This window comes from Ranitomeya variabilis, chromosome 2, assembly GCF_051348905.1.
Source record: "Ranitomeya variabilis isolate aRanVar5 chromosome 2, aRanVar5.hap1, whole genome shotgun sequence".
In the NCBI taxonomy this organism is placed as follows: Eukaryota; Metazoa; Chordata; class Amphibia; order Anura; family Dendrobatidae; genus Ranitomeya; species Ranitomeya variabilis.
In genome coordinates, this window is record NC_135233.1 from 704,314,731 (window position 1) to 704,603,088 (window position 288,358).

At 45.8% G+C, this 288,358-nt stretch overlaps 1 protein-coding gene and 1 long non-coding RNA gene across 3 annotated transcripts; both read right to left on the reverse strand.

Moving 5' to 3' along the window:
* Positions 1 to 56,641: 56,641 nt before the first annotated feature.
* On the reverse strand, positions 56,642 to 211,327 carry SLC22A16 (solute carrier family 22 member 16). 2 transcript variants are annotated; one of them, XM_077289460.1, is made up of 8 exons: positions 211,005 to 211,327; positions 153,628 to 154,104; positions 128,291 to 128,408; positions 123,132 to 123,669; positions 112,475 to 112,602; positions 78,563 to 78,672; positions 69,806 to 69,905; positions 56,642 to 65,537 (listed from the first exon to the last, which is right to left on the reverse strand). In XM_077289460.1, exons 1-8 carry the CDS (start codon positions 211,040 to 211,042, stop codon positions 65,316 to 65,318), a joined length of 1,731 nt encoding a protein of 576 aa, XP_077145575.1. In that variant the 5' UTR covers positions 211,043 to 211,327; the 3' UTR covers positions 56,642 to 65,315. The 2 variants fall into 2 exon arrangements, with proteins under 2 accessions (XP_077145575.1, XP_077145576.1); XM_077289461.1 differs by lacking the exon at positions 69,806 to 69,905 and having other exon boundaries at positions 65,399 to 65,537; positions 211,005 to 211,304.
* Positions 211,328 to 211,560: 233 nt separating this feature from the next.
* On the reverse strand, positions 211,561 to 216,282 carry LOC143809850 (uncharacterized). Its single transcript, XR_013222490.1, has 3 exons — positions 215,709 to 216,282; positions 213,349 to 213,399; positions 211,561 to 211,672 (listed from the first exon to the last, which is right to left on the reverse strand). It is a non-coding gene; the product is annotated as an uncharacterized LOC143809850 (long non-coding RNA).
* Between the last annotated feature and the right edge of the window lie 72,076 nt (positions 216,283 to 288,358).

The following is a 288,358-nucleotide window of genomic DNA, read 5'->3' on the forward strand; positions in this document are numbered from 1 at the left end:
TCCTTTGTATTAAATGTGTGGTCTAGCCAGCAGTCCACATTTCAGCATCTGAATCCTTTGTGCTGATTCTGTGCTCCAGCCAGCAGTCCACATTTCAGCATCTAAATCCTTTGTATTAATTGTGTGGTCCAGCCAGCAGTCCACATTTCAGCATCTAAATCCTTTGTACTATTTGTGTGGTCCAGCCAGCAGTCCACATTTCAGCATCTAAATCCTTTGTATTAAATATGTGGTCCAGCCAGCAGTTCACATTTCAGCATCTAGATCCTTTGTGCTAATTCTGTGCTCCAGCCAGCAGTCCACATTTCAGCATCTAAATCCTTTGTGCTAATTGTGTGGTCCAGACACCAGTCCACAATTCAGCATCTAAATCCTCTGTGCTAATTGTGTGGTCCAGACACCAGTCCACATTTCAGCATCTAAATCCTCTGTGCTAACTGGGTTTTAGTGGCAAATCAGAAGGCCAGATTTCCACTAAAGAATTGTTAGGTATTAGGGTATGTGCACACGTCAGGATTTCTTGCAGAAATTTCCTGAAGAAAACCGGAAATTTTCTGCAAGAAATCCGCATTTTTTTTTTTGCGTTTTTTTCCTGTTTTTTTGCGGTTTTTTTAGCATTTTGCAAGCGTAATTAGCTTGCAGAATGCTAAAGTTTTCCAAGCGATCTGTAGCATCGCTTGGAAAACTGACTGACAGGTTGGACACACTTGTCAAACATAGTGTTTGACAAGTGTGACCAACTTTTTACTATAGATGCTGCCTATGCAGCATCAATAGTAAAAGATAGAATGTTTAAAAATAATAAAAAAAATTAAAAAAATGGTTATACTCACCTGCAGACAGCCGATCTCCTCAGCGGCTTCCGTTCCTATAGATGGTGTGTGTGTGCAGGACCTTCGATGACGTCGCGGTCACGTGAGCGGTCACATGAGCGGTCACGCGACCAATCACAAGACCGTGACGTCATCGCAGGTCCTTCACACACACCATCTATAGGAACGGAAGAGAGAGCATGCACCGCTGAGAAGCAGGAAGGCTCCGGGGGCCATCGAAGGTGAGTATATGACTATTTTTTATTTTAATTCTTTTTTTTTTACCAATTATATGGTGCCCAGTCCGTGGAGGAGAGTCTCCTCTCCTCCACCCTGGGTACCAACCGCACATGATCTGCTTACTTCCCGCATGGTGGGCTCAGCCACATGTGGAAAGTAAGCAGATCAATGCATTCCTAGGTGTGCGGAATCCCCGCAAATTCCGCAAATTTAATGAACATGTTGCTTTTTTTTCCGCAATGCAATTTTTTCGCGGAAAAAAATGCAACATTTGCACAAGAAATGCGGAATACATTGTAAATAATAGGAGGCATATGTAAGCATTTTTTTCGCGTTTTTATCACATTTTTATAGCTAAAAAACGTGAAAAAAACGCGAAAAATACTGAACGTGTGCACATGGCCTTACAGTGTTGTTCAGGCACACTATCTCAGCAAATAAATATTGATTTTTAATTTAGTGACAGATAACTGACAGGTCTGGGCTTAGTGTTGTGAAACAGCTGGTTAAAAGAGGGGAAGGGTACATCCAACATGAGTGCCAAAAAGCGAGGTTGTGCTGGGAGGCAGAATAGGCTTGGTGTTCAAGGTGTATGTGGTGTACATGTTAATGTTACTGAAAGCTCTACTGATCAAACACAGGCTCGTCCTATCCAAAGACAACTGACAACTTCTGTTACTCAACGTGCTACTCCACTCCCTTTCTTTGGCAGCTGCACAGCGATACGCCTTGTAGATGAGGGCCAGAAAGAGCATGTGCCCCAATGGATGGCAAGTGCTGGATTAAGTGGCCTCTCTTCTTTCTCCACCTTAACATCACACAGTGCAGTCCTCAGAGGTGGCACCCCAATCACCTTATTTTTCTCCATGTCACAACTCTCCAACCATCCAACTGACTGTGGAGAACCACAGATGGGTGAGTCTGCAGAGCTGTTCACTCATTCTATTCAATGGGCATCAGATGTCTGCTCCAAAGATTCACAGACTCAAGAGGAGGAAAGCATCTGCACTGATGACCCATAATTTTTCATTTGTATCAGGGGCCAGATGAAGTAGGGTCAAAGCAGAATCCACACCTTTCTAAGGGGCTATAAGGACTGTTGCTCGCCTCACCCCTTTAAGAACGGACTCGGTTCTCATTGAAACATGTGGATGTTTTAAAATTACTGATATATTCATGTGCGCTGCTATGCTGATGCCACTTTGTGTGCTGTTGTACACTGTGGATTACTTTGTTATAGGGAAAGAGTAGTACCATAGTTTAGGGTAAGTGCAGTACCCCAGGGTGGACACTAGTTGGGGCACCTTAGTGTATAGCTCACTCATAGGAGGGGCCAGCCGTGGGCAAGACAAGAGTAATTCCTGATGAGAGTTCAGTGAAGACTGGGAGCTGAGACAGCTCAAAGGGGCCAGGGAGCCCCCGTCATCCTGAGGGGTTTAAGAGCCCGGGACAGTGCAGCAACTATGCAGCGTTCTATGATGGGAGCCCAGCCATCCAGTGCCAGTGGGTCAGAAAGTTACAGTTAAAGAATTGCAGCAGGATAAAGACGCAGGTCACTCCAAAAATGTGGCAGCTATCTACAAGGGCTGTAGACCTTCGGTCTGGTGCGAAACAGACGAGGGTATCCTAAGAGTAGTCATGCTGGCCAGGGAGGATGCTGCAGTACCGAATGGTTCGGTACGTCCCGAGGAAACCCTGGGAGGAATAGTGAAGACACAGGGAAAGTAAAAGATGCGATCGATACCATACTCTGTGTTGATGCTGTAACTGATGTGGATGTGCTGCAATTGAAACCAAGTAACATTCTTCATTTACAGCTTGAACTGGACTCTGTCTCTTTGTGCTCAACAACACCAGCAGCCGAAATTCAGCAGCCCCAATGGAACCCTGACAGTGCAGAGGGTGCATCAGAAGGTATGCAAGAAAAGGGACATTGTTTATATGTGACGGGAGGTCAGGGCGCGCTTAACCAGATATACTTAGCAACGACTATGGCGCTGACACTGCCTCTCACACTTGGCGTGATGCGGCAGGATGCCGCAACCTTGCAAAGTGGGGATGCTGTAAGAAATGAAGAAATTGATATTCTGGATGAGACCAAGAAAGATGAAGAAACTTGATGTGACTACTGTAATGTACTGGACGTGATTGACTCTGTGATGACCAAGATGGCGACTCTAAAGATGGTGGAAAATGGCACCAAAATCGAAAACAACGACTTTGATCCCACCCCTCGTGGGCATTCTGACTGGGAAATGGTGCGACAGATTGCCTGGCAGAGTTGGCAGCCTAAGCATGGTGTCCGCCCCTAGTGGAAGTGTCTGAAAAGGAGAAGACATGGCCCCTTATCACAGATTGCAAGGAAATGAGTGGAGCGGCCGGAAGCGACCCCATATTGTAATGGGTGGGGCCCAGAAGAAAACCCTGTGTGCAACTGCTCGGCCCTATCACAAGTTACGGGACCAGCAGTGATGAACCACTCATGCACGCGGTGCTGCGGCGACATAGGCTGCGTCCAGTGGAAGTGGAGACAGGAGGAAGAGAATACCCGACCCGGGTGACAGAGAGGAGTCGCCAATGAGTTTTGTACTCACCGTTTCCCAAGTTCAGCAGAGGAGCGGTGCCGGCAGCTGCTGGAGCCAGAACGCCATCAGGGGTCGAAACATCAGCGTCGGGAGTTGGAAGCCAGGGGAACAGAAGTTGCGACCACCTCAGAGGAGCTCGCGCCAGAAGTAAAGGAGTCGGAGCGCGCAGCTGCCGCAGTGGAGAGAACCAACAGCCATGGGACGGACGCAGTCCAGTTATGGGAAGTGGTGAGTAATCTTCGGCCCCAGACCATCGAGGACAGGCCCGCGCTCGGCAACATCGCAACCAGGGGCTCGTCCCATGCCCAACCACAGTCTGAGGGTCCTTTTCCATTCCCCACGCAGGCCGCCTGAATAGACGAGGTCATCCTCCATAAGAAACAGCGGGAGAAGGAGGTGTGGGCGGAATGGCGACAACCGGGAGGGGGTGCCATGGTCAATTGGTATACAACGATGTGGAACATGGCTACGGTTTCATCCGAGAAGACGACACCGACACTAAGGTGTATGTAAATGCTGCCTCGGTGAAGTTCAGCAGGGCCTTAAAAGAAGGAGACTGGGTCTATCTTTACCAGGAAGATGGCCCTGGGGGATACTACGCTGTTGCCGTTACCCTACAGGAAGAAGGGGAATTGGGGATTTATGCGAGTACAGTCGGCCCAAGCAGAACCCAGTTCCTAGGTCACTGTGCAGCCAACTAATGCCTTGCCTCGGCAGCCTATGACGACTGCGGTTGCAGCATCATTATCAGCCTGAACACGGGCACAAAATTTAAGAGGAGACCAAGCGACACGGGACGGATGTCGCTGAAAAAATGGACTCCAGCTTCTGATATATAGTGCTTGTTGCACCAAGTAAAGCGGGACTGTTTCGCATCCTGGAGGGCAAAGGAGCCCTATAGCACCAGAATAGTGGTGCAATAAGGCTGGTATAGGCCAAAAGTTTGATGTTTTTTGTGTGGACCCCACCTTTATGTTTTTTTGCACCCTTTCTGCTGGATGGCAGAACTTTGCCTTTAAGGAAAAACGGGTCCTTGGACTAATGGACCATGTGCGGCTGTAGTAACAGACTGTGTTTCAGGACCAGGCAGCCAACACACACCTCCTGGAACTGTACTTTGCACAAAGGAAGGGGGGGAGAAGCCCCTTGGACTAGTGACCTGATGGACAGGTCAAGTTAGTAATGGACAGACTTGGCGGGAAGACACAGCATGCAGCAAGGGAATTTAGGTTCTCCGTCCTCTGAGCACCGTGACAGCCCCGGACTGCTCTGCATTGTCTCGGCGGCTCCCTACAAAAACTACTATCGGAGTACTGTTTCCTTTTCCTCCCTTTGGCCCCCATGGCTTCAGTAACTACTTATCCCGGGCCACTGTATAACACGTGCGTGCCACCCAAAAGAAACCGGGTGACTTAACGAGAGCTTTACCCTTACTCATCCTCTTATTTCTGCTGGGCTCTGTCCAGCCCCGGCAGTGCCAAGGATGTTACTTCTCTCTGAAGCTGTCGGACTGATCAGTTTACTATTATTGAACCTTTGTAATACCTTTCGTCCTTATCACCCCTCCCAGTACATTGAAGGTGTTAATACTACCTCGATTAACCGTTTACGTCCCTGCGCGGAGTATTATATGTACAAATAAAGTTTTCATATGACATGGTTGGGGACAACCTTCTTAATAGGAATGGAGAATGTAAGAGCTCCAAGAAATGTTGCTACCTTACCGCTTTAAGAACCAACCCGGTTCTCATTCAAACATGTGGATGTTTTAAAATTACTGATAAGTTCATGTGTGTTGCTATGTTGATGCCACTTTGTGTGCTGTTGTACAGGTGTGCTGTTGTACAGTATGTTAAAGTGTTAAAGTCAGGTCCCCTACTGTATGACACTAGGAACAGAAGAATTTTTTTGTGGCCTCTGGATCAGGCCTCTATAACAGACTAGATGCTGTAAACTATTTGAAAGTCAGGTCTCCTACTGTATGACACTAGGAATAGAAGACATTTGTGAGGCCTCTGGATCAGGCCTCTATAGCACATTAGATGCTACAAACTATTTTAAAGTCAGGTCCTCTACTGTATGACACTAGGAACAGAAGGATTTTTTGGTGGCCTCGGGATCAGGCCTCTATAAGGCTACGTTCACATTTGCGTTGTGCGCCGCAGCGTCGGCGCCGCAGCGCACAACGCAAACAAAAACGCAGCAAAACGCATGCACAACGCTGCGTTTTGCGCCGCATGCGTCGTTTTTTTCATTGAATTTGGACGCAGCAAAAATGCAACTTGCTGCGTCCTCTGCGCCCCGACGCGGGCGCCGCAGCGCCGCATGCGGCGCAAAACGCAAGTGCGCCGCATGTCCATGCGCCCCCATGTTAAATATAGGGGCGCATGACGCATGCGGCGCCGCTGCGGCGCCCGACGCTGCGGCGCTGGCCGCAAATGTGAACGTAGCCTAACACACTAGGTGCTACAAACTAAGTCAGTTCCCCTACTGTATGATATTAGGTACAAAATAATTTGTTGTGGCCTCTGGATCAGGCCTCTGTATCAGGACATTGTGGGTGTTTCCTGCACCCTGATGTACACGCATAAAGTTAGGGGGAAAAAATGACTGTTTACAGTAATGCCTCAGTGCGCCTCTGAGCTCTGCAAACCCCCTCACCTCATCAAACACATGCCAAACGCTCATGATACACCATTATCGTTGCTAAAGTGCTGAAAATACTTTTGTGGCAACGCAAATACTTTCCAGAACTTTTTACCAAATGTTATCGATTTTTTCCGATTTTATAACATTTTGCTCATGTTTCCGATCACGAATCTGAATGTGCCCTATTCGTGCCAAATTTGTTTGTTTGGCGATCGTTTTCCGAACAAATTCGCTCATCACTAGTTGGCACAATTTCACACTAGCTTAGATGTACTGGTCCTTTTTCTTTATTTCTATCAAATACTTTGTAGGACCACCTTTTGCTGAATTACTGCTGCAAATGTTTTGGGGGATGTCTCTATCAGCTTTGCACATCTAGAGTAGACTTGAGCGAATTTCTCGATGTTCGCTGAACAGTTTGTCAAACATAACCGAACCCCATTGAATTAAATGAGAGGCAAAACTAAACGCATAGATAACACCTTCAGGGGGACCCAAAAGCTACCCAAACAGCTCAAATTAAGGGCAGACGCCACAACATGTGGCATCAATTGACCCACAGCAGAAATTTTATAATAGTACAGCAGTAGTCAACCATGGGCCATGCATGAAACAGGGTCTGGGCCAGCATTTACAGCTTTGAATTTAAGTTCAAATTAAGAGGTAGGTCAGGGACCACTGTTGGCCTGCTGTGTTGAGAGCCCTGGTACCTCTCGCAACAGCTCAAACTGCTTTTCTGCTCAGCCACAGTCAGGTGGCACAATTATCAGCTTCGTACACGATTATTGTTAAAAAAATTTAAGGATAATAACACAGATAGTTGACTGAAAGTAGATGCAGGTGCTTGCCGGTCTGGGAGCCCTGCTGCTACAGGCAACACACATAAAGGAGATCCAACTTGGAGTCCAAACATTTCCAAAAATTAGGGGCAGACACTAGTGATGAGCTAGTGTACTCGTTGCTCGGGTTTTCCCGAGCACGCTCGGGTGGTCTCCAATTATTTATGGCTGCTCGGAGATTTAGTTTTCATCGCGGCAGGGGAATGATTTACAGCTATTAGCCAGCTTGAATACATGTGGGGATTTCCTAGCAACCAGGCAACCCCCACATGTACTTAGGCTGGCTAGCAGCTGTAAATCATTCAGCTGTGGCGATGAAAACTAAATCTCCGAACACTAACAAATACTCGGAGACCACCCGAGCAACGAGTATACTCGCTCGTCACTAGCAGACACCACTAAAGTGGTATCAATTTCCCCAGAGTAGAAATAGTATAATGGGGCTATGACACTCCTTCCACTACAGACAACCCACCAGATGGAGACCAAACCTGGAGTCTCCACATTTCAAAAATGTATTGCCGCACACCACTAAACTGACATCAATTTCCCCAGAGTAGAAATAGTGACCCAACTTGGAGTCTCTACATTTCAAATTTTTTTTAGTAACATTAGCAGAAGTAGCAACAGCAGCCACAGAAGTACCACAGCCCATCACTAATAATGAGTGAATTATATTGTATTATGATATACTAGATGGCAGCCCGATTCTAAAGAATCGGGAGTCTAGAATCCATATATACTTTATTTATTCAAATGTAAGAATAATTTGGTGGGCGGGGACCCTCGGCCTCCGATTTGGTGGGCGGGGTCCCTCTGCCTCTGCTTTGGTGGGCGGGGCCGCTCGGCCTTCGATTTGGTGGGCGGGGCTCCTCGGCCTCCGATTTGGTTGGTGGGGCCCCTCGGCCTCCGATTTGGTGGGCGGGGGCCCCTTATCCTCCGATTTGGTAGGCGGGGACCCTCGGCCTCCGATTTGGTGGGCGGGGCCCCTCGGCCTCCGATTTGGTGGGCGGGGCCCCTCGGCCTCCGATTTGGTTGGCGGGGCCCCTCGGCCTCCGATTTGGTGGGCAGGGACCCTCGGCCTCCGATTTGGTGGGTGGGGCCCCTCGGCCTCCGATTTGGTTGGCGGGGCCCCTCGGCCTCCGATTTGGTGGGCGGGGACCCTCGGCCTCCGATTTGGTGGGCGGGGACCCTCGGCCTCCGATTTGGTGGGCGGGGACCCTCGGCCTCCAATTTGGTGGGCGGGGACCCTCGGCCTCCGATTTGGTGGGCGAGGACCCTCGGCCTCCGATTTGGTGGGCGGGGCCCCTCGGCCTCCGATGTGGTGGGCGGGGCCCCTCGGCCTCCGCTTTGGTGGGCGGGGCCGGGCCCCTCAGCCTCCGCTTTGGTGGGCGGGGCCGCTCGGACTTCGATTTGGTGGGCGGGGCTCCTCGGCCTCCGATTTGGTTGGCGGGGCCCCTCGGCCTCCGATGTGGTGGGCGGGGCCCCTCGGCCTCCACTTTGGTGGGCGGGGCCAGGCCCCTCGGCCTCCGCTTTGGTGGGCGAGGCCGCTCGGCCTTCGATTTGGTGGGCGGGGCTCCTCGGCCTCCGATTTGGTTGGCGAAGCCCCTCGGCCTCCGATTTGGTTGGCGGGGCCCCTCGGCCTCCGATTTGGTGGGCGGGGACTCTCGGCCTCCGATTTGGTGGGCGGGGACCCTCGGCCTCCGATTTGGTGGGCGGGGACCCTCGGCCTCCGATTTGTTGGGCAGGGACCCTCGGCCTCCGATTTGGTGGTCGGGGACCCTCGGCCTCCACTTTGGTGGGCGGGGCCCCTCAGCCTCCGATTTGGTGGGCGGGGTCCCTCTGCCTCTGATTTGGTGTGCGGGGACCCTCGGCCTCCGCTTTCATGGGCGGGGCCCCTCGACCTTCGATTTGGTGGGCGGGGCTCCTCGGCCTCTGATTTGGTTGGTGGGGCCCCTCGGCCTCCGATTTGGTGGGCGGGGACCCTCGGCCTCCGATTTGGTGGGCGGGGACCCTCGGCCTCCGCTTTGGTGGGTGGGGCCCGTCGGCCTCCGATTTGGTGGGCGGGGCCCCTCGACCTCCGATTTGGATGGTGTGGACCCTCGGCCTCCGATTTGGTGGGCGGGGACCCTCGGCCTCCGATTTGGTGGGCGGGGACCCTCGGCCTCCGATTTGGTGGGCGGGGCCCCTCGGCCTCCGATGTGGTGGGCGGGGCCCCTCTGCCTCCGATTTGGAGGGCGGGGACCCCCGGCCTCCGATTTGGTGGGCGGGGCCCCTCGGCCTCCGATGTGGTGGTCGGGGCCCCTCGGCCTCCGCTTTGGTGGGCGGGGCCGCTCGGCCTTCGATTTGGTGGGCGGGGTCCCTCTGCCTCTGATTTGGTGTGTGGGGACCCTCGGCCTCCGCTTTCATGGGCGGGGCCCCTCGACCTTCGATTTGGTGGGCGGGGCTCCTCGGCCTCCGATTTGGTTGGTGGGGCCCCTCGGCCTCCGATTTGGTGGGCGGGGACCCTCGGCCTCCGATTTGGTGGGCGGGGACCCTCGGCCTCCGCTTTGGTGGGTGGGGCCCGTCGGCCTCCGATTTGGTGGGCGGGGCCCCTCGACCTCCGATTTGGATGGTGTGGACCCTCGGCCTCCGATTTGGTGGGCGGGGACCTTCGGCCTCCGATTTGGTGGGCGGGGCCCCTCGGCCTCCGATGTGGTGGGCGGGGCCCCTCTGCCTCTGATTTGGAGGGCGGGGACCCCCGGCCTCCGATTTGGTGGGCGGGGCCCCTCGGCCTCCGATGTCAGGGCCGGGCCCCTCGGCCTCCGCTTTGGTGGGCGGGGCCGCTCGGCCTTCGATTTGGTGGGCGGGGCTCCTCGGCCTCCGATTTGGTTGGCGGGGCCCCTCGGCCTCCGATTTAGTTGGCGGGGCCCCTCGGCCTCCGATTTGGTGTGTGCTCTGCCTGGGGCCACTGTGCTCTGCCTGGGGCCCCATATGCTGCCTGGGGCCCCTGTGCTCTGCCTGGGGCCCCATATGCTGCCTGGGGCCCCTGTGCTCTGCCTGGGGCCCCTGTGCTCTTCCTGGGGCCCCATGTTCTGCCTGGGGCCCCTGTGCTCTGCCTGGGGCCACTGTGCTCTGCCTGGGGCCCCATGTTCTGCCTGGGGCCCACTGTGCTCTGCCTGGGGCCCCATAAGCTGCCTGGGGCCCCTGTGCTCTGCCTGGGACCACTGTGCTCTGCCTGGGGCCCCATATGCTGCCTGGGGCCCCTGTGCTCTGCCTGGGGCCACTGTGCTCTGCCTGGGGCCCCATATGCTGCCTGGGGCCACTGTGCTCTGCCTGGGGCCCCATATGCTGCCTGGGGCCCCTGTGCTCTGCCTGGGGCCCCATATGCTGCCTGGGGCCCCTGTGCTCTGCCTGGGGCCCCTGTGCTCTGCCTGGGGCCCCATGTTCTGCCTGGGGCCCCTGTGCTCTGCCTGGGGCCACTGTGCTCTGCCTGGGGCCCCATATGCTGCCTGGGGCCCCTGTGCTCTGCCTGGGGCCCCATATGCTGCCTGGGGCCCCTGTGCTCTGCCTGGGGCCCCTGTGCTCTGCCTGGGGCCCCATATGCTGCCTGGGGCCCCTGTGCTCTGCCTGGGGCCCCTGTGCTCTGCCTGGGGCCCCATGTTCTGCCTGGGGCCCCTGTGCTCTGCCTGGGGCCACTGTGCTCTGCCTGGGGCCCCATATGCTGCCTGGGGCCCCTGTGCTCTGCCTGGGGCCCCATATGCTGCCTGGGGCCCCTGTGCTCTGCCTGGGGCCACTGTGCTCTGCCTGGGGCCCCATATGCTGCCTGGGGCCCCTGTGCTCTGCCTGGGTGTAGGACACTGGTGACGTCACTTATCTCCGGACATTAGCTCCGGACATTAGCTCCGGACATTAGCTCCGGACAAAGCCACGGAAGTTGGCACAAATTGCAGGAAGTAGTATTCTAGGCAATTATATATTAGATGCACACCTTGGTTACTAATTGCAATGTGGAATTTGAATGCGTGTATAGTGTCTAACTTTAAAAATGATGCATATGTAAAGTAGACATATACAAATAGAAATGTTATTTATTAAGTATTTTGAGTGATATACTGTAACTATATACAGTGGGGAAAAAGTATTTAGTCAGCCACCAATTGTACAAGTTCTCCCACTTAAAAAGATGAAAGAGGCCTGTAATTGACATCATAGGTAGACCACAACTATGAGAGGCAAAATGAGAAAACAAATCCAGAAAATCACCTTGTCTGATATGGCAAGATTTATTTTGCAAATTATGGTGGAAAATAAGTATTTGGTCATTAACAAAAGTTCATCTCAATATTTTGCTGTATAACCTTTGTTGGCAATGACAGTGGTCAAACGTGTTCTGTAAGTCTTCACAAGCTTGGCACACACTGTTGGTGGTATGTTGGCCCATTCCTCCATGCAGATCTCCTCTAGAGCAGTGATGTCTTAGGACTGTCACTGTGCAACTCTGACTTTCAACTCCCTCCAGTAGCGTAGCTACCGGGGGGGCAGAGGATGCGGGCGCCCCGGGCCCGGTGCTCTGAAGGGGACCACCCGGTGCTACGCTACTGTAACTATCGGTGCGCGCAGCGCGCCGATACAGTTACATTCTGCGGCAGAGCAGGGAGAATCGATCTCCCTGCTCTGCTGCTATGGGGCCCCTGAGCAGGCGGAGGGCCCTGGTGCCAGCAGTGGGCCCCCCCGCCGTCATCGGAAGATTAGCTGTACCGGTATTTAGCCGATACAGCTGATCGCATTGATGGGAGGAGGAGCGCTGCGCTCCTTCTCCCATCATCCCCCTGTCAGTGTCAGCGTCTGACATCGCAGACACTGACAGCGGGCGCAATGACGTCACTGCCCGGCGCCCACGTTCCGGAAATCAGCGGGAGCAGCGCAGGAACCAGGAAGAAGAGAGGTGAGTACTTATTTATTGTTTATGGGTGCTGCCGCCTTATTACAGGGTCTGCCTATGGGGGCTGCCTTATTACAGGATCTGACTATAGGCTTGCTGCCTCATTACAGGGTCTGACTACAGGGGCTGCCTTATTACAGGGTCTGACTAAGGGGGCTGCCTTATTACAGGGTCTGACTATGGGGGCTGCCTTATTACAGGGTCTGACTATGGGGGCTTCCTTATTACAGGGTGTAACTATGGGGGTGCTTGCTGCCTTATTACAGGGACTGCCTATAGGGGTGCTGCCTTATTACAGGGTCTGACTATGGGGCTGCCTTATTACAGGGTCTGCCTATAGGGGTGCTGCCTTATTACAGGGTCTGACTATGGGGGCTGCCTTATTACAGGGTCTGACTATGGGGGTGCTGCCTTATTACAGGGTCTGACTATGGGGGTGCTGCCTTAAGGGTGTGCCTATATGGGGGTGCTGCCTTATTACAGTGTCAGCATATGGGGTCTGCCTTATGCTATAGAGTCTGCCTATAGGGAGTGCATTATACTATATTTTGGACTATTTAGTGCATTATGCTACTGTATATGGAGGATATCTAGGGGGCCATCATACAGTATGGAGATTACAGTGTGGGGGTCATTATACATTGTTGGAGCCATCAAACAGTTTGGGGGCTACTAAGGAGTCAGTATACTGTGTGGGTGGTGCTATACAGTGAGGGGCATTATACTGTTTATAAGAGAGCATCATACTGTGTATAGGGGAGCTGTACAGGGGGGAGACTAGGGATATTATTAAATGTAAAGTGGGCACTTATTGTTATAGGGGAACTCAGGTTACTGTGGCTATCAAAGGGGCACACAGGGCAATATTACTTTCTAGGGGGCAAAATATGGGCACTGTTTTCTAGGGCACTTGCACCCGGCATTACAATATTATAGAGAGTTGCTTTAGAATTTAGAGGGCACAGAGAACCACATAGCAGGGGCAGTAATAGGGTCACATATGGAAGCAGCGGCTCAGTATTGGGGTATCGGGCAGTAATAGGGACACATATGGCAGCAGCGGCTCAGTATTGGGGTATGAGGTGCAGTAATAGGGACACATACGGCTGCAGCGGCTCAGTATTGGGGTATCAGGGGCAGTAATAGGGACACATACGGCAGCAGTGGCTCAGTATTGGGGTATGAGGTGCAGTGATAGGGACACATAGGTCAGCAGTGGCTTAGTATTGGGGTATCAGGTGGAGTAATGGGGTCACATACGGCAGCAGCGGCTCAGTATTGGGGTATCAGGGGCAGTAATTGGGACACATATGGCAGCAGCAGGTCAGTATTGGGGTATCATGAGCAGTAATAGGGACATACGGCAGCAGCAGCTCATTATTGAGGTATCAGGTGCAGTAGTAGGGACACATACTGCAGCAGCGGCTCAGTATTGGGGTATCAGGTGCAGTAATAGGGTCACATACGGCAGCAGCGACTCGGTATTGGGGTATCGGGCAGTAATAGGGACACATATGGCAGCAGCGGCTCAGTATTGGGGTATGAGGTGCAGTAATAGGGAAACATACGGCTGCAGCGGCTCAGTATCGGTGTATCAGGGGCAGTAATAGGGACACATACGGCAGCAGCGGCTCAGTATTGGGGTATCGGGCAGTAATAGGGACACATACGGCAGCAGTGGCTCAGTATTGGGGTATCAGGTGGAGTAATAGGGTCACATACGGCAGCAGCGGCTCAGTATTGGGGTATCAGGGGCAGTAATTGGGACACATACGGCAGCAGCAGGTCAGTATTGGGGTATCATAAGCAGTAATAGGGACATACGGCAGCAGCAGCTCATTATTGAGGTATCAGGTGCAGTAGTAGGGACACATACTGCTGCAGCGGCTCAGTATTGGGGTATCAGGTGCAGTAATAGGGTCACATACGGCAGCAGCGACTCGGTATTGGGGTATCAGGTGTAGTAATAGAGACACATACGGCAGCAGCGGCTCAGTATTGGGGTATCAGGTGCAGTAATAGGGACACATACGGCAGCAGCGGCTCAGTATTGGGATATCAGGTGCAGTAATAGGGACACATACGGCAGCAGCGGCTCAGTATTGGGATATCAGCAGGATGAGGAGTTTGTGCAGGTTGGGAATAGATGGTGATGGGGCTGGAATATGAGAAGTGAAACGTGTCTTTGTTGTATTCTCTGCAGACGAGTTGTAGCTGGAAGAAGTTGTCATGTCGGTCTGGGCCAGATGGAAAAGACAGGATAAGTGAACGATTCCATCAGAGAGAACGTCAGCGGTAAGAGATTTTCTGTAAATGTGCTGTGATCTGTTATATGTTCTGCAGGACTGGTATCTACCACTGACCATATAGCGGTAATATCCATATTGGTCTTTATATAGAGACTAGATGGTGGCCCGATTCTAACGCATCAGGTATTCTAGAATACGTATGTATATAGCAGCCACATAGTATATAGCACAGGCCACGTAGTATATAGGAGCCATGTAGTATATAGCAGACAAATACTACATGGCCTGTGCTATATACTATGTGGCTGCTATATACATACATACATATTGTAGAATACCTGATTAGTACAGGCCACGCAATATATAACAGTGGGCACGCAGTATATAACACAGCCCAAACAGTATATAACACAGGCCTCGTGCTATATAACACAGCCCACGCCGTATATAGCAGCCACACAGTATATAACACAGGCGACGTAGTATATAACACAGGCCATGCAGTATATAACACAGCCCACGTAGTATATAGCAGTGTGGGCACCATATCCCTGTTTAAAAAAATAATTTAAATAAAAAATAGTTCTATATTCACCCGCTGGGATCCAGCGAAGCTCTGGCGATGCGCGCGCGGATGCCGCCATCTTCCGTTCCCAGGATGCATTGCGAAATTACCCACATGACTTAGCGGTCTCGCGAGACCGCTGAGTCTTCTAGGTAATTTCGCAATGCATCTCTGGGAATGGAAGATGGTGGCAGCCACGCGCGCCTGGGCGGACTACGGAGGGTGAGAATAGCAGTTTTTTTAAAATTATTTTTAACATTACATCTTTTTACTATTGATGCTGCATAGGCAGCATCAATAGTAAAAAGTTGGGGACACACAGGGTTAATAGCAGCGATAACGGAGTGCGTTACCCGCGGCATAACGCGGTCCGTTACCGCTGGCATTAACCCTGTGTTAGCGGTGACTGGAGGGGAGTATGGAGCGGGCGCCGGGCACTGACTGCAGGGGAGTAGGGAGGTACTAATCGGACTGTGCCCGTCGCTGATTGGTCACGGAAGCCATGACAGGCAGCTGGCGAGACCAATCAGCGACGCGGGATTTCCGTTATGGAAGTTGCGGACAGAAAGACGGAAGTACCCCTTAGGCAATTATATATATAGATTATCTTCAGTAATAGCACGGTCATCTGCTGAGGTGCTCCTACACTATTAAGGGGTGTCACCGAGTTGTAATCAAGGTTACTTGGTTAGGAGCCCACTCAGAAGTTTCGCCACCCCTGAACCAAAACCCTAGCTACGTCTCTGACTCCCTCCAAAGGTGGCAGGAGGTCTCTAGGTCCTGTTGGCGGCACTCTTTAGATTCTTGTGACATTCAGGTAAAGTTTATTCCTTGTCAGGATATTCTACCATTGGATTATTTGCCTTACCTAGCCTGAAGTTTTCTTTGTCTATTTGGGCTGTCTCATGGCTTGACACTCATATGCCTTATTGGTACATTTATGCCACAATTATTTGTACAGCTTTATAATATATTATCAATAGTGGTTAGAAAAGACATTTATTATGTTCATGTCATCGGCATGACATGACATGATTTGTCCAACATTAGCTTTAAATTAAGCAACTGCACCATCTTGTGGTCAATTGATAAATTACAGTGTAACTAATTTCTGATGCTTTTTTGCACATATTTGTTTTGACGTTTTGCACTAAGCACTTTATTCTGTTGCTGTTTACAATATTATTATACATATATACTACCGTTCCAAAGTTTAGGGTCACCCAGACAATTTTGTGTTTTCCATGATAACTCATACTTTTATTAATTAAATGAGTTGCCAAATGAATTGAAAATCTAGTCCAGACATTGACAAGGTTCAAAAAAAGATTTTTATTTGAAATAATAATTTTCTCCTTCAAACTTTGCTTTCGTCAAAGAATGCTCCCTTTGCAGCAATTACAGCATTGCAGACCTTTGGCATTCTAGCAGTTAATTTGCAGAGGTAATCTGGAGAAATTTCACCCCATGCTTCCAGAAGCCCCTCCCACAAGTTGGTTGAGCTTGGACTTTTTGCGTACCATACGGTCAAGCTGCTCCCACAACAGCTTAATGGGGTTGAGATCTGGTGACTGCGCTGGCCACTCCATTACAGATAGAATACCAGCTGCCTGCTTCTTCCCTAAATAGTTCTTGCATAATTTTGAGGTGTGCTTTGGGTCATTGTCCTGCTGTAGGATGAAATTGGCTCCAATCTAGCGCTGTTCACAGGGTATGGTATGGTGTTGCAAAATGGAGTGATAGCCTTCCTTATTCAATATCCCTTTTACCTTGTACAAATCTACCACTTTATCAGCACCAAAGCAACCCCAGACCATCACATTACCTCCACCGTGCTTGACAGATGGCGTCACGCACTCTTCCAGCATCTTTTCAGTTGTTCTGCGTCTCACAAATGTTCAAACACCTCAAACTTGTATTCGTCTGTCCATAACACTTTTTTCCAATCTTCCTCTGTCCAATGTCTGTGCTCTTTTGCCCATATTAATCTTTTCCTTATATTAGCCACCAATCTCAGATATTGCTATTTCTTTGCCACTCAGCCCTGAAGGCCAGCATCCCAAAGTCGCCTCTTCACTGTAGACGTTGACACTGGTGTTTTGTGTGTACTATTTAATGAAGCTGCCAGTTGAGGACCTGTGAGGTGCGATTTTTCAAACTACAGACTCTAATGTACTTGTCTTGTTGCTCAGTTATGCAGCGGGGCCTCCCACGTCTCTTTCTACTCTGGTTAGAGCCTGTTTGTGCTCTCCTCTGAAGGGAGTAGTACACACCGTTGTAGGAAATCTTCTGTTTCTTGGCAATTTCTCTCATGGAATAGCCTTCATTTCTAAGAAAAAGAATAGACTGTCGAGTTTCACATGAAAGTTCTTTTTTTCTGGCCATTTTGAGAGTTTAATGGAACCAACAAATGTAATGCTCCAGATTCTCAACTAGCTCAAAGGAAGGTCAGGTTTATAGGTTCTCTAATCAGCCAAACAGTTTTCAGCTGTGCTAACATACTTGCACAAGGGTTTTCAAGGGTATTCTAACCATCCATTAGCCTTCTTACACCGTTAGCAAACACAAAGTACCATAAGAACACTGGAGTGATGGTTGCTAGAAATGGGCCTCTATACACCTACTAGATGTTTCCAGCCAGCTAATGCTCGGCAGGCTCATTGCTATCTAATTAACGCTGCTGGTGATTAAACTACAGTAAATAATGACAACATTCAATAGCGCTTACGCAGGTGGTAAATTAACTTAAAATGAAGTTAATAACAATAGTGTGGTGGGGGCATTATGTGTGGTAATGTGGTGGGGGGCGGGATTGTGTGTGGTAATGGGGTGGGGGGCGGGATTGTGTGTGGTAATGGGGTGGGGGGCGGGATTGTGTGTGGTAATGGGGTGGGGGGTGGGATTGTGTGTGGTAATGTGGTGGGGGGCGGGATTGTGTGTGGTAATGTGGTGGGGGGCGGGATTATGTGTGGTAATGTGGTGGGGGTGGGATTGTGTGTGGTAATGTGGTGGGGGGCGGGATTGTGTGTGGCAATGAGGTGGGGGGCGGGATTGTGTGTGGTGATGTGGTGGGGGGGCGGGATTATTTGTGGTAATGTGGTGGGGTGCGGGATTATGTGTGGCAATGGGGTGGGGGTGGGATTATGTGTGGTAATGGGGTGGGGGGCGGGATTGTGTGTGGTAATGGGGTGGGGGGCGGGATTATGTGGGGGGATTATGTGTGGTAATGTGGTGGGGGCGGGATTGTGTGTGGTAATGGGGTGTAGGGCGGGATTATGTGTGGTAACGGGGTGGGAGGCGGGATTATGTGTGGTGATGTGGTGGGGGGCGGGATTATGTGTGGTAACGTGGTGGGGGGCGGGATTATGTGGTAATGGGGTGGGGGGCGGGATTATGTGGTAATGGGGTGGGGGGCGGGATTATGTGTGGTAATGTGGTGGGGGGCGGGATTATGTGTGGTAATGTGGTGGGGGGCGGGATTATGTGTGGTAATGTGGTGGGGGGCGGGATTATGTGTGATAATGGGGTGGGGGGCGGGATTATGTGTGGTAATGGGGTGGGGGGGCGGGATTATGTGTGGTAATGGGGTGGGGGGCAGGATTATGTGTGGTAATGGAGTGGGGGGGCAGGATTATGTGTGGTAATGGGGTGGGGGGCAGGATTATGTGTGGTGATGTGGTGGGGGGATTGTGTGGTGTTGGGGGGCGGGATTATGTGTGTTGATGTGGTGGGGGGCAGGATTATGTGTGGCAATGTGGTGGGGGGGCGGGATTATGTGTGGTGATGTATTGGGGGGCGGGATTATGTGTGGTGATGTGGTGGGGGCGTGATTATGTGTGGCAATGTGGTGGGGGGTGGAATTATGTGTGGCGATGTGGTGGGGGGCGGGATTATGTGTGGTAATGTGGTGGGGGCGGGATTATGTGTGGCGATGTGGTGGGGGGCGGGATTATGTGTGGTAATGTGGTGGGGGGCGGCATTATGTGTGGTAATGTGGGGGGTGGGATTATCTGTGGTAATGTGGTGGGGGGTGGGATTATGTGTGGTAATGGGGTGGGGGGCGGGATTATGTGTGGTGATGTTTTGGGGGGGCGGGATTGTGTGGTGATGTGTTGGGGGGCGGGATTATGTGTGGTAATGTGTTAAAGGGGCGGGATTATGTGTAGTGATGTGTTGGGGGCGGGATTATGTGTGGTAATTTGGTGGGGGCGGGATTGTGTGTGGTAATTTGGTGGGGGCGGGATTGTGTGTGGTAATGGGGTGGGGGGCAGGATATCTGTGGTGATGTGGGGGGGCGGAGCTACTGTGCAGGGGGCGGGATTAACAACTAATCACGATGCCTTATATATATATAGATATTGAAGATATTGCACTACAAACCAGACTTTTGCAGCTAGAATAGTCATTTACGACATTAACAATGTATAGAATGTATTTCTGAATCATTTAATGTTAGCTTCATTGGAAAAAACTGCTTTTCTTGAAAAAAAAAGGAAATTTCTAAGTGACCCTAAACTTTGAAACGGTAGTGTATTTTTATGGAAATCTAGCTAAGATATATTGCTATCAATTGAGGACAATATTTATGTTTTTTGCCATATAAACAATATGATGGGGATATGTGTAGAGTAGCCTCCACTTTTCCAGTTACCTTTGTTTCTGAATCTTAATTTTATTCAAATATTTGATGGGGTGTACAAAAAATAAGGTGGTTTAGTTGTTTAAGAAGTGCTGCCCCTATTTGATGGGCTATTGCTATGTGTAAGGACTTGATGCCTTGATCTAAGTGTTTTTAAGTGACCACATACTTAGTTTCCACCATATTAGCAAAATAAATCTTCCCAAATCAGACAAGGTGATTTTGTAGATTTGTTTTCTCATTTTCACTCTCACAGTTGTGGTCTACCTATGACGTCAATTACAGGCCTCTCTCATCTTTTTAAGTGGGAGAGCTTGCACAATTGGTTGCTGACTAAAGACTTTTTTTCCCCACTGTAGTTTAACAGCATAAAAATTGCAAAATTTTTACACTCTTTGGCAAATTTTCAATATTTTCATAAATAAAAGTAATTCGTTTTAACCTAAATATACAACTAATATGAAGTACAATGTGTCACGAAAAACACATTCTCAAAATCACTGGGATATGTTGAAGTGTTACAGAGTTATTATAACATAAAATGACACTGGTCAGATTTGGAAAATGATGCTCGGTAATTAATGTACAAAGTGGCTAAGTCCTTAAGTGTTTAAAGGTACGTCTTTGTTTTGTTTATCTTGACGTTTGCTGCAATTTATTCTAGCAAAATTACAACTAACCTCTGGCTACAGTGTAGTCAAGTGAGAACTATTAAACACAATACAAACAATGTGCTTTTTCTGTTTCAACTTTGGCCTGGTGTAGTTTGTACCCTTAACTTAAGCCTATAGACTGTTAACAGACAAACTGTGAAGCCAAGGTAAATATTAACATTTAGTTAGTTTTATCAATGCAAGTTTCAAGGAGGTCCACAGTAGATATGTGTACTGTTATCCCACAAACATGGCTGGACCGGGACCAAAAAGCAGCCCTAGCACACAAACCCCACCAGCCGACATGCTGTAACACCCATTAGCCCAGATCAGTGAATTTGTGGACTTGGTAACATCATTTCTCTCTTCTCTGACTTGTATATCATATCAGAGAGAAATAATCTTAATAGAGGGCATGCTTTTTTTATGTGATAGTCTGTTACCTCCGCTGCCACTGCCGCTGCTTGAACCCTTGCCGCTACCGGGTCATCCACTGCCGCTTCCTGGTCCTCCGCTGCTGCTTCCCGACGCTGCTGTGTCCTAGCGTGCTGTCCCTGCACGGCCCCGCCGCACCTCTCCTCGGCTTCCCGGTGCGCTTTGTGATGGTCTCCTGGCGCCTGCGCAGGCGTCCTGGATCACTTAGAGTGCAGGTGAGCACAGCACCATCCTTTTAAAGACACTAGGTGTCCTGACCCAGAAATCCTTCAGGCCAATCAGGGGTAGGGTTAGGGTATTTTAGGCTGCCTGCTCTTAGTGGAGGCGCCTGATTATCTTTTAGGTTCTTCCTATTCATCCCAGGCCCCCTGTGTCTCTGTGCGCTGCACTGCCAGCAATACCGCACGCATATAACTTTGTTTCTCTCCATAATTCTCTCTGCTTCCAGCAGTCCAAAGTTCTGTCACGGTCCCGCTGTCTTCCGTCCAGAGCCCTGTCCTGCCTGCCCTCTAGGAGTCTCGTCCCTGGTCCTTCATCCGTCCTGGGTCCAGTCTTCCCTGCCTGCCTGGATCCTCGTCCCTGGTTGTCTCCCGCCTTTCTTCGGTCCCTCCCTGTCTCCTTATCTGTTTTCCTCTTGGTATCGGCTACTGTGGTTTCCGCGACCTCTAGGCTTGCTCCTAAAGGACCCTGTATTGGGTCGGTCCTCACCAGGCCAGCTCACTAAGGGGTTAGCCAGTTTTACAGTCCAGAAGGTCCACTCCAGGTAGTTCGCCCTCCGGAGGTGTTACATCATCGTTATTCATTCAATCACTTAATCGTGTGTAACGGATGTACCAGGATTGACGTGTACCACACCCCTCTGTATTAATGTGTAATGTATATAACTGTTTATAGTGTATTGTACAATATTATGCTGTAGTTTAGGGTAAGTGCAGTACCTCAAGGTGGACTGTTGTGATCCGCTTTTTGGCTCCCCTGGTGGTGGCTGGTGGTACTGGAGACTTGTGTGTGCTTTTCTGCCTCAGCTCACCTGCTTCCATCAGTTTTGGGAGTTCCCTATTTAGCCTTGCTCTCCAGTCACTTCCTTGCCGGTCATCATTGTAACCTGAGTCATTCAGTTGCATGTTCCTGCTACTAGTCTGCTGATCAGCTAAGTGGACTCTTGTCCTTATTGTTTTGTTTTTCTTGTCCAGTTTACAGTTTTGTCTTTTCCTGTTACTGGAAGCTCTTGTGGACTGAAATTGCCACTCCTGTGTCATGAGTTGACACAGGAGTCTTAAAGTAATTTCAGGATGGGTTTTTGAAAGGGTTTTTCAGCTGACCGTGAAGTCCTCTTTTGTATTCTTCCTCTATCTAGTAAGTGGACCTCGCTTTGCTAAATCTACCTTCATACTGTGTATGTCTTTTCCTCTGAACTCACCGTTAATATACGTGGGGGCTACTATCATCTTTGGGGAATTTCTCTAGAGGTAAGCCAGGTCTGTTCCTTCCTCTTCCAGGCGTAGTTAGTTCTCCGGCTGGCGCATGGCATCTAGGCAGCCGTAGGAATGCTTCCTGACTACTGTTAGTTGTGTGGTAGATTTAGGTCACGGTCAGCTTGAGTTTCCATCACCCGAGAGCTAGTCTGTTATTTTTGTGTTTCTGATGTTCCCATGCCATTGGGGAATCATGACAGTATGACCGGCCGCTGTTAAAGTAATTGACAGAAGAAAGGAGAGTAAAAGAAGTCTGTAGATTTTTTTTTTAATTTTTTTTTTCCTCTCATGTTTGCTACTTAGTTGGCTCAGTTGTATTTCTGCTCTATTTACAGCCTTGCCTTTCTCTCCTTCTAATCCTTGAATGGCTCTGATCTCTCCGGTTTAAGGATGGACCCTCAGAGTTTGGCTGCAGGTTTAAATAATCTTGCTACGAAGGTTCAGAATTTACAAGATTATGTTATACGTACTCCTATTTCTGAACCTAAGATTCCTACACCAGAGGTATTTTCCGGAGATAGATCTCGGTTTCTGAATTTCAAATGTAATTGTAAATTATTCCTTTCTCTCAGACCTCACTCCTCTGGAGATCCTGTTCAGCAGGTTAAGATTCTGATTTCTTTGCTGCGAGGTGACCCTCAAAATTGGGCATTTTCATTGACACCAGGGGATCCTGCGTTGCTCAATGTGGATGCGTTTTTTCTGGCTTTAGGGTTGCTGTATGAGGAACCTAATTTGGAGATTCAAGCTGAAAAAGCTTTAATAGCCCTGTCTCAAGGGCAAGATGAAGCTGAGATATACTGCCAAAAATTTCGTAAATGGTCTGTGCTTACTCAGTGGAATGAGTGTGCCCTAGCGGCAAATTTCAGAGAGGGCCTTTCTGATGCCGTTAAGGATGTCATGGTGGGGTTTCCTACGCCCACAGGTCTGAATGAGTCCATGACAATGGCGATTCAGATTGATCGGCGTTTGCGGGAGCGCAAACCCGTGCACCATTTGGCGGTATCTTCTGAAGGGACGCCAGAGAAAATGCAATGTGACAGAATTCTGTCAAGAAGCGAGCGGCAGAATTATAGGCGCAAAAATGGCTTGTGCTTCTACTGTGGTGATTCCGCGCATGTTATATCAGCATGCTCTAAACGTACTAGGAAGGTTGACAAGTCTGTTTCTATTGGCACTTTACAGTCTAAATTTCTTCTGTCTGTAACTCTGATTTGTTCATTATCAGTTATTACCGTGGATGCCTATGTGGACTCTGGCGCCGCTCTGAGTCTCATGGATTGGTCCTTCGCCAGGCACTGTGGGTTTGATTTGGAGCCTCTGGAAGTTCCTATACCTCTGAAGGGTATTGATTCTACACCTCTGGCTTGTAATAGACCACAGTTCTGGACGCAAGTGACTATGCGTATGACTCCAGACCATCAGGAGGTGATTCGCTTCCTCGTGTTGTACAATTTACATGATGTTTTAGTGCTAGGATTACCATGGTTACAATCTCATAACCCAGTACTGGACTGGAAAACTATGTCTGTGTTAAGCTGGGGATGTCGGGGGGCTCATGGGGACATACCTTTGGTTCCTATCTCGTCATCTATTCCCTCTGAGATTCCTGCATTTTTGTCGGATTTTGGGGATATTTTTGAAGAGCCTAAAATTGGTTCTCTCCCTCCCCACAGAGAGTGTGATTGCGCCATAGATCTGATTCCAGGCAGTAAATTTCCAAAGGGTCGTTTGTTTAACCTATCTGTACCTGAGCATGCTGCCATGCGAGAATATGTTAAGGAGTCCCTGGAAAAGGGACATATTCGTCCTTCTTCATCACCTTTAGGAGCTGGGTTTTTCTTTGTCTCTAAAAAGGATGGCTCGCTGAGGCCTTGTATTGATTATCGACTCCTGAATAAAATTACTGTCAAATATCAGTATCCGTTGCCGCTGCATACTGATTTGTTTGCTCGCATAAGGGGGGCTAAGTGGTTCTCCAAGATTGATCTCCGTGGGGCGTATAATTTGGTGCGAATTAAGCAAGGGGATGAGTGGAAAACCGCATTTAATACGCCTGAGGGCCACTTTGAGTATTTAGTAATGCCTTTCGGCCTTTCTAATGCGCCTTCAGTTTTTCAGTCCTTTATGCATGATATTTTCCGTGAATATCTGGATAAATTTATGATTGTGTATTTGGACGATATTTTGATTTTTTCTGAGGACTGGGAGTCTCATGTTCAGCAGGTCAGGAGGGTTTTTCAGGTCTTGCGGGAGAATTCTCTGTGTGTAAAGGGTTCTAAGTGTGTTTTTGGGGTTTCATCCCCGTTTTTCTTCTGGTCAGGTGGAGTCTTCGGATTGTCCTGGAGTAGATGCTGTGGTGGATCGGTTGTATCGGATTTGGGAACAAGTGGTGGACAATTTGAATTTGTCCCAGGAGAGGACTCAGCGGTTTGCTAACCGCCAGCGTCGGGTTGGTCCTCGCCTTCGTGTTGGGGACTTGGTGTGGTTGTCTTCCCGTTTTGTCCCAATGAGGGTTTCTTCTCCTAAATTTAAGCCTCGGTTCATCGGTCCCTATAGGATTTTGGAGATTATTAACCCTGTTTCCTTTCGTTTGGACCTTCCGGCATCTTTCGCTATCCATAATGTGTTCCATCGGTCGTTGTTGCGGAGATACGAGGTGCCGGTGGTTCCTTCTGCTGGGCCTCCTGCTCCTGTGCTGGTTGAGGGTGAATTGGAGTACGTTATAGAGAAGATCTTGGACTCCCGTATTTCCAGGCGGAGACTCCAGTACCTGGTTAAATGGAAGGGCTATGGTCAGGAAGATAATTCTTGGGTAACTGCCTCTGATGTTCATGCCTCGGATTTGGTTCGTGCCTTTCATAGGGCTCATCCAGGTCGCCCTGGCGGTTCTTGTGAGGGTTCGGTGCCCCCTCCTTAAGGGGGGGGTACTGTTGTGATCCGCTTTTTGGCTCCCCTGGTGGTGGCTGGTGGTACTGGAGACTTGTGTGTGCTTTTCTGCCTCAGCTCACCTGCTTCCATCAGTTTTGGGAGTTCCCTATTTAGCCTTGCTCTCCAGTCACTTCCTTGCCGGTCATCATTGTAACCTGAGTCATTCAGTTGCATGTTCCTGCTACTAGTCTGCTGATCAGCTAAGTGGACTCTTGTCCTTATTGTTTTGTTTTTCTTGTCCAGTTTACAGTTTTGTCTTTTCCTGTTACTGGAAGCTCTTGTGGACTGAAATTGCCACTCCTGTGTCATGAGTTGACACAGGAGTCTTAAAGTAATTTCAGGATGGGTTTTTGAAAGGGTTTTTCAGCTGACCGTGAAGTCCTCTTTTGTATCCTTCCTCTATCTAGTAAGTGGACCTCGCTTTGCTAAATCTACCTTCATACTGTGTATGTCTTTTCCTCTGAACTCACCGTTAATATACGTGGGGGCTACTATCATCTTTGGGGAATTTCTCTAGAGGTAAGCCAGGTCTGTTCCTTCCTCTTCCAGGCGTAGTTAGTTCTCCGGCTGGCGCATGGCATCTAGGCAGCCGTAGGAATGCTTCCTGGCTACTGTTAGTTGTGTGGTAGATTTAGGTCACGGTCAGCTTGAGTTTCCATCACCCGAGAGCTAGTCTGTTATTTTTGTGTTTCTGATGTTCCCATGCCATTGGGGAATCATGACAGTGGACACTACATGGGGTACATTAGTGTACTTAGTTTACATAGGAGGAGTCAACTGTGGGATAAGATAGTAAGCTTCCTGTTTGTTAGTCTATTTGGCCAGGGAGCCCAGACAGTCCTGTAGGGCTTAGAGCCGAGAACAGCACAGTGACCCCGCAACATTCACAAGATAAGAGCCCAGCCGTCCAGAGCTTGAGTACGGGAGATTACAGCAGTACAGGAACGCAGGTGGCTCTAACATGTTGCAGCTTACTATGGGGTGAAATGGACAGGGGAATCCTAAGAGTAGTGAAGCTGGACAGAGAGGATGCTGCTGTCCCGAACCAGATGGCACAAGCCAGGAATGTGCTGAAGTACATGAGGGAGAGCACAGGGAAAGTGAAGAATGTAAACTGCGTGGAACCCTTTGTTGATGCTGTAATTGATATGGACGTGCTGAGAAAGGAAACCAGTAAAGTTGCTCATTTAAAATTGGAACTGGACTCTATCTCTATATGCGTGCAATCGTCAGGAATGGGCCTGCAACAGACCAGAAGTGCTCCTGATGGTTCAGAGAATGGAGAGACAGGTACGCTGAAAAGGGGAAATTGTTTTCATGTGGCGGGAGGCCAGGGCATGATTGAGATGTGTCTACCATGACTATGGCCCTGGCTCCCCTCACACTTGGTGTAGTTGGCAGGATCCCGCAGCCTTGCAATGTGGGGGATGCTGTGAAAGATGAAGATATTGATAGTCTGGATGTGACAAAGGAAAATGAAGAAATCTTTGATATTCTAGATGTGACTGATACCCTGGATGTGACTAATGTACTGGATGTGACTGATACTGCGATGGCAATGATGGTGACTCTAAAGATGGCGGAAGGCACGCAAATGGAGGATGACAGCTTTGATCCCACCCCTCGTGGGCAACCTAACTTGGAAATAGGGCAAAAGACTGTCTGGCAGAGTCGGAGGCCTAAGCATGGTGTCTGCCCCTAGTGGGTGTGTCTGAAAAGAAGACCTCGCCCCTTCCTACAGATTGCAAAAGAATGGGTGGAGCGGCTAGAAGTGTGCTGTGTGCAGCTGCGTGGTCCCATTACAAGCTACAGGATGGGCAGCGATGGACCACTCATGTATGTGGTACTGCGGCGGCAAAGGCCGCATCGAGTGGAAGTGGAGACAAGAAGAGGAGAATATCCAACCCGAATGACAGAGGGGAGTCACCGATGAGTTTTGGACTCACTGTTTCCCTGGACCTGCGGAGGAGTGGCACCAGTGGCTGCCGGAGCCAGAAGCCACCATGGGAAGCCAAAACATCGGGAGTTGGAGGCCGGGGAACAGAAAGCAACGACCGCCTCAGAGGAACTTGCACCGAAAGTGAAGGAGTCGGAGTGCGTAGCTGCAGCAGCGGAGGGATCCGATGGTCACGGGACGGATGCAGTCAGGATACTGGAGGCAGTGGTGAATGATCCTCGGCCCCTGACCTCGGAGGTCTGGATTGTGCCTCGGCCCCAGATCCCAGAGAGCAGGCCCGTGCTCGGCAGCATCTTGAACCTTGGCTCGTCTCGTCCCCATCCTCAGTTGGAGGTCCCCTTCCCGTCCCCCGGTCAGGCCGCCTGGATTGAGGTCATCTTGCACAAGAAACATCGGGAGAAGGAGGTGTGGGCGGAACTGCGCCAACAAGGAGGAGGCGCTATGGCCAGATGGTGCACCAGTGGGCAGTTGGTGTACTCTGATGTGGACCGTGGCTACGGGTTCATCCAGGAATCAAACACCAATGCCAAAGTTTATGTAAACACCACCTTGATGACATTTGGCAGGTCTCTGAGGGAAGGAGACTGGGTCAACGTCTACAGGAAGGATGCCCCTCGGGGGTACTATGCCATAGCCATTACCTTGCAGGAAGGAGAACTGAAGCTTTATGCGGGCCCGGAATCGGCGCTGGCAGCTCCCAGTTCCCAGGATGGTGCACAGCCAACCACTGCCCCTGCCATGTCTTAGCAGCCTATGATGTCTGCGGCTGCAGACCAATATAAAGGTTTAGCGGCTGACAGCACTTCTGACAAAAAAACAAGTAAAGGCAGATAATCCTAATTCCACCGGAGCCAAGTGGAAGAGTACATACCATAGGTTGAAGTGAAGGACAGCATCCAGTCAGGGTGAAAAAAATTCTTCTTTATTAAGCCATAAATGCGACGTTTCGACCTCAAGGGTCTTTATCATGTGGCTGCAGAGTCAATATCGGCCCGAACGTGGGCATGGAGTCCAAAAGGAGACAAGGTGGCACAGGATGGATGTTGCTGAGTGGACGCCAATTAACTCTTTTGTATGTGTAGTGCTTGTTGCACAAAATGAAATGGACTGTTCTGCGTCCCTGTGGTCATAGGAGCCTGAAACACCCCCAGAGTTGGGTGCAATGAGGCCGGTATGGCCAGGAGTAGACTTTTTTTAATTTTAGTTTTGTTGCGCCTGTTGCATCTTTCACGCTGGATAGCAGGACTCTGCACTTAGACTGAGGAAAATGGACCATGTCTTGCTGCTGTGACTGTGCTTCAGGACAGGCAGCGCACAGTCTGGGCAGTGCTACGTGCAAAGGAAGGGGGGAAACACCCTTCCCAAGGACTGAGGACCTAACAGACAGGTCCCATCATTGTACATATGCTCGAGTCCCATGGCCTGTCGGGACTGGGGTGCAATGGACTACAGGTGTCACCTGGAGGACTGCGAGCAAGGCGCCTGTTGTTTAATATGAAAACAAACTTTGTTGTGGAAAAGAGACTTCCTTTGACCACAAACAGTTTTCATCTTGTTTTACTCCAATGGTTTATCAAGGGACTACCTCATGTGAATGTTTGCCTTCCTGCGTGGAGTACTTTTCTGTATATGTTAAAGTTTTCATATGGCATGGTCGGGGATGACCATCTTTAAAGGAAGGGGGATGTAAGGGGTGTACCAGGACTGACATGTACCCCACCCCTCTGTATTAATGTGTAATGTATATAACTGTATATAGTGTATTGTACAATATTATGCTGTAGTTTAGGGTAAATGCAGTATCTCAAGGTGAACACTAGATGGGGGTACATTAGTGTACTGTACATAGTTTACATAGGAGGAGTCAACTGTGGGATAAGATAGTAAGCTTCCTGTTTTTTAGTCAGTGGGGCCAGGGAGCCCAGACAGTCCTGTAGGGCTTAGATCCCGGGACAACACAGTGACCCCGCAACATTCACAAGATAAGAGTCCAGCTGTCCACAGCTTGAGTACGGGAGATCACAGCAGCACAGGAACACAGGTGGCTCTAACATGTGGCAGCTTACTGTGGGGGCAGAAGCCCTTATGTCTGGGGTGAAATGGACAGGGGAATCCTAAGAGTAGTGAAGCTGGACAGGGAGTAGACACTGTGGTCCCGAACCAGACAGCACAAGCCGGGATGTGCTATAGGACATGAGGAAGAGCACAGGGAAAGTGAAAAATGCAAACTTTGTGGGACCCTTTGTTGATGCTGTAATTGATGTGGACATGCTGAGAAAGAAAACCAGTAAAGTTACTCACTTAAAATTGGAACTGGACTCTATCTCTATATGTGTGCAATCATTGGGAGTGGGCCTGCAACAGACCAGAGGTGCCTCTGATGGTTTGGAGAATGGAGAGGCAGGAACACTGACAAGGGGACATTGTTTTCATGTGGCAAGAGGCCAGGGCGTGATTGAGAGATATGTGTCTGCCACGACTACGGATCTGGCTTCCCTCACACGTGGACCAGAAAATCTGGCTCTTAACGTGTTCTCCAGGGTCTCAGCTACACATGGTAGCTGATACCCTGGAGATTTTCAGTTTCTGGGGGTGCTATACCCTTATTCCCAATCGCCGTTTTAGTTGCCGCCTTTTTATTGCATATTGGTAATCGTTAAGCAAGAGACGTCACTAACCAAACAACACCTGTTGTGAACTATACTTTTTGGCTCCCTCTTGTGACCACTAGCGGTATGGCACTTGGATTGTCTTTCCCCAGGTTGGTACCCACCTGGTTCGTTAGGCCTTGGGTGTTCCTATTTAAACTTCCTGGATACTCAGTCTAGTGCCTGGAATCGATGTAATCAGTCTATATCTGTTTTCTCCTGACTCCTGGTCTCCTGGTTTTTGCAAGATAAGCTAAGTTCTGCTTTCTTATTTTTGTTCATTTGCATTTGCTCTTATTTTGTTCCAGCTTGTTCAAAATGTGATTTCTGTTTTTGCTGGAAGCTCTAGGGGGCTGATATTCTCCCCCCACACCGTTAGTTGGTGCGGGGGTTCTTGGATATTCAGCGTGGATATTTTTATAGGGTTTTTGCTGACCGCATAAGTCCTCTTCCTATTTTCTGCTATTAATTAGTGGGCCTCTCTTTGCTAAATCTAGTTCATTCTTACGTTTGTCTTTTCTTCTTACCTCACCGTTATTATTTGTTGGGGGCTTGTATTACAACTTTGGGGTCTTTTCTCTGGAGGCAAGTGAGGTCTTATTTTCTCTGAAAGGGTTAGTTAGTTCTCCGGCTGGTGCGAGACGTCTAGAATCAACGTAGGTACGTTCCCCGGCTACTTCTAGTTGTTGTGCTAGGATCAGATATGAGGTCAGCCAAGTTACCACTTCCCTATGAGCTGGTTTTTGTGTTTGCGGACTTAGCTGGAAGTTCTGAGATCCTCTACCACTAGGATCATAACAGTATTCCAGGCCAAAAAGTGAATATTTAATGCATTGCAGAAGCGGGATTAAAAGAAAAGAAGTTCTGAGTTTGTTTTTGTTTTTTTTTTTCTTCCCCTTTTTCTCTGAGTGGCTTGAAGCTCTGCTGCAGACATGAATGTTCAGATTCTGATTACTAGTGTGGATCAGCTTGCTGCACGAGTGCAGGGCATTCAGGATTTTGTTACTTGTAGTCCTATGTCAGAGCCTAAGATACCTATTCCTGACCTGTTCTCTGGAGATCGATTTAAATTTAGGAATTTTAGGAATAATTGTAAATTGTTTCTATCTTTGAGACCTCGTTCGTCTGGAGACTCAGCTCAACAAGTTAAAATTGTTATCTCCTTCTTGTGTGGCGACCCTCAGGATTGGGCTTTTTCATTGGCGCCAGGAGATCCTGCATTGGCAAATATTGATGCGTTTTTTCTGGCGCTCGGATTGCTTCATGAGGAGCCTAATCTTGAAATTCAGGCAGAAAAAGTGTTGCTGGCTATCTCTCAGGGCCAGGATGAAGCTGAAGTGTATTGCCAAAAATTTCGGAAATGGTCCGTGCTTACTCAATGGAATGTGTGCTCTGGCCGCAAATTTCAGAAATGGCCTTTCTGAGGCCATTAAGAATGTTATGGTGGGTTTTCCCATCCCTACAAGTCTGAATGATTCTATGACTCTTGCCATTCAGATTGATCGGCGTTTGCGGGAGCGCAAATCTGCTAATCCTCTGGCAGTATTGTCTGAACGGACACCTGACTCAATGCAATGTGATAGAATTCGGACTAGAACCGAACGACAAAATCATAGACGTCAGAATGGGTTGTGTTTTTACTGTGGTGATTCTACACATGTTATCTCAGCATGCTCTAAACGTCTAACAAAGGTTGTTAGTCCTGTCGCCATTGGTAATTTGCAGCCTAAGTTTATTTTGTCTGTGACTTTAATTTGCTCATTGTCTTCCTACCCTGTTATGGCATTTGTGGATTCTGGTGCTGCCCTGAGTCTTATGGACTTGTCGTTTGCCAAGCGCTGTGGTTTTGCCCTGGAGCCTTTAAAAAATCCTATCCCTCTTAGAGGAATTGATGCTACGCCATTGGCGGAGAATAAACCGCAGTATTGGACACAAGTGACCATGTGCATGACTCCTGAACATCGGGAGGTGATTCGTTTTCTTGTTCTGCATAAAATGCATGATTTGGTCGTTTTGGGTCTGCCATGGTTACAGACCCATAATCCAGTTTTGGATTGGAAGGCTATGTCTGTGTTAAGTTGGGGTTGTCAGGGAATTCATTGCGATTCCCCGCCGGTGTCTATTGCTTCTTCTACTCCTTCTGAAGTTCCGGAGTATTTATTGGACTATCAGGATGTATTCAGTGAGTCCAGGTCCAGTGCCCTTCCTCCTCATAGGGACTGTGACTGCGCTATAGATTTGATTCCTGGTAGTAAATTTCCTAAGGGACGATTATTTAATCTGTCTGTACCTGAGCATGCCGCAATGCGTTCTTATATAAAGGAGTCTTTGGAGAAGGGACATATTCGTCCATCTTCTTCCCCTCTTGGTGCGGGATTCTTTTTTGTGGCCAAGAAAGACGGGTCTTTGAGACCTTGTATTGACTATCGGCTTCTGAATAATATCACTGTCAAATTTCAGTATCCTTTGCCACTATTGTCGGACTTGTTTGCTCGGATTAAAGGTGCCAGTTGGTTCACCAAGATAGATCTTCGTGGTGCGTACAACCTTGTGCGCATTAAGCAAGGAGATGAATGGAAAACTGCATTTAATACGCCCGAAGGTCATTTTGAGTACTTGGTGATGCCTTTTGGGCTCTCTAATGCTCCTTCGGTGTTTCAGTCCTTTATGCATGACATCTTCCGGAAGTATCTAGATAAATTTATGATTGTTTATCTGGATGATATTCTGTTTTTTTCTGATGATTGGGATTCTCATGTAAAGCAGGTCAGGATGGTGTTTCAGGTTTTGCGCAATAATGCTTTGTTTGTGAAGGGCTCAAAGTGTCTCTTTGGGGTGCAGAAGGTTTCCTTTTTGGGTTTTATTTTCTCCCCTTCTACTGTGGAGATGGACCCAGTCAAGGTCCGAGCTATTCATGATTGGACTCAACCCACGTCTGTTAAGAGTCTTCAGAAGTTCTTGGGTTTTGCTAATTTCTACCGTCGTTTTATTGCTAATTTTTCTAGCGTTGTTAAACCTTTGACGGATATGACCAAGAAAGGTTCTGATGTTGCTAATTGGGCTCCTGCAGCCTTGGAGGCTTTTCGGGAGCTGAAGCGCCGGTTTACTTCGGCGCCTGTTTTGTGCCAGCCTGATGTCTCACTTCCCTTTCAGGTGGAAGTGGATGCTTCTGAGATCGGTGCCGGAGCTGTTTTGTCGCAGAAAGGCTCTGGTTGCTCTGGGATGAGACCATGTGCTTTTTTCTCTAGGAAATTTTCGCCTGCTGAGCGGAACTATGATGTTGGTAATCGGGAGTTGTTGGCCATGAAGTGGGCATTTGAGGAGTGGCGTCATTGGCTCGAGGGAGCTAAGCATCGTGTGGTGGTCTTGACTGATCACAAAAATCTGATGTATCTTGAGTCTGCTAAGCGCCTGAATCCTAGACAGGCTCGTTGGTCATTGTTTTTCTCCCGTTTTGACTTTGTGGTCTCGTACCTGCCTGGTACAAAGAATGTGAAGGCTGATGCTCTTTCTAGGAGCTTTGTGCCTGACTCTCCTGGCGTCTCAGAGCCAGCTGGTATTCTTAAAGAGGGAGTAATCTTGTCGGCCATTTCTCCTGATTTGCGACGTGTATTGCAGAGATTTCAGGCTGGTAGACCTGACCCTTGCCCACCTGATAGATTGTTTGTTCCTGATAAATGGACCAGCAGAGTTATTTCTGAGGTTCATTCCTCGGTGTTGGCAGGGCATCCTGGGATTTTTGGTACCAGAGATTTGGTGGCTAGGTCCTTTTGGTGGCCTTCCCTGTCGTGGGATGTGCGTTCTTTTGTGCAGTCCTGTGGGATCTGTGCTCGGGCTAAGCCTTGCTGTTCTCGTGCCAGCGGGTTGCTTTTTCCCTTGCCCGTCCCGAAGCGGCCTTGGACGCACATTTCCATGGATTTCATTTCAGATCTTCCGGTGTCTCAAGGAATGTCTGTCATCTGGGTGGTCTGTGATCGTTTTTCCAAGATGGTCCATTTGGTGCCCTTGCCTAAGTTGCCTTCCTCTTCCGATCTGGTTCCTTTGTTCTTTCAGAATGTGGTTCGTTTGCACGGCATTCCTGAGAATATCGTGTCTGACAGAGGATCCCAGTTTGTGTCCAGATTCTGGCGATCTTTTTGTGCTAAGATGGGCATTGATTTGTCATTTTCATCTGCCTTTCATCCTCAGACTAATGGCCAAACGGAGCGAACTAACCAGACGCTGGAGGCTTATTTGAGATGTTTTGTTTCTGCGGATCAGGATGATTGGGTGACCTTCTTGCCATTGGCTGAGTTTGCCCTTAATAATCGGGCTAGTTCCGCTACTTTGGTTTCGCCATTTTTCTGCAACTCTGGTTTCCATCCGCGTTTTTCCTCGGGTCATGTTGAACCTTCTGACTGTCCTGGGGTGGATTCCGTGGTGGATAGGTTGCAGCGGATTTGGAATCATGTGGTGGACAACTTGAAGTTGTCACAGGAGAAGGCTCAGCGTTTTGCCAACCGCCGCCGCGGTGTGGGTCCCCGACTTCGTGTTGGGGATTTGGTTTGGTTGTCTTCTCGGTTTGTCCCTCTGAAGGTTTCCTCTCCTAAGTTTAAGCCTCGCTTTATTGGTCCTTATAAAATTTTGGAAGTCATTAATCCGGTGTCTTTTCGTTTGGATCTTCCTGTGTCGTTTGCCATTCACAATGTGTTCCATAGGTCTTTGTTGCGGCGGTACGTTGTGCCTATGGTTCCTGCTGTTGAGCCTCCTGCTCCGGTGTTGGTTGAGGGCGAGTTGGAGTACGTGGTGGAGAAGATCTTGGACTCTCGTCTCTCTAGATGGAGGCTTCAGTATCTGGTCAAATGGAAGGGCTATGGTCAGGAGGATAATTACTGGGTGGTCGCCTCTGATGTTCATGCGGCCGATTTGGTTCGTGCCTTTCACGCTGCTCATCCTGATCGCCCTGGTGGTCTTGGTGAGGGTTCGGTGACCCCTCCTTAAAGGGGGGGTACTGTTGTGAACTATACTTTTTGGCTCCCTCTTGTGACCACTAGCGGTATGGCACTTGGATTGTCTTTCCCCAGGTTGGTACCCACCTGGTTCGTTAGGCCTTGGGTGTTCCTATTTAAACTTCCTGGATACTCAGTCTAGTGCCTGGAATCGAAGTAATCAGTCTATGTCTGTTTTCTCCTGGCTCCTGGTCTCCTGGTTTTTGCAAGATAAGCTAAGTTCTGCTTTCTTATTTTTGTTCATTTGCATTTGCTCTTATTTTGTTCCAGCTTGTTCAAAATGTGATTTCTGTTTTTGCTGGAAGCTCTAGGGGGCTGATATTCTCCCCCCACACCGTTAGTCGGTGCGGGGGTTCTTGGATATTCAGCGTGGATATTTTTATAGGGTTTTTGCTGACCGCATAAGTCCTCTTCCTATTTTCTGCTATTAATTAGTGGGCCTCTCTTTGCTAAATCTAGTTCATTCTTACGTTTGTCTTTTCTTCTTACCTCACCATTATTATTTGTTGGGGGCTTGTATTACAACTTTGGGGTCTTTTCTCTGGAGGCAAGTGAGGTCTTATTTTCTCTGAAAGGGTTAGTTAGTTCTCCGGCTGGTGCGAGACGTCTAGAATCAACGTAGGTACGTTCCCCGGCTACTTCTAGTTGTTGTGCTAGGATCAGATATGAGGTCAGCCAAGTTACCACTTCCCTATGAGCTGGTTTTTGTGTTTGCGGACTTAGCTGGAAGTTCTGAGATCCTCTACCACTAGGATCATAACAAACACCATTGTGAGATACGGGAAAATGATATCTAATTGATATCATTTTGATATCTGATGGAATTTCCTATCAGATACAGTTTGGCCCAAAATGCTTGCTCACAAACTCAGCCCCAACCTTTGGCATTCCCCTGGGCCAAAAGGGAAGTCAAATACACATCAAGCAATGGGACCTCATTATCCAGTGAAGGCACTTCCTTGGACAGGGCAGACCAATATTTTTAATTAGCTCAAGCAAAAAGACCTTAGAAACACTGCCCAGGAGGGCCAAAAGGCATAGACCCTGTGTCCCCCAGCACCAAGTCCAGCAATTATTACAGGGGTGTGAACTCTGGTGAAGTTAAAAGCCAACTGGCTTCCTTTTTTGGACTCAGGCTGACACACAGACATATTGGCACCGCAGGTCCCAGGCCCAACAGCACAAGGCTCTGAGATATTGAATCTAGAAAATGAGCTATAATAAAAGAGTTCAATATCACTGAACCTAGCCAAGCACATAATCCGAATCTGCATTCCTTTCTCCACAAGCCCATACCATGCAGCCACCTCTAGAACTCTGCGTTATTGTGTTATAAAGCAAAAATACCAGAAATTAAATACGGTAGCTGTATTTGGTCTCCCTGAACAGATAAAATCCAGCAGAACCCAGTGGCGCTGCCACTGTCCCATTTACAGCTTCGAGTGGAAAGTTATGGGCATCCAGGGTTCTGGCTGGAAAACCATGCTCTCAGATATGGGAGGAGAAAGGCTGCACAGACCAGGGGTTGGCGCACCATGTGGGAGGGAGCAGCCTACGGGATAATAGGCAGCTCATTTTTGGACTGTTTTTCTACTGGCAGGTGTTCCGCTAGCTGACGAGGCCAAAGAATCACGTAACAAAGATTTGGACCTGTGACTCATCAGCGCCTCCCTGTGGTCACATGCTGCATAACACGGTAATTGTAATCTATCTGTATCCTACCCTGTACTACAGCTTGACTGTATACTTGCTTATATACACCTGTATCTTTCTAGTGCGCCTTTCGGCGAATAAATACAAAAATAATCTTGGGCTGCTCTTTTATTTCGATTCACGAATCCCCATGTCCGCACATTTAGTTGGTTATTATATGCTACCTTGGATTGGTTTCTGACCCGATATAAGCCAGTTGTGGGACGGGGCTTATATCTAACGAGGAAATGGTGGCAGCATACCGTACTGTGTTAGTGAGGAACTGTGACAGTGATGGCCGGGAGGTTTACATATATTTCTCTAGCCTGGACTGGTGATATATATCCCCCCTCACTGGGAGCTCCTCAATAACTCATACCTATAAGAGAAGCATCTCCGGCGACTTTATGCCCTCGGTGCAGTTCCCTGACTGACCTGGGGTAAGTGGTGGTGCCAGAGAGCCGATCCCTGCTGGGTCATTCTCTCCACTCCCCAGAGGTGAGTGAAGTTGACACACCCCTTCCCCTGTACTATCCGTCACAACCATGAAGACCAAAGAGATCTCCAAATAAGTCAGGGACAAAGTTACTGAGAAGTACAAGTCAGGGTTTGGTTATAAAAAAGTATCTCAACCTCTGAGGATTCCCCAGAGCACCATCAAATCCTTTATTATCAAATGGAAAGAACATGGTACCACAACAAACCTGCCAAGAGAGGGCCTCCCACTAAAACTCTCAGCCTGGGCAAGGAGAGCATTAATCAGAAAGGCAACACAGATACCAAATATAACCCTGAAGAAGCTGCAGAGTTCCCAAGCAGAGACTACAGTATCTGTCCATGCGACAACAATAACAAATACACTCCATAGAGGTGGCCTTTATGGAAGAGTGGGCAAAAGATAAGCCTTTACTTAGACACAAAAATTGTAAGGCTCGTTTTGAGTTTGCCAAAAGACAAGTTGGAGACCCCAAATTTATGGAGGAAGGTGCTGTGGTCAGATGAGAAAAAAATTGAATTTTTTGGCCACTAAGGTAAACGCTATATCTGACTCCAAACCAACACAGCTCATAACCCAAAAAGCATCATCCCCACATTGAACTATGGCAGTGGCAACATTATGCTGTGGGGATGTTTTTCAGCAGCAGGGACAGGGGAAATGGCCTGCGTCCAGAGAAATATCGATGGTGCGAAACACAGGAATATTTTTTAGCAAAACCTGTTTCAGTCTGCCAGTGATTTGAGACTGTGACAGAGGTTCACCTTCCAGTAAAGACAATGATCCAAAGCATACTGCTTAATCAACACTTGAGTGGTTTAAGGGGAAATGTGTAAATGTTTTGGAGTGGCCTAGTCAAAGCCCAGACCTTAATCCAATTGAGAATCTGTGGTCAGACTTCAAGATTAATGTTCACCAGAGGAAACCATCTAAAGGTACCTTCACATTAAGCGACGCTGCAGCGATAGCGACAACGATGCCGATCTCTGCAGCGTCGCTGTTTGGTCGCTGGAGAGCTGTCACACAGACCGCTCTCCAGCGACCAACGATGCTGAGGTCCCCGGGTAACCAGGGTAAACATCGGGTTACTAAGCGCAGGGCCGCGCTTAGTAACCCGATGTTTACCCTGGTTACCAGCGTAAAATGTTAAAAAAACAAACAGTACATACTTACATTCGCGTCCCCCGGCGTCCGCTTCCTGCACTGACTGAGCGCCGGCCCTAACAGCAGAGCGGTGACGTCACCGCTGTGCTGTACTTTCACTTTCACTTTACGGCGCTCAGTCAGTGTGGGAAGCGGACGCCGGGGGACGCGAAGGTGAGTATGTACTGTTTGTTTTTTTTACATTTTACACTGGTAACCAGGGTAAACATCGGGTTACTAAGCGCGGCCCTGCACTTAGTAACCCGATGTTTACCCTGGTTACTAGTGTAAAACATCGCTGGTATCGTTGCTTTTGGTGTCAAACACGACGATACACGCCGGTCTGATGACCAAATAAAGTTCTGAACTTTGTTCAACGACCAGCGATATCACAGCAGGATCCAGGATCGTCAAACTTAACGATATCACTAGCCAGGACGCTGCAACGTCACGGATCGCTAGCGATATCGTTTAGTGTGAAGGTACCTTAACTTGAAGGAGCTGGAGTAGTTTTGCCTTGAGGAATGGACAAATATCTCAGTGACAAGATATGGAAAGCACATAGAGACTTATCCAAAGTGACTTGCGGGTGTAATTGCAGCAAAAGGAGGCTCTACAAAGTACTGACTTTACAGGGATGAATAGTTATGGACACTGAAGTTTTCAGTTATTTTGTCCTATTTGTTGGTTGCTTCACATTTAAAAGAAAACCAAATGTTCACAGTTGAAGGCATGTTGATTACATGAACTGATGCAAACCCTCAACAACAACAAAAATGAAATTGCAGGTTGTAAGGTAGTTAAACAAGAAAATATCAAGGGGGTGAATACATTTACAAACCCCTGCAAACAAAATACTACAGATACTGAGACTTACTCCCCGTATACAGGACAGGAATAGTGACACTGTTCAGTGTATACAGTATGCAGGCAGGACAGCACAGGAGCATAACTTATTCTTTCTTTGAGGTAAAACATTGCTTACAAACATGCAGTGAAATGTTTTACTTCACAAAAAGAATCAGCTGTGATCCCCTGCTGTAATGTCTCTTTTGCATCCTCCCACGCCCAGGAGATGTGGTATGATAAAATTATATTTCTGTATGTTCAGACACAGTCATTACACAGTACACACAGCAGGGGCACATTTATTAGATTATCTCAGCACAGCAACAATATTTTTAACACATCCAATTGTGGAACTTATTATTATTTCAAGATTTATTAATTAAAATATACTTAGTGGAAATCCCTCTTAATGGATTTATTGTACTTGTTACACATCAAATCTATAGATGCGCTCACTAATTAGACTTTGGTTAAGACAATTTTAAAATATAATAATGTTAAATCACTGGACCCTTCGTGTGGGTTTCATGGCAACATGGACCCACTAATGGGATGATTTTAAAAGACTTAATGTGCTGTCTGAGTTTTATTCTTTCAGGTATCTTAGGCTATGTGTACAAGTCAGGATTCTTTGCAGAATTTTCCTGAACAAAACCTGACTTTTTCTGCATTAAATCTGCTCGTGTTTTTATCTCGGATTTTTCGCATTTTATTTGCGTTTTTTGCGTGGATTTTTCCACTATATTATATAGTGGCAAATCTGAAGATTTTCCGCGAAATTAATGAATATGCTGCGTTTTTTTCCGCAATGTGTTTTTTTGCAGAAAAAAACGCAACATTTGCACAAAAATTGCGGATTGCATTCTAATAAATAGGATGCTTAAAGTAAGCTTTTTTTAGTGTTTTTATAGCAAAAAAACGCTTAAAAAACACAAAAAGATCTGAACGTGTGCACATAGCCTTAATACTGAGTTAACAGATCGTTTGGCTGTGTGTGGAGATGATGAGAACATATTACCATGGTTACGGAGCAGGCTGGAGATGTTTGTACCTGCTGCTATGGCTTAGCAACTGCATATGATTGGTCAGCTGGAATGTGCGGGAAAAAGCAAATATATAAGGACTAGTCTCACTGGGAGTGGTCAGTACCCGCTCAGTCAGGAGAAGAAGATGGAAGCCCTGCTGTCCCAACTTCTAGCCAGAGTGGGAGTACGGAGGGGAAGGGTTATGGGTGTCAGTTGCCGCTTGACAAATAATTTATCGTCGGTTCAGCTGTTTGGTAAGGAAGTCATGGAGCACATTGCTGAGGAGTTGTTGTTTAACAGGATTGCGGGTCCGTTTTTGTGTCTACCGTTTACTAATTTTAGACTCTCCCCTTTGGGCGTTGTCCCTAAAAAGGATTCGAAGTCGGTTAGGATAAGTCATCACCTCTCCTATCCAAAAGAAGCATCTCTGAAGGATGAGGTGGACCCTCCTGCTTGTTCGGTTTCTTACACTTCCTTTGATGTGGCAGTGTCCATGTTGCGCAGTTGTGGTAGAAATTTGCTTCTGGCCAAGGCTAACATAAAGACTGCGTTACGGTTGCTAACAGTTTACCTTAGCGGATTTAACTCTTTGGGTTTTTCGTTCGAAAATCGTTTTTATTTTGACATACAGTATGTCTCTCCATGGGGTTTTCCCTTTCGATCTTTTACTTTGAATCTTTTTCCTCGTTTTTAGAATTGGCGACTGTTACAGAGGCATCTGCTGGTACTGCTTTGCACTACCAGGATGACTTCTTGTTTTTGGGAGCCGTCGGCACGGATGATTGTCACACGTTGTTGGACACCTTTGTTCAGCTGATGGATTTTTTCGGAGTCCCACCTGCGATGGATAAAACTGTGCAACCTTTCATTTGTCTTGAGTTTTTAAGCGTGGTTTTGTACACCAACACCATGGAGCCACGGTTACCTCAGGCAAAAGTGCTGAAATTGCTGGGTCTGATAAATGCGATGTTGTCAAAGCCGAAGCCTACCCTTAGGGAATTTGAATCTTATTTGGGCAGTTTGAATTTTGCCTTGCGGATCTTGCTGATGGCTCGCACTATTTCCCCGACGATTGTATGAAGGGATTAAGGGAGTACATTCGGCGAGGGATCATATTAGGATTTCTTCGCCCATGAAAGCTGACCTGGGCGATTTTTATTGTCATTTAATGGCTTTGTGCTATTCAAGATGAGTTTGCTAGCTTTGCTAGCTTGGAATTGTTAGTGGGATCAATTTCCCCACACGGCTGTTCAGTGTTTTTCCATTTGTCATGGTCAGCGGTTATCTGGCCGCTATCCTGGGTAGATTGTGAGTTGATAACCAGACCAGTTCTTCACAAGCTTTTTTTAGTGTTGGTCGCTATTCATTTATGGGGCAATGCCTTGGCAAATAGGAGAATTCTCTTGCATTTGGATCATAACGGGGCAGTGGCAGTGTATGCTATCAACATGCTGTCTTCTAAATGTAGCTTTGTCTCAACAGTTTTAAGTGAGTTGGTTCTTCTATGCCTGTCATATATTTGGTTGAAAGCGTCTTTTGTTCAGGAACGATGAAATTCTGCTGATTTTATTTCACAGCAGCGCTGGGGAGAGTTTCGCCACCATTTTCCAGATATGTCGCAGAATGGAATTCCATGCCTGCAAGACCTGTGGGGGGTGATAGGGATTTGATCCCGTCACTGATAAGAAATTTGCTGGCTCCCACTACATGGGCCTCTTATGTGGCTGCATGGGAAGAATGGAAAAGATTTTGTGCGGTAAGATGTTGGCATATTTTGGCTTTTGATTCTGCATTAACTTTGGAGCTTTTGCAGGAGAAGGTCCTCTTGCCAAGTTTTCCAGCCTTAATAAAGTACTGGTATTTTGTACTTCCTAAAATTGTATGGTCGGAGGCCATTGATCGATCTTTTTCCGGTGCAACAATTCCTGAAGGGTTTCAAGAAGGTTTAGTTCCGGCATGACAATAGACGGCTGATTTCTACTGCTCTGCTGTACAAGCAATGGGACGCGCTTCTGTTGTGAATTTACCTTTTGGCTCCCTCTAGTGGCTACTAGTGATTTGACTCTGGGTATGTCATTCATCCCTTGTATGCTCACCTGGGTCGTTAGGTCAGGGGTGTTGCTATATCAGCTCCCTGGACCTTCAGTTCAATGCCTGGCAACGTTGATATCAGAGCTAATCTGTAGTGCTCTTGTCTACTGATCCTGGTTCCTGCTTGATTAAGCTAAGTCTGCTTTCTTGCTTTTTGCTATTTGTTTTTGTTTTCATTTTTGTCCAGCTTGTATATAATCTGTTTCCTGACCTTGCTGGAAGCTCTAGGGTGGCTGCTGTTCTCCCCCCGGGCCGTTAGACGGTTCGGGGGTTCTTGAATCTCCAGCGTGGATTTTTGATAGGGTTTTTGTTGACCATATAAGTTATCTTGCTACATTCTGCTATTAGTAAGTGGGCCTCTCTTTGCTAAACCTAGTTCATCTCTGTGTTTGTCATTTCCTCTTACCTCACCGTTATTATTTGTGGGGGGCTTGTATCCTACTTTTGGGGTCTTTTCTCTGGAGGCAAGAGAGGTCTTTGTTTTCCTCTTCTAGGGGTAGTTAGCTCTCCGGCTGGCGCGAGACATCTAGCGACCAACGTAGGCATGTTCCCCGGCTACTTCTAGTGTTGGCGTTAGGAGTAGATATATGGTCAACCCAGTTACCACTGCCCTATGAGCTGGATTTTTGTACTTCGCAGACTTGCTGATATCTCTGAGACCCTCGCCATTGGGGTCATAACAGTTTGCCAGGCCGGTATTAAATGTTAAATGCATTGCAGAAGCGGGATTATAAGAAAGAAAATTCTGAGTTGTTTTTTTTTTGGTCTCTCATTTTTTTTTTTTCTTTTCCCCTTTACCTCTGAGTGGCTTGTGTTTGCTGCAGACATGAATGTTCAGACCTTGATTACAAGTGTGGACCAGCTTGCTGCTCGTGTGCAGGGCATACAAGATTATGTTACCAGAAATCCTATGTCAGAACCTAAGACACCGATTCCTGAACTGTTTTCCGGAGACCGATTTAAATTTAGAAATTTCAGGAATAATTGTAAATTGTTTTTGTCTCTGAGACCCTGTTCATCTGGAGACTCCGCTCAGCAAGTAAAAATAGTTATTTCTTTTTTACGGGGCGACCCTCAGGATTGGGCCTTCTCGCTGGCGCCAGGAGATCCGGCATTGGCTGACATTGATGCGTTTTTTCTGGCGCTCGGTTTGCTTTATGAGGAACCCAATCTTGAGATTCAGGCAGAAAAAGCCTTGCTGGCTATGTCTCAGGGCCAGGACGAGGCTGAAGTGTATTGCCAAAAATTTCGGAAATGGTCCGTGCTGACCCAGTGGAACGAGTGTGCATTGGCTGCAAATTTTAGAAATGGCCTTTCTGAAGCCATTAAGAATGTGATGGTGGGTTTTCCCATTCCCACAAGTCTGAATGATTCTATGGCCCTGGCTATTCAAATCGACCGGCGGTTGCGGGAGCGCAAAACCGCAAATTCCCTCATGGTGTTGTCTGAACAGGTACCTGATTTAATGCAATGTGATAGAATCCTGACTAGATATGAGCGGAAAATTCATAGACGCCAGAATGGCTTGTGTTACTACTGTGGTGATTCTACACATGTTATCTCAGCATGCTCTAAACGTCTTACTAAGGTTGTTAGTCCGGTCGCCATTGGTAATTTGCAACCTAAATTTATTCTATCTGTAACTTTGATTTGCTCACTGTCAGGGCCGGACTGGGACTAAAATTCAGCCCTGGCATTTGAAGTTACACAGGCCCACTTGTCACATGGTGACTGTATAATATCTTTGTACACTTGTAGGCAGGGCCGGTTTTAGGCAAAGTGGGGCCCTAGGCAAAGTTTAAAATGGGTCCCCAAATGCTAACATATTGCACATCACACAGAAGCCTTTCTGTTGTATTTACGTGCGCTGAGTTCAGGCCGCTAAACGAGTTTGATCGACAATACTGAAGTTGTTCAACGCTTGTTTCCCGGCCTCTTTCCACCAGCTGAGGAATAATGATGAGACAGAACGATCACTAATAGATCACCATACAGTATCATGTTTTCAGCAGCACATCTACAGTTTACACTGGCAATGTGCTGCTGACAACAAGGCTTTTTGTTCCAGCAAAAACAATCCGAATATGCAGCATTTTACTTGTTTAGTAAAATACACCCCATAGTCCTCCATATATTATAATGTGCTCCATAGTCCTCCATATAGTATAATACACTCCCTATAGTCCTCCATATATTAAAATACACTGCTCAGTCCTCCACATAGTATAATACACTCCTCATAGTCCTCCATATAGCATAATACAATCCTCATAGTCCTCCATATAGCATAATACAATCCTCATAGTGCTCCATATAGTATAATGCACCGCCACAGTCATCCATGTAGTACAATTCACTTCCCATAGTATAATGCACCCCATAGTTCTTCATATAGTATAACGTATTCCCCATAGTCCTCGATACAGTATAATGCAGCCCACATATAGTATAATGCAGCCACCCCAGAGTATAATGCAGCCACCCCAGAGTATAATGCAGCCACCCCACAGAGTATAATGCAGCCACCCCAGAGTATGTAACCCCATAGAATATAATACAGCCCACCTCCCCATAATATATAATGTAGCCCCCCATAGAATATAATGCAGCCCCCCATAGTATATAACGCAGCCTCCCCCATAGAATATAATATACCCCCACAATAGTATATAACACAGCCACATAGTACATAACATGGCCTCCCCCATAGAATATAATATACTCCCCATAGTATATAGCAAAGCCCGCATATTATATAGCACAAACCGCATAGTATACAGCACAGCCTGCATACTATAGCACAGCTCGCGTAGTAGATAACACAGCCCACACAGCAGTATTCAGCACAGACCACACAGTAGTATACAGCACAGACCACATAGTAGTATACAGCACAGCCCACGTAGAAGTATACAGCACAGTCCACACAGTAGTATACAGCACAGCCCACAGAGTAATATATACAGCACAGCCCACAAAGTAATATATACAGCACAGCCCACAAAGTAATATATACAGCACAGCCCACAGAGAACTATATACAGCACAGCCCACAGAGAACTATATACAGCACAGCCCACAGAGAACTATATAAAGCACAGCCCAGAGTACTATATACAGCACAGCCCAGAGTACTATATAAAGCACAGCCCAGAGAGTACTATATACAGCACAGCCCAGAGAGTACTATATACAGCACAGCCCAGAGAGTACTATATACAGCACAGCCCACAGAGTACTATATACAGCACAGCCCCCAGAGTACTATACACAGCACAGCCCAGAGTACTATATACAGCACAGCCCACAGAGTACTATATACAGCACAGCCCACAGAGTACTATATACAGCACAGCCCACAGAGTACTATATACAGCACAGCCCACAGAGTACTATATACAGCACAGCCCACAGAGAACTATATACAGCACACAGTAGTATACAGCACAGAGCACAGCCCACAGAGAACTATATACAGCCCACAGTAGTATACAGCACAGAGCACAGCCCACAGAGAACTATATACAGCACAGAGCACAGCCCACAGAGAACTATATACAGCCCACAGTAGCATACAGCACAGAGCACAGCCCACAGATAACTATATACAGCCCACAGTAGTATACAGCACAGAGCACAGCCCACAGAGAACTATATACAGCACAGAGCACAGCCCACAGAGAACTATATACAGCCCACAGTAGCATACAGCACAGAGCACAGCCCACAGATAACTATATACAGCCCACAGTAGTATACAGCACAGAGCACAGCCCAGAGAGCTATATACAGCCCACAGTAGTATACAGCACAGAGCACAGCCCACAGAGAACTATATACAGCCCACAGCAGTATACAGCACAGAGCACAGCCCACAGAGAACTATATACAGCCCACAGCAGTATACAGCACAGAGCACAGCCCACAGAGAACTATATATAGCACAGAGCACACAGTAGTATACAGCACAGAGCACAGCCCACAGAGAGCTATATACAGCCCACAGCAGTATACAGCACAGAGCACAGCCCACAGAGAACTATATACAGCCCACAGCAGTATACAGCACAGAGCACAGCCCACAGAGAACTATATATAGCACAGAGCACACAGTAGTATACAGCACAGAGCACAGCCCACAGAGAGCTATATACAGCCCACAGCAGTATACAGCACAGAGCACAGCCCACAGAGAACTATATACAGCCCACAGCAGTATACAGCACAGAGCACAGCCCACAGAGAACTATATACAGCCCACAGTAGTATACAGCACAGAGCACAGCTCACAGAGAACTATATACAGCCCACAGTAGTATACAGCACAGAGCACAGCCCACAGAGAGCTATATACAGCCCACAGTAGTATACAGCACAGAGCACAGCCCACAGAGAGCTATATACAGCCCACAGTAGTATACAGCACAGAGCACAGCCCACAGAGAACTATATACAGCCCACAGCAGTATACAGCACAGAGCACAGCCCACAGAGAACTATATACAGCCCACAGCAGTATACAGCACAGAACACAGCCCACAGAGAACTATATACAGCCCACAGCAGTATACAGCACAGAGCACAGCCCACAGAGAACTATATACAGCCCACAGCAGTATACAGCACAGAGCACAGCCCACAGAGAACTATATACAGCCCACAGCAGTATACAGCACAGAGCACAGCCCACAGAGAACTATATACAGCACAGAGCACACAGTAGTATACAGCACAGAGCACAGCCCACAGTAGTATACAGCACAGAGCACAGCCCACAGAGAACTATATACAGCCCACAGCAGTATACAGCACAGAGCACAGCCCACAGAGAACTATATACAGCCCACAGTAGTATACAGCACAGAGCACAGCCCACAGAGAACTATATACAGCCCACAGCAGTATACAGCACAGAGCACAGCCCACAGAGAACTATATACAGCCCACAGCAGTATACAGCACAGAGCACAGCCCACAGAGAACTATATACAGCCCACAGCAGTATACAGCACAGAGCACAGCCCACAGAGAACTATATACAGCACAGAGCACACAGTAGTATACAGCACAGAGCACAGCCCACAGAGAGCTATATACAGCCCACAGCAGTATACAGCACAGAGCACAGCCCACAGAGAACTATATACAGCCCACAGCAGTATACAGCACAGAGCACAGCCCACAGAGAACTATATACAGCCCACAGCAGTATACAGCACAGAGCACAGCCCACAGAGAACTATATACAGCCCACAGCAGTATACAGCACAGAACACAGCCCACAGAGAACTATATACAGCCCACAGCAGTATACAGCACAGAGCACAGCCCACAGAGAACTATATACAGCCCACAGCAGTATACAGCACAGAGCACAGCCCACAGAGAACTATATACAGCCCACAGCAGTATACAGCACAGAGCACAGCCCACAGAGAACTATATACAGCACAGAGCACACAGTAGTATACAGCACAGAGCACAGCCCACAGTAGTATACAGCACAGAGCACAGCCCACAGAGAACTATATACAGCCCACAGCAGTATACAGCACAGAGCACAGCCCACAGAGAACTATATACAGCCCACAGTAGTATACAGCACAGAGCACAGCCCACAGAGAACTATATACAGCCCACAGCAGTATACAGCACAGAGCACAGCCCACAGAGAACTATATACAGCCCACAGCAGTATACAGCACAGAGCACAGCCCACAGAGAACTATATACAGCCCACAGCAGTATACAGCACAGAGCACAGCCCACAGAGAACTATATACAGCACAGAGCACACAGTAGTATACAGCACAGAGCACAGCCCACAGAGAGCTATATACAGCCCACAGCAGTATACAGCACAGAGCACAGCCCACAGAGAACTATATACAGCCCACAGCAGTATACAGCACAGAGCACAGCCCACAGAGAACTATATATAGCACAGAGCACACAGTAGTATACAGCACAGAGCACAGCCCACAGAGAGCTATATACAGCCCACAGCAGTATACAGCACAGAGCACAGCCCACAGAGAACTATATACAGCCCACAGCAGTATACAGCACAGAGCACAGCCCACAGAGAACTATATACAGCCCACAGCAGTATACAGCACAGAGCACAGCCCACAGAGAACTATATACAGCCCACATCTCTTCTCTTCCTCCCCTCACCTCCTCCGAGAATGGCCCCACAGTCCAGAAAAAAAAAAACTCTCCTCACCTCTCCTCGTGCCCAGCGTTGCTTCCTGGTTCCTGCTCCTGTCTCAGCAGCTGCAGTCTGCCCGGGACACAGCAGGTGCGCGATGATATGACATCATCGCGCACCCGCAGTGTCAGAGGCAGAGCGGGGAATGATGGGAGAGGAGCGTCTGTAGACGCTCTCTCCTCCATCATTGCATTCAACTGTACCGGCGTCTATACGCCGGTATAGTTGAATGCGACGGCGGGGGCGGCGGATTGAGCGGCCCACCACTGGCACCGGCCCTTCTGGCATTTGCCAGAAGTGCCCTATGGCCAGTCCGGCCCTGCTCACTGTCATCGTATCCTGTCATGGCGTTTGTGGACTCAGGTGCTGCCCTGAGCCTTATGGATCTGTCATTTGCCAAGCGCTGCGGATTTGTTCTTGAGCCATTGGAAAATCCTATCCCTCTTAGGGGTATTGATTCTACGCCATTAGCAAAAAATAAACCGCAGTTTTGGACACAGGTTACCATGTGCATGACTCCCGAACATCGGGAGGTAATACGTTTTCTTGTTCTGCATAAAATGCATGATTTGGTTGTTTTGGGTTTGCCATGGTTACAGACCCATAATCCAGTCTTGGACTGGAAGGCTATGTCAGTGTCAAGTTGGGGCTGCCATGGAATTCATGGAGATTCCCTGCCCTTGTCTATTGCTTCTTCTACGCCTTCGGAAGTTCCGGCGTATTTGTCTGATTATCAGGATGTCTTCAGCGAGTCTAAGTCCAGTGCCCTGCCTCCTCATAGGGAATGTGACTGTGCAATAGATTTGATTCCTGGCAGTAAGTTTCCTAAGGGGAGACTGTTTAATCTGTCGGTACCTGAACATACCGCGATGCGTTCATATATCAAGGAGTCTCTTGAGAAGGGGCATATCCGTCCTTCTTCTTCCCCTCTTGGTGCGGGATTCTTTTTTGTGGCCAAAAAGGACGGATCTTTGAGGCCTTGTATTGACTATCGGCTTTTAAATAAGATCACTGTCAAATTTCAGTATCCTTTGCCGCTGTTGTCAGATTTGTTTGCCCGGATTAAAGGTGCCAAGTGGTTCACCAAGATAGACCTTCGTGGTGCGTACAACCTTGTGCGCATTAGGCAGGGCGATGAATGGAAAACCGCATTCAATACGCCCGAAGGTCATTTTGAGTACTTGGTGATGCCATTTGGGCTCTCTAATGCACCTTCAGTTTTTCAATCCTTCATGCATGACATTTTCCGGAAGTATCTGGATAAATTTTTGATTGTTTATCTGGATGATATTCTGTTTTTTTCTGATGATTGGGACTCGCATGTGGAGCAGGTCAGGATGGTTTTTGAGATTTTGCGTGAAAATTCTTTGTTTGTAAAAGGCTCAAAGTGTCTCTTTGGTGTACAGAAGGTTCCCTTTTTGGGGTTCATTTTTTCCCCTTCTGCTGTGGAGATGGATCCAGTCAAGGTCCGAGCTATTCATGATTGGACTCAACCCTCGTCAGTTAAGAATCTTCAGAAGTTCTTGGGGTTTGCTAACTTCTACCGTCGTTTTATCGCAAATTTCTCTAGCGTTGTTAAACCGCTGACGGATATGACCAAGAAAGGCTCTGATGTAGCTAACTGGGCTCCTGCTGCCGTGGAGGCTTTCCAGGAGTTGAAACGCCGGTTTACTTCGGCGCCTGTTTTGTGCCAGCCTGACGTCTCACTTCCCTTTCAGGTTGAGGTGGATGCTTCGGAGATTGGGGCAGGGGCCGTTTTGTCGCAGAGAGGCCCTGGTTGCTCTACTATGAGACCTTGTGCCTTCTTCTCTAGGAAGTTTTCGCCGGCAGAGCGAAATTATGATGTGGGCAATCGGGAGTTGTTGGCCATGAAGTGGGCATTTGAGGAGTGGCGTCATTGGCTCGAGGGTGCTAAGCATCGTGTGGTGGTCTTGACTGATCACAAAAATCTGATGTATCTCGAGTCTGCTAAACGCCTGAATCCTAGACAGGCCCGCTGGTCATTGTTTTTCTCCCGTTTTGACTTTGTGGTCTCGTATTTACCAGGTTCTAAGAATGTGAAGGCCGATGCTCTGTCTAGGAGCTTTGTGCCTGATGCTCCTGGAGTCGCTGAACCTGTGGGTATTCTTAAGGAAGGAGTTATCTTGTCTGCTATTTCTCCAGATCTGCGACGTGTGTTGCAGAGATTTCAGGCTGGTAGGCCTGACTCTTGTCCACCTGACAGATTGTTTGTGCCTGCTAAATGGACCAGCAGAGTCATTTCTGAGGTTCATTCCTCAGTGTTGGCAGGGCACCCGGGAATTTTTGGCACCAGAGATCTGGTGGCCAGGTCCTTTTGGTGGCCTTCCTTGTCAAGGGATGTGCGGTCATTTGTGCAGTCCTGTGGTACTTGTGCTCGATCTAAGCCTTGCTGTTCTCGTGCCAGCGGGTTGCTCTTGCCCTTGCCTGTCCCGAAGAGACCTTGGACACACATCTCTATGGATTTCATTTCGGATCTTCCGGTGTCTCAGGGCATGTCTGTCATCTGGGTGATATATGATCGTTTCTCCAAGATGGTCCATCTGATTCCTTTGCCTAAGCTGCCTTCCTCTTCTGATCTGGTTCCTGTGTTCTTCCAGAACGTGGTTCGTTTGCACGGCATTCCTGAGAATATTGTGTCGGACAGAGGATCCCAGTTTGTTTCCAGGTTCTGGTGATCCTTTTGTGGTAGGATGGGCATTGATTTGTCGTTTTCGTCCGCTTTCCATCCCCAGACTAACGGACAAACGGAGCGAACTAATCAGACTCTGGAGGCTTATTTGAGGTGTTTTGTCTCTTCTGATCAGGATGATTGGGTGACCTTCTTGCCGTTGGCTGAATTTGCCCTTAATAATCGGGCTAGTTCTGCCACCTTGGTTTCGCCATTTTTCTGCAACTCTGGTTTCCATCCTCGTTTTTCCTCGGGACATGTGGAGCCTTCTGACTGTCCTGGGGTGGATTCCGTGGTGGATAGGTTGCAGCGGATCTGGAGTCATGTGGTGGACAACTTGAAGTTGTCACAGGAGAAGGCTCAGCGTTTTGCCAACCGCCGCCGCGGTGTGGGTCCCCGACTTCGCGTTGGGGATTTGGTATGGCTGTCTTCTCGATATGTTCCTATGAAGGTCTCCTCTCCCAAATTTAAGCCTCGCTTCATTGGTCCTTACAAGATATTGGAAATCATTAATCCTGTATCCTTTCGCCTGGATCTTCCGGTGTCGTTTGCCATTCACAATGTATTTCATAGGTCCTTGTTGCGGCGGTACGTTGTGCCTGTGGTTCCTTCTGCTGAGCCTCCTGCTCCGGTGTTGGTTGAGGGCGAGTTGGAGTACGTGGTGGAGAAGATCTTAGATTCTCGTCTCTCCAGGCGGAGGCTTCAGTACCTGGTCAAGTGGAAGGGCTATGGTCAGGAGGATAATTCCTGGGTGGTCGCCTCTGATGTGCATGCGGCCGATTTAGTTCGTGCCTTTCACGCCGCTCATCCTGATCGCCCTGGTGGTCTTGGTGAGGGTTCGGTGACCCCTCACTAAGGGGGGGGTACTGTTGTGAATTTACCTTTTGGCTCCCTCTAGTGGCTACTAGTGATTTGACTCTGGGTATGTCATTCATCCCTTGTATGCTCACCTGGGTCGTTAGGTCAGGGGTGTTGCTATATCAGCTCCCTGGACCTTCAGTTCAATGCCTGGCAACGTTGATATCAGAGCTAATCTGTAGTGCTCTTGTCTACTGATCCTGGTTCCTGCTTGATTAAGCTAAGTCTGCTTTCTTGCTTTTTGCTATTTGTTTTTGTTTTCATTTTTGTCCAGCTTGTATATAATCTGTTTCCTGACCTTGCTGGAAGCTCTAGGGTGGCTGCTGTTCTCCCCCCGGGCCGTTAGACGGTTCGGGGGTTCTTGAATCTCCAGCGTGGATTTTTGATAGGGTTTTTGTTGACCATATAAGTTATCTTGCTACATTCTGCTATTAGTAAGTGGGCCTCTCTTTGCTAAACCTAGTTCATCTCTGTGTTTGTCATTTCCTCTTACCTCACCGTTATTATTTGTGGGGGGCTTGTATCCTACTTTTGGGGTCTTTTCTCTGGAGGCAAGAGAGGTCTTTGTTTTCCTCTTCTAGGGGTAGTTAGCTCTCCGGCTGGCGCGAGACATCTAGCGACCAACGTAGGCATGTTCCCCGGCTACTTCTAGTGTTGGCGTTAGGAGTAGATATATGGTCAACCCAGTTACCACTGCCCTATGAGCTGGATTTTTGTACTTCGCAGACTTGCTGATATCTCTGAGACCCTCGCCATTGGGGTCATAACACGTTTCCTCAGGTTTGCCTTAATAAATTTGAGACATATTTATTCCAAGCTTGTTTTGTAGTCGCCTTTTTTGGAGCGTTTAGGATTGGGAAGCTGGTCGCATATAGCAAGCTTAAGGTTTCCGGGTTAATGCTATCTGATGTATCTGTATGTGCCTCGCATTTGCTCATCCATATTGGGAGATCCAAAATGGATCAGTTGAGCAAAAGCGTTTCTGTTAAACTAGGTGCCATTCCTGGCTCTCACCTTTGCCTGTGCGCCAATATGCTGAAATGGTTGTCTATTTGGCCCTTTGTAGATGGGCCGCTATTTATTCATGGTTCTTTGGAGCCAGTGACCAGGTTTCAGTTCAGTGCGTTATTTAGGAAATGTTTAGGCAAATTCTATTTAAGTAATTTAAAACTGACCGTTCACTCGTTTCGGATTGGCGCGCCCACTGAGACGGCCCGTCTGGGTTTGACAGGTGATAATATTAAAAGATTGGGCTGATGGGAATCTGATAGGATGAATATTTATATTAGTCCAGACATCTTGTCTAATTTTTAATCTTTCGTTTCAGTAGCAAAAATTGTCTGGATAATAGGACACTTGCTATGTGCACCGGGCAAGGAGTAGAGCGGCAGTACGATCCTATTCCGAGAATCTCTCCTTTGACAGTTCCAGTGTTCTTATCTTTTGGCATGGGTATAGAGGCATGCGGTGGGAGAATTTGTGTCTTTACTTAAAAAAGCTTTCATCTTCTTGCCCCCTTCCTGATCTTATTGTGTTCCATCTTGCGGGGAATGACCTTGATAGGATCTGTACTTTGAATCTGCTTTGGATGATGAAACGGGACCTGAATATTTGTTCCTTGTCTTTTCAGAGGTTGTCCCCCGCATGATTTGGAGTTCGGATCACCTGCATTTTATTATATGTTATTTATTATGAATATAAATAAATAAATAAAGTAACCCTTAATAAAGCTCCATGGCCATTTGCTTTCACAAACGTCTGAGTGTAGGCTATTGGGTTCTATGTTGCCATGTTAAATCACCGGACCCTTCGTCTGGGGGTTTCATGTCCACATGGCCCCACTAATGGGATGATTTTGTAAGACTTAATGTGCTGTCTGAGTTTTATTCTATCAGTTATCTTAATACTGAGTTAACAGAGTTAACAGCTCGTTTGGCTGTGGAGATGATGAGAACATATTAACATGGTTACGGAGCAGACTGGAGATATTTGTACCTGCTGCTCTGGCTTTGCAATTGCATACGATTGGTCAGCTGGAATGTGCGGGAAAAAGCAAAAATATAAGGATCGGTCTCACTGGGAGTGGTCAGTATCTGCTTATTCAGGAGAAGATGCCCACCAACCACCCTCTTTTTTTATTCCAGTTTCCTTCTTGTGTTCTATATTTTTCCTGTCATGAATCTTTACTAGCGTGGGCAAGATTGCTCTTATCATGAGCGAATCAAGGATTTTATGTTATAAGAGATTGGTTGGTATTTATTAGTTATTTATTAAAGAAGTTTTATTATATGGTTTTTATTATGAATGGAAATAAATAAAGTAACCCTTAATAAAGCTCCATGGCCATTTGCTTCCACAAACGTCTGATTGTCTTATTTACTTTATAGCGTAAAATCAAAATCAAATTTTATATATTCTTCATTGAAGATTTATTATGGTCCATGGTGGAATCATGTTTCGAAGGCAGATCTTCAGTGAAACATCTACGGGCGCATATTTCCCTACTTAGGATCTGTTTATATATTTCTCTTTTTTCTTTCTTTTTACACTGATTCTAATGATGTATTATTATTGTATTGCATATTTGCATTTTAATGCTATGCACTTTATCATGGCACATTATTTATATCACTCTTTATCTTTATTACTGTTGTCACATTATATGATATATGAATTCTTGCATTTGGGGTTACAATATGTATCATTAACTAAATTAATTTATTCACCATATGCACCTACACTTTATGAGTGTTCTCTAAACTTCTTTTCCCAAGGAATTGGGTAATTAGAGATTATGGACATACTTGCCCTTTAACAACATGTGTTGCTTGACTCATAGCGCATGTCTCCCACACTGGATGGACCGCAACATCACTTCCGGCATCTATTCATGACGTATGCGGCTCACGACTACCAGGAACCTTGAGTAATGGACCACTATGGCGAGGGCGTAGACCTAGCCTGACCGGCTTGGGGCCAGCTTCATATGGTCCAAGGCTACCAGTTCAAGTGGCTGCTTCGTGATGATCGGCTATAATGGGGCTTGCTGACTGTTATGGTCTTTCCTGCACAGGTTGCATGAGCCACATTCTCTGCACCACCTCTCAATGGCTTTCCTCAGGCCAATCCAGTAGAATCTCTCATGAAGTAATACCTCCAGCTTCTTCCACCTGAAGTGTCCTGCTCCATCGTGATACGCCTCTAAGACCATTGGTGCATCCCGCTTCGGGACTATACCAGCTGCCAGACCGATTTGTGTGTGCGCAAGTTGATGTTCCTCCGACACAGCTTACCCTCATAGATGAACAGCTTACCCTTCTCCTTCCACAACTGTTGCGTTTCCTGTGGAGCATCTGGGCCAGGGTGTGGGTCACATTGTGCAAGCAACTCCTTTACTAGGCGGACTGCCGGGTCGCTGTCCTGCATCTCTGCCAATCCATGGTGGGGCAATGGGTTAAACGTGGCCTCTTGCATGTCATAGCGCTTGTTCCTCACACAATGGGAGCACTGGGCCGCCTCGGGGCAGTGGAAGGCTGGTAACTTGATTTCTACTAGCTCTTCCGGGTCTTCTCCCTCGTCTGGTAAATTAGGCATCCTGGACAGCACTCGTCATTAGCGTTCTTATGCCCCGATCGGTACTTGATGGTAAACTCGTAGTTGGGCAACTGGGCCATCCATCACTGTTCCAATGCACCTAGCCTTGCGGTTTCCAAGTGAGTCAGCAGATTATTGTCTGAGAAGACGGTAAACTTTTCTGAAGCCGGGTAGTGTTTGAATCACTCGGTCACAGCCCAGACTATGGTGAGAAACTCCAAATTGAAGGAACTATAGTTGTCGGGGTTCCTTTCAATGGGACAAAGCTTCCTGTTAGGTGTCCATCTGCTCGACTGGGTGTAATGGAAGACCTTTCAGTCCCTATTACACTATTTCTACTGCGGTGAAATTGATGCCACTTTGGTGGTGTCTGCCAATAATTTTTGTAAATGTGAACACTCCTGGTTGGGTATTAGTAAGAACCAGGAAGTGTGTTTGTTCAGGAAGTGTTGAGAGGGACTTGTGTGAGGGTGAGACAGACAGGACAATAAGTGTGTCCTGACACTGAGAGAATGGTAAATTAATGGGAGAAGATCGATCCTATGATAACTGGGAACTATCAAGGTGGTTCTACTCAAGCACCTGTAACCTAAGAGAGAAAACAACGCTGTGGTACCAGTAATCCCTCAACATTGAAAATGGGAACGAGACTTACCTGGAAATAAGATGGATCCGTTAACCTGAATGAAGAGCTCTACACAACAAACTCAGTCGCACTACTTCAGGACCAAGTAGAAGCTATCATATTTTCTCCTAAGCGCAACAGAACTATGAGTGTGACAGTGAGCTTCAACTGTGTTTTGGTGTATAGCAGGGTTCTTTAGCTAGAGCACTGTAGCAGCGCTGCCCGATTATCAGAGGGAGCAGGGGAGAAGGGATGACAGCCGGCTTCTGCACCACGAAGGGAACAGCGCTTACTGCAGCACTGCTTCCCCCGCAACCGTCCGTGTGGTACTGATGCGGCACACGGTTGCCACACGTATGCCGCATGTAGTACACACACGGACAAGCGGACACGGATATCTCCGGTAACGTGTTTACCGGTACCGGAAATATCAGGACGTGTGAAACCGGCCTAAAGGACAGTTACTTTCAGGGCTTCCTACCTCAGCAATGTTCCTATTACACACACAACCCAGGATTGTGACACCCATCTTCCTCTCAGAACTACTCACTGAATATTGTAACCAGTAAATCACTCTTTCTTTACTCCCAAATACTCCTCCCATCTGCAGGGCTGGCTAACTGTTAACTCCTCTGTTCTCTGCATCTACTCTGTCACTTTCCAAACACAAGTGCATAGAGGAGCATTAATACACATTAAACGATTGCATCAAACATCAGCATAAAGACAATGCACCATTATAACAATTATAACACTTACCAACACTATAAGGTCTTCAGGAAAATATTTATTTTCTTTCCACACTCTTACAGACATATAGCCATGAACTTGGATGTTGAGCTTGTTAAGAGTCAAGGAACTTTTTGAGAGTGCAGCAATATTTTTTTTATTATTTTAGTACTATTAACTGAGTGTATATAAGTACATTTGGCAGTCATAGTCCTTAATAAGGCTTTCAAATTATTTCACATTACACAATCTATGATATACTAAAAAAAAAAAAATATATAAAAAATAATATTTGAACAGTTATTTAGCTACATGGCTAAATCAAATTGTTTTTAGTATTTGATTGTCTTACTATATGGTATAGCCTAAGGATGCTTTGAACAAAACTAATGTGGAATTATAGACAGAGAAAAATGAGTAGTTTGTCCAGCATTCAATCTCCAGATAAATTAGACATCAAACGTTTTTACAAGTGCGGTAGACCCAAGTGTGGTTTGTGTTAATTTATCAACAAAACCAAAACAATTTGGCTGCATATAATAGTAAAATTTTCAATATTAAATATTTCCTTAATTGTAGTTCCACGCATGTTGTTAATATCATACAGTATGAACAATGTCATATGTAGGAACTTTGAGGCAACGGTTAAGCGGACATTTGAAAAATATTTTAACCCCTTCACGACATGCGCCGTACATGGGGACAGATGGGGCAGGATCATGGGGCAGGATGGAGACAGATGGGGCAGAATCATGGGGCAGGATGGAAACAGATGGGGCAGGATCATTGGGCAGGATGGAGACAGATGGGGCAGGATCATGGGGCAGTATGGAGACACATGATGCAGGATCTTGGGACAGGATGGAGATCTGGGGCAGGATGGAGACACATGGCGCAGGATGGATACAATGGAGACAGATGGGGCAGGATCATGGGACAGATGGAGCAGGATCACGGGGCAAATAGGGCAGGATCACAGGACATCACATGGGGCAGAATGAATACTAATGAGGGCAGGATGGGAGAACATATGGTTGGAGCAAGGAATGAGACACACGGGGGCCAGGATGGGGGATATTATTACCATAGGGGCTAATTAAGGGATAATATTACTGCAGTCATGTATTTATTTTATTTTTGAGGATACTGTTTTAAATGGGGGCTGTCCTGTTACTGTGCAATTAAGTAATGTGTTCTGCAAGAGGTGCTCTAGATAACTGTGTTATTTCTCGCAGAGATGAGCCCTGGCAGGAAGAAGTGATGACGGTCTGTGCTGGATGTAGATGAAAAGCAAAGATGAAGGACTTCATCTAGAGACGTCACTGGTGAGTCAGTGTGTTATCTGTACACTGACACTATACACTGTATACTATATACAGTAGTCCTGTGTACAATGTCACCAGTGATCACTGTATTACTTTTACACTAACACTATATACGAAGCTCCTGTGTATAATGTCATTGATCACTGTAGAACCTGTACAATATATACAGCGCTCATGTGTATAATGTCACTGTTGATCACTGTATTACCTGTACACTGATACTGTAATAATAATAATAATAATAATAATAATTTTTATTTATATAGCGCCAACATATTTCGCAGCACTTTACAATTAAGCAGGGACATATACAGACAAATTCAATACAAGTTAAGAAAATTTAAACAGTGACATTAGGAGTGAGGTCCCTGCTCGCAAGCTTACAATCTACAAGGAAATGGGGGGGACACAATAGGTGAAAAGTGCTTGTTATTTCAGGTCTGGCAATTATAATAAATAGGGATTTTCATATAAAGCTGCATGATCCGGTCATCAGCCCGTGTGTTTAAGTGCAATAGTCAAGTATCAAGTGCAGTTAATCGTGTGCATGGAGGGTGTGGAGACAGATGAATAGTAGGGTGCAGATTCAGAATAATATTTGGAAGGAGGGAACAGGGCAAAGTTAGTTTACTGAGTAGTTGAAGTGGTAGGCTTGTTTGAAGAGATGGGTTTTTAGAGTGCGCTTGAATAGGTCAGGGATAGGTATTAGTCTGGTCGTCTGAGGAAGTGCATTCCAGAGAGCTGGCACAGCACGAGAGAAGTCTTGGAGACGGAGGTGCGAGGTTCGGATTACTGGGGATGTTAGTCTTAGGTCATTTGTAGAACGGAGGGCACGTGTAGGGCGATAGACAGAGATGAGAGAGGAGATATAAAGCGGTGCAGAACTGTGGAGGGCTTTGTGGGTGAGAGAGATGAGTTTATACTGGACCCTGTAGCGAATGGGTAGCCAGTGTAATGACTGGCACAAGATGGAGGCATCGGTGAAGCGGTTGGACAGAAATATGACCCTGGCTGCCGCATTCAAGATGGATTGGAGAGGAGAAAGTTTGGTAAGAGGGAGACTGATCAGAAGAGAGTTGCAGTGCTCCTGTGTTTAATGTCACTGGTGATCACTGTATTACCTGTACACAGATATTGCACACTAAGTACAGATCTCCTGTGTATAATGGCACTTCTGGTGATATTAGTATTGTTTTTTTAATTAATGATCAGTATTGTAGTATTCAGTCACTATGTAGTGGTAATATGTTGTCCTGCCATTGTGTGGCGGTATCTGTTCCTTGTACAGTATGTGCTGTTATTTGGTCACTATGTGGTGGTAATATGTGGTCTGGACATGGTGTGGTGGTATTTGTTCCTTGTATGTGGTATTATAGGTCACTATGTGGTTGTAATATGGGTCTGGTCATGGTGTGGTGGTATGTGTGGTTGTATGTGATATTATTGGTCATTTTAAAAATTGAAAAATAATTAAAAATATACCAAATTTGTATTGGATATTTTAACAAATGATTAATAGGATAGAGTAGAGTAGGGCTCGGCCAAAAGAGTCTACCTTGTCGTGGTGGCGGCTTAAAAAATCTTTTGGCTAAAACAAAAGCTGCTGGCTATATGTGTGGTCCGGTGATGGGAACTGTTAATGTGTTATTGGTGAGAAGTGGAGTTTTTTCAAGAGAGAGCGGTGGGGCTGTGGACAGTTCGAGGGGTTGAGCCTGGGCGGAGTCTCAAAGGGGCCCCCAAAATTTTTCCAGTATAGGGCCTTGAAATTCCTAGTGGCAGCCCTGCATGTGCCTTTAATTAAATGTGCGCGCCGCCGTCACTCTGTACCTGGCTTTCTAGTCATACACTGCTCCCGGGTGAACTCTCTGTCTGGATTTGCATAAGGATGCCATGCCTCCTGGCTGACATAGCTTTCCAGCCAGAGAAGAGAGAGCAGTGTATGCTGGGCACAGCCAGAAGTAGTTGCACATCTGAGGGCGGCTACTGGCTGTTGGACGTGGAGCATCAGGAGCTGAGTCTGTATGGAGACGCAAGACGGTGAGCTGGACCCGGCGGTGATTTTTTTTTAATTGTCTTCTATATCAAGAAAATCTCTTTCTTGGACAATGTTTGGCCTATATCTATAACATGCATGCTTTGAGTTAAGAGCACCTGTTTTTTTTTTTGTTTTTTTTTTGGGGGGGGGGCCCATTCAGATGTTTGCTATGGGGCCCCATGCTTTCTATGTACGCCCCTGCTGACCATTCTCTTATAAACTCCCTCTCTGTGATGATTAACTTGAGATCGGAGATGATATAATCCCTCAAAATAGGTAAGGTGTTTTCTGAACAACCTCGGTTTACACAGACGGCACATGCAAAAAATCAACCAAACACAACTCTTCAAATGATGAACTCCCAGAGTAACTGATCCACAAAGAAAAAGCTTACTGCACTGTGGAGGGGAAAAAATCCCTAAAAAAGCGCAAAACCTAATAAATCATCAAATTATTTGTACCAAAATAATTAGTCCCATAATAGTTACGTTTTTTGATCCATGTCCTCTATTTTCCTTTTATTTCTTTGGTCTCCGAATTTTCTGGGTCTTCTCCCCCTCTCACACTATCAGATTCCCACTGTATAGTGTGAAACAACATCTCCAAATCATCCAACGCAACAAGGTGAGAAGCTGAGGGAGTGTACATATTTCCAAGTCTCAAGTCCAGGGCCGGGATAAGGGTTTAGGCAGGGTAGGCACCTGCTTAGGGTGCTACCTCTTGCCTACCCAAAGGGGGCACACTTTGAAAAAAAGACAGCTGAATGCCTGCGGTCACCCGATGCCTTCTTCCAGCTGTAGGAATGCAACACAGTGACGGCTGGGGCACAGGCACTCATGGGAGCAGTGTCAGTAGCTGACATCACTCACCCCTCTCTCTGCCTGCGACCCGGCCATCGCTCCTTCCCTGTACTCAATTATATTTGCATCTGTCTGATGCAAATATAAAATTGAAGTAAGCACCGCCTAGGACAGGAGCAAAGGAGTTGTCAACAGCCTCCTGCTCTCTCATGAACTCCAGCAAGACACAGGCTGGTCTAATCTGCATTTTGCTGGAGAAGGCGTGCGCAGCAGATGTCAAATGGCACAATGCAGTGACATCATTTTGGTGCCAAGCCAATGCTGTAGATAAGCCCCCGATGTAACCTGAAAGATAAGAAAAACAAGTTAGATTATACTCACCCAGGGGCGGTCCTGTCCCATGGACGTCGCGGTCCGGGTCCGGCGCCTCCCATCTTCATGCAATGATGTCCTCTTGCTTCCTGTCATGGCTCCTGCGCTGTATACTCGCTCATCACTACTCTGGAGACAATCCTTCTTGAAACAGGGACTGAGGTTTATTAGAGAAGGGCAACAGAGCAGACACAGAAGACAGGATAGCTGAAGCAAGAGGACACACACAGAAGTCCAGACAAGTAAGCGGCAGCCCGGAACTAGGGTGCAGGGTTTTTTTTATATATGGTTAGACAAAGGAAACTACATACTGCAGAGAAAGGAGTATACATTATAGAACAAAGCATGCAATGATACAACATACAATATTTACGAGCATTGCAGCAAAACTCATTATAATCCTATAGGCCTACATGTTCCTTCTAACTAATTCAATACTGTTGTTATCACTGACATATTTGGTCTTTTAAGGCACCTCAACTGACATGACTCTTCAAATACTGACAGCTCTTTTGACAACTAAGTTTCTATATCAATTCAACATGTTCACTATTAATTACCATATATCACCACTTACCAACCACCATGGGCCACTACACCTATTCCAGTTAACCTTTTTGGGACTTCTTCTATATTTAATAGTGACACTAATGTTATTTATGTCTTGTGACAGGGTCACGGCATGGTATGTGAGGGGAGATATGTGTCACGGAGATTTCTTTCCCCGTGATCTAGAAATCCATAATTTTCAGCATGATATGTGCTGAAGCAGTTAAGCAGCCATGTTATGGGCAGGTTTTTAGGAGAGTGGGTAAGAGATAGGCGGGACACCTACTCATCATATCTCCACCTCAAGGGTGTGGTTGGGGAAATAAATGTCCAGCCAGTTTTTTTTTCTTTTGTCTGTGTCGTGTAGAGGCAAGGAAGCCTCTAGGCTGATGCTTCTGTGATACCTGCCATATGTGTTGGTCCAGAAGTGCTGGGCAGGACTGTTTATGAACTTTTTATTTCCTTTTGAGCCAGAAAGGCTGTTTTTCTGTTACCATTTTGGGTTTATGATACAATAAACCACCCAGAGGCTTTAACCCATGTGTTCCTGTGTATACCTCGAGGAGCAGCTAAGGCTACTTTCACACTAGTCTGTCGGTCCGGGCCGTCGCAAACCGTCGGTCCGATGTACCGATGGACAGTGTGTTAATGTAGCACAACGTGGGCAGTGGATGCAGTTTTACAACGCATTCACTGCCCATTGTGAGCTCCGGGGAGGAGGGGGCGGAGTTTCGGCTGCGCATGCGCGGTCGAAAATGGCGGACTCAAAACACAAAAAAAGTTACATGGAACGTTTTTTTGTGCCGATGGTCCGCCAAAACACAACGCATCCGTCGCACGACGGATGCGACGTGTGGCAATCCATCGCAATGCGTCGCTAATGAAAGTCTATGGAGAAAAAACGCATCCTGCAGGCAACTTTGCGGGATGCGTTTTTTCTCCAAAACGACGCATTGTGACGTGCGTCGAGCGACGCTAGTGTGAAAGTAGCCAAAGTGAGACAACCTTCCACAGTCTCCACTCTGGGGACAACTTTAGAAACTGCATCTTATCAGCTGCAACGTTAGTTTGCTAGAGTTTGCCCAAGTTGGCTGCTCGGCACAAAATGCCTATTCAGCATATTTTTGATGACCATTCTCTTACAGATTTCATAGTCATTGGCATAGAAATTGTTACGAAACCTATTAGAGAGGGAGATTTGCAAAAGAAAGCTTATAACAGAAAGGCATTTTGGATACTGGCATTAGATGAAAGATACCCCTCCGGCTTGAAGCTCGCTCCGTTCAGACCTTGCATATATTTATTGAAGATATATTCTAATCATTATATTTTCCAATTTTTTTTATTTTAGTATGTCCAACTATATAGTGGGATTGTAGCAGACTTTTTTGGATTTACTCCATATTTGCTTCTTCATTAATTTAACCCAGCTTGGGCTGAGTTTCCCAGCTAATTTACTGAATACAGGCACATATAAAACAGGGAGTTGACTAACATTTATGCCATGATTACGAAATACTTACATATCTAAGTTAGAAATGTGTATGTGCACATTTTTTTTTCATGAGGTCTTGTTTTAAACTTGTGTGTTTTTCAATTTTTTTTGTAAATAGACAAAAACAAATTCTATTGCTTTATATGGAGAATGAGTGCTGAACAAACTACCAATTTTTCACAGACTTCATAACCATCCTCCCCAACCAGGATTCATTGCTCGCATGCATGTTCTAAGCTCTTCTTTTTTCAATATTTTCATACATGAAGTGAGCTGAACAAACCCCCTTTTTTCTTCTGTGATTAATCATAGACTGAGCCTTTTCCACAGACATTTCAGGTCACACTATAAAATATGCGCTAAAGCAAATGACCTCCACTGTCTAATTCACACACCTAATAGAATGGTCTACAAGCTATACATTCTTAACTTGTACTTGTTCAAAATATTCATTAACTTATCTTAATTCTACCAATCATTGCCATTATATAAACAAAACAGTTAACAGCAAAATAAATTTAAACCAAATTGGAAAAACTAAAAATGTTTGTCTACATAGTAGCAGCTTGAATGTCATTGTGATTCAGAGTTGACTAGTCCATTAGTTCAAGCAAAAATAAAATGATCCCATAATCAGTTACAGCTATAAAGTAACTGTCAACAGTATAAATTAAGTGTTAAGGTATGAGTTTGCCCTGATAAGGTATTGGGGTGAGAGACGTTAAAGGCTATGGACACCTCTGACATGGAAAACTCTACATTTTTATATGCATTTATGCATACATTTAGCTAAAGAGAAAAGTAACTACTATCTTCATTCCTTCATTCATTCTCAACCCAGCCAACACTAGTTTACAACCTGCTCAAAGTTAATCTTGTGGGAGTTTCCATCCCAGTAATAAATGCTGAATATGAACTCTGTGTATATAGTTTAAGTATCAGCATAGCTCTAATACTGAGCTTCTTTCATTTTTTTGTGTGCTTTTCTTCTCTTTGTTTTGTCTTTTCTTTCCACTCCAACTGCACCATCCCTGAGACAACAGATACTTTCTTTTCTATCTACATCAGTGGAAATATGAGTATCATAACCTCGACTACCCAGCTGATATCAGGCCAGTTTCACATATTTGACATATGGATCACAATGTCTGGACTGGCAGCAGATTACTTGACCAAAATTCAACAGCCTCACAGGTATATATGTATGAATGAGTTGAAGGAAAAAGGAGGGAGAGTACCACTTCCAGCAGCTCAAAAATCAATCAGTTGAGTTTGGGTCAGGCAGCTGGTCCAGATTTCACAGTCCGTACTTTAACAGTGAATGTAAGGGTATGTTTCCAATGTCCAGATTGGCAGCCCATTGGACGCAGCGCTGCCAAATTTTGTGCGCGTAGTGATTCCGCATATGTTCATTGAACCATGCGGAATCACAACATCCTATACATAGGACGGTGATATTTATCTTGCGGAGATTGAGCGTCTCTGCAAGATAAATTGACATACTGCGGTCTAGAAAGACACGCCGCATGTCCGGTTACACAGGGAAGTCGGAGGCATCCCTGCATGCATAGTGGAGATGAGATTTCATAAAATCTCATCCACTATGCTGTAACATCTGGCTGCTGCGGATTGGACGCTGTGGCTGTATGCAGCGTCCATTCCGCAGCAAATACTGACCGTGAAAACATACCCTTAGACTGTGAAACTAGTCTTACACTTGCATAAGGGAGGGGGAGAACAGAGAGAGCCATCACAACTAGGTGAGGTGCAGAAGCTTGGATTTGAATTAGTTTTGAAAAGCAGGCAGCTATTTAAAGGACTTGCAGACACTGCACCAGCAAAATGCTAAAAAATAATGAAGACTAGTTGGAAAGTTGCTTAACTTAATATTTAGGAAGCAAATGAATAATACAAAAATTCTACTTGACAGTGTTCATAGCCTTTAACCATTTTTCGTTTGCAGATTGCCAAAATTCAAAAACTTCAATGACTTGAGTTGTCTCACAGAAGTTGCTGTTTGTGACTTAGATTTTCTATGTTATATGGGAACTTTCAGTCTGTCCTGCAAACCTTTTACACCATACAAAAAAATTGGTTTTCAAGAGGATTATTGTGTATGTGAGAATGTATATGACATGGTAAGAAGCTTTAGAATCTGTGCATCAAAGATCCATCAGAGATATCTGCACCAGAAGATTCTAGTTTTTCCATCACAACGCCATTAGGTTCCAGTAAAGTTTTCCTTTTGCTTTCTTCCATTTTCTGTATTTCTAATGCTTCTTCCATAGTGTTTACAAGTGGTTTTCCAAGTGTTTCCGGGAGCATAAGTGTTAAAATACCAGTAACTAAAGCCATGATGCCTACAAGTAGCTGAGAAAATAAAAATTAAATATGTTACTTTGGGCTAATATAGTATGGAAAGCCACTATAAAAAGTTACAAGGGCACATTTATTAAGCCTGCCATCTCATGTGCCAGTCTTAAGTTACACTTCATTGGATTATAACACTGGTCAACACAAAAAAGCATCAGCAAATGTAATATGTCTGTTTTATGGAGTTGATGTGCTGATTCCAAAAATATGCTTAGTTTTCCTCTATCACATAAAGTTTGAGATAGAAGTATTTTTGTCATTACGTTATTTCTGCATTTTCAATGTATGTGGTTTTTCCTATGTTATTCCCATTTCTTTGCTTGTCTTACTTAATTGTGAATTTTCTTACAGGGACAACATCAGTAAAGGTTTTAGTGAGTTTCATGGGAAGGAGTATTGACAGTGCAGTCAACCAATGACTAGTGTTGAGCGATACTGTCCGATACTTGAAAGTATCGGTATCGGAAAGTATCGGCCGATACCGGCAAAGTATCGGATCCAATCCGATACCGATACCCGATACCAATACAAGTCAATGGGACTCAAGTATCGTACGGTATTCCTGATGGTTCCCAGGGTCTGAAGGAGAGGAAACTCTCCTTCAGGCCCTGGGAACCATATTAATGTGTAAAAGAAAGAATTAAAATAAAAAATATTGCTATACTCACCGCTCCGAGGGAACCGGCAGCGTTGTTTGCTTAAAATTCGCGCTTTTCTTTCCTTACGTGAAGTCCCGGCTTTGTGATTGGTTGCGTCGCAGTCACATGGGCGACGCAACCAATCACAGCAAGCCGTGACGTAATTTCAGGCCCTTAAGGATTTTAAAATTACGTCCCGGCTTTGTGATTGGTTGCATCGCAGTCACATGGGCGACGCAACCAATCACAGCAAGCCGTGACGTAATTTCAGGCCCTTAAGGATTTTAAAATTACGTCCCGGCTTTGTGATTGGTTGCGTCGCAGTCACATGGGCGACGCAACCAATCACAAGCCGTAACGTCACGGGAGGCTGGACACGCGCGCATTTTAAAATGCGCGCTTGTCCAGCCTCCCGTGACGTCCCGGCTTGTGATTGGTTGCATCGCGGTCAACCAATCACAAGCCGGGAGGCTGGACACGCGCGCATTTTAAAATGCGCACTTGTCCAGCCTCCCGGCTTGTGATTGGTTGACCGCGACGCAACCAATCACAAGCCGGGACGTCACGGGAGGCTGGACAAGCGCGCATTTTAAAATGCGCGCGTGTCCAGCCTCCCGGCTTGTGATTGGTTGACCGCGACGCAACCAATCACAAGCCGGGACGTCACGGGAGGCTGGACAAGCGCGCATTTTAAAATGCGCGCGTGTCCAGCCTCCCGGCTTGTGATTGGTTGACCGCGATGCAACCAATCACAAGCCGGGAGGCTGGACACGCGCGCATTTTAAAATTTTTAAAAGTAACACTTTAAACACAATTTTTCACAGTTGATGGACCAATGGTGTACTGTAACAATATGAATGGCCTCTTTGAAGAACTTAATCAAGAGTATTTTATTGCAGATTGGCGATTGTTTATTGACTCATCCCAGAGAAGTTTGAAACCAGTGTTGCTTCACAATGGAAATATGAAACCATCAATCCCTATTGCTCACTCATGTCATCTAAAGGAAAGTTATGAAAATCTGTCAGTTTTTTTGGATGCTATACAATATAAGCATCATCAATGGAATATCTGAAGAGATTTGAAAGGTCTGCTAATGGGAATATGCAAGGAGGTTTCACAAAATATTGTTGCTTCTTGTGTTTATGGGACAGTAGAAATACAGAGCATTATGTTCATCGTGATTGGGGACAGAGAAACATCTATGCTCCAGGTAGAGACAATGTTCAGCATAATCCTTTAGTTGCTTCAACAAAAATCTTTCTTCCTCCAATACTTATAAAGTTGATTAAAAACTTTGTGAAAGCCATGGCAAAGACAAATTCACAAGGGTTCCAGAACATTTCACAGAAATTCTCCAGCATTTAACCAGCAAAACAGAAGAAAGGGGTATTTGTTGGTCCTCAGATCAGAGAGCTTATGATAGATGATGTGTTTGAAGAAACTCTAAGTGATAAGGAATTTGGATCCTGCAAAAGATTCAAGTGGATCTGTGAAAACTTATTTGGAAAACAAAAATCTCCAAGATATGTTGAAGGTGTTGAGGAACTGCTAAATGCATACCAGTGTCTTGAATGCTGCATGTCTCTGAAAATGCACTTTTAGATTTATTCCCTCAAAACCTTGGGGATGTAAGCGATGAACAAGGCGAGCGGTTTTACCAGGACATTAAAGTAATGGAACACCGCTACCAGAGTTTTTGGAATGACTCAATGATGGCAGATTATTGTTGGATATTATATAGGGACAACCCTGAAAAAAAAATCGTATCAACGACAGTCTAATGTCAAGCATTTTTAATTTCTGCTCATATTTTGGTTTCTATTTTGCATGTGAAATTATTTTGGTTCAATAAAAACTTTTTATAAGGTAAAACATTTTTTTCTGATATGTAGATTACGGTTTTCTTAATGTCGCCAGTACCGTATATACTTGAGTATAAGCCAACCCGAGTATAAGCTGATCCCCCTAATTTTGCAACAAAAAACTGGGAAAACTTATTGACTCGAGTATAAGCCTAGTGTGGAAAATGCAGCAGCTACCAGTAAATGTCAAAAATAAAAATAGATACCAATAAAAGTAAAATTAATTGAGACATCAGTAGGTTAAGTGTTTTTGAATATCCATATTGAATCAGGAGCCCCATATAATGCTCCATACTGTTCATTATGGCCCCATAAGACGCTCCATACAAAATAGGCCCCATATAATGCTCCATACAGTTCATTATGGCCCCATAAGATGCTCCATACAAAATATGCCTCATATAGTGCTCCATACAGTTCATTATGGCCCCATAAGATGCTCCATATACAAATATGCCCCATATAATGCGCCATGCAGTTCTTTATGGCTCCATAGATGCCCTATATAATGCTCCATGCAGTTATGGCCCCATAGATGCTCCATATAATGCTCCATGCAGTTCTTTATGGCCCCATAAATGCCCCATATAATGCTCCATGCAGTTCTTTATGGCCCCATAGATGCCCCATATAATGCTCCATGCAGTTCTTTATGGCCCCATAGATGCTCCATATAATGCTCCATGCAGTTCTTTATGGCCCCATAGATGCTCCATATAATGCTCCATGCAGTTCTTTATGACCCCATGTAATGCTCCATATAATGCTCCATGCAGTTCATTATGGCCCCATAGATGCCCCATATAGTGCTCCATGCAGATCTTTATGGCCCCATAGATGCCCCATATAATGCTCCATGCAGATCTTTATGGCCCCATAGATGCCCCATATAATGCTCAATGCAGATCTTTATGGCCCCATAGATACCCCATATAATGCAATGCTCCATGCAGTGATGTCCCCATAGATGCTCCATAAAATGCTCCATGGTCACGTGGCACCGCTCATTACAGTAATGAATATGCGGCTCCACCCCTTTGGGAGTAGAGTCCATATTCATAATTTTAATGAGCGATACCAGTGACCGCTGAACAGGGGAAGAAGCTGCAGCGCCCGAAGACCGTGGACAATGCGGGGACCGCGCCAGGAGCACTGGGAGCAGGTGAGTATTTGACAGGCGTCGCTCCCCCTCACCCGCCGACTTCCATGACTCGAGTATAAGCCGAGAGGGGCACTTTCAGCCCATTTTTGGGGGGCTGGAAATCTCGGCTTATACTCGAGTATATACGATATATTTCCTTATAATAATGATGCAGCTCCATGGAAACTATATGTGCTACAGAAAAACTGTATACATTTTTGAAATCAGGACAAAAAGATGATTCAGAAAAGTACAAAGTCACCTGCGATGAGTACAAAAAATATTTTTTGTAGACCTGTGTAATGTACTAAATGTATTACGAGGTATACATCTTGAGCTAATAATACAAAAAATGAAATCTACGGCTATGAAAACCAGAAACACTTTTACGCATTTTGGCAAGCACAGCACAAACAAATTTGGCACAACTCACAATTTGCATAAAATTTTTGCTCAGTTTAAACTAAAAGTGGACACATCACATTCATTTATGACTTCCTTCCATAAAAGAAAAATTAGAGTGTCCAAAAAATTTTTTAAGCCATAGAAATATGGAAGCATGAATTCATGAGTTATTACATATATATGCCAATAAGGTTAGAGAAGTCTAAAAGCCAGTACCTGTGGCATGAATATCCATACTTCTGTCAGGTAAACGCAAAATGGAGCAACCACACTGCCAATCCGACACATCATGCTCCCACTACCAACAGCCAAGGATCTAGAATTGCAAGAAAAAGAACTGCTTAAAGTGACGCCTGATAAATTTTGTAAATAACATCTTTAAAGTTAATCTGTCACCCCCAAAATGCCTTTTTGACTAACTATACAGTGATATGGATGACTTCACCCCTACAACAATCAAACTAACGCTCCACCTGTTCCTGGTACAGTGCTTCTTAAAATAACTTTTAATCCGCAGGAAAATAAATGGGGCTTCGGTGCATCAATGGAGTGGCCATAACCTGGGTGCATTGTAACTCCTTCTCAATTGACATCTTGAGGACTGCCCTAGCTTGTAATGGAGAGCGCTCACTCCTAGACCAAACGCTGGCCTACTTGTATGGGCACTGATGCTGGCTGTACAGGCCGTGAGTGGATGGTCGCATTTCCTTTCTGGCTCCTTACACCAGGAAGTATAGGAAATAGAGTCCACAGAGAGCCTGGCAGAAGAACGTGTCGAGCCACTTTGTATGCGCTGCTGGCAGAGCCAGCATCATAGTCTCACTGCGCATGTGCACTTACTCTGGGCAGTATTCGCTCTAGGAGTGAGAGTTGTCTTTCACTAGTTACGGCAGTCCCCAAGAAGCAAAATAAGGGGGTATAACAATACATCCAGCTCCTGGACATGTCATGGGTTGACCATAGCCCTCTCCTTTGCATATGGATTAAAAGTTATTTGCACAAGCTCTATAGCTTTAACAAGTACAATGCTAGTGTGATATTTATAGGGGGAAAGTCCACTATATCACTGTACAGTTACTCTAAAAGGTATTTCGAGGGTCATAGACTCCACTTAAAGCAAACTGGACACCAGGTTTGGCCAGTGTGAAGTAAGGTTACCAACTTTCAGGGCTGCAGTGTGCTAGCGAAGTTATTGACACCAGTTTGCTGGTAAAAAAAGTTACCTACAGACCAGCTGTTCAAAACTGTGGTTTGTCCGTCACACGGATTACATATAATTGCGCTCAAAATTCTGCCATTTCTGGTCTCCATTTAAATTTTATTGCAGTGTGCTAGCAAAGTTATTGACACCAGTTTGCTGGTAAAAATTATTACCTACAGGCCAACTATTTAAAACTGTGGTTTGTCCGTTACACGGGTCACATATAAGTTCGCTCCAAATTCAGCCATTTGGAGTGAACATGGAAAATAATTTCCTCCATTTAAAATGGGCAAGGCGAATGGCAAGGGACAGGGAAGTGGATGTGATGGTGGTGGTGCATGCAGAGGCCGAGGCCGTGGGCAAGCTGAAATTGTGCCACAACAAACACCCACATCTTCTCGCCTGACCTTCCTGTCTCAATTACTAGGGGACAGTAGCACACCACTATTGAACCCAGAGCAGTGTCAAAAGGTTGTTGGTTGGATAGCGGATAATGCTTCCACTCACTTTGCCACCACCACCCTGTCTTCCACACGGTCAAGTCTCAGTAGCCGGGAGTCTGGACCACATATTCCTCACACTGATTCTCCTTCCTCCCACCATGCCGAGTGCCCGGAGACAACTGATTCCACACTTGGACACTCTGAAGAGCTGTTCACTTTTCCATTTACAGATTCAGGTCTTTCACCCCATCCACACAAAGGCAACATTGGGAAAGTGTCACATTAAGTGGACGATGATGAGACACAATTGCCAGAAAGTCAGGAGGAGGACCAGGGTGTGAAAGTGGAAGAAGAGGTAGTGGATGATACATTAACTGACCCAACCTGGCTGGAGGACATTCAGAGCGAGGACAGCAGCACACAGGTGGAGGGAGGCGTAGCACCCCAACAGGCAAGAAGAAGCAGTGTGGTCGCCACAGACAGAAGGCGGGCAACCGTTCCCCGTAACACCAACATGACAGAAGTTGCCAGTCCAACTGTTAGGTCTTCCTGAGTCTGGTTGTTTTTTAAAGACTCTGGCAATAACCCCAAAAAGGCCATTTGCAACACCTGCCAGGCCAGCATCAGCAGGGGTAGCAAAACTACCAGCCTGACCACCACCAGCATGATCAGGCACATGGCAGGAAAGCACTTAATTTTGCGGCCGAACCCCAGGGTCCAGGAACAGTGTCTGCGGGTGACACCACTGCTTCTTTTGCTGTTGTGCGTGCAAGCCAATCCTCTGTCCATGGTGCATGTGAAGATGCCTCCTGCCCTGCACTTGTCATTGCACACACTCAGCTAGCACCATCAGCAAGCACATCCACGTCCTTGTCCCAGCGCCGCGTTCAGTTGTCCATACCCCAGTCCTTGTCAACACCCCACAGGCCACACAACTAAATTCACACATTTCGCGACTGCGTGCGCTCGAAATATTGCCTTTCAGGCTCATGTAGACAGAACCATTCTGCAACCTGATAGCGGCCATCCCAAGGTACTCGGTCCCCAGCCGCCACTATTTCTCCCGATGTGCCATTCCCGCATTTTACAAGCATGTGTCCCACAACATTAGCCGTGCCCTCAACAATGCAGTTACTGGGAAAGTCCACCTAAGCATGGACACGTGAAGTGTTTGTGGGCAGGGACGGTACCTCTCACTAACGGCACACTGTGTTAACATAGTAGAAGCCATGACCCAGTCAGACCTTGGGATGGAACATGTCCTCCCAACGCCAAGGATTGCAGGCCCTAGGTCAATCAGGGTTGCCCCCACAATCTACAGCTCCTGCACCTCCTCCTCCTCTTCAGCCTCCATCTCCAAAATGACCACATCAGTCACAAGCTGGAAGCACTGCAGCACTGCCTCAGCCAAGAGGTAACAGGCTGTGCTGAAGCTAACATGCTTAGGCGACAAACCACACAATGCTGAAGAGTTGTGGACAGCTCTGAAAGAGCAGGCAGATCTGTGGCTGACACCGCTGAACCTACAGCCAGGCATGGTCGTGTGTGACAATGGCTGGAAACTGGTGGTGGCTCTGAGGCGAGGCGAGCTCACACACGTGCCATGACTGGCCCATGTGCTTAACCTCGTGGTTCAGCGGTTTCTCAAAACCTACCTGGAGCAGCCGGATCTGCTTGTCAAAGTACGCCGCCTGTGTTGCCATTTTAGAAAGTTAGCTACAGCTTCCACTGCCCTTGCCGTGCTTCACCAGCGTTTGCAGTTTCTGACTCATCAACTGGTGTTTGATGTCCCCATGAATTGGAACTCTACACTGCAAATTTTGGAAAGGATTTGTGAGCAGAACAGGTCAGTTGTTAACTACCAGCATCAACAAGGTCGGTGGTATTCAGTTCAAGCTCCACACATAAGACCTTAAGGAGTGGACATGGATGTTAGACATATGTACCATCCACCAAAACTTTGAGGACATCAAGATGGTGAGCGGTGATGACGCCATAATTAGCATCACCATCCCGCTTCTCTGTGTTCTGAAACGCTCTCTGCTAACAATCAAAGAGGATGCATTGCAGGTGGAGCAAGATCAGATGGAGCAAGGAACCATACAGGGTAATTACACACAGCCCAGCTTCATCTCATCCCAAGTTGATTGGGTGACAATGAGGAAGAGGAGGAGGAAGAACAGGAACTAGTTTCATTCGCTATAGACGGTACTACCTGCACAACTGACATACTGTCTATTCAGTGTGGATGGCCTGAGGGCAGGGAGGAGGAGGAAAGCATGGTCAGTCATCCTCTTGGTGAGGACATGGAAGTCTTGCCTGTTAGCCATCTGGCACGTATGGCTGACTTTATGCTACGCTGCCTTTCCCATGACTCTTGCGTTCTCCAAATTTTGAGTGACAGTCTTTACTATTTGGTGACTCTTCTAGACCCACGCTACTAGCAGAACTTTCTATCTCTTATTGCTGAGGCAGACAGGTCTACTAAAATGGGCAGTACTAGAAGGCCCTTGTTGCAGAATTATTAAAAAAAATTCCCATCTGAAAACGCTGGCAGAAGAGGTCACAGTTCGTTGGACAACCAAGGAGTATAGGGGAGAGAGACACAACTCCAATCCAGCAGAGGCAGGGAAACAATGAGAAAGTTCTGGGAGAGTTTTCTCAGACCCTCCCATTGCACAGGCCCTGAGGCACGGGTTACTCTCACAAAGAGTGCAAAGTTTGGGAAGATGCTGAGGGAGTACCTTGCTGACCGTACCAATATCCTCCATGATTCCTCTGTGCCTTATATTTATTGGGTATCCAAGCTGTACACGTGGCATGAACTGGCTCTCTATCCTTGGAGGTCCTGGCCTGCCCTGCCGCTAGCATTTTGTCAGAGCATGTTTTTAGTGCCGCTGGTGGAATTATAACTGATAAGCACATCCCGCCTGTTAACTGAAAATGCTGACAGGCTGACTTTTATAAAAATAAACAAGGGCTGGATTGGGCCAGATTTCTCAACACCACCGAATGATAGCAGCATAACAAACTCATATCCAGTGTCTTTTTTGGGTGGACTATTCCCATGCACCTCTTCACACCCACACATGGGTATAGGCTTCCTGATTTAGGCTATTTGTTGTTGTCCTCCTCCTTCTTCTCATTCTCCTCCACCATATCACCAGGGTGACCGTGGTCCATGATGCAACATCCACATAATTTTTTTTAAAGCGTGTTTATAATGACCTTAAAAAAAAATTGTTGTACAGTATGTTCATGTATACCCCTCAGGGGTAAATGTTTTTCAGCCCATACACTTAGTGCATGGGTATTACAAGTATAGGAGACCCACTCCGTTCTAATGGGAACATTTTTTTATGAGGCCCTCCTCCATGACTCTTCCAAGGGGCATTGGAGTGCCTCCAAATTTTTGGCTGCAAATCATTGACTGTATAGACAAACACTATGGGAGACCATTTCCTAATAATGGGAACATTGTTTTCAGGAGGCCCTCCTGAATGTCTCTTCAAAGGGGTATTGGAGTGCAATTTTGGGCAGCCCTGCCACTCACTGCATACGCAATAACAGTATAGGAGACCCACTGTTTAATAATGGAAACAGCAAAGCATAGCCGGCTGATGGCTCTCTAAGAATAGTGAGGGCCAACTGCTGGCCCTTTAAGGGTATGTCTCCACGTTCAGGATTGCATCAGGATTTGGTCAGGATTTTCCATCAGTATTTGTAAGCCAAAACCAGGAGTGGAACAATCAGAGGAAAAGTATAATAGAAGCATATGCACCACTTCTGCATTTATCACCCACTCCTGGTTTTGGCTTACAAATACTGATGGAAAATCCTGACCAAATCCTGATGCAATCCTGAACGTGGAGACATACCCTAAGAATAGAAAAGGCCGCCTGACTACCCTATAAAAATAGGGTTTGTGACTTTCAGAGTCCCTCCTTCATAAATGAAACAGGATGTGTCTGATGATGTGTCACACACCACATGGCCAGATAAGGCTGTAAAATGTTAAAGTGACATTTCCCAGTGAATGCATTTGTCTTGGTTGAAAGCAATGCTAAAGTTCAAAAACGCTTCAAATACGTTATATGTGAACATAGCCCAAGGTGTGGAGGAGCATTTTTGTGTTTGGTTATTTATTTTGCCTTATATTCAAGTCATTACCCTGGAAAGGATGTTCCTTAACCCCTTCCCGACATCTGACGTTATAGTACGTCAGATGTCGGGTCCCCTGCTTTGATGTGCGCTCCGGCGGTGAGCGCACATCAAAGTCGCGACATGTCAGCTGTTTTTTACAGCTGATATGTGCGCGCAATAGCGGCGGGTGAAATCGCGATCACCCGCCGCTATTAACTAGTTAAATGCCGCTGTCAAACGCAGACAGCGGCATTTAACTACCGCATCCGGCTGTGCGGCCGGATATGAGCGCATCGCCGACCCCCGTCACATGATCGGGGGTCGGCGATGCTTGTACATTGTAACCATAGAGGTCCTGGAGACCTCTATGGTTACTGATCGCCGGTGGCTGTGAGCGCCACCCTGTGGTCGGCGCTCACAGCACACCGGCATTTCTGCTGTGTAGCAGCGATCTTATGATCACTGCTGCATAGCAGAGCCGATCGGGCTGTGCCTGCTTCTAGCCTCCCATGGAGGCTATAGAAGCATGGCAAAAGTAAAAAAAAAAAAAGTAAAAAAAAATGTGAAAAAAATAAAAAAAATATAAAAGTTTAAATCACCCCCTTTCGCCCCAATCAAAATAAATCAATAAAAAAAAAACCCAACCTACACATATTTGGTATCGCCGCGTTCAGAATCGCCCGATCTATCAATAAAAAAAAGCATTAACCTGATCGCTAAACGGCGTAATGAGAAAAAAAATCGAAACGCCAGATTTACGTTTTTTTGGTCGCCACGACATTGCATTGAAATGCAATAACGGGCGATCAAAAGAACGTATCTGCACCAAAATGCTATCATTAAAAATGCCAGCTCGGCACGCAAAAAATAAGCCCTCACCTGTCCCCAGATCACGAAAAATGGAGACGCTACGAGTATCGGAAAATGGCGCAATTTTGTTTTGTTTTTTGCAAAGTTTGGAATTTTTTTTCACCACTTAGGTGAAAAATAACCTAGTCATGCTAGGTGTCTATGAACTCGTACTGACCTGGAGAATCATAATGGCAGGTCAGTTTTAGCATTTAGTGAACCTAGCAAAATAGGCAAGCAAAAAACTAGTGTGGGATTGCACTTTTTTTGCAATTTCACTGCACTTGGAATTTTTTTCCTGTTTTCTAGTACACGACATGGTAAAACCAATGATGTCGTTCAAAAGTACAACTCGTCCCGCAAAAAATAAGCCCTCACATGGCCAAATTGACGGAAAAATAAAAAAGTTATGGCTCTGGGAAGGAGGGGAGCAAAAAACGAAAACGGAAAAACGGAAAAAGCTCCGGGGGTGAAGGGGTTAATACATTTCCCAGGAAACTCCATTTTGGTTTCATTTTTGTATGTTTTATTGTTATTCTGTAAAAGTGGCGTAAGACACTGACAACATTGTTGACAGCAGTGACCTTGGAGTCAGAAATGCTTGCAGGGTTCTTCCCCATGCTGTTTCCATGTCATTTGAGCACTGTTCCCAGCGATTTCCACAATTTATAGTCACTCTGCAGACCGCCAGGGAGCGGCGCTGGAAAAATGCTTGAGTTTCCTATAGACTTAAGTTAGGGTCGTTGCTCGGATCGAACACCCAAGCATTCCAATTTGCTAAACTCAAGCAACGAGCACCCGAGCATTTTAGTGCTCGCCCATCACTAGAAGGGACGCGTCATCCACATGAAGCAAGCAGGAGGATGGCAATTGTAAGAAGATGGGTGGCGCAGGACCAAGACCAGGGACACCCCTCGGTATGTAAGGGGGTGGACGAGACAGCGGGTACCTGGGAACTAGAGAGGCTGCATCCACTGTTCCCGGGGGGAAGCCTGAGTGAGACGGACCTCCCCATGTGGCCTGAGGGAAGCTCTAGGGAGGAGAGGCTTCCTGCTGTAAGAAGGGGATGGAAAAAGAAAAAGGGTAAGCACACGAAGGCAGTTTGGCGCCAGGGCTGAGCAGCGCGTAGTCAGGCGGGCCATGTGCTCTGTCCCCCTTCCCACCAGAGAGTACAGGGCCGTTGACAGGCCGTGTTCCAGCGGATCAGGAACATAGGAGTTGCTGCGCTGAGAGACTTGGTGTGCCCAGCAGCAATACGGAGAGTGGGACCGCTACCAGCAGAGCAGAGCCATGTAGCGCAGAGCCGAGCAGAGGTGAGCCGTGCAGCGCAGAGCCGAGCACAGGTGAGCCATGCAGCGCAGAGCCATCCAGTGCAGAGCAGAGCCAAGTTGGGTGCTGCAGCAGACAAAGAGAGGAGTGCTCTGTCTGGGGAGCACCTACGTCACACAGACCAGCGACCGCCGTCGCCCGCTGCCATCAGAAGGGACAAGAGTTAAGGAGATGTACAGTTCTTGTCCAGTGATCGCCATAAAGTCAGGTGTCAGACACCCCGGGAAAGTGAGTACCGCGATCGTGCTGCTTGAAAAGAGACCGGGAGACTGACCTTCAGCTACCCCTGACTGTGTTAGTTAATAGCGGCCCCAACACGCGCGACCTGACTTCGCCAGGCATTATAGTTTTAGAGCTTCTGGTCCATATACCTGCACACGCCCCAGAGCAGAGCTACTTGCCAGTGACTCCCCACACTAGACTCAGTACCGTGCTAGACACCTGCAAGCACGGTAAATCTATCCGCTTCCCAGAGACTGTGACGAGATGTCACATGCCGTTGTTGTCGGTGCCAACGTTGTATCCCCATTTGTTACAGACTTCATCGAGACAGCACGTGCCACAGTTGTCGGTGCCACCGTTGGACCCCTGAGACGCTGCATACAAGAAGACTACAGTCTGATACTCTTTCTCTCTCCAATACTGAACTCTCATTCCTCCCTGACCTACCCTGCCATTCTCCCAGATCTTTCCCATTACCCTACCATCACCCTGCATCCCACTACTCCCTGTGTGGAGTGTGTTTATTGTTAAAAAACCTGTTAACCCTTGCTCTGCCTCCCGTCCATCACTGCATCCCGCGTTCCTGCTAGAAACCTTCAAGTATAATAAAAGTTATTTTTCTTCTCTTACAGGTCGTGTTGAGGGCAGAAATACAGCATCATAGAATGCTGTATATTAGCCCCGAAATGTGGTGGCCTTGCTTCATATCAGCCAAAACTGGTGACAGGTTCACTTCAAGTATAAGGTATACTTCATAGGTTATACCAATCCATCAAATCCTCTTACCGTATGACTGTTGGATATAGTTCCGCTGTGTACAGGTAAATTAATCCAAATGCAATACCTATTGAAAACTTTCCTGCCATGCTCATAACAATGGTTGCTGTATTGTATTCCTGTAATACAAACAAATGGGTTAGCCTCACAGGTATGTGTTAAAAAGGTGTATTATGTCCAATAAGGATGTTGTTTATTCATGCCTTCAATCTGTCCCAGATTGAACAGGACGGTGTTACTGTGCTGGCAGAAATGCTCTATTGCAGCCTGCTTATTCACGACATCGTACTTCCAAGGATATTCTCCTGAGGACTCAGCTCTAGCTAGCGAAGAGATTGGAGCATGAAGAAATTAAGTATTGTATTTTCTAAAGGCTAGTGAAAAGGTACTATGAAATTTTTTTCTGAGGCTACAGAGGTCATTGATTTGGGACATTCTAGCTTGCTCCGTGGTTGACACTGCTAAGGGTCACTGTGAAGCATGGAGGAATTTGTCATAACATGATATTCCTACCACCGCTACATGTCTCTCTATTGACATGGGAAGTCTAGGGCTGGTGACAAGGTTCAGGTGATACCATGGTTTGTTTGGTTTCATAATTCCTGCTCTTTACGCAGGGTTGGGATTCAAATTTTTAACAACAGGTTCTGTGTTTGTGTGTAGGAAAACCACACCCATTTTTAAGCAACACCCATTTACACACACCTTTTCCTCAAACATATACAAGTAGGGCTGCAGTCTAACAATTGAAAAAAAATAAATTGGAATGAGATCAGAACAGTGCACATTCTGGTCAGTGCCTCTCCTGTCCCGAGTGTGACATCTGCATATATTTCTATGCAGCTGTCTCACTTGACTGACCGGCTTGTCACATGATGCTCCATACTGTATAATGGCCACACAGTGCTCCATACTGTATAATGGCCACACATGGTGCTCCATACTGAATAATAGCCACACATAGTGCTCCATACTATATAATGGCCACACATGATGCTCCATACTGTATAATGGCCAGACATAGTGCTCCATACTGTATAATGGCCACACATGATGCTCCATACTGTATAATGGCCACACATGATGCTCCATACTGTATAATGGCCACACATGATGCTCAATACTGTATAATGGCCACACAGTACTCCATACAGTATAATGGGCCAACATGATGCTGGGTACAGTATATTGGCCCCATATGATGCTGGGTACAGTATAATGGCCCCACATGATACTGCGTACAGTATAATGGCCCCACATGATACTGCGTACAGTATAATGGCCACACATGGTTACCCTACCCCCATCATTGCCCACACATCCCCATCATTGCCTTCTCTATCACTACACACACACCTACACACCCTTCAACGCGCTCCCTCACAGCAGCTGACAGCTTCCACTCCCGCGGCGCTGACTGCTCATGTCGCTGCAGCTGCGGTACGCCACTGATAAAGACCTCTCCGTGTCTCCTGTGCCAGTCAGTGTCAGAGTGAGGAGCAATATCTGCTCCGATCTGACAGAGCTAGCGTCCGCTCTGTACACCTTGTACACATGCGGCTCCGCTTCGTACACACACACACACGACTGCTCCATACACTTCGAACACACACGGCTGCACTCTGTACACCTCGCACACACGGCTCCGCTACGTACACCTCGTACACATGGCTCCGCTCCGTACACATGCGGCTCCGCTCTGTACACCTCGTACACATGCGGCTGCACTCCGTACACCTCGTACATACGCGGCGGTGGTCCGTACACCTTGCACACATGCGGCTCTGCTCTGTACACCTCATACACACATGGCTCTGCTACATCCACACTGTAAACTCCTCCTGACCCCACACATAAACTTACCCTCATCCAGCACCATGACAACCAGCAGAGTCCTGCATGCATACACGGAGGTCCCAATCATGTGACCCCTGACTCCTCCCCTCCTGTGACCTCATCACTGGTCCTGTGCACAGAGCAGCCATATATGTGGTGTGCTGCTCTGCGGGTGGAGGGATGAGGGCGAGGCTGACATTGTAGTGCATGAGTTTGGGAGGTGTGCATAAGCACCGGATCGTGGCTCTGAATCTCCCCGGTTCGGGGAACCGTGGCTGCTTTTTTAACAAGCGGTTCCATCGAACCGGGGAGAACCGGACGAATCCCACCCATGTCTTTACCCTAAGGCTATGCTCACACGTTGCATTTTTTGCTGCGTTTTTTTAATGCAAATTAATGGCTGCTATTTACAGTAAACAGCAAAAGCTATGAGATTTCATAAATCTCAAGCACACACTTGTTTTTTCCAGACTGAATTGGTAAACTTCTGCATGTCAATTCTTTTAGCTTTTTTTTTTTTTTTTTGCAGCCTTCTTTTCTCTCATAGAAAGAAATGAGTAAATGCAAAAAAGCAGCAAAAAATATCAGTTTTTGTATTTTTAGTGAAAATTCCACAGGTATACAAAGATGTGAAACCCATTAGTTCAGTGATGTTACCGAAATAAGTACCTTTCCAAACTGAGACGAATCCATATGTCCCTGTGACCCGGGTCTAATTGACCTGGGATGTATGGATACGTCCCAGCGATATTGCACGTACAGTGGCTGTGTGCTCGTGATCGCCGCCAAGTGTCAGCTGATTCTGCACCAATCCCGTCACTTTAACCCCCTAAATGCTGCAATCAAACGCTATCGCAGCATTTCAGGAGCAGACAGAAGGAAGACAGCCCCTCTGCCTATGGATCGGATGCCCCGCGACGTCATCACAGGGTCCTGATCGTTGTCTGGTGATCCGATGTCATCATGACGACATCCAGGTCACCAGTGCTAAGGAAGTTGCTGATCATGAGCAGTAAAAAAAACAAAAAAAACCCAAAAGTACACATATTTGGCATCATCACGTACAGAACGACCCGACCTATGAAACTGTCCCACTAGTTAACCCCTTTAGTAAACACCATAAAAAATAAATACAATGATTTATCATCATTCCGCCGAACAAAAAGTGAAATAAAACGTGATCAAAAAGATGACTATAAACATGCTACCGCTGAAAACGTCATCTTGTTGTGCAAAAAAACAAGCCAGAGGAAAAATAAAAATGTCAAAAGAAAAATAAAGCAATGCAAAAATTATTTTTTCTATAAAATAGTTGTTATTGTGTAAAAGCGCCAAAACATTAAAAAACTATATAACTGTGGTATCTCTGCAATCGCACTGACCCGAAGAATAAAACTGCCTTATCAATATTACCGCAAGCCCTCACGTGACTCGGTCAGCCAAAATATGGAAAAATTATAGATCTCAATATATGGGGATGCAAAAAGTAGTTTTAGTAGTTTTTGCAATAAAAAGCCTGAATTACTTTGCCACCTGGCTTCCACACTTTCCCTCCTGTGACATCCCCACCCTCATCATGGGTGATTTCAACATCCCCATTGCTTTTCCCCTCTCCCCATCTGCTTCTCACCTTTTATCTATAACCTCCTCTTTCAGCCTCTCGCAGCACACTGTTATGATCTGATGACCTTGGAGCCGCATGAAAACTTTCTCTGGAGTCGGTGGAACCTGTACTGACCGCAAATCCTGAACTAACACCGCAACTAGAAATAGCCGTGGGGTGTGCCTAACAAACCCTAGACACCTCGACACAGCTGGAGGACTAAATACCCATATAGATGGAAATAGGAATGCTATCTTGCCTCAGAGCAGACCCCCAAAGGATAGGCAGCCCCCCACGAATAATGACTGAGTAGGAGAATAATAGACACACGCAGGTAGAAAACAGGATTTAGCAAAAGAGGCCACTCTAGCTAAATAGGAAAGGATAGGACAGATTACTAGGCGGTCAGTATTAAAACCCTTCCAAAAATATCCACAACAGATAATACAAAAAGTTCCACAATCTAACTAAAGACATGGAATGTATATCTGCCACTCCAGAGAATCCAACAAGACTGAGAAAATACTGACACAATCTAAGCTGGACAAGAAAACACAAAGAATAGCACTGATTTGTGAAGCACACAGCATGTGTGCCACAGGAAAAAAAAAACAGACACTTATCTTTGCTGATTTGGCAGAAAGGCAGGAGGAACCAGGCAGAGGTCCTACACCTCCCAACAACAATTTACAACTGGCAAGGACTAATGAATCCTGCACACCTAAATACCCCAGTCAGAACTGCAATCAGCAGACACACCTGACCAGGACTGCACCCCAGGGACAACTGCATTACCACCTACTACCACCGGAGGGAACCCAAAAGCAGAATTCACAACAGCACACTAACTCTCCAAAGCATGAAGATGGAAACTCCCTCGACTTGGTCTTCTCCCGGCTTTGCTCAGTGGACGATTTCACAAACTCCCCTCTCCCGCTCGCTGACCACAACCTTCTTTCATTCTCTATCAAGAACTGCCATCCCGCTCAGGTCACCCCAACTTTCCACACTTATACAAACATACAGGCTATTAACACCCAGAAACTTACAGTGTGCAGAATTATTAGGCAAGTTGTATTTTAGAGGATTATTTTTATTATTGATCAACTACAGTACAGACCAAAAGTTTGGACACACTTTCTCATTTATAGATTTTTCTGTATTTTCATGACTATGAAAATTGTAAATTCACACTGAAGGCATCAAAACTATTAATTAACACATGTGGAATTATATACTTAACAAAAAAGTGTGAAACAACTGAAAATATGTCTTATATTCTAGGTTCTTCAAAGTAGCCACCTTTGCTTTGATGACTGCTTTGCACACTCTTGGCATTCTCTTGATGAGCTTCAAGAGGTAGTCACCGGAAATGGTCTTCCAACAATCTTGAAGGAGTTCCCGGAGATGCATAGCACTTGTTGGCCCTTTTGCCTTCACTCTGCGGTCCAGTGTTATGATCCTTAGTGGTGGAGGATCACAAATTACTCCAGCTAAGTAACAAACATAGGACAAGCTCTAGGGAGGTGGCAAACTGGACTGACCGCAAATCTGAACCTATCCAAACACACTAGAAGTAGCCGGTGAACGTACCTAAAATCTTAGACGACTCGAGCCAGCCTGAGGAACTAACTACCCCTAGAGAGAGAGAAAGACCTCACTTGCCTCCAGAGAAATAATCCCCAAAGATATAGAAGCCCCCAACAAATAATAACGGTGAGGTAAGAGGAAGGCACATACACAGGGGTGAAAGCAGATTCAGCAAATGAGGCCCACTAATACTAGATGGCAGAAAATAGAAAAGGGGTCTGTGCGGTCAGTAAAAAACCCTTACAAAATATCCACACTGAGATTTCCAGAACCCCCGCACCAACTAACGGTGTGGGGGGAGAAACTCAGTCCCCTAGAGCAACCAGCAAGCGAGGAAATCACATTTTAGCAAGCTGGACAAGAAACATGATGAATGCTGGTAATCAAAAAATGAACAAACAAAAACTTAGCTTGTCTTGGAGAGACTGGGAGCAAGGTAGTCACAAGGAATCTGAAGAGCACTGAATACATTGATAGCAGGCAAGGAACTGAGTATCCAGGTGAGCTAAATAGGAAACCAGCCAAGGATAACGAACCAGCTGATGCTGCCAACCTGCAGAAAGACAACACTACACAGTACCGCTTGTGACCACTAGAGGGAGCCCAAAAATAGAGTTCACAACAGTCCAGCTCACCCCAAACCATCTCGATTGGGTTCAGGTCTGGTGACTGTGGAGGCCAGATCATCTGGCGTAGCTCCCCATCACTCTCCTTCTTGGTCAAATAGCCCTTACACAGCCCCCTAATTGCTAGAGGAGCAGAATCCCCCCCCTCAAGTGGCCCCATTTTGAAAATTATTGTCACGGGGAGACTAGGTGGGCAAGAGCTAATAACCCAGGCCCCTGCAATTTCCCTCAGACTAGGGAAATCCTGACTGACCCTCTACCTAGAGTTTACACTGATGGTGTGCATGTCTAGGCCTCGACCCTCGCCCTGTCTCCTGTTTCAACCCTAGGCTGAAACCACAACCCACCACCCAGTGAAGAGATCATACACCAATACCCACAGTTAGAACAGACAAGGATAACGGAAAATATACACCACGCCGCAGTCACTCAGGAATACACTATAAATGCGCAGGGCAAAATAAATACAAATATAGGAAGGAGTAAATAAGACAAAGGGAAATACACCACCAGCAACGATACTCCAACTTCTAGCTCACCACTCCAGACCGAGATAATAAAGCACAAGACAGAAGCTATAATTGGCGACGCCCAATGTTCAGGAGAACTATTTAAAGGCAATGGGCATGGCCCAGCTTCCAATCTGAGCATCAGGTAAATTAACCCCGGACCAGCTAGATAAAATCTAGCCGACGCCAATGAGCACATAGTGGTCAAAAGCAGAATTACCGCTGTCTGTCGAACGACCTGGTCTGAACAGCGTCCGACATGACAGTACCCCGCCTTCTACGAGGGACCCCAGGGCCCTCACTGCTTATAGGACCCGGCTTGTCCGGATGGCGACAGTGAAAAAACCTGACCAGCCGATCCGCATGAATGTCCGAGGCTGGTACCCAGGACCTCTCCTCAGGCCCATAACCACGCCAGTGTACCAAGTACTGTAAAGTGCGGCGCACTACACGAGAGTCAACCACCTTGGAGACTTCAAACTCCAAATTACCATCCACCAAGACTGGAGGTGGCATAGGCGCCGCATCCACAGAACCCACCACCTTCTTTAAAAGAGACCTGTGGAACACGTTGTGTATCTTATACACCGTAGGAAGCTCCAATCGGTACGCTACTGGGTTAATGACGGCGGTGACCCTAAATGGACCAATAAACCGTGGACCCAATTTAAGGGATGGTATTTTGAGTCTTATGTTTTTTGTGGATAAACACACCCAGTCATCCACACTCAGGTCCAGACCTGGCACACGCCTACTGTCAACCACACGTTTGTACCTAGCACCCACACTCAACAGGCGCTGTTTAACTCTCCTCCAGACTGATGACAATTGTGCTCCTAACTGGTCCTCCTCCGGAACGCCGGAAGAGCCCCCCTGACTCAAAAGTACAAAATTGAGGATGTAGCCTGTAAACACAAACAAATGGAGACTCCCCAGACGACTCCTGGCGGTGATTATTAATGGCAAACTCAGCCAAAGGAAGGAACATAGACCACTCCGCCTGGTTATCAGAGACAAAGCAAGTAAGTACTGTTCCAAATTTTGGTTCATACGCTCAGTCTGACCATTTGACTGAGGATGAAACGCCGAAGAATGAGACAACTTGATCCCCAGCCGTGAGCAAAATGCTTTCCAAAATTTTGCCACAAACTGAGTACCCCTATCAGACACGATGTCAGATGGAACCCCATGAAGTCTGACCACCTCCTGCACGAATACCTGAGCCAGAGTCTTAGTGTTAGGTAACGAAGGCAAAGACACAAAGTGCGACATTTTTGAAAACCGATCAACAATCACCAAGATGACCGTGTTCCCAGCTGAGGAGGGCAAATCAGTGATGAAATCCATGGAGATTTCCGTCCATGGCTTACTAGGTACCTCAAGAGGAAGTAGTGTGCCAACAGGACGGTAGCGGGGCGTCTTAGCCCTAGCGCACGTGGTACAAGCTGACACGTATGAGACCATGTCCTGTCGGATCTTGGGCCACCAAAACCGACGTGACACCAACTCCAAGGTACCTCTAACCCCTGGGTGGCCAGCCAGGACAGCATCATGATGCTCCGCCAAAACCTTTAGGCGGAGATGAAGCGGTACAAAAGATTTGTTGATGGGAAGCTCAGATGGTACCTCCTCCTGAGCCTCGGCAATCTCAGCCTCAACCTCGGTAGTGAGAGCCGAAACCACAACACCCTTTTGGAGGATGGGTACTGGATCCTCCCGAGGTTCTCCCCCCGGAAAACACCTGGATAGAGCATCCGCCTTAGTGTTTTTAGACCCCGGTCTGTAAGTGACAACAAAATTGAACCGTGTGAAAAACAATGCCCAGCGAGCCTGCCTGGGGGACAGACGCTTGGCTGACTCCAAATACAGCAGATTCTTATGATCGGTAATAACAGTAACCTGATGTACCGACCCCTCCAAGAAGTGTCGCCATTCCTCAAAGGCCAAATTGATTGCCAACAACTCCCTGTTGCCGATATCGTAGTTACGTTCGGCGGACGACAGTTTCTTGGAGAAATAGGCGCATGGATGCAAAACACTCAAAGATGAGCCTTGTGACAGCACCGCCCCCACACTAACCTCAGACGCATCGACCTCCACAACAAAAGGCTTCGACACGTCTAGCTGCACAAGAATGGGGGCCGAAACAAAACTGTTCTTAAGAAATTCAAATGCGCGCACAGCAGCCTCAGGCCAAACGGAGAAATTGGTACCCTTTTTAGTCATGTCAGTTAGCGGTTTAGCAATGATGGAAAAATCCTTGATAAATCTCCTATAGTAGTTAGAAAACCCAAGGAACCACTGAAGTGCTTTCAGGTTATCAGGCCGTTCCCAATGTAGCACCGCTTGCACCTTAGCGGCGTCCATTTTAAAACCAGAAGCAGACACAATATAACCCAAGAAAGGCAACTCTTGAACAGAAAATACACATTTCTCAAGTTTAGCATACAGCTTATTCTCTCTGAGAAGCTGTAACACCTGCCTGACATGATCTAAATGAGTATCATGGTCGCAAGAATATATGAGAATGTCATCTAGGTACACGATAACGAATTTCCCCAAAACATGCGAAAACACATCATTAATGAAATGTTGGAACACTGCAGGTGCGTTAGTCAACCCAAATGGCATCACCAAATTTTCAAAATGACCCTCAGGGGTATTAAAAGCCGTCTTCCACTCATCACCTTGATGGACTCTTATGAGGTTGTACGCCCCCCTGAGGTCAAGCTTGGTAAACCACTTAGCACCTGCCACCTGGTTGAACAAATCTGGTATTAGTGGCATAGGGTATGGATCACGAACCGTAATTTGGTTCAATTCCCTGAAATCCAAACAAGGGCGTAATCCGCCATCTTTCTTCTTCACGAAGAAGAACCCTGCTGCCACAGGCGAGGATGAAGGCCTGATGTGCCCTTTGCTCAAACTTTCAGCAATGTAATCCTTTAATGCTTGTCTCTCCGGACTAGAGATGTTAAACATCCTTGCTTTAGGCAATTTGGCCCCTGGTTTAAATCTAATAGTACAGTCATAGGGGCGATGTGGCGGCAACTCTGAACAACCCTTCTCAGAGAACACATTCACAAAATCCAGAAGTGACTCCGGAACGCTTGAAGTCACATCAGACACACATGTGGCCAGGTGTTATGATCCGGTGGTAGGATCTCAAAACTGACCTGACACATATAACCAGAATGATAGGACAAGTTCTGGGGATGTGGAAGCTATACTGACCGCAATCCTGAACCTATCCAACACACTAAAGGCAGCCGTGGAGCGTTACCTAAAAACCTAGACGCCTCTTCACAGCCTGAGAAACTGACTGCCCCTAGAGAGAAAGCAAAGACCTCACTTGCCTCAGAGAAATAACCCCAAAGTTATAGACAGCCCCCCACAAATAATTACGGTGAGTTAAGGGGAAAATACAAACGTAGAAATGAAACAGGTTTAGCAAATGAGGCCCGCTAACACTAGATAGACAGAAAATAGATAGGAATCTGTGGGGTCAGTACAAAAACTATCAAAAATAAACCACGCAGAGAATACAAGAACCCCCACACCGACTCACGATGTGAGGGGTGCCCTCTGCACCCCAGAACTAACCAGCAAGCAAAAACATCACATAAAAGCGAGCTGGACTAAACTCATCATATACTGAGAAACGTTTTCAAGGAAATGATGAGCAAAATGAACAAGCAAACTTAGCTTCTCCAGCAGGAGGCTGGTCACAAGGAGTATTCAGGAGAGCTCAGAATCAGGACTGAATACACCGACAGCAGGCAACAAATGAAGGTCCAGGTAAGTTAAATAGGCCCAGCATAGAAGGAAATGAAGCAGCTGAGCCCAGCCATATCGCTAAAGGCCACCAGAGGGAGCCCAAGAACAAACACACAGTACCACTCATGACCACAGGGGGAGCCCGAGAACGGAATTCACAACAGTACCCCCCCCTTGAGGAGGGGTCACCGAACCCTCACCAGAGCTCCCAGGCCGATTAGGACGAGCCGAATGAAAGGCACGAACCAAATCGGCCGCATGGACATCGGAGGCGACAACCCAGGAATTATCCTCCTGACCATAGCCCTTCCATTTAACTAAGTACTGAAGCTTCCGTCTCGAAATACGAGAATCCAAGATCTTCTCCACCACATACTCCAACTCCCCCTCGACCAAGACAGGAGCAGGAGGATCAACAGAAGGGACCACAGGCACCACATATCTCCGCAACAATGACGACCTATGGAACACATTATGAATGGCAAACGATGTTGGGAGGTCCAAACGAAATGACACAGGGTTGAGGATTTCCAAAATCTTATAAGGACCGATGAAACGAGGCTTGAACTTAGGAGAGGAAACCTTCATCGGAACATAACGAGAAGACAACCACACCAAATCCCCCACACGAAGTCGGGGACCCACACAGCGACGGCGGTTAGCAAAGCGCTGAGCCTTCTCTTGGGACAACTGTTGTGAATTTGGATTCTGGGCTCCCCCGGTGGCCGCTTGTGGAATTGGACTTGTCATCCTCTTTCCTGTTTCACCTGATTCCATCAGTAGTGGGTGTCGCTATTTAAGCTCATTTCTCTGGTGGTTTCTTGCCGGTCAACAATGTTATCTGATGCCTCTCAGTGCTTGTTCCTGCTTCTAGACAACTACTAGATAAGTTGGACTTTTGTCCATGTTTTGTTTTGCCTATTTGTTCCAGTTCACAGCTGAAGTTTTGTTACTGTGTCTGGAAAGCTCTCGTTGATCAGGGATTGCTACTCTGGCGTTATGAGTTAATGCCAGAGTTTAAGGTAATCTCTGGATGGTGTTTTGTTAGTGTTTTTCTGCTGACCATGAAAGTATACTATCTGTCTTCTGCTATCTAGTAAGCGGACCTCAAATTTGCTAAGACTATTTTCCTGCTGCGTTTGTTGTTTCATCTGAACTCACCGTCATTATATGTGGGGGGCTACTGTCTTCTTTGGAATATTTCTCTAGAGGTGAGCCAGGTCTTATATTTCCCTCTGCTAGCTATTTAGGTCTTAGGCCAGAGCTGGGCATCTAGCGATAAATAGGAAATGCTACCTGGCTATTTCTAGTTGCGCGGCAGGCTTAGTTCATGGTCAGTATAGTTCCATCTTCCGAGAGCTTGTCCCTCTATAGGCTTGCTATGATCTCGGCCTGCAGAGATCATGACAGTTTGACCGGCCAATAAAGTGTTAAAGACCCAGGTTGAGAAAGGAGAGTTATAAGAAGTCTGCTGGAATTTTTTTTTTTTTTTTTTTTTTCCTCCAGTCTGCCTTGCTGCAGTCTTTTTTCTCTCTCTCCTAATCTCTGTATGCTCTGTGTGCACCTGACAATAATGGATCTCCAGAGTGTAACTGCGGGTTTGAATAATCTCATCACGAAAGTACAAAATTTACAAGATTTTGTGGTACATGCTCCGGTATCTGAGCCGAGAATTCCTTTGCCGGAGTTCTTCACAGGGAATAGAGCTAGCTTCCAGAATTTCCGAAATAATTGTAAGCTTTATTTGTCCCTGAAGTCTCGTTCAGCTGGAGACCCTGCTCAGCAGGTTAGGATTGTGATTTCCTTGCTCAGGGGTGACCCTCAAGATTGGGCCTTCTCATTGCCAGCAGGGGATCCTGCGTTACGCGATGTGGATGCGTTTTTTCTGGCCTTGGGCTTGCTTTATGAGGAACCTCATTTGGAACTTCAGGCAGAAAAAACTTTGATGGCACTATCTCAGGGGCAAGACGAAGCTGAAGTTTTCTGCCAAAAATTCCGTAAATGGTCTGTGCTTACTCAGTGGAATGAGTGCGCCTTGGCGGCAACTTTCAGAGAAGGTCTCTCTGATGCCGTTAAGGATGTTATGGTGGGGTTCCCTTTGCCTGCAGGTCTGAATGAGTCCATGACAATGGCTATTCAGATTGATAGGCGTCTGCGGGAGCGCAAACCGGTGCACCATCTGGCGGTGTCTATGGAAAAGACGCCAGAAAGTATGCAGTGTGATAGAATTCTGTCCAGGAGCGAGCGACAGAATTTTAGACGGAAGAATGGATTGTGTTTCTATTGTGGGGATTCTACTCATGTTATATCGGCATGCTCTAGGCGTACAAAGAAGCTTGATAAGTCTGTTTCCATTGGCACCATTCAGTCTAAGTTTATTTTGTCTGTAACCCTGATTTGCTCTTTGTCATCCATTGCCACGGACGCCTATGTTGACTCTGGCGCCGCTCTGAGTCTTATGGATTGGTCCTTTGCCAATCGTTGTGGTTTTGATTTAGAGCCTTTGGAGACTCTTATTCCTCTGAAGGGGATTGACTCCACCCCATTGGCTAATAATAAACCACAATACTGGACACAAGTAACCATGCGTATCAATCCGGATCACCAGGAGATTATTCGTTTCCTGGTGCTGTATAATTTACATGACGATTTGGTACTGGGATTGCCATGGTTGCAGTCTCACAACCCAGTCTTGGACTGGAGAGCAATGTCTGTGTTGAGCTGGGGATGTAAGGGTATTCATGGGGACGTACCTTTGGTTTCTATTTCGTCGTCCATTCCCTCTGAAGTTCCTGAGTTCCTCTCTGATTATCAAGACGTCTTTGACGAACCCAAGCTTGGGTCGTTACCTCCGCACCGTGAGTGCGATTGTGCCATAGATTTGATACCGGGTTGTAAATATCCAAAGGGTCGTTTGTTTAATTTGTCTGTGCCGGAACATGCTGCTATGCGGGAATATATAAAGGAGTCTTTGGAAAAGGGACATATTCGTCCATCTTCTTCTCCCTTGGGAGCTGGGTTTTTCTTTGTCTCAAAAAAAGACGGCTCTTTGAGACCATGTATTGATTATCGGCTTCTGAATAAGATCACTGTTAAGTATCAATACCCATTGCCATTGCTTACTGATTTGTTTGCTCGTATAGAGGGTGCTAAGTGGTTCTCTAAAATTGATCTTCGTGGGGCGTATAATTTGGTGCGGATCAGGCAGGGGGATGAGTGGAAGACCGCATTTAATACGCCCGAGGGCCACTTTGAGTATTTGGTCATGCCTTTTGGTCTTTCTAATGCCCCTTCAGTTTTCCAGTCTTTTATGCATGATATTTTCCGCGATTTTCTGGATAAATTTATGATAATATATCTGGATGATATTCTGATTTTTTCTGATGACTGGGACTCTCATGTCCAGCAGGTCAGGAGAGTTTTTCAGGTTCTGCAGTCTAATTCTTTATGTGTGAAGGGGTCTAAGTGCGTTTTTGGGGTCCAGAAAATTTCCTTTTTGGGGTATATTTTTTCTCCCTCTTCCATTGAGATGGATCCCGTCAAGGTGCAAGCTATTTGTGACTGGACTCAGCCCTCCTCTCTTAAGGGTCTTCAGAGATTTTTGGGCTTTGCCAACTTTTACCGCCGATTTATTGCTGGTTTTTCGGATGTCGTTAAACCACTGACTGATTTGACCAGACAAGGCGCTGATGTTGCTAATTGGTCCCCTCATGCTGTAGAGGCCTTTCAGGAGCTTAAGCGCCGTTTTGCCTCTGCCCCTGTGTTGCGTCAGCCTGATGTGAATCTGCCTTTTCAGGTTGAGGTTGACGCTTCGGAGATCGGAGCTGGGGCAGTGTTGTCGCAGAAAGGTTCCGACTGCTCCGTCATTAGGCCTTGTGCCTTCTTTTCTCGCAAATTTTCGCCCGCAGAGCGGAATTATGATGTTGGGAATCGGGAGCTTTTGGCCATGAAGTGGGCGTTTGAGGAGTGGCGCCATTGGCTCGAGGGGGCTAGGCATCAGGTGGTGGTATTGACTGACCACAAAAATTTGATTTATCTTGAGACTGCCAGACGCCTGAATCCTAGACAGGCGCGCTGGTCTTTATTTTTTTCTCGCTTTAATTTTGTGGTGTCATACCTACCGGGTTCTAAGAATGTTAAGGCAGATGCCCTTTCTAGGAGTTTTGACCCGGACTCTCCTGGTAATTCTGAACCCACAGGTATCCTTAGGGAGGGAGTAATTTTGTCGGCCGTTTCTCCTGATCTGCGGCGGTCCTTGCAAGAGTTTCAGGCGGATAGACCGGATCGTTGTCCGCCTGATAGACTGTTTGTTCCGGATGATTGGACCAGCAGAGTCATCTCTGAGGTACATTCTTCTGCATTGGCAGGTCATCCCGGAATTTTTGGTACCAGGGATTTGGTGGCAAGATCCTTCTGGTGGCCTTCTCTGTCACGAGATGTGCGAGTCTTTGTGCAGTCATGTGACGTTTGTGCTCGGGCCAAGTCTTGTAGTTCTCGGGCTAGCGGACTGCTGTTGCCCTTGCCTATTCCTAAGAGGCCTTGGACACACATCTCGATGGATTTTATTTCAGATCTGCCTGTTTCCCAGAAGATGTCTGTCATCTGGGTGGTCTGTGACCGTTTCTCTAAAATGGTCCATTTGGTTCCTCTGCCCAAGTTGCCTTCTTCTTCTGAGTTGGTTCCTCTGTTTTTTCAGAATGTTGTCCGATTGCACGGTATTCCTGAGAATATTGTTTCTGACAGAGGTACCCAATTTGTGTCTAGATTTTGGCGGGCATTCTGTGCTAGGATGGGCATAGATTTGTCTTTTTCGTCTGCTTTTCACCCTCAGACTAATGGCCAGACCGAGCGGACTAATCAGACCCTTGAGACATATCTGAGGTGTTTTGTCTCTGCTGACCAGGATGATTGGGTTGCTTTTTTGCCATTGGCAGAGTTCGCCCTCAATAATCGGGCCAGTTCTTCCACCTTGGTGTCCCCGTTTTTCTGTAATTCGGGGTTTCACCCTCGATTTTCCTCCGGTCAGGTGGAATCCTCGGATTGTCCTGGAGTGGATGCGGTGGTGGAGAGATTGCATCACATCTGGGGGCAGGTTATGGACAATTTGAAGTTGTCCCAGGAGAAGACTCAGCGTTTTGCCGACCGTCATCGTCGTGTTGGTTCTCGGCTTTGTGTTGGAGATTTAGTGTGGTTGTCTTCTCGTTTTGTCCCTATGAGGGTCTCTTCTCCTAAGTTTAAGCCTCGGTTCATCGGCCCTTATAGAATATTGGAGATTCTTAATCCTGTTTCTTTCCGTTTGGACCTCCCTGCGTCCTTTTCCATTCATAACGTTTTTCATCGGTCGTTATTGCGCAGGTATGAGGTACCTGTTGTACCTTCAGTTGAGCCTCCTGCTCCGGTGTTGGTTGAGGGTGAGTTGGAGTACGTTGTGGAGAAAATTTTGGACTCTCGTGTTTCCAGACGGAAACTCCAGTATCTGGTCAACTGGAAGGGTTACGGCCAGGAGGATAATTCTTGGGTCAATGCATCTGATGTTCATGCTTCTGATCTTGTTCGTGCCTTCCATAGGGCTCATCCTGGTCGCCCTGGTGGATCTGGTGAGGGTTCGGTGCCCCCTCCTTGAGGGGGGGGTACTGTTGTGAATTTGGATTCTGGGCTCCCCCGGTGGCCGCTTGTGGAATTGGACTTGTCATCCTCTTTCCTGTTTCACCTGATTCCATCAGTAGTGGGTGTCGCTATTTAAGCTCATTTCTCTGGTGGTTTCTTGCCGGTCAACAATGTTATCTGATGCCTCTCAGTGCTTGTTCCTGCTTCTAGACAACTACTAGATAAGTTGGACTTTTGTCCATGTTTTGTTTTGCCTATTTGTTCCAGTTCACAGCTGAAGTTTTGTTACTGTGTCTGGAAAGCTCTCGTTGATCAGGGATTGCTACTCTGGCGTTATGAGTTAATGCCAGAGTTTAAGGTAATCTCTGGATGGTGTTTTGTTAGTGTTTTTCTGCTGACCATGAAAGTATACTATCTGTCTTCTGCTATCTAGTAAGCGGACCTCAAATTTGCTAAGACTATTTTCCTGCTGCGTTTGTTGTTTCATCTGAACTCACCGTCATTATATGTGGGGGGCTACTGTCTTCTTTGGAATATTTCTCTAGAGGTGAGCCAGGTCTTATATTTCCCTCTGCTAGCTATTTAGGTCTTAGGCCAGAGCTGGGCATCTAGCGATAAATAGGAAATGCTACCTGGCTATTTCTAGTTGCGCGGCAGGCTTAGTTCATGGTCAGTATAGTTCCATCTTCCGAGAGCTTGTCCCTCTATAGGCTTGCTATGATCTCGGCCTGCAGAGATCATGACAGACAACGTCAAATTGTCCACCACATGGTTCCAAATCTGCTGCAACCTATCCACCACAGAATCCACCCCAGGACAGTCAGAGGGTTCAACCTGACCCGAGGAAAAACGAGGATGAAAGCCAGAATTGCAAAAGAAAGGTGAAACCAAAGTTCGATTATTGAGGGCGAACTCAGCCAATGGCAAAAAAGTCACCCAATCATCCTGATCAGCAGAAACAAAACATCTCAAATAAGTTTCCAAGGTCTGATTAGTTCGTTCGGTTTGGCCATTCGTCTGAGGATGGAAGGCCGACGAAAAAGACAATTCAATGCCCATCTTAGCAAAAAAGGACCGCCAAAATATGGACACAAACTGGGATCCTCTGTCAGACACAATGTTCTCCGGAATACCATGTAAACGAACCACATTCTGAAAAAACAGTGGCACCAAATCGGAGGAGGAAGGCAGCTTAGGCAAAGGTACCAAATGGACAATTTTAGAAAAACGATCACAAACCACCCAGATGACAGACATCCTCTGAGAGACAGGAAGATCCGAAATAAAATCCATGGAAATATGCGTCCAAGGCCTCTTCGGGACAGGCAAAGGCAAAAGCAATCCACTGGCACGAGAACAGCAAGGCTTGGCCCGAGCACAAATCCCACAGGACTGCACAAAGGAACGCACATCCCGCGACAAGGAAGGCCACCAAAAGGACCTCGCCACCAAATCCCTGGTACCAAAAATCCCAGGATGACCTGCCAACACCGAAGAATGAACCTCGGAAATAACTCTACCGGTCCATCTGTCCGGGACAAACAGTCTCTCCGGTGGACAACGGTCAGGTCTATTGGCCTGAAACTCCTGCAACACCCGTCGCAGATCAGGAGAGATGGCAGACAAAATCACCCCCTCTTTGAGGACACCAGTCGGTTCAGAAACTTCCGGGGAGTCAGGTACAAAACTCCCTAGAAAGGGCATCAGCCTTCACGTTTTTCGAACCCGGAACATATGAAACCACGAAATTGAAACGAGAGAAAAACAGCGACCATCGAGCCTGTCTCGGATTCAACCGTTTGGCAGACTCGAGATAAGTCAAATTCTTGTGATCCGTCAAGACCACCACACGATGCTTGGCTCCCTCAAGCCAATGTCGCCACTCCTCAAATGCCCACTTCATTGCCAACAACTCACGATTACCAACATCATAATTCCGCTCGGCAGGCGAAAACTTTCTTGAAAAGAAAGTACATGGTCTCATCACAGAGCCATCAGAGCTTCTCTGCGACAAGACAGCCCCTGCTCCAATCTCAGAAGCATCAACCTCGACCTGAAAGGGAAGAGAGACATCGGGCTGGCGCAAGACAGGAGCCGAAGAAAATCGACGTTTCAGCTCCTGAAAGGTCTCCACGGTCGCAGGAGACCAATTCGTCACATCAGAACCCTTCTTGGTCAAATCCGTCAAAAGCTTAACCACACTAGAAAAATTAGTGATGAAGCGACGGTAAAAATTAGCAAAACCCAAGAACTTCTGAAGACTCTTCACAGATGTAGGTTGAGTCCAGTCATAAATAGCCTGGACCTTGACTGGATCCATCTCAATAGTAGAAGGAGAAAAAATAAAGCCCAAAAAGGAAACCTTCTGGACTCCGAAGAGACATTTAGAGCCCTTCACAAACAAGGCATTGGCTCGCAGGACCTGAAATACCATCCTGACCTGCTTCACATGAGACTCCCAATCATCAGAAAAGACCAAAATATCATCCAGGTACACAATCATAAATCTATCCAGATACTCTCGGAAGAGGTCATGCATGAAGGACTGAAACACAGAGGGGGCATTAGAAAGCCCAAAAGGCATCACCAAGTACTCAAAATGGCCTTCGGGCGTATTAAATGCTGTTTTCCATTCATCGCCCTGCTTTATGCGCACAAGATTATACGCTCCACGAAGATCTATCTTGGTGAACCAACTGGCCCCCCTAATCCGGGCAAACAGATCGGACAACAGTGGCAAGGGGTACTGAAATTTGACCGTGATGTTATTTAGAAGGCGATAATCTATACAGGGTCTCAGAGAACCATCCTTCTTGGCCACAAAAAAGAACCCCGCACCTAAAGGGGACGAGGACGGGCGAATATGCCCCATCTCCAAGGACTCCTTTATATAACTCCGCATAGCGGCATGTTCTGGTACAGATAAATTAAAAAGTCGTCCCTTAGGGAACTTACTACCAGGAATCAGATTTATAGCACAATCACAATCCCTATGAGGAGGTAGAGCACTAGATTTGGGCTCATCAAATACATCCTGGTAGTCCGACAAAAATTCAGGGACTTCAGAAGGAGTAGAAGAAGCAATTGACACCAAAGGAGCATCGCCATGAATTCCCTGGCAACCCCAACTTGACACAGACATTGCTTTCCAATCCAGGACTGGATTATGAGCCTGCAGCCATGGCAGACCCAACACGACAACATCATGCAAATTATGTAGCACAAGAAAGCGAATCACCTCCTGATGTGCAGGAGCCATGCACATGGTCACTTGGGTCCAGTACTGAAGTTTATTCTTGGCCAATGGCATAGCATCAATTCCCTTTAGTGGGATAGGGAACTGTAAAGGCTCCAAGATAAAACCACAGCGCCTGGCAAATGACAAATCCATCAAATTCAGGGCGGCACCTGAATCCACAAAAGCCATAACTGAGTAGGATGACAGAGAGCAAATCAAAGTAACAGACAAAATGAATTTAGGTTGTACAGTACCAATGGTGACAGACTTGGCGAACCTTTTTGTGCGCTTAGAACACTCTGAGATAACATGAGTAGAATCACCACAGTAAAAACAAACCCATTCTGACGTCTGTGGTTTTGCCGTTCAACTCTGGTCAGAATCCTGTCGCATTGCATAGGCTCAGGTCTCTGCTCAGAAAATTCCGCCAGATGGTGCACAGGTTTGCGCTCCCGCAGACGCCAATCTATCTGAATGGCCAAAGACATAGACTCATTCAGACCCACAGGCGTGGGGAACCCCACCATAACATCTTTAAGGGCTTCAGAAAGACCCTTTCTGAAAATCGCCGCCAGGGCGCACTCATTCCATTGAGTGAGCACAGACCACTTCCTAAACTTCTGACAGCAAACTTAGCTTCTCCAGCAGGAGACTGGTCACCAGGAATATTCAGGAGAGCTCAGAATCAGGACTGAATACACCGACAGCAGGCAACAAATGAAGGTCCAGGTAAGTTAAATAGGCCCAGCATAGAAGGAAATGAAGCAGCTGAGCCCAGCCATATCGCTAAAGGCCACCAGAGGGAGCCCAAGAACAAACTCACACAGTACCACTCATGACCACAGGAGGGAGCCCGAGAACGGAATTCACAACAGCCAGGCAATTCTCCTGGCAGAATTCGCTCCACTGAATTATGTCTTGAGTTTTCCAGTCAATCCATGTGCATAGACAACCATGGAAACCCAAAACCACCTGAGCAGGAAGATTCCTGAGTACCTTACATGTAACCTGCTCGGAATGTAGAACCCCAATGTGGAGTTTCACCTCAGCCACAAATTCAGTAATCTCCCCCTGTGAGAGAGGAGCAGCATTGATGGTGACCACACGGATAGGATGAGGCAGTTTTTCAATCCTAAAACCTGCTGTGCGCGCAAACTCCTCATCAATGAGATTTGTGGCTGAACCACTATCCACAAACACAGTAATCGGCAGCTCACTGCCAGCTGTTATAACCTTAGCAGGGAGCATGCATTGAGAAACCACCATGGAGGATATACATAAGCTCAGATTGGTCTCCTCCACACCCTCTGAGCTTAGAAGTTTTCCGCCGTTGCGTCTTTCTTAGACAGTAGAGGACAGATGTTAATAAAATGACCAGTCTTACCGCAGTAAAAACAGACTCCCTGCTTCCTGAGCTCAGGGGCTCGACGCTTCACATGTGACACCCCTGCGATTTGCATAGGCTCCGTGGGCTCACCTGCAGCAACCACACGTGAACCTAAACCCTCTCCCATAGGCGGTGTCTCATGCTCCCCCTGACGCAAACGGCGATCAATGAGGACAACCAGACTCATAGCGGAATCTAGAGAAGTAGGAGTCTCGTACATCAGAAGGGCTTTTTTAACCCTTCCAGAAACCCCATGAATAAGCTGACTCAGCAGCGCTGGATCATTCCACTGTGTATCGATCGCCCAGCGACGAAATTCAGAACAGTAATCCTCTGCTACTTGCTCCCCCTGGTGAATAGTGCGTATCTTAGATTCTGCTAGAGCCATTCTGTCTGGCTCATCGTAAATATTTCCAAGAAAGGAAAAAAAACTCTCCACAGAGTCAAATGCAACAGAATCAGATGGCAAAGAAAACGCCCATGCTTGGGGATCCCCGCTTAACAATGACAACACCAGGCCCACACGCTGAGCCTCATTACCTGAGGAGATCAGGCGCATACGGAAATATAATTTTATTTATATTATCAAAATATATAATTCAAACTGAGTAATCAAATATAAATACAATACATATAAATAACAGGATTAGTGGAGGAGGAAACACTATAATAGTGGCGGAGCGGATGACAACACCTATCACATCATATCACAAGGACTGCTATTGTGGGAGCCATAGTATGAAAACAGTCTGTGGCAATAGCCCTAATCATCATAGCTATATTGCTCAAAAAGAAAAGAAAAAAAAAAAAAAAAAAAAAAGTTGCAACAGTGCAGGTTATATCACTAGCTAAAGTGCCATAGTGCCTACAGGACTCATCACCTCATATCATATAAAGCAGCTTACCCATTAGGTCTGAGATGTCTCACCACGCTCCACACACCACCCCCTTGACGCACGTTTCGCGGTCGCTTTCTCAAAAAGGGGTTTGTTGCTAGCTCACTCTCTCACCGGTTAAAATAGGGCGCATACAGGAAGTCTCATCAAGCGCATCGGCGCACATGTGTCCAAGGTCCAGATCCATCATACCCGGCGGTCGTCAGAGCCGCACACACAGGGGGCGGAAAACCGCTCAGTGACGTCACATGGTGTGTGTGCGGCATCTAATGATAACCGCCCAGGAAGTCAGGTGCATAGACTCTAGAGCACGTGTGCGCACAGCCTGAGACCCTCCCACCGAAGTCCATGGCGGCCGCCATTTTCTAAATGATATCCAGTATGTTACAAAGTAACATGTGAGTAAATAAAAGAAAGTCTTTGACCAGAGACCATCAGAAGCACGAATCACCGCAAAGTAAGTAATACTACTAAGCCTGCTGTGAATTACATAGTTTAACTCCCCAGATCACCATATCGGGGACCACAAGAAAAGTGCTTAAAGTGCTGTAAACAAAGTGACTGCCTACATAAATAAATCCAAAACCCACCCATGGATAACCATGGGAATCGCTATATTATAATGGTGAGATATAACGTGCATAAGCACGATTAAAATAGTGAAATGTCATTAATGGAGATCATACAACCCCTCCTGCTATACTAAATAGAAACTCATACTTGGTGAAAACATAACAGTGTGCACCATGACAGGGGCCCATCAGAAAACATGATAAGTGATATACAAAAACTAAACATAAATTCATATGTGAATACATAAGTAATTACAGACGTGTACACATACATATAAATGCAACACAGCAGGAATAAAAAAAAAAAAAAAAAATTAAAAAAATTATTAAAAAAAAAAATAATAATTTAAAAAAAAAAAAATTTTTTAATTTTTTTTTTTTTTTTTTTTTTTTATTCCTGCTGTGTTGCATTTATATGTATGTGTACACGTCTGTAATTACTTATGTATTCACATATGAATTTATGTTTAGTTTTTGTATATCACTTATCATGTTTTCTGATGGGCCCCTGTCATGGTGCACACTGTTATGTTTTCACCAAGTATGAGTTTCTATTTAGTATAGCAGGAGGGGTTGTATGATCTCCATTAATGACATTTCACTATTTTAATCGTGCTTATGCACGTTATATCTCACCATTATAATATAGCGATTCCCATGGTTATCCATGGGTGGGTTTTGGATTTATTTATGTAGGCAGTCACTTTGTTTACAGCACTTTAAGCACTTTTCTTGTGGTCCCCGATATGGTGATCTGGGGAGTTAAACTATGTAATTCACAGCAGGCTTAGTAGTATTACTTACTTTGCGGTGATTCGTGCTTCTGATGGTCTCTGGTCAAAGACTTTCTTTTATTTACTCACATGTTACTTTGTAACATACTGGATATCATTTAGAAAATGGCGGCCGCCATGGACTTCGGTGGGAGGGTCTCAGGCTGTGCGCACACGTGCTCTAGAGTCTATGCACCTGACTTCCTGGGCGGTTATCATTAGATGCCGCACACACACCATGTGACGTCACTGAGCGGTTTTCCGCCCCCTGTGTGTGCGGCTCTGACGACCGCCGGGTATGATGGATCTGGACCTTGGACACATGTGCGCCCATGCGCTTGATGAGACTTCCTGTATGCGCCCTATTTTAACCGGTGAGAGAGTGAGCTAGCAACAAACCCCTTTTTGAGAAAGCGACCGCGAAACGTGCGTCAAGGGGGTGGTGTGTGGAGCGTGGTGAGACATCTCAGACCTAATGGGTAAGCTGCTTTATATGATATGAGGTGATGAGTCCTGTAGGCACTATGGCACTTTAGCTAGTGATATAACCTGCACTGTTGCAACTTTTTTTTTTTTTTTTCTTTTCTTTTTGAGCAATATAGCTATGATGATTAGGGCTATTGCCACAGACTGTTTTCATACTATGGCTCCCACAATAGCAGTCCTTGTGATATGATGTGATAGGTGTTGTCATCCGCTCCGCCACTATTATAGTGTTTCCTCCTCCACTAATCCTGTTATTTATATGTATTGTATTTATATTTGATTACTCAGTTTGAATTATATATTTTGATAATATAAATAAAATTATACAATTTTTAAATAAAATGCGTATTGGGACTTGTATACTCCGTTCTGTTTTGTATTTATTGGGGAGTTTCCTAGACTGTCCTATTGTTTCGGACAGAAATATTGGGAGAGATATAACAATCCTTGTCTCTCGGCCACGCATATGTATTAATTTTTGTGAGTTTTGTATTGAGCATACGGAAATATAGTTTGCAGGCTTCACGAAAAGAAACAAATTTACTGCGTTCCACAGCAAATTTTTTAGGCAATGAAAACTTAGGCTCAGCAACTCTACCTGTCGCTCCAGCTTGCACATTAGATACTGCTAGTCCCTGTTGCTGCACTGCTCCCCTCAACTCAGTGACCTGTAGGGACAGCGCCTCCAACTGGCGGGTTATGGAAGTCATGGGATCCATGACAAAACAAAAAAAAAGGAAACCCCCTTTTTTGTTTTTTTTTTGTTTTAAAGGCCGATTATAATGTCACGGGGAGACTAGGTGGGCAAGAGCTAATAACCCGGGCCCCTGCAATTTCCCTCAGACTAGGGAAATCCTGACTGACCCTCTACCTAGAGTTTACACTGATGGTGGGCATGTCTAGGCCTCGACCCTCGCCCTGTCTCCTGTTTCAACCCTAGGCTGAAACCACAACCCACCACCCAGTGAAGAGATCATACACCAATACCCACAGTTAGAACAGACAAGGATAACGGAAAATATACACCACGCCGCAGTCACTCAGGAATACACTATAAATGCACAGGGCAAAATAAATACAAATATAGGAAGGAGTAAATAAGACAAAGGGAAATACACCACCAGCAATGATACTCCAACTTCTAGCTCACCACTCCAGACCGAGATAACAAAGCACAAGACAGAAGCTATAATCGGCGACGCCCAATGTTCAGGAGAACTATTTAAAGGCAATGGGCATGGCCCAGCTTCCAATCCGAGCATCAGGTAAATTAACCCCGGACCAGCTAGATAAAATCTAGCTGACGCCAATGAGCACATAGTGGTCAAAAGCGGAATTACCGCTGTCTGTCGAACGACCTGGTCTGAACAGCGTCCGACATGACAATTATACCCCTTTGGGAATTCATCTACAATTGTAGTGATGATTTTTGACTCCATGAGTGTTTTCCAGAAACAAGCAGCAATGAAAATTGCAAACTGCCATTGTAATGACCAGTACGTTGTAATGACCAGTACGTTATGTCCAGCTCATGTTTCTGGAGACTTGCACCTGTAAGTTAGGAGGGCTTTCATCGCTTCAGAAATGCCAAACATGTGGACGCTATATGTGGTTTAGGTACACTGTAGGGCTCAGAAAGGAAAGGTGCATTTGGATTTGGGAGCTCAAGATTGGCTGAATTTATTTTGAGGGGCAAGGAGCCATTTCGCTTTAACAGAGCCTTTGTACTACAGGTTACATGGAAGTCCCCTATATTTCCTTTAACACAAGACAGGTCTGAGGGGGCTGTTGATTGATTTGAAGGTTTTATTGGGAACATTTTACATAATGTTTGGGATCACCTTTATCTGGTACTCTACACTGAGCACTTACTTTGTGGTTTCCATCTAAATCTCCCGAGTGATGTGAAAGTAAATAACGCAGGAAGAGATATTCCAGCCAGGGAACCGTGTGCTAGTAAGGGCCAAATGGCCCCAGAACTATACTACCACATGGAGGCAGTGGTCTACTGAGTAATGAGGAGAGTTCATCCTTCAAGCCAATCTATGATGTCTGGCCCAAGGGAGATGAAGAGACTCCGGATCAAGTGTTGCATTGAAATATGCTCCGTCCATGCTGCTCTGAACTGGAAGTGACAGCAGGATTGAGGTCCCTAGAAAAGCCACATGATGCCACCCAAGGAAGGGCTGTCGGCGATGATTAAAAATGGTTTACTGTGCCTGTGGAGGCCGCAAGAGATGACAACACCACCCTTGGAAGATAGATGAAAAGACAGCCTACTTAAGCAGGTGGCTGAAACTCTGGAGACTCAAGAGACACCCTTGCAGGAGGAACCACAAAGAACCGAAAGTTCAAGCGCTGGCATTCCCCCTAACTGTTATGCACAAGTTGAATTCGTTTGGGAGCAAATCAAACAGAAGACCCAAAAGTGCACTTAACTTTTGTCTGAAATTGGACTATCTTTGAGGGAGCTCCGGTTACTTAGGGATTCCCCTAGCCCAAAGACATGAGATCTTAAAGGGAGGAGGAGTGTAAGAATGTGTGATGTAAAGGATGAAGATATCTAGTGTTGTGTGGTATTTGTGTATAAGTGTAATGACCCAGGACAGGGGTGGTTCTGGCTCTATTCTGGTCAGGTCAGGGTTAAGATACTTCGCCTCTACTTGGTTCTGGGGTAGCTATTTAATTATGGTAGTTCCTGGGTCCAGTGTCTGTGATACTTCCGTTTACTCGGCTAGGGATTGCTGACCAAGGTTACTCATCTGTAATCATTGTGCCTCTGTACATGTGAGCTTTTCTGTGTATGACCCGGTTTGTCCCCTGACTTCTGCCTTTGTGTTCTGCTCTGTACTGACTTGTCCTTCCTAGTTCTTTGACCCTTGGTTCTCCATTTGACTGAGTTTACATTTTGTGCCACGTGTTCTGCGCACTCAGTTGCTTCCCCGTCCTCACGTGCGGTAGCTCCGCCCCCTGCGATCACGTGACTGTTTAGTGTCAGGTCCAGTGTACACTGCGTGCTTTAGCTCTCACACTCCCTGTGCTCAGTTCCGGGCCCCCTAAAAGCGCCCCCTAGGCTCCTCAGGTGACACACACCGTGTGTCACTACATTATCACCGACCCACTTTCAAAATTTGTTTGGGGGCACTTTTGTTTGTTTGTATATATGGATCCGCTGCATGCTTTGTCTGAGCAGGTAACTAATCTGACTCAGATGATGCAAAATCTGTCTGTGGAGCAAAGGTCCTTAGTGGCATCTTACCAACAGGTGCGGAGAGAACTTGCTGAGACTGTTAAATCAGTTCAGAGTGCTACTTTTGTTTCTGGCTGTAAGGATGGGGGTGTGTCTGAAGTTTTATTACTTTCCTCTGAACCCTCTGTCAAACTTCCAGACACATTTTCTGGGGACAAGAGTAAATTCCGGGTGTTTAAGGAGGGATGCAAACTACTGTGTTCTTTGCTCCCTCGGTCCTCAGGCGATGAGAGCCAAAGGGTGGGCATTGTCATTTCTCTTGGAGGGAGGGTCCACTGTCCAGGGCTTTTTCCCTGTCTCCCACCACCCCTGAGAGAATGTCTGTTGATCAGTTCTTTGAGGCATTGGGGCTGATTTACGATGAACCGGATCATGTGAGGTTCGCTGAGGACAACATTGAGTCTCTCTCAGGGAAAGCTCTCAGCCGAATGGTATTGTTCTGAGTATTGACGTTGGGCTCCTGAGGTTACTAGGAACGACTCTGCACTCAGAGGGTTGTTCCGAACAGGTTTGTCCGACCACCTTAAGGATGCGTTGTCTCTGCATCCACCACCCGATTCTTTGGAGGAGGCCATGACGCAGGCCGTTCGAATGGATCGCAGGCTTCGTGAAAGAGCAATGGTACAATGTGAGACTCCCTTATTTTCTACCAAATCTGAACCCGCATCATCTGTTGAGCCCATGGAGGTAGGATCTGTCTCCGTGAATGAGAGGAGACGTCATAGAGAGAATAAGCTCTGATTCTACTGTGGGTCCACGGGACATTGGAGAAAAGACTGCTATTCCTGCCCTATGTCTTCCAAGGTGTCAGGAAACGCCTAAGTCTGGTTGCCCAGACTCCCATTTACATTTTTTCTCGGTTTTCAAGATATTGCTTGAAGTTGAACTTGGTGTAAACAGCTTTTTTCTCTCCGCTGCGGCTTTTGTGGATTGTGGGTCCACTGTGAATTTGAATGACTCCAGGTTCGTGGCCCAATGTAGGATAGGCACAGCTAGGTTGGCTACTCCCATAAAAGTGGTGGCTATCAACTCTACACCCCTCACCAAGAACGGGATCTGTTCTGTGTCAGAGGACTTCGTCCTCAAGGTGGGCCCATACACACTAAATGAATCACCTGTTTTGTTCTGAACAACTTGCCTGCGGGGTTGGTGTTGGGGTTCCCTTGGTTGCCATGTCATAATCAAGTCATCAACTGGGAATCTCGTGAGATTGTTAATTGGGGTCCAAATTGTGTTAATAAATGCCTAATATTTGCATCTGTCTCGTCTGTCGGTCTGGAGGGTATTCCGGAGTACTTGAAGGACTTCGAAGATGTGTTCTCTGAAAGCGAGGCTGAGGTTTTACCACCTCATTGCCCTTTTGATTGGGCCATTGACCTGATTCCAGGTACTAAATTGCCCAAGACCCATCTGTACAATCTTTCGGGTCCTGACCAGATTACCATGAAAGATTATATTTCCGAGATTCTTCGAAAGGGGCATATTCGCCCTTCTGTTTCTCCTGTGGTGGCAGGGTTCTTTTTCGTTAAGAAAAAAAGACGGTGGTCTCCGCCCATGCCTCGACTTTCGGGAACTTAATAAGATCATGGCAAGAAATACTTACCCGCTTACACTCATTCCTGATTTGTGTAACCAATTATCTGGGACTAAATGGTTTTCGAAGCTGGACTTGCAGCGGGCATATAACTTGATTCGAATACGTGAGGGGGATGAGTGGAAGTCGGCATTTCTCACATCGAAAGGATTGTTCAAGAACCTTGTTATGACTTTTGGGTTGACAAATGCTCCTGCGGTCTTTCAGAATTTCATCAATTATGTGTTCTCTGATTTGATTGGGCTGTTTGTGGTCATATATTTAGATGATATTCTGATTTTTTTCATCTGATAAGCAGGCTCATATTGGTCATCTGCATACGATTCTCCAGAGGCCCCAGGAGAATCAGCTGTTCGCCAAATTAGAGAAATGTTCATTCTTTGTTCAGGAACTGTCTTTTTGGGGGTTCATTGTGTCCTGTGAGCGGTTTCGCATGGATCCCAAGAAGGTTCAGGCCATTGTGGACTGGGTCCAGCCTCGGGATCTCAAAGGTCCGCAACGCTTCTTGGAATTTGCTAATTATTACTGTAGGTTTATTAAAAGGTTCTCACAGGTAGTTAAGCCCCTCACTGATTTGATGCAGAAGGGGGCTGATGTTAAGAACTGGTCAGTCCCAGCTGTTTTGGCATTTTTGTCCTTAAAAAAATGATTTATGACTGCTCCGGTTTTGGTTTAGCCTGATCCATCTGAGCCCTTTGTGGTAGAGGTGGATGCTTCAGAGGTGGAAGTGGGGGCGGGGTTGTCCCAGGGGCCCGCCCCATCGACCATTCTGAGACCATGTGCCTTCTTTTCTAAGAAGTTCTCCCCGGCAGAAAGGAACTATGATGTGGGCAATCGAGAACTTCAGGCTGTTAAGTTGGCTTTTGAGGTTTTGGAGGGTGTTTTGCAAAAATGTGGGTGTTGCGTTATCTTTTTCATTTGCATATCATCCAGAGACCAATGGTCAGACTGAAGGAACCAACCAGTCGTTCGAGCAAATTTGACTTTGCACCTCCAGACAGGATGATTGATGTGATGCCTTGTCCTTAGCAGAGTTTGCGTTCAATAACCGTGTAAGCCACTCCACATGTACCTCCCCTTTCTTCTGAGACTACGGGTTCAATCCACACTTTGAGGAGTTTTCCCGTTTGGACTCCGGTTGCCCTGGGGCTGATGTAGCTGTACAGCAGTTGGGGGATTTGTGGCAGGAGGTCCAAAGGAATATTGGGGAGTCTCAGAGGAAGTTTAAGGTTTTTGCGGACAGGAGACAGGTTGTGGGACCGACTCTCTAGGTTGGGGATATAGTTTGACTGTCTACAAGGAACATTAAGCTTAACCCCTTTCTGCCATCGGACGAAATAGTACGTCTGATGGCAGAACCCCAGTTTTGATGCGGGCTCCGGCGTGAGCCTGCATCAAAGCCGGGACATGTCACCTGTTTTGAACAGCTGACATGCCCGCACTAGGCGCGGGTGGAATCGGCTCTTAACTATTATTTAGTTAAATGCCGCTGTCAAAGTCTGACAGCGGCATTTAACAAGCACATCCGGCCGGATATTCGTGCACCGGTGACCCCCATCACATGATCGGGGGTCATCGGTGCGTTGGCATAACAACTAGAGGTCTACTGCAGAGTTCTATCGTTGTTGATGCCTGATTGCTGTGAGCGCCACCCTGTGCTCGGCGCTCATAGCAATGCTGTAATTTAGCTACATAGGGGCGATGTAGCAGAGCATGGCAAAAGTGAAAAAAAATGTTTTAAAAAATAAAAAAATAACTAAAAGTTCAAAACACCCCCCTTTTGCCCCGTTCAAAATAAAACAATAAAAAAATGAAATACAGGTCCTTCTCAAAAAATTAGCATATAGTGTTAAATTTCATTATTTACCATAATGTAATGATTACAATTAAACTTTCATATATTATAGATTCATTATCCACCAACTGAAATTTGTCAGGTCTTTTATTGTTTTAATACTGATGATTTTGGCCTACAACTCCTGATAACCCAAAAAACCTGTCTCAATAAATTAGCATATCAAGAAAAGGTTCTCTAAATGACCTATTACCCTAATCTTCTGAATCAACTAATTAACTCTAAACACATGCAAAAGATACCTGAGGCTTTTAAAAACTCCCTGCCTGGTTCATTACTCAAAACCCCCATCATGGGTAAGACTAGCGACCTGACAGATGTCAAGAAGGCCATCATTGACACCCTCAAGCAAGAGGGTAAGACCCAGAAAGAAATTTCTCAACAAATAGGCTGTTCCCAGAGTGCTGTATCAAGGCACCTCAATGGTAAGTCTGTTGGAAGGAAACAATGTGGCAGAAAACGCTGTACAACGAGAAGAGGTGACCGGACCCTGAGGAAGATTGTGGAGAAGGACCGATTCCAGACCTTGGGGAACCTGAGGAAGCAGTGGACTGAGTCTGGTGTGGAAAGGCGTGTGCAGGAAATGGGCTACAGGTGCCGCATTCCCCAGGTAAAGCCACTTTTGAACCATAAACAGCGGCAGAAGCGCCTGACCTGGGCTACAGAGAAGCAGCACTGGACTGTTGCTAAGTGGTCCCAAGTACTTTTTTCTGATGAAAGCAAATTTTGCATGTCATTCGGAAATCAAGGTGCCAGAGTCTGGAGGAAGACTGGGGAGAAGGAAATGCCAAAATGCCTGAAGTCCAGTGTCAAGTACCCACAGTCAGTGATGGTGTGGGGTGCCATGTCAGCTGCTGGTGTTGGTCCACTGTGTTTCATCAAGGGCAGGGTCAATGCAGCTAGCTATCAGGAGATTTTGGAGCACTTCATGCTTCCATCGGCTGAAATGCTTTATGGAGATGAAGATTTCATTTTTCAGCACGACCTGGCACCTGCTCACAGTGCCAAAACCACTGGTAAATGGTTTACTGACCATGGTATTACTGTGCTCAATTGGCCAGCCAACTCTCCTGACCTGAACCCCATAGAGAATCTGTGGGATATTGTGAAGAGAAAGTTGAGAGACGCAAGACCCAACACTCTGGATGAGCTTAAGGCCGCTATTGAAGCATCCTGGGCCTCCATAACATCTCAGCAGTGTCACAGGCTGATTGCCTCCATGCCACGCCGCATTGAAGCAGTCATTTCTGCCAAAGGATTCCCGACCAAGTATTGAGTGCATAACTGAACATTATTATTTGATGGTTTTTTTGTTTGTTATTAAAAAACACTTTTATTTGATTGGACGGGTGAAATATGCTAATTTATTGAGACAGGTTTTTTGGGTTATCAGGAGTTGTAGGCCAAAATCATCAGTATTAAAACAATAAAAGACCTGACAAATTTCAGTTGGTGGATAATGAATCTATAATATATGAAAGTTTAATTGTAATCATTACATTATGGTAAATAATGAAATTTAACACTATATGCTAATTTTTTGAGAAGGACCTGTACACATATTTGGTATTGCCGTGTTCAGAATCGACCAATCTATCAATAAAAAAAGGATTAACCTGATCGCTAAATGGCGTAGCGAGAAAAAACACCAGAATTACACTTTTGTGGTCGCCATGACATTGCACTAAAATGCAATAACGGGGAATCAAAGGAACGTCTCTGCACCAAAATGGTATCATTAAAAATGTCAGCTCGGCACGCAAAAAATAAGCCCTCACCCAACCCCAGATCACGAGAAATGGAGACGCTACGGGTAATGGAAAATTGCGCAATTTATTTATTTTTCAGCAAACTTTGTTGTTTTTTTTCCACCACTTAGATAAAAAATAACCTAGACATGTGTGGTGTCTATGAACTCATAATGAGAATCATAATGGCAGGTCAGTTTTAGCATTTAGTGAACCTAGCAGAAAAGTCAAACGAAAAACAAAGGTGGGATTGCACTTTTTTTGCAATTTCACCGCACCTGGATTTTTTTCCCCATTTTCTAGTACACAACATGGTAAAACCAATGGTGTCGTTCAAAAGTACAAATCGTCCCACAAAAAATAAGCCCCACATGGCCATATTGATGGAAAAATAAAAAGTTATGGCTTCGGGAAGGAGGGGGTGCGAAAAATGAAAATGCAAAACCGAAAAAAGCTGCGGTCATTAAGGGGTCAAGGTTCCTTCGACGAAATTGGGGCCTAAGTTTATTGGGCCTTATGAGATCACGGAGGTGGTTAACCCAGTGGCATTTTGGTTGCATCTTTCATTGTCTTCTAAGATCCGCAATCTATTCCATAGGGCCCTGCTGAAACCTTTGGGGGCTATCGAAGAAGGGTCTTTGGGTCCCTCTCCACCCGTTTTGGTGGATGGTCAGGAGGAGTACGAGGTGGAGCGCATTGTGGACTCCCGGATGGTCCGTCGTACCCTCCAGTATCTTGTGCACTGGAAAGGGTACGGTCCGGAGGAACAATCCTGGGTTCCTGCCCGATCGGTTCATGTCGATCGTCTGGTGCGGTCCTTCCGATTTCCTGGGAAATCTGGGGGTCCGGTGGCCCCCATTAAGAAGGAGGTACTGTCATGACTCAGGACGGAGTGGTTCTGGCTCTGTCATGGTCAGGTCAGGGTTAAGATACTTTGCCTCTCTTTGGTTCGGGGGCGGCTATTTAATGCTGGTAGTTCCTGGGTCCAGTGACGGTGATACTTCCGTTTACTCGGCAAGGGATTGCTGACCCAGGTTACTCATCTGTAATCGTGCCTCTGTGCGTGTGAGCTTTTCTGTGTATGACCCGGTTCATCCTCTGACTTCTGCCTCTGTGTTCTGCTCTGTACTGCCCTGTCCTTTCTGGTTCTTTAACCCTTGGCTCTCCATTTGACTACGTTTACGTTTTGTGCCTCGTATTCCGCACTCTCAGTTGCTTCCCCCGTCCTCACGAGCGGTAGCTCTGCCCCCTGCAATCATATGACTGTTTAGTGTTAGGTCCTGTGCACACTGCATGCTTTAGCTCGCACACTCCCTGCGCTCTGTTCTGGGCCCCCTACAAGCACTTCCTAGGCTCCTCAGGTGACACACACAGTGTGTCACTACAATAAGGACAGGCATCTGCTGTTCAAATGAGACCTTGTGTAACTAATCAGAAGAGGGATAGTTTCAGGAGGGACCAGTTTGGAAGGGGCACCAGGTCAGGTGGCTTTGCTGATGCAGTTACCTGGTTTGAAAAGTCAGGGCCCAAAACGGGAAAGAATTTGCTGCCCACAAGAGGGATGATCAGGACATATGGAAGCTGAGACTGAAGCTCTAGTCAGTGGCTTGTGGCATATCTGAAAGTAGAATCCAGACAATGCCAGGCAAGCTCCGGAATCCAGATGATGCCGGCCAAGGCCCAAAGACCAGACCTGCACTAGTCAAGATTCGGAGCCCCAGACGATGCTAGTCAAGAACCAAGACCCAGCCCTCATCCAACGGGTATGAGAGACATTCGTCGCTGGTCAAGCACCAAAGATTCATGAGGAAATTCCGCCCGAGTGGTGAACAGGAGGCGCGAGTGAGCCAGGACGTTGCTTCTAGCACTGACGTAAAGTATAGGCGTTGGCCTGGAATAGTACAGCAGACAGGACGGGGGACGGTTGATGCAAAAGAGGCCCAGTGAGCTTTCCTAGACTTAGTCAGTTGGACTTTCGGGATAGCGGGAAGAACTGCGGACCCATAATCAGGCCTGTGCTAGAGGAAGGAACCGCACAGTGACTCTCACAGTACTAGGATTACTGCCCCTGTTAAGAAGTTATAAGATTATATAAGAAATCATTATAGTGAACCTGAGGATTCATTGTATATTTGACAATGTGCATTGCATGCTGTAATTACTCTGCTTTGCACTGTCTACTGTTGCCATAGTTACCGCATTTTCCCCCCATGCTAGAAAAAGCAATTTGATTGGTAACTTCTGCCTTGTCCCTGTCTGTGTGTTGCATCCGGTCACCTGCCTAGATTAGCACAATGAGCTACCATTTAATTTACAAGAAATGCAAATATGTTTATTTTTCCAATTTGATCTATATGCTGGGAAATTGCTGCATCCCTGAATCAAACTGGACAGAATTGTATTGGTGGTGAGGGATAATTCTGAGAAACGCAGTGCAAAAGGTAAATTATGTCATGTAACAAGGGGTAGATGACCGTTTGAGCACACAAATATGAATCAGAAACTTCTTTCAATAATGTAAAAAATGATATGACAGTAACTTTTACATTGAGTAGAGCAGGATAACATGTATACCTCTGGAATGACCATAATCGCAACACAAATGGCAGTACTGAGTAAAAGGAATGGAGCCAGCGTATTTCTTCTGCCCAGTTTGTCCATACTAAGACAGCAGACAATATAGGATGGGATTTCCACAGCACCTGTTAAATAATTTTCCACAATTATTTTTTCTTAATTGAATATGTATAAATGATAACATATAAAGAATTAATATAGACCTAGGCATTACAGTTTAGTCCTGTCATGTGGGATGTTGGTTAACTCCATAACTTTATTCAGTAGAAGAGATGAGCGAATATTTCAATATTCGATTCGGATTATGTTCGCCAAATTTGCATTATTTGCCGATTAATTCGTTGAATACTTTCCGAACATAGCCGACCACCATTATAGTCAATGGGAGGCAAAAACAAATGCATGCACCACACCTTAGAACGACCAAAACACATCAAATGAGGGACAGACACCAGGAAAGAGGCCTCAATATACCCACAGTACAAATTGCAGCATGGAACTGCAGCGATCAGCCAGACATGAGGTATTGGGATCCGGGACAGCATTTAAAGCTTTCCAATGAACATCACAGTAAGACGAGGTGGGTGAGAGATCAGTGTAGGGCCCCTTTGCTGGGAGCCCTGATAACACATGCAACACCTCTACCTGTTTTCATGCTGAGCCAGTCAGGTGGCACAAATATCAGTTTTCTAGACTTCCATTGTCAGAAAAATTTAAGGATAGTAGCACAGGTTGTTGAGTGCAAGGAAGTGGAGACTTGACGGTCTTGGAGGCCTACTGCTACAGGCAACATGCATGAAGGCGACCTAACCTGAGTGTTCACATTTCCAAAAATTATTGGCAGACACCACCAAAGTGTCATCAACTTCACCACAGTAGAAATAGTATAATAGGGACCAACAGGTCTTTCACTACATCCAATCCAGCAGATGGACACCCTACAAGGTGTGTTCACATTTAAAGAAATGAGGGCCTTACACCACAGAAGTGGCATCAATTTCACCACAGTACAAATAATCTAATAGGGACCAACAGGTCTTTCTCTACACCCACTCCAGCAGATGGACACCCAACCAAGAGTGCTCACGTTTCCAAAAATTATTGGCTTACACCACCAAAGTGGCATCAATTTCAACACAGTAGAAATAGTACAGTATAATAGGGACCGACAGGTCTTTCACTGCACCCAATCCCGCAGATGGACACCCTACCAGGAGTGTTTACATTTCCAAAGATTTTTGGCATACACCACCAAAGTGGCATCAATTTCAATACAGTAGAAATAGTAGAATACGAACCGATAGGTTTTTCACTACACCCAATCCAGCAGATGGACACTAGTGATGAGCGAGTATACTCGTTGCTCAGGTTTTCCCGAGCACGCTCGGGTGATCTCCGAGTATTTGTAAGTGCTCGGAGATTTAGTTTTCTTTGCCTCAGCTGCATGATTTACAGCCGATAGACAGCTTGAATACATGTGGGGATTCCCTAGCAACCAGGCAACCCCCACATGTACTCAGGCTGGCTAGCAGCCGTAAATCATGCAGCTGCAGTCAACAATAACTAAATATCCGAGCAGTTACAAATACTCGGAGATCACCCAAGCGTGCTCGGGAAAACCCGGGCAACGAGTACACTCGCTCATCACTAATGGACACCCAACTTGGAGTGTTCACATTTTAAAAAATGAGGGCCTGACACCACCGAAGTGGAATAACTTTCACAAGGATATAAATAGTATAATTGGGATTGATTCGTCTTCCACTACAGCTAACACAGAAGATGTAGACCAACCATGACTGTTCACATTTCCACAAATTTGTGTTATCAGCAGCAGCAGCCTCAGAAGCGACACTAAAGATATCACAGAGTGCAGTTATGTGACATTAATGCATCACACTAAAAAATGCGATATCACCTAGTCTGTAAAGTCTGCGATTGGAGTGCAAAAGTCCTTGGAGATCCATGACATTCATCTTAATGAAAGTGAGGCGGTCAACACTTTTAGGGGACAGCCGACTACGCTTATCCATCAGGACACCACCAGCAGCGCTGAAAACACGTTCTGAGAGAACGCTGGCCGCTGGGCATGATAAAACCTCCAAGGCAAGGCATCTGAGGCGAGCTAAGGCCACTCCTCCACTTTGGAAGATCAAAATGTGAAAGGGTCCAAACCCTCCCTGAGGGTATTGATATTTAGTTCTAGATACTCCTGCACCATCCTCTCCATTCGTTCACCACGTATAAGACTTGGACTCTGTTGTGCTGGTGCATGAGTTGGTCTAAAAAGAATGCTTCTTCCACTTCCACCACTGCTGCTGCTGCTGCTGCTATTGTTTTGACATTGACAAATTGACTGGCTGGAGGTTGGAAGTCTACAGCTGCGATGCGAACTGTGTTCTTCACTGCTGTCTTGGGGAAAAGCTCTCTTAAGATAGTGCAACAAGAAGGCACTCATATGTTGGGCTCTACCATGAGGTCCAAGCCCATGCCGTGTTGGTGGCTGGGTAACAATGAGACTCGTTTCCTCAGTCCCCTCCCGTCAACCCCGAACAACAGAGAGGGGAGGATTATCCTCTTCATCCGTCAGTTGCTCGCCCATCACCTCTTCCTTCTCCTTTTGATCATCGGATCTTGCACCTTCGATAACAGTCTGTTATCATCACCAGCCCCCGTCAACCACAGTACTCCACCATCCCTTGGCACCCATCTGTAAGATGACAGTCTTGAACTTCGCGACAATGTTATCCCTTCCGCAGCCTCCTCTCATTCCTCCTCTTCTTCTGGGACCACCCTCTCCTCCCGCAGGCTATTCAAAGTCTGCTCAAGCATATAAATGACCGGTATAGTGATGCTAATGATGGTGTCGTCAGCACTAACCATCTTAGTAGCCATTTCAAAACTGTGCAGAAGAGTGTAGAGGTCTTTAATCTGTGCCCACTCTGTAAACATGATTTGCGTCACCTCCGTACAGGCTATATGACATGACATACTGCATCAGGGCTCGTTGCTACTGCCACAGTCACTGCAACATGTGCAGAGTGGAATTCCACCATATCGGCATATCACATATCAACCTATTAACTGGCATGGACAAAGACCTCTGTATCGATGCAAGTCGATGAACAGAGGGTGCGAATGGTGGAAAGGAAGGCCTGGATAGGGGCTGAGAAAACGCTGCACCACCAGGTTGAGGACATGAGCCATGCAAGGCACGTCTGTGAGCTTGCCTCGCCATAGGGCTGCCACCAGTTCGCACCGTTATCAGACACGGCCTTCCATGCAGGCTCAGCAGAGACAGCCATTGATCAAATTCAGCCTGTAGAGCTGTCCACAACTCTTCAGCTGTATGACTGCGATCTCCAAGGCATATCAATTTTAAGACTGCCTGATTGTGGTGAGCCCTGGCTGCGCAGTATGGAGGTGGTGGGGGATTGCTATGCACTGTTGGAAAGCCTGTCTTGTGAAGGCAGAGTTTGAGGGCACAGGTGGAGGCCCTAGAGGAGATAGAGGGGCAGAAGCAGTGGAGCAAATATTAAATGTAGAGGTTTGGCCTACAAGCCTTGGGGATTCCAAGACTTGTGGATCAGTGCCTGTCACCACAGCCACAAGAGTCACCCACTGCCCAGTCAGCAAGATGTAATGCCCTTGGCCATGCTTACTCGTCCAAGTGTCTGTGGTTAAATGCACCCTGGCAGACAGAGATTTTGTCAAGGAACGGGTGATGTTGCCTGATACATGCTGGTGCAGCAGAGGCACAGCTTTCTTAGAAAAATAATGGCGATTGGGTAATTGGTACTGGGGGACTGCGACGGCCATCAGCTTTTGGAAGCCGTCGATATCCACCAGGTGGAAAGGCAGCATTTCCGCAGCCAACAAATTGGAGATGGTGGAGTTCAACCTCTTAGCTTTGTCATGCATAGGAGGAAACCATCTTTTCTGTGATCACAACTGCAGAACCATGGGCTGGCTGCAGTGCTGTGAGTGAGCGGAGTATGGTGAACCGGACAAACTGCTGGACTGTGAGAGAGGTGCAGATGGAGATGTTACTGTGGATTGAGAAACTTGTGGTGTGATCATTCTGTGAGATCGGTCAAAAACAGCTGGCAGAAACTACTGCAATCCCTCACACTTAAAATCTGTGCCACTGACCCCCACCCCCCTCCTTCCTCTCTCTCTGGGGCACTTTGGAATGCCTGCTCCATCTGCAACAAGCTCCACATGATCCACGATTTGTTTACTTCCTGCAACCTTTCCTACCTGGCCCTCACTGAGACCTGGCTGATGCCCCCTGACATGGCCTCCCCTGCTGCACTGAGTTACGGTGGCCTCCAATTTACCCACACTCCTCTCTCTGGCAACAGACATGGCAGAGAAGTGGGTTTCGTTCTTTTTAAAAACTGCTCCTTCAACCCTATCCAACCCCCACCCTCCCTTATCCTCCCTTCTTTCGAGGTTCACTCTGTCCATATCTACTCTCCCTCTAATCTCCTAATGGCTGTCATATACCGACCACCGAGCTCAGTCACTGCCTTCATTGACCAATTCTCCACCTGGCTTCTTCACTTCCTCTCTGCTGACATCCCCACCATCATAATGGGTGACTTTAATATCCCTACTGACACCCGCCAGCCAGCAGCCTCCAAGCTCCTGGCCCTTATTTCATCCTTTGGACTCACTCAGTGGTCCTCCACAGCCACCCACACAGATGGACATACACTAGACCCCATCTTCACCCCCCTCTGTTTCTTATCTAATCTCACAACCTCTCCCTTCCCCCTATCTGACCACCATCTACTCACCTTCTCATCCTTGTTCTCCTCACCTGCCCTCCATGTCCAGCCATTACCACATCCTTGCAGAAACCTTGCACACCTAGACATTCACAGACTCTCAGACTCTTCTACCCCTGTCCTACATATCTTCACGACATGGACTGTGCCACCACAAAGTGCGGCAAATCAATAGGCAGCCCTGGCATAACAATCTCACCTAAAAACTTCGACAAGCATCCAGGGTCACGGAGCAGCGTTGGAAGAAAACACGCCTGCCAGATGACTTCACTGCTTTCAAACAAGCTACACTTGCCTTCAAATTAGCCCTCACCTCTGCTAAACAGACCTATTTCACAAACCTTGTATTTTCATTATCCTACAACCCAAAACAACTATTCAGCACATTTAACGTTCTCCTCCACCCATTACTGCCACCTCCAACTCCCCTCATCTCTTCCGAGGACTTTGCCACCTACTTCAAAAACAAGATCGACCAAACAAGGCAAACCTTTACTGTTCCACCACCCCAACCACTCCATATACCAGACCTCTGCACTTCCCTAATAACCTCCCTCTTCACCATCACTGAAGGAGAGCTTACTCACCTCCTTTCCAATTCACACCTCACCACCTGTGCACTTGATCCCTTCCCTTCCCACCTGCTCCCCAACCTCACTAAAGGTACCTTCACACGAAGCGACGCTGCAGCGATAGCGACAACGATGCCGATCGCTGCAGCGTCGCTGTTTGATCGCTGGAGAGCTGTCACACAGACCGCTCTCCAGCGACCAATGATGCCGAGGTCCCCGGGTAACCAGGGTAAACATCGGGTTGCTAAGCGCAGGGCCGCGCTTAGTAACCCGATGTTTACCCTGGTTACCAGCGTAAAAGTAAAAAAAACAAACAGTACATGCTCACCTGCGCGTCCCCCAGCGTCTGCTTCCTGACACTGACTGAGCTCCGGCCCTAACAGCAGAGCGGTGACGTCACCGCTGTGCTTTCACTTTCACTTTAGGGCCGGCGCTCAGTAAGTGTCAGGAAGCAGACGCTGGAGGACGAGCAGGTGAGCATGTATTGTTTGTTTTTTTTACTTTTACGCTGGTAACCAGGATAAACATCGGGTTACTAAGCGCGGCCCTGCGCTTGGTAACCCGATGTTTACCCTGGTTACCAGTGTAAAACATCGCTGGTATCGTTGCTTTTGCTTTCAAACACAACGATACACAGCGATCGGACGACCAAATAAAGTTCTGGACTTTATTCAGCGACCAGCGACATCACAGCAGGATCCTGATCGCTGCTGCGTGTCAAACGAAACGATATCGCTAGCCAGGACGCTGCAACGTCACGGATCGCTAGCGATGTCGTTTCGTGTGAAGGTACCTTAACACTCACACAACCTATTCTGGTACCTTCCCCTCTGCCTTCAAACATGCCACCATCACACCCATCCTCACAAAAACTAACCTTGACCCAACTGCTATGCCCAGCTATCGCCCCATATCACTGCTTCCGTTTGCTTACGTCCAAAATACGTCCGTTTGCTTCAAAACTCCATGAGCAGCATGTCCATGCTCAACTTTCCTCCCACCTCTCATCTACCTCTCTCCTTGACAACCTCCATTCTGGCTTCTGTCTCCACCACTCCACCGAAACTGCCCTGACAAAAATGACTAATGATTTACTCACAGCCAAAGCTAACAGACAGTTCTCCATCCTCCTCCTTCTCGACCTGTCCTCTGCCTTCGACACAGTTGACCACTGCCTACTGCTACAGATTCTTTCTTCCCTTGGCATCAAAGACCTTGCCCTGTCCTGGATTGCCTCATACCTTTGGGACCGCACATTTAGCATTTCCCACTCCCAAACTACCTCCTCATCCGACCCTCTCTCTGATGGAGTCCCTCAAGGCTCTGTCCTAGGGCCCCTACTTTTTTCCATCTATACTCTTGGCCTAGGACAACTCATAAAGTCCCATGGCTTTCTGTACCACCTGTATACGGACGACACTCAGATCTACCGCTCTGGCCCAGATGTCACCTCTCTGCTGTCCAGAATCCCAGAGTGTCTATCAGCCATATCCTCCTTCTTCACCTCTCGCTTCCTAAAACTCAATGTAGACACAACCGAACTCATTATCTTTCCTCCATTTCATGTATCCCCCCTACCTGATCTACCTATTATGGTAAATGGCATCACGCTCTCTCCTGCACCTGAAATCCGCTGCCTCGGGGTAACTCTCAACTCTGCCTTATCCTTCAAACCGCACGTCCAAACTCTTGCCACCTCCTGTCGCTTCCAACTCAAAAATATTGCCAGAATCCATCCCTTCCTCAGCCCGCAATCTATTAAAACTCTTGTGCATGCCCTCATCATCTCCCGCCTCGATTACTGCAACACCCTCCTCTGTGGCCTCCCCGCTAACTCTCTTGCACTGCTCCAGTCTGTCCTCAACTCTGCCTGACTAATCCACCTCTCTCCTCGCTACTCCCCTGCTTCTCCCCTCTGCCAATCACTCCACTGGCTCCCAATTCCCCAACGAATCCAGTTCAAACTGCTAACACTGATCTACAAAGCCATTCACAACCTGTCCCTTCCCTATATCTCTGAACTATTCTCCCAATATTTTCCTTCACGTAATCTTCGATCCTCCCAAGACCTCCTACTCTCCTCCACACTTATTCGTTCCTCACACAACCACCTCCAAGATTTCTCCCGAATATCCCCTATCCTCTGGAATTCCACGCCTCAACATATCCGATTATCCACCACCCTCGGATCTTTCAGATGGAACCTGAAAACCCAGCTCTTCAGGAAAGCCTACAGCCTGCAATAACCATTCTGCTGCTGGACCACCACCCGAGCTGCCGCCTCACCACCACCAGAACTGCCGCCTCACCACCACCAGAGCTCCCGCACCCCCATCCTCCTGTCTCTTCCCCATTATCCCACAGAATGTTAGTCTGCAAGGACAGGGTCCTCTCCCCTCTGTACCAGTCTGTCTTTGTAAATTTGTTTACTGTAAACGATATCTATATGTAACCCCTTTCTCATGTACAGCACAATGGAATTAATGATGCTATATAAATAAATAATAATAATGTCCGCTTCCATTAAAGCTGAAGGCGGCCTCTCAGTCAGCGTGACTTGATCGGGTAAAGAACCTGAGGCTCTAATATCAAAGACCTGCATCTCAATAGTTGGCATGATAACAGAGGAGGAGGAAGAAGCAGCAGATGCGATTGATAGGGTGGCTGATGTCCGCTGGTCCGCATTTTTGCACAGTGGGATTACCACACTAAAGCATGTTGATTGCACATGTGAAGGTTCATACATGTAGTAGTCAAATTATTCCAGTTATTACACTGACTCAGTTTTTTTCCAAAGTTGGCAGATTACTTGAGTTGACTCATCCTTTGCAGTTTCAAAAAAGGCCCAGGCTAGGCAACCCTTGCCACCCATGCATGATGCAGACCCAAGGACAAGGCTGGTCAGAGGCACAGTTGTTGCTGAAGATGCATAACTTGTCGTGGCTGCATCACTACGTGTCTGCAGCGGATGGCACAACGTAACCTTGTCTTCCTCCTCAGATGACCTACTCATCTATGTGCCTCTATGTTCACGCCAACTGGGATCTAACACCTCTTCATCATCCTCTGTGTTATCACATTCCTGGCCATTGGAGTCACTCTCCTCCTCTTCTTGCTCTGACAGCACAGTACAGACCTTGTGAGCCTCAGATATCTGAGTCTCATCAGGATCACCTCCTCCCCCAGGAGTTAACTTCTGATGACGAGGGTCAGGATACTGTTGGGACCATACTTCTTCCTGCCCCGGATCCAAGCTAAAAAAATTTGGGGCATCGGTGCAGATTTCCTCATCTTGACTCTGCAAAGCTTTTGAGTACACTTCTGATGAACATGGCATAGAATGTGTGAACAGCTCTTCAGAATCATATATCTGTGGTCCCTTGCAGTCAGTTGAACATTTGGATAGTTGGGATGTGGGGGGAAGCAAGGGGAATTTGGATGCCACATCTGTGGACTGTACTGGGTGCGATGTTGAGGTGGAGGAAGAGGAGAGGCCACTTGAAGCTGCACTTGCCATCCACTCGAGTACATGCTCTTTCTGGGCATCATCAACAAGGCGTACCGCTGTGCATCTGCCAAAGAAAGGTAGTTGTGAAGCCTGTCCAGTAGCACATAAGTAGTCAGTTGTCTTTGTATAGGACGTGACGTTGCTCCACTAGTGCTTTCACCAACATTACCAACTACCCCACATACACCTTGAACACCAAGCCTAATTCCACTTCCACCATGGCCTCGCTTTTTCGTAGTCATGTTGTTCAGATAGTGTGGTAGGATCACAGTATTAACAAACAAAAATTAAATTTTAAACTTTGCACCACCTCTGCAAACACTTGAATTTCAGCGACAGTAAATTCAAAGTTGAAATATGGTGTGCTGTATCATGATAGTCACAGAAAAAATATTTTTTTCTTTGGACCAAGGATTAGGCCTCTATAACACAATAGATGCGACAAACTATTTTTCAAGTCAGGTCCCTTACTGTATGACGTTAATAACAGAAGAATTAGTTTGTGGCCTATGTATCAGGCCTCCATAACACACTAGATGCTACAAACTATTTTTAAAGGTAGGTCCCTTACTGTATGACGTTAATAACAGAAGAATTTGTTTGCGGCCTCTGTATGAGGCCTCTACAGCTTAATTTCAACCCAAACAAATAACAAAGTGTGATACAGCGGGTTGTCTAACTTTTTGCAACTGAAAAATTATAAAATTTTTTTAATGTGCCTTAGGTCTGCAGACAGTTTTACTTCACCTCAGCACTAAATTACAAGGTGGAATACAGCAGACTGTTTAATATTTTTTCACTAGCTTCATGGGAATTAGAATGCTATATTCATGCATGGATCACAATACAAGCAGTGCACAACACGTGCCCTGCTGGTTTTGTTTATGCACCTCAGAATGGCCAAAAAAGAAAAAAAAGTGCTGAAAGGTAAATTTAACAGCCACACTGGACACTAGCTACCTACAGTATCTGACAGATATACAACCACCTATCTTACTAGTTAAAAGGGGGATACAGCAGGCTTTTCCACATTTAGCTATTGAAATAATATCATTTAGAATGCTATACTCGTGCATGCAGCACTACAGAATCTGTGCACAACACACTTGTAGGACATGTGCCCTGCTGGCTTTGTCTGAGAACCTCAGTAATGCCACACAAAAAAATTCCGGAAGGTAAATTTCACAGCTACACTGGAAATTATCTAGCTACACTACCTGACTGATATACAATCGCCTAATTAGCTGTGGTGTCAGGACATTGTGGGGGTTCCCTGCCCCCTGATTGGCTAGCCGCAATGTGCACAGAAAGTTACGATAAAAAAAACATGACTGCTGTGCTGTGTTTCCAAAAACGCCTTCACCTCTGAGCTCTGGAAACCGCCTTCCCTCATCAAACACGTGCCAAACGCTCATAACACACCACCATTATCATGCCTAATGTCCAGGAAATATTTTGGTGGCAACACTAATATTTTCCCGCACTTTTACCGAATTTTAACGATTTTTTTATCAATTTTATAAAATTTTGCTCGGATTTATGATCACGAATCTGAATGTGTCATATTTGTGTTTGGCGATCATTTTACGAACACATTCGCTCATCTCTTTTCAGTAGTACAAATGGGTGCAAAATATAATTTATACATATACAAGAAGGAAAATTGGGAATGTAGCTTCTCTATAACCTGCAGTTATTACATGAGTACTGTTATGTTGTCTGCTTCTGGCATATAGTATATGGCAGCTTATAACTTGATGTCTATGACAAACTGACAATACCTGTGAGAAAAAGGTTTAAATATTCATTTCCTCCAAGGTTGACAGAGTTTAAAGCGAATACATAGTATCCCAAACTTCCAGTAAACCAGGCGAGCCAAACAGAAATGGTTCTTCTTGCAAAACTGCAGTTGTGAAATAGGGCAAGCACATTGTGTCTTTTGGGGGGTTGGATATCATTTCCGCTAAGCTCACTGGCCTCCTCCACGGGGCATAATTCTGAAAGCTTGCATGGAGTGCTCACTTTGTTCCACTTTTCCATTGTAGCGATTATATTTTCTACTTCTTTATATCTTCCCTGGGCGTGGAGCCAGAACGGAGTCTCAGGAAGCATCCAGCAGCAGAGGACAAATGGCAGGGTGATTACAGACAAAATTATTTGATATATCCACCATGTACGCACCAAGTAACCAACAAAAGCCACAATCATAATGCCAACAGCAAAGAAAGCATGAATGTGTATTGATGCCCAAGTGCGAGCCTTTATTCCTATATATTCTGTCACATAAACAAAGACCACAACTAGGTATCCACTGGATGCCTGAAAAGAGAAGAGAAGAGGATTACTCTTTATGTACAACTATAAAGAAAAATAAACATTGTTAAGGGTTTATTCAAATCACACAATGTCATTTGTCTGAATATTAATTTGAGAGTATTACAGCTCTACAACTTTTGAGTTATACAATCTAAATTACTTTCATGGAGGCCATTGTCGTAAGACCAAAGTATCAGTAAAAGTATCATAATTTCCTGATCCCAATGGATCTTCCTGGAAATAATCTGTCCTGAAAGTGTCGGGAGGCCCAATACCAATACACATCAGATCGTTGCGTGAAGAAAAAGGGTCCAGCTCCAGAAATCCCATAAAATGATTGTTTATTGAAAATATTTAGCCACTAACCCTATAGGGGGAGTTCACACTGGCAGACGTGTTTCAGACCCCAAGGTCTTTAGTCATTGCATCCCATATTGTCCTACCCCTCAACCTTATATACCATTTCCTGTATGAAACAGCTGATTGAATTTAAGCAATCCTATATCACTGCTACAAATGAGGTAAAAAACACACATTGATACTCCTGCTGAACTGCCGACCTGTCTGTGCCTCAGATACCTGGCCTCAGTTGGGTAAGCTGACTATTTTCCTTTATCTTGCTACATCAGATCGTTGGTCTATCCCACCCAAATCAAGTTTAATGTAATGTCAGATGGATGGAGGAGTATACAAGTAGGAGTAATAAATGTGTAATAGTCTGCTTGCAAATGCAAGAAGCCTTGCAAACAAAATGAATGATTTTTATAGACTCTTGTGTCAGCCACAGATTACAATGCGGTGGGCATCATGGAAATCTGGCTCGACGAAAGTGTTGGACAAATGCTAATTATTGTAAATACTAGATGGTGGCCCGCTTCTAATGCATAGGGTATTCCAGAATATGTATGTAGTTTATTAATGAGGATTTAACAATAATGCAATGAATACACAGGATTTTAGGGGTAAAATATATACATTATCATTAGCGAAGCATGGTTCAAATCCCGCGCCGGACTGTGCCTGTCGCTGATTGGTTGCTGCCGGCCAGGCGCGACCAATCAGCGAAGCGGTGTTTAAATCCCACACCAATATCACTGATTTCTTGCACACGGCCGGCCGCGACCAATCAGCGAAGCGTGGTTCAAATCCCACGTCAATTTGTGGCCGGACTGCGCCTGTCGCTGATTGGTCGCGCCAGCCGCCCACGACCAATCAGTGACACGGGATTTCCATTAGATACAAACAGACAGAATTAGACGATTATATAGTAGATTGCATCAGCTACTATTTACTACTGGTTAACCCTTTCAAGGCGTAGCCCGTTTTCGTTTTTGCGTTTTCGTTTTTTGCTCCCCTCCTTCCCAGAGCCATAACTTTTTTTTATTTTTCTGTCAATATGGCCACATGAGGGCTTATTTTTTGCGGGACTAGTTGTATTTTTGAACGACGCCATTGGTTTCACCATGTCTTGTACTAGAAAATGGGAAAAAAATTCCAAGTGTGGTAAAATTGCAAAAAAAGTGCAATCCCACACCTGTTTTTTGTTTGGCTTTTTTGCTAGGTTCACTAAATACTAAAACTGACCTGCAATTATGATTCTCCACGTCATTACAAGTTCATAGACACCAAACATGTCTAGGTTCTTTTTTATCTAAGTGGTGAAAAATATTCCAAACTTTTCTAAAATAAAAATAGGGTCTAAGGGGTATCGTTTCTCCAAATCAGTATCTCAATTCGCAGACACTGTGTTTCGGGCTGTTGGCCCTCGTCAGTGCGAAGCATGAGAACTGATTTGGCTAGGTGAGAGGCTCTGGACTGGGGTCTAAGGGGTATCGTTTCTCCTTATGGAGAGTGACATACCATCTCTGGCTTGTCAAGGTAAGGAGGCTTATTCGCCATGCAATGCTCCTCTGGGAAATATAATATGCAAATTGCCTCTTCTGAGAAAAAGAGGACTTAACTCTATAGCGCCACCTGTTGGAAGTAGCGATCCTACAAGTCACAATCAACCCTCTAACGAGTCGTGCAATATGACTTAGGATAAAAGCCAAATCAGTATCTCAATTCGCAGACACGGTGTTTCGGGCTGTTGGCCCTCGTCAGTGCGAAGCGCTTCGCACTGACGAGGGCCAACAGCCCGAAACACCGTGTCTGCGAATTGAGATACTGATTTGGCTTTTATCCTAAGTCATATTGCACGACTCGTTAGAGGGTTGATTGTGACTTGTAGGATCGCTACTTCCAACAGGTGGCGCTATAGAGTTAAGTCCTCTTTTTCTCAGAAGAGGCAATTTGCATATCTAAAATAAAAATAAAAATTTGGCCAATTTTCTGTTACCCGAAGCGTCTCCTTTTTTTCGTGATCTGTGGTTGGGTGAGGGCTTACATTTTGCGTGCTGCACTGACGTTTTTAATGACACCATTTTGGTGCAGATACGTTACTTTGATCGCCCGTTATTGCATTATAATGCAATGTCGCGGCGATCAAAAAAACTTAATTCTGGCATTTTTACTTTTTTTCTTGCTACGCTGTTTAGCGATCAGGGTAATCCTTTTTTTTATTGATCGGGCGATTCTGAACGCGGCGATACCAAATATGTGATGGTTTGATTTTTTTTCCTATTGTTTTATTTTGAATGGAGTGAATGGAGGTGATTTAAACTTTTATTTATTTGTGTTTTTTTTTCAAAGTTTCCAAAACATTTTTTTTTCGGCATGCTTCAATAGCCTCCACCGGTGCACGCATTTCCGTCCGGATACACTTGTTAAATGCCACTGTCAGAGTTTGACAGCGGTATTTAACTGGTTAATAGGTGCGGGCGGATCGCGATTCCACCCGCGCCTATTGCAGGCACATGTCAGCTGTTCAAAACAGCTGACATGTCCCGGCTTTGATGCGGGCTCACCGCCAGAGCCCACATCAAAGCGGGGGTTCTGCCATCGGACGTACTACTCCGTCTGATGGCAGAAAGGGGTTAAACACTAGCGGGCACTCTTTAAGGCCGGTTTCACACGTCAGTGGCTCCGGTACGCGAGGTGACAGTTTCCTCACGTACCAGAGCCACTGACACACGTAGACACATTAAAATCAATGCATCTGTGCAGATGTCATTGATTTTTTGCGGACCGTGTCTCCGTGTGCCAAACACGGAGACATGTCAGTGTTCGTGGGAGCGCATGTATTACACGGACCCATTAAAGTCAATGGGTCCGTGTAAAACACGTACCGCACACGGACGTTCTCCGTGTGCCGTGCAGGAGACAGCGCTCCAGTAAGCGCTGTCCCTCCCACATGGTGCTGAAGCCGCGATTCATATCTTCTGGGCAGCAGCGTTTGCTGTAAAGAAGATATGAATAATCCATTTTTTTAGTGGTATTTTGTGTTTAAAATAAAGCTCCATGTCCCCACCCCCTGTGCGCCCCCCCGCTTTTCTGAAAATACTCACCCGGCTCCCTCGTTGACTGTCGCTGCTTCCTGTCCTGGCCGCACCTTCTACTGTATGCGGTCACGTGGGGCCGCTCATTTACAGTAATTAATATGCGGCTCCACCCCTATGGGAGGTGGGGCTGCATATTCATGACTGTAATCGGCGGCCCCACGTGACCGCATACAGTAGAAGGTGCGGCCAGGGCAGGAAGCAGCAACAGCCAACGAGGGAGCCGGGTGAGTATTTTCAGAACAGCGGGGGGGCGCACAGGGGGTGGGGACATGGAGCTTTATTTTAAACACGAAATACCACTAAAAAAATGGATTATTCATATCTTTTTTACAGCAAACGCTGCTGCACAGTAGATATGAATCGCGGTTTCAGCACGATGCAGGGGACAGCGCTAAACTTTAGCGCTGTCTCCTGCACGGTGAGTGTGGTACCCAGTGGGCACACGGGAGGCACACGTGTGCCACACTGATGTGCCACAGAAACGCAGGGGCACACGGACACGGATAATTCCGGTACCGTTTTTTTCCGGTACCGGAATTGTCTGGACGTGTGGGACTGCCCTAAGGGTGGAAGAAAGGAGATTCCGACAGCTAAATAGGAAAGGATTCTTTACAGTTAGATCAGTCAGACTGTGGAATGCCCTACCACAGGAGGTAGTAGTGGTAGACACTATAACAGCTTTCAAAAAAAGGGCTGGATGATTTCCTCAGTACACAGAACATTGTGGGTTATAGTCAATTTAGTGACAAAATGTTTAACGGACGTAGAAAGGTTGAACTTAATGGACCTAGGTCTTTTTTCAACCTATGTAACTATGTGTGTATGGTTTTTTTACAACAGCTCTTATGCTTTGAAACACTTATGGTACATTATGATCAGTTAAAATGAGCCTTACAATTTCTGACCCATTGATGATAAAAAAAAAGCACTGTGATGTGTATCCTGCAAAAATCTGATTGCTTGTAAATTGAGATTTGCACCAACCTTTCATACATCACTCATTGCGTTCTAGGATAAAAAAATATATAAATATACATTGTGATGGATTGTTTTATATAATTAGAAATAATTTTATCACAATCAAAATATACATTGTTTAAAATGTTTCAGTCTGCAAAAAACTTTTTTTTTATCAGAATTTTATACAGTACTGTAACATAGAATATAATAAAATATAAACAAACCATGGCCAAGAAAAAACGGACAATGACAAAGCTGTAGTAGTTGAAAGTAAATGCCACTGCAACACCGAATATAAACTGGCATGAACTTGTGAACCACATAATTGGTCGTCTTCCCACTCTGGAGATAATGAGAAAAAAAACAAGAAATTTTGTATTGAAACATTAAAGAAAATTAATACTATCATATTATTATAAAAAAATATTATAAACGTAAAAGACTTGCTGTCCACATTCTCTTACAGTGAATATCCTACCTTAGGGCTCATGCCCACTTGCGATGAAATCAGACGAATTCAATCCGATAAAAAATCGGATTGAATTCGGACCAATGTTAATCTACGATGGTGTGCTCATCTGAGTTTTTTCTTTCCAGCTCGGATCGGATCACGATCGGGCTGGAAAAAAAAAATCGCAGCATGCTGCGATTGTAATCAGACAACAGATCGCATCCCGCAATAGAAGTAAATGGGTGCGAGGAAAAAAAATAAAAATCGCACAGCAATTGTACCATGCTAAGTGCTGTGCAATTTTTGTTTTTTAAGCACCGGTGTCCTTTGAAAAGCCAGTAATTCATATGCGGCTACTGTAAAATCACACTGACAGGTTATAATAGAAAAGATAGAATATATATATATATATATATATATATATATATATATATATATATATATATATTCTTATACACACAGTGCCTACAAGTAGTATTCAACCCCCTGCAGATTTAGCAGGTTTGCACATTTGGAATTAACTTGGCATTGTGACATTTGGACTGTGGATCAGCCTGGAAGTGTGAAATGCACTTCAGCAAAAAAGAATGTTATTTCTTTGTTTATTTTTTTTTTTAATTGTGAAAAGTCTTTTCAGAGGGTCATTTATTATTCAACCCCTCAACCCACCAGAATTCTGTTTGGTTCCCCTAAAGTATTAAGAAGTAGGTAGTTCAGGCACAAAGAACAATGAGCTTCACATGTTTGGATTAATTATCTCTTTTTCCCGCCTTTTCTGACTATTTAAGACCCTCCCCAAACTTGTGAACAGCACTCAAACATGGTCAACATGGGAAAGACAAAGGAGCATTCCAAGGCCATCAGAGACAAGATCCTGGAGGGTCACAAGACTGGCAAGGGGTACAAAACCCTTTCCAAGAAGTTGGGCCTACCTGTCTCCACTGTTGGGAGCATCATCCGTAAGTGGAAGGCTTATGGAACTACTGTTAGCCTTCCACGGCCTCGACAGCCTTTGAAAGTTTCCTCCGGTGCCGAGGCAAGGCTTGTCCGAAGAGTCAAGGCTAACCCAAGGACAACAAGGAAGGAGCTCCGGGAAGATCTCATGGCAGTGGGGACATTGGTTTCAGTCAATACCATAAGTAACGTACTCCACCGCAATGGTCTCCGTTCCAGACGAGCCCGTAAGGTACCTTTACTTTCAAAGCGTCATGTCAAGGCTCGTCTACAGTTTGCTCATGATCACTTGGAGGACTCTGAGACTGACTGGTTCAAGGTTCTCTGGTCTGATGAGACCAAGATCGAGATCTTTGGTGCCAACCACACACGTGACGTTTGGAGACTGGATGGCACTGCATACAACCCCAAGAATACCATCCCTACAGTCAAGCATGGTGGTGGCAGCATCATGCTGTGGGGCTGTTTCTCAGCCAAGGGGCCTGGCCATCTTGTCCGCATCCATGGGAAGATGGATAGCACGGCCTACCTGGAGATTTTGGCCAAGAACCTCTGCTCCTCCATCAAGGATCTTAAGATGGGTCATCATTTCATCTTCTAACAAGACAACGACCCAAAGCACACAGCCAAGAAAACCAAGGCCTGGTTCAAGAGGCAAAAAATCAAGGTGTTGCAGTGGCCTAGTCAGTCTCCTGACCTTAACACAATTGAAAACTTGTGGAAGGAGCTCAAGATTAAAGTCCACATGAGACACCCAAAGAACCTAGATAACTTGGAGAAGATCTGCATGGAGGAGTGGGCCAAGATAACTCCAGAGACCTGTGCCGGCCTGATCAGGTCTTATAAAAGACGATTATTAGCTGTAATTGCAAACAAAGGTTATTCCACAAAATATTAAACCTAGGGGTTGAATAATAATTGACCCACACTTTTATGTTTAAAATTTATAAAAATTTAACTGAGCAACAAAACATTTTGGTTTGTAAGATTTATGCATCTGTTAATAAATCCTGCTCTTGTTTGAAGTTTGAAGGCTCTAACTTATTTGCATCTTATTAAACCTGCTAAATCTGCAGGGGGTTGAATACTACTTTTAGGCACTATATATATATATATATATATATATATATATATATATATATATATATATATAATATACATATATATGCAGCTCTGGCAAAAATTAAGAGACCACTGCAAAATTTTCAATTTGTCTGACTTATTTCTTTATAGGTATATTTTTGAGTAAGGGTATGTGTCCACGTTCAGGTTTGCTTCAGGCTTTGGTCAGGATTTTATGCAGGTAATATCCTGACCAAAAATGCACCTGAGGTCACTGGCAGGTCACATGCGGTGTTCCTGCGTGTTTTGCTCATTGTAGCAACATGCTGCATTCTGAAAAAACGCACCGCATGTGCGTTTTTGCGGGAAAAATGCATGCGTTTTTTAATGCTCAGTGGAGACGGGATTTCATGAAATCCCCTCCACTATGCTGTAACATCTGGACGCTGCGTTTTTGACACTGCGGCTCAGCGCTGCGTCAAAAACGCAGCGTTTCCTGAACGTGGACACATACCCTAAAATGTAAATTGCTCTTTTATTCCATAAACTACTGACAGCATGTCTTCGAATTTCCAAACACTAAGTTTTGTATTTATTTTCAGAAAATGAGAAATGGTCAAAAGAACAAAAAAAATGAGGTGCTTGCAGACTTCAAAAAATGCTAAGGAAACAAGTTAATAATCATTTAGAATCAACAGTACCGTACTAATGTTTTAAGAGTTCAGAAATCAATATTTTATGGAATAACCATGATTTTTAATCACAGCTTTCATGTGTCTTGGCATGCTTTCCACCAGTCTTTCACACTGCTTTTGAGTGACCTTATGCCACTCCTGGTACAAAAATTTAAGCAGTTCTTCTTTGTTTGATGGCTTGTGACTATCCATCTTCCGCTTGATTACCTTCCAGAGGTTTTTAATGGGGTTCAGGTCTGGAGATTGGGCTGGCCATCAGGGCCGGTTTTAGACAAAGTGGGCCCTAGGCAAAAATTTAAAGTGGGGCCCCAAATGGTAACATTGTAAAATCACACAAACATTTAGGTTACATTACATACATACATACATACATACATTAGCAGGATGTGGATACAGTTGGTGGAGGGGCCTGGAGCCAGTGCTCACACTGTGGCCCCCATATTTAGGGGCCTTATATCGGCCAACAGGTCTGTCACTATTAGCTGTATGCAGGGACATTGCTAGGGTCAGAAAAGATTGGGGGCCCAAGCCCCAAGACAAAGAGTTGCCCCCAACCCCCTCTTAATTTTTTTTTTAACACCACAGATAATACAGTGATAACTCTCTGAGTACAGATAATTTAGTATATATCACATGCAGTCCTATGTAACACCAGAGAGTCTTACTCTGAAACGCTATGTCTATGTTCACATGCAGCATTTGTTTCAGTAACCTTTTCTATTAGCAGTAAAAATGTTGCGTTCAAAACACCTGTTTTTCAGCTTGTTTTGTGGTGTTCTTCATACTTTTTTCAGCTTTTTTTGGAGTGAGGATGTTTGCTTTGTCTACAGTATGCTTAAGACCACATTCATACGATCAGTAGTTGGTCAGTATTTCACATCAGTATGTGTAAGCCAAAATCAGGAGGGTGATAAATACAGAAGTGGTGACGTGTTTCTCAGGGTATGTGCACACGCTGCAGATTTTGCTGTGGATCTGCCGCAGTTTTCCATGCGTTGTACAGCACCATGTAAACATATGGAAAACAAAATCCGCCGTACACATGCTGCGGAAAATACCGCGCGGAAACGCTGCATTGTATTTTGTGCAGCATGTCAATTCTTTGTGCAGATTCCGCAGCATTTTATATCTGCTCCATAATAGGAATCCGCAGGTGTAAAAACGCTGTTGAAAACCGCACAAAAACCGTGGTAATTCTGCCGTAAATCTGCAGGTAAAACGTAGGGCGTTTTACCTGCAGATTTTTAGGAATCCACGGCAGATTCCGCAACGTGTGCACATAGCCTCATTGTTCCACTGCTGTTTCTGCATTACAAATACTGATGTGAAATACTGAACATGTGAACGAGACCTAATAGTTTAATTCACCAAAACCACTTAAAAAATTGCAGTGAAAAATGCTATTGCAATATCTGCAGCTTTTTTATTCTTTCATTGCTTTCTACAGGTGAAAACATACTGAAAGAAGTGACACGCTACAGATTTAAGCGCTACAGTTCTGAAATCCAGTCAGAAAACAAACAAGCGCCCGCAGGAGATTTCGGTAATCTCATATGTTTTGCTGGCACGTTGAAAAGCAGCTTTTCGACATGTTCATATGCTGAATGTTTTGCATCTTTTTCTTCTGCAAATAAGAAGTTTACAGCATTTTACATCACAAGCAAAAACTGAGATTTTCAGAAATCTCCTGTGGAGCGCCCCCATAGGACCGTGGGGTACTCGGTACCGGGCCCTTCGGTTCTCAAGGGGGATGTCACGGTGGCTGACCCGGTCTGTGGCCCTAGGGACGTCCATTGTAAATAGGGGAAAGGTCTTTAAAGGGATAATGTTCATGACGCCACCTGTGGTATTCGGTCAGGGTGACCGATGCTGCTGTGAGGGGTCTGCTGGGGTGATGTTATGGCAGCTAGATGGTATACCTTCCCACAGGTGAAGTGTATCCCCAGGGCTTCCCAGAGTGTAGATGGTGAATGGTGTGAGGCGCAGTGAAGAACGAGGACACAAGGTTGCAGTCTCTTTACCTTTACTGAAGGCTTCAGCATCCACAGTCCAGGGTACCGACCACAGGGTAGGCAGAGTCCGGCCGGTCTCAAGGCAAATCCAGAGTCCCCTTATCGAGGTGGAAATCAGTAGCCTTCCTCTAGCGCCTGGGTGTTGTAGGACCTCCCTGCTGAGCTTCTCGGTAAGGTCCTCACAACTGATGTTAGTGTTTTAGATGTTATTTCTCTTTCTCTCTGTCCCCCTGATGGAATGGATAGGACAAACCCGTATTACTGGTGGCCTGAGGCTTTTTACAGGGACTCTATCACGCCCCGGCCCCCACAAGTTGCCACTGTGCCTCCTGGGTATGGGTCGGGCAGCTAACGTGGAATTAACTGTCCTGCCGGTCTCTGGAGCAAGGCATGGAGACGGTGACTCCCTCGGTGTTCCAGCTACCGGATTCTGCGCCTCAGAAAGGAGGCAGCCTTTTGCAGGGCAGAACTCCTTCTGGATTCCTCTATACAATACAGTTCTCTTTCGTGTCCTTCCTTAGGATGCTGCCGCACGTGGGGCAGGCGCAGCTCCGTGGCCTCCTGTCTAGGCCTCTGACAGGATCCCACCCCTATCAGGGACCCCTCTGGCTGCCCGACAGGGTGCTGCCTGGGTGAAGCCCAGTCAGCTTCTGCCTAACTTTCTATCCAGCCCACCAGTTTTACCTATTTGTGAAGAGTGCCCTAATAGATAGGAGCATAGCTCCCCCTGGTGGACTGGAGTGTGAAGTGTGTTGTGTGGTTTGTGATACCTGGTAAAGTGATCTCCTTTATTGCCCTCAGATGTAACATCACTCCCCCTGGTGGAAGAACGACATTACTGCAACGACCAGGAGTCTGGGGCGCTGCACCTGCACACCCTTTTATTTTCTCCTGACTGAATTTCACAACTGCAGCCTTTTTTAAATCTGCAGCATGTCGCTTTCAGCAATTTTTTTCACCCGTAGAAAGCAATGAAAAAGTTTAAAAAATGCTGCAAATGTTGCAACGTTGTTTTTCACTGCGTTTTTGGTGAATAAAACTAACTTTGTTAAACATGTACTGTAGACAAAATGCATACTGTAAAAAACAAACAAACCGCAAAAGCTCTAAGGGTGTGTGCCCACAATCAGTAAACGCTGCGGGTCGGCTGCTGTGTACTTGTACAGCGTCCAACCCGCAGCGGCCAAATGTTACAGTATAGTGGAGGGGATTTCAAGAAATTCCATCTCTACTATGCGTGCACTGACAACGGCACCTCACCCGCAGAGACGGACATGCGGCGCATCTCTCCAGACCCCAGCATGCCAATTTATCTGGCATAGATGCGAGTCTCCACAAGAGAAATCTCACCCGTGCAATGTATAGGACGCGGTGATTCCACACGGTTCAATGAACACATGCGGAATCACCTGTGTTCAAAACATGGCAGCACTTTGGATGCAGCATATGTCCACTGCGTCCAAAGGGCTGTCATTTCCGGATCCTCTGCACATACCCTAAAAAATGGGTGCTTTGAAAGCAGTGTTTTTACTGCCAAGAGAGCAGGTTTTGGCTGCAAAAAAAATGCACCAAAAACGCTGATTCCTATGCACACCTGTACTATATATGTGTATGGTTTACCCTTATTATTTCACATGGGAATTCATTTATTTCAATATAATAAATGCCCTGATTCAGCAGACAATATTCCTGTCTTGTGTCATCCAGACAGTAGTGACAGGAGGTCGCCCTGTCAGATTAAAAGCAGTGATTTAGTGACTGTGGTCAGAGCCCATGCTGATGGCTACTGTATGTGACTGTGAAACCTGATCCTACAGCAATCAGCACAGAGCTCCTGGACCACAGTGAGTAAATCATTGCACTGAGGGGGTCTCAAGGGGGGGTTGGGAGAGACGCTCTGGGACTACAGAGCAATGCACAGCATTATTCGCTGCTGAACACCCTCTGGGCACTTCATACAGGGGCTGCAGATGCAGGCGGCCCCCTTTATAGGTGGGGGCCCCAGGCGTCTGCCTGGTCTGCCTGTGCCATGACAGGGATTTGATGTGTTGGTCCTTCATCCACACATTGATTGACCTAGCTGTGTGGCATGGTGCATTGTCCTGCTGCAAAAACCAGTCCTCAGAGTTGGGGAACATTGCCTGAGCAGAAAGAATCAACTGTTTTTCCAGGATAACCTTATATGCGGCTTGATTCATACATCCTTCGCAAAGAGTAACCTGCCCAATTGCAGCCTTGCTGAAGCATCCCCAGATCACCGATCCTCCACCAAATTTCACAGTGGGTGCAAGACACTGTGGCTTGTACTCCTCTCCAGGTCTCTTTCTAAACATTAGACGACCAGGTGTTGTTCAAAGCTGAAAATTCTACTCATCAGAAAAGATTACCTAACTCCAGTATTCTATGGTCCAATCCTTATGGTCTTTGGCAAACTTTAGCCTGGCTCTCCTTTGCTTCTCATTGATGAAAGGCTTTTTTCTAGCTTTACATGACTTGAGCCCTGCCTTTAGGAGCCTGTTACGAACTGTTCTTGCCATGCACTTCACCCCAGCTGCCATTTGCTGTGGTTGCTGAGTGACATTCGAATAAGATGATGGTAATCTCGGTCAGTGGAGAGTTGTTTTTGCCCTCTGCCAGTCTGTAGCATTGTTGTCCCCAATGTCTGCTGCTTGATCTTGATGTAATGGACTGCCGTCTTAGAAATTTTAAGGATGGAGGCAACATGATGACGCTCACTGTATCCCTCTGCTAGTAAAGCCAGAATTGAGCCCTTCTTTTCCTCACTCAAGACTTTTCTTTTCAACCTCTTTGGTATTGTTAAAGTTATTTTTTTATTCCTATAACTTTTGGGATATTACTAGCACTTGTTTTGCCATCCAGCTTGTCCTATTGCAAGAGGATTGTGAACACCACAGCAGGGATTTTATACTTTCCTTCGTTAAATAAGATTTGATTCAGGTGATCACCTAATCAGAAGCACATTAAGTAGAATGAGGTGTACTCTGGTTGGAATTCAACAGACACTGGAATGGAATGGCTATCAGAGATGTAGAGAAGTTGATTTTTATAAAACTGTGCAGTGGTCTCTTAATTTTTGCCAGAGCTGTATATATGTACCATATATTATATATTTTTATAAAATATAATTTCATAGTGAGGTACATAGAAAATTAGCAGGTAATTCATTTGTCGGCTTCTGTAAAATCAATGCAGGAGCCAACAGGATAGGAGACATGGTTTACATACAGTAAATCCATGCAGAATAGTTTTATATATAGATGTCAGTGACTAATACAATTAGTATTTGTGTGTGCAAATTAGGGGACATGTATGTAATTTATAAAAGATTCATTTTGGGGGAAAAAATGGCGTGGGCTCCCACGCAATTTTCAAAACCACCAGAGGGAAAGCCAGTGACTGGGGGCAGATGTTTATAGCCTGGGAAAGGGGTAATACCTATGAAGCTTCCCAGGCTGTCAATATCAGCTCACAGCTGTATACTTAGGCTTTACTGGCTATTAAAATGGGGGACCAGAAAAAATGATGTGGGGTTCCCCCATAATTAATAACCAGCAACGGCTCAGTTCCGGGCTGATATTAATAGCCTAGGAAGGGACCATGGATATTGGACCCCCGACTAAAAACATCAGCACTCAGCCGCCCCAGAAAAGGCGCATCTCTAAGATGCGCCAATTCCGGCACTTAGCCTCGCTCTTCCCACTTGCCCTTTAGCGGTAGCAAGTGGGGTAATAGTTTGGGGGTTAATGTCACCTTTGTATTGTAAGGACATCAAGCCGCCTTAGTAATGGAGAGGTGTCAATAAGACACCTATCCATTACTAATCCTATAGTTGTTACGTGTGAAATAAAGACACAGCCAGAATAAAGCATTTTAATGAAATAAAACACTAAACACAGTTTGCCATCTTTGTTGTACTCCTAATCCATGCAACGCCCTCGATCTCCTGTAATAAAAATAAAATAATAAACCAACAATATACCCATACCTGTCCATAGTTGTGTCCCACGCCATAATCCATGTCTAGGGGATATACAGTTTGCAACCAGGAGCGGTGCTAAGATGCGACCGTCCCAGCTGCAAACTACTGATGAATGAATGAGATGCTGGGAGAGGAGCTTCAGTGACTAGCGGTGCCCTCACTGAAGCTGCGCTCCCTCACAGCCTGAACTGCACTGAACTCTGGAGCATGGGAAAATGCCAGTTCATCTTCCCATGGTCCAGAGGTTACGGCAGGTCAGGTTGTGAAGGAGCGCAGCTTCAGTGACGACACCGCAAGTCACTGAAGCTCCGCTCCCAGCATCTCATTTATTCACCAGTAGTTTGCAGCTGGGGCGGTCGCATCTTAGCACCGATCCTGGTTGCAAACTGTATATCCCCTAGACATGGATTACGGCATGAGACGCAACTACGGACAGGTATGGGTATATTGTTGGTTTATTATTTTATTTTTATTACAGGAGATCGAGGGCGTTGCATGGATTAGGAGTACAACAAAGATGGCAAACTGTGTTTAGTGTTTTATTTCATTAAAATGCTTTATTCTGGCATTTATTTTTAGTGAATAAATGGGGGGAAGTTTTTATTTAAAACAAAGGAGTCTTTCAATTAAAGGAATTTATTCTGGCTGTGTATTTTTTACAATATATCTATGGGGTTAGTAATGTGGGCGTCTTATAGAGACCTCTTCATTACTAACCTGTGGGCTTGATGTCAGCTGACATTACAAAGCTGACATCAATCCCACAAATATCCCACTTGCCACTGCACCAGGGTAAGTGGGAATAGCAAGGCAAAGCACCAGAATTGGCGCATCTAAAAGATGTGCCTATTCTGGGGCAACTGAGGGTTTTTATTTTTAGGCTGGGGAAGGCCAATATCCATGGCCCCTTCCCAGTCTGAAAATACCAGCCCCCAGCTGTCTGCTTTAGATTAGATGGTTGCAAATAATGGGGGACGTGTCTGAAAATTATTTATTTAAATAATTTACAAAAACGGAGTGGAGACCCCTATATTTTTGATTACCAGCCAATATAAAGAGGACAGCTGGGGGTTGCATCCTTCAGCTGTCAGCTTTACCTGTGCTGGTTACCAAAATACAGGGAAACTGACTGTCATGGGTGTGTCAGACGCTACAGACAGTCACTCTGCATCTGGCCACAGAATGTCTCTGCATTTGGCATTGCAGACGCATTCTTGCATTCTTAATCTTTCTGATTTTGGGACCCAGTGGTACCTCCCTCCGGCTCTAATTGACAAACCTGGACCTGGGTGTTATAGACTCTCAGTCTGCTTCAGGGTGTCACCGGTGATAGTTACATTTTCCCCTAGTGAAGGCTTGGAGGTAAAGCAGTACGCTTTCTTCCTCTCTGGTGCTGTTGGAGGACATTTGGTGTTATCTCTCTGGAGTCTGCTCAAGTTAAGTTGCTTCCCCTTGTTTGTCTCCCTTCTTCTCTTTAGTGTTCAATGGGGACTGACCAGTGTTCATTTCCCCCCACTTCAGGGCCTAGCTTTAGGGATATACAGGGCTTAGGTTCCTGCTCGGCGATTGGTGTGGAACCAATATAGGGACGGTAGGGGAGGCAGGGTGCTATTAGATCTACCTAGGGGTCTCCACTCCCCCTTTCCCTAGCATTTGGGCTTTCTTCCCCTCGTGTTGCACTTAGTCTTCCCACACTGTGCGTGACAGGAACCCATGCAATTTTTTTTAAATAATTAATTTATTGCCAGGACGCTGGCTGATGAATACTCTCATGAGCCAAGCCTGATCTCGCTGCTATTAGCGAGAGCAAGTGTAGGATGATGAGAGTAGTACTTAACGAACTGACTGCCGATCAGTGTTGCCGGGGTTTCTCACGCTGTCACACAGATGACAGGGTGGGAAACACACGATGTTCACGCTGCCAAATCCAAACAGTATCACGTACTTCCTGGAGAAGTCCATGTTTGGGCTTCATGCATGGACACTAGGTGTTCGGTATGGACCCCGAATTTTACTGTTCGGGTTTGCCCATCACTAGTCAGCAGTTTTTTGCCAAGTAACCTGAAGGCAGCATAAGGTAGGGGCTGAGACACAAATTTCAGTGATGTGTCATTTATTAGGCTGCATGCTGTTTCAACACAATGAGTGTTTTAGCAGCAGGAGACTATCACTGCCCGGACTACAGCTCGCATGAGCCTGGTCCAACTTAGCTCCCAGCACTGATTAGCAGCTTACTATCAATAGACAATGTACATAAAAAGCCATGGTGTGGGCTGGGTATGCTTTATGAGCTCTGCTACATCTAAAAACTCTGATTGTATCACAGCTGCTGCACCCAGAAAACTAAGTGGCATATCGCTGGAATCAAGGTATTTTTGCTACATTATGCTGCGCTCAGATGAGGTAGCAAAAACCTGGTGACAGATTCTCTTTAAAAAAAATGCTTGCTCATTTGGTGAAATTATGTTTTGTGCAATGAACTTTTGTGCAGTCCAAAAGATAATCGTTCTCGGCTATACATCGTCCTGTGTGAACAGGACCCGAGGTGATAATCACAACGGTAGCCTGTACGCACTGAATGATCTGATACTGAGTGTACATAGTTAACCATATTCTATTAAATGATTGCCGGTTTGTAAATGTTTATCAATCGATGGATATTAGTGCTGTCAGAAATTCCGTATAAATGGACCATTAGACATTCCCAACAGTTAGGTCTGTTTGGTAAGTATTAAGTTCCCTCAGGGTCTCCTGCATGCTTCCTGCCTAGAAGATAAACTATTATATCCTTACATTAGGTGATTTATAGCATCAACAAGATTCTATTCTTTGCTGAAATTATTATATTATTTCAGACACCTGGGACCACTTGTTAAAAGGAATGTCACCCCATTTTTCGACTATAAGCTAAGGCCACCACCATCAGGAGCTTATCTACAGCATTCTGTAGATAAGCCCCCGATGTAACCTGAAAGATAAGAAAAACAAGTTAGATTATACTCATCCCGATGCGGTTCGGTCGATGGGCGTCATGGTCCGGGTCCAGCGCCTCCCATCTTCATACGATGACGTCCTCTTCTTTGCTTCCTGTCGCGGCTCCTGCACAGGCATACTTTGTCTGCCCTGTTGAGGGCAGAGCAAAGTACTGCAGTGCGCAGACCCGGGCCTCTCTGACCTTTCCCGGCGCACTGCAGTACTTTGCTCTGCCTTCAACAGGGCAGACAAAGTACGCCTGTGCAGGAGCCGCGACAGGAAGCAAAGAAGAGGACGTCATCGTATGAAGATGGGAGGCGCTGGACCTGGACCGTGACGCCCATCGACCGAACCGCATCGGGATGAGTATAATCTAACTTGTTTTTCTTATCTTTCAGGTTACATCAGGGGCTTATCTACAGCATTACAAAATGCTGTAGATAAGCCCCTGATGGCGGTGGCCTTAGCTTGTAGGCGAAAAATGGGGTGACAGATTCCCTTCAAAAGGATGACGTCTATAGATTGATAGGACTTAGTTCCCAAAACTCTATAGGAGGCCATGACTAGTTGTAAATGAACATTTGTAAGGGTACCTGACAGCCCTTTCAGGGCTGATCTACAGCATTCTATAATGCTGTATATCTGCCCCAACCCGACCTGCAAGGGTAGAAAAATAACATTTATTATACTCACCTGCGGGGCGATGCGGTCAGATAGGTGTCGCTTTTTTTGGTTCGGCGCCTCCCTTCTTCTTTGATGCTGCCCTTCTGCTTCCTTCATGTGGATGACACGTCTCCTCTGCACCACGCTCCTGTGCAGGCGCACTTCTCTGCCCTGTTGAGGGCAGAGCAAAGTACTGGCAGTGTGTAGGTGGAGGGAAATGTCAAAGAGACCCTGTGCATGCGCAGTGTAGTACTTTGCTCTGCCCTCGACAGCGCAGAGAATTACACCTGCTCAGGAGTGCTGTGCCGACGAGACTGTGTGGATGACAAAGGGATGCGTCATCCACACAAATCAAGCAGGAGGACGGGGATTGTAAGAAGATGGGAGGAGCCGGACCGAGACTTGCGACGCCCCTTGGACTGGACTGTCCCACAGGTGAGTATAATAAGTTATTTTTCTTCTCTTGCAGGTCAGGTTGGGGGCAGATATACAGCATTATAGAATGCTGTATATGAGCCCTGAATGGCGGTGGGTGTATCCCTTATCAGCCAATCCTGGTGACAGGTTCACTTTAAATGCTCCAGAAGTGAATGTCTCCAAAGTGGAAAATTACATTAATAAAATAGCATCCGGAAGAATTTGTGCAACTTCCATACAGAATTGGCAAATTAAGAATATTGGTGGAATTAATTTATTGTGACATTCTAAGAAAAATCTGCTGGTCTTTGCACTTTTGTTTCCAGGACTTAAGAGAGTTATAAAATGTTGGCTTCATTTGGTTTGCTGATGTACCTGTGATGGCCTCATTCAGCTCTGGCAAACACTTCAAAGGTAACTTATATTTATATGTAAACATGTTTCTGCAATTCCTATGAACTTGTGTGTAACTCATTGCCTCCTAGGTTCCTGGTGACATTCCAAATCTTGTGTGTTTATTTTTAAAGAATATCCTTAAAATCAAGCACATCACAGCAGATGGTTACCCGTATACAGAACTGAATGTTCACATTCTGCTTAATTTCCTGGTTTCTGCTTGTAGTCTTTACATATCTTTATGTTCATAGTCCATCTTAAATTAACGCTTAGATCATTTTCCGCTATTGTGCTTCCATTGTTTCCTCCAACTCTCCTAAAAGCTAAATTTTTTTTGTTTCACATTTTTTGACGCTATAGCTCTACGAGGGTTTGTTTTTTGTGGGAGTTGTAGTTTTAAAATGACAACGTTCATTTTAAATACAGTGTCCTAGAAATGGCAAAAAAAAATAATGATCTGGCAACATGATTTTCCTGGTCAGTATGATTGTAACAATAAGAAACTGGTTCATTTTATTATTTTAGTGGTGAAAAAGAATTCTGAAATTTGTTTTCGCCATTTTCCTGACACCCATAACTTTTTGATTTTTCAATTGAAAGAGCTGTCCTGAGATAATATTTTTCTTAATACTAATTTAGGGTACATATGATACTTTCATTGCTTTGCAGTGCATTTTTCGGGGAAATCTGGTGATTGAAAAATGGCGTTACGATTTTTTTTTCCAGCCTTTTATCTCAAGTGCAGGGCATTTCAGTAACTTAGGCATCCATGGTTACGGCCACTAAAAGCTAACTAACTGTTACTATGTGAATGTTCGTAATGAGGACTGGAGTTGAGAAACACTAACGTGGTGAATAAACTTTGAGTCTAGGAATATCACTACATGACAATTTGAACAGAATGTGTATGAGGCACTCCTTTATGTATAATACAGGGTGTATCCAAGTCCATCTTCCAACAAATTTTTGGCAGTTCCTGCTTCCTTCATAAATTACACTGACATTTCCATTTTTTTAATAAAGATTTAAATTTTGGTTTATCTAGATAACACGTTTTTTGGCGCCCCCGCTCAATGGAAGCTGACCCTAAATATCCCTGTAAGTCCCTGTTACATCAAATATTCCTAAGGGATCCTATACTAGACAAAGACCAACTCTCTGGCAGAAGCTTGAAACCTATGTCTAGTATACCTGGTGTCTAGCCACCACTGAGCAGGGGCACCAATAACTTCATTATCTAGGGTGCCAACCTCTGCTGCCAGGCAATTTAAGGACATCTCAAGGATTCATAGGTCCTATTTGGTATCACCTGGGATAAGCATGCAGTATCATTTTTCTCTGTATTTTCCTGTCTCCCTTTATGGTAACAGTGATACAGTGGGTAATGAAAGTATTCAGACCCCTTTTAAATTTTTCATTCTTTGTTTCATTGCAGCCATTTGGTAAATTCAAAAAAGTTCATTTTTTTTCTCATTCATGTACACTCTGCACCCCATGTTGACTGAAAAAAATAACAAATGTAGAAATGTTTGCATATATATTAACCCCTTTACCCCCAAGGGTGGTTTGCACGTTAATGACCGGGCCAATTGTTACAATTCTGACCACTGTCCCTTTATGAGGTTATAACTTTGGAACGCTTCAACGGATACCAGTGATTCTGACAATGTTTTCTCGTGGAATATTGTACTTCATGATAGTGGTAAAATTTCTTTGATATTTCCTGCGTTTATTTGTGAAAAAAACGGAAATTTGGCGAAAATTTTGAAAATTTCGCAATTTTCCAACTTTGAATTTTTAGGCAATTAAATCACAAAGATATGTCACACAAAATACTTAATAAGTAACATTTCCTACATGTCTACTTTACAACAGCAGAATTTTGGAACCAAAAATTTTTTTTGTTAGGGAGTTATAAGGGTTAAAAGTTGACCAGCAATTTCCCATTTTTACAACACCATTTTTTTTTAGGGACCACATCTCATTTGAAGTCATTTTGAGGGGTCTATATGATAGAAAATAACCAAGTGTGACACCATTCTAAAAACTGCACCCCTCAAGGTGCTCACAACCGCATTCAAGAAGTTTATTAACCCTTCAGGTGTTTCACAGGAATTTTTGGAATATTTAAATAAAAATTAACATTTAATTTTTTTTCACAAAAAATTTATTCCGCTCCAATTTGTTTTATTTTACGAAGGGTAACAGGAGAAATTGGACCCCAAAAGTTGTTGTACAATTTGTCCTGAGTACGCCGATACCCCATATATGGTGGTAAACCACTGTTTGGGCGCATGGCAGAGCTCGGAAGCGAAGGAGCGCCATTTGACTTTTCAATGCAAAATTGACTGGAATTGAGATGGGACGCCATGTTGCATTTGGAGAGCACCTGATGTGCCTAAACATTGAAACCCCCCACAAGTGACACCATTTTGGAAAGTAGACCCCTAAGGAACTCATCTAGATGTGTTGTGAGAGCTTTGAACCCCCAAATGTTTCACTACAGTTTATAACGCAGAGCCGTGAAAATATATATATTTTTTTCCCCACAAAAATTATTTTTTAGCCCCCAGTTTTGTATTTTCCCAAGGGTAACAGGAGAAATTGGACCACAAAAGTTGTTGTCCAATTTGTCCTGAGTACGCTGATACCCCATATGTGGGGGAACCACCGTTTGGGTGCATGGGAGAGCTCGGAAAGGAAGTAGCGCCATTTGGAATGCAGACTTAGATGGAATGGTCTGCAGGTGTCACATTGCGTTTGCAGAGCCCCTAATGTACCTAAACAGTAGAAACCCCCCACACGTGACCCCATATTGGAAACTAGAGCCCCCCCAAGGAACATATCTAGATGTGTTGTGAGAACTTTGAAACCCCAGGTGTTTCACTACAGTTTAAAACGCAGAGCCGTGAAAATAAAAAAATATTTTTTTTCCACAAAAATTATTTTTTAGCCCCCAGTTTTGTATTTTTCCAAGGGTAACAGTTGAAATTGAACCACAAAAGTTGTTGTCCAATTTGTCCTGAGTACGCTGATACCCAATATGTGGGGGGAACCACTGTTTGGGCACATGGCAGAGCTCGGAAGGGAAGGAGCACTGTTTTACTTTTTCAACGCAGAATTGGCTGGAATTGAGATCGGACGCCATGTCGTGTTTGGAGAGCCCCTGATGTGCCTAAACAGTGGAAACCCCCCAATTATAACTGAAACCCTAATCCAAACACACCCCTAACCCTAATCTCAACCCTATTCCCAACCGTAAATGTAATCCTAACCCTAACTTTAGCCCCAACCCTAACTTTAGCCCCAATCCTAACCCTAACTTTAGCCCCAACCTTAACTGTAGCCCTAGCCCTAACCCTAGCCCTAACCCTAACCCTAATGGGAAAATGGAAATAATTACATTTTTTTTTATTTTTTAATTTTTCCCTAACTAAGGGGGCGATGAAGGGGGTTTGATTTACTATTTATAGCGGGTTTTTTAGCGGATTTTTATGATTGGCCGCCGTCACACACTGAAAGACGCTTATAAATAAATATTTTTTGCATTACCACATTTTGAGAGCTATAATTTTTCCATATTTTGGTCCACAGAGTCATGTGAGGTCTTGTTTTTTGCGGGACAAGTTGACGTTGTTATTGGTAACATTTTCGGGCACGTGGCATGTTTTGGTCACTTTTTATTCCGATTTTTGTGAGGCCGAATGTCCAAAAACCAGCTATTCATGAATTTCTTTTTTTTTTTTGGGGGGGGGCGTTTATACCGTTCCGCGTTTGGTAAAATGGATAAAGCAGTTTTATTCTTCAGGTCAGTACGATTACAGCGATACCTCATTTATATCATTTTTTTATGTTTTGCCGCTTTTATACGATAAAAACTATTTTATAGAAAAAATAATTATTTTTGCATCGCTTTATTCTGAGGACTATAACTTTTTAATTTTTTCGCTGATGATGCTGTATGGCAGCTCGTTTTTTTCGGGACAAGATGACGTTTTCAGCGGTGCCATGGTTATTTATATCCGTCTTTTTGATCGCGTGTTATTCCACTTTTTGTTCGGCGGTATGATAATAAAGCGTTGTTTTTTGCCTTTTTTTTTCTTTTTTCCGGTGTTCACTGAAGGGGTTAACTAGTGGGACAGTTTTACAGGTCGGGTCGTTACGGACGCAGCGATACTAAATATGTGTACTTTTATTGTTTGGTTTTTTTATTTAGATAAAGGAATGTATTTATTGGAACAATATTTTTTTATTATTATTATTTATTTAGGATTTTTTTTTTTTTTTTTACACATGTAAATGATTTGCAGAGCACTGTGTCAGATCAGTGATCTGGCGTGTCCTGCTCCAGGCTTACCAGCGCCTGCTCTGAGCAGGCGCTTGGTAAGCCACCTCCCTGCAGGACTCGGATGCAGCCCCGCGGCCATTTTGGATCCGGGGCCTGCAGGGAGGAGACGCTCGGTACAAAGTGAGCACATCGGCTTGTACCGATCGTCTCAGGGAATCCCGCAGGGAGCCCCCTCCCTGGCGATGCTTCCCTATACCGCCGGAACATGTTTGATCGCAGTGTGCCGGGGGTTAATGTGCCAGGGGCGGTCCGTTACCGCTCCTGGCACATAGTGCCAGATGTCAGCTGCGATAGTCAGCTGACACTCGGCCGCGCTCTCCCCGTGAGTGCGGCTGATCTTGCTGGACGTACTATTCCGTCCTTGGGAAGTAGGGCCCTCCCCATATGGACGGAATAGTACGTCCAATGGTAGAAAGGGGTTAAAAAAGAAAAACTGAAACATCACATGGTCATAAGTATTCAGACCCTTTGCTCAGACACTCATATTTAAGTCACATGCTGTCCATTTCCTTGTGATCCTCCTTGAGATGGTTCTACTACTTCATTGGAGTCCGGCTGTGTTTAATTAAACTGATCGAACTTGACATGGAAAGGCACACACTTGTCTATATAAGACCTCACAGCTCACAGTGCATGTCAGACCAAATGAGAATCATGAGGTCAAAGGAACTGGCCAAGGAGCTCAGAGACAGAATTGTGGAAAGGCACAGATCTGGCCAAGGTAACAAAAGAATTTATGCAGTACTCAGGTTCCTAAGAGCACAGTCGCCTCCATAATCCTTAAATGGAAGAAGTTTGTGACCACCAGAAGTCTTCCTAGACCTGGCCAACCAGACAAACTGAGCAATCGTGGGAGAAGAGCCTTGGTGAGAGAGGTAAAGAAGAACCCCAAGATCACTGTGGCTGAGCTCCAGAGATGCAGTAGGGAGATGCGAGAAAGTTCCACAAAGTCAACTATCACTGCAGCCCTCCACCAGTCAGGCCTTTATGGCAGAGTGGCCCAACGGAAGCCTATCCTCAGTGCAAGACATATGAAAGCCCGCACAGAGTTTGCTAAAAAACACATGAAGGACTTCAGGACTATGAGAACTAAGATTCTCTGGTCTGATGTGACAAAGAAACACCTTTTTAGTGATAATTCTAAGAATTGTGTGTGGCGAAAACTAGGTGTGAGCAGCAGTCAGGGCCATAGTCATGTCCAGTATGGAAGCGGCATTGACATATACCTTGTCATTAGTGCCTTCTTCCCATATGAAGCCATACCCATGATCAATGTCTGCAAAGACTAAAGACTAATTGCCCACGAGTACGACACCCAGCCATAGCGCCCCCTCCGGGTTGGCGCAGTTCCGCCCAGACCTCCTTCTCATGTTGTTTCTTCTGCTCAATTACTCTGCAATCCAGGCGGCCTGGCTGGGAGATGGGAAGAGGCCCTCCATCTGTGAATGGGGATGGGCTTTTCGGAGGGTCAAAATGCCGCCGAGCGCGGGCCTGTTACGCAGAGGCTCGTCTGGGCTGAGAAATCGAATGACAGACAGGGTTTCTGGGGTGTGGGACCAAGGTGCACTCACCACCTCCGGTTCCAGCATCCTGGTCACACCTGTCCCATGTCCGCTGGATTACTGCGCCTCTCCAACCGTGCATTCCGGATCCCAATACTGAAGTTCCGGCTCAGACTTCACTTTCGGCGCAAGCTCCTCCAGGGCAGTCATTGTTTCCAGGCCCCTGAGGACTCCGGAGGAACTTTACTTGTTTCCAATCGCAGCACATCCACATCTGTTACAGCATCAACACACAGTTCTGCACATTTCACATCCTTCACTTTCCCTGTGCTCTTCTCTATGTCCTTCAGTTGGTATCCGGGTTGTACCATCTCGACCAGTACTGCAGCGTCCTCCCTGTTCAGCTTCACTACGTTCAGTAGTTTCCTTGTCCATTTCGCATCAGACGTAAGGTCATCTGCCCAAGTAGAAAGCTGCCACATTTTGGAGCGATCTGCATTTCTATTCTGCTGTGGATTCTGTTGTAGCCTTCCCGTGTAGCTTCTGGCGACCATAGACTCTGGACGGCTGGGCTCTTAGCTTCACAACATTGCGGGGTCACTGTGTTGTCCCAGGGCTTTAAAGCCCATCCGGACAGTTTGGGCTCCCGGGTCCTACTACTCACAATAAGGAAATGTCCTAGCTTAATCACAGTGGCCCCTCCTATCTTAACTGCGTGTACAAAGGTACCCCATCTAGTGTCCTAACTGAGGTAATGCACTTTCCCTATCAATAATGTACAAATAGCAGCACTAGATATGGCATATTAAATACAACAATAAATACACGGTTTAACGGCATTACAAGGCAGCAATAAACATACAGTTAACCAGTATGTGTTTGGGGCACAAGACTGTTTTTATGACCCCTTACACAGGTACTGCTCATCAAATGCCAACTGTGAAACATGGTAGTGGCAGCATCATGGTATGGGGGTGTATTTCAGCTGCAGAGACAGGACGACTGGTTGCCATTGAAGGAAACATGAATGCAGCCACGTACAGAGATATCCTGGATGAAAACGTCTTCCAGAGTGCTCTGGACCTCGGAGAATGACAGAGGATCCCCAAATCCAGGTGTGAAAAACTTGTTTCATCATTCCCAAGAAGACACATGGCTGTACTAGCTCAAAAGGGTGCTTCTACTCAATACTGAGCAAAGGGTCTGAATACTTGTGACCATGTGATATTTCAGTTTTTCTTTTTTAATAAATTTGCTAAAATTTCTACTTTTGTGGGTTTTTTTCAGTCAAGATGGGGTGCAGAGTGTACATTAATGAGAAAAAAATTAACTTTTTTGAATTTACCAGATGGCTGCAATGAAACAAAGAGTGAAAAATTTAAAGGAGTCTAAATACTTTCCGTACCCACTGTATATCTTTAAGTGGGAGAGGCAGTATAGATTGAATTTATTTATTCATTATCTCTGAGTCTAATTTTGGTCTGATCCAACAGACTACTATTAGTGATCTGATTTCAACTGATTGTTGTTAGTTGTTTCTGTTTTTGGTTTCTTGTTGTGCACTATAGGGATTTAAGTGATTTTTAGAAACTTATTATTAAATTTAGTTTTTTAAAATGTTACATGTACGCACTTTTTGTCCCTTGAAATTATTATTTACTATATGAACAGTACCCATTATGATCTATGATGCTATGCACATGTCCATTTTTTCTCGGCAGCATGGATGACAAGGGCTAATCCAAGACTATGGGTCTGTGAAAAAAAATGTACAGCACACGGATGGAATCCCTGTGGCATCAGTGTTCTGTCTGTGTTTAACATTGCAAAGTATAGGAGAAGCTTTGTAATTTATTTTTCTTTATCCATATTATGACACACTGAAGGTAAAGAGGGCACACGGATGACATGCTGATGGAAAACATTGGTGACACAGTTTTTTTTCATGTACCCGTTTTATATGAATGTGTGAAATAGGCCTAAGATAAATTAAGTATAATTCTGGCACAATTCGCAGCAAAATAAAGGCCTTTGTGACATGCACTAAATTTATTAGGTGTTTAAGGACACGTTCAGTATTTTGGTCAGTATTTTTCATCAGTATCTGTAAGCCAAAACCAGGAGTGGGTGATAAATACAGAAGTGGTGACGTGTTTCTATTATACTTTTCCTGTGATTGTTCCACATCTGGTTTTCACTTACAAACGTAGACTAGACTGTCTAAGGATGCACCAAACTGTACTATACACTAACAGAGGTGTACTCTTCCTTACCTTTCTTATTAGCTCAACATATCCAAAGATGTGTGGCATGAGATGTGTCATGAGATGCTGAGAACAGCCCTATTTTCTGTCACGAGATGTTTATGTTAGATATGTATATGTTATATCATATGTCTATATGTAGGTACCAAGCTTGCATGGAACCTGAAGCCTGTCAAAGGTTTTGTTAGCATATCATATGGAAATCGAGCCCTCAACAGAATGTAAAGATAGGTGAAAGCAGACCCATCTAAAACTGTGTGTTTGGGATGGGGGGTGTTGGGTATGGGGCTCTTTGAGTAGGAGCTCAGCTCATGGCCTTATACAGACAAGTTGGCAAATTATTAGAGCCCCTTGAGGAGAGGAGGAATGAAACCTGAGGGGCTCTAAGCATATGTCCAGAGAAATTATTAGAACCCCTTAGGTTTCTTTCCTCCTCTCCTCTATTTTAGACAAAATGCTTACTTTTAGGGACACTTGAATCAAACATTAATCAGGGTAATGATAACCACGTATTTGATAAGTCTCGTAGAATGGTAGAACAGACTAAGTTTGATCTTGTGCAGATGAAATAAATTACTTTACAATTTATTAATAAGGCCATACGAAAAATAGAACCAAAATAAATGTGTCATTTAGACACGCAAGACATGAGAGTGAAAGTGTAGCAATTTATTTGCAGTGTCAGATTACCAATTAGGTACAGTGGGCAACTGCCTACGGCCCCCGCATCTCTTGGAGACCCAGTGCACTGGATTAAAAATAATATTGATTTGATTTTAAAGAAATTTACAATGACTGTGGTGGCCCAGGTGGCTGACATTGAAGGTCAGGTGGAGCAACAGAGCACTGATGTGAACATTACTGCAAGCGGCAGTAAAATTATGTTTTGGTTGTAGTCGGCTATATTTGAGAAATCACAAGTAGTAGTGGGGAGTGCGAGTGGAGGAGAGGAAAGTGACTGCAAGTTCTGGACGACTCTAGATCATAATAAAACATAATAGAAGCTTCACTAACACAGACACGTATACAGTATTATAGGCCTAGGTCGAAATTAGTTAATTACCTTTTCTGAGCTATAATGAAGTTTGATTAACTTAATTTTTGATCTATTTAATAAAATTGAGTTGATGCACTAAAATTGTGAGTTAATGTAAAAATGTATTAGAAAATATTTGGTTGGAGGGGGCCACAAGATTCATAATGCTTTGTACCACAGGGTTTAACGCTTCACAACTTCTGACGTACATGTATGTCGAAAGTCGTGTCCCTGTCTGTCTTTGATACAGGCTCGCACACCGAGCTCGCATCTTTGCCTGCACATGATGACTATTTAATCAGCCATCATGTGCCTTTAAAGTTGCTGTCAATCTCTGACAGCAACATTTAACAAGCGCTGGCACTCACCAATTGGCGCACCCATGACGTGATTGCCATGATAGTTGGGGTCTGCTGATGCTTGTTATTGTAATCCTCCAGTGAAAGTCAGCCCGTGACTAGCGTTCATAGGAGATCATAATTTCTCTAAACATTACACAAACGATTGCAGCTTCAAGTCCCCTAAAGGGAATATTAAATGCAGTAAAAAAGTGACAACATCTTAAAATACGAAAAAAAACTCAAAAGCTACATTCACCTTCATTTTGCCTCACTAAAAATAAAACAATTAAAAAAAGTTACACATATTTGGTGATCAAAATATAATTTCTAACCAAAGATGTTATCAGTAAAAACATCACCCCAGGGCTCAAAAAAAAAACCATCACACAAACTCATAGCCCGAAAAATGAAACAATTACTGGCTCAGAAAATGACAAAAGCAAATTTTTTTTTTTTTTAATTAAAAATCTCTAAATTTATTTTTATCACTTAACCCCTTTACCAAATTGAGTTTTTCCGTTTTTTTTTTTTTTTCTGTCAATATGGCTATGTGAGGGCTAGTTTTTTACAGGACGAGTTGTTATTTTGAACAACATCATTGACAGTACAGTGTACTGAAAAACGGGAAAAAAATTCCAAGTGCGGTGAAATTGTGAAAAAAAGTGCAATTTCACAATTTTTTTTTTTTTTTTTTTACTATGTTCACTAAGTGCTAAAACTGACCTACCATTATGATTAGCCAGGTCATTACAACAAGTTCACAAACACCAAACATTTATAGGTTCTTTTTTATTTAAATGGTGAAAAAAAATCCAAGTGTCTCCATTTTTATGTGTCTCACCCATCCCCCATCTGGCACTGGGTGAGGGCGTAGGTTTTGTGTGCTAAGCTACTTTTTTTGTTTATAGCATTTTGGGATACATACAATATTTTGATTGCATGATTTTGCATTTTATGGCAATGTTGCGACAGCAAAAAAAAGACATAATTCTGGAGTTTCGTTTTTTTTTTTCTCGTAATGTCAATTACCAATCGGATTCATTATTTTTATATTTTGCTAGATCTTTATATTTTGACAGCTATTTTGATATTTCTGAATCTGCAGGTTGTCATGCCAAGCCATCGGCTTCCCGTGGTCATGAGACTTGCATTCAGTTTGCACGAGTTAAATGCCGTTGTCAGAGATTGGCAGCAGCATCTAACATGTTAACAGCCGTGGGTGGATTATGATTCCACCCACGGCTGTTAGAGGCACATGACAGCTGATCGGATCAGGTGCGGGTTCAGCACCAAAGAGGGGAAGTGACCTATGAAAAAGGTTAAAATCCAAGAAAACCCAATGTGCTTTAGTTGGATAGGCCACCCTTACTGATAGCTATGTATCCATGAGTAAGGGTAATATATCCACTTGATACGCGTTGATTTTCTTGGCTTTTTTCTTGTCATGTACTCTTTGTGGACTAATTAAAAAGAATATTTTTTAGAAGATTAGCTTGAGTGCTGGACTATGCCTCTTAATGTTAGTTAGATGGCACCTGCCAGCAGTACCACTTGTATTGCCATGGCTCTATGGCATCCTTGGGCATTGTTGTGCCCATTATACTTGTCCAGTCACTCCACTGTAAACTTGATTCCCATTGAAAGACATATCTATGTGCACTGTCCTCTTACTATGAGGACAGAGTATCCATTATCCTTGCACTGTAGCCTCACTGTGCGCATGATTTAACTACAATGACGCAACTGTTCGAGCAAAGTCCTCTTATTATGACATTGTTTAGTGTAGTATTACTTAACTGTGATATGATTGAATTCTGTGTCACTTTGTAGTCCATTCTGATCTCACTAAACTTTTAAGCACCTCTGGCTCTTTTCCAGAGTAATGTTTCTGAGTGCAATGAAAATCAAATAAAACAAAAGAACACATAATCCCAGGCTTCCACGAGCTGGCAGGCTGCACTAAAGACTGCAGAATGGTAGAGAAAGAGAAGGCTGAAAATGATAAACATCCCTGTACTTTCTCATTCTTTCCTTTTCTCTTTTTTTCCTAATACAGTATGTGCATGTGTGCATGATTACACACTCTACTGGTCAGACAATGGTCTACAACAGGTGCAGGGGTTGCAATCGAACCCAGGCCCTGGGGGCCCTAAAAGTCCCTTTGGCCTATAGAAAAAGACTATTGCTATTAAAGATATAAAATATTTGGGGGCCCCATTGGAGCTTTTGCATCAGGGCCCATGAGTTTCAAGTTATACCACTGCTAATGGTATACTTTGTACACAGCATAATAGAAAGACACTTTATAACCACCAATGTATTATCACGTCAACTTCCTGTTGCTTCATAGAGTTGTATATTTTGTTAAATTATGCATGACTCATGTAAAATGACTATTAAGTATTACTTTGTTACTGTGTATCAAAATTTGTATATAAAGAAATTACCTGTCTGCGATATCACCAAAGGCTACTGCACCGATAAGTACTCCAACCATGAATATTGGTTGAGCCAATTTAGCAAGCCATTCATGGTCACATACCAGATCCCAATCCGTTACAATGCTGCTTTCCAAATTTCTGTGATCATATTGATATCCATCAGAGCAAGAATATAAAGTTTTATTTCCATGAAATGTATATGTTGGAGTAAATATACCCTCACGTTTATACCGGTTGCAACGATATAGTTCCCAAATTTCTCCATTTTCCTGCTGTGCAACAATGGGATCTTTGGGTGATGTCCATAAATCCCAAACTTCATTAATCTGAGATAGAGTTTCATTGTGAAGCAGGAGGAGGCTCACATTTCCTTGAGGTCTGCATACATACTTTGGAGTAACAGCAAGGAACACTGAAGCCAAGTAGTGAATGCCACAAGAAGTAGCTTGAAAAGCAGATGTAAAATATACATACGCTTGGAATCTGTAGAAAAAACAAGGTGTGGCATTAGTTAACACACAAAAATGCAAACCAATAATATATATATATATATAATAAACACATACATTTGCCAATTTGACCTCTGCAAGTTGCAAAACTGAGGTTGCCTCTTCTATGTCTTCAAGGGAAAAGTGGCCATGAATGAACAGTAGTTTCCAATAAAATGTACCGAACATATGGAAACTGTTTGAGCTCTAAATAGGTTCACATTTGATAATGATATTACTAGAATAAGTTGTACTGTATATGTTTCAATTCTAAAAACATTTACCAAGATTTTATTCTAATTGGACAACCGCTTGTGAAAATCCCTGTAAAATGAATATTCACTTTTGAGCAACTTGCTGGGGTCTTCTAGAAAAATGCTTGAGTTTCCCTTTAAGGCCGGGATCACACATGCGAGAAAGTCGGCCGAGTCTCGCATGGTAATACCCGGCCTTGCCATCTGCACTCCGGAGCGGAGCGTGCAGCTCCATGTATTACTATGCGATCGCACGCTCTGCTCTGTCAAATTAATCGAGTGGCTGCATGAATGTCTAACCAGCCGCTCCGTTCATTTCAGGGGCCTAGAGTTACGGGGCACCGTGAGAGTTCTGCTTCTGTGACCCCCACTGATCACAAAAATGGGGTCCCCGTAAATCTCATCGCCCCCTGCAATGAGTGGAGAAGCTGATGTGGCATGCATGCAGCTGCTCGATTGTAAGGGTCAGCTCATATGGCAAATTTTCAAGCAGAGTTTTGGTGCGAATAGGTCCTTTCTCGGCATGGCTGAGGCCAAAACCCGTTGTTGCACAATCCTCATCGCTGTCTCCCATATAGATGAATGGGAGGCATGAAGGAAAAGGCAGTCGTGGATATACAGCAGAATGTCGAAACGTGACTGTCCGCGCCAAACTTGTGCTTGATGATCCGTCTTGTGAACTGACTAGAACTAGAGCCACGCCTTTCCTCAGACTACATTATCCTACAACGTTTATAATTAAACCGAAAACAATGAACTGGTGTATAAGTTGATATGCATGCAAAATAGAGGCATATTCACATTGGCCATTAAACAGACAAAGCCTAAGACAGAAACAAAATCTTTTTTTCTGTTTTAATTTCAGGTTTTTGCATTTAGTGCAAGTAAAGGAATGAGTATGTCCTCCTTTTCTTTGAGCTGGGCATTACATTTATATAACTTCCCATTTGCAGTGTGTCCATGCGCAGGACCTGGTCCTGCTGAGCCCTTATTCTCACTGATGTCACTATGAAGCATGGTAAGGTTTTAACACCAGAGGTTAGGTCTAGAGTTGAGCAAATTTTTCAAAATTCTATTACAATCGGTGGCGAATATTACTTTTATATTCGCCAAACACAGCTGAACGTCATTGGAGTCAATGGGAGTAGAAATTACAGAATATGGAACCGATCATCAAACATAAGTTCGGCACGAATAGGGTACCAAAATGGCATGAACATGGCAAATTCAGATTCGGTGAGCGATTCTAAACATATTCGAACAACTCTAGTTAGGACCATTCCGAATTTGGGGACCACTTGATGCTGGTGGGACGACTTTTACACTTTTTTTTTTTTAACCGAAAACAGTATTTACTAAGTATCCTATTTACAGTATTTATATAAACAATTGCTGTTACTTATTTACTTACAGCAGGGTATATGTTCATTTTGTTTTTGTCTAAAGATTACAATTATAAAATAATATTTATGAAAGAATTCTGTCAATGTAACAACTGAATTTTAGAAGGGTTGTCCACTGCTACGATATTGATCACCTATCCATAGAATATACCGTACTTTGAATTAACAGTAATGAACATTGATGCCACAAGAAATAGCTTGAAATTCATATGTAAAATATACATACACTTGGAATCTGTAGAAGGCACAATACATAGCATTAGACTACACACAAAAATGCAAACCACAATGAGTATATAATAGGAAAAATCATCAATACCAGATCATTGGGGGGGGGGGGGGGGTCTCACACCTGGCAGCTTTTATTAATTCTGGTGGCTGGAGATGAACAGTGTGTAGAGTGGAACAGCACAGCTCTGTACATTGTGTAATGACTGTTGCTGAGAATTGCAGATCAGTTCCCATGCACTGGAGCCGATCACAGCTGATCAGTGCGGATGCCAGGTGTCGGACCTCACTGTTCTGATATTGATGATGTATCCTAAGTTATCAATATCATAATAGCAGACAACTTCTTTAATAGGGCATCTATGGGCAACACAATACATTTTATGAGGCCCATGGAGTGGAGAATCCCTGTGCTAGACTATAAAGAAAACCTAAAATGTAAGAGACAAAAAATGATTTACGGTACTCTAATTTTGCATCATAGTATACCAAGTATCTGTAGTCATCATTTGCTTTGAGGGATTAACAGCTGAATGCTTTTGGAATTCACTTATTGGCTTAGGTTGCTACTAAGATATATTTCTCTGCCAAGAATCTGTCTATTTCTACTAAAGCATAAACCACCATACATCCATTCAATGTATGCCTTCAATTACATTGGCCAATATCATCACATTTCTAACTTTAAAATATACAAAGCTTAGTTAGAACTCCATGAAAACCTATTCTTGCATGTTTCTCTACCATTATAACTCCGATGTCTACATGTTTTAACTTTTTATTACACAATATCCCTTTCAACCGAATTCAGTTTTTATAGGACTTGGTACTTTTCCATTATCTGGCAATCATTACAATTGTAAAATACGTTAATACATGATAAACAGCCACCACGATGTCCTAGGTGAGATATAAATGGGAAATTATTATCTGTTACACTTTGGTCACTATAAACATGCTCTAAACAGCACATTTTAGATGGTAATCCTTTAGTAATGATTAAGAATTACCATCCGAAACACGTTGACTAGAGCGTGTTCTCCATTCACCATACATGTGTAATGTAATGTTAGTTTCTATGTTGCTGTTTTTATGGAATTTTCTTGATAAAGAAGAAAACCTTTATCATGAATTGTGGTGCTGGATCTATTTTTCGTGTTTACAGTACGTATTGGACCCTGACTCATGACACCAGGTGTAAGTGAGCTGCATTTACTTATTGCAGTGATAGATGGGTTTTCCTGTTGCTATGAAAATCTATACAGATGCCAGCCTGTCGTCTATGTCAGAAAAATTTGTGAATACATTTTGGTCAAATTTAAACAACATGGCTGAAGTCAGAGTTATCAGGGTTATCAATTCAAATAGTGTGTCCTCTCAGCCAGGACACATCCTGTTTTTGTCCGTTATTTAAATATACCCTCTAACCTCAATGTAATATTGAGCTCTTCCCATTGTTCCATGCACAGGCCATGAGTCACCTGGACATTATGGATGCTCTGAATCACTAACATTTATGTCTAGCATTGATGTTCAAGGCCATATGTGGCAGAAACAATATGGCTGCATGGTGAGAAAAAAACACCCAACACTAACATCAAACCACAGGTTGGTAGCGTGGAGGGAAAATCCTTAATTGGTGTTATCTGAATAATTGGAAAGTACCAGAGCCTTCCACATAAGCATACTGTTACATAGTATGGTCACAGAAGAAACTTGTGAGAGTAGATTATATGGGGTAATTCAACTTTATCTTCACAGAACATAAGGTACATGCATCAGCTTCTTAATACAGCATAGCAGGAAGTTTGAAAAAGACCTTTTATCAGAGAGAAAATGAAACCAAAGTACAACAAGTATATGCATTACATTCAACTAAGCATATAATAGTAACAACATCGCCATCTACTGTCAGAAAAATGTAAACTCCTAATGCTCACAAATAAGTCTGTATATGTTGCAAATCTGCCAACACATGGGAGGCCCATATTTTTATACAGAGCTCCATGAAGTTGACCTGCTCTGGTGGAGGAATGAAAAAGAAGGAAGAAAAAGGAGACAGAGGTAATTTTACCAAAAAAAGTGGAAATGGGTAATTACCATTCCCTGGCTAAGGTGGGCCACAGTGCCACGGGGCTGGGCTCACCTAGGAGGAGCATAGCTCAGATGCTACCTGGTGTTCACTGGAGCTCCTGATGGTGGAGTCAAGCTTGAGATGCGGGTAGCCAGCAGGTAATACTTCTAGGCAGTTCCTGGTACTGCAGCTGCTGACACCAAGACGCAGGACTGGAGTCACTGACAGTCAGAATTCGGACACTGATAGACAGTCCAGACAATTTGGACTGTCCAGAATTTGGGAATAGGTTCTCATTCAGATGCACAGATGTCACAAACAGCACCTTGGCTTCATGGTTCAGGTACCACCAGGGCAACTTCAGAGTCACGTACACACTACAAAGGACTAAAGGGACGGGACAGGAAAAGGAAATGAATATAAACAACTAAGAATGGGAGACCTGGCAACATACAGTCATACATACAAACTTAGGGAAACTACAAGGGTTGCTCAGGCATCTTGATAATGGGGAGGGTGCCTTTTATATCAGATTACTACCAGCTATTCGCGGGGGGCATCTTACAATGTGTGTTAGCCTAACATAGTTTGTCTGTGTTTCTGTGACAACTTCGGTGGTATCCTATTCCATCACATGTGTGAACAAGGAAACATTTTCCACATCCAAGTTGTCAGTACAGTCCATCAGTCCCCGTTACCAGCTTGTCAGTGACCTTGTGTCAGCAAACCCGACCCCTGGTATTGGCAGCTGTAGTACCGCCGCATGCCTAGGAGCGGTAACAGGGCCGGTTTTAGGCAAAGTGGGGCCCTAGGCAAAGTTTAAAATGGGGCCCCAAATGCTAACATATTGCTAAACGAGTGTGATCGACAATAATGAAGTCGTTGGACGCTTGTTTCCCGGCCTCTTTCCACCATCTGAGAAAGAATGAAGGGGACAGAACGAACACTAATAGATCACTAACAGATCACCATACAGTATCATGTTATCAGCAGCACATCTACAGTTTACACCGGCGACGTCCTGCTGAGAACAATGATTTTTATTCAGGCATAAACAATCCAATCACCCAATGAATATGCAGCATTTTGCTTGTTTTGTATAATACACCCCATAGTCCTCCACATATTATAATGTGCACCACTGTCCTCCATATTGTAAAATGCACACCGCATAGTCCTCCATATAATATAATGTGCCCCATATTCCTCCATATAGTATAATACACTCCTCATAGTCCTCCATATAGTCTTATACACTTCCCATAGTCCTCCATATAGTATAATACACTCCTCATAGTCCTCCATATATTAAAATATACTCCTCAGTCCTCCATATAGCATAATACACTCCTCACAGTGCTCCATATAGTATAATGCACCGACATAGTCATCCATGTAGTACAATTCACTTCCCATAGTATAATGCACCCCATAGTTCTTCATATAGTATAATGTATTCCCCATAGTCCTCAATACAGTATAATTCAGCCCACATATAGTATAATGCAGCCACCACCCCACAGAGTATAATGCAGCCACCCCAGAGTATAATGTAACCCCCCACAGAGTATAATGTAACCTCCCCATAGAATATAATGCAGCCCCCATATAGTATAATGTAGCCCCCTCATAGAGTATGATGCAATCACCCCTCATAGAATATAAATATAATACAGCCTCCCCCATAGAATATAATATACCCCCATAGTATATAGCACAGCCCACATAGTATATAACACAGCCCACATAGTAGTTTATAGCACAGCCACTTCGTACTTATCACAGCCCACACAGTAGTATATTGCACAGCCCACACAGTAGTATATAGCACAGCCCACACAGTAGTATATAGCACAGCCCACACAGTAGTATACAGCACTGCCCACAGTAGTATACAGCACTGCCCACACAGTAGTATACAGCACTGCCCACACAGTAGTATACAGCACTGCCCACACAGTAGTATACAGCACTGCCCACAGTAGCATACAACACTGCCCACAGTAGCATACAGCACTGCCCACAATAGTATACAGCACTGCCCACAATAGTATACAGCACTGCCCACAATAGTATACAGCACTGCCCACAGTAGTATACAGCACTGCCCACAGTAGTATACAGCACTGCCCACAGTAGTATACAGCACTGCCCACAGTAGTATACAGCACTGCCCACAGTAGTATACAGCACTGCCCACAGTAGTATACAGCACAGCCCTCAGTAGTATACAGCACTGCCCACAGTAGTATACAGCACTGCCCACAGTAGCATACAACACTGCCCACAGTAGCATACAGCACTGCCCACAATAGTATACAGCACTGCCCACAATAGTATACAGCACTGCCCACAATAGTATACAGCACTGCCCACAGTAGTATACAGCACTGCCCACAGTAGTATACAGCACTGCCCACAGTAGTATACAGCACTGCCCACAGTAGTATACAGCACTGCCCACAGTAGTATACAGCACAGCCCTCAGTAGTATACAGCACAGCCCACAGTAGCATACAGCAGAGCCCACAGTAGCATACAGCAGAGCCCACAGTAGCATACAGCAGAGCCCACAGTAGTATACAGCACTGCCCACAGTAGTATACAGCAGAGCCCACATCCCCCCTTCCCTCCCATCCTCTCTCCTCCCAAGAATGGCCGCACTGTTGTGAATTAGACTTTTTTGGCTCCCTCTTGTGGTCACTAGTGGTATGACTCTGGGATTGTCTTTCCCCAGTTTGGCACCCACCTGGGTCGTTAGTCCAGGGGTGTTGCTATATAGACTTCCTGAATTCTCAGTCTGGTGCCTGGCATCGTTGTATTCAGTCCTTTCTGTTTGCTCCTGTCTGCTGGTCCTGGTTCTTGCAAAATTAAGCTAAGTCCTGCTTCCTTGTTTTTTGGTTATTTGCATTGCTCTTATTTTTTGTCCAGCTTGTACTAAATGTGATTCCTGATTTTGCTTGAAGCTCTAGGGGGCTGGTATTCTCCCCCCGGGCCGTTAGACGGTTCGGGGGTTCTTGAATATCCAGCGTGGAAATTTTGATAGGGTTTTTGCTGACCGTATAAGTCATCTTACTATATTCTGCTATTAGTCAGTGGGCCTCTCTTTGCTAAATACCTAGTTCATTCTTATGTTTGTCTTTTCTTCTTACCTCACCGTTATTATTTGTTGGGGGCTTGTATCCAACTTTTGGGGTCTTTTCTCTGGAGGCAAGAAAGGTCTATCTTTTCCCTTCTAGGGTTAGTTAGTTCTCCGGCTGGCGCGAGACGTCTAGAACCAACGTAGGCACGTTCCCCGGCTGCTGCTATTTGTGGTGCTAGGATTAGATATACGGTCAGCCCAGTTACCACTGCCCTATGAGCTGGTTTTTTGTGTTTGCAGACTTGGTATTTATTTCTGAGACCCTCTGCCATTGGGGTCATAACAGTATGCCAGGCCAAAGTTGAATGTTTAATGCATTGCAGAAGTGGGATTATAAGAAAGGAAATTCTGAGGTTTTTTTGTTTTTGTTTTTTTTTTTCCTCTCTTTCTTCCTCCCCTTTACCTCTGAGTGGCTTAAGCTTGCTGCAGACATGAATGTCCAGACTTTGATTACAAGTGTGGATCAGCTTGCTGCTCGTGTGCAGGGCATACAAGATTTTGTTACCAGTAGTCCAATGTCTGAACCTAAAATACCTATTCCTGAACTGTTCTCTGGAGACCGATTTAAGTTTAGGAATTTCAGGAATAATTGTAAATTGTTTCTATCTCTGAGACCCCGTTCGTCTGGAGACTCAGCTCAGCAAGTTAAAATTGTTATCTCTTTTTTGCGGGGCGACCCTCAGGATTGGGCTTTCTCGCTAGCGCCAGGAGATCCGGCATTGGCGAATATTGATGCGTTTTTTCTGGCGCTCGGATTGCTTTACGAGGAACCCAATCTTGAAATTCAGGCAGAAAAAGCATTGCTGGCTATTTCTCAGGGCCAGGATGAAGCTGAAGTGTATTGCCAAAAATTTCGGAAATGGTCCGTGCTTACTCAGTGGAATGAGTGTGCTCTGGCCGCAAATTTCAGAAATGGCCTTTCTGAAGCCATTAAGAATGTGATGGTGGGTTTCTCCATTCCTACAAGTCTGAATGATTCCATGGCGCTGGCTATTCAAATTGACCGGCGTTTGCGGGAGCGCAAAACTGCTAATCCTCTGGTGGTGTTGTCTGAACAAACACCTGATTTAATGCAATGTGATAGAATTCAGACTAGAAATGAACGGAAAAATCATAGACGTCAGAATGGGTTGTGTTTTTACTGTGGTGATTCTACACATGTTATATCAGCATGCTCTAAACGCCTAACAAGGGTTGTTAGCCCTGTCGCCATTGGTAATTTGCAACCTAAATTTATTTTGTCTGTGACTTTAATTTGCTCATTGTCTTCCTACCCTGTTATGGCGTTTGTGGATTCAGGTGCTGCCCTGAGTCTTATGGATCTGTCATTTGCCAAGCGCTGTGGTTTTGTTCTTGAGCCATTGGTAAATCCTATCCCTCTTAGAGGTATTGATGCTATGCCATTGGCGGAAAATAAACCGCAGTTTTGGACACAGGTAACCATGTGCATGACTCCTGAACATCGGGAGGTGATTCGTTTTCTTGTTCTGCATAAAATGCATGATTTGGTCGTTTTGGGTCTGCCATGGTTACAGACCCATAATCCAGTCTTGGATTGGAAGGCAATGTCTGTGTCAAGTTGGGGCTGTCAGGGAATTCATGGTGATTCCCCACCGGTGTCTATTGCTTCCTCTACTCCTTCGGAAGTTCCTGAGTATTTGTCTGATTATCAGGATGTATTCAGCGAGTCCAGGTCCAGTGCTCTTCCTCCTCATAGGGACTGTGACTGCGCTATAGATTTGATTCCAGGTAGTAAATTTCCTAAGGGAAGATTATTTAATCTGTCTGTACCTGAGCATACCGCAATGCGTTCGTATATCAAGGAATCTCTGGAGAAGGGGCATATCCGTCCATCCTTGTCCCCTCTTGGTGCGGGATTCTTTTTTTGTAGCCAAGAAGGACGGATCTTTGAGACCTTGTATTGACTATCGGCTTTTGAATAAAATCACTGTTAAATTTCAGAAGGTCATTTTGAGTACTTGGTGATGCCTTTTGGGCTCTCTAATGCTCCTTCAGTGTTTCAGTCCTTTATGCATGATATTTTCCGGAAGTATCTGGATAGATTTATGATTGTTTATCTGGATGATATTCTGTTTTTTTCTGATGATTGGGACTCGCATGTAGAGCAGGTCAGGATGGTGTTTCAGGTTTTGCGTGAGAATGCTTTGTTTGTTCAGGGCTCAAAGTGTCTCTTTGGAGTACAGAAGGTTCCCTTTTTGGGTTTTATTTTTTCCCCTTCTGCGGTGGAGATGGACCCAGTCAAGGTCCGAGCTATTCATGATTGGACTCAACCCACGTCAGTTAAGAGTCTTCAGAAGTTCTTGGGTTTTGCTAACTTCTACCGTCGTTTTATCGCTAACTTTTCTAGCATTGTTAAACCTTTGACGGATATGACCAAGAAAGGTTCTGATGTTGCTAACTGGGCTCCTGCAGCCGTGGAAGATTTCCAGGAGTTGAAGCGCCGGTTTACTTCGGCGCCTGTTTTGTGCCAGCCTGATGTCTCACTTCCCTTTCAGGTTGAAGTGGATGCTTCTGAGATTGGGGCAGGGGCCGTTTTGTCGCAGAGAGGTCCTGGTTGCTCTGTAATGAGACCATGTGCCTTTTTCTCTAGGAAGTTTTCGCCTGCTGAGCGGAATTATGTTGGCAATCGGGAGTTGTTGGCCATGAAGTGGGCATTTGAGGAGTGGCGTCATTGGCTCGAGGGTGCTAAGCATCGTGTGGTGGTCTTGACTGATCACAAAAATCTGATGTATCTCGAGTCTGCTAAACGCCTGAATCCTAGACAGGCCCATTGGTCATTGTTTTTCTCCCGTTTTGACTTTGTGGTCTCGTATTTACCAGGTTCAAAGAATGTGAAGGCTGATGCTCTTTCAAGGATCTTTGTGCCTGACTCTCCTGGAGTCGCAGAACCAGTTGGTATTCTTAAAGAGGGAGTAATCTTGTCAGCCATTTCTCCAGATTTGCGACGTGTGTTGCAGAGATTTCAGGCTGGTAGACCTGACTCCTGTCCACCTGACAGACTGTTTGTTCCTGATAAGTGGACCAGCAGAGTTATTTCCGAGGTTCATTCCTCGGTGTTGGCAGGGCATCCGGGAATTTTTGGCACCAGAGATTTGGTGGCTAGGTCCTTTTGGTGGCCTTCCTTGTCACGGAATGTGCGGTCGTTTGTGCAGTCCTGTGGGACTTGTGCTCGAGCTAAGCCTTGCTGTTCTCGTGCCAGTGGGTTGCTCTTGCCCTTGCCTGTCCCGAAGAGGCCTTGGACACACATTTCCATGGATTTCATTTCGGATCTTCCGGTGTCTCAAGGAATGTCTGTCATCTGGGTGGTATGTGATCGCTTTTCCAAGATGGTCCATTTGGTATCTTTGCCTAAGCTGCCTTCCTCTTCCGATCTGGTTCCTTTGTTCTTTCAGAATGTGGTTCGTTTACACGGCATTCCTGAGAATATCGTGTCTGACAGAGGATCCCAGTTTGTTTCCAGGTTCTGGTGATCCTTTTGTGCTAAGATGGGCATTGATTTGTCGTTTTCGTCTGCCTTTCATCCTCAGACTAATGGACAAACGGAGCGAACTAATCAGACACTGGAGGCTTATTTGAGGTGTTTTGTTTCTGCAGATCAGGATGATTGGGTGACCTTCTTGCCGTTGGCTGAGTTTGCCCTTAATAATCGGGCTAGTTCCGCTACTTTGGTCTCGCCATTTTTCTGCAACTCTGGTTTCCATCCTCGTTTTTCCTCGGGACATGTGGAGCCTTCTGACTGTCCTGGGGTAGATTCTGTGGTGGATAGGTCGCAGCAGATTTGGAATCATGTGGTGGACAACTTGAAGTTGTCACAGGAGAAGGCTCAGCGTTTTGCCAACCGCCGCCGCGGTGTGGGTCCCCGACTTCGTGTTGGGGATTTGGTATGGCTGTCTTCTCGATTTGTTCCTATGAAGGTCTCCTCTCCTAAATTCAAGCCTCGCTTCATCGGTCCTTACAAGATATTGGAAATCCTTAATCCAGTGTCCTTTCGCTTGGATCTTCCGGTGTCGTTTGCCATTCACAACGTGTTCCATAGGTCTTTGTTGCGGCGGTACGTTGTACCTGTGGTTCCTTCTGTTGAGCCTCCTGCTCCGGTGTTGGTTGAGGGCGAGTTGGAGTACGTGGTGGAGAAGATCTTGGATTCTCGTCTCTCCAGACGGAGGCTTCAGTATCTGGTCAAGTGGAAGGGCTATGGTCAGGAGGATAATTCCTGGGTGGTTGCCTCTGATGTGCATGCGGCCGATTTAGTTCGTGCCTTTCATGCTGCTCATCCTGATCGTCCTGGTGGTCTTGGTGAGGGTTCGGTGACCCCTCCTTAAAGGGGGGGTACTGTTGTGAATTAGACTTTTTTGGCTCCCTCTTGTGGTCACTAGTGGTATGACTCTGGGATTGTCTTTCCCCAGTTTGGCACCCACCTGGGTCGTTAGTCCAGGGGTGTTGCTATATAGACTTCCTGAATTCTCAGTCTGGTGCCTGGCATCGTTGTAATCAGTCCTTTCTGTTTGCTCCTGTCTGCTGGTCCTGGTTCTTGCAAAATTAAGCTAAGTCCTGCTTCCTTGTTTTTTGGTTATTTGCATTGCTCTTATTTTTTGTCCAGCTTGTACTAAATGTGATTCCTGATTTTGCTTGAAGCTCTAGGGGGCTGGTATTCTCCCTCCGGGCCATTAGACGGTTCGGGGGTTCTTGAATATCCAGCGTGGAAATTTTGATAGGGTTTTTGCTGACCGTATATAAGTCATCTTACTATATTCTGCTATTAGTCAGTGGGTCTCTCTTTGCTAAATACCTAGTTCATTCTTACGTTTGTCTTTTCTTCTTACCTCACCGTTATTATTTGTTGGGGGCTTGTATCCAACTTTTGGGGTCTTTTCTCTGGAGGCAAGAAAGGTCTATCTTTTCCCTTCTAGGGTTAGTTAGTTCTCCGGCTGGCGCGAGACGTCTAGAACCAACGTAGGCACGTTCCCCGGCTGCTGCTATTTGTGGTGCTAGGATTAGATATACGGTCAGCCCAGTTACCACTGCCCTATGAGCTGGTTTTTTGTGTTTGCAGACTTGGTATTTATTTCTGAGACCCTCTGCCATTGGGGTCATAACACCGCACAGTCCAGTAAAAAAAAACAAAAAAACAAACACAAGCTCCTTACCTGTCCCCGAGCCCGCGCTGCTCCCTGCTCCTGTGTCGGCGGCTGCCGCCGCTCTGCCTGACACACAGCAAGTGCGCGATGACGCGCACCCACTGTGTCAGAGTCAGAGCGGGGAATGATGGGAGAGGGAGCGTCAGGTTATGCTCTCTCCTCCATCATTGCTTTGAACTGTACCGGCAGACGCCGGTATAGTTCAATGTGGCAGGGGAGTCGGCGCTGGCGGCAGGCGGGCCCCCCTGCCTCACAGGGGCCCCATAGCGGCTGCGTGACTTGCCGCTAGCTGGGGGCCCCTGGAGGAGCGGGGGCCCCAGGCAGCTGCCTGGTCTGCCTGCCCCTAACGCCGGCTCTGAGTGGTACCTGGTGGCTATCTGCAGCACAGTTTGTCTCCACAGTCAGGAGCTCCAGTGAACACCAGGTAGTCACTTAACTATGTCCCTTTCCAGGCATTTCTGGTTCTGTGGCACAGTGGGTCCATGTGCTCACCTGCGAGTGTGACCATCTGCTCTTTGAAAATCTCATGCATATGTGCGATTTTCTGGCTTACAAATCATTGAAACTCTGAAGATGGATGTACAATTCCTGACTTCAGAGGTGCACTATGCATGTTTTCGGCTCCTCTGTAGGCGCCAGCTGTCTTCTATGCTTCCGGAAATGGGTTGTGCGTCTCTGAAATCAGGAAATTTACACCTGGCTTCAGAGGCTCAATGACTTGATTGGCAGAAAGTCACACTTGCGCTGGAGTCGCAGAAATATGGCGATGATGCCGACTCTTGCAAATCATGTTGCCACACCCAAAGGAGCGTGATAACATCCCAAGTGGAATGACTAATCTGGGGAAATAAGCTCCCCATCGACTAGTCAAAAGGATATTTGAATATGAAAAATGGACTGTAAAAATACTTTAATATCTTTTTAGGTGACAAACAGTATAAAGTGACTGTTAGGCAGAGTATTCAGCAATAAATATACAAATGCTGGTGGGTTTGAGGGCACCTGCGGGGGGGGGGACCTGTCAGATAACCTTTAATCTCTGTTATACTGCAAATGTACATTTACATTTTTAAAACTCATTCACTTCCCTGGCACTGTAATCTACAATGCACAAATTCACAGGTAACAACTGCAGAAATTCTATCCTGTGTGGCCTTGGCTTTAGTTTATTTGAAACGTACATGTTTTGCAGCTTGAAAACTTCCTTAGAGAACCCCGAGAACTGTTGCAGCCTGGTATGCTCCAGATTGCGCAGTTGGACATAAGTAAACACAGAGCCCCCTTACAGCTGTCGACCCAGAATTTGAGCTGAGGGTCTAAATTTCATCATAATATGAATTACACAGTTAAAGCATGCTTATTGCTTAGTGGACACCAATATGTTGAAACTGTACAACTCTTATTTAGTAATGCAATAAAACAGTTTCTGAATGTTTTAAACAAATCAATAAGGTAAAGTCACGGCATACAGAACAGTTTTAAATAAAATGTTATTACTACACTGTAGAATGTTTTACATTTGAATCTTAATTTCTATAGAATTTTTGGAGAAATGGCACCATTCTTAAAATACATTATTTGTATTTAACCCCTTGCCTCGGCAGCAAATTTTTGCTTTTAAGCTTGAATTTTCCTTTTTTTCAGGAGTCATACATTTTTTATTTTTCCATCCATATTGCCTTCTAAGGGCTATTTTTTCCGCATAAATTGTAGTTTTGAATGACGTCATCAATTTTACCATATAATCTAATGTTAAATGGGGAAAAAATTCTAAGTAGTATAAAGTGGTGAAAAAATGTGATTATTCTTTCTTTTTTTTTTTAACCGTATTAATTGAATGGTAAAAATTACCCTTCAACATGCACGAACTGTACATTGTCTTGCTCACAATAAGAGATTGACAGTGACAATGATATGATTAATATCAGCAATCCAGCCATTTTCAAAGTATCTGAACTGTTTCAATAATGCACAGGCAAAAGCTGCACCTATTTACAGCATAGGAGAGCACATAATATGAGCCAGCAGCACAACTATGCCGCCTATCTGAACTGTCAGTCAATCAGGAACGTAACGTCCCCTGGCAAGCAAGAAGTTCAGACGCAGGGGAGTGCACTAGTGAAGATAAGTTCAGAATACCCTTTAAAGAAGCACTCGCATCAAAGTTTTTGTCCTCTTAATATATTACAATCATATTATATGGCACTGTGTTCTCACAACTGCTCATTTTGCCTTTCTATCCAACTAATTCTTCTCTTTTCTCTGCTCAATGTAGAAATAGGAAGTCTCTTGTCCCTCCATTTATCATTCCGGTCTTCAATTCCTGACCCAGCTGCTTTCCTCCTCCCCCTGCCAGGGACCTTTACAGTGACTCATTTTTCTACATATATCTTAGAAGGATTCAGCTAGTTAGTTTTTAATCAGGTGATGTCATAGAACTAATGGAAAAGAGAAGCATTAGCTGGACAGAAAGGCAAAATGAGCAATTGTAAGTACACAGTGCTATATAATATGCTGATTGCAATATATTAAATATAACATTTAGATGTAAGGGCTTCTTTAACTTTTTTTTTTTTTTTAAATTGCACCTTTTGCCTTTTATAGTCTCTGCATTGTCCTGTTGATTACACTGGTCAACAAAAAAATCATCAGCAAAGGTAATATGTCTGTTTCATGGAGTTTGATGTGCAGATTCCAAAAATATGCTTAGTTTTGCTCTATCACATAAAGTTTCTGAGATTGAAGTATTTTTGTTATTACGTTATTTCTGCATTTTCAACGTATGTGGTTTTTCCTATGTTATTCCCATTTTTTTGCTTGTCTTAATTAATTGTGAATTTTCTTATAGGGACAACATCAGTAAAGGTTTTAGTGAGTTTAATGGGAAGGAGTATTGACAGTGTAGTCAACCAATGCCCGCTTCTCGGAAAGTCATGTTATGGGGAGGAGCTAACTGTTATGAGGCAGTAAGATTCAGTCAGTCAGAAAAGGATGGTGATGGCAGCAAGAATTGGTAGACTCTTGACAGGAGACAGGCCTCTACAGCATTCTGAGCCACAGGGAGATAGAAGGGAAGGCAGTGGACAGCCACCATTGTGAGAGGATTTTCACTGCATTTCTGGGAGAGCAAGTCACCTCAGAGGGAAGAAAACAGCTCAGCCACTGAGGTGTAACTGAGTGAGGGTCTCCACAGAGAGAACCTGAACGGAACCAATATCACACTGAGAAACTGCCTGTATGCAAATGTTCATCTGTAAGGAATAGGCTGACCGGTTTACCTCACAACTGTATATACACTGCTCAAAAAAAATAAAGGGAACACTTATACAACAGAATACAACGCCAAGAAAATCAAACTTCTGTGAAATCAAACTGTCCACTTAGGAAGCAAAACAGTTTGATAATCAATTTCACATGCTGCTGTGCAAATGGAATAGACAACAGTTGAAAATTATTTGCAATTATCAAGACACACTCAATAAAGGAGTGGTTCTGCAGGTGGGGACCACAGACCACATCTTAGTACCAATGCTTTTTGGCTCATGTTTTGGTCACTTTTGAATGTTGGTTGTGCTTTCACACTCGTGGTAGCATGAGGTGGACTGCACAACCCACACAAGTGGCTCAGGTAATGCAGCTCATCCAGGATGGCATGTCAATGCGAGCTGTGATAAGAAGGTTTGCTGTGTCTGTCAGCGTAGTGTCCAGAGGCTGGAGGCGCTACCAGGAGACCGGCCAGTACACCAGGAGACATGGAGGGCAACAACCCAGCAACAGGACCACTACCTCAGCCTTTGTCGAAGGAGGAACAGGAGGAGCACTGCCAGAGCCGTGCAAAATGACCTCCAACAGGCCACAAATGTGCATGTGTCTGCACAAACGGTTAGGAACCGACTCCATGAGGATGGTCTGAGAGCCCGACGTCCACAGATGGGGGTTGTGCTCACAGCCCAACACCATGCAGGACGCTTGGCATTTGCCACAGAACACCAGGATTGGCAAATTCACCACTGGCACCCTGTGCTCTTCACAGATGAAAGCAGGTTCACACTGAGCACAGGTGACAGACGTGACAGAGTCTGGAGACGTCATGGAGAGCGATCTGCTGCCTGCAACATCCTTTAACATGACTGATTTGGCAGTGGGTCAATAATGGTGTGGGGCAGCATATCTTTGGAGGGCTGCACAGCCCTCCTTGTCCTTGCCAGAGGTAGCCTGACTGCCATTAGGTACCGAGATGAGATCCTTAGACCCCTTGTGCAACCATATGCTGGTGCGATTGGCCCTGAGTTCCTGCATGTGGCTGGAGTGTCAGCAGTTCCATCAAGATGAAGGCATTGAAGTTATGAACTGGCCCGCCCGTTCTCCAGACCTGAATCCGTTTGAACACATCTGGGACATCATGTCTTGCACCATCACCAACGTCACGTTGCACCACAGACTGTCCAAGAGTTGGCGGATGCTTTAGTCCAGGCCTGGGAGGAAATCCCTCAGGAGACCATCCGCCGCCTCATCAGGAGCATGCCCAGGCATTGTAGGGAGGTCATACAGACACGTGGAGGCCACACACACTACTGAGCATCTTTTCCTTGATTTGAGGCATTTCCACTGAAGATGGATCAGCCTGTAACTTTATTTTCCACTTTGATTTTAAGCATCATTCCAACTCCAGGCCTCCGTGAGATATTAGTTGTTTTTTTTACATTGATCATGTTTAAGTTTTATTGTTCTCAACACATTCCCGTATGTAATGAATAAAGATTTACAACTGGAATATTTCATTCAGTGATATCTAGGATGTGGGATTTTAGTGTTCCTTTTATTTTTTGAGCAGTGTAGTTTTCTACCAGATTACCTCCAGTAAAATCAGTTCTAAATACAAGCTGCCTCTGTCATCTCTGGGGAAATATCTACATATAGTCGGTTGGCTCATTGCATTTTTTTTTAGTTTGTCACCACCATTGAACTGAACGTACTCTACTGTTTGATCTGTTTTAAAGGAGAAAAATGCCCCAACAGTGTATCAATCATCTGAACAGATTATGCTATGTGTGTGGCTATTTTACACCAGAAGGCCAAGTACATTCAATCACACATGATATTAAAACGATGTACCAGATGTACTTTAGGTGTCCACTTGGTGATCAAGAAAAGCTGGGCCCCTCATGTGTTATGCTCAAGTTGTTCAAATGGTCTTCGTTACTGGTTGAATATGAGGAAAGTGGCTATGCCATTTGCTGTTCCCATGATTTGTACAAACCAAAAAATCATAGTGATGAATGCTACTTTTGTCTTGTCAAACTGAAGGGCTTTTCTACAAAGAACAGACATAAGATTAATTACCCTGAACTTGAATCTGCGATTAGGCCAGTTCCACATGATGGTACCTTGCCAGTTCCTGTACCACCATTGTCTGGATTGGATGAAAATGAAGTAGAAATATGAAGACTATGAGATGAAGATACTGGCGAAGACATGGAGACCTCAAGTTAAGATAAGTATATACAGGTCCTTCTCAAAAAATTAGCATATAGTGTTAAATTTCATTATTTACCATAATGTAATGATTACAATTAAACTTTCATATACTATAGATTCATTATCCACCAACTGAAATTTGTCAGGTCTTTTATTGTTTTAATACTGATGATTTTGGCATACAACTCCTGTATGTATATGTATATGAAAGTTTAATTGTAATCATTACATTATGGTAAATAATGAAATTTAACACTATATGCTAATTTTTTGAGAAGGACCTGTACCTGATGAAGCAGCCGAGCAGCCAGAACACTTTACTCAACATGAATTAAATGATCTCATCAGAGACCTTTCATTGTCAAAAGATAAAGCTGAACTTCTTGCATCTAGGTTGAAACATAACAATCTTCTTCATGATGATGTCAAAGTGTGTTATTACCAAAACAAAAGTAACACTTTAGCACAATTTTTCACACTTGATGGACCAATGGTGTAATGTAACAATGTGAATAGCTTCTTTGAAGAACTGAATCAAGAGTATTTTGCTGGAGATTGGCGATTGTTTATTGTTTATTTATAGCAGTGTTGCTTCACAATGGACATATGAAACCATCAATCCCTATTGCTCACTCATGTCATCTAAAGGAAAGTTATGAAAATCTGTCAGTCGTTTTAGATGCTATACAATATAAGCATCATCAATGGAATAATTGTGGAGATTTGAAAGTGATTGGTCTGCTAATGTTTATGATTCCATGGTGCTATACATGAGAAAGGGTTACATACAAATTACAGATATCACTTACAGTAAGCAAACTAACAATAGCAGACTGATACAGAGGGGTGAGGACCCTGCCCTTGAGGGCTTACATTCCACAGGATGGTGGGGAAGGAGATAATTGGTTGGGGGGTTTCGGAAGCTTTGGTGTTGCTGAGGGGGTATCTCCGGTGGTGGTGAGGAGGCAACGGGGTCATTGCAGGCTATAGGCTGTCTTGAAGAGGTGGGTTTTCAGGTTCTGTCTGAAGGATCCGAATGTGGTTGATAGTTGGACGTGTTGGGCACAGAATTCCATAGGATGGGGGATATTCGGGAGAAGTCTTGGAGGCGATTAGGTGAGAAGCGAATAAGTGTGGAGAGAAGGAGGTCTTGGAAGGACCGAAGATTACGTGAGGGAAGATATCGGGAAATTAGGTCAGAGATATATGGAGGAGACAGGTTGTGGATGGCTTTGTAAGTCATTATTAGTCATTTAAACTGGATACTTGTTATGACCCCAATGGCAGAGGGTCTCAGAAATAAATACCAAGTCTGCAAACACAAAAAACCAGCTCATAGGGCAGTGGTAACTGGGCTGACCGTATATCTAATCCTAGCACCACAAATAGCAGCAGCCGGGGAACGTGCCTACGTTGGTTCTAGACGTCTCGCGCCAGCCGGAGAACTAACTAACCCTAGAAGGGAAAAGAAAGACCTTTCTTGCCTCCAGAGAAAAGACCCCAAAAGTTGGATACAAGCCCCCAACAAATAATAACGGTGAGGTAAGAGGAAAAGACAAACATAAGAATGAGCTAGGTATTTAGCAAAGAGAGGCCCACTAGCTAATAGCAGAATATAGTAAGATGACTTATATGGTCAGCAAAAACCCTATTAAAATATCCACGCTGGATATTCAAGAACCCCCGAACCGTCTAACGGCCCGGGGGGAGAATACCAGCCCCCTAGAGCTTCCAGCAAGGTCAGAAATCACATTTAGTACAAGCTGGACAAAAATAGTAGCAAAGCAAGTAACTCAAAAAAACAAAGAAGCAAGACTTAGCTTAATTTTGCAAGAGCCAGGACCAGCAGACAGGAGCAACAGAAGGATCTGATTACAACGATGCCAGGCACTGGACTAAGGATCCAGGAAGTTAATATAGCGACACCCCTGGACTAACGACCCAGGTGAGTGCCAAACAGAAAAAAGACAATCCCAGAGTCATACCACTAGTGACCACAAGAGGGAGCCAAAAAGTCTAATTCACAACAGTACCCCCCCCTTAAGGAGGGGTCACCGAACCCTCACCAAGACCACCACGGCGATCAGGATGAGCAGCGTGAAAGGCACGAACTAAATCGGCCGCATGCACATCAGAGGCAACCACCCAGGAATTATCCTCCTGACCATAGCCCTTCCACTTGACCAGATACTGAAGCCTCCGTCTGGAGAGACGAGAATCCAAGATCTTCTCCACCACGTACTCCAACTCGCCCTCAACCAACACCGGAGCAGGAGGCTCAACAGAAGGAACCACAGGCACAACGTACCGCCGCAACAAAGACCTATGGAACACGTTATGAATGGCAAACGACACAGGAAGATCCAAGCGAAAGGACACAGGATTAAGGATTTCCAATATCTTGTAAGGACCGATGAAGCGAGGCTTAAATTTAGGAGAGGAGACCTTCATAGGAACAAATCGAGAAGACAGCCATACCAAATCCCCAACACGAAGTCGGGGACCCACACCACGGCGGCGGTTGGCAAAACGCTGAGCCTTCTCTTGTGACAACTTTAAGTTGTCCACCACATGATTCCAGATCTGCTGCAACCTATCCACCACAGAATCAACCCCAGGACAGTCAGAAGGCTCCACATGTCCCGAGGAAAAACGAGGATGGAAACCAGAGTTGCAGAAAAATGGCGAAACCAATGTAGCGGAACTAGCCCGATTATTAAGGGCAAACTCAGCCAACGGCAAGAAGGTCACCCAATCATCCTGATCCGCAGAAACAAAACACCTCAAATAAGCCTCCAGAGTCTGATAAGTTCGCTCCGTTTGTCCATTAGTCTGAGGATGAAAGGCAGATGAAAACGACAACTCAATGCCCATCCTAGCACAAAAGGATCGCCAGAACCCGGAAACAAACTGGGATCCTCTGTCAGACACAATATTCTCAGGAATGCCGTGTAAACGAACCACATTCTGAAAGAACACAGGAACCAGATCGGAAGAGGAAGGCAGCTTAGGCAAAGGTACCAAATGGACCATCTTAGAAAAGCGATCACATACCACCCAGATGACAGACATGCCCTGAGACACCGGGAGATCTGAAATGAAATCCATGGAAATATGTGTCCAAGGCCTCTTCGGGACAGGCAATGGCAAGAGCAACCCGCTGGCATGCGAACAGCAAGGCTTAGCTCGAGCACAAGTCCCACAGGACTGCACAAATGACCGCACATCCCGTGACAAGGAAGGCCACCAAAAGGACCTAGCCACCAGATCTCTGGTGCCAAAAATTCCCGGATGTCCTGCCAACACCGAGGAATGAACCTCGGAAATGACTCTGCTGGTCCACTTATCAGGAACAAACAGTCTGTCAGGTGGACAAGAGTCAGGTCTACCAGCCTGAAATCTCTGCAACACACGTCGCAAATCCGGAGAAATGGCTGACAAGATAACTCCCTCTTTAAGAATACCAACTGTTTCTGCAACTCCCGGAGAGTCAGGCACAAAGCTCCTTGAAAGAGCATCAGCCTTCACATTCTTTGAACCTGGTAAATATGAGACCACAAAATCAAAACGGGAGAAAAACAATGACCAGCGGGCCTGTCTAGGATTCAGGCGTTTAGCAGACTCGAGATACATCAAATTTTTGTGATCAGTCAAGACCACCACACGATGCTTAGCACCCTCGAGCCAATGACGCCACTCCTCAAATGCCCACTTCATGGCCAACAACTCCCGATTGCCAACATCATAATTCCGCTCAGCAGGCGAAAACTTCCTCGAGAAAAAGGCACAAGGTCTCATCACAGAGCAACCAGGGCCTCTCTGCGACAAAACGGCCCCTGCCCCAATCTCAGAAGCATCCACTTCAACCTGAAAGGGAAGTGAGACATCAGGCTGGCACAAAACAGGCGCCGAAGTAAACCGGCGCTTCAACTCCTGGAAAGCCTCCACGGCTGCAGGAGCCCAGTTAGCAACATCAGAACCTTTCTTGGTCATATCCGTCAAAGGTTTAGCAATGCTAGAAAAATTAGCAATAAAACGACGGAAGAAGTTAGCAAAACCCAAGAACTTCTGAAGACTCTTAACTGACGTGGGTTGAGTCCAATCATAAATAGCACGGACCTTGACTGGGTCCATCTCCACCGCAGAAGGGGAAAAAATAAACCCCAAAAAGGGAACCTTCTGTACTCCAAAGAGACACTTTGAGCCCTTAACAAATAAAGCATTCTCACGCAAAACCTGAAACACCATCCTGACCTGCTCTACATGCGAGTCCCAGTCATCAGAAAAAAACAGAATATCATCCAGATAAACGATCATAAATTTATCCAGATACTTCCGGAAAATATCATGCATAAAGGACTGAAACACTGAAGGAGCATTAGAGAGCCCAAAAGGCATCACCAAGTACTCAAAATGACCTTCGGGCGTATTAAACGTGGTTTTCCATTCATCTCCTCGCTTAATGCGCACAAGGTTGTACGCACCACGAAGATCTATCTTGGTGAACCACTTGGCACCTTTAATTCGGGCAAACAAGTCTGACAACAGAGGCAAAGGATACTGAAATTTAACAGTGATTTTATTCAAAAGCCGATAGTCAATACAAGGTCTCAAAGATCCGTCCTTCTTGGCCACAAAAAAGAATCCCGCACCAAGAGGGGAAGAGGATGGACGGATATGCCCCTTCTCCAGAGATTCCTTGATATACGAACGCATTGCGGTATGCTCAGGTACAGACAGATTAAATAGTCTTCCCTTAGGAAATTTGCTACCTGGAATCAAATCTATGGCACAGTCAGAGTCCCTATGAGGAGGCAGAACACTGGACCTGGACTCGCTGAACACATCCTGATAATCAGACAAATACTCAGGAACTTCCGAAGGAGTAGAGGAAGCAATAGACACCGGCGGGGAATCACCATGAATACCCTGACAGCCCCAACTTGACACAGACATTGCCTTCCAATCCAAGACTGGATTATGAGTCTGTAACCATGGCAACCCCAAAACGACCAAATCATGCATCTTATGCAGAACAAGAAAACGAATCACCTCCCGATGTTCAGGAGTCATGCACATGGTTACCTGTGTCCAAAACTGCGGTTTATTTTCTGCCAATGGCGTAGCATCAATACCCCTCAGAGGGATAGGATTAACCAACGGCTCAAGAACAAAACCACAGCGCTTGGCAAACGACAGATCCATAAGACTCAGGGCAGCACCTGAATCCACAAACGCCATAACAGGGTAGGAGGACAAGGAGCAAATTAAAGTCACAGACAAAATAAATTTAGGTTGCAAATTACCAATGGCGACAGGGCTAACAACCCTTGTTAGGCGTTTAGAGCATGCTGATATAACATGTGTAGAATCACCACAGTAAAAACACAACCCATTCTGACGTCTATGATTTTTCCGCTCATTTCTAGTCTGAATTCTATCACATTGCATCAAATCAGGTGTTTGTTTAGACAGCACCACCAGAGGATTAGCGGTTTTGCGCTCCCGCAAACGCCGGTCAATTTGAATAGCCAGCGCCATGGAATCATTCAGACTTGTAGGAATGGAGAAACCCACCATCACATTCTTAATGTCTTCAGAAAGGCCATTTCTGAAGTTTGCGGCCAGAGCACACTCATTCCACTGAGTAAGCACGGACCATTTCCGAAATTTTTGGCAATACACTTCAGCTTCATCCTGGCCCTGAGAAATAGCCAGCAAGGCTTTTTCTGCCTGAACCTCAAGATTGGGTTCCTCGTAAAGCAATCCGAGCGCCAGAAAAAACGCATCAATATTTGCCAATGCTGGATCTCCTGGCGCTAGTGAGAAGGCCCAATCCTGAGGGTCGCCCCGTAAAAAAGAGATAACAATTTTAACTTGCTGAACTGAGTCTCCAGATGAACGGGGTCTCAGGGATAGAAACAATTTACAATTATCCCTGAAATTCCTAAACTTAAATCGGTCTCCAGAAAACAGTTCAGGAATAGGTATTTTAGGTTCAGACATAGGACTACTGGTAACAAAATCTTGTATGCTTTGCACACGAGCAGCAAGCTGGTCCACACTTGTAATCAAGGTCTGGACATTCATGTCTGCAGCAAGCTCAAGCCACTCAGAGGTAAAGGGGAGGAAGAGAGGAGAAAAAAAAAATAAAATCAGAATTTCCTTTCTTATATCCCACTTCTGCAATGCATTAAACATTCAATGTAGGCCTGGCATACTGTTATGACCCCAATGGCAGAGGGTCTCAGGAATAAATACTCAGTCTGCAAACACAAAAAACCAGCTCATAGGGCAGTGGTAACTGGGCTGACCATATATCTAATCCTAGCACCACAAATAGAAGCAGCCGGGGAACGTGCCTACGTTGGTTCTAGACGTCTCGCGCCAGCCGGAGAACTAACTAACCCTAGAAGGGAAAAGAAAGACCTTTCTTGCCTCCAGAGAAAAGACCCCAAAAGTTGGATACAAGCCCCCAACAAATAATAACGGTGAGGTAAGAGGAAAAGACAAACATAAGAATGAGCTAGGTATTTAGCAAAGAGAGGCCCACTAGCTAATAGCAGAATATAGTAAGATGACTTATATGGTCAGCAAAAACCCTATTAAAATATCCACGCTGGATATTCAAGAACCCCCGAACCGTCTAACGGCCCGGGGGGAGAATACCAGCCCCCTAGAGCTTCCAGCAAGGTCAGAAATCACATTTAGTACAAGCTGGACAAAAATAGTAGCAAAGCAAGTAACTCAAAAAAACAAAGAAGCAAGACTTAGCTTAATTTTGCAAGAGCCAGGACCAGCAGACAGGAGCAACAGAAGGATCTGATTACAACGATGCCAGGCACTGGACTAAGGATCCAGGAAGTTAATATAGCGACACCCCTGGACTAACGACCCAGGTGAGTGCCAAACAGAAAAAAGACAATCCCAGAGTCATACCACTAGTGACCACAAGAGGGAGCCAAAAAGTCTAATTCACAACAGATACTCTGGGAGAATGGGAGCCAGTGAAGAGAGTTGCAGAGGGGAGAAGCGGTGAAGTAGCGAGGAGAGAGAAGAATTAGTCGGACAGCAGAGTTAAGGATGGACTTGAGAGATGCAAGAGTGTTAGCAGGGAGGCCACAGAAAAGGATGCTGCAGTAGTCGAGTAGGAGATGATGAGGGCATGCACAAGCATTTTATTACATTGAGGATTGAGGAAAGGACGGATTCTTGAGGTATTATTGAGTTGAATGAGCGGACTTCCGGTACGGGGGCAAGTGTGATGTTATTAATGGTGATAAATAGATCAGGTAAGGAAGATATGTGAGATGGAGGAAAGATGATGAGTTCAGATTTGTCCACATTGAGTTTGAGGAAGCAAGAGGAGAAGGAGGATATGGCTGATAAACCGAGATTCTGCAACAATGAACAGAAGTATGCAGCAACACTCACCGATCCGGATGCAAAATCTTTTATTGAAGACTTAAACAGACATCTCAAATGCGGTCCGGGACGGTGAACCAGGAAGGAGGTGAGCAGGATGTGACGACGGCCGTTTCGCGCTTACGTCAGCGCTTCAACGGGTCTAAGGTGCAGACAGGTAACGTGGAGATAAATAGAGGAAAGGGGAGGGGGAGGGAAAAGAGATACCTCCCTGATCACGCTCCTTCCCTGCACCTACCACGGACGGAATACACATGTGCACAAATACATAAAAACAAGCAATAAAATCCGGGTACAAACTCCGGAAAAAGTACTGGCCTAGTAAAACTCACATAAATTACAACAGATATGGTCAAAATGGAAAGTATATAGAAAGAAAAATTCCAAAGTCTCACACAGCGCGCTTACCTGAAAAAGACCCATCAGGACAGCTGTAGAAAGGGAGGAATCGGGCTCACACAAGGGTGAACTACAAGCATAAACACCGAAACATCAGAGGAAAAAAGGAAGAAGGAAGAAGAATAACATATCAACAATATTACAAATATGTTATAAAAAGATAGACATATCAAGCTTATCGTTGAGACCAGCTGGACCCAGAGATTCTGGCAGCAGAGAGGTGACGTGTGGGCCAGAGAGATAGATCTGAATGTCATCAGCATACAGGTGGTACTGGAATCCATGGGACTTTGAGTTGTCCCAGGCCAAGTATATAGAGTGAGAAGAGTAAGGGTCCTAGAACAGAGCCTTGGGGGACTCCAACAGAGAGAGGATGGGATGAAGAGGTAGTGTGGGAGTGGGAGATGCTGAACGTGTGGTTGGGAAGGTATGAGGAGATCCAGGATAGGGTGAGGTCTTTGATGCCAAAGGAGTAAAGAATCTGTAGTAGGAGGCAGTGGTCCACTGTGTCGAAAGCAGAGGACAGATCTAGAAGGAGGAGTATAGAGTTTTGTCTGTTAGCTTTGGCTGTAAGTAGGAGTAGTAATGTTAGTAATTTTGGTCAGGGCAGTCTCAGTGGAGAGATGGGTATGGAAATTAGATTGTAGATTGTCAAAGAGCAAGTTAGATGAGAGGTGAGAGGAAAGTTTAGCATGGACGTGCTGCTCCAGGAGTTTGGAAGTGAAAGGGAGTAGCGATATTGGGCGATAGCTGGACATAGCGGTTGGGTCTAGGGTTGGCTTTTTAAGGATAGGTGTGATTGTGGCATGTTTGAAAGCAGAAGGGAAGGTACCAGAAGTTAGTGATAGGTTAAAGAGATGGGTTAGGGATGGGATAAGTGTAGTGGTGAGGCTGGGAAGGAGGTGGGATGGGATGGGGTCTAGTGCACAAGGGGTGATTTGGAGAGGAGACAATTAAGCTCCGATTCAGTGATGTTGGACAGAGAGGTTATGGGGTTTGGGCTTTGGTCTGGTATACAAAGGGGTTGTGGAGGTTGAACAATAAAGACTTGCCTTGTTATGTCGATCTTATTTTTGAAGTGTGTGGCAAAGTCGTCAGCACAGATGTGGGAGGTTGGAGGAGGCAGCGGTGGGCGGAGGAGGGAGTTAAAAGTTTTGAATAACTGTTTGGGGTTGAAGGATAGGGAGGATGAAAGGGTTGTGAAGTAGTCCTATTTAGTAGAGGTGAGGGCAGGACAGTAGAACATTATAGTCATCATGATTGGGGCAAGAGAAATATCTATGCTCCAGGTAGAGACAATGTTCAGCATAATCCTTTAGTTGCCCCAACAAATATCTTTCTTCCTTCACTACATACAGTATAAAGTTGGGGGTGATTAAAAACTTTATGAAAGCCATGGCAAAGACAAATTCACAAGTAGGGTTGAGCGAAACGGATCGGACAAATTGAAAAATCGCCGACTTTCGGCAAAGTCGGGTTTCGTGAAACCCGACCCGATCCCACTGTGGGATCGGCCATGAGGTTGGTGATCTAAGCACCAAAGTCGCGTTTCGTATGACGCTTTCAGCGCCATTTCTCAGCCAATGAAGGAGGACGCAGAGTGTGGGCAGCGTGATGACATAGGTCTCGGTCCCCACCATCTTAGAGAAGGGCATGACAGTGATTGGCTTGCTTTCTGCGGCATCACAGGGGCTATAAAGGCGTGCACGCCGACTGCCATCTTACTTCTGCCAATCTGAGCATAGGGAGAGGTTGCTGCAGCTTCGTCAGAAGCAGGGATATTGTTAGAGAGGAAAGATTAACCCCCAAACCACTTGTGCTGTAGCGATTTCCACTGTCCAACACCACCTTTTCTTTGCAGGGACAGTGGAGGCTAGATTTTTGTGCATCAGCTCTGTAGCTTATAAGGCTCCCTGATAGCTGCATTGCTGTTTGTATGCCGCTGTGCAAACCAACTGCTTTTTTAAAAGCAAAAATCCTGTTGCTCCTTTCTGCACAGTTCTATTGTTTATTTGGCCACACTTTTGTGTGCAGCAGTCCTTTTTATTGCTGCCATACTTGTCCTGAGTAGTGTTGAGCATTCCGATACCGCAAGTATCGGGTATCGGCCGATACTTGCGGTATCGGAATTCCGATACCGAGTTCCGATATTTTTGTGATATCGGAAATCGGAATCGGAAGTTCCCAGTGTATGGTTCCCAGGGTCTGGAGGAGAGGAGACTCTCCTTCAGGCCCTGGGATCCATATTCATGTAAAAAATAAAGAATTAAAATAAAAAATATGGATATACTCACCCGTCCGGCGGCCCCTGGACCTTACCGCTGTTAACCGGCAGCCTCCGTTCCGAAGAATGAGGAGTTTAGGACCTGCGATGACGTCGCGGCTTGTGATTGGTCGCGTGAGCGGTCACATGAGCGGTCACGCGACCAATCACAAGCCGCGACGTCAGCCGCGACGTCATCTAAGGTCCTAAACTCCTCATTCTTAGGAACGGAGGCTGCCGGTTAACAGCGGTAAGGTCCAGGGGCCGCCGGACGGGTGAGTATATCCATATTTTTTATTTAAATTCTTTATTTTTTACATGAATATGGATCCCAGGGCCTGAAGAAGAGTTTCCTCTCCTTCAGACCCTGGGAACCATCCAGGATACCTTCCGATACTTGAATCCCATTGACTTGTATTGGTATCGGTATCGGCGATATCCGATATTTTTCGGGTATCGGCCGATACTATCCCATACCGATACTTTCAAGTATCGGAAGGTATCGCTCAACACTAGTCCTGAGATCATTGTAGGGAGATTGTTATTGTAGTACGGTCCCTTTTTTTATATATATCTTCCAGCCACGTTCTGCCACTTACATTGTGTAGTGTAATACAGTGGGTCTGGTTTTTGCAGCAGTCTCCCACACAAAAAAGGGAGATTTAAATTGCCCCTAAGTGGATCTGCGTCAGTTCTGTTTGTCGTATATCTGCCAGCCACTTTCTGCCACATACATTGTGTAGTGTAATACAGCGGGCCTGATTTTTGCAGCAGTCTCCCACACAAAAAAGGGAGATTTACATTGCCATTAAGTGGATCTGCGTCAGTTCTGTTTGTCGTATATCTGCCAGCCACTTTCTGCCACTTACATTGTGTAGTGTAATACAGTGGGCCTGGTTTTTGCAGCAGTCTCCCACAAAAAATGGAGATTTAAATTGCCACTAAGTGGATCTGCGTCACTTCTGTTTGTCGTATACCTGCCTGCCACTTTCTGCCACTTACATTGTGTAGTGTAATACAGCGGGCCTGATTTTTGCAGCAGTCTCCCACACAAAAAAGGGTGATTTAAATTGCCCCTAAGTGGATCTGCGTCAGTTCTGTTTGTCGTATATCTGCCTGCCACTTTCTGCCACTTACATTGTGTAGTGTAATACAGTAGGCCTAGTTTTTGCAGCAGTCTCCCACACAAAAAAGGGAGATTTAAACTGCCAACAAGTTTATATACACCTTCTACCTTGTTTACAGTACCATATAACGGTTGTTAGTTTGGTTACATTTTCCCAAAAATGAGGAAGTCTGGTGGAAGAGGCCATGGGCGGTCATTGCCAGCTGGTAATGATGGTGGTGGTGGTGGTGGAGCATCTGGTGGTAGTGGGAAAAGCAAAATAGCACCTAAGGCTCGAGTTGTTGAGACAGCGTCATCATCTGGCTACACAAGGCCTCGAAGGCTCCCTTATCTGGGAGTAGGAAAACTGCTTTTAAAGCCAGAGCAGCAGGAACAAGTTTTGGCTTTCATTGCTGACTCAGCCTCTAGCTCTTTCACCTCCTCTTCAGAAAGTTTGAAATATAAAAGCAGCGAGTCGTCAGTGGATGGTCCCGGTCAGGAACAAGTCGCTTCCTTGTGTCCTTCACCCAAAGCAAAAGTGAAGGATGCGGCAGGCGACACTACAGTTTACTCCATGGAGCTCTTTACACATACCGTGCCAGGGTTACAAAGGGAAATAGTTAACAGCCCATTACAAGATGAATCGGACATGGAGTGCACAGATGCACAGCCACAGCTAGATTATTATGCTGTTCCATTGACTCAGATCACTACATTGCCCTTGCAGTGTACTGAGCCAGAATCTGACCCTGATGAGACTATGGTGCCCCGTCCCGAACGCTATAGCACCTTACACGGTGACACAGAGGAAGGTGCACAGGACATTGAAGAGGACGTGATAGATGACCCAGTTGTTGACCCAGATTGACAGCCATTGGGGGAACAGGGTGCCGCTGGCAGTAGCTCTGAAGCGGAGGAGGATGATCCGCAGCAGGCATCAACATCGCAACAGCTTTCATCTGGCAGGCCCGTATCAGGCCAAAAACGTGTGTCTAAACCAAAAACAGTTTTAGGACAGAGTGGCCATCTGGTGAAAGTAGCACAGCGTGCAATGCCTCAAAAGGTATTCGATAGTAGGAAGAGTGCAGTGTGGCAATTTTTTAACCAAGATCCGAATGATCAGTGCAAAGTTATCTGTAAGAAATGCTCAAAGACCTTTAGCAGATGGAAGAATCCCCTAAATTTTAATACAACATACATGCGTAGACATTTAACCAGCATGCACTTGCAAGCCTGGACTAACTACCAAACGTCATGTACTGTTGGTGCACCCGCTCAGAATGAAGGTAGTCAGCAACGCTACATTGCTTCCCTCACTGTAAGCCCACCGTTTAGGACACTACCTGCAGCAAATGTGGAGGTATCGTCGCAAGGCCAAGGCAGTCAGGGAATCACCAGGTTCTTGGTAGGAAACACTGTATGTAGGCCAACATCAAGAATACCATCACCAACCCTCTCTCAATCTGCCATGTCCACCACCACCCCCGCTAGTTCCACCATATGCAGCTCTCCAGTCCAGCTCACCCTACAAGAGACTCTCGTTAGGAAAAGGAAGTACTCATCCTCTCATCCGCGTACACAGGGTTTGAACACCCACATTGCTAGACTAATCTCGTTAGAGATGATGCCCTACCGGTTGGTTGAAAGCGAAGCTTTCAAAGCCCTGATGGCCTATGCAGTACCACGCTATGACCTACCCAGTCGACACTTCTTTTCGAGAAAACCATCCCAGCCCTCCACCACCATGTCAAAGACCGCATTGTCCATGCACTCAGGCAATCAGTCAGTAGAAACGTGCACCTCACAACAGATGCATGGACCAGTAGGCATGGCCAGGGACGTTACATGTCCATCACGGCGCACTGGGTTAATGTGGTGGATGCAGGGTCCACAGGGGACAGCCATAGTGGGACAGTTCTGCCTAGCCCACGGTCTAGGAAACAGTTGGCAGTAGGCGTTCGACACCCCTCCTCCTCCTCCTTCTCCTTCAGAAGCGAAAGCTCGTCCACAGAGCGCAGTCGCCCTACCACTCCATCCGCAGCTGCCAGTGTTGCACACGAGGTGTCCCATTATGGAACAGCTAGTGGTGTTGTGAATTCCGCTCTTGGGCTCCCTCCGGTGGTTGTAAGTGGCACTTTTGTGAGTTCTGCTCTTGGGCTCCCTCCGGTGGATTTAAGTGGAACTGCTGCTCCTTGGATTTAGCAGTCAGCAGCTGCTTCCACTGATCGTCTATTCTGGCTCGGCTATTTATCCTGGCTCTATCCTTCAGCTACTTCCAGTTGTCAATGGTTCCTGCTTGAATTCACATCTCTCTTGGATTTCCCTGATGTTCTGACCAGTTCAGCAAAGTTAAGTCCTTGCTTTGTTCTTTGCAGTCCACATTTTGTGGACTTTATCGTTCAGCACTTTCTATGTTTTTTCTTGTCCAGCTTGTCAGTATGGATTTGTTCGGTTAAGCTGGAAGCTCTGGGAAGCAGATTTGCCCTCCACACCTTTAGTCAGGTGTGGAGATTTTTGTATACTCTGTGGTGGATTTTTCTAGTTTTTAATACTGACCGCACAGTATTCTGTCCTATTCTATCTATCTAGCTAGATTGGCCTCCTTTGCTTCATCCTGGTTTCATTCTGCGTATGTCATTTCCCTCTCCACTCACAGTCAATATTTGTGGGGGGCTGTCTTCCTTTGGGGATTTTCTCTGAGGCAAGATAGCTTTCCTGTTTCTATCTTTAGGGGTAGTTAGTCCTCCGGCTGTGATGAGGTGTCTAGGGAGTGACAGGAACATCCCACGGCTACTTCTAGTGTTGTGTTAAGATCAGGAACTGCGGTCAGTACAGGTACCACCTCCTCCAGAGCTCGTCCCATGTTGCTCCTAAACCACCAGTTCATAACAGTACAACTGGCCAAAAAATGAATTAAATGCATCTCAAAAGAAGGAAAAAAAAGTTCTGAGTCATTTTTTTTTCTGCAGTCTGTTTTATCTTTTTTTTCCTCTTAATCTCTGGGTGGTTCAGGATTTTGGCGCTGGCATGGATGTTCAGGATTTGTTTTCTCGTGTGGATCAACTTGCTACAAGAGTACAGAGTATCCAAGATTATGTTGTCCAGACTCCGGCTTTAGAGCCTAAAATTCCTACTCCTGATTTGTTTTTTGGGGATAGATCCAAGTTTTTGAACTTTAAAAATAACTGCAAATTGTTTTTTAGCTTTGAAACCCCGTTCCTCTAGTGATCCCATTCAGCAGGTTAAAATTGTCATCTCTCTGCTGCGTGGTGATCCTCAGGACTGGGCATTCTCCCTTGAATCAGGGGATCCGGCATTGCTGAATGTAGACGCATTTTTTCAAGTGCTCGGATTATTGTATGACGAACCTAATTCTGTGGATCATGCAGAAAAAACCCTGTTGGCCCTGTGTCAGGGTCAGGAAGCGGCAGAATTATACTGCCAGAAATTTAGAAAATGGTCTGTGCTCACTAAATGGAATGAGGATGCTCTGGCAGCAATTTTCAGAAAGGGTCTTTCTGAAGCCCTTAAAGATGTTATGGTGGGGTTCCCCACGCCGGCTGGTTTGAGCGAATCTATGTCTCTAGCCATTCAGATTGATCGGCGTCTGCGCGAGCGCAATGTTGTGCACCATATGGCGGTATCCTCTGAGCAGAGTCCTGAGCCTATGCAATGTGATAGGATTTTGACTAGAGCAGAACGGCAGGGATTCAGACGTCAGAATAGGCTGTGTTTTTACTGTGGTGATTCTGCTCATGTTGTTTCTGATTGCCCTAAGCGTACTAAGAGGGTCGCTAGGTCTGTTACCATCAGTACTGTACAGCCTAAATTTCTCTTATCTGTGACCCTGATTTGCTCATTATCGTCCTTTTCTGTCATGGCATTTGTGGATTCAGGCGCTGCCCTGAACTTAATGGACTTGGAATTCGCCAGGCGCTGTGGTTTTTCCTTGCAGCCTTTGCAGAGCCCTAATCCTTTGAGGGGGATTGATGCTACACCATTGGCCAAGAATAAACCTCAGTATTGGACTCAGCTGACCATGTGCATGGCTCCAGCACATCAGGAAGATTGCCGTTTTCTGGTGTTGCATAACTTGCATGATGTTGTTGTACTGGGTTTTCCATGGTTACAGGAACATAATCCGGTGCTGGATTGGAAATCTATGTCTGTGACTAGTTGGGGTTGTCAAGGGGTACATTGTGACGTTCCTTTGATGTCAATTTCCTCTTCCCCCTCTTCTGAAGTCCCTGAGTTTTTGTCGGATTTCCAGGATGTATTTGATGAGCCCAAGTCCAGTTCCCTTCCTCCACATAGGGACTGTGATTGTGCTATTAACTTGATTCCTGGCTGTAAGTTCCCTAAGGGTCGACTTTTCAATCTGTCTGTGCCAGAGCATGCCGCCATGCGGAGTTATGTCAAGGAGTCTTTGGAGAAGGGGCATATTCGGCCATCCTCGTCACCATTGGGAGCGGGATTCTTTTTTGTTGCCAAGAAGGATGGCTCCTTGAGACCCTGTATTGATTATCGCCTTCTTAATAAGATCACGGTCAAATTCCAATACCCTTTACCTTTGCTTTCTGATTTGTTTGCTCGGATTAAGGGGGCTAGTTGGTTTACTAAGATTGACCTTCGAGGGGCATATAACCTTGTTCGTATTAAACAGGGTGACGAATGGAAAACTGCATTTAATACGCCTGAAGGCCATTTTGAATACCTTGTGATGCCTTTCGGGCTTTCTAATGCTCCTTCTGTATTTCAGTCCTTCATGCATGATATTTTCCGCAATTATCTTGATGGATTCATGATTGTGTATTTGGATGATATTTTGATTTTTTCCGATGATTGGGAGTCTCATGTGAAGCAGGTCAGGATGGTATTCCAGATCCTTCGTGATAATGCTTTATTTGTGAAGGGGTCTAAGTGCCTATTTGGAGTTCAGAAGGTCTCTTTTTTGGGTTTTATTTTTTCTCCCTCGTCTATAGAAATGGATCCTGTTAAGGTCCAAGCCATTCATGACTGGATTCAACCCACATCGGTGAAGAGCCTTCAGAAATTTTTGGGCTTTGCTAATTTTTATCGCCGTTTCATTGTTAACTTTTCCAGTGTGGTTAAGCCCCTGACCGATTTGACGAAGAAAGGCACTGATGTGACGAATTGGTCCTCTGCGGCTGTTGAGGCCTTTCAGGAGCTTAAACGCCGATTTACTTCTGCCCCATGTTGCGTCAGCCGGATGTTTCTCTTCCTTTTCAGGTTGAGGTTGACCCTTCTGAGATCGGGGCAGGGGCCGTTTTGTCTCAGAGGAATTCTGATGGTTCTTTGATGAAACCGTGTGCCTTTTTTTCCAGAAAGTTTTCGCCTGCGGAGCGCAATTATGACGTTGGCAATCGGGAGTTGTTGGCTATGAAGTGGGCATTTGAGGAGTGGCGACATTGGCTTGAGGGAGCCAAGCACCGCATTGTGGTCTTGACCGATCATAAGAATCTGATTTACCTCGAGTCGGCCAAGCGGCTGAACCCTAGACAGGCTCGATGGTCCCTGTTTTTCTCCCGTTTTGATTTTGTGATCTCGTATCTTCCGGGATCTAAGAATGTTAAGGCTGATGCCCTCTGTAGGAGTTTTTTGCCTGATTCTCCTGGAGTCCTTGAGCTGGTTGGCATTCTTAAAGGGGTGATTCTTTCTGCCATCTCCCCTGATTTGCGGCGGGTGCTTCAGGAATTTCAGGCTGATAAACCTGATTGCTGTCCAGTGGGGAAGCTGTTTGTTCCTGATAGATGGACTAGTAAGGTAATTTCTGAGGTTCATTGTTCAGTGTTGGCTGGTCATCCTGGGATTTTTGGTACCAGAGATTTGGTTGCTAGGTCCTTTTGGTGGCCTTCCTTGTCGCGGGATGTGCGTTCTTTTGTGCAGTCCTGTGGGACTTGTGCCCGGGCCAAGCCTTGCTGTTCCCGCGCCAGTGGGTTGCTTTTGCCTTTGCCGGTCCGTGAGAGGCCCTGGACGCATATTTCCATGGATTTTATTTCGGATCTTCCTGTTTCCCAGAAGATGTCTGTTATCTGGGTGGTTTGTGACCGGTTCTCTAAAATGGTCCATTTGGTACCTTTGCCTAAATTGCCTTCCTCCTCTGATTTGGTTCCATTGTTTTTTCAGCATGTGGTTCGTTTGCATGGCATTCCGGAGAATATTGTGTCTGACAGAGGTTCCCAGTTTGTTTCTAGGTTTTGGCGGGCCTTTTGTGCTAGGATGGGCATTGATTTGGCTTTTTCTTCAGCGTTCCATCCTCAGACAAATGGCCAAACTGAGCGAACTAATCAGACCTTGGAAACCTATTTGAGATGCTTTGTGTCTGCTGATCAGGATGATTGGGTGGCCTTCTTGCCGTTGGCCGAGTTTGCCCTTAATAATCGGGCTAGTTCGGCTACTTTGGTTTCGCCTTTCTTTTGTAATTTTGGTTTTCATCCTCGTTTTTCTTCGGGGCAGGTTGAGCCTTCTGATTGTCCTGGTGTGGATTCTGTGGTGGACAGGTTGCAGCAGATTTGGACTCATGTGGTAGACAATTTGACGTTGTCTCAGGAAAAGGCTCAACGTTTTGCTAACCGCCGTCGGTGTGTTGGTCCCCGGATTCTGGTGGGGGATTTAGTCTGGTTATCTTCTCGTCATGTTCCTATGAAGGTTTCTTCCCCTAAGTTCAAACCTCGGTTTATTGGTCCTTATAAGATTTCTGAGATTATCAATCCGGTATCTTTTCGTTTGGCCCTTCCAGCCTCTTTTGCCATCCATAATGTTTTCCCTAGATCTTTGTTGCGGAGATATGTGGTGCCCGTTGTTCCCTCTGTGGATCCTCCTGCCCCGGTGTTGGTTGATGGGGAGTTGGAATATGTGGTGGAGAAAATTTTGGATTCTCGTTTTTCGAGGCGGAGGCTTCAGTATCTTGTCAAGTGGAAGGGTTATGGCCAGGAGGATAATTCTTGGGTTGTTGCCTCCGATGTCCATGCCGCCGATTTGGTTCGTGCCTTTCACTTGGCTCGTCCTGATCGGCCTGGGGGCTCTGGTGTGGGTTCGGTGACCCCTCCTCAAGGGGGGGTACTGTTGTGAATTCCGCTCTTGGGCTCCCTCCGGTGGTTGTAAGTGGCACTTTTGTGAGTTCTGCTCTTGGGCTCCCTCCGGTGGATTTAAGTGGAACTGCTGCTCCTTGGATTTAGCAGTCAGCAGCTGCTTCCACTGATCGTCTATTCTGGCTCGGCTATTTATCCTGGCTCTATCCTTCAGCTAGTGCCAGTTGTCAATGGTTCCTGCTTGGATTCACATCTCTCTTGGATTTCCCTGATGTTCTGACCAGTTCAGCAAAGTTAAGTCCTTGCTTTGTTCTTTGCAGTCCACATTTTGTGCACTTTATCGTTCAGCACTTTCTATGTTATTTCTTGTCCAGCTTGTCAGTATGAATTTGTTCGGTTAAGCTGGAAGCTCTGGGAAGCAGATTTGCCCTCCACACCTTTAGTCAGGTGTGGAGATTTTTGTATACTCTGTGGTGGATTTTTCTAGCTTTTAATACTGACCGCATAGTATTCTGTCCTATTCTATCTATCTAGCTAGATTGGCCTCCTTTGCTTCATCCTGGTTTCATTCTGCGTATGTCATTTCCCTCTCCACTCAGTCAATATTTGTGGGGGGCTGTCTTCCTTTGGGGATTTTCTCTGAGGCAAGATAGCTTTCCTGTTTCTATCTTTAGGGGTAGTTAGTCCTCCGGCTGTGATGAGGTGTCTAGGGAGTGACAGGAACATCCCAAGGCTACTTCTAGTGTTGTGTTAAGATCAGGAACTGCGGTCAGTACAGGTACCACCTCCTCCAGAGCTCGTCCCATGTTGCTCCTAAACCACCAGTTCATAACATAGTGGTAAGCGTCAGCAGGCTGCATTGGAAATGAAGTGTTTGGGCGACAACAGACACACCGCGGAAGTACTGGCAGAGTACTTGCAGCAAGAAACTCAGTCATGGCTGGGCAGTGTACATCTTGAGGCAGGAAAGGTAGTCAGTGACAACGGAAGGAATTTTATGGCTGCCATAGCCCTTTCACAACTGAAACACATACCTTGCCTGGCTCACACCTTGAACCTGGTGGTGCAGTGCTTCCTGAAAAGTTATCCGGGGTTACCAGCCCTGCTCCTGAAGGTGTGAAGACTTTGCTCGCACATCCGCCGGTTGCCCGTACACTCCAGCCGTATGCAGAACCATCAGCGATCACTGAAGCTTCCCCAGCACCGCCTAATAATCGACGTTGCAACAAGGTGGAACTCCACACTGCACATGCTTCAGAGGCTGTGCGAACAGAGGCGTGCTGTAATGTATTTGTGGGAGGATACACATACACGGGCAGGCAGTTGGATGGCAGACAAGGAGTTTTCTGGTGTGCAGTGGTCGAAGCTACAAGACCTCTGTCAAGTCCTTCAGTGTTTTGAGGAATGCACACGGCTGGTAAGTGCAGACGACGCCATCATAAGCATGAGCATCCCACTAATGCGTCTGCTGATGCAAAGTTTGATGCACATTAAGGAGCAGGCATCTGCAGCAGAGGAGGAGGGAAGCCTTGATGACAGTCAGCCATTGTCTGCTCAGGGAACTCTCCTGGACGAGGTGGCGGACTAAGAGGAGGAGGAGGATGATGGGGATGAATATTTATGGGAGGAGGATGCTTCTCAGGGGGCAATAGAAACTGGTGGCGTTGCAAGGTCAGGTACAGGGTTTTTGCGGGAGACAAGTGATGTTGATTTGCAAGAAAGTGCTCCTCAACCCAGCACAAGCAGTGAATTGACACCTGGAACATTGGCCCACATGGCTGATTATGCCCTGCGTATCCTAAAAAGGGACCCCCGCATTATAAAAATGATGACCGATGACGATGACTGGTTGGCCTGCCTCCTGGATCCACGCTACAAAGGGAAATTACAAAATATCATGCCACATGAGAACCTTGAGCAAATATTGGCTACCAAACAAGCAACTCTTGTAGACCGTTTGGTTCAGGCATTCCCAGCACACAGCGGCGGTGATGGTTCTCACACGAGCTGCAGGGCGCAACATGGCAGAGGTGTTAGAGGTGCACAAATCAGAAGTGCGTTGGACAGAGGGGTTTTATGACCACGTTGTGGAGTGATTTCGCAATGACCGCAGACACGACAGGTACTGCTGCATCGATTCAAAGTGACAGGAGACAACATTTGTCCAGTATGGTTACTAACTATTTTTCCTCCCTTATCGATGTTCTCCTTCACACGTCATTCCCCTTTGATTACTGGGCATCTAAAATAGACACCTGGCCTGAATTGGCAGAATATGCATTACAAGAGATCGCTTGCCCAGCTGCTAGTGTGCTATCAGAAAGAGTCTTTAGTGCTGCTGGTTCAATACTGACCGAAAAAAGGACTCGTCTGGCTACCCAAAATGTTGATGATCTAGCCTTCATTAAAATGAACCAATCATGGATTTCTAATTATTTTGCCCCACCTTCCCCTGCTGACACGTAGCTTGCCTGAAAAATGTCTTGCTTTTGGACTCCTCTTACTGACTGCTCCAATTCCTCCATTTGCAGCTGCTGAATGTCCACCATAGGCCATTTTTTTACCTCCATAAATGGGCTGACTCCCCCCACAGGGCCGTGGTCACCACCTAGCGCAAGCACCCGTGCGAGTGACGTTTGCCTGGACAGGTGGGTGTGCCCACTCTTGGGCGACGGCACAGGCACAGGGTCCCTCATAGTACAATGAAGTGTCTCTGATGGTGGTGGTGCACAACCAGCGTCAGACACACCGTCGTAATATGAGGTGTTGTGAACTCTATTTTTGGGCTCCCTCTAGTGGTCACAAGCGGTACTGTGTAGTGTTGTCTTTCTGCAGGTTGGCAGCATCAGCTGGTTCGTTATCCTTGGTTGGTTTCCTATTTAGCTCACCTGGATACTCAGTTCCTTGCCTGCTCTCAATGTATTCAGTGCTCTTCAGACTCCTTGTGACTACCTTGCTCCCAGTCTCTCCAAGACAAGCTAAGTTTTTGTTTGTTTATTTTTTGATTATCAGCATTCATCATGTTCCTTGTCCAGCTTGCTAAAATGTGATTTCCTCGCTTGCTGGTTGCTCTAGGGGACTGAGTTTCTCCCCCCACACCGTTAGTTGGTGCGGGGGTTCTTGAAATCTCAGTGTGGATATTTTGTAAGGGTTTTTTACTGACCGCACAGACCCCTTTTCTATTTTCTGCTATCTAGTATTAGTGGGCCTCATTTGCTGAATCTGCTTTCACCCCTGTGTATGTGCCTTCCTCTTACCTCACCGTTATTATTTGTTGGGGGCTTCTATATCTTTGGGGATTATTTCTCTGGAGGCAAGTGAGGTCTTTCTTTCTCTCTAGGGGTAGTTAGTTCCTCAGGCTGGCTCGAGACGTCTAGGATTTTAGTCACGTTCACCGGCTACCTCTAGTGTGTTGGATAGGTTCAGATTTGCGGTCAGTCCAGTTTACCACCTCCCTAGAGCTTGTCCTATGTTTTGTTACTTAGCTGGAGTATTTTGTGATCCTCAACCACTAAGGATCATAACAATGAGGAGCCCTGGGCCAGTACCACCGCCCACGAGTGTCCCCCCCAGCTCGAACAGCGCTCTACCACTTGCAAAACTTACCTCTCCCGGCGCCACCACTGTGTAGTCTGTGCTGTTAAATCCTTCAATGGCACTGCCAATAAAAATGTGTTGAAATGATAGATGATAGTAAAAATATACAGGGGCCCTGGCCTCCATTTAGACCATTTAATACTTTGCGCCAACTACCACTGTCTGCTACTCAGCAGAGGAGCCCACCCCTGTACGTAGCTATGCCACCTGTTTATTTATGAAAATTTTTTTGGCAGACATATACCTCACTTTATTATTTTGGCCTACTAACTGTGCCATCCACTCCTTATAGTTGTCCTCCACTGAACAAACCTATGCCGTCAGTTTACTCCTGTTACCAGTTTTGAACTGCATTGAGCCAACTTTTTTATTTTAGGCCTACTAAGTGTGTCTGCGCCACTCCTTACAATCGTCCTCCACTGAACAAACCAATGCCGCCTGTGTACCCCTGTAACCTATTTTAAACTGCATTGAGCCAACTATTTTATTTTAGGCCTACTAAGTGTGTCTGCGCCACTCCTTACAATCGTCCTCTGCTGAACAAACCAATGCCGCCTGTGTACCCCTGTAACCTATTTTAAACTGCATTGAGCCAACTATTTTATTTTAGGCCTACTAAGTGTGTCTGCGCCACTCCTTACAATCGTCCTCTGCTGAACAAACCAATGCCGCCTGTGTGCCCCTGTAACCTATTTTAAACTGCATTGAGCCAACTTTTTTATTTTAGGCCTACTAAGTGTGTCTGCGCCATTCCTTACAATCGTCCTCCGCTGAACAAACCAATGCCGCCTGTGTACCCCTGTAACCTATTTTAAACTGCATTGAGCCAACATTTTTATTTTAGGCCTACTAAGTGTGTCTGCACCACTCCTTACAATCGTCCTCCGCTGAACAAACCAATGCCGCCTGTGTAGTTTTCAGGGTTTTTGGTATGACTCAATGATGGTAGATTACTGTTGGATGTTATATAGGGACATCCCTGAAACATTGTATCAACGACAGTGTAATGTCAAGCACTGTTAATTTCGGCTCATATTTTGGTTTCTATTTTGCATGTGAAATTATTTTGGTTCAATAAAAACTGTTTTGTAAGGAGAAGCATTTTTTTTCTGATATGTAGATTACTGTTTTCTTAATGTCGCCAGTATATTTCCGATACCTTATAATAATGATGCTGCTCCATGGAAACTATACATGATACAGAAAAACTATATACATTTTTAAAATCAGGACAAAAAGATGATTCAGAAAAAGTACAAAGTCACCTGCGATGATTAGAAAAAATAATTCAAGACGATATACTATATAAAAATAATAATAATTCTTCACTGCTGATCAGAGAGGTATTGGACAAAATATACTGGACCGGTCGCTAAAACAATGACATGAAACATAGAGGCAATCAAGCCAGAAAAAACGACCATATAGTCCAAAAGTATAAAAGTAAGAAAATTCTTTATTTAAACAAAATATGTAACAGGTAAAAAGAGAGGTGCACCACGAATTTGCAGATACTGTGAAACCCCGCAACTGTGGCAGGAGTGCAGAGAACCAGGGAACCACCAATCACATCAGTAATATTGCAGACAAGGTACATTTACCCCTCCCCATTATACAAATTAATCAGGGGGAGAAATCAGTAGGTAGTGTGACTATAACTGCCCATAAGAAAAAATGTAACTCATGGAGGCAATGTTATCAAATAAATAACCCAAAGGCAATACGGTCATGCATGCAATTGGCCCACTAAGGGACAGATCAATAGCCGATGGGATGAACATTAACTTAACAGCGGTGCAGATATAAGGGTTCCTGGGCTCCGTGCACCCCAGGTATACAACTATTGCATAGATTGGTCGCAGAAGAAACTTGTGAGAGTAGATTATATGAGGTAATTCAACTTTTATCTTCACAGAACATGAGGTACATGCATCAGCTTCTTAATATAGCATAACAGGAAGTCTGAAAGGACCTTTTACCAGAGAGAAAGTGAAACCAAAGTACAACAAGTATATGCATTACATTCAACTAAGCATATAACAGTAACAACATCGCCATCTACTGTCAGAAAAGTGTAAACTCCTCCTGCACACAAATAAGTCTGTATCTGTTCCATATCTGCCAACAACAACCAATATCATTAACCCCTTTTCAACATATGACAGACTTACATCATATGTTGTGTCCCTGCCTTTGATGCTGGCTGACACTCTGAGCCTGCATCTTTCCCACATATGATGGCTGAGTTAATCAGCCAACATATGCCTCTAACAGCTGTGGATAGAGGAGAGCTCCCCCCCCCCCCCCCCCGCAGATGTTGGCCTGTTAAATCCCACTGTAAATCTCTGACAGCAACATTTAACAAGGGTGTGCAGGGCGGGGGCATCTTTCCACAATGTGTTACCATGACAGCTGGTGGTCTGCTGATGACCCCCATGCCTGTCATTATGAATTTTTTCCACCATTGCCTAAAACTTCTGCACGATACTATATATAATTTTAGTTATGTGAAATTTATGAAAGTTTAAATCTACCCCATTTTTCCCAAAAATAAGTAGCAAAATGTTAACATTTATTTAAAAAAAAAACTGAACTGTAAACGCTAAAACAAAAACAAAATACAAAATTGCAGAATTGCTGTATTTTGGTCATTCCAAATTCCCCCCCCAATAACTGGAATAAAAAGATCAGAAAGTTGTATGGACTGCAAAATGGTCAATGGTACAAGTCACCAAGCAAAAAGGCACGCCCTCATACATCTATATCAACTGGAAAATAAAAAAAATGTGATTAGATTTCAATAGTAGTAAAAAAATGTTACATAAATTAATTTATCACCATAAACATACTGACCCATTTTACCTTTAAGTGAGCAGTGTAAAAATAAAAAAACAAAAACTATGGTTTAATTGTTTTTTAGGGGAGTTCAAATTCACCCACTTTCAATGTTTTCATATTTTTCAGTACACTATATTGAAAATAAATGGTGCCATTAAAAGCTACAACTCATCCCACAAAAAAACAAGACATCATAAGACTATGTCAAAGGAAATAGAAAAATGTTAAAATGAATATGGTTGGTTTTCTGCAGGTATTATTGCCTGAACTAATATATATCATCATATTTATTTTAGAAGGTGAAAGCAGAAATAAAAAAAAACCCTGAAAGGCAGAATTGTTATATTTCAGTAAAGCCACCCAAAAAATTGAATAAAAATAGATCAAAAAGTCACATGGACCAAAAAATGTTATCAACAATCACCCACAAAACACTGATTTTCCCCCCTCTTTTTTCACAATGTTAGATAAGAAAATTATCATTTGAAACTACAACTACTGCCACAAAAGCAACATTTAACATAGCTAGGTCAATAAAAAAATAGTTATAGACGACGACGAGGAGAAAAAAGAAAAGCGCAACAATTAAAAATCACCCAGTTGTTAAAGAGTACTTGTCAACAGTCTGGGGCAGCCCTTTTTACTTAAGAAAGCAAAATTGGCTAGAAAGGTCCCTGATGGACTTGACTTCCTAGCAAAAGTCAGGTCTGAACTTCCAGGTTGTCGGATCTTGGTATGCACAGCAGAATACCACAACCCACTATGGCCGATATCGCAGACAGAGATAAACCATGCCTTGTATCAATAGTTATGCCACATCTGAAGCCAGTACAAAAAGCACTGGTTCAAAACCATTTAGAGAATTTCTTGTTTAGTTGATCTCTCAAAATAGTGTTAGCATAGTATGTGCTTTATCGGAAATGCCTGCAGGCAGGGGCACAGATGGGAGGGCATGTGCCGAATGTGCTTAATGCAGGGCTGGACTGGGACTAAAATTCAGCCCTGCCATTTCAAGGTACACAGGCCCACTTGTTGAGTGTTGAATGTGTAATGTCTTTGTGCACTTGTAGGTTACAAGAAGAGAGGTGAGTGTAACACGACAATATAACACATAGTCACAGCTGCGCCCAGTATTACAGCTCCGTCATATTTATTGCTTAGTTGCAGGACAATGCAAAGCTGCTATTTTACATACAGAGGGAAGTCTCATAAATGATAAAGAGGATGGTGCGCTCTCCATAGTGCTGTGGCCTCTTCATATAGCTGATGGGCAGGCATGCAAATGGTCAAGTACCCGCTGAACTAATATTGATGACCTATTCTACAGGTAGGCTGTCAGTTTCAAATCCTTTATCATCACTTTAAAAGCCTGAGTAATCTAAATCACACCAGAAAACAATAAAATATTTTTATTGTTTTACAAAGTAATAAGTTAACATGAAAATCACAACAGTGCAAAGAACAGTTATAAATAAAATGTTTAGTGAAATGAAAATTAAAGCACCACACCATTGGTTTTTTTTTATTTTACCAGTAGAGTGGTCTCAGTAATCTAAGATTCCTGACCCTAGTCTTATACTCACCAGTCGCGGTCTTCATCTGTTCTCAGCACCGCTCCATTCGGTTTGCAGCAGTTTGTGACCTGGTGCATCCCTTCAGTGTTTGCTGGAAGTCACAACACAATGTGAATCTATGAGAGCAAGAACGATGATCTCACAGACTTACACTGAGGCCTGTTTCACACGTCAGTGGCTCCGGTACGTGTGGTGACAGTTTTCTCACGTACCGGAGACACTGACTCACCTAGACACATTAAAATCAATGTGTCTCTGCACATGTCAGCGTGTTTTCACGGACCGTGTGTCCGTGTGCAAAACACGGAGACATGTCAGTGTTCGTGGGAGCGCACGGATCACACGGACCCACTAAATTCAATGGGTGCGTGTCAACACGTACCGCACACGGATGCCGTCTGTGTGCTGTCCGTGTGCCGACTGAGGACCACACGGACCGTGCAGGAGACAGCGCTACAGTAAGCGCTGTCCCCCCTGCATGTGGTGCTGAAGCCACCATTCATTCCTTCTCCCCAGCAGCGTTTGCTGGAGAGAAGGAATGAAAAATCTTTTTTTTTAATTTTTTTTGTTTTTAAAATAAAGTTCCCGGTCACCTCCCGCCTCCCACCCCCTGTGCGCCCGCCCGCTGGAAATAAAATACTCACCTGGCTCCCGCGATGCTTCCTCTCAGCGCCGCAGCTTGTCCTGTATGGGAGGTGGAGCCGCATATTCATCACTGTAATGAGCGGTACCACGTGACCGCTCATACAGGACAAGCTGAGTCACGGACATGCGTATTAAAGAGCGGTTGTATGGGGACGAGCGATGCATGCCGGTTTATGACGTCGACCTTCTGTGCGATGCAATTGGACCAGCGATACTATGGACATGCCCCGTTACTATGGCAGGGGTTGATGCTTTACATGGATTGGTGCGATCGCCAGTATACACAAATGGAGTGTGGGGAGCGGATATCTGCCTTTTCTGGGGACAGTTTGTATTAAAAGAGCAATTAGGGAGGATTTAACTTTGCGGGTGGTGATTATATGTGGTGGGCTGTGCATGGGTTATAATTTTTAATTGTATTTATATGGTTCTGGTGTCATTTGTATTATTTGTTTGTATTGAACCGTCCGATTGGCTGTGAGTCAGTTGCTGGGGCGGGACTATTGGTATATAATGGTGGTTGGAATGGTTTTATGTCATGCTTGATAAAGGTCTGCGGACCGAAACGTTGCAGGAGGTGGAATAAAATGTGATTTTTTCTTTTTCACAACTGCTGTGGTGCTGTCCCTCTTTTACATTGGATTTGGACTTGGATACCGGGATGGATCCCCTGGTAAGGACGTGCACCCCTATATCCACAGAGATATGTATTTCTTAACTTTATCTATATGGGTGCGGCTAGACTATTAATTATTGGTTTTTGGCCTGAGGGCTTGTGACTGTTACCTCTGACTTACAGTCAGTCAGAAGTTGCGATCACAAGATGGTGGAGCGGGAATGGAGTGGCGCCGGGAAAAGCTGGAGACGGCGGCTGAGGAGTGCAATACTAGGAACAACAGAGTGGTGCTTTAATGTAGCTTACCAGTAGATATAACTGACATGTTATCTTTATTTGGCCAATACAATTGTGACAATATCAAATGTATATACTACATTTATTCTGTGCAATTTTTTAATAAAATATTTTTTTCACCGATTTCTGAGACCCATTGTTCTGTCCAGCACTATAATTGCTGTCTAAAAAGTTTAGTCATTTTTTGTGTCTCAGTTATGGTAGACATTGTATTTTCTGTCTATATTCTTTCTATATTTTTGTATTGTAAGGTAAAAGCACCATCTGCTGGCGGTTTAATATATACATTCTAGTTTAGTTTGCAATGTATTTTTGGAAGTTCCTAGAGCATTGTGGGATTGTTCCTGTTGCACTGTGGTCTTATTATGACACTGTGGAAGTAACAGCACACAGCCATTGTTCTTGTATACTTCTGAGGAGAAAACACACCACTCGCTTTCTGTCATGCTCCTTGTAATCAGGTAGGTAATCATCAGCTTGTATTACCACGTTACTGTGTATTGTAGACTCTGTGTATTTTATGCACTGTACAGTTATATATTCTAAAATGCTCCCGTTATTGCATCTTATAGTTTCACCTTTCCTGTCACATCTGCAAACAATAAAAGAAGGTTACAACTTTACAGCCTCTTTTTCTTAAAGGGAACCTGTCATCCCCAAAATTGAAGATGAGGTTAGCCCACCGACATCAGGGGCTTATCTACAGCATTCTGTAATGTTGTAGATAAGTCCCCGATGTATCCTGAAAGATGAGAAAAAGAGGTTAGATTATACTCATCCAGGGGCGGTCCCGCTGCGGTCCGGTCCGATGGGCGTTGCGGTCCAGTCCGGGGCCTCCCATCTTCATAGGATGACGTCCTCTTCTTGTCTTCACGCTGCGGCTCCGGCGCAGGCATACTTTATCTGTCCTGTTGAGGGCAGAGCAAAGTACTGCAGTGCGCAGGTGCTGGGCCTCTCTGACCTTTCCCGGCCCCTGCGCACTGCAGTACTTTGCTCTGCCCTCAACAGGACAGACAAAGTATGCCTGCACCAGAGCCACAGCGTTAAGACAAAAGGACGTCATCGTAAGAAGATGGGAGGCCCCTGACCGTGATGCCCATCGGATCGGACCGCCCCCCAGGTGAGTATAATCTAACCTCTTTTTATCATCTTTCAGGTTACATCGGGGGCTTATCTACAGCATTACCAAATGCTGTAGATAAGCCCCTGATGCCGGTGGGCTTACCTCTTCTTTGATTTTGGGAGTGACAGGTTCCCTTTAAAGAAGACAGGGGTTTAGCTACATGTCTCATTGCACACCTGTGGTGTTTTCCACTTTAAAGGCACTCTGATGTATGGAGGAGACAGGTTGTGGATGGCTTTGTATGTCATGGCTAGGCTTTTGTACTGGAGTGTCTGGGTAATGTGGAGCCAATGAAGGGATTGACAGAGGGGAGAGGCCGGGGAATAGTGGGGGGACAGGTGGATCAGTCGGGCAGCTGAGTTTAGAATAGATTGGAGGGGTGCGAGAGTGTTAGAGGGGAGGCCACAGAGCAGGAGGTTACAGTAGTCGAGGCAGGGGATGATGAGGGCATGGACTAGGGTTTTTGCAGATTCTTGGTTTAGGAATGTACGGATCCGTGAAATATTTTTGAGTTGAAGGCAGTAGGAAGTGGAAAGGGCTTGGATATGCAGTTTGAAGGAGAGATCAGTGTCAAGGATTACCCCGAGAGAGCGAGCTTGTGGGACTGTGGAGAGTGGGCAGCCATTTACTGTAATGGATAGGTTCGTTGGGGGGGTTGCGTGACAATTGATGACAATAGATCGAGCTACACTACAGGGACTGGCCTTTCTGGCATTTGCCTGAAAGGCCAGATGGCCAGTCCGGCCTTGGCTGAATGCCAGGGCGGGTGGCAATAAGCTGCTTTGTTATGGTCAGTTTGATAGATGCAAGTCTTGGGAAGCAAAGTATTTGATACTCACTGAGCTGCCATGGAAAGCATGAATTCACTCGGTGAATTGTTAAAGGGAATCTGTCAGTAGGATCAACCCTCCTAAGTCGTCTATATAGGCATGAAGGTCATAGGAAGCTGAATAAAATGATACCTGATATCTGCAATCTGATATCCTATTCCATAGAAATCAACGTTTTTCATACAGTCATGGCCTAAAGTATTGACACCCCTGAAATTCTGTCAGATAATACTCAGTTTCTTCCTGAAAATGATTGCAAACACAAATTCTTTGGTATTATTATCTTCATTTATTTTGTCTTAAATGAAAAAACACAAAAGAGAATGAAGCAAAAAGCAAAACATTGATCATTTCACACAAAACTCCAAAAATGGGCCAGACAAAAGTATTGGCACCCTCATCCTAACACTTGGTTGCACAACCTTTAGCCAAAATAACTGCGACCAACCGCTTCCGGTAACCATCAATGAGTTTCTTACAATGCTCTGCTGGAATTTTAGACCATTCTTCTTTGGCAAACTGCTCCAGCTCACTGATATTTGAAGGGTGCCTTCTTCAAACTGCCATTTTTAGATCTCTCCACAGGTGTTCTTTGGGACTCAGGTCTGGACTCATTGCTGGCCACCTTAGAAGTCTCCAGTGCTTTCTCTCAAACCATTTTCTAGTGCTTTTTGAAGTGTGATTTGGGTCATTGTCCTGCTAGAAGATCCATGACCTCTGAGGGAGACCCAGCTTTCTCACACTGGGCCCTACATTATGCTGCAAAATTTGTTGGTAGTCTTCAGACTTCATAATGCCATGCACACGGTCAAGCAGTCCAGTGCCAGAGGCAGCAAAGCAACCCCAAAACATCAGGGAACCTCTGCCATTTTTGACTGTAGGGGCCGTGTTCTTTTCTTTGAATGCCTCTTTTTTTCTCCTGTAAACTCTATGTTGATGCCTTTGCCCAAAAAGCTCTACTTTTGTCTCATCTGACCAGAGAACATTCTTCCAAAACGTTTTAGGCTTTTTCAGGTAAGTTTTGGCAAACTCCAGCCTGGCTTTTTTATGTCTCGGGGTAAGAAGTGGGGTCTTCCTGGGTCTCCTACCATACAGTCCCTTTTCATTCAGACGCCAATGGATAGTAAGGGTTGACACTGTTGCACCCTCGGACTGCAGGGCAGCTTGAACTTGTTTGGATGTTAGTCAAGGTTCTTTATCCAACATTCGCACAATGCGTTGAAATCTCTTGTCAATTTTTCTTTTCCGTCCACATCTAGGGAGGTTAGCCACAGTGCCATGGGCTTTAAACTCCTTGATGACACTGCGCACGGTAGACACAGGAACATTCAGGTCTTTGGAGATGGACTTGTAGCCTTGAGATTGCTCATGCTTCCTCACAATGTGGTTTCGCAAGTCCTCAGACAGTTCTTTTGACTTCTTTCTTTTCTCCATGCTCAATGTGGTACACACAAGGACACAGGACAGAGGTTGAGTCAACTTTAATCCATGTCATCTGGCTGCAAGTGTGATTTAGTTATTGCCAACACCTGTTAGGTGCCACAGGTAAGTTACAGGTGCTGTTAATTACACAAATTAGAGAAGCATCACATGATTTTTCGAACAGTGCCAATACTTTTGTCCACCCCCTTTTTTATGTTTGGTGTGGAATTATATCCAATTTGGCTTTAGAACAATTCTTTTTGTGTTTTTTTCATTTAAGACAAATTAAATGAAGATAATAATACCAAAGAATTTGTGTTTGCAATCATTTTCAGGAAGAAACTGAGTATTATCTGACAGAATTGCAGGGGTGTGAATACTTTTGGCCATGACTGTATATGTAAAATGACCTCTTCCAAGCTATGGGGAGGATGTGGCCTAGAAGATAACTTCGCTTCCAGAGTTTATTTTAAATAAAAGGGGCGTAACCAATGTGAGACAAGTACCGTATATACTCGAGTATAAGCCAAGATTTTCAGCCCAAATTTTTGGGCTGAAAGTGCCCCTCTCGGCTTATACTCGAGTCACGGTCGGTGGTGGGGTCGGCGGGTGAGGGGGAGAGAGCGTGTCGCATACTCACCTAGTCCCGGCGCTCCTGGCGCTCCCCCTGCCCGTCCCACGGTATTCGGTGCCGCAGCTCGTCCCCTGTTCAGCGGTCACGTGGGACCGCTCATTAGAAAAATGAATATGGACTCCACTCCCATAGGGGTGGAGCCGCACATTCATTCATCTAATCAGCGGTACCGGTGACCGCTGACAGAGGAAGAGGCTGCGGCACCCGGAGACCAGCTGTCCGGGAGAAGGAGCCAGGGACGCTGGGAGCAGGTATGTCATATTTACCTGTCCGCGTTCCACACGCTGGGCGCCACTCTGTCTTCACATCCTCTTGCTCTGACTGTTCAGGTCAGAGGGCGCGATGACGCATATAGTGTGCGCGCCGCCCTCTGCCTGAACAGTCAGTACGGAGAGACGCCGGGACGGGACGCTGAGGAGCTGCAAGCAAGAGAGGTGAGTATGTGGTTTTTTTTTTTATTGCAGCAGCAGCATTGTATATTGCACAGATTTATGTGGAGCATCTATGGGGCAACGGTGCAGAGCATTATATATATGGCACAGCTTTATGTGGAGCATCTATGGGGCCATAATCAAAGGTGCAGGGCATTGTATATGGCACAGCTATCTATGGGGCCATAATCAAAGGTGCAGAGCATTATATATGGCACAGCTATCTATGGGGCCATAATCAAAGGTGCAGAGCATTATATATGGCACAGCTATCTATGGGGCCATAATCAAAGGTGCAGAGCATTATATATGGCACAGCTATCTATGGGGCCATAATCAAAGGTGCAGGGCATTATATATGGCACAGCTATCTATGGGGCCATAATCAAAGGTGCAGGGCATTATATATGGCACAGCTATCTATGGGGCCATAATCAAAGGTGCAGAGCATTGTATATGGCACAGCTATCTATGGGGCCATAATCAAAGGTACAGAGCATTATATATGGCACAGCTATCTATGGGGCCATAATCAAAGGTGCAGAGCATTATATATGGCACAGCTATCTATGGGGCCATAATCAAAGGTGCAGGGCATTGTATATGGCACAGCTATCTATGGGGCCATAATCAAAGGTGCAGAGCATTGTATATGGCACAGCTATCTATGGGGCCATAATCAAAGGTGCAGAGCATTGTATATGGCACAGCTTTCTATGGAGCATCTATGGGGCCATAATGAACTGTGCAGAGCACTATATATGGGGCAGCATTATGTGGAGCGTCTATGGGGCTATACTGAACGGTGCAGAGCATTATATATGGCACAGCTTTATGTGGAGCATCTATGGGGCCATAATGAACGGTGCAGAGCATTATATGTGGCACAGCTTTATGTGGAGCATCTATGGGGCCATAATGAACGGTATGGAGCATCTATTTTTAATTTTGAAATTCACCGGTAGCTGCTGCATTTTCCACCCTAGGCTTATACTCGAGTCAATAAGTTTTCCCAGTTTTTTTGTGGCAAAATTAGGGGGGTCGGCTTGTACTCGGGTCGGCTTATACTCGAGTATATACGGTAACTACCACAGAACAGGACAAATTAACTTTATCTTCTTACAAACACATTTTTTGCAGCTCTAGAGCTCTGCCTTATTGTAGCAATATTGCAACCCTGTCTGCCTGTGAGCGGCCATTACATATAACACTTATAACTGCCCTTCACGTAAAACAAGCTCTGGAGGCAGAGTTATCTTACAGGCACCATTCGCCCCAGAGCCTGGAAGAGGCCATTTAAATAAAGTGATAAAAGATCATTTCTCAACAACACATCTGATATGAGACATACAGGAATGACTTTTCAGCAGTTTATAACTTGTATGCCCATATTATGGATGGGGTCACAATTGCGTTTGTAATGCGAGACTCATTACATGCAGCCGCACACTCCAGTCCCGATTACCGCCGGGTATTGATGCGAGAGACTCGCGAGAGTTTCTCACATCACACTAGCAAGTGTGACCCCGGTCAAATGTGGTGACAGATTCCCTTCACCCCCGGAGCTTTTTTCGGGTTTTGTGCTTTCGTTCTTCACTCCCCTCATTCTCAGAGCCATAACTTTTTATTTTTCCGTCAATATGGCCATGTGAGGGCTTATTTTTTGCAGGACGAGTTGTGCTTTTGAACGACACCATTGGTTTAACCATGTTGTGTACTAGAAAACTAGCCCCCAGTTTTGTATTTTCCCAAGGGTAACAGGAGAAATTGGACCCCAAAAGTTGTAAACCCCTGTTTGGGCGCACAGGAGAGCTCGGAAGGGAAAGAGCACTGTTTTACTTTTTCAACGCAGAATTGGCTGGAATTGAGATCGGACGCCATGTCACGTTTGGAGAGCCCCTGATGCGCCTAAACAGTGGAAACCCCCCAATTATAACTGACACCCTAATCCAAACACATCCCTAACCCTAATCCCAACGGTAACCCTACCCACACCCCTAACCCTGACACACCCCTAACCCTAATCCCAACCGTAAATGTAAGCCAAACCCTAACCCTAACTTTAGCCCCAACCCTAACCCTAACTTTAGCCCCAACCCTAACTGTAGCCTTAACCCTAGCCCCAACCCTAACCCTAGCCCTAACCCTTACCCTAGCCCTAACCCTAGCCCTAACCCTAACCCTAGCCTTAACCCTAATGGGAAAATGGAAATAAATACATTTTTTTAATTTTTTTATTTTTCGCTAACTAAGGGGGTGATGAAGGGGTGTTTGATTTACTTTTATAGCGGGTTTTTTAGCGGATTTTTATGATTGGCAGCCGTCACACACTGAAAGAGGCTTTTTATTGCAAAAAATATTTTTTGCGTTACCACATTTTGAGAGCTATAATTTTTCCATATTTTGGTCCACAGAGTCATTTGAGGTCTTGTTTGTTGCGGGACGAGTTGAAGTTTTTATTGGTGACATTTTCAGGCACGTGACATTTTTTGATCGCTTTTTATTCTGAATTTTGTGAGGCAGAATGACCAAAAACCAGCTATTCATGAATTGCTTCTGGGGGAGGCGTTTATACTGTTCCGCGTTTGGTAAAATGGATAAAGCAGTTTTATTCTTCGGGTCAGTACGATTACAGCGATACCTTATTTATATCTTTTTTTATGTTTTGGCGCTTTTATACGATAAAAACTATTTTATAGAAAAAATAATTATTTTTGCATCGCTTTATTCTGAGGACTATAACTTTTTTATTTTTTCGCTAATGATGCTCTATGGTGGCTCCTTTTTTGCGGGACAAGATGACGTTTTCAGCGGTACCATGGTTATTTATATCCATCTTTTTTATCGCGTGTTATTCCACTTTTTGTTTGGCGGTATGATAATAAAGCGTTGTTTTTTGCCTCGGGTATTTTTTTTTTTGCGGTGTTAACTGAAGGGGTTAACTAGTGGGACAGTTATATAGGTTGGGTCGTTACGGACGCGGCGATACTAAATATGTCTACTTTTCTTGGTTTTTTTATTATTTAGATAAATGTATTTATAGGAACAATATATATATTTTTTTATTATTTTTTGGGGGGATTTTTTTTAAATTTTTTTTTACACATGTGAATATTTTTTTTTTACACTATAACATTGCCCCAGGGGATGGGGGCATCATGTTATAGTGTAAGATCGCCGATCTGACACTTTGCTGTGCACTGTCAGATCGGCGATCTGACGTGCACAGCTCCTGGAGGCTTCCCGGTGCCTGCTCTGAGCAGGCGCTGTGAAGCCACCTCCCTGCAGGACCCGGATGCCGTGGCCATATTGGACTGGGCCTGCTGCAGGGAGGAGGAGGTAAGAGACCCTCGGAGCAACGCGATCACATCGCATTGCTCCGGGGGTCTCAGGGAAGCACGCAGGGAGCCCCCTCCCTGCGCGATGCTTCCCTATACCGCCGGAACACTGCGATCATGTTTGATCGCAGTGTGTCGGGGGCGGTCCGTGACCACTCCTGGCACATAGTGCCGGATGTCAGCTGCGATAGTCAGCTGACACCCGGCTGCGATCGGCCGCTCTCCCCCCGTGAGCGCGGCCAATCGCATATGACGTACTATCCCGTCGGTGGTCATACGGGCCCACCCCACCTCGACGGGATAGTACGTCTAATGTCAGAAAGGGGTTAAATATGGGCCTGGATGGAATACATACTGCATACTTCCCACTTCTGAAGATCAGAAAGAGGGATAAATTATGCGACGCTTATAGCGCGGGTCAGCAAATTTTTGCCACACCCCAATCCACACCCATTTACCATTTCTTTCTACCCGCTCAGTGCTACCAGGTGACTGGACAGGAGGCCACGAATATCTTACCTTCTGGCATTCCCTGCTCGGCTTTTGATTAGCCCGGGCTGGTGCAACATCATCTATTCATCCTGCTCATCTCTATCTGGCACTAGTCGATTTTTTTTTCCTTCATTCACATTCATAGCCACCAGAACTTTGTCATCTTTATGTAGCTTCACTATATGACATCTGGCTGTTTAGTGTCTGTAAAGCCGTGTTCACATGTAGCATAAATACTGTGTTTTTGTTTTCTGCGTAAATAATTTCATCACTGTGATTTGTGGATCATTGCAATTACAAGGACACCAAATATGTCCATTTATTTGCTGACTTATGTTCATTATTTTTTTAAAAAAGCACATTAAGAATGACAATATTTTAAGTGTGTTTCATTATTTTTTAGTCATTTTATAGGATTAGAAAAACTCAGTACAATCTGCAATACAGATCAAGCACACAATATTCTCCCCATTGCATCACTGAGGCTTAATTGCTTTAGCTCCTGCCTGTAATGTTTAGAGTTGTGGGCTCAAATAAAGGTGAGACTCACCCCTCAAAAAAAAAATTTGTGATTGCTTTTTATTGTATTATAAGAACAAAAAAATCTGACTTCACCTCAGTATACAAGTACAAAGAAATACACTGCTGTATACAATGTACATGTATAATCTGAATTACCAAATCCTCCTATCTGTATCTAGCTGTGGCCCATAGATAAAAGTGCTGCCTATGAATGTTGAGATGCAGAGATTGTGTCCTGATCACAAAAGAAGCAGTGAATAGTATAATTTAATGTATGCACTGAGCAGGGAGAAGTGGCCCCACCCCCGAGAAGGAACTATGGATCAATGGAGATGTCAGTGAGAGGTGACTATTTAGAAGCCGGGATAGTCTTGATGAATCTATGACGCTTGGAAGCTATGATACTGATGTGTCATTTAGACCAAGAGGGTAATCACTGCTTTTGTACAAGTCATGGCTGTCTGCATATGGCTAAATCCATCCAACTATCAAAAAAAGTGGTTGTTCAGACGATCATATAATAATCATACAGGTAGCCCATGGACAGCACCCACAGACCAATACAAGTCAATACGGTAGCATTTTCACACCCAGATGAATGGTCTGTATGTAAAGAAATCGCAACATGCACCACTTTGATTTAGATGTTGGAACAGAATCACCTATTAATAGTTGTGCAAAAACCAGAATCACATATGGGTTATCATCCGTTTTACAGATTCATTACAATAATTAGCATAGTAAACTGTATTTGGCCTTTTATTGGTTATTAAGTTGTCAATGTGAAACCCAGATGCCATATGGATATTGCAGGGATGTAAAAAACGGACAAACTGGTGACATACAGATGACAATATAAAGGAAAGATTGTGTTTTGGGGTTTTTTTTAGATCTCTTTTTTAGATCTGTTCCCAGCTTTAGGCCGGGGCCACACTAGAGTAGAATACGGCTGAGTGCTATGTGAGAAAACATCGCATAGCACTCGGACCACTGTTAATTTATGGGGCAGCTAACATCAGCGTTTTCTTTCCTCAGGCGTATTCAGCGTGCGAGTGAAATCGTAGCATGCTGCGATTGTACGTGTATATCGCCCGAGTCTCGACAGTGCAAGTCTACGGGTGCGAGAAAAACTCGAACACCACATGGACCATCTGTGTGACTTGCGTGAAATACGCACACATTTTCCTCATTTCAGCCCATTGAGCCATTAAATTAAATGAGGAAAAACAGTGGTGAGAAATGTAAAGCCATAGGCATATCATACGGATGTCATATGGGTACATAGGTGGGAGAAAAATCGCATCATCGCATTGCAAACGGATGACCATACGGAGAACACTTGTGCGACTCTCGGCAGGGAGACTCAGACCGATTTTCCATATGGTAAGTGTGACCTCAGCCTTTTTTTCTACTGCATATTTTTATTACAAAAAAACAGTGTCCTGTTTTTAAAATCTGCAGCACGTCAATTTCTCTTGAAAAATATATATTTTTATTTTACTCACTTATATAACGCCAATAATTCCACAGCGCTTTACAGACATTATCATCACTATCCCCACTTGGGCTCACAATCTAGATTCCCTATCAGTATGTCTTTGGAGTGTGGGAGGAAACCGGAGAACCCGGAGGAAATCCACACAAACATGGGGAGAACATACAGACTCCTTGACCTATCCATTTTCAGATCATTCTGTTATGGAAATGCAGCAAAAACACATGTAATAATTTCATAACTTTATCAATAAAGGATTATTAAGGAGAAGTAACAGGAGGTAGACAAAATCGAACAGGTTTATTTAAAACCTGATCCACAAAAAAGAGGCCGCTAAAGAACGTGCTAAAAAAATATATATATATCACTAAATTAGATAATTGGTGCAGAAATGCTGCCAAAAATCTGCTGCATCAAAAACGCACCATAGACTCATCATGGGAACATAGCCTAGAGAGCTCATCAAGCTTGAGCAGACGTCATGTTTCCTTCATATATACCAATTCTAGCAATTCTGTAATGTGATTTTTAGCCGCATCTGGCTGTACAGGTCAACATAAAAAGAATGTTTTTACAATAGACGGGGAAACAAGATTTTTGGAAAGAAAGCTATGCATGTCCCGCCTGCCCACAGAACAGCATGTACTGTAACATAATATTCTTATAGAAAGTGTTTCCAAAACAGTTTGAAGCTGTTGAATAAGTATTATTTTACAGATTATACGGCTGGAGGTAAAATGACATAAAAACAGGGTTCTTCTGTAATTTTGCTTGGAAGTCGCCCTACGTGCATACACATATGGCGATTGCTTTAGCTGTTGCCCAGCTTGACAGCGACTTGTTTTCAGGTTCTCATACTACTCATAGCCTGAATCCCTGGTCTAACAATAGCCCTCTCTTCTCATATAAGCTGAGAATACAGCACTGCCTTCTGCTAGGATCAGAGATTCCTATGAAGCTTTTTCCACCCTCCCGCTCCATACATGACCCTAGTTTTGGCTTTCTTTCCCCCACTTTAAGCAGAACCATTCACATACAAAGCATGATGTATAGTTAGCTTACCTTCCAAAGTGGCCCACATAGTCAAACAGCCCCTCCATGCCCTGGCAGCTGCAGCTCTGCTGTGGTGTTCAGCTTGAGATTTGACCCTGGATTCTTGTGCTTATTCAGCTGGGCATAATTCTGGAGCCAAGTTGTTTTGTAACTAGTGTATTTCAGTTGATTATGGTGTTGTCAGTTTGCTCAGCTTTTGCAGATATTAAGTACATGCTCATAAAAGACTCTTTTATCAGTCTGTCATTTTTGTAAGGTGTGAAAGTTGTGGAGTAATATAGTGTCCCTGCAGTGTGTTTAAGAGCTGGTTCAGATGAGGAGTTTGCTGACTCAGACATGTGTGTTTGTGATGAGAGGTTTTAGAGAGACACAGCTCCTCCTTCACTTCCTAACTTCATGGACAGTTCCAGCAGAGCAATTTAAAGACCACATTGTTTTCCGTAATTCTGTCTATGTATGTAATGCAAAAATTATACGATGGTTAGCACTCAACAGAAGTGGAGATGACGGTGCTAGTGAAGGGAACAAATTGCTCCAAAGTCACTGAATTGAAAAGATCACTGCACACGTACAAGAAAAATTTATGCTTGCAGGTGAAAGTTTATTTATAGTGGTTGTGAAATCAAGCGACTGGTAAATAACGTTTCGGCTAATACATAGCCTTGGTCACAACGTCGCTGCAAAAAACATAAAGATACAAGTATTTACAATATAGTATTTACAATAACAAATAAAATCATATAATGTACATAATATACATAGTTTCTAGATGCAATTCATGTACAGAGAGATGGCTCTGTAGGACTGTGTAACGAAGTATACTAAAGTTGAAGTCATTTGTAACCAAGGGTTCTCTCTAGAACAAGGGAGTGAAAGAAGGAATTCCATGCTGGGATGACATAAGTTAACATTGAATAGTATATGCCACTCAAGTATTACATGTATACTACAATCCAAGAGGGGTAATAGATGCTATCAAAATCTAGAAGTGCACATAAGGAGAGCAGTAGAGGGGAGGCCCACCTAGTATGCAGAATAAAGTTTCCATTCAGGGTTGAACAGGTGCTGATAAGAGGTTATGTCCTGTTGGAATGAAGAGCAAAGGCAATGGGGTGAATGTGATTGCTAATATTAGGCTCTGCTGAATAGTGCTATAAAATATTACCATGTAGTTTCCATGGAACCCAAGTGGTTAGGGCTAAAGGATTGCTCCTTAGGACAATACAGCGGATGGCTGTCAAGGTCTTGTACCCAAAGCCTGTGGAGAGTTATTATAATGAGGACGTGTCATGTAGATGCCGTGCTCTAGTGAGGCATGAATAGCATCTAACCTGTACAGGTATGGAGTCCAGGATTGGCAATGCTTTCAAAGGTACTTTAAAGGTTGCGGCGCCCCTGCGTATTAAATTATCAAACAATGTGGCAATATAAGATATATGTTGTGAATAGGCTGATATGAGATAGATAGAATGTAAGAATACTCATCTGGTGAAAACGATATGTCCACGAAAGGCCTGTCAGTGTGCTACTGACATAATGAAAGAGCCCTCTGGGGATTGCTAAGCGTCTGGCGGTGATTTGTAGAAATCCTGACACAGCCGTGTCTAGGTATGTGCTGGCGCTGGCGTCTGAGCTCCCCAATTAGTCCGGTGCTGACACTCCTGTGTCCTGCAGTGTGGACCATGTAGTGCTGTCTCCATGATCGGCGCTTACTTATAAAGCGCCAGAGGGGCATGGGACCGGAAGTGTCTTTGAACGCCGGCGCCTGCGTACTGGGATGGAGAAACGTCCATTCTCAGTGAGAGGTGCCGGTGAGATCTGCGCGTGCGCACGTCCGGTTAGCAGAGCCGGAGTGTAGGAGAAGTATGGGAGGCACGGCGCATGCGTGTGTAAGGGCAGGAGGCTGAGCCGGATCATATCATGTCCTATTGATGCGGGGGTGCCATGTACGGATGTTGGAATGATAGGTGTGTCTATATGGTGGCAATGAATCCTGAAGCAGAGCCTGTATATTATTTAGATAAGTGATGTTCCATACGGCACCTGATGAGTGATATCGTACGTACATAGGTAAATAGATGTGATGGTCGGATGGAACCAAACTAAATGGCATGACACGGACTGGTGACCGTGGCTGAATCAACATTGTACTATAGAACACTCATCCGACAGAAACTTAAGAGTACAATCTTCCGGCAAAACTGGAAAATACAATAACTATAACTGTGGTACACTGTAGTATATAATAAACTGAGTAGGAGTCCAAACCATAGGAGCAAAAGGAAACTTAGAAGGGAATAAGCATAACAGAAGGAAACTTAGAAAAATTCTGCACTAAGGTGGGGAATCTTACCAACTCCACAAAGAGGATTGCTGAGTGGTTGCGTGCAACTATTCAGTGGGTCTATGGAAGAAAAAGGTATCATATTAGCCAGTCAATTTCACGATTAAGTCCGTTAGGGCTGAGTGTGTCCAACGTATAAATCCAGTATGTTTCGCGTTGTCTCAACATCTGGATATGATTACCACCCCGTCTTGGTCTATGCACTTTCTCTAAAACCTGGAATCGGAGTTGCGATATGTTATGCCTGGCCTCTTTAAAGTGTGCTGGTAGTGGTAACCAGGTTTTTCCACATCTAATTGTAGATTTGTGGCTTATGATTCTATCCCTGATGGTCTGAATTGTTTCGCCCACATACAGTAAGCCACATGGGCATTTAATGATGTATACCACATAGTTCGATTCGCACGTATGGTACTCCCTGATGGGATACGATTTACCTGTACGGGGATGGACCACTTCACTCCCTTTGATGATGTTTGAACAGCATGTGCAGCTCAGGCACGGGAATGTACCCCTTCTGGTTTGTCCACTAAGTGTGCGGGTCATGGTTTGTTTTGAGGAGCCTATGTCGGCCCTGACTAGTTTGTCCTTTAAATTGGGTGGTCTACGTAAGCACATCAGGGGGGGATTTCTGAAAACCGCTATTTTGGGGTATGCCCTAGCAAGAAGTGGCCACTGTTTGTGGATCAGATTGTGGACTCTCTGCATGGATGGGTGGTGCCCATGGACGAAAGGTAGCCTAGATGGTTTAGGAACCGGGGTTGAAGGGGGGTAGGTTACGGATAGAGCTTTGGTCATCTCTGTAGTGAGAAGTGTGCCCGGATAATTCCTGTCCTCAAATTTTTTGGACATCTCATGTAGTCTGGATTGTCTGATGGTGGGGCTAGATACTATTCTAGAGACCCTTTTGAACTGTGATCGAGGGAGACTGTTTCTGGTGGATTTTGGGTGACAGCTGTTATATAATAAAAGGTTATTCCGGTCTGTGGGTTTAGTATAGATATCAGTGGTGAGAGTGCCACTGGCATCTTTGCAAACTTTGGTGTCTAGGAACGTGATCGCCTCCATATCATAAGAGATAGAGAATTTGAGTTCCGGACGGACTTCATTGATGGTATTGTAAAATGTTGTTAGGGAACTGTGGTCCCCCAGCCATATGCAAAAAATATCGTCAATGTAACGATACCATTGACGGGCAAACTGTTGGAATAATGCGTTGGTATAGATGAAGTCCTTTTCGAAACGGTCCATATATAGGTTAGCATAGGCGGGCGCCATGTTAGAGCCCATGGCGGTGCCGCATGTTTGAACATAGAAGTCGTCACCAAAGAGAAAGTAGTTTTCCCTGAGTACCAAATTGAGTAATTCAAGACAGAGTTCTTGTGAGCGTGTGTCCATTCCTGCTTCAGATAATGTTAGGGAAACTGCCTCTATGCCTGTGTTGTGTTTGATAGAGGTATATAGACTGTTAACATCGAAAGTGCATAAAATGCTGTCAATCGGGACAGAATTGATGTCCTGAATCTTTTTAAGGAAGTCACTCGTGTCGAGGATGAAGGATTTGGTTTTGTGGGTATGCGGCGTAAGTATTTTCTCCAAGTAGATGGATATGGGATTAAGAATCGAGTCAGTGGATGCCACAATAGGGCGTCCAGGGGGATTTTGTAAATTTTTATGAATTTTTGGGAGAACGTAAATCACTGGGGTTATCGGATGGTTATTAATCAGGAATGTTTTGGTTTTAGCGTCAATGGTTTGTGAGTGTTTCGTTAGGATGCTATCAATCTTTCGTCGAATGTTGTACACTGGGTCTGATTGGATTTTTTTATATGTAGTGATATCTGCTAATTGTTTCTCGATTTCAGCTGTATAGTAGCTTTTGTTCATCACTACCGTGGCCCCACCTTTATCTGCCGGTTTGATAACAATATGTTTGTTGTCCCTGAGTGCAGTCAGTGCTTGTTTTTCAAGGGGTGTCAGGTTATGTCGGATTGGAAGAAAACCTAGGCGTTGGTCACGGATTGTTTCCTTAATGTCTCTGTCTAAAAGAGTTATGAAGGTCTCGACCGCGTGGTTGGATTTAGGGGGCATGAACTTGCTGGGGTTCCTAAGCCCCAATGAGTCCAATGTCACAGGTGGCCCCATGTCTCTGTCTGGTACTGTGCCTAGTGTATTCTCAGTGGAATGAGGACTATCCTCAAAGTGTACTTTAAGCCGGATACTGCGATAGAAACTTTGTAAGTCCTTTTCTAGCTGAAATGAATCCCATCTAGGAGTTGGACAGAAGGACAGACCCTTATTAAGTACCCTGAGCTCAAGGGGGGAGAGAGAATAGTCGGAGATATTTACTACCAGGTTTGGACCCCTACCTGTGACCGGAGAGTCATCTGGCGTTCTCGATCCTTTCCTTCTCGACCTCCTGGTAGGCGACCGCTTTGGCCTAAAAAAACCGCTTTTGCTGAAGTTCCACCGACGTCGCTTCCGGACCCAGGAGAGGATCCCCCGGCCGGCGAGGAGTCCCCGGAGGCTGTAAATCTCTGTGCTGGGCGACGTGGTCTCCGAAAGGTTTGCCTGCTGGTAGTTTCGTCCCATCGATAGACTTTGTTGTTCAAATAATCCTCGGTGTCTCTTTGGAATTTTGTTCTTTTCCTCTCTTCCAAGTTTTTTTGATGTGATGCTAAGATGGAGTCCACTTTGTTCTTTAAGGTATTAAACTCCGAACTGGTCAGAGTAGAGGTGAGCTGCGTCTCGATGGTTGCGACTTTTTCTTCCGTTTCCTTTATAGCCTCCTGTAAGAATTCAACAGTCAGTAAAATAATATCAAAGGAACACTTGTTGAGTATTTTTTGAAATGTAGTGCAGTATCGGTCGTTATCAGAGAATAGAGTTGGTCGGAGGTTACACCGTAGGCCTCGTGGTATCTTCCCCTGCCGATGGTACTCCCCAAGGGTGGCACAGTGTAGATCGTAGGCTATGAGTCTCTTTTTCTCCTTCTCCCAATCCCTTGTCTTTATATCCCTATTCGGTATATGTAGAAAATCTGCTTTTGTTTTTATTCTGGACAGGATTGTTGATCCTGTAGCATCATCGTACACGTGTGTCTCAGATGACATGTGTTCAGTTGGTGCTTATAACCAAAAAATACGTAATGCAAAAATTATACGATGGTTAGCACTCAACAGAAGTGGAGATGACGGTGCTAGTGAAGGGAACAAATTGCTCCAAAGTCACTGAATTGAAAAGATCACTGCACACGTACAAGAAAAATTTATGCTTGCAGGTGAAAGTTTATTTATAGTGGTTGTGAAATCAAGCGACTGGTAAATAACGTTTCGGCTAATACATAGCCTTGGTCACAACGTCGCTGCAAAAAACATAAAGATACAAGTATTTACAATATAGTATTTACAATAACAAATAAAATCATATAATGTACATAATATACATAGTTTCTAGATGCAATTCATGTACAGAGAGATGGCTCTGTAGGACTGTGTAACGAAGTATACTAAAGTTGAAGTCATTTGTAACCAAGGGTTCTCTCTAGAACAAGGGAGTGAAAGAAGGAATTCCATGCTGGGATGACATAAGTTAACATTGAATAGTATATGCCACTCAAGTATTACATGTATACTACAATCCAAGAGGGGTAATAGATGCTATCAAAATCTAGAAGTGCACATAAGGAGAGCAGTAGAGGGGAGGCCCACCTAGTATGCAGAATAAAGTTTCCATTCAGGGTTGAACAGGTGCTGATAAGAGGTTATGTCCTGTTGGAATGAAGAGCAAAGGCAATGGGGTGAATGTGATTGCTAATATTAGGCTCTGCTGAATAGTGCTATAAAATATTACCATGTAGTTTCCATGGAACCCAAGTGGTTAGGGCTAAAGGATTGCTCCTTAGGACAATACAGCGGATGGCTGTCAAGGTCTTGAGCCTAATATTAGCAATCACATTCACCCCATTGCCTTTGCTCTTCATTCCAACAGGACATAACCTCTTATCAGCACCTGTTCAACCCTGAATGGAAACTTTATTCTGCATACTAGGTGGGCCTCCCCTCTACTGCTCTCCTTATGTGCACTTCTAGATTTTGATAGCATCTATTACCCCTCTTGGATTGTAGTATACATGTAATACTTGAGTGGCATATACTATTCAATGTTAACTTATGTCATCCCAGCATGGAATTCCTTCTTTCACTCCCTTGTTCTAGAGAGAACCCTTGGTTACAAATGACTTCAACTTTAGTATACTTCGTTACACAGTCCTACAGAGCCATCTCTCTGTACATGAATTGCATCTAGAAACTATGTATATTATGTACATTATATGATTTTATGTATGTAATGAACTGTGCTCATAGGGCTGGTAATAGATTTACGGATCACAGTCTTCTCCTATCTCCAGCGCCGCTGCAGTTCTCTTCAAGGTCACGTGTCTCTAAATCAAACAGGAGTTTGCATGTACTGGAAGTCATTTTGTCAATGTAAGGCTACTGTCACACTATCAGTATTTGGTCAGTATTTGTAAGGCTAGTTTCACACCAGCCTTCTTCCTCCGTTAAGCCCCAACCACTGCCGCACCTCTTCCTTCAGCTCTGCCTACGTCTGCATGCATCCTATCTTTACATTGGGTACGCAGGCCATGGGGATGTATGTGGATGCCTCCACATGCGTCGTTTTGACGCTGCACTGACCGCAACAAAATACAACTGCCCCGTCAGGGCAGTGGGGTACTCGGTACCGGGTCCTTCGGTTCACGGGAGGATGTCACGGTGGCTGACCCGGTCCGTGGCCCTGGGACATCCGTGTAAAAGGGAAAGGTCTTTAAAGGGATAAAGTTTATGTTCGTGACGCCACCTGTGGTATTCGGTCAGGGTGACCGACGCTGCTTTAAGGAGTCCGCTGGGGTGATGTTATGGCAGCTAGATGGTATACCTTCCCACAGGTGAAGTATATCCCCAGGGCTTCCCGGTGTGTAGATGGTGAATGGTGAATGGCGCAGAGAAGAAAATGGTAGCAGTCTCTATACCTTTACTGAAGACTTCAGCATCCACAGTCCAGAGCACCAGACCACAGGGCAGGCAGAGTCAGACCGGTTTGGAGTCAAGTCCAGAGTCCCTTTGTCCAGGTGGAAATCAGTAGCCTTCCTCTAGCGCTGCAGTGTTGTAGTCCCTTACTGCTAAGCTTCTCATAAGGTCCTCACAACTGTTGTAGATGTTATGTCTCTCTCTCTGTCTCTATCTGATAGGATAGGATAGGACAAACCCGTATTACTGGTGTCTTGAGGCGGTTTATAGGGACTCTATCATGCCCCAGCCTCCAAGGGGTGCCACCATGCCTCTTGGGTGTAGGGCGGACAGGTAATGTGAAATTAGCTGTCCTACTGGTCTCTGGAGCAAGGCATAAAGATCATTACTCCCTCGGTGTTCTGGCTACCGGGCTTCTGCACCTCAGGAGGCAGCCTGTGTAGGGCTGGACCCCTTCTGATAACCACTCCTTTGCTACGACTTCTTTGCACGCTCGCTGCAATACAGTTCTGCCTTCAATGTCTCTTTCTAGGAGCTGCAGCTCTGAGGGCATGCACAGCTCCTTTAACCTTCTGTCCTCCTCAGACTCTGGTCTGGAACTCACTCTGTCAGCAACTGTACGATGTTCTTTCCTTCTCAGTTTCCTCTTTCTGCCAGGAGCTGCAGACTCCCACGTCTCAGCTATTCTCCTATCGTACCAGCTCCGCCTCAGCTGATGTACCATGACAAGCTCCCTTCTGGCAATCTCTCTCTAGCACATCTTTCTGTTTCCTTCCTCTCTGCTTCTGGATCGCCCCCAGGCACAGGGCAGTGGGGTACTCGGTACCGGGTCCCTCGGTCTCGGTTCTGGTGATGTCACGGTGGCCCGACCCGGTCCGTGGCCTGTTGTGAACTCTGTTCTCGAACTCCCTCCTGTGGTCAGGAATGGTATTTCTGTGAGTTCTGTCCGTGGGTTCCCTCTGGTGGCTGAAAGTGGAGCTGCTGGTCTTGAAGTGGCTTCCCCATCGTTTAGGACTGGGCTGGTTCCTCTATTTAACTCTGCTCAGATCGTTACTTGATGCCAGCTGTCAATGTATCAGTACTGGTTCAGATCTCACTTGGATCTCCTGATGACCTGTCTACTTCAGCAGAAGCTAAGTCCCTGCTAAGCTCATTTGTTGTTCATTTGTGTGCTGAATATATTTCTGAGTACCTGCTAAGTTTCTGTCCAGCTGGCTATCATGATATTGTCTCGCTAGCTGGAAGCTCTGGATTGCAGAGTGGCACCTACCGCACCGTGAGTCGGTGCGGGGGTTTTTTGCTCACTCTGCGTGGCTTTTTGTAGTTTTTTGTGCTGACCGCAAAGATCCTTTTATCTATCTTCTGTCTATTTAGTAAGTCTGGCCTCCTTTGCTGAAACTTGTCTCATTCCTGTGTTTGTGCCTTCCTCTTAACTCACAGTCAATATATGTGGGGGGCTGCCCTTTTCCTTTGGGGAATTTCTCTGAGGCAAGGTGAGGCTATATTTCTCTTTAGGGGTAGTTACCTCTCAGGCTGTGAAGAGTCGTCTAGGCAGAGTCAGGCACGATCCACGGCTAATTCTAGTGTGTGTGATAATAGGATTAGGGTTGCGGTCAGCAGAGCTCCCACTTCCCAGAGCTCGCTCTATTTTGCAGTTTGACTATCAGGTCATTCCAGGTGCTCCTAACTACCAGGTCCATAACAGTGGCCCTGCTAAGGGGCACCCAATTAAAGGTGTAGTTTGTTGTTTGTACGGTGTTCGTGACGCCGCCTGTGGTATTCGGTCAGGATAACCGACGCTGCTAGGGGTCCACTGGGGTGATGGAGTGGCAGCTAGATGGTATACCTTCCCACAGGTGAAGTATGTCCCCAGGGCTTCCCAGTAGGTAGATGATGATGGTGTAGGTCGCAGTAAATAACGAGGACACAGGGTTGCAGTCTCTTTACCTTTTACTGTAGACTTCAGCATCCACAATCCAGAGCACTGCTAACAGGGATGGCTGAATCCGGCCGGAAATCAGTAGCCTTCCTACTAACACCTGTGTGTTGTAGTACTTCCCTGCTGAGCACCACGGGATAGTCCTCACAACTGTCATGTATGTTTCTGATATTCTCTCTCTCTACGTCCCCCAGATGATATGGATAGGACGACCCGTATGACGGGGTAGGCCTGGAGCTATTTTATAGGGACCCTAGAGACGCCCCTCTCCCACAATTTGCCTCCATTGTCTTCATTAGGTTAAAGGTTGGACAGCCAACTTGGAATTAACTGTCCTGCCGTAGTTTGAAGTAATGCGTAGAGCCTATTACTCTCTCGGTGTTCCGGCCACCGGCTACGCGCCTCAGAAGGATGTTGCCGATCTTAGGGCAGGACTCCTCCTGGTATTATCTCCTTGTGTTGTGATCTCGTTTCTCACTTCTCCACAATATACTCTGCTTCTTGTCCTTTCTTAGGATGCTGCCGCAATGAGGTGCAGGCGCAGCTCCGTAACATTCTATCTCTCGCTCAGTCTCTGCCAGGATCCCACCCCTGGCAGGGACCTCTGTCTGCAGCTCAGATGTTCCTCCTTCTCTCCCTGTCTGCCTGACAGGTCTTTCCTGGGTCTCACCCAGTAGCGTTCTCTTCTAACTTCCTATCCAACCCCCAGTTTTACCTGCGTGTGAGGAGTGGCCTAATACATAGAACCCTTTGCTCCCCCTGGTTGTTGGAGTGTGAAGTGTAGTATGTGACTGTGATACCTGGTCAGGGGAACTCCTTTAGTGCCATCAGACGTACCATCACTCCCCCTGGTGGAAAAGTGACAATACTGCAACGACCAGGACTCTGGGGCGCTGCACTTCTCTGACAGGAAGGAACTGAACTGACTTTTCCTACAGACTACCAGTTATATATATATATGGGGAGTGACCTAATAAATAGGGTCAGGAGCTTCCCCTGGTGGCCTGGAGTGTAAACTGTGTTGCATGTTTGTGGTACCTGGATGCAGTTATCCTTCTTTGCCTCCAAACGTAGCATCACTCTCCCCGAGAGGAAAGCAATACCACTTCGACAACCAGGACCCTGGGGCGCCGCACAACATGTTTCGTTCGATGCAGCTCAGCACAGCCTCAAAACGACGCTTACGGAGGCATCCGCATACATCCGCATGGCCTGCGTACCCAATGTAAAGATAGGGTATGCAGGATGCATGCAGACGTAGGCGGAGCTGATGGAAGAGGTGCGGCAGTGGTAGGGGCTTAACGGAGGAAGGCGGCTTTCATCCGCAGCCCTGCCGAACGCTAGTGTGAAACCAGTCTAAGCCAAAACCAGGAGTGGGTGATAAATGCAGAAGTGGTGACGTGTTTCTATTATACTTTTTCACTGATTGTTCTTTGCCTGGTTTTGGCTTACAAATACTTGTGTCAAATACTGACCAAATACTGAATGTGTAAACGTGGCCGAAGTCAATGGATTTAATTTTGAGTCCCCACATAGCAGTCCCTGCAAGATCAGGAAAAGAGGTGGAGCAGTCACGTGATGTAGAAAAGGATTGGATCGGAGAGGCATTTAAAACCGGGGAAGATGGTAATTGGTGAGTATGTTACCCTCCTACACTACATTAAATAGGTAGATAGGATTAGGGAAAAAAACTGGGAATGCTTCTTTAAAGAGCAATTTTACCTGATTTTAAAATTTTTGCTAATATTAAACTCATCTAACTGAATAATGACTTTCAAGATGGGGGGTTGATTAGATGTGGAACATAGTTCTTTTGAGCAAATAGAAGTGTGGCACCCCAGGAGTTTGGATACCACAGTGGTACTGCCTTCCTCTCAGGGAGGGTGATGCCATGCCTGGAAATGAGGAGGATCCCTTTGACAGGTCATCTGTACATGCAACATGTTTTGACTCCAGGCCAGAAGGGGGGAGCTCTAGACATGGTTTCAGGGGAGCTTCCCTAGATATATATAGTCTGGCTTGAAGGAGGAGTTAGTTCAGTTTGGAGTTTGCATGAGACAGAGGATTGAGGAGCAGAGGAGAAGTGAGGAGCTGGAGGGGAGCTGCGATTGGGCTCCCTCCATGCTGAAGGGCAGAGACCAGACACCGGGAGTCCGAGGCTGTGTGGGACTTCATGCCCCACAGCAGAAACCAGAGGGCAGGAGATTGAAGGTAACTTGTCCACACCTGCACCCTGAGGTACAGCAACATACAGAGCCTGGAGACACCGTGAATAGAGATCCCTATAAAAAGGCTTGCATTGCCTACCATGCAGGAACTGTCCCAGGACAGAGAGAGAGGACCTTGAAAGAAGCCATAGGCAGCAAGTGACTATTTTACAGCGCATTGAGGAAGGCTCCCAATCTAATCTGGCAAAGGGATTTCAACTAATTTCCAGGCTGCCTGGACTTCACCGTCACCTGTTGCTGGCACCCTGGACAGTGGCCGTAAACCACCAGTAAAACAGGTAAAGAGACTGCAGCCTTTTATTCTCTGATTATTTCTGGCACCACACTATCTTTGCCAAATACCCCAGGAGCCTTGGGGACCCAGCTTCAGCTGTGGGAAGCCATACCATCCTTGCTGCAGTACCATAATTCCCCAGAGGACTCCTTTAAGCAGCGTCGGTCACCCCTGACCAAATATTATAGGTGGCATCACGAACATTTTTATTTCAAAAAACCCCATTGAAGACCTTTCCTTTAATTTGGACTCCCAGGGCCACGGACCGGGTTGCTGCCACCGTGACCACCCCTTTAATGATTTGACCCGGTACTGAGTACCCCTAGGCCCTGGCAGGTGCTCCAGAAGCTGTGATATCATTTTATTTGTATTAATATTTTACTGATTATCATGGTGTTCTCTTATAGGATGAGTTACTTGCTAATTGATGAATGGCTGTTGCTGCCATCTGATATCAGCCCCCACAGTACTGAATTGTTGTCTTCTCATATGGTCAGTGAATAATCCTGTTTCCTAATATGTTAATGACAACTAGCTAGTTGAAACAAGGAGCCCCAGTGACCTTCCCCCTCCTGACCTGTGAATGAGGGGAGGGACTTTTAAAATATCAGGGAGGTGAGACACAGATCAGTCCTGTGTGGAATAATGATGTGTTCACAGCACCTCAGACAGAAAGAAGAGTATATGGATTGTGTTATCCTCTGTCTGCTATTCTCTTGCTCTGTTGATTGTGTGATACCGGAGAAGGACCCCGTGAGAAGGACCCCCTGATAAAAGCGATAACTAAGGAAGGACCTGTGTATGAAATGAAACATGGCAGCGGTTTTTACAACATAAGAATGCACATACGACTTTAAAGTGTTGTAATAAGGCAAAATATTATTTTATTCAAGAGGGTTTTGGTACTGGATATAAGTGTTCTATGCTATGATCATCACTGATAGCCCCTGAGTTTCTGACCCAGACTCCCAGAATCAGCATCAAATAATATCTGATTGCTGAGCTTTATTATGACAAATCTAACCCTAGACTTTTAACTCCTCAGTGACAGAGCCAATTTGGTACTTTATGACTGAGCCAATTTTTACAATTCTGTCCACTGTCACTTTATGAGACAGAATAAGGTGCAGACTCCTTCTGTACCCAGGAGAAGCCATTTATAGACCTGGTGACCACATACTAGATATAAATCCTTAGGCAGTATGCAGGGTATGATATCAGTGAGTCACCATATACTTGTCAAAAGTTCTTGCATCGTAGGGTGTGCACACCAAGTGCTGTTGTTTTGGAAACTTCATTCTTTCATTCCTTCAGCCTGGCAAACTTAAAATGGTAATCAAATGGGTCAAGTTGTTCATAAGTCTGGGCAGAATCAGTAAATCACAGCTCAATATTGTTCAAATATCCATGGTTATTTCCTGAAAATACCCTTTATCACAAATCATAGAAGTGCTCTCACGCCATTCTTAGTCGTTGGAGTGTGGGCATCGCAAGCTGAATTTCAATTTTTTCACTGGAATCTCACCTACTGGAAAATTCTTAGCTCTATGTGTTATAAATTTACCTTGTACTAGGTCTAGCTCATATCCATGTTTTAAGCTATGCATGAGATTTAACTGTAACCATGGACTCTCTACCCACCTCACAGTCTGGACCTGGACCACATGGCTGCTTACGAGGTTTCCTCCATTATAACGGGCAGTATCAAAAGTCTCTTCGTGGATACAGCTATAGTTAAAATCCTCATATGGGGTTAGGGGCACTGCGAGATATGTCATAGTATTAGAGGATGTTGGGCTATGGGTGCATATCCAGCAGATCTTAGGAACATGTTTGGAAACTATGATTTGAAGCTGGAATTGGTGATACGTATTTGTCCCAGTCCTCCTTTAGTACCTCATTGAGAGTTAGGGCAAGGGATGCAATTGTCATCAGCATGGTCCAAAGGGGCAGGGTCATCATCTTTGCTTCTGCCTGGATTCAGGACCTTTCAGTGGCTGGCGTCAATCCAAGTGTCTTTGCCTTGGAGCTTGGCAGAAGTGGCAGTGGTCAGTAACACTTAAAATGGATCACTATTGCTGGGCTCCAATGGTCTTCTCATATGTCTCTTGACGATGACCCAGTCTCCTAGTACCAATGTGTGTATGCCTCTTATGCAAGTTAGGTTCTGGAATGGAGGAAAGAACACTATTATGAGTAACAGTCAAGACATATGCAGTGAGCAAACTGTAGGAGAACTGCAGCTGCTGTAGGGAATGCAACCCTGTTCTAGGGACACTACAAAACAGTATCTCATACCGGGACAGCTTCTCTCCACTCCTCAGGGTGGTTGTCACTGAATGCAATGCAATAGTCAAGCAATCTACTCAGGACAAGTGTGTTTCCTCCATGCACTTCTGGATTTTTTTTTTATCTCCGAGTACCATTAAGGCGCTCCACCTTCTCACTACTTTGTGAGTCTAGCAAACATGTAAAGCCTGCTCTATCCAAAAAGTTGCCATAATCTGTTTTATCAGTTCCTTAGTGAAGTGAGTTCTTCTGTCACTCTCTATGGTTCTGGGCACCCCATATTTTTCAAACCGCCTCACTGACCAAACCTTTTTTTTTAACGTTGTTCACAGCCAAAGCTTCAGATCATCTTAGAAAGAGATCAATGCATACTAGGACATATTCATCGTCTGACTGGAGCACCTTGTGCCCACCAGAGAAAATCATTCTTGGGGCCCACTATGTAGCTACATAGAAATAAATACAAGACCACCAATTGTTCAGTGAAACGTGCTAATATTAGGGTACAATATAAGGTAGTACACGTCTTAATTATGTAGCAGGGGTTGGGGTAGCCCCCTCAAAGAAAATAAAGTATCCCCCTCAGAGAATATAATATAGCCCCCACATAGAATATACAGTAGCCCCCTTCATAGAATATAATGTAGCCTCCCTTAGAATTTAATGCAGCCCCCTCACATAATATAATGCAGCCCCCCTCATAGGGTATAATGCAGCACCCCACAAAATATAATGCAACCCCTCATAAGGTACAATGCAGCCCCCCTTAGATATAAATTAGCACCCTCATAGGGTATAATGCAGCCCCCCTCATAAGGTATAATGCAGCCTCCCATAGGGTATAATGCTTCCCCCTCATACAGTATGATGCAACCTCCCAGAATATTATGTAGTCCCCTGACAGAATAATGCAGCCCCCACACAGAATATAATGCAACCGCCCGCAGAATATAATGTAGGCCCCTCAGAGTATAATGCAACCCACTCATAAGGTATAATGCAGCCCCCATAGGGCATAATGCTGCCCCCTCATATAGTATGATGTAACCCCCCAGAATATTATGTAGTCCCCTGACAGAATAATGCAGCCCCCACACAGAATATAATGCAACCGCCCGCAGAATATAATGTAGGCCCCTCAGAGTATAATGCAACCCACTCATAAGGTATAATGCAGCCCCCATAGGGCATAATGCTGCCCCCTCATATAGTATGATGTAACCCCCCAGAATATAATGTAGTCCCCTGGCAGAATAATGCAGCCCCCACACAGAATATAATGCAGCCCCCTGCAGAATATAATGTAGGCACCTCATAAAGTGTAATGCAGCCTGTTGTGAATTCTGCTCTTGGGCTCCCTCCGGTGGTTCTTGGTGGTAGTGCAGTTGTCTCTGGGTTGTATTACAGGGCAGGTGTTTCTGCTGATTGCAGCTCTGCTGGGTATTTAGGTGTGTAGGATCCATGAGTCTATGCCAGTTGTCCATTGTTCTAGGAGGGATTGCATCTCTGTCTGGCTCCTCATGCCCTGCTGTCAATTCAGCTAAGATAAGTGTCTGGTTTTTTGTCTCTGTAGCACACATGTAGTGTGCTTTTCATCTCAGTGCAATTCATTTTGTTTTTGTCCAGCTTAGACTTTGTTTTGATTTTTCAGTCAGGATGGATTCTCTGGAGAGGCAGATATACTCTATGTCTTTAGTTAGATGTAGAATATTTTGTATTTTCTGCTGTGGATATTTTTAGGGTTTTAATACTGACCGCTTAGAATTCTGTCCTATCCTTTTCTATTTAGCTAGAAGTGCCTCTTTTGCTAAATCCTGCTTTCTGCCTGCGTATGTCCTTCCTCTTATACTCACAGTCAATATTTGTGGGGGGCTGCCTGTCCTTTGGGGTTCTGCTCTGAGGCCAGATAGAATTCCCATTTCCATCTATAGGGGTATTTAGTCCTCCGGCTGTGTCGAGGTGTCTAGGACTTGTTAGGTACATCCCACGGCTACTTCTAGTTGTGGTGTCCGTTCAGGGATTGCGGTCAGTACAGGTACCACCTACTCCAGAGAACGTCTCATGCGGCTCCAGGGTCACCGGATCATAACAGTACAACTGGCCAACAATGAGTTAAATGCATCTCAGAAGAAGGGAAGAAAGGTGTTGAGCCATTTTTTTTTCTGTAGTCTGTTTTTTCTTTCCTTCCCTCTTTTCCTCTGGGTGACTGAGGAGTTTTGTGTGAGCATGGATGTTCAGGGATTAGTTTCCCGTGTAGACCAGCTTGCTGCTAGGGTACAAGGTATTTCAGATTATATTGTTCAGACTCCGGTTTTAGAGCCTAGGATTCCTATTCCTGATTTGTTTTTTGGGGACAGGTCCAAATTTTTGAGTTTTAAAAACAACTGTAAACTGTTTTTTGCTCTGAAACCTCGTTCCTCTGGTGATCCCATTCAGCAGGTTAAAATTGTCATCTCCCTGCTGCGTGGCGATCCTCAGGATTGGGCATTTTCCCTGGAGTCTGGGAATCCGGCCTTGCTTAATGTAGACGCCTTTTTCGTGGCTCTAGGGTTATTATATGACGAACCAAATTCTGTGGATCATGCTGAGAAGACCTTGTTGGCCCTGTCTCAGGGTCAAGAAGCGGCAGAATTGTATTGTCAGAAATTTAGAAAATGGTCTGTGCTGACTAAATGGAATGAGGATGCTTTGGCGGCAATTTTCAGAAAGGGTCTTTCTGAATCTGTTAAAGATGTTATGGTGGGGTTTCCCACGCCTGTTGGTCTGAGTGATTCTATGTCTCTGGCCATTCAGATTGATCGGCTCTTGCGGGAGCGCAGAACTGTGCGCACCGTGGCGTTGTCCTCTGAGCAGATACCTGAGCCTATGCAGTGTGATAGGATTCTGTCTAGAGCAGAACAACAAGGATTCAGATGTCAGAATAGGTTGTGTTTTTACTGTGGCGATGCTTCTCATGTCATTTCGGTCTGCCCTAAGCGTACAAAGAGAATCGCTAATTCAGTTACCATCAGTACTGTACAACCTAAATTTATGTTATCTGTGACCTTGATCTGCTCATTGTCGTCATTTTCTGTCATGGCGTTTGTGGATTCAGGCGCCGCTTTGAATTTAATGGACTTTGAGTTTGCCAAGCGTTGTGGTTTCCCCTTGCAGTCTTTGCAGAACCCCATTCCTTTAAGGGGCATTGATGCTACACCTTTGGCTAAAAATAAACCCCAGTTTTGGACACAGGTGACCATGTGCATGGCGCCGGCCCATCAGGAAGATTGTCGTTTCCTGGTGTTGCATAATTTGCATGATGCTATTGTGCTGGGTTTTCCATGGTTGCAGGTACATAATCCGGTGTTGGATTGGAAATCTATGTCTGTGACTAGTTGGGGTTGTCAGGGTATTCATAATGACGTTCCTTTGATGTCTATCTCCTCTTCCTCCTCTTCTGAAATTCCAGAGTTTTTGTCTGATTTTCAGGATGTATTCGACGAGCCCAAGTCCAGTTCCCTTCCACCGCATAGGGACTGTGATTGTGCTATTCACTTGATTCCAGGTAGTAAGTTTCCTAAGGGCCGACTTTTCAACCTGTCTGTGCCTGAACATACCGCCATGCGGAGTTATGTTAAGGAGTCTTTGGAGAAAGGGCATATTCGGCCATCTTCTTCACCGTTGGGAGCGGGATTTTTTTTTTGTTGCTAAGAAGGATGGCTCCTTGAGACCCTGTATTGATTATCGCCTCTTGAATAAGATCACGGTCAAGTTTCAATACCCCTTGCCTTTGCTTTCCGATTAGTTTGCTAGGATTAAGGGGGCTAGTTGGTTTACTAAGATTGACCTTCGAGGGGCATATAATCTGGTTCGTATTAAGCAGGGTGATGACTGGAAAACTGCGTTTAATACGCCCGAAGGCCATTTTGAATACCTTGTGATGCCATTCGGTCTCTCTAATGCTCCATCTGTTTTTCAGTCCTTCATGCATGATATCTTCCGGAATTATCTTGATAAATTCATGATTGTATATTTGGATGACATTTTGATTTTTTCCGATGAGTGGGAGTCTCATGTGAAACAGATCAGGATGGTATTTCAGATCCTTCGTGATAATGCTTTATTTGTGAAGGGGTCTAAGTGTCTTTTTGGAGTGCAGAAGGTTTATTTTTTGGGCTTCATTTTTTCTCCCTCATCTATAGAGATGGATCCGGTTAAGGTTCAGGCCATTCATGATTGGATTCAGCCCACCTCCGTGAAGAGCCTTCAGAAATTTTTGGGCTTTGCTAATTTTTATCACCGTTTCATTGCTAACTTCTCCAGTGTGGTTAAACCCCTGACCGATTTGACGAAGAAAGGCGCTGATGTGACGAATTGGTCCTCTGCGGCTGTCTCTGCCTTTCAGGAGCTTAAACGCCGATTTACTTCGGCCCCGGTGTTGCGTCAGCCGGATGTTTCTCTTTCATTTCAAGTTGAGGTTGACGCTTCTGAGATTGGGGCAGGGGCCGTTTTGTCTCAGAGGAATTCTGATGGTTCCTTGATGAAACCTTGTGCCTTCTTTTCCCATAAGTTTTCGCCGGCTGAACGCAATTATGATGTCGGCAATCGGGAGTTATTGGCTATGAAGTGGGCGTTTGAGGAATGGCGACATTGGCTTCAGGGAGCCAAGCACCGTATTGTGGTCTTGACCAATCATAAAAATCTGATTTACATCGAGTCTGCCAAACGGCTGAATCCTAGACAGGCTCGATGGTCCCTGTTTTTCTCGCGTTTTGATTTTGTGGTCTCGTATCTTCCTGGTTCTAAGAATATTAAGGCTGATGCCCTCTCTAGGAGTTTTTTGCCTGATTCTCCTGAGGTCCTTGAACCGGTCGGCATTCTGAAGGAAGGGGTGGTTCTTTCTGCCATTTCCCCTGATTTACGATGGGTTCTTCAGGAATTTCAGGCTGACAAACCTGACCGCTGTCCACTGGGGAAACTGTTTGTTCCTGATAGATGGACTAGTAGAGTGATTTCTGAGGTTCATTGTTCTGTGTTGGCTGGCCATCCTGGTAATTTTGGTACCAGAGATTTGGTTGGTAGGTCCTTTTGGTGGCATTCTTTGTCGCGTGATGTGCGTTCTTTTGTGCAGTCCTGTGGGACTTGTGCGAGGGCCAAGCCTTGTTGTTCCCGTGCTAGTGGGTTGCTTTTGCCTTTGCCGGTCCCTGAGAGGCCCTGGACGCATATTTCTATGGATTTTATTTCAGATCTTCCGGTTTTCCAGAGGATGTCCGTTATCTGGGTGGTTTGTGACCGGTTCTCCAAGATGGTTCATTTGGTGCCTTTGCCTAAATTGCCTTCCTCTTCTGATTTGGTTCCGTTGTTTTTTCAGCATGTGGTTCGTTTGCATGGTATTCCGGAGATTATTGTGTCCGACAGAGGATCCCAGTTTGTTTCTAGGTTTTGGCAGGCCTTTTGTGCTAGGCTGGGCATTGATTTGTCTTTTTCTTCCGCATTTCATTCTCAGACAAATGGCCAAACCGAGCGAACTAATCAGACTTTGGAAACTTATTTGAGATGCTTTGTGTCTGCTGATCAGGATGATTGGGTGGCTTTCTTGCCATTGGCCGAGTTTGCCCTTAATAATCGGGCTAGTTCGGCTACCTTGGTTTCGCCCTTCTTTTGTAATTTTGGTTTTCATCCTCATTTTTCATCAGGGCAGGTTGAGCCTTCTGATTGTCCTGGTGTGGATTCTGTCGTTGACAGGTTGCAGCAGATATGGGCTCATGTGGCGGACAATTTGGTGTTGTCTCAGGAGGAGGCTCAACGTTTTGCTAACCGTCGTCGGCGTGTTGGTTCCCGGCTTCGGGTTGGGGATTTGGTCTGGTTGTCCTCCCGTCATGTTCCTATGAAGGTTTCTTCCCCTAAGTTTAAGCCTCGGTTTACTGGTCCTTATAGGATTTCTGAGATTATCAATCCGGTCTCTTTTCGTTTGGCCCTTCAGGCCTCTTTTGCCATCCATAATGTTTTCCATAGATCTTTATTGCGGAAATATGTGGTGCCCGTTGTTCCCTCTGTTGATCCTCCTGCCCCTGTGTTGGTTGATGGGGAGTTGGAGTATGTGGTTGAGAAGATTTTGGATTCTCGTCTTTCGAGGCGGAAGCTTCAGTATCTGGTCAAATGGAAGGGTTATGGACAGGAGGATAATTCTTGGGTTTTTGCCTCTGATGTCCATGCTGCTGATTTGGTCCGTGCCTTTCATCTGGCTCGTCCTGATCGGCCTGGGGGCTCTGGTGAGGGTTCGGTGACCCCTCTTCAAGAGGGGGGTACTGTTGTGAATTCTGCTCTTGAGCTCCCTCCGGTAGTTCTTGGTGGTATTGCCGTTGTCTCTGGGTTGTATTACAGGGCAGGTGTTTCTGCTGATTGCAGCTCTGCTGGGTATTTAGGTGTGTAGAATCCATGAGTCTATGCCAATTGTCCATTGTTAAAGCAAGCCAAACTATACGGTGTATCAGATTCAGATACCCCAGAACAAATCCTCTGATAGAAATATCAAAATAGCCAAGAGAATATCTTACATGCAATATAAAACATAACTTTTAATAATAATAATATAAAAACAGTTTTATGGATGATAGACAACATAAAGTGCAAGCAGTGCTCAGAATACCAGTGCTCAATAAAAATTGGTTTTATCTCACCACATCAGTCGTTTTTTCTTTCCAGGAGCTCTATTGCATAAAGGGGGAGGGGAATTTAGTTACTATCCTACGCCGGTCGTGCCCCTGTATTGCTCCTGCCCTGACAAGGGCAGTCCCCAAGTCAGGCTAGATAATTGTCCCCACTATGAAATAGGTGAATTTCCCTACGCGTTTCCTCTCCCATAGGGGAGATTCATCAGGGGAATGTATGGGTATAAGTTGTGGGATATGCAGTTTTTAGAAAATGAGCCCCTCCATCGGGAGGTGGCTCCTATGTGTCCAGTGCACCTGTTTTTGGGTATGGACTAATGGTAAGGTGCACGCCCCCTTGAGGAAGCAAGAATCATTTCTCGTGAAACGCGCGTCGGGGAAAGTGAACGCTCCCAGGACTGACACTCTGATGATATGGGTAAATAACCTTAATACTTTGTTACATGTTTTATGTGCGGTCCCTCTTTGAATATGATACGACACCTCCAGTTCATTGAACTAGCGCAGTTACTTCAACAGCGCAACTAGTACTGTTATATAACATGTGTTGTCGCACTCACTCAAATTGGGTCCATTTAGGATTACTCTGCATATGCCCACCTGGCATTTGGTAATTGCTCAGGAAACTTCAGCACATAGTCAGTCCTGTGGTGTAGCGTTCACGCTGCGTTATCACCAAGTTGGATCATCTTTCTTTCCATATTGACAGATTGTCTTTGTACTTGTTATAATGAATATTTATTATTATTATATGAAATAAAATATACACTTTTTATATGTAAAAACTCTTGATTCTCCTTATTATTTTGTCTTTAGTTAGATGTAGAATATTTTGTATTTTCTGCTGTGGATATTTTTAGGGTATTAATACTGACCGCTTAGAATTCTGTCTTATCCTTTTCTATTTAGCTAGAAGTGCCTCTTTTGCTAAATCCTGCTTTCTGCCTGCGTATGTCCTTCCTCTTATACTCACAGTCAATATTTGTGGGGGGCTGCCTGTCCTTTGGGGTTCTGCTCTGAGGCCAGATAGAATTCCCATTTCCATCTATAGGGGTATTTAGTCCTCCGGCTGTGTCGAGGTGTCTAGGACTTGTTAGGTACATCCCACGGCTACTTCTAGTTGCGGTGTCAGTTCAGGGATTGCGGTCAGTACAGGTACCACCTACTGCAGAGAACGTCTCATGCGGCTCCAGGGTCACCGGATCATGACAGCAGCCCCACCACAGAATATAATGTAGCCCCCTCAGAGTATAATGCAACCCACTCATAAGGTATAATGCAGCCCCCATAGGGCATAATGCTGCCCTCATATAGTATGATGTATCCCCCCAGAATATAATGTAGTCCATGGCAGAATAATGCAACCCCCACACAGAATATAATGCAGCCCCCTGCAGAATATAATGTAGGCACCTCATAAAGTGTAATGCTGCCCCCCTCATAGGGTATAATGCAGCCCCCTTCCACCTCCATCATTGTTCTCCCCCTCCACCCCATCATTGTCCTCATGACCACCTCCATCATTGCCTTCTCACCCACTACCCCTATCATTGCCATTTCCACCACCTCCATCATTGCTTTCTCCCCCACAACCCCCATCATTGCCCATTCCACCACCTCAATCATTGCCTCCTCCCTCACCACCACCATTGTCCTTTTCACCACTACCATCATTGCTTTCTCCCCCACCACCCCCATCATTGCCCATTTCAACACCTCCATCATTACCTCCCTCCACAACCATCATTGCCTTCTCTCCCACCACCCCATCATTGCCCATTCCACCACCTCCATCATTGCCCATTTCAACACCTCCATCATTGCCTCCTGAGTCACCCACCAGGACAATGGGGATACTCAGGACCAGGTCCGGTCACATTTAAAGGGGATGTCACGGTGGCTGCGACCCGGTACGTGGCCCTGGGCACTCAATTATAAGGGAAAAGTATTTTAAGGGGTTTTGTAATAAAGTTTGCATTCATAACACCACCTGTGGTTCTCGGTCAGAGGGGACCCATGCTGCTTAAAGGGGTTCTCTGGGGTGATGTTACTGCAGCATGGATGGTGACGCTTCCCAGAGGTGAAGCGGGGTCCCCAGGGCTCCCAGTATAGTGGGCAAGGATGCTGGGTTGCCGGTTAATAAACAAAGGACACAGGGTTGCAGTCTTTACCTGGTTTACTGATGGTAGCAGGCCACAGTCCAGGGTGCCAGCAACAGGTGTAGATGGAGTCCAGGCAGCCTGAAGACAGGTGGAAACCCCCTTGGCAGGTCAGGTTGGGAGCCTTCCACTTTGCGCTGACTATTAGTCCCTTGCTCCCTGAAGTGTCCTCACAAGGTCCTCCTTCTCTCCTGTCCTGTGACAGTACCTGTATGGTAGGCAACTTGAGCCGTTCCTCTCGGCTCTCTGTATATGGTGACTCCTGGCTCTGGAATGCTGCTGTACCTCAGTTTTAAAGTGGGCAGGTTACTTTCAGCTCTCTGCCCTCTGGTTCTGCTGTGGGACCTGCAGTTGCCCACAACCACGGGCTCTCGGTGCCTGGCCTCTGTGCTGCAGCTCTGAGGGGCTCAATCACAGCCCTCCTCAAGTTCCTGATCACTCCTCTGCTCTTTCCCTGTCTCTTCTCTGCACCAGACTGACTAACTCCTCCTCCAGACCAGGGTGTATATTGAGGGAAGTTCCCCTAAAACCGGGTTTTGAGCTCCCCCTTCTGGCCTGGATTCAGAATGTGTTGTGTGTACAGTTTACCTGCCAAAGGGATTCCTCCTGTCTCCAAGCATGGCATTACCCTCCCTGAGAGGAAGGCAGCACCACTGTGGTACCCGAACTCCTGGAGTGCCACACTCCCCCCACCCCCCATCATCCTTTCCACCACCACCAACATTGCCTTCTCCTCCACCACCCCATCACTGCTCTCTCCATCACCCACATCATTGCCAATCTCCAATACACACACACAGCACCACACACACAGCACCACACCACTCTGTCACACACACACAAAGCACCACACCGCACTGTATACACACGCACGCACACACACAGACAGTCACACAGCATCACTCACCTCTCTGAACGTTCCCCACAGCCGCAGCACATCCCAGAAGCATCTTTGTCACCGGCAGCTTTCTGTCTGAAACAGCCATGAGCTGAATGATGACGTCATTCAGCTGTGCTGTGTCAGACAGGAAGCGCTGGGCAGATAGCAGGATGCCATCGGATCCCTGCAGCTCCGCTCCAATGCCAAGCTGCAGGGATCACTCCCTGCCCTCCAATTTCCCTCAGGGTTAGCCACCCTGCAGGGGGCCAACTCTGGGGCCCCGATGCAGCAGCATCGGCTTTACATGCGGGCAGTGTTAGCTTCAGCCTGCGGCTAACACTGGCCGCTATTAAAGTCAAATGAATGTTCACTCCTCTCCACGCCCATGGGGGCATGGGGAAGCATGAATATTCATTTCTCTTTGGCATCGGGTGGGCCCCCTTGACTCATGGGCCCCATAGCTGCTGGGTGTGCTGCTCTTAGAGACACACCACTGGCTGGGGGCCCCTGGAGCAGTGGGGGCCCTAGGCAGCTTCTTGCCAGTATGTCAGCAGATGTCAGTGCCTGAGCCCACAGGAGAATCCTCCGGTTCTCTGGTGGACCAATCCGACCCTAGACATATTCATAAGTACCCACCGTAGGTAGCTGTATGTAGTCCACCTCTGCAGTCTCTGAAATGGGTAATCTGGAATCACGGTTCCACTCCTCAGTGGTTTAGGATGCAGTTACTGAGAGATCGGCCGTCCAACCTGGTATAGGGGCGTGCTGAAGCTGACAGTACTTCGACAGTTAAGCCATCCAATCTGATATAGGGGTGTGCTGAGCTTGTCAGTGTGTTGATTGACAGCTCGACTATCCAGTCTGAGACGTTAGCTGTCTCCAAGTGTTCATTATTCCAGGTGATTTCTATACTACTTAACTGAGCTGTTTCTCCCAGACCCCTGTCAGACGTACATTCAGCTGTTGAGGTTTGTGCTTCCTGTACCTTGAGTTCTGTATGCTTGATCTTTTGTTGCCTGACCTTGGACTTCGTTCTGACCTTCTGTCTGTTTAACCTGATCAGCTCTGATCCATTATACTCCCAGTACTCTGACCTCGGAACGTTACCAGACCAAACTTTTGTGTCTTCCTTCTGTTTATGAAGTACCCTACTGACTTTTGACCTTGGACTCCTTGACCATTCTGACTCACGGTTTGGCCGTGAGAAGTGACTAGTGTCACATTACGCCAGGCCAAAATGTTTTTCTTTTTCATCAGCATGGCTCCTTCTCACATGCCTTGTTATCAGGTGGCAAATTTGATGCAGATGACTCAGGATCTGGTGAAGGATTGCCAGAGTCTGGAGTCTTTGCAATATCAGTTACACGGTCAGATAATTAAATTGATGAAGACCCCCCACATAGCCCCCCCACATAGCCCCCCACTGCCGGCAGTGGCTATGACGTCAGTACCCTCTGATGTACAGTTGGTCTCTCATGAACCTGTGATAACCCTTCCTGATAAATTTTGGGGGAGAAAGAACTGTGGGTTATTTTTTTTACCCTGCTCCCCTGGTCATCAGGGAAGGAGTTCCAGTGGGTGCAAATAATCATGTCCCTACTCCTCAGACCTGGGCATTTTCTTTGTCCCCACTAGCCCCAGAATGGTTTTCTGTTGATGTCTTTTTTGACAGTTTAGGTCTGATATTTGGTGAACCCAACAGAATCCAGGTCGCTGAGGCTAAGATCATGTACTTGGCACAAGGGGGTCGCACAGCTTAGGATTACTGTACTAGGTTCTGTAGTGGTCCACTGAAGTTCTATGGAACGATGCTGCTCTCAGGTGCCAGTTCCAAAAAGGCCTTTCTGAATCCTCAAGGATGCTCTGGTCCTCCATGATGTCCCTTGTTCTCTGATGGAGGCCATGACTCAGGCCATAGGAATGGACCGCAGAATCCATGACAAACGTGGTGAACAGCAGGCTGACCATTATACTTCCTCGGAGCAGTTCCATTTACCTAATGTTAGAGTTGCCAGTCTTCATGTTGCAAAGAGAAGAGTGAGGCGAGATCAAGGACTCTGTCTATATTGTGCCTCTCTGGACATCTACTTAAGAATTGCTCAACTTGTCCTCAAGTTATCAAACCATCGGGAGAATGTCTGAGTTTGGGTGATGGCCGAGGAGGTCACCCAGGCTCCCACGTTCATTCAGCTGGTGAGGTTCATGCTTCCTGTTCCTCGAGTTCTTTTTGTTGCCTGACCTTGGACTTCGTTCTGACCATCCATCTGTTTAACCCCTTCAGCACTGATCTGTTATCCTTCCTTGGAACATTACCAGACCACTCTTTTGTCTCTACCTTCTTTTTGTGAAGTACCCTTCTGGCTTCTGACCTTGGACTTCTTGACTATTCTGACTTATGGCTTGGCCATGAGAAGTCACTAGCATCACACAAAAGCTATGTTAATCACAAACAAGAAAAGTCTTTCTTTGCAGCCATATTCAAAAACCCTGAGGGGCACCAATTTAGTAGCACTACTGCACACATCACACTCTTTGAATTATGCACTGGGGAAATGTGCTAGGGCAGCCATCATGGGGAACAGGCAGCATGGTAGGCAAATCCTGGTGTTTACCTGCCATACCCCTGACTCTGACCATACAGTACCCGCTATGGCCCATGTGTTCTGTTCATGTGAGGGAACTTTGGTCTGAAAGACTTGCAGTAGTACAAGATCAACGGCTCGCTGGGGTGCGAGTGCTGTGCGATTTTTTTCTCGCACCCATTGACTTGCATTGGCGAGTCTCATCCGAGAATCGCAGCAATACGCAGCATGCTGCGATTTTTTTCTCAGCCTATCCAGATTTTTCTCAGTCCGATTTCGGCTGAGAAAAAAATCGCTAATGAAAAGACACCTATTAACTAACATTGGTCCGAGTGCAATCCGATTTTTTATCGGATTGCACTCGTCCGTTTTCCTCGCAAGTGGAAAGGGGCCCTAAGAGGAATCCTTCATGGTAAGGTAATACTCTAAGGGTATTAATTGTCCACTGTAAATTGATAAAGGCACTCTCTTGAAAGAGGAGCTGAATGCAGCCTTAGGCCGGGGTCACACTTGCGAATACAATGAGAGAAACTCGCACGTGTCTCTCGCATCAATACTCGGCACAGCTGCCGGCACTCAGACAGGAGCATGCGGCTGCATGTTTTTCTATGCAGCTGAACGCTCCATTCCCAAGAGTCTACGGCTGTGCCGGGTATTTATACGAGAGACTCGTGCAAGTTTCTCGCATTGTACTCGCAAGTGTGACCCTGGCCTTAGCCTGAATACAGCAGGAGGATTTTATACCCGCGATTGTGGAATGTGGATTGAGTGACTTACATATTGTAAAATTGGGTTGGTAAATCAGAATAGTTGTTCTCAGTGCCTCTGCTTTGTTCTGTGTGAACTCAAGGGAGGAAATGTCATGATAGGAGTAGTAATCCATCCAATCAGTATATCCAGACCAAGAAACAATAGCTAGAGAGGGGAAACATACTACAGATTTAATTGATAAGCTGTGCCCCCCTTGCAAGATGTTGAAGGGAACATTCTGATTAAGTATTTCAGACCTGCCATTATGCTGTGATCTAGGTAATACCTCCTCTTTTATGTTAGATGTAATCTGCTTGAATCAGAGGATGTAGATAAAAATTTTGTAGGAAAGAGAACTTATTCTCCCATGACATTTTATATTGACCAGTGGAAGTAACTGCAATAACTATTGGTAATATGTTTTGGATTATTATTATTTTGTTGGTTGTGTGTCAAAGTTGCACAGGTACAAAGGGTTGGTTACTTGATGTTGAGATTTCCTACAAATTACTCTTTGCAAGAACAGTGGTTCTGAGAGTTGAAATACGTCTCTTGCGAGTAAATAGGTGCTGGGAGAAGAGTAGAGTCTTCTGTGGTTAAGAATCTATGAGCCCATTCAGTTCTTTGGATAACTGTGGTCATTAGGCTGCTTTTACCCTTGTCGTGTTTTTGCGGGCCATTTTTGCGGCCCCAATAGATTTCTATGGGGCTGCAAAAGCAGCCCGCAAAAATACATTGCAATTTGTTACAACAGGGGAAAATAGCGATTCGAGAAGTTTATTTGGGGCCCGTTTTTGCAGGAGACCGCAAAAAATATGGCAGTACGGCCCGCAACAACGGCCCGTAGAAACGGGCCGCAAAAAACCTGGCATATGTAAAAGTAGCCTTGAAGTTGCAGTCAGAGGACTGGCAGCTGCAAGGAAATAAACCTCAGAGGTACCGCCCTTGTTACTGCATGTGATATAGTGAAACTACTAAGAAGGAATGGGAGAAGTGTATTTGTAATTGGGAAGGATTACTTGACGATAGATAAGAGCAGACTGGAGCTGGGTAGGATGTGATTAGACGTAATCAAAGTATTTCTCAGTGAGTGAAAGTAAATCAGAGGAAATAGACATAGAATTATGTAGGAATCTATCATAGTATGAAATTGCAGAGACCCCTGTAGTCTATGTACTTGATGTAAAACTTGCCTTTTTGACACCCATGCCTTATGCAGGAACGATGGGATAGGACTGCAGATATTTTCCTGGGAAGGGACGATCTGTTTCATTCATGATAAACACAGCCTGTACAGTATTAATATAAGAACACATCTCAGAGGACATAATGTGCCCTGCATATGTAGCTTGTGAAGGGGTAGAGGGATGACCTACTAAATTACAAATTACTCAGCCCCTTCAAACTGAATTTGCATGATTCAATTTAATTGTGACCCAGGTTTAGTTGCCCTGATGTATCTCAATTTGTTAGGGATCGACGTGTTGCAGAAAAATGCATAGAATTCACTCCAAATGGCCCCCTGTGTAGTGTCCTGTCCCTGACAGACTTGGACAGTACATGTTCTGTTACCCATTCCCTACCTACTTGGTTCGAGGACATACCCAGTCAGGTGTGGGTATGTTACAAACTTGATTTGGGAAAATTGCCCATTCGCTGGTGAGTCACCAGTGGTGACAGTAAAGCTTAAACCAGGTCTATAAAGCAGGACTCTATAAGTGCTGTCCTGAATGCAATGACACAGGATAATGTCCCGGAGCTCCGGACAGGAGGTATATTGTCCCTATAATCTCCCTGTTTAATATCCCCCCAATATAACTATCTGTGACTGTGAGCAGAATAAGCTGCTAGGGCATGTGGCGTGCTGAGACGCTGAGGCGCAGCGCGCCTCCCTCAGCGTCTCAGCACGCCACCAGCGCTCCAGGCAACAGAACGCAAACAGTGTGGGCACACCGCATGCCCTAGCAGCTTATTCTGCTCACAGTCACGGTCTCCATTACTGCCTCTGAAATTAGCCTGCACATATATTGCCAATATACTCATACATCTGATTATAAGTCCAGATCCTACGCTCCAGATAAACTTGCTCTGAGGAAGGTCCACAAAGGACCAAAAACGTTTAGCAAGAAACGAGCTACCGCTGATCTGTTTGTCCAGATGTAAAATAAATGACTATTTTCTACAAGCATTATTGAGTGCCAAGCTTTTTGATACATTTGATTTAAGGGGCTGGAAACCCTACTTGAGCACCTCTAGTCCCAAATTTATAGAGTGCCGTGTAACTTGTTCTTATTTATTTTATTTTATTTTTTTGTTCCAGAGCTTGGATCAATGATCAAGGACGATTCATCATCGGATATGCATGAACCACTCTCCTCCAGCGGCTTTGCGCAAGAGGCAGAGTTGAAGGTTCTTGCTGCAATATGCAATCTGGGTAAAAAGGTAAAGAGAGATTCATGTATTTTCAGACACCAGATATGTTTTAAAGGGTCGCACATGACAGTGGTGCCATTTGGCGGAGCCGTAATTTTCAGGACTCTGCTGGCAAACCTATGAGGCAGTAGAGCAGCTACTCACAGCACTCACCCTTCCCCGAAGGGCAGCTATTGGCACAATTGGGAACAAACTCCCCTTGCAGTAGGGAATGCCTTGGCTGACCAGGCCACTAAGGAAACAGCACGACTACCTCTGACTGGAATACTGGCCATAGCAGACACGGCCCCGCTAGGGGACTCAGTGACCGAAAGTGCAGGAAGCCCCATTTTGACAAAGGAGACTGTCACTTTTTCCCACGCTCCAGGTCATATGAGGACATCCACCAGGGGGCGCATCACCGCGACTGAAGGTAACTATAGGTCATTGACCTACATTTCCTTCATTCGCCGGGGATTACAGACACGAGCACAGCTGCATTAGCAGGGCTCCTGTCTGTAAAATATTTTAACCCCTTCAGATGGATTACCTCATGGGATGTGACAGTTCATCAGAGAGGGTATGTATATTGTGGGTTTATTATTTTGCCAAGCGAGGGTCTGCATCTGGATTGAGAGAGCAATAAAATATTAAAACAACCGGTGTGTTTATTTCATTAAAATACTTTTTAATCGTGTGTGTGTGTTTTTTAACCCTTTCAAACAATTGGATTAATAATGGATAGGTGTCATAATTGACGCCTCTCCATTATTAATCTGGCTTAATGTCACCTTACAATAGCAAGGTGGCATTAACCCTTCATTACCCCATATCCCACCGCTACACGGGAGTGGGAAGAGAGTGGCCAAGTGCCAGAATAGGCGCATCTTCCAGATGTGCCTTTTCTGGGGTGGCTGGGGGCAGATGTTTGTAGCCAGGGGGGGCCAATAACCATGGACCCTCTCTAGGCTATTAATATCTGCCCTCAGTCACTGGCTTTACCGCTCTGGCGGAGAAAATTGCGCAGGAGCCCACGCCAATTTTTTCCGCCATTTAACCCTTTATTTTAGCAGCTACAGCGGCCAAATTTTGCACATACACACTACTAACATTAGAAGTGTGGAATATGCAAAAAAAAGGGGGATATGACATGGTTTACTGTATGTAAACCATGTCTCATATCCTGTCGGGTTTGTGAAGGAGAGAGCAAAAGCCGGCAATTGAATTAGTGGCTTTTATGCTATCTAGCGCTGCATTAAATATAAATATACATATATAGGTGTCTCACTGACATATATATATGTATATATACCTATTCTATGTGTATATATCTACTCTATTCTAACCTGTCAGTGTGATTTTACTGTACACAGCACTGATTTGCCGGCTTTTCAAAGGACACCGGTGCGTACAAATCGGACAGTAATACGGATGTCATACGGATGATGCGATTACAAAAAACGGATGATGCGATTAAAAATCGCATTGTACTCGCATGACACTCGCATGACACTCGCATGACAATCGCATACGTTACATCCTTTTTTTCGGTCCAGATTACGGACTGTTTTTTCTCTCGCAAGTGGAAAGGGACCCTTATGAACAGTCACACTTCCCTGATCCTGTTAAGGACCAAATTTTTCTTTTCACAACATACAGTATAAAGGATCACCCCTAATGGAATCCCTTACCAATCAGAGACCGTAGTCAGTCAGTCCCAGTCTCAAGGATCCTCAGGGTATGTGCACACGTTGCGGAATGTTTTGCAGATTTTTCCTCACTGATTTTGGAAAATTCGCAGGAAATCCGCAGTGCGGATTTCCTGCGTAATTACCGTGGATTTACCACAGTTTTTCCCTGTTTTTTGTGTAGATTCCACCTGCGGTTTAACACCTGCGGATTCCTATTGAGGAGCAGGTGTAAACCGCTGCGGAATCCGCACAAAGAATTGACATGTTGCGGAATAAAGCGTTTCCGCATGTTTTTTTCCGCAGCATGTGCACTGCGGATTTTGTTTTCCATAGGTTTACATGGTACTGTAAACTCATGGAAAACTGCTGCCAATCCGCAGCTGCCAATCCACTGCAGATCCGCAACAAAATCCACAGCGTGTGCATATACCCTTATAGTTTACAACAACATCACTCCAGACTTTACAATCACATAGACAACAAGGACAACATATAACAATCTATAAACATAAGGATGAATGACCTTGGGGAGATCAAAACATCCAACACTGCGGAGACACCATCACGTGTTTCTCAACGCAGTGATCCAGAACACTGCCCCCATCGCTAAAGGGAAATATGCAAATGCATGTAGGAAAGCCGCAGAGACACCATTACGTGTTTCTCAACCCAAGCAAAGAATAGCCAGGTCTTTCACCGGGAAGGAACAACCACGGGGAGGGCAGCATTTAATAAAGGAAAACCACCTATGCCAAAACATGGTATCCATCCCTCCACTGATGAGAGGCAAATACCCCGAAACAGCTGTCTGTGGATGGATACCATGTTTTGGCATAGGTGGTTTTCCTTTATTGGATGCTGCTCTTCCCATGGTTGTTCCTTCCCGGTGAAAGACCTGGCTATTCATTGCTTGCGTTGAGAAACACGTGATGGTGTCTCCGCGGCTTTGCTACATGCATAAACATATTACATATATCATCCTACTCCTAAAATATACAGGTAGAACTGGGAAGGCACCTGACCAAAATCGTTGGGCAAGGTTGGCTACTTGTCACTTTATTCAATGTTCATTCAACCATCAGTCAATCGTCAATTATACATGTAAAGACTCATTGAAACATATAACAGACCATAAATGATACATACAAAAATTTAAGCACTGGCAAAGATTGAACAGAGATTGTCTTGTTCAGACCACCAATTACCCATCCCGTAGCCCTCTAGGTAACACTGAATTTTTAGTAACACAATGGGTTACTCATTCCAAGAGAAATCTTTGCAGTCAGGTCCAAAGGAGGTCCAGTTCTGACAACTCCGTGCTTTGACACCATGTAATGATGAGGAAACCTGTATGGAAAGTTTTAGGAGGAACTCAAAATGTTTCACACATTTGCCAGTTTTTCTCAAATCTGGGAGTCAATCAATCAAAAACAAGGGCACACAACCACTGTCTGTTAGTGTAATAGCCTGTCTGACCCTCAGAAGCACAGTCACAAGTTTTTATTATAACCACAAAGATAAGGAGAAGTGGGAATGGCTTCTTACATAACATTACCTAAGACAGAAGATATCTAAGTTGGGAAACACAAAATTGTAAATTATGGATTCTGTTAAAGTCCTTTCAAACCAGTTCTAACCAGTTTACTATACTTTCAGAAACCAAGGAATGTTTAACACACAGAAATCTCTATATAAGCTACAACACCCAGTGTTGTTGCTTTCATGAATAACACTTATAATACTAAAATACACAATTAGCAGATATATGCCAACTCTGCTCCAATGACATAATCCTAATCACAGTTACATCACCTAATTTTATAAATGCTCTCTGTGTAAGGTATACAGTTTTAGCATTTCTTATCTTAGTTCCTTTGCATATTGACATGTTTCTATATGTTTTTTCAGATATGCTTTATTCTTGCATTAACAAAGTGGATATTGCAATTTCTGCATGGTACCCCCCATTAGGAAAGGGGTTTCAAGGAAGAAGTGTACTTTACAGTATACAAATGTTCTATCTGCAATACGCATGGCGCCACATACAGAAGAACTATTGGTTCCAAAATAACCAGAAACATTTTCAGTCAAGTGAGAAAGAAGAGGGTACTTGGTGTCATGAAGCATCTTCCTCTCATTACCCAGACTAATTGTCAGTATCCTCAACTGATCCACAGCTTTTAAGTAGCGATGAGCGAGTACCATAATATTCGTAATCGCTATACTCGCATGGACTTATATGTAGTTTTTGGAATTTATTGTAGTCATCAAATAAATACACAGCCTTCTTCAGTAACAATAACTTCAGGGACAAAGGAGCTTTTTCATGAACGTAATGGAGTATCAGCGGCACAATAGCAGTAAATGCTTGTAGCAAGGTATAATGTCCACGTTGGTGTGTCCAATATAAGTGGGTGTCACGGGGATACAAGGAGGGCGAGAGCTAATAACCCGGGCCCCTGCAATTTCCCTCAGACTAGGGAAACCCTGTCTGACCCTCTACCTGAAGTTTACACTGAAGGTGTGCATGTTCAGGCCTCCACCCTCACCCTGACTCCTGATTCAGCCCTAGACTGAACACCACCGCCCACCACCCAGTGAATGCAATAGACCAATACCCACAGTTATAACAAACAAGGATAAAGGAAAATATACACCATGCCGCAGTCAATCAGGAATACACTATAAAGGTGCAGGGCAAAATAAATACAAATATAGGAAGGAGTAAATAAGACAAAGGAAAATACACCACCAGCAACGATTCCCCAACAACCAGCTCTCCTGTTATGATCCTTAGTGGTTGAGGATCACAAATTACTCCAGCTAAGTAACAAACATAGAACAAGCTCTAGGGAGGTGGCAAACTGGACTGACCGCAAATCTGAACCTATCCAAACACACCATAAGCAGCCGGTGAACGTGCCTAAAAATTCTAGACGTCTCGAGCCAGCCTGAGGAACTAACTACCCCTAGAGAGAAAGAAAGACCTCTCTTGCCTCCAGAGAAATAATCCCCAAAGATATAGAAGCCCCCAACAAATAACAACGGTGAGGCAAGAGGAAGGCACATACACAGGGGTGAAAGCAGATTCAGCAAATGAGGCCCACTAATACTAGACAGCAGAAAATAGAAAAGGGAATCTATGCGGTCAGTAAAAAACCCTTACAAAATATCCACTCTGAGATTTCAAGAACCCCCACACCAACTAACGGTGTGGGGGGAGAAACTCAGTCCCCCAGAGCAACCAGCAAGCGAGGAAATCACATTTTAGCGAGCTGGACTAAAAACATAATGAACGCTGATAATCAAAAAATGATCAAACAAAAACTTAGCTTGTCTTGGAGAGACTGGGAGCAAGGTAGCCACAAGGAATCTGAAGAGCACTGAATACATTGATAGCAGGCAAGGAACTGAGTATCCAGGTGAGCTAAATAGGAAACCAACCAAGGATAATGAACCAGCTGATGCTGCAACCTGCAGAAAGACAACACTACACAGTACCGCTTGTGACCACTAGAGGGAGCCCAAAAATAGAGTTCACAACAGTACCCCCCCTTGAGGAGGGGTCACCGAACCCTCATCAAGACCCCCAGGGCGATCAGGATGAGCCGCGTGGAAGGCACGAACCAAATCGGCCGCATGAACATCAGAGGCGACAACCCAGGAATTATCCTCCTGACTGAAGCCTCCGTCTAGAGATACGAGAATCCAAAATCTTCTCCACCACGTACTCCAATTCGCCCTCGACCAGCACCGGAGCAGGAGGCTCAACAGAAGGAACCACAGGTACCACATACCTCCGCAACAAAGACCTATGGAACACATTATGAATGGCAAACGATGCTGGGAGATCCAAACGAAAAGACACCGGGTTAAGGATTTCCAAGATCTTATAAGGACCGATGAAGCGAGGCTTGAATTTAGGAGAGGAGACCTTCATAGGAACATACTGAGAAGACAGCCACACCAAATCCCCAACACGAAGTCGGGGACCCACACCGCGGAGGCGGTTGGCAAAGCGCTGAGCCTTCTCCTGTGACAACCTCAAATTGTCCACCACCTGGTTCCAAATCTGCTGCAACCTATCCACCACAGAATCCACCCCAGGACAGTCAGAAGACTCAACCTGACCCGAGGAAAAACGAGGATGGAAACCAGAATTGCAGAAAAAAGGTGAAACCAAAGTAGCAGAACTAGCCCGATTATTAAGGGCAAACTCGGCCAAAGGCAAAAAAGTCACCCAATCATCCTGATCAGCAGAAAACAAAACATCTCAAATAAGTTTCCAACGTCTGATTAGTTCGCTCGGTTTGGCCATTAGTCTGAGGATGGAAGGCCGACGAAAAAGACAAATCAATGCCCATCTTGGCACAAAAAGTCCGCCAAAACCTGGACACAAACTGGGATCCTCTATCAGACACAATATTTTCAGGAATGCCGTGCAAGCGAACCACATTCTGAAAAAATAGAGGAACCAAATCGGAGGAAGAAGGCAACTTAGGCAAGGGCACCAAATGGACCATCTTGGAAAAACGATCACACACCACCCAGATGACAGACATTTTCTGAGATACTGGAAGATCCGAAATAAAATCCATGGAAATGTGCGTCCAAGGCCTTTTCGGAACAGGCAAAGGCAAAAGCAAACCGCTGGCACGAGAACAGCAAGGCTTAGCCCGAGCACAAATCCCACAAGACTGCACAAAGGAACGCACATCCCGCGACAAGGAAAGCCACCAGAAGGACCTAGCCACCAAATCTCTGGTACCAAAAATCCCAGGATGACCCGCCAACACCGAAGAATGAACCTCGGAAATAACTCTGCTGGTCCATCTATCTGGGACAAACAGTCTCTCTGGTGGACAACGGTCAGGTCTATCTGCCTGAAATTTCTGCAGCACTCGTCGCAAATCTGGGGAAATGGCAGACAAAATCACTCCCTCTCTGAGAATACCAGCCGGCTCAGAAACTCCCGGAGAGTCAGGCACAAAACTCCTAGAAAGAGCATCAGCCTTCACATTCTTCGAACCAGGCAGGTATGAGACCACGAAGTTGAAACGGGAGAAAAACAACGACCAACGAGCCTGTCTAGGATTCAGGCGCTTGGCAGATTCAAGGTAAATCAGATTTTTGTGATCAGTCAAGACCACCACACGATGTTTAGCTCCTTCGAGCCAATGTCGCCACTCCTCAAATGCCCACTTCATAGCCAACAACTCCCGATTACCAACATCATAATTCCGCTCGGCAGGCGAAAACTTTCTTGAAAAGAAAGCACATGGCTTCATCACAGAGCCATCAGAGCTTCTCTGCGACAAGGCAGCCCCTGCTCCAATCTCAGAAGCATCAACCTCGACCTGGAAGGGAAGAGAGACATCTGGCTGACATAAGACTGGAGCTGAAGAAAACCGGTGCTTCAGCTCCCGAAAGGCCTCCACGGCCGCAGGAGACCAATTAGTCACATCAGAACCCTTCTTGGTCAAATCCGTCAAAGGTTTAACCACGCTAGAAAAATTAGCGATGAAACGACGGTAAAAATTAGCAAAACCCAAGAACTTCTGAAGACTCTTAACAGACGTGGGCTGAGTCCAGTCATGACTAGCCTGGACCTTGACTGGGTCCATCTCCACAGTAGAAGGAGAAAAAATAAAACCCAAAAAGGAGACCTTCTGTACTCCGAAGAGGCATTTTGAGCCCTTCACAAATAAAGCATTAGCACGCAGGACCTGAAACACCATCCTGACCTGCTTCACATGGGACTCCCAATCATCAGTAAAGACCAAAATGTCATCCAAATAAACAATCATAAATTTATCCAGATATTCTCGGAAGATGTCATGCATGAAGGACTGGAACACAGAAGGAGCATTAGAGAGTCCAAAAGGCATCACTAAGTACTCAAAATGGCCTTCGGGCGTATTAAATGCTGTTTTTCATTCATCTCCCTGCTTAATGCGCACAAGGTTATACGCACCACGGAGATCTATCTTGGTGAACCAACTGGCACCCTTAATCCGAGCAAACAAATCAGACAATAGTGGCAAAGGATACTGAAATTTGACTGTAATTTTATTCAGAAGACGATAATCTATACAAGGTCTCAAAGAACCATCCTTCTTGGCCACAAAAAAAAATCCTGCACCAAGAGGGGAAGAGGATGGGCGAATATGTCCCTTCTCCAAAGACTCCTTTATATAACTCCGCATCGCGGCATGCTCTGGTATAGACAAATTAAAAAGTCGTCCCTTAGGGAATTTACTACCAGGAATTAAATTTATAGCACAGTCACAATCCCTATGAGGGGGCAGGGCACTGGACCTGGGCTCATCAAATACATCCTGGTAGTCATACAAAAACTCAGGGACCTCAGAAGGAGTGGAAGAAGCAATAGACACCAATGGAGTATCGCCATGAATTCCCTGACCACCCCAACTTGACACAGACATAGCTTTCCAATCTAAAACTGGATTATAAGCTTGCAGCCATGGCAGACCCAAAACGACAACATCATGCAAATTATGCAGAACGAGAAAGCGAATCACCTCCTGATGTACGGGAGTCATGCACATGGTCATTTGCGTCCAATACTGAGGCTTATTCTCAGCCAATGGCGTAGCATCAATTCCCCTCAGAGGAATAGGAAATTCCAAAGGCTCCAGGACAAAACCACAGCGCCTGGCAAACGACAAATCCATCAGATTCAGGGCAGCACCCGAATCCACAAAAGCCATAACCGGGTAGGACGACAAAGAACAAATCAAAGTAACAGACAAAATAAATTTAGGCTGTATAGTACCAATGGTGACAGGTTTAGCGATTTTTTTTTAAGCGTTTAGAGCATGCTGAGATAACATGAGTAGAATCACCACAGTAAAAGCACAATCCATTTTGACGTCTATGGCTTTGTCGCTCAATTCTGGTCAGAGTTCGGTCACATTGCATAGACTCCGGTCTCTGTCCAGAAAATACCGCCAAAGGATGAGCAGATTTGCGCTCCCGCAAACGCCGATCAACCTGAATGGCTAAAGCCATAGAATCACTCAGACTTGTAGGGGTGGGAAACCCCACCATAACATTCTTAACGGCCTCAGAAAGACCTTCTCTGAAATTTGCAGCCAGGGCACACTCATTCCATTGAGTAAGCACCGACCATTTCCGAAATTTTTGACAATACACCTCTGCTTCATCCTGACCTTGAGAAATAGCCAGCAACGCTTTTTCTGCCTGATTCTCAAGATTAAGCTCCTCATAAAGCAGTCCAAGACCCAGAAAAAATGCATCTACATTAAGCAATGCAGGATCTCCTGGCGCTAGAGAGAAGGCCCAATCTTGAGGGTCGCCACGCAACAAGGAGATAACAATTTTAACTTGCTGAGCGGAATCACCAGAGGAACGAGGTCTCAGAGATAGAAATAACTTACAATTATTCTTAAAATTTTGAAACCTAGATCTATCTCCAGAAAACAACTCAGGAATGGGTATCTTTGGTTCTGACATAGGGTTACGAATAACAAAATCCTGAATACTTTGCACCCGTGAAGTAAGATGATCCACACTAGAAGTCAGAGTCTGAACATTCATGTCTGCAGCTGAGCTCAAAACCACCCAGAGTTCAAGGGGATGAAAGAAGCAAAACAGACTGCAGCAAAGGAAATGCGGGAGGAAAAAAAAAAAAATGTACTCAGGTCTTCTTTTTATCCCACTTCTGCGATGCATTAAACACTTTTTGGCCTGCTATACTGTTATGATCCTTAGTGGTTGAGGATCACAAATTACTCCAGCTAAGTAACAAACATAGAACAAGCTCTAGGGAGGTGGCAAACTGGACTGACCGCAAATCTGAACCTATCTAAACACACCAGAAGCAGCCGGTGAACGTGCCTAAAAATCCTAGACGTCTCGAGCCAGCCTGAGGAACTAACTACCCCTAGAGAGAAAGAAAGACCTCTCTTGCCTCCAGAGAAATAATCCCCAAAGATATAGAAGCCCCCAACAAATAACAACGGTGAGGCAAGAGGAAGGCACATACACAGGGGTGAAAGCAGATTCAGCAAATGAGGCCCAGTAATACTAGATAGCAGAAAATAGAAAAGGGAATCTATGCGGTCAGTAAAAAACCCTTACAAAATATCCACTCTGAGATTTCAAGAACCCCCACACCAACTAACGGTGTGGGGGGAGAAACTCAGTCCCCCAGAGCAACCAGCAAGCGAGGAAATCACATTTTAGCGAGCTGGACTAAAAACATAATGAACGCTGATAATCAAAAAATGATCAAACAAAAACTTAGCTTGTCTTGGAGAGACTGGGAGCAAGGTAGCCACAAGGAATCTGAAGAGCACTGAATACATTGATAGCAGGCAAGGAACTGAGTATCCAGGTGAGCTAAATAGGAAACCAACCAAGGATAACGAACCAGCTGATGCTGCAACCTGCAGAAAGACAACACTACACAGTACCACTTGTGACCACTAGAGGGAGCCCAAAAATAGAGTTCACAACACTCTCCACTCCGGACTGAGATAACTACGGATAAGACAGAAGCTATAATCGGCAACGCCCAAAGATCAGGAGAACCATTTAAAGGAAATGGGCATGGCCCAGCTTCCAATCCGAGGATCAGATAAATTAACCCCGGAGCAGCCAGACGAAAACTAGCCGACGCCAATGAGCAAACAGTGGTCAAACGCGGAATTACCGCTGTCTGTCAGACGACCTGGTCTGGACAGTGTCCGACATGACAGTGGGAAGCCCTAGGAGATGCGCCAGCATGTCTGGCAGTGACGCGGCATCCACCGCTCCTCAGCTCAGGAGTAGGAATACTGTTCTGGTTTGTCCAGTGCACAATGGGCATAGGGTTTGTAAAAATTAGCTCTATGGGTTGAGTTATGGTTGACGCAGGAAGCCACCAGCACAACAGCAAGGGCTATCTGGAAACTGTGGAGATGTCCAGTCCTTGTTGACACAGGAAGCCACCATCCCAAGGGCTTCCAATCACAAATAGTAGTTAGGCTGGAGGAGGAATCCTGTCATAATTTGTCCACAGCACAATGTGCATAGGGTTTGTAAAAATTAGCCCTATGGGCTGAGTCATGATTGACAAAGGAAGGAAACGGGTTTTTATGGAAGGGGTTGATGTTAACAACAGTAGCAAGAGTTGGCATTTTTGGTGAATTTAGGTTGGCTTGCTGTCATCTGGAGGGATTGCAAACTGTGGAGATATCCAGTCCTTGTTGAATTTAATCAGAGTAAGTGTGTCTGCATTTTCCGTGGAGAGGCGTGTGCGCCTATCAGTGATGATTGACCCAGCGGAACTGAAAACACGCTCTGACATCACACTAGCAGCCGGGCAGGCCAGCATCTCCAAGGCATATAAAGAGAGGTTGGGCCAAGTGTTCAGCTTGGACACCCAATAATTAAAGGGAACTGAAGCATCCTTTCTGACGCACATTTTTCACTTAAGTACCCCTTGACCATGTTCTGCAACTTCTCCTTCCTTTGCATTGTTACAGGCACAGATAGCCCTTGCTGTTGTGCTGGTTTATTGAAAATTGCCCAATTGGTGCACATTTTCCCCCCACCTCTGTTAGACTTGGTGTTCATGTCTCTCCCAGTTAACCCTTGGAGTTGAAAACAGCCGCTACTTCTGCCACCAGCATTGTCTGAGGGTGATGTTTTCAGCAACTGATCTACAGTGGCCCTCTTGAACAATTCTACTGTAAAATTCTTTTGTGACTCCAAAAGGAGAGAAGGAAATTTCTCCTTGTACTGTGGATCGAGAAAAGTGGCCAACCAGTATTGGTTGTTGGATAAAATGTGTATCATGCAAGGGTCTTGCCACAGACACTTACACCTGAACTGTGCCATGTGAGCCAAGCTGCAGAAAGGCAAATGTTCAGTGTCCCCAACAGTAGGAACAGTACCCATCCTCTCCTCATGATGAATCGCCTCCTCCAAATCCTCCTCTCCAACCCATCCAGGCTGCACAGACATGAAACTTGGGTTGGGTGTCCTCTCTGTAGCATTAGTAGTCCCCTTGGTAGCACACAAAAACAAGTCCTGTCCCTCCACATCCTCCTCATCTTCCTCCTCATCACCCAGTTGTTACACCTGGTCCGGTCTCAGTACCTTTGCGGGGTCCCGTCGTGACTCCGGCTCTGTGCTGGCTCCACGATGTCAGGATGCAGCTTCTGCCTCTCCTTCCTCTCCTGCTTCCTGGCATGCTGCCAGCAGGTTCTCAGGCAAAGTGCTTAGGCCGCACGCGCGTTCGCTCCCGGTCTCTTAAAGAGACAGCGCGCATTTTTAAAAATATGCTCCTGGCCAATGGCGTGTTGTTCAATGCTATATAAAGCTCCTCCACCATAGGGAGCAACAAGTATTTACGGTTGCTTCTTCCGGTTCCTGTCAGCTTGTGCTTCAGTTTCTGAAAGTTCTCTGCCAGTGCTCTGCTAATATACTCTGATTCCACAGATCATCAGCTATCAGTTACCCGGCTATCTTGGACGACCTTCACTCTGTCTACGCCAGTTCTGTCTCGTCCTGCCAATCTGCCATCCTCATCTCCGGACAACGCAAGTACCGCTGGAACCAGCTTCTACCTGTACACCCGGTTCCACCTGGTTAGCTCCACGTCTCCCGCTAACCCTGCTTGTCCGTTTGTCCCACTGGGACAGCTACCACGAGTCCAGGGTCCAACTGGAGGTAGCACCCGTGTCCCCCAGGCATACCATTCTGACCCTGTTCGAGGGGACTTACCACGGGTGTCTGGGACTCATGTAGTCATGCCCCCTTCGGAGCCCCCCGGACCGTGGCCCAGAGGTTCCACATAAAACCTGAATAAAAACGAATGTGAACTTCAACTTCTGTGCCTCCGTTTCCATTTGTTACACCAATGTTACCTCAGAATATTGGTTGGGCTGGGTAGTATCACCCATTGTGAAATCTGGCTCCATACCAGATTATGCAAATTATGCAGTGATTGTTTCAAGAGACACAGCAGCGTGATCACCGCTCATGAGCTTGGTGTAGTACTCAAAGTTCTCAAGAACCTCACAAATGTCGGCAATCCACACCCACTTGACAGTTATGTGTGGTGGCTGACTCTCAGTTTGACGGGCATGTTCAAGCTGGTATTCAGCTACTGCCCACTGCTGCTCACTAATCCTCGCCAACATATGATAGGTTGAGTTCCACTGCGTGGGCATGTCGCAAATGAGTTGGTGATTTGGCAAATTCAAGTGCATTTGCAGCACTGTACGAACAGCAAAAGTGCTAGAGGAGTGGCAGAAATGGGCACTAATACACACCTTCTCAAGTACTTACGGCAAGGCAGAGTAACTTTTCAGAAATTTCTGAACAACTAGGTTCAGCACGTGAGCCATGCATTTCTTGCCGACCTTTAAAGCCACCACCAGGTTATGCCCATTATCGCCGACAATCAGACCAGGTTGGAGGTGAGGCGGGGAGAGCCACTGATGGGTCTGTTGTTTTAAAGCTTGCTACAGCTCTGCTGCAGTGTGTGGTTTATGACCTAAACAGATCAGCTTCAGCAGAGCGTGTTGCTGCCTTGCCACTGCGCTGCTGCACAGGTCCCAGCTTGGCAGTGATCGGGAGGGTACTTCAGCAGAGGATGAGGAGCAGGAGGAGGGGAGAGAGGAAGTGAAATTTGAAGAGGCAGAAACCCTGACAGAAGTTTAAATGGACTAATGTGGACAGCAGAAGCCAGGCTCTGACTTCAAAAACAGCGGGGGCAATGGCCTGGTGCGTGCTTGGCAGCAGGCAGTAGGAAATGTTTGGATTACTGCTTTTGCGTAGGGCACTTAACGCCTTTTTAAGTGGACTAATGTGGACAGCAGAAGCCAGGCTCTGACCCCAAAACAGCAGGGAAAATAGACCGGTGCTTTAAAAAAAGGCAGCACTAAATGCTAGTGCTCTGTGTGCTGGAAAAATATTGCTTTGCCTCTAACAAGAGCTGTTTTAAAATGGACACAGGAAGAACACTTTAACCTCTCCCTACCTAATACACAATCTGTCCCTCCCTGTACTGATTTTGTTGTGTCTTCAGCTATGAAAAGAGCTATTTTTTGGTGGTATTATGGAGCTAGTGACCGGCTCCTTTAAACTGTCCCTGCTCGAGTATCTCTCTCTCTCCCTACTCTACACTGACCTAGTATACATTGCAGGTAGCCCTGCAAAGGGCATTTGTGTTATCAAGAGGCCTAAAGACTCCCCTAGCAGTTGAGCAATCTCTCCTATGCTTGTAGAACACAGGCTCCAGATGCAATGTGCGCAAAATGGAGGCGACAAGGCTTCAATAGACCCTATGATGCTGGTCGGCCAGCCAATCATAGCAATGCCACAACTAATATGTCTGCAGCATTACTTTGATTGATTAAGAAGCCAAGCATGTTTACTGGCTGCAAAGGAGGTGCAAAACTGCAGGGCGGGACATACGACTATAGCTAGGCGAGTACACAAATGTTCGCAATGTAACAAGTAACCAGAATACCGTACTAGCCGTGCGAAGAGCAAATATTAATGAATACACTCGCTCATCACTAGTGTTGAGCATTCCGATACCGCAAGTATCGGGTATCGGCCGATACTTGCGGTATCGGAATTCCGATACCGGTATTCCGATACTTGCCGCGTATCGGATACCGGAATCGGAAGTTCCCAGATTCAAAATGCACAAATTCAGCCAATGAGAATGATTCCAAGTGTGGTCACATCCTGTTTAGCATGGAGGGCATGAAACTACTGGCAAGGCTGTGATTGGCTGCTGAAATGATGTCATGATGCAGTTTAAAAGTCGCTGGCGCCATTTTGCGATCACTCTGCTGTGAATTCAGTTAGTGACAGGACGCTGTTTGCTGACTGAGGGCCAGTTTAGAGATAGCGATTTGCTTCTTTGTGCTTTCCAAAGGCTAATTTAGCAACCGCTGTGTTCACCTACTATTCACCTTGCTTTTGCCTTGTAGCGCTGTTTTCACAGCGATCTGCAAGGTCTGTGTGTGTGTGTGTGTGTGAGTGCAGCCCACTCTCTAGTCTGAGTGCAGCCACATAGGCCATCCATAGCTGGTTGTATTCAGTTCAGGGAGGGTGGTTCATTGCCTCATACTGTTCTTTTTTTTTTTTTTTTCCAAGTAGTGTACTCTGCTGCTAATTTATTCAAAAAAATCCTATTAGTGTCTTTCCACCCGTCTCCAGCTAATTTGTGGAAAAACACTACATAGGATAACATAGAGGAGGGTTTTTGGGCCTTGCAGCGCCGTTTACGGCTGTCTGCACGGTCTCCGTGTGACTGCAGCTCGCCCTGTAGTCTGTGAGCAGCCATAGCCTGGTTGTCTCCAGCTCAGGGTTCTTCACTGCGTCATACCGCCAAATCAATTTTCATTTTGTTTTAAGTAGTGCAGGCTGCTGCACATTTTTTCAAAAAATTCCTATTAGTGTCTTTCCACCCGTCTCCAGCTAATTTGTGGAAAAACACTACATAGGATAACATAGAGGAGGGTTTTTGGGCCTTGCAGCGCCGTTTACGGCTGTCTGCACGGTCTCCGTGTGACTGCAGCTCGCCCTGTAGTCTGTGAGCAGCCATAGCCTGGTTGTCTCCAGCTCAGGGTTCTTCACTGCGTCATACCGCCAAATCAATTTTCATTTTGTTTTAAGTAGTGCAGGCTGCTGCACATTTTTTCAAAAAATTCCTATTAGTGTCTTTCCACCCGTCTCCAGCTAACTTGTGGAAAAACACTACATAGGATAACGTAGAGGAGGGTTTTTGGGCCTTGCAGCGCCGTTTACGGCTGTCTGCACGGTCTCCGTGTGACTGCAGCTCTATCTGTTGTCAGTTCAGCCCCCAAAAAATAAATAAATAATAAAGTTCACCAAACACACCAGTTACACCACTTTACATTTGTGTAGGCCACATTAGCTCATATTAAAGTCTAGTCCACACTTTAGAAAATTAGTGTTTCTTATACCTGTTAGGAGGAGTTGTTCAGGAATAAGCACACAAAGCCGTTAGTACTTTTCTGCTTATCTTTATCAGTCAACCAAGATGAAGAAGGCAGTGAGTAAGGCACGTGGGCGTGGGCGTGGGCGCGGAGCAGGGAGGGGACGTGGGGATTCTGTGCCTGCTGCGGGCACCGGTGACTCATCAGCACCCACTTTCACCAGGCAACAGTCATTCATGCGCAGCTTTGTGTCAGAGCGCCGTACACCGCTGCTGCGTGAAGAACAAATTGAAGCCGTTGTCGGATGGATGGCAGCTAATGCATCAACTTCAATTAGTGCCACATCCTCTCAGACACAGAGCACTGGAGAGCAGCCATCTGTCTCTTCACCACCTGCCAAATTGCCCAGGCAGACAGAGAGCCCAGGACAGGAGCCGTCTCTACTTCTGTTCTCTGAATCTCTTGGCTTGGAAACAGGGGGCCAGCCAAGCAGCATTGGAGAAATGGAAGAAGAGGCAGGGTGCAGTGATGCCCAACAGCTTTTTCTCTCTTCCTCTGAAGAGGCGGGTGGGCCAGTGGCTCCGGTCACCACATCGCAGGCCGCATCAGCTGATGATGACACTCAGTTGCCACTTACTGGTGCGTGCTCTGCTGCTGAGACTACCCAGGAGGAGCAGTTGGGGGCAGAGGGTAGTGTAGATGATGAGGTCCTTGACCCATCTTGGCGTGAGGGACAGGAAGGTGGTGGGAGCAGCTCTGAGGAAGAGATTCCCCGTACGGCCCAAAGAGGGAGAGGGAGGGGGAAGACTGCGGATCCTGCAGCCTCCGCTTTGGCACCCGTTAGGAGCATGTCTCTTCCAAAAGCCAAAAAGGGCGCTCCCAAGACTTGCAGTGCCTGGTCCTTTTTTGACACAGTTGCAGATGACATTTGCTATGTCAGATGCAAGGTGTGTCATCAAAAAGTCAAAAGAGGGAAAAATGTCAGCAACCTCAATACCTCCAACATGTGGAAACATGTGCGCACCAGGCACCCGGCGGAGTTAGAAAAACACACTGAAGAGCTAGGCCAACCAACAGCGGCAGCTACCACCTCTTCAGCTCGTGTTGCCTCTTCCTCCAGCTCACACGCAGCTGGTTCGGCTTCCTCCCAGGATCGCCGTGGAAGAACCTCTGGCCCTGTTGTCCAGAGACCCGCTGTAATTCCACCCGCAGCACCACTTTCCCAGTCATCCACACACTCCCAGCCCAGTCTACAGCCATCGGTAGTACAGGCATGGGAGAAAAGGCGGCCTTTCTCGTCAAACCACCCACGAGCACAGGCTCTGACTGCAGGCATTGCCAAACTTCTGTCACTGGAAATGCTGTCATTCAGGCTGGTGGAGACTGACAGCTTCCGTGACTTGATGTCATTGGCAGTCCCACAGTACAATGTGCCCAGCCGCTTTTACTTCAGCAGGCAAGCCGTCCCTGCCCTGCACAAGCATGTGGAGGGACACATAAAACACGCGCTACTGAATGCCGTCAGTAGCAAGGTCCACCTCACCACCGATGCGTGGACCAGTCAACATGGACAGGGGCGATACCTTTCCCTCACTGCCCATTGGGTTAATGTCGTTGAGCCGGGTACAGACCGTGCGAGTGGCGCAGGACGTGTCCTGCCCACTCCAAGGATTGCAGGAATCCATTCTGTACGCATTGACTCCTCCTCTTACACCAGTTCCTCAGAATCATCGCTGCAGGAGCCGTCACAGTCCACCTCCACATGGACCCGTGATGAACGTGTACCTGTTACGACCGACATGAGCACAGCCGTGGCCAAACGTCAACAGGCCGTCTTGAAATTAATTTTTTTGGGGAATCGTAGCCACACAGCGCAGGAGCTCTGGAATGCCATCAAGCAGGAGAGCGATGTGTGGTTTGTGCCAGCGAATCTCCAGCCAGGCATGGTAGTGTGTGATAGTGGCCGAAATCTGGTGGCAGCTCTGGGCCTCGGCAACCTCACTCACATCCCATGTCTGGCACATGTGCTCAATTTGGTCGTGCAGAGCTTTTTGAGGGACTATCCGGATCTTGATGCACTGCTGCACAAGGTCCGCCTAGAGTGTGCTCACTTGCGGCGTTCCAGCACGGCAAAAGCGCGCATTGCGGCTCTGCAGCGCCGACACCGCCTGCCGGAACATCGCATTATATGTGACCTACCTACCAGGTGGAATTCCACGTTACATATGTTGGAGCGGTTGTGTGAGCAGCAGCAAGCTGTAATGGAGTACCAGCTGCTTCAGGCGCAAAGAAGTCGCACTCAGCGCCGTACAGACTTCACAACCACAGAGTGGGCCACTATGAATGACGTCTGCCAGGTTTTGCGTCCCTTTGATTATTCCACGCGGATGGCGAGTGCAGATGATGCACTAGTCAGCATGACTGTCCCCCTTATCTGCCTGCTTGAAAAATCACTGCAAGCGCTAAGGGATGATGTTGTGGAAGAGGTGGAGGATGAGGATTCACCATTTCCATCATCTTCTGGACAGTCAGCACCACGTGGTTCCTCACAAACGCGTAGGCAGGGGACAGTTTGTGAGGAGGATGAGGAGGAGTCAATGGAGGAGGAAGACATCCGTCCAGAGGAGGGAGTTACACAATTGTCCAGTACTCAGTGTGTACAGCGAGGGTGGGGTGATGACGAGCGGGCAGAGATCACGCCTCCAGCAGGGGACAGCGTTTCTTGGGCAGTTGGCAGTCTGCAGCACATGGTGGATTACATGCTGCAGTGCCTGAGAAACGACCGCCGCATCGCCCACATTCTCAACATGTCTGATTATTGGGTGTTCACCCTCCTCCATCCTCGCTACCGGGACAACGTAGAAAGCCTCATCACACCGTTGAATCGGGAGCGAAAAATGCGGGAGTACCAAGACACACTGGTGAATTCCATCATCTTCTCCATTCCAACTGAGAGAAGTGCTGCTAGTGCATTCCAAAGCAGCTCAGTGCGTCCAGGCAGTGGTGGAGGCTCTGCACAAAGAGGGAGCAGAAGCAGTGCCTCTGCCCAAGGCAAGACCAGTATGGCCCAACTGTGGCACAGTTTTCTGTGCCCCCCACAAAAGTCTACACCATCACAGACGGCTCCAGTCAGCAGGAGGCAACGGTTCCGTCAGATGGTGACAGACTACATGTCTTGCCCTCTTGCTGTACTCCCAGACGGCTCTTCCCCTTTCAAGTTTTGGGTCTCAAAGCTGGATACATGGCCAGAGCTAAGCCAGTATGCATTGGAGGTGCTGTCTTGCCCTGCGGCCAGTGTATTATCGGAACGTGTCTTTAGTGCTGCAGGTGGTGTACTAACTGACCGTCGCATGCGACTATCCTCCGATAACGTTGACCGGCTTACTTTCCTGAAAATGAACAAGGCCTGGATCTCGCAGGAATTTGCCACTCCTCTTCCTGATTAAATAATTAGGTCACTGTATACGTTATCCAGGTCTCCTGTTGTGTTCATCTTTCTACCACCTGAACTTAAATTCCTGGGCTCCAACACCGCCAGTTGAGGCTCAGAAGTGCTGTCTGCACAGTCAAAACATACGACCCAGTGTTATTGGGTTTCAGTAACGTCAGCTGATCCCCAGCTGTGTAGCCGGCAATGTGTCCTGCGACCGCCACGCTGACACAACAACTGAAATGTAAGGGAATCTGTCCCCCCCCCCAAGGCGTTTGTTACTGAAAGAGCCACCTTGTGCAGCAGTAATGCTGCACAAGGAAAAGGTAGCTATTTTTGTTTAGCTCCTTGCACACGCAGAACTTAACACTTATAAAATGTGTCCACTGATACCGTAAAACCGTCCCGGAGGTGGGACTTTCCTTCGTAATATGACGCAGCACAGCCGTCATTCCTACCCCCCCGGCGCCGTGCCCCGGCTCCTCAGCGTTGTTTGATTCCGTCCCGGAGCCTGCGCTGTTATGTTATCCCGTGGCCAGGCACACTTAGCCCTGCCCGTCTTCTGGCATCATTTGGTGTCAGGATGGCTGCGCCTGTGCGGCCGCGCTGGCCGAGAGCCCGCCTCGCAGTGTCTTCTGATTTAATCCCACTGGGGGCCTGGGATCCATGGACATGCGCAGTGCATATCTGAACCTCCACCTCTCACTCATCTCCCTATGGCTTCTTCAGACTGTTCGGTGTCAGCTGGTCCCTAATAGCATGCCACGGCCGTGACACCTCACAGTCTTAAGAAGCCGTAGGGAGGGGAGTGAGAGGCGAGGATATGCACTGCGCATGGCCATGGATCCCAGGCCTCCAGTGGGATTAAATCAGAAGACACTGCGAGGCGGGCTCTCGGCCAGCGCGGCCGCACAGGCGCAGCCAGCCTGACACCAAATGATGTCAGAAGATGGGCAGCGCTAAGTGTGCCTGGCCACGGGATAACATAACAGCGCAGGCTCCGGGACGGAATCAAACAACGCTGAGGAGCCGGGGCGCGGCGCCGGGGGGGGGTAGGAATGACGGCTGTGCTGCGTCATATTATGAAGGAAAGTCCCACCTCCGGGACGGTTTCACGGTTTCAGGGGACACATTTTATAAGTGTTTAGTTCTGTGTTTGCAAGGAGCATGATGAAAAGAGCCACCTTTTCCTTTTGCATCTTTTGTGCTGCACAAGCTGGCTCTTTCAGCTACAAACGCCTTGGGGGGGGGGTTTAAAGGTTCCCTTTCGATTTTCTCAGGCTTCAGCCTACATTGTGTTCCTCTGCTTTTCCACCTGACCCTGGGCTCCAACACCGCTAGTTGCCGTCCAGAAGTGCTGTCCGCACAGTCCCAACAGTCGCTCCTCTGTTATTGGGGTTCAGTAACGTCAGCTGTTCCCCTGCTGTGTGTGTGGCAATCCCTCCTACCTCCTCCTACCTCCACCTCCCCCTCCTGTCCCTGGGCTCCAACACCGCTAGTTGCCGTCCAGTAGTGCTGTACGCACAGTCAACAGTCCCTCCTCTGTTATTGGGGTTCAGTCACGTCAGCTGTTCCCCAGCTGTGTGTGTGGCAATCCCTCCTACCTCCTCCACCTCCTCCTCCTCCACCTGTCCCTGGGCTCCAACACCGCTAGTTGCCGTCCAGAAGTGCTGTCCGCACAGTCCCAACAGTCCCTCCTCTGTTATTGGGGTTCAGTAATGTCAGCTGTTCCCCTGCTGTGTGTGTGGCAATCCCTCCTACCTCCTCCTACCTCCTCCACCTCCTCCTCCTCCACCTGTCCCTGGGCTCCAACACCGCTAGTTGCCGTCCAGAAGTGCTGTCCGCACAGTCCCAACAGTCCCTCCTCTGTTATTGGGGTTCAGTAACGTCAGCTGTTCCCCTGCTGTGTGTGTGGCAATCCCTCCTACCTCCTCCTACCTCCACCTCCCCCTCCTGTCCCTGGGCTCCAACACCACTAGTTGCCGTCCAGTAGTGCTGTACGCACAGTCAACAGTCCCTCCTCTGTTATTGGGGTTCATGTTGTGAAATTGGATTTTGGGCTCCCCCGGTGGCCACTGGTGGAATTGAACTTGTGTGCATCATCCCCTCTGTTCACCTGTTCCCATCAGGATGTGGGAGTCGCTATTTAACCTTGCTCCACTGTCACTTCCATGCCGGTCAACATTGTAATCAGAAGCCTTTCTGTGCATGTTCCTGCTACCAGACAACTTCCAGCTAAGTCGGACTTTTGTCCTTGTTTGTTTTTTGCATTTTGTTCCAGTTCACAGCTGCAGTTTCGTTTCTGTGTCTGGAAAGCTCTTGTGATCTGAAATTGCCACTCTGATGTTATGAGTTAATACTAGAGTCTTAAAGTAATTTCAGGATGGTGTATTGATAGGGTTTTCAGCTGACCATGAAAGTACCCTTTCTGTCTTCCTGCTATCTAGTAAGCGGACCTCGATTTTGCTAAACCTATTTTCATACTACGTTTGTCATTTTCATCTTAAATCACCGCCAATATATGTGGGGGCCTCTGTCTGCCTTTCGGGGAAATTTCTCTAGAGGTGAGCCAGGACTATATTTTCCTCTGCCAGGATTAGTTAGTCCTCCGGCCGGCGCTGGGCGTCTAGGGATAAAACGCAGGCTACGCTACCCGGCTACTGTTAGTTGTGCGGCAGGTTTAGTTCATGGTCAGTTTAAGTTTCCATCCTTCCAAGAGCTAGTTCCTATGTATGCTGGGCTATGTTCTCTTGCCATTGAGAACCATAACAGTTTGACCGGCCTACAAAGGGTTAAATTAATTGGCAGAGAAAGGAGAGAAAAAAGAAGTCTGCTGAAAAAATTTATTTATTTTTTTTTTTTTTCCTTCAGTTCTGAGTGTGCTTTCAATTGAATCACTTGCAAGTCTGCCTATATTGCAGCCTTCCTCTCTCTCTCTCCTTCTAATCCTGGAATGGCTCTGTGTTCACCTGTTTAAAATGGATATTCAGAGTTTAGCTGCAGGTTTGAATAATCTCACCACGAAAGTTCAAAATTTACAAGATTTTGTTGTTCATGTTCCTATATCTGAACCTAGAATTCCTTTGCCTGAATTTTTCTCGGGGAATAGATCTTGCTTTCAAAATTTCAAAAATAATTGCAAGTTGTTTTTGTCCCTGAAATCTCGCTCTGCTGGAGATCCTGCTCAGCAGGTCAGGATTGTGATTTCCTTGCTCCGGGGCGACCCTCAAGATTGGGCTTTTGCATTGGCTCCAGGGGATCCTGCGTTGCTCAATGTGGATGCGTTTTTTCTGGCCTTGGGGTTGCTTTATGAGGAACCTCATTTAGAACTTCAGGCGGAAAAAGCCTTGATGTCCCTATCTCAGGGGCAAGATGAAGTTGAAATATACTGCCAAAAATTCCGTAAATGGTCTGTGCTTACTCAGTGGAATGAGTGCGCCCTGGCGGCGAATTTCAGAGAGGGTCTCTCTGATGCCGTTAAGGATGTTATGGTGGGGTTCCCTGTGCCTGCGGGTCTGAATGAGTCCATGACAATGGCTATCCAGATCGATAGACGTCTGCGGGAGCGCAAACCTGTGCACCATTTGGCGGTGTCTACTGAGAAGACGCCAGAGAATATGCAATGTGATAGAATTCTGTCCAGAAGCGAACGGCAGAATTTTAGACGAAAAAATGGGTTGTGCTTTTATTGTGGTGATTCAACTCATGTTATATCAGCATGCTCTAAGCGTACTAAGAAGCTTGATAAGTCAGTTTCAATTGGCACTTTTCAGTCTAAGTTTATTCTATCTGTGACCCTGATTTGTTCTTTATCATCTATTACCGCGGATGCCTATGTCGACTCTGGCGCCGCTTTGAGTCTTATGGATTGGTCCTTTGCCAAACGCTGTGGGTATGATTTAGAGCCTCTTGAAACTCCTATACCTCTGAAGGGGATTGACTCCACCCCATTGGCTAGTAATAAACCACAATACTGGACACAAGTAACTATGCGAATTAATCCGGATCATCAGGAGATTATTCGCTTTCTTGTGCTGTATAATCTACATGATGTGTTGGTGCTTGGATTGCCATGGCTGCAATCTCATAACCCAGTCCTCGACTGGAACGCTATGTCTGTGTTAAGCTGGGGATGTAAGGGGATGCATGGGGACGTACCTTTGGTTTCCATTTCGTCATCTATTCCCTCTGAGATTCCTGAATTCTTGTCTGACTATCGTGACGTTTTTGAAGAACCTAAGCTTGGTTCATTACCTCCGCACCGGGAGTGCGATTGTGCCATAGATTTGATTCCGGGTAGTAAATACCCTAAGGGTCGTTTATTTAATCTGTCTGTGCCTGAACATGCTGCTATGCGAGAATATATAAAGGAGTCCTTGGAAAAGGGACATATTCGTCCTTCGTCATCTCCCTTAGGAGCCGGTTTTTTCTTTGTGTCTAAGAAAGATGGCTCTTTGAGGCCGTGTATTGATTATCGGTTTTTGAATAAAATCACGGTTAAATATCAATATCCGTTGCCACTGCTGACTGATTTGTTTGCTCGCATAAAGGGGGCCAAGTGGTTCTCTAAGATAGATCTCCGTGGGGCGTATAATTTGGTGCGAATTAAGCAGGGGGATGAGTGGAAAACCGCATTTAATACGCCCGAGGGCCACTTTGAGTATTTGGTGATGCCTTTTGGCCTTTCAAATGCCCCTTCAGTCTTTCAGTCCTTTATGCATGACATTTTCCGTGATTATTTGGATAAATTTATGATCGTGTATCTGGATGATATTCTGATTTTTTCGGATGACTGGGACTCTCATGGCCAGCAGGTCAGGAGGGTTTTTCAGGTTTTGCGGTCTAATTCCTTGTGTGTGAAGGGTTCTAAGTGCGTTTTTGGGGTTCAAAAGATTTCCTTCTTGGGATACATTTTTTCCCCCTCTTCCATCGAGATGGATCCTGTCAAGGTTCGGGCTATTTGTGATTGGACGCAACCCTCTTCTCTTAAGAGTCTTCAGAAATTTTTGGGCTTTGCTAACTTTTATCGTCGATTTATTGCTGGTTTTTCTGATGTTGTTAAACCATTGACTGATTTGACTAAGAAGGGTGCTGATGTTGCTGATTGGTCCCCTGCTGCTGTGGAGGCCTTTCGGGAGCTTATGCGCCGCTTTTCTTCCGCCCCTGTGTTGCGTCAGCCTGATGTTGCTCTTCCTTTTCAGGTTGAGGTCGACGCTTCTGAAATCGGAGCTGGGGCGGTTTTGTCGCAAAGAAGTTCCGACTGCTCCGTGATGAAACCTTGTGCTTTTTTTTCTCGTAAATTTTCGCCCGCCGAGCGGAATTATGATATTGGGAATCGGGAGCTTTTGGCCATGAAGTGGGCTTTTGAGGAGTGGCGTCATTGGCTTGAGGGGGCTAGACATCAGGTGGTGGTATTGACCGACCACAAAAATTTAATTTATCTTGAGTCCGCCAGACGCCTGAATCCTAGACAGGCGCGCTGGTCGTTGTTTTTCTCTCGGTTTAATTTTGTGGTGTCATACCCACCGGGTTCTAAGAATGTTAAGGCGGATGCCCTTTCTAGGAGTTTTGAGCCTGACTCCCCTGGTAATTCTGAACCTACAGGTATCCTTAAGGATGGAGTGATATTGTCTGCCGTTTCTCCAGACCTGCGGCGGGCCTTGCAGGATTTTCAGGCGGATAGACCTGATCGTTGCCCACCTGGTAGACTGTTTGTTCCTGATGATTGGACCAGTAAAGTCATTTCTGAGGTTCATTCTTCTGCGTTGGCAGGTCATCCTGGAATCTTTGGTACCAGGGATTTGGTGGCAAGGTCCTTCTGGTGGCCTTCCCTGTCACGAGATGTACGAGGCTTTGTGCAGTCTTGTGACGTTTGTGCTCGGGCCAAGCCTTGTTGTTCTCGGGCTAGTGGATTGTTGTTGCCCTTGCCTATCCCGAAGAGGCCTTGGACGCACATCTCGATGGATTTTATTTCGGATCTTCCTGTTTCTCAGAAGATGTCTGTCATCTGGGTGGTGTGTGACCGTTTCTCTAAGATGGTCCATTTGGTTCCCCTGCCTAAGTTGCCTTCTTCTTCCGAGTTGGTTCCTCTGTTTTTTCAAAATGTGGTTCGTTTGCATGGTATTCCGGAGAATATCGTTTCTGACAGAGGAACCCAATTCGTGTCTAGATTTTGGCGGGCATTCTGTGCTAGGATGGGCATAGATTTGTCTTTCTCGTCTGCTTTCCATCCTCAGACTAATGGCCAGACCGAGCGGACGAATCAGACTTTGGAGACATATTTGAGGTGTTTTGTGTCTGCAGATCAGGATGATTGGGTTGCTTTTTTGCCTTTAGCGGAGTTTGCCCTCAATAATCGGGCCAGCTCTGCCACCTTGGTGTCTCCTTTTTTCTGTAATTCGGGGTTTCATCCTCGATTTTCCTCCGGTCAGGTGGAATCTTCGGATTGTCCTGGAGTGGATGCTGTGGTGGAGAGGTTGCATCAGATTTGGGGGCAGGTGGTGGACAATTTGAAGTTGTCCCAGGAGAAGACTCAGCTTTTTGCCAACCGCCGGCGTCGGGTTGGTCCTCGGCTTTGTGTCGGGGACTTGGTGTGGTTGTCTTCTCGTTTTGTCCCTATGAGGGTTTCTTCTCCTAAGTTTAAGCCTCGGTTCATCGGCCCGTACAAGATATTGGAGATTCTTAACCCTGTGTCCTTCCGTTTGGACCTCCCTGCATCTTTTTCTATTCATAATGTTTTTCATCGGTCATTGTTGCGCAGGTATGAGGTACCGGTTGTGCCTTCCGTTGAGCCTCCTGCTCCGGTGTTGGTTGAGGGCGAGTTGGAGTACGTTGTGGAAAAAATCTTGGACTCCCGTGTTTCCAGACGGAAACTCCAGTATCTGGTCAAATGGAAGGGATACGGTCAGGAGGATAATTCTTGGGTGACTGCCTCTGATGTTCATGCCTCCGATCTGGTCCGTGCCTTTCATAGGGCTCATCCTGATCGCCCTGGTGGTTCTGGTGAGGGTTCGGTGCCCCCTCCTTGAGGGGGGGGTACTGTTGTGAAATTGGATTTTGGGCTCCCCCGGTGGCCACTGGTGGAATTGAACTTGTGTGCATCATCCCCTCTGTTCACCTGTTCCCATCAGGATGTGGGAGTCGCTATTTAACCTTGCTCCTCTGTCACTTCCATGCCGGTCAACATTGTAATCAGAAGCCTTTCTGTGCATGTTCCTGCTACCAGACAACTTCCAGCTAAGTCGGACTTTTGTCCTTGTTTGTTTTTTGCATTTTGTTCCAGTTCACAGCTGCAGTTTCGTTTCTGTGTCTGGAAAGCTCTTGTGATCTGAAATTGCCACTCTGATGTTATGAGTTAATACTAGAGTCTTAAAGTAATTTCAGGATGGTGTATTGATAGGGTTTTCAGCTGACCATGAAAGTACCCTTTCTGTCTTCCTGCTATCTAGTAAGCGGACCTCGATTTTGCTAAACCTATTTTCATACTACGTTTGTCATTTTCATCTTAAATCACCGCCAATATATGTGGGGGCCTCTGTCTGCCTTTCGGGGAAATTTCTCTAGAGGTGAGCCAGGACTATATTTTCCTCTGCCAGGATTAGTTAGTCCTCCGGCCGGCGCTGGGCGTCTAGGGATAAAACGCAGGCTACGCTACCCGGCTACTGTTAGTTGTGCGGCAGGTTTAGTTCATGGTCAGTTTAAGTTTCCATCCTTCCAAGAGTTAGTTCCTATGTATGCTGGGCTATGTTCTCTTGCCATTGAGAACCATAACAGGTACAGTAACGTCAGCTGTTCCCCTGCTGTGTGTGTGGCAATCCCTCCTACCTCCACCTCCCCCTCCTGTCCCTGGGCTCCAACACCGCTAGTTGCCGTCCAGTAGTGCTGTACGCACAGTCAACAGTCCCTCCTCTGTTATTGGGGTTCAGTAATGTCAGCTGTTCCCCTGCTGTGTGTGTGGCAATCCCTCCTACCTCCTCCTACCTCCACCACCCCCTCCTGTCCCTGGGCTCCAACACCGCTAGTTGCCGTCCAGTAGTGCTGTACGCACAGTCAACAGTCCCTCCTCTGTTATTGGGGTTCAGTAACGTCAGCTGTTCCCCAGCTGTGTGTGTGGCAATCCCTCCTACCTCCTCCACCTCCTCCTCCTCCACCTGTCCCTGGGCTCCAACACCGCTAGTTGCCGTCCAGAAGTGCTGTCCGCACAGTCCCAACAGTCGCTCCTCTGTTATTGGGGTTCAGTAACGTCAGCTGTTCCCCTGCTGTGTGTGTGGCAATCCCTCCTACCTCCTCCTACCTCCCCCTCCCCCTCCTGTCCCTGGGCTCCAACACCGCTAGTTGCCGTCCAGTAGTGCTGTACGCACAGTCAACAGTCCCTCCTCTGTTATTGGGGTTCAGTAACGTCAGCTGTTCCCCAGCTGTGTGTGTGGCAATCCCTCCTACCTCCTCCACCTCCTCCTCCTCCACCTGTCCCTGGGCTCCAACACCGCTAGTTGCCGTCCAGAAGTGCTGTCCGCACAGTCCCAACAGTCCCTCCTCTGTTATTGGGGTTCAGTAACGTCAGCTGTTCCCCTGCTGTGTGTGTGGCAATCCCTCCTACCTCCTCCTACCTCCTCCACCTCCCCCTCCTGTCCCTGGGCTCCAACACCGCTAGTTGCCGTCCAGTAGTGCTGTACGCACAGTCAACAGTCCCTCCTCTGTTATTGGGGTTCAGTAACGTCAGCTGTTCCCCTGCTGTGTGTGTGGCAATCCCTCCTACCTCCACCTCCCCCTCCTGTCCCTGGGCTCCAACACCGCTAGTTGCCATCCAGTAGTGCTGTACGCACAGTCAACAGTCCCTCCTCTGTTATTGGGGTTCAGTAACATCAGCTGTTCCCCTGCTGTGTGTGTGGCAATCCCTCCTACCTCCTCCTACCTCCACCTCCCCCTCCTGTCCCTGGGCTCCAACACCGCTAGTTGCCGTCCAGTAGTGCTGTCCGCACAGTCCCAACAGTCCCTCCTCTGTTATTGGGGTTCAGTAACGTCAGCTGTTCCCCAGCTGTGTGTGTGGCAATCCCTCCTACCTCCTCCACCTCCTCCTCCTCCACCTGTCCCTGGGCTCCAACACCGCTAGTTGCCGTCCAGAAGTGCTGTCCGCACAGTCCCAACAGTCGCTCCTCTGTTATTGGGGTTCAGTAACATCAGCTGTTCCCCTGCTGTGTGTGTGGCAATCCCTCCTACCTCCTCCTACCTCCACCTCCCCCTCCTGTCCCTGGGCTCCAACACCGCTAGTTGCCGTCCAGTAGTGCTGTACGCACAGTCAACAGTCCCTCCTCTGTTATTGGGGTTCAGTAACGTCAGCTGTTCCCCTGCTGTGTGTGTGGCAATCCCTCCTACCTCCTCCTACCTCCACCTCCCCCTCCTGTCCCTGGGCTCCAACACCGCTAGTTGCCGTCCAGTAGTGCTGTACGCACAGTCAACAGTCCCTCCTCTGTTATTGGGGTTCAGTAACGTCAGCTGTTCCCCAGCTGTGTGTGTGGCAATCCCTCCTACCTCCTCCTACCTCCTCCACCTCCTCCTCCTCCACCTGTCCCTGGGCTCCAACACTGCTAGTTGCCGTCCAGAAGTGCTGTCCGCACAGTCCCAACAGTCTCTCCTCTGTTATTGGGGTTCAGTAACGTCAGCTGTTCCCCTGCTGTGTGTGTGGCAATCCCTCCTACCTCCTCCTACCTCCTCCTCCTCCACCTGTCCCTGGGCTACAACACCGCTAGTTGCCGTCCAGAAGTGCTGTACGCACAGAGCCAAACACCTCGCCAATGTGTTAGTGGGGTTCAGCACCGCCAGCTGTTCCCCTGCTGTGTATACGGCAACGTGTACTGCGACCGCCACGCAGGCACAACAAGTTAAATTTAAGGGAACCTGTCCCCCCCCCCCCCAGGCGTTTGTTACTGAAGGAGCCACCTTGTGCAGCAGTTATGATGCAAAGGGAAAAAGTGCCTCTTTTCGTGGTGCTCCTTGCACATGCTGAACCTAACACTTATGAAATGTGTCCCCACACACCGTTAAACCGTCCGGTAGGTGGAACTTTCCTTTGTCGTGTGACGCAGCACAGCCATCATTTTTACCCCCTTCGCGCCGTGCGCCGCCTCCTCAGCGTTGTTTGAATCTGTCCCGGAGCCTGCGCTGTTAGGTTAGCCCTTGGCCATGCACACATGTTGCGCTGCCCGTCTTCTGACATCATTTGGTGTCAGGCTGGCTGCGCCTGTGCGGGTGCGCTGGCCGAGATCCCGCCTCGCAGTGTCGTCTAATGTAATCCCACCGCGGGCCTGGGATCCGTGGCCATGCGCAGTGCATATCCTCGCCTCTCACTCCCCTCCCTACGGCTTCTTCAGACTGTGCGGTGTCAGCTGATCCCTAATAGCATGCCACGGCCGTGACACCGCACAGTCTGAAGAAGCCGTAGGGAGGGGAGTGAGAGGCGAGGATATGCACTGCGCATGGCCACGGATCCCAGGCCCGCGGTGGGATTACATTAGACGACACTGCGAGGCGGGATCTCGGCCAGCGCACCCGCACAGGCGCAGCCAGCCTGACACCAAATGATGTCAGAAGACGGGCAGCGCAACATGTGTGCATGGCCAAGGGCTAACCTAACAGCGCAGGCTCCGGGACAGATTCAAACAACGCTGAGGAGGCGGCGCACGGCGCCAAGGGGGTAAAAATGTTGGCTGTGCTGCGTCACACGACAAAGGAAAGTTCCACCTACCGGACGGTTTAACGCTGTGAGGGGACACATTTCATAAGTGTTAGGTTCAGCATGTGCAAGGACCATAATTAAAAGAGCTAAGTTTACCTTTTCCAGCATTAGTGCTGTACACAATGGCTCTTTCAGCTACAAATGCCTGGGGGGGATTTAAAGGTTTCCTTTCAACTTGCTCCAGTGCAGGCTTCGGCCTACACTCCGCTCCCCCTGCTCCTCCTGCTGACCCTGGGCTCTAACACCGCCAGTTGGGGCCCAGATGTGCTAGCTGCACAGAGAAAAACACCAGCCAATGTGTCAATGGGGTTCAGCACCGCCAGCTGTTCCCCTGCTGTGTAGCCGGCAACGTGTCCTGCGACCGCCACGCAGACACAAGAACTGAAATTGAAGGGAACCTGTCCCCCCTCCCCCAGGTGTTTCTATGTTTTACAGCCACCTTGTACAGCAGTAATGCTGCATGTGTGCAAGGTGGCTCAGAAACTTATTCTCCTTGCACTCGTGGAACTGAACACGTCTAAAATGTGTCCTCTGTGACCATTAAAACGTCCCTCAGGTGTGATTTTCCATTGTATTGACACGCAACAAGCTCCTTGGTAACGCTGCCCGTCTTCTGGCATCATTGTTTGGCTGGGTGCGCCTCTGCGGCCGCCTTGCCCCACCCAACGCCCCTCGGTGTCTTATATATTTTGACTGCGAGGGTGTGATTGACGGGCATGAACGGTGCATTTCTTCGCCTGTCCCTCATCTCCTTCCTCCTTCTTCGGACTGTGCGGCTTCATGGCCGTGGCATGCGATAAAGGATCAGCTGACGCCGCATAGTCTGAAGCAGGTGTAAGAACCCAAGCGAGAGGCGAACATATGTACTGCGCCAGGCCATGAATCCCAGCCCCGCAGTGTTTTAACAATGTTAAGACACTGCGGGGCTGGGATTCATGGGCATCGCGAACCGCACCGGCCGACATCAAATGATGTCAGAGGACGGGCAGCGCTAACAGCGCAAGGCCAAGGGATAACACGACAGCGCAGACTCCTGTGCAACAAATAACGATGCTCAGGAGGCCGCGCAAAGCACCAAGGTGGCATTTTTGCCAGCTGTGCTGCGTCTCCTTACGAAGGGAACTCACGCCTCCAAAACAGTTTGACTGTATAAAGGGCTAAATGTTATACGTGTTTCATTCAGCGTGTGCAAGGAGCAAAATTAAAAGAGCAACCTTTGACTTGTGCAGCACTACTGCTGCATAAGCTGTGGCTCTTCTACTTTGTAACCCCTGAGGGGGGGTTAAAGGTTACCTTTGAAATTGGTTCAATTAGGCTTCGGCCTACACTCTGCTCCCCCTGCAGAGCCCGGGCTCCAACACCGCCAGTTGGGGCCCGGTACTGCTAGCTGCACAGAGAAAAACACCAGCCAATGTGTCAGTGGGGTTCAGCACCGCCAGCTGTTCCCCTGCTGTGCAGCCGGCAACGTGTCCTGCAACTTCCACGCAGGCACAACAGACCCAAAGCTGCCGCCAGTGCAGGCTTCGGCCTACACTCTGCTCCCTCTCCTCCTCCTGCTGACCCCGGGCTCTAACACCGCCAGTTGGGGCCCGGTACTGCTAGCTGCACAGAGAAAAACACCAGCCAATGTGTCAGTGGGGTTCAGCACCGCCAGCTGTTCCCCTGCTGTGCAGCCGGCATCGTGTCCTGCAAAAGCCATGCAGACACCAGAACTGAAATTGAAGGGAACCTGTCCCCCCTCCCCCAGGCGTTTGTACGTTTTACAGCCACCTTGTACAGCGGTAATGCTGCATGTGTGCAAGGTGGCTCATAAACGTATTCTCCTCGCACATGTGGAACTGAAAACACGTCTAAAATGTGTCCTCTGTGTGACCATTTAACCGTCCCGGAGGTGTGACTTTCCTTTGTAATGACACGCTGCAACCCCCTTGGTAGCGCTGCCCGTCTTCTGGCATCATTGTTTGGCTGCCTGCGCCTCTGCGGCCGCCCTGACCCACACAACGCCCCTCGGTGTCTTATTTATTGGGACTGCGAGGGTGTGATTGATGGGCATGATCAGTGCATCAGTTCGCCTGTCCCTCATCTCCTTCCGCCTTCTTCAGACTGTGCGGCTTCATGGCCGTGGCATGCGATAAGGGATCAGCTGACGCCGCACAGTCTGAAGCGGGTGTAAGGACCCGAGTGCGAGAGGCGAACATATGTGCTGCGCCAGGCCATGAATCCCAGCCCCGCAGTGTTTTAACAATGTTAAGACACCGCGGGGCTGGGATTCATGGTCATCGCGAACCGCACCGGCCGACATTAAATGAGGTCAGAAGATGGGCAGCGCTAACAGCGCTAGGCCAGGGGATAACACGACAGCGCAGACTCCTGTACAGCAAATAACAACGCTCAGGAGGCTGCACCCAGCACCAAGGTGGGATTCTTGACATCTGTGCTGCGTCTCATTACAAAGGGAACTCGCGCCTCCAACACAGTTTGACTGTATAAAGGGCTAAATGTTATACGTGTTTCATTCAGCGTGTGCAAGGAGCAAAATTAAAAGAGCAACCTTTGACTTGTGCAGCACTACTGCTGCATAAGCTGTGGCTCTTCTACTTTGTAACCCCTGAGGGGGGGTTAAAGGTTACCTTTGAAATTGGTTCAATTAGGCTTCGGCCTACACTCTGCTCCCCCTGCAGAGCCCGGGCTCCAACACCGCCAGTTGGGGCCCGGTACTGCTAGCTGCACAGAGAAAAACACCAGCCAATGTGTCAGTGGGGTTCAGCACCGCCAGCTGTTCCCCTGCTGTGCAGCCGGCAACGTGTCCTGCAACTGCCACGCAGGCACAACAGACCCAAAGTTGCCGCCAGTGCAGGCTTCGGCCTACATTCTGCTCCCTCTCCTCCTCCTGCTGACCCCGGGCTCTAACACCGCCAGTTGGGGCCCGGTACTGCTAGCTGCACAGAGAAAAACACCAGCCAATGTGTCAGTGGGGTTCAGCACCGCCAGCTGTTCCCCTGCTGTGCAGCCGGCATCGTGTCCTGCAAAAGCCACGCAGACACTTGCTCTTGTACCTTCTGCTCCCCATCCTGGTTCCAGTACCGTCAGCTGGTTCCGGGCAGAGCCTTTGGCTTAGGTGCCTCCCTCTGGGTATCCGAGTTCCACCAACGTCAGGTGGTCCTTGGTAGTGCTTTCAGGCACGGGTACCTCCTGCTTAGTAACCGGGTTCCAGTAACGTCAGCTGGTCCTCGGTAGTTCCATTGGCTCTTGGACCTTCGGCTACCCATCCGGGTTCCAGCACCGTCAGCTGGTTCTCGGCACTGTCTTTTGCTCTTGTACCTTCTGCTCCCCATCCTGGTTCCAGTACCGTCAGCTGGTTCCGGGCAGAGCCTTTGGCTTAGGTGCCTCCCTCTGGGTATCCGAGTTCCACCAACGTCAGGTGGTCCTTGGTAGTGCTTTCAGGCACGGGTACCTCCTGCTTAGTAACCGGGTTCCAGTAACGTCAGCTGGTCCTCGGTAGTTCCATTGGCTCTTGGACCTTCGGGTAGCCATCCGAGTTCCAGTTCCATCAGCTGGTTCTCGGCATTTTCTCAGCCTTCTTGTACCTTCTGCTACATTTCCAAGTTCAAGAGACTAAACACGATGACCCGGAAGACCACCTCTAAGATGACGACGACACCAGAGACGACAACCACCGTGATGACGACGACCCTGGAGACGATGACCCTGAAGACCACCCCGATGACGACGACCCCGGAGACGACGACCCTGAAGACCACCCCGATGACGACGACCCCGGAGACGACGACCCTGGAGACGACGACGACCTGGAAGACCGAGAAGCAGAAGAACAAGAGGCTGCAGAACAAAGAGCAGAAGAACATTAAGCATAACACTAAATATCAGAGCAAAAAATATTATCTAAATTATAAGCAGAAGAAGACTAAGCAGTGTATGGGGGTGAGTCCGTTCCTCCTCGTGGTGCCCCTGGATAAAGCCTGATGCTGCAGGCCAAACTGAACGCGGACAAATATAACTGTTTTGTGACAGGCAGAACGGAAGGTGTAATCTTCAAACTTTTATAGATAACAACTACGGGAATGCCTGTCACAAATAAGAATATGATGAAGAAGTAGAATATGATGAAGATAATAGTAAAATAAAAAGAATATGAACAATGTAACCAAAAAAATAATAGGTAGAAGATGAAGAAGAAGATGAATAAGGTGAAGAAGTTGATGTCAAAGAAGCTGATGATGAGGATAATGAAGAAGAAAGTGTGGGAGAAGTAAAAAAGAAGGTGAAGGGCGTGGAAGTAGTGAAACATCAATATCTGACAAAATAAAAAAAAAATTAACATAGTCAAAATCTTTCTAACGCCGAACGTCATAAAAAACAAAACAAAATCCTGCTATTCTATTACATTGGGCTAAACCTCTGTGCCTTTAATGTCTCCGCCACGTCCCCCAATACATCCTACATTATTCTTAGTTGTTTTCCTTCATGTAGAATGAACCTACAAGTTTATAAAGGGTTTATTTTAATTCCGAAATTTTCGTCCCATTGACTTGCATTGGGATCGGGTATCGGTATCGGATTAGATCCGATATTTTGACGGTATCGGCCGATACTTTCCGATACCGATACTTTCCGATATCGGAAGGTATCGCTCAACACTACTCATCACTACTTATAAGACAAAATGATCTGAACAATTTTGTTAGAGATTTGAATCTGCCCAAAGTAAGGCTGTAAGTAAAGTTCCAGCAGTGGAATCGCCTAGTGGGCAATTTTTGGATTTCTTTGTTCCGCAACCGTGATTAAGATCTTGTCCAATACTTCTTCATGGAGGGTGCTCTCGTGGCACGAAACAACATCAACAGTTTAAAGAAAGCTCTGTAGATAAGCCATAATACAGAGGAATGGATGCTCTTGATCGATTCATCCAAAACAAGCCTAAAAGCCATCTTCCAGCATATCGGCAATATGCTACCTTCAATTCCAGTTGATTATGCAGTCCACATGAAAGAAACGTTTGACAACATGAAACAGCTTTTGAGATGCCTGAACTATGACCAACATTTGGGGTGTGTTAAATGTGTTGCTCTCTTACTTGGTCTCCAGGGTGGATAGACAAAGTACTGCTGCTTTCTGTGTGAGTGGGATAGCCATGCAAGAGAAGATCACTACAATAAAATAGACTGGCCTCTCCGCCATTCACTTCAGCCAGGCAGTAATAGCATCCTGCATCCAGCACTTGTTGACCCACATAAGATTTTTTTTTAATCATCATTCCATATCAAGTTGGGCCTAATAAAGAGTTTTGTAAAGGCAAAGGAGAAAAATGCAAACGAATTCAAGTAAATTTCCAAGGTTAAGTGAAGTAAAAATAAAGTAAAGAGTCTTTATTAGCCCTCAGATTTGTAAGCTTCTTTAAGATGAGAAGTTTCTCTGTTGCAGGGCAAGGAAAAACCTGCATGGGTAGCATTCACATTAGTGGTAACTCATTTTTTAAGAAACTCAAGAGGAGATAACTATGAAGAGTTCGTGGAAAATCTCGTTAAAACCTATAAGGATCTTGGCTGAAACATGTCCTTTAAAGATTAACTTTTTACATACGCATGTAGACTTTTTTTTCCATCAAAATGTAGAGCAGTGAGTAACGAGCATGGTGAGATATTTCACCAAGATATCGTGACAATGGAGAAAAGATATCAAGGAAAATTAAAAATTAAAGCCTCAATGCTTGCAGATTACTGTTGGACAGTTGTAAGGCTAAGTTCACATTTGCGTGTGTTTCCGCAGCATATCGTCTGCATGCGCAAACGCATGCAAAAATGCCTGCAAACGCATGTGTGCGCGTTTTTTATCCGCATGCTCTTTCGTATGACTTAAAAAAAAACGCTGCAATTGCATGCGTTTGTATGCATTTTGCATGCTTTTTGTTGTTTATGTGCATGCGTACGGTATTTCCCAATGGGCGTGGCTTATGGGTTTTCTATATATAGAGACACTGCACAGCAAAAATTCGCTCCTTTGGATGCTGCTGCTGCAAGATGGAGAGCGTGGAGAGCTTCAATATGAATCTGGATTTATCTTTGAAATTGGCTTTTGCTTTCGCTGTGGCTTGAGAGGAAGAAAGGAGAAAAGATGGACAAGATGTCATTGTCGCTTTTGGCAACACCCCATTGTTCAACTCCGACAGAGCCGTAGAGCTTACCACTCATTGTACACAGAACTTCGTGAAAACCCGGCCAAGTTTTTGGGCTACACCAGGATGTCTCAACACAGCTTCGATGATTTGCTGCAATGTGTCTGAGGATACATCAGCAGGCAGAACACCCAACTACGTACCACAATTCCTGCTGAGGAACATCTGTTGATGACCATAAGGTATGTAATTTTGAACAACAAACACCTGTCATTACTATTATTGTTAGAAAAGCCATGTACTGATTTATGTGTTCCTTTGTCTATTCCACAGATTCCTGGCTACTGGAGAGACCTTAAGATCTCTACATTTTCATTTTCGAACTGGACTGTCCACCCTTTCTGGGATTGTTGGAGACACCTGCCGTGCATTTTGTGAAGTTCTGCATGCCGACTTCCTTCCCCAACCCAGAGCTGAACTCTGGATGAAAAATGCCGCAAAGTTCAATGAAGCGTGTAATTTTCCTATACTGTGTGGTGGCTGTGGACGGCAAACATATTCAGATTCTGAAACCTGTAGGAAGTGAATCTGAGTACTTTAATTAGAAAAAATACTTTTCCATTGTTCCGATGGCAATTGCGGATGCTGAATGTCGATTTGTTGACGTTGGATCATTTGGACGAGGAAATGACTCACAGACTTTCAAAAACTCAGACATGGGACAATGATTGTATGGGAATGATTTTAATTTTCCCCCACCACAACCTCTTCCTAAGACTGAAGGACCGCCAATGCCGTTTGTTATTGTTGGTCATAAGGTATTTCAAATGTCTGGCAACCTTCTAAAACCATATTTAAGTCAGGACTTGAGTCACATAAAAAGGATTTTCAACTACCGACTGACAAGGGCACGAAGAACTGTGGAGTGTGCCTTTGGTTGCTGGCATCTAAATGGTGCATATTGGGCACAGCCATAAATCTCAAAATAGAGACAATTGATGAGGTTGTGAAAGCATGTGTTGTTCTGCGTAACTACATCCTGTCAAATGAGCAACCCCACTTTGAGCTTGAGGAAACTGTTAATGACACATTGATGGATTACCAACATCACCCTCTCAGGACTACAGTCAAAGTTGCCCAAATGAGGGATAAATTTGCAGCCTATTTTGTTTCTGATAGTTGATGTGTGTCATGGCAAGATCAAATGGTTTAACCTGTAAATAAAATGTACTTGTAATGTTATGTACCTGTAATGTTTTCTGACTATAATATTAACACCTTGAATCTAACTTGTATAATAAACACCATAACTGATGCACCCATTCATACTTCACTCAACAATACACACATGGTTAAATAAAGAGATAAAAAACCACAATGAGACCGGTATTGTGAATCAAAACAATTTTTACTAACAGAAAAAAAAAAATTACAATTGTTAAAAAAAAGGAAAAATGATTAATTACTTTTGGGGTCTGTGGGAGGGAGTAACATGGTGGACCAGGGGGTGTCAGGCTGTGATGGTAGGTTAGGAGTGGTTGGGGAAGTTGTTTCAGGGGAAATGTAAGATAATTGGAGGATTGGGTCAGGCACATTGGGGGAAGAGGATACATTAGGAGTGGAAAACAAGTTGGAAGGGATTGACACATTGGAAGGGGTGTGGACAGACTAGAAAACACAGACACATTAGGAGGGGAGGGTTGAGGGGGTGCATGTAAATTTTTTTCACGGTTTTTCTCCTTTGGTACTTGGTTTTTGCTGCTTTTTTCCCTGGTGCTGCGTTGGTGTAGGAGAAGTGTGGGCTGCTGCGCTCGGCATGTGGTGGAACAGGACGGCTGGGCTGCTGCACTTGGCTGCATGATGGTGGATGTGGATGGCTGGGCTGCTGTACTCGGCTCCGTGGTGGGGGATGTGGATGGCTGGGCTGCTGCACTCAGCTGCAAGGTGAAGCTGGGTATTCTTGGCAATGTTGTAATGTCCAGCTGTGGTGGTGATAGATAAGTCCCTTGGCAAGTAGGTGTTGGTGGATTCTGCCACAGCTGCTGTCCTGGAGCTGGTTGCCCTGTAGGGAAAGAACTTTGTGCCTGTTGGTGATTTCGGGACCGCTGTATGGCATCAGTATAAGCATCCTGACAGGCCTTCATCGCAAACAGCTGGAGATCAGGACCAAGGTTTTCAATCACGCCCCATCTTTTCTCCTCAGCAACTTGAGGCTGACGACCCTGGGAAGAATAATTTCCACTTGACTGCTCCTGCTCTTCTGCAGTGTCAGGTGCCTGTAAAGAAAATACATGACTTAACACAAGTCTAGTATTGACAGTCAATACATACCAATCAGCAAATCAAATGTGATTACATAATCAGTGTCATGGGCACTTTCGGAACCTTGAGTGGAGGACATGTTGAGCAGACAGCAGTCAAGTGAAACACTAGAGAGAAAAAGACAAATGTAACTTGTTAAAAGCAAAACACAATTTAGCAAAAAAAAAAAATGGACACCAATACTTACATTACAGGCAGTAGTCCAAGCACAGCAGGCAGGCACCACACAACAGAAACTGCAGCACAGCATCAGGACAGACTGAAGAACAGCACCAGGACAGCAGCACCAGGAACAAGACAGCAGCACTGGGACCAAGAGAGCAGCACCAAGACAGCAGCACCTAATCTACAAGGAATGGAAACAAAATTATGTTCAGAGTACAGAGTGCAAAGACAGAAAGACATTTTCAAAGCTTCTATACTTACATAGATGGCAGCCCCGGGACCAAGACAGCAGCACCAGGGACAGGACAGCAGCACCGGGACCAAGATGGCAGTACTGGGACCAAGATGGAGTCACTGGGACCAAGACGGAGGCACTGGGACCAAGACGGCAGTACTGGGACCAAGACAGCAGCACCTACTCTACAAGGAATGTAAAAAAGACAGACAGAAAGAAAGACATTTTCACATCTTCTATACTTAGATATAGACGGCACCACTGGGACCAAGACGGCAGCATCGGGACAAAGACAGCGGCACCGGAATGGCAGCAACAGTCTAGAAGCAACAGAAAAAAAACATAAGTACAGAGTACAGAATGCAGTGAGAGACAGACAGACAGACCTTTTCAAAGCTTCTATACTTGCATCCAGAGTCTTCTGCCTTCATCCAAGGCAAAATTAGTCAGAAGTGCGCATGCGTATCGAACACAAGCGTACACATGTCCTTGCGTAACCATGCGTTCCCATAGACAGTAATGCGTTTTATTACGCAATCATACGCATGCGGACGATTTAGCAAAATTTGCCACCACAAAAAATGCAACATGTTGCATTCACCGGAACCCGCCGCACACCTCCAAACGACACATGCGTACGCATCCGCAAGGGAACGCATGCAAAAACATGTCACTGCTTGCACAATGTTAAAGATATGTACGCGTGACGCATGCGGATTGATGCAGATCGTACGCTGCACACACAGACGCAAATGTGAACCCGGCCTAAGAGATGATCCGATGTAGGAGTAGAAGAGACAAGCAAAAACGAATTGTCACTGAATGAGGACCAAAGTTTGTAGTACAATTTATGTGACCTGTTTATGAATCGCAGGGCTGCCACAAGGAAAGTTAGGGTCAGTAGCGTAGCTACCAGGGGGGCAGAGGGGGCGGTCGCCCCGGGCGCTGTGCTCTGAGGGGGCCCACCCGGAGCTACGCTACTGTCAGGGCCGGCGTTAGGGGCCCCTGCCTCCGGTCAGTTTATCTTTAATTTCCCCTGCGTTTGTACTGTGTATGTAGCTAAAGTAACATGCACGGTACAAACACTCACAGGGAGTCAGCAGAGAGAAGAGAAGGCCTCCAATCTAGTGATGTGTCGTTCGCGAACGAGCCGACACAAAGAGCCGGCTCCCTGCTGTGAACGATGGGAGCTGGCACACCAGTGAGAGCCACTAAAATTCCTGAATGGCTCTCACTGGGCGTAAAATCCCGGACTTCGGGAGGCGTAACTCCGCCCACCTGAGCAAAACCCCACCCACTCTTCAATTTAATTGGCTCTCTAAGAAGTGAGCGGAGTTTCTGCGGTAGGTGGGCGGAGTTTCGGACGCCTGAACAGGTACTCAATAGGGATCTAATACGATCCAAAAAGAGCCGGTTCACGAGCCGAAAGAGCCGGCTCTTTTTGGTGAGCGGAGCCATGAGAGCCGGATCACCAAAAAGAGCTGGACTGCCCATCACTACTCCAATCAGAGTGCAGGGAGTGAGTCATGTGATCGCTCTTCTGCAGTCTGTGGAGGAGAGGGGGAAGGGAGGTCACTCACCACTCACCCAATCCCGGCTGAGCGCGCTCTGCTTCAAAGCTCCTGTGCTGCAGAGAAGTGATCAGCTCCAGCAGCAGCAGCCGGGGACACAGGGGGACTCTGCCTCTGACTGTGAGCTGAGCTCACTGCCTACACATGATGTCTGCAGCATCTAACTTGGAGGAGCCTGAGGAGCAGCCCCCAGGACCAGAGGACACTCTCCACACAGCATGATGAGTATCTTGGCACATGTCATTTGCTATTTGATATGTCTGATCTGTTGCCTTGAATACATACATACAGGCACAGTATATAAAGCAATGAAGGTTCTTAAAGGGAACCTGTCACCCCGTTTTTTCAAGATGAGATAAAAATAGCGTTAAATAGGGGCAGAGCTGTGCTTTACATTAGTGTATTTTGTGTGCCTTTATTACCCACCTATGCTGCCGAAATACCTTTGTAAAGTTGCCGTTTTGGGCTGTCACTCACGCTGGTCTGGTCATATGGGCATGGTGACATCGCTGTTTCTTCCCCCAGATCTTGCTTATCTGTCCGTTGGTGGCGTAGTGGTGTGCGCATGTCCAGCTGCCGCATCCACTGCGCAGGTGAAGGAAAAGAGCGTGATCTGCGCTATTCCCCTCGTGATCGGTTTGGGCGGCCATCTTCCTGAGGCCGCACGTGCGCAGATGGAGTGCTCTGCTGCATGGGGCTTCAGGAAAATGGCCGCGGGATGCCGCGCGTGCGCAGATGGAGATCGCGGCGGCCATTTTCCTGAAGCCCCGGGAAGCCGAGCACTCCATCTGCGCACGTGCGGCCACAGGAAGATGGCCGCCCCCACCGATCACCAGGGGAATAGCGCAGATCGCGCTCTTTTCCTTCACCTGCGCAGTGGATTCGGCAGCTGGACATGCGCACACCACTACGCCACCAACAGACAGATAAGCAATATCTGGGGGAAGAAACAGCGATGTCACCACGCCCATTTGACCAGACCAGCGTGAGTGACAGCCCAAAATGGCGACTTTACAAAGGTATTTCGGCAGCATAGCTGGGGAATAAAGGCACAAAAAAGACACTAATGTAAAGCACAGCTCTGCCCCTATTTAACGCTATTTTTATCTCATCTTTAAAAAACGGGGTGACAGGTTCCCTTTAAACTTGTATGTCTTGTTTATCCTGCAATTTGGACAGACACTGAACACTGACATGTGATAAGTGTCTTGCACATAATGTATTTACTGCTTATTAGCTTATGAGAAGGAGAATAATTATTTTCTTAAGTTTGCGAGTGGCTGGAATCTTGCAGGACGGCTTTTACATGTGGGAGCCTGTCATCATATAAGGTCCGGCCAGCATCAGTATGCCCTCACATAGTGTTCTAGAATGCTCTCTATGTCCCCAATCCTCTATGCAAGGCACAAAAAAGAGCTTTTATTATAATCGCGGATGGCGCAGTCCGGGCGTCACAGTCTTGATCCGGCGCCGACCCTCTTCCTGTGATCGCTGTCCCTCTTCGTGTGGAAGATGCATCCTACATCATGCATTCAGTGTCCTCTATCGCACTCCCATGCAGGCGCACTTCTCTTTGCCCTGCTGAAGTCAGAGCACAGTATTGTAGTGCGCATGCGCCAGCTTTATTTCCAGGTAATCAGCGCCCTTTGGCCTTTCCCAGCGCACATGCACTACAGTACTTGGCTCTGCTTTCAGCAGCCTAGAGAGAAGTGTGCCTGCACAGGAGCGCAATGGGTGACACTGTGTGGATGATGCAGGATGTGTCATACAGATGAAGCAGTAATGGAGGATGGCGATCTTAAGTCAAGACCAGCAATGCCTTGGTGAGAGCCATTGGTGAGTATAATGAGAGATCATTTTTATGCCTCGCGGAGGTGATTGGGGACACATTTACAGCCTTGCTTATAGAGGCTGCCTATGGGAGCTGCATTATACTATATAGTCTTCCTATGTGAAGGGCATTATACTATAGGGTCTGCCTATGGGGAGTGCATGATACTATATGGAGGCCTATGGGGAATGTATTATACCATATTGAGAACTATCTGGTGTATTATGCTATATGGAGGCTATCTAGAGGGCCATCATTCAGTGTGGAGATTACAGCGACGGGGCCATCATACAGTGTTGGAGCCAGTTTGGGGGATATTAACAGGTCAGTATATACAGTGAGGGGGCATCATACTGTGTATAGGGGAACTGTACAGTGGGGGAGACTCGGGACTTTATTAAATGTAAAGTGGGCACTTATTCTTACAGGGGAACTCAGGTTACTGTGACTATCAAAGGGTCACACACAGAGGGCATTATTACTTTCTAGGGGACAAAATGTGGGCACTGTTTTCTAGGGCACTTGCACCTGGCATTACTATATTATAGAGGGGTGCTTTAGAATTTAGAGGGCACAGAGAACCACACAGCAGGTGCAGTAATAGGGACACATACGGCAGCAGCGGCTCAGTATTGGGGTATCAGGGTCAGTAATAGGGACACATACGGCAGAGGCTCAATATTGGGGTATCAGGTGCAGTAATAGGGACACGTACGGCAGCAGTGGCTCAGTATTCGGGTATCGGGTGCAGTAATAGGGACACATATGGCAGCAGCGGCTCAGTATTGGGGTATCAGGTGCAGTAATAGGGTCACATACGGCAGCAGCGGCTCAGTATTGGGGTATCAGGTGCAGTAATAGGGACACATACGGCAGCAGCGGCTCAGTATTAGGGTATCAGGTGCAGTAATAGGGACACATACGGCAGCAGCGGCTCTGTATTGGGGTATCAGGGGCAGTAATAGGGACACATATGGCAGCAGTGGCTCAGTATTGGGGTATCAGGTGCAGTAGTAGGGACTCATACGGCAGCAGTGGCTCAGTATTAGGGTATCAGGTGCAGTAATAGGGACACATACGGCAGCAGCAGCTCTGTATTGGGGTATCAGGGGCAGTAATAGGGACACATACGGCAGCAGCGGCTCTGTATTGGGGTATCAGCAGGATGAGGAGGTTGTGCAGGTTGGGAATAGATGGTGATGGTGCTGGAATGTGAGAAGTGAAACGTGTCTTTGTTGTATTCTCTGCAGATGAGTTGTAGCTGGAAGAAGTTGTCATGTCGGTCTGGGCCAGATGGAAAAGACGGAAAAAATGAACAATTCTATCAGAAAGAACGTCAGAGGTAAGTCATTATCTGTAACTGTGCAGTGATCTGTTATATGTTCTGTAGGACTGGTATCTACCACTGACCATATGGCGGTAATATCAGTGTTGGTCTTTATATAGAGATTATTTTCAGTAACAGCGCGGTCATTTGCTGAGGTTCTCCTCCACTATTAGGGCGCATCACTGAATTGTAATGAAGGTTACCTGGTTAGGGGCCCACTCAGAAGCTTCGCCCCCCCCCCTGGACCAAAACCCTAGCTACGCCTCTGGTTAGGGTCCTATACTGGTAACATTTTTGGGCCCTCTTGAGACTGCGCCCAGGCTGCACCCCAGCTCCACCACTCAAACCTTCCATAGTCCCTCTACCAACTCTTGGAAAGACTCCACTTCTGCCCCATGTCCTCACCAATCTTCCATTAACAGTTCCCATCAAACACCATATCACATACATAGCCATCAGATTTTGTTTTGCTGAAAGATTTTTTTTTAGCCTTGCAACACAAGATAGATTCTTTTGGCCAGGCCCTACTATACTCTAACCTATTAAAATGTCTTTAAAAATATCCAGTACTCTTTTTGGAAAAAAATAATTTAAGCACAGCACAGTAAAAATTAGGTGCAAAGTCTCATAGGCATATACCAAACCTTGTAGGTAGAATCAAAAAAAGTTGAAACAGCACTCCATATGGCAGTATAAGGTGCTCTTTATTGGCCCATGTGGTGACGTTTCGGTCCTGAATGCAGACCTTTTTCAAGCTTGATAACTGCCATATAGAGTACTGTTTCAACTTTTTTCAATACTCTTTTAGGTATATTTTTATTTAATTTTTAATTTTCTTTAAGAGAATGTGACACATAATTTTTTTTTAAAATTATCAATAATACTACAAACAGTGGGGAAAAAAAGTATTTAGTCAGCTACCAATTGTGCAAGTTCTTCCACTTAAAAAGATGAGAGAGGCCTGTAATTAACATCGTAGGTAGACCACAACCATGAGAGTTAAAATGAGAAAACAAATCCAGAAAATCACCTTGTCTGATTTGGCAAGATTTATTTTGCAAATTATGGTGGAAAATAAGTATTTGGTCACCTTAAAACATGGAAGATTTCTGGCTCTCACAGACCTGTAACTTCGTCTTTAAGGGGCTTCTCTGTACTCCACTCATTACCTGTAGTAATGGTACCTGTTTGAACTTGTTATAATTATAAAAGACACCTGTCCCCAACCTCAGTCACACTCCAAACTCCAATATGGTGAAGACCAAAGAGCTGTTGAAGGACAGCAGAAACAAAATTGTAGCCCTGCACCAGGCTGAGAAGACTGAATCTGCAATAGGCAAGCAGCTTGGTGTGATTAAATAAACAGTGGGAGCAATAATAAGAAAATGGAAGACATTCAAGACTACTGATAATCTCTCTCAATCTGGGTCTCCATGCAAGATCTCACCCCGTGGGGTCAAAATAATCACAAGAATGGTGAGCAAAAATCCCAGAACCACACGGGTGGACCTAGTGAATTACCTGCATAGAGCTGGGACCAACGTAACAAAGGCTACCATCAGTAACACACCACACCACCAGGGACTCAGATCCTGCAGTGCCAGACGTGTCCCCCTGCTTAAGCCAGTACATGTCCGGGCCCATCTGAAGTTTGCTAGAGAGCTTTTGGATTGTCCAGAAGAGTATTGGGAGAATGTCATATGGTTTGATGAAACCAAAGTTGAACTGTTTGGTAGAAACAAAACTCGTCGTGTTTGGAGGAGACAGAGTGATGAGTTGCATCCAAAGAACACCATATCTACTGTGAAGCATGGGGGTGGCAACATCATGCTTTGGGGCTGTTTCTCTGCAAAGGGACCAGGACGACTGATCTGTGTACATGAAAGAATGAATGGGGCCATGTATCATGAGATTTTGAGTGCAAACTTCCTTCCATCAGCAAGGGCATTGAGGGTGAAACATGGATCAATCTTTTAGCATAATAATGATCCCAAGCACACCGCCAGGGCACAAAAGAGTGGCTTCGTAAGAAGCATATGAAGGTCCTGGAGTGGCCTAGCCAGTCTCCAGATCTCAACCCCATAGAAAACCTTTGGAGGGAGTTGAAACTCCGTGTTGCCCAGAGACAGGCCCAAAACATCACTGCTCTAGAGGAGATCTGCATGGAGGAATGGGCAAACATACCACTAACAGTGTGTGCCAACCTTGTGAAGACTTACTGAAAACGTTTGACCTCTGTCATTGCCAACAAATGATATATATAAAAATATCAAGATGAACTTTTGTTAATGACCAAATACTTATTTTCCACCATAATTTGATAAATAAATCTTGCCAAATCAGACAAGATAACATAGTAACATAGTATTTAAGGTTAAAGGAAGACTTTAAGGGTATGTGCGCACGCTGCGGATTTTGCTGCGGATCTGCAGCAGATTGGCCGCTGCAGATTCACAGCAGTTTTCCATGCGTTTACAGTACCATGTAAACCTATGGAATCCAAATCCGCAGTGCACATGCTGTGGAAAAAAACGTGCGTTGTTTATTCCGCAGCATGTCAATTCTTTGTGCGGATTCTGCAGCAGTTTACACCTGCTCCATAATAGGAATCCGCAGGTGTAAAACCGCAGGTGAAATCAGCACAAAAACCACAAAAAAAAGCAATAAATCCGAGGTAATTCCGCAGGAAATCAGAAGTGCAGATTTCCTGCGTATTTACCAAAATCAGTCCGGAAAAATCTGCAGAGTAATCTGCAGCGTGTGCACATAGCCTTAGTCCATCTAGTTCAACCCATAGCCTAACATGTTGATCCAGAGGATGGCAAAGAAAACCCATGTGGCAAACACTAAGCTCCACATTTCCCTGGATCAATTCCCCATCAAGGAATCTAGTATATATAACCTGTTCCATTATACTTTTCAAGAAAGGTGATTTTCTGGATTTGTTTTCTCATTTTGTCTCTCATACTGTAGTTGTGGTCTAGCTATGATGTCAATTACAGGCCTCTCTCATCTTTTTAAGTGGGAGAACTTGCACAATTGATGGCTGACTAAATACTTTTTTCCCCACTGTACAAGTGACAAATACCACCACACTATGACCAGACCACATATTACCACCACATAGTGACCGAATAATACCACATAGTGACAATCAACAGCACACCTTGACCAGATCACTTATTACCAACACATAGTGACCGAATAATTCCACATACAAGGAACAAATAAGGTCATGCCATGATCAGACCACATATTACCATCACATAGTGACCGAATAATATCACATAAAGAAACAAATACCACCACACCATGACCAAACCGCATATTATCATAGAATTTCTGTATATAGTGTAAAGTGTACAGGTAATACAGTGATCACCAGTGAAATTATACACAAGAGTTTTGTATATACTATATAGTCTATAGTGTAAGTGTACAGGTAGCACACTACCTTACCAGTGACGTCTGTAGTTGAAGTAATTCATCTTCATTTTTCTTCTTCATCCAGTGCAGACCACCATCACTTCTTCCAGCCAGGATTCATCTCTGCACAACAGTAATCTATAGTTGATTACCTCCAGAGCACATTCTCCACTTTTTCCCCAACTTCTACAGTACGCCAGATGAATAAGAAAAGTGACATAGTGCCGCTCTGCACAGTAACAGGGACCACCTCAATTCATCATCATTTGCTGTACCCCATCCCCCAGTGTCGATTCATCATTATTTATTCTCTCCTACCCCCAGTCTCAATTCATCACCCTTTACTGTCCCCACTCCCATTCTCAATTCACCATCATTTGCTTTACCCCACCCCCTATCTCAATTCATCACCATTTGCTGTCCCCACCCCAATCTTAATTCATCACCATTTGCTGTCCTCACCTCAAGTCTCAATTCATCACGATTTTCTATACACCAACCTCCAGTCTCAATTCAATACCATTTTTTGTACCCCATCCCTTAGTCTCAATTCATCACCATTTTGCTGTACCTCATCCCCAGTCTCAATTCATCACCATTTGCTGTCCCCACCCCAAGTCTCAATTCATCACCATTTGCTGTCCCCACCCCAAGTCTCAGTTCATCACCATTTGCTGTCCTCATCCTTCAGTCTCAATTCAATACCATTTTCTGTATCCCATCCCCCAGTCTCAATTCATGACAATTTTGCTGTCCCCATTCCCAGTCTCAATCATTATTAACTGTCCCCAACCCAATTAATTATCATTCGCTGTACCCCACCTGCAGTCTCAATTCATTCTCATTTGCACCCCCTTCCCACGCTCATTTAATTTAATTTATTTTTTTTAAACTGTCTTACGTACTAATCTCTCAGATGATTCCCTGCAGGTGCAGCTTCACTTCTGCTGTCCTCTTAGCGAGTGGCGCTTGTCATCATGTACGCGCTGTCACTCGCCCATCAAAGTA

Bases quoted from the DNA above. Each gene is read 5' to 3' on its own strand.
- SLC22A16 (XM_077289460.1), bottom strand. From the start codon at position 211,042: ATGGAGGGGCTGTTTGACTATGTGGGCCACTTTGGAAG. The intron at 78,673-112,474 runs GTATACATGTTA...TTTGTATTACAG, and splicing joins CGATTATGGTCATTCCAGAG to GAATACAATACAGCAACCAT. The intron at 65,538-69,805 runs GTACTGGCTTTT...TTATTTTCTCAG, and splicing joins TATGGATATTCATGCCACAG to CTACTTGTAGGCATCATGGC.